Source organism: Saccopteryx bilineata, chromosome 1 (assembly GCF_036850765.1).
Source record: "Saccopteryx bilineata isolate mSacBil1 chromosome 1, mSacBil1_pri_phased_curated, whole genome shotgun sequence".
Taxonomy (NCBI): Eukaryota; Metazoa; Chordata; class Mammalia; order Chiroptera; family Emballonuridae; genus Saccopteryx; species Saccopteryx bilineata.
In genome coordinates, this window is record NC_089490.1 from 270,325,552 (window position 1) to 270,527,441 (window position 201,890).

Here is a 201,890-nt window from a genome sequence, read left to right on the forward strand (position 1 = left end):
ATTAACTCTAATAGTCTTATAACCAGGAACAAAAAACAAATCAATCAAAATTAACTTCCCTAGGAAAACTCCAGACCCAGATGTTTTACTGGGTAATTTATCAAATAATTAAGGGTCAAGTAATTCCAATATTACTCTTCTGAAGAACAGAAAATGGAAAAATATTTCCCAGCTTATTTTATGAGGTTGGCATAAATTTTGATAGTAAAATTTTACAAGGGTTGAACAAGAAAAGTTAGTACGAGCCAATCTCGTACATGAACATAGGTCCAGAAATTCTAAAATATTAGTAAACTAGAGCTAGTAATATATAAAAATAGTAATATATGATCAAATATGGCTTAACTAGAAAAGTAAGACTAGTTTAAATTAGAAAATCAATATAACCCACATACCAACAGATTAAAGGAGAAAATTTATATGATCATCTCCATTGTAACAAAGAAAGCATTTCAAAGTTCAACCTCTTTGAGACAGGTTTGACTTTCCACTAGCAATGAAGGTACACACAACCATTAGTTCTGCTCCTCAGCATGGGCACCAGAAAGATATTGTGAGTGTTTACTGAGAGACATGTACAAGAGTATACATGGTGGCACTTTTTTTTTTTTTCATTTAGAGCAGGGGTCAGGAACCTATGGCTCACGAGACAGATGTGGCTCTTTTGATGGCTGCATCTGGCTCGCAGACAAATCTTTAATAAAAAAAATAATAACATTAAAAATATAAAACATTCTCAAGTATTACAATCCCTTCATTTCCTACTGCTCATGTTCATGGTTGCAGGTGGCTGGAGTCAATCACAGCTGTCCTCCGGGACAACACCATATTTTTATTGGATAATGTGTAACGTACATGGGTTGTTGTGTGGCTCTCACGGAATTACATTTTAAAATACGTGGCATTCATGGCTCTCTCAGCCAAAAAGCTTCCCGACCCCTGATTTAGAGAGAGGAAAGGAGGAACAGGAAGCATTAACTTGTAGTAGTTGCCTTTTTTTTTTTTTTTTTAGATTTTGTTTATTCATTTTTGGAGAGAAAGAAGAGAGAGAGAGAAGGGGGAGAAGGAGCAAGGAAACCTCAACTCTCATATATGCCGTACCAGGCAAGCCCAGGCTTCAAACTGGTGACCTCAGCATTCCAGGTCAACGCTTTATCCACTGCGTCACCACAAGCCAGGCATGACAGCACTATTCTTTTTTTGTTGTTTTTTGTAACAGAGACAGAAACAGAGAGAGGGATAGATAGGGACAGACAGGAAGGGAGAGAGATGAGAAGCATCAATTCTTCATTGAGGCACCTTAGTTATTCATTGATTGCTTTCTCATCTGTGCCTTGACTGGGGGATACAGCAGAGCAAGTGACCCCTTGCTCAAGCCTACAACGTTGGCCTCAAGCTAGCAACCTTTGGGCTCAAGCCAGTGACCATGGGATCATATCTATAATCCCACGCTCAAGCCAGTGACCCCATGCTTAAGCTGGTGAACCCATGCTCAAGCCAGATGAGCCCTCACTCAAGCTGGTAACCTTGGGGTTTTGAACCTGGGTCCTCTGCATCCTAGTCCGACGCTCTATCCACTGCTCCACCACCTGGTCAGGCAGCATTATTCTTAATAATCAAGAAATGGAAATGACACACGTGAGAATGGACACAGTGTATGTAGTGCTTCATACTGTGGAGAACTGTGCAGGTAGTGAGCAGGAAGGAGAAACCGCAGCTCAGTGTATATTCATAGACATCCACATACACATAGCTAAATCCATCCATTAATCTCACAAAAACATCCTAGGTCTCTGTTGTGTGACTACACGAGTAGGTGGTGGAGCAAGGAGGAGCTTCCATCTTGAGGACAATGATGGCTTCAGTGTGGGGAGGGCCGACTGGGATGGAGCATTAATACAGCATGGGCAATGGCCAACAAAGGAGATACGCATCAACTTATGTACTCTTTTGAGTACATGACAGGTCACAATAAAAGAGAAAAAATAAATGGACAAAAATGGGGCCCTAAATCTGGCTCCACACAGCCAAGCCTCACAACCAGGACGTGTGCTCTCCCTGCCCCTTCGCGCAGGATCCGCTCTCTGTGTTTAACCACTCCCTCAAGTCTGACTCTCTAGATGCCTCTTGTCCTACCTCTCTCCTGGAGAAGGCCAGGTACCCAAGCCTGCAGTCGGGGGTTGGGCCCTCCCGACCACAGCTGTCCATCTGGAAGGTGGCATTGCCACCCTTGCCAATGGGCTTTGTTTTGCCTGGACTGATGGCTCTCTCTCAAGTCTCTCTTTCAGAGATGGTGTCATCTGGCCTCCTCGCTGAGCTCAGCTAGGAGTGTGATGGTCACACTCAATGGAGGGGTGCTTAAAATGCACAGCAAAGGTTCCATTTCTGCCACACCTCCCTCCACATCAGGTTCTTGGGATTTAGGAAGGGAGGACAGGTACTGATCTCCTGGAGCCAAAGCCCTAGTGACAGAGGCAGGCGTTAGTCAGATAACCACAGGAATAACATACAAAGTTACACCAAAGCCTGTGCCAATTGCAGCAGGCTGGTTAGAGAGGTGAGGGGGGAGGTGTGCTTTGCAGAGGGCTTCAGCTGAGATCCACAGTTGGGTGAGGGAATCGGTGGGGAGAGCTCATTCTGGACAGAAGGAACAGCTTATGCAAAGTCCCTGTGACACAGAATGTGGTTGGTCTGCAGGCTCGGTGAGCCCTTCCAGTTGTTTCCTCCCCATCAGGCTTTACTTAAGGCAGCCAGAGCTGGCAAGACCAGCAACTCAGACCTGACTTTAGGGCAGTAAACAAATTTCTGTAGGAGTGGGAGGTGGGTCAAGGGGCCTGTCTCTGCTCTTCAGAGCCTTCAGACCTGGCTGATGTGCCCTGGCTCAGGCCGCAGCATCTGAGCCCACAGCACAGTTTTCATTTACACAGGCCCCTCTGTCCTCCAGGGCAGGTTTCACCAGAGGCTGAGACACAGAAGGCCCTGCTCGGACATAACTCACATTCCAGGGCGGGCAGGGCCTGAGTCTCCCTTTGTGTTCTGCTACCCAATTCTGTTAGAGTGAAATCCTGCATATAATGGAATCAGTGTGGGCAGTGACAGCAGACCCCTCCCCATCTCCCAGTGGCTCCCTGAAGGGGCCATGAGTGTGCAGGACTAGAACGGGTGATTTTTCTAAACCTTCTCATAATATTTGGCTTTAACTATTTCTGAACTGAAAATAATTTTAATTTGTATGTTCCATGATTGTATTGCTAGTGATTGAGGGGTATAGTTCCCTTTTGTTTCTCAGAAGAATTAGCAAATTAACATGTTAAAATTTTTTTCATATTAAAATGTTAATCTAATTGGTCTTAGAGTGTTATATTTATTTAAATTTGAAATACCAACATTTTGAGAACAATCATTTAAACATTACAAAACTTTAAACAGGTGCCCCTCTTCCTATACAAGAGTGAGACCCTAGCCGCTTCAGACTGGCCTTAGCTCTTCCTCTGTGTGTCCCTGCTTTGTCCTCACTGAGCACAGGTTTAACTTTTTTAAATAAGTATGACCATGTAACCTGGGACATAAAGGTTTCCTCTCCCGGCTCCATGTATGCTGTGTAAAAGGGGTTTTCAGGGACACAGACCCTCTCACCTAACACCAATGTGATCGGTAACCCGTGGATAGAGTCAGTGGCCAGCACCGTGCCAGGGACAGGGACTGCAGGTCAAAGGTGGCTGCACCTCTCTGCTGCTGCATCTGTGAGCCACACTCCTATTTGTGGTCAGAGGTATTTTCTGATGTTTTGTAACTGTACAGATGCTCCTGGAAAGGTAATGTTTTCTGTTATTATATTCTTTACTGTAGCCTCCTAGAACAACAAGGGATTGAAAAAAAAATAAAATGAATAAACCAGTTTTAAATTTAAGTGGTGTCTGAAAAATATGAAAACAAAATATTCTACAAAAAAGTAAATAAAGAAGGGCAGAGCTCACAACAAATTTGAGTCATCAATGCTCAAAATTTCCCTACCTAAATACTCCAAAAATAAAAGCCAAGTAGCAGCTGTGGTTCACAACCTGCCAGAGTCACAGAATCCTGTCACAAGGGCACCCTGGCCCATCCCAGATACTTCCTCTTTCTGCCAGACAACCAATGTATAGCCACCGGTCATTTCCCCAAGGACAGCCCCCAACCCGACCCCTATTCCCAGGTGCGGTCACACTAGCTCTTTGTAGTCCCACAATGCACTGTGTCCATCCTGCCTCCAGCCTCTGTGCTTGCGGTTCCCTCTGCGAGATGGGCCTGCGCTCTGACCTACCACGGTGAGCATCTGAGCGCTGGGCTCCCAAATGCAGCAGGTGCACAACTGAAGATGCTGGGCCCACGTCTCCTTCATCTCCTTGCTGCTTTTCTACGAGGCCAATCTCAGGGCCCCCGGGAATGGGAGTAACGGGTGAGCAGCATTCGAACACACTTCTCTCTGCTTGCTGCTCTCCACATTTTCTTTATCTTGGGAGATAAACGATTACAAGTTCACAGGACAGAGGGATCTGGGAGGAAGTGCAGGTGAGGGAGGCTGGCCCAGGATGGGGCAGCTGTTCCACGAAGCGCACCAGGACGGCCGTGTTTGACAGGCGTTCAGTCCATATTGCGTCCCCTCCAGAATAACCAATTGCATACAAGTGCTTTTGCTGTATGTACCAGTATATTTCCTAGTATAATCTCTGATTAAAACTCTAGCTGAGGCCCTGGCCGGTTGGCTCAGTGGTAGAGTGTCGGCCTGGCATACAGGAGTCCCGGGTTCGATTCCCGGCCAGGGCACACAGGAGAAACGCCCATCTGCTTCTCCACCCCTCCCCCTCTCCTTCCTCTCTGTCTCTCTCTTCCCCTCCCGCAGCCAAGGCTCCATTGGAGCAAGGTTGGCCCGGGCGCTGGGGATGGCTCTGTGGCCTCTTCCTCAGGCACTAGAATGGCTCTGGTTGCAACAGAGCAACGCCTCAGATGGGCAGAGCATTGCCCCCTGGTGGGCATGCCAGGTGGATCCCGATGGGGCGCATGCAGGAGTCTGTCTGATTGCCTCCTGGTTTCCAGCTTCGGAAAAATACAAAAAACAAAACAAAACAAAAAAAACCCCTCAAGCTGAAAGCAGGAGCAAATGTAGAATAGAATAAAAACGAGAAATTGAAAAGCAACTGGAGCCCTGAGTCCAATGTTTGGCAGCTCCTGCAACAGAACCCATGCAAACTTCCTGCACCTAGAAGAACGTTGCATGCCCTGCACCTGCTGCGGGATCTCCCAGACCTTGACCCAGAGTCCTCTTGGGATAAACCTCTGTGTGTGCGGTTATTCCATGCACGATTTTATGCTTTCAGAGTATGAGCGTGTGTTGATAAACAGTCCAGAGAATTTGGACTGTTTCTAGGGTTTAGCTAAAAGACACTGCACTGTTCTGATCCTTTTGTAACCTGCTGGGTGTTTTTACTCAATATAGCCTTTGAAGCTTCTCTGTGTTTATTTATTTTACCTGCTGTGCTCCTTTTTGTCACAATTCGCTTTTCTGTTAAGCTGATGGACATTTAAGGTGCCTCTGCTATGGGCCACCACAGTGCAACAGTGAGGATTTTGTGAGTCCCCTCCACCATTGCCAGTGTCCCTCTCATGTGTCCCTTAAGGAGATTTGATAAATATGAAGTTTCATGGCCACATCTACCAACACTCTCAGCAAACACGTGTGATTTTTAGACCTTAATATTTTAAACTATTATATGTTTTAGCTTTATATTATATTTTTTAAAAAATATTTTTAACTTTAAATATTATATTTTTAGGTCCTAAGTACTTTTCTAAATGACAGGTTTAAAACGAGAATTTGTTTATACTTGCATTTTTTTTAATTGCTGGAAAAATTGAATATTTTTTGTTTATTGATCATTAGGGTTTAGTCTTTTGAAATGTCAATTCTAACCTTTACTGAATATTCCATTAGGCTCTTTCTGGTTGTTAGAGTTGTGTTTTTTTGTTGTTGTTATTTGTATTTTTCTGAAGTGAGAGGCGGGGAGGCAGAGAGACAGACTCCCACATGCGCCCGACTGAGATCCACGTGGCATTCCCACTAGGGGGCAATGCTCTGCCCATCTGGGCCGTGGCTCTGTTGCAACTGGAGCCATTCTAGCGCCTGAGGCAGAGGCCATGGAGCCATCCTCAGTGCCAGGCCAAGTTTGCTTCAATGTAGCCTTGGTTGTGGGAGAGGAAGAGAGAGATAGAGACAAAGGAAAGGGGGAAGGGTGGAGAAGCAGATGGGCGCCTCTCCTGAGTGCCCTGGCCAGGAATTGAACTTGGGACATCCACACACAGGGCAATGCTCTACCACTTAGCCAAACAGCCAGGGCTTGGTTATTAGTTTTTAGTAACTCTTTATATATTCTGAATTCTGGTCATTAGTTGGCTATAAGAGTTTCAAATATTTCCCATTTTGTGGCTCATTTTTAAAATTTATCACCCAGCAGTATGAAATTTTAATGTATTTAAATATATAATTTTATTCATAGTCTGTACTTTATGCATCTTATTTATTTATTTAGTGACAGAGACAGAGAGAGGGACAGATAGGGACAGACAGACAGGATGGGAGAGAGATGGGAAGCATCAATTCTTCTTTGCAGCTCCTTAGTTGTTCATTGATTGCTTTCTCATATGTGCCTTGACTGGTGGGCTACAGCAGAGCAAGTGATCCCCTGCTCAAGCCAGTGACCTTGGGCTCAAGCCAGCAACGTTGGCCTTCAAGCCAGCAACTTTTGGGCTCAAGTCAACGACCCTGCACTCAAGCTGGTGAGCCCACGCTCAAGCAAGATAAGCCTGAGTTCAAACGCAGAGACCCAGGTTTTGAACTTGGGTCTCTGCATCCCATTCTGACATTCTTTTTTTTAAAAAATTATTTATTTATTTATTCATTTTAGAGAGGAGAGAGAAAGAGAGAGAGAGAGAGACAGAGAGGGAGTCAGAGAGAGAAGGTGGGGAGGAGCTGGAAGCATCAACTCCATATGTGTCTTGACCAGGCAAGCCCAGAGTTTCGAACCGGCGACCTCAGCATTTCCAGGTCGATGCTTTATCCACTGCACCACCACAGGTCAGGCCCATTCTGACATTCTACCCACTGTACCGCCACTTGGTCAGGCTATGCATTTTATTTATTAAATACTTCCCTATCCTGACTTTATAATGATCTTTTATTTAAAACTTTAAGACTTTGCTCTTCAGCCTGACCAGGCAGTGGTACAGTGGATAGAGCTTTGGACTGGGATGCTGAGGACCCAGGTTCGAGACCCTGAGGTTGCCAGGTTGAGCACAGGCTTATCTGGTTTGAGCAAAAGCTCACCAGCTTGGATCCAAGGCTGCTGGCTTGAGCAAGGGGTTACTCAGTCTGCTGAAGGCCCACAGTCAAGGCACATATGAGAAAGCAATCAATGAACAACTAAGGTGTCGCAACAAAAAACTGATGATTTATGCTTCTCATCTCTCTCTGTTCCTGTCTGTCTGTTCCTATCTATCCCTCTCTCTGTCTCTGTAAAAAAAAAAAAAAAAAGACTTTGCTCTTCATATTTAGTTCTTCACTCTATTTGCAATTTACTTTTTTTGTTTGTTTTTTGTTTTTGTTTTGTTTTTACAGAGACAGAGAGAGAGTCAGAGAGAGGGATAGACAGGGACAGACAGACAGGAACGGAGAGAGATGAGAAGCATCAATCATCAGTTTTTTGTTGTGACACCTTAGTTGTTCATTGATTGCCTTCCCATATGTGCCTTGACTGGGGGCCCTCAGCAGACCGAGTAACCTCTTGCTCAAGCCAGTGACCCTGGGTCCAAGCTGGTGAGCTTTGCTCAAACCAGATGAGCCCACGCTCAAGCTGGCGACCTCAGGGTCTTGAACCTGGTTCCTATGCATCCCAGTCCGACAATCTATCCACTGCGCCACCACCTAGTCAGGCGCAATTTACTTTATTTACTTTTTTTTTTTTTTTTTTTTTACAGAGACAGAGAGTGAGTCAGAGAGAGGGATAGACAGGGACAGACAGACAGGAACGGAGAGAGATGAGAAGCATCAATCATTAGTTTTTCATTGTGCGTTGCAACATTGATTGCTTTCTCATATGTGCCTTGACCGTGGGCCTTCAGCAGACTAACTCCTTGCTGGCGCCAGCGACCTTGGGTCCAAGCTGGTGAGCTTTGCTCAAACCAGATGAGCCCGCGCTCAAGCTGGAGACCTCATGGTCTCGAACCTGGGTCCTCTGCATCCCAGTCCCGACACTCTATCCACTGAGCCACCGCCTAGTCAGGCGCAATTTACTTTTATTAAGGTGAAATTCACATAGCATAAAACTCTCTATCTCTATGGATTTATGTACTCTAAACATTTCATATAAATAGAACCATACAAATATGTGCCTTTGTATCTGGCTTCTTTGAGTTGGTGAAATGTTTTTAAAGCTCATCTATGTTGTAGCATGTGTCAGAACTTCATCCTTTCTTGTGGCTAAGTAACATTTCATCACATGGATGCACTACTTTTATTTGTTCATCTGGGGATGCACACTGCATTGTTTCCATCTTTTGGTGATTGTAAACAGTGCTGCTATGAACATTTGTGTACAATTTTCTGTGAACTTAATATGTTCATTTTTTTTGGACATACACATAGGAATGGAATTGATTGATTATGTAGTATCTCTATGTTGAACTTTTTAAGAAAATGAAAAACTGTTTTCTACAGAGGCTGAACCATTTTATATTTCTAAGAACAATGTAGCAGGATTCCAATTTCTGCTTATCCTCACTTACACTTATATTTTCCCTCCTTTTATTACAGCCATCCTAGTGGGTGTGAAGTAGTATCTTATTGTGGTTTTGATTTACATTTCCCAGTGACTTATGATGTTGAACATCTTTCCGTGAGATTGTTGGCCATCTGTATATCTTCTTTTAGGAAACATCAATTTCAGTCCTTTGCCCATTGTTTAATTGGAGTATTTGTTTCTGTTGTTGAGTTTTAGAAGTTCTTTATACACTGCTCACAAAAATTAGGGAATATTTTATAGCTTTATATTCATTTTGAAATATCCCCTAATTTTTGTAAGCAGTATATATTCTGGACTTTAATCCCATGTGAATATATGACTCAAAAATAATTCGTCCAATTCTGTAGGTTGTCTTTTTACTTTTTGGTGTTTGGTTTTTTTTACAGAGACAGAGCAAGAGTCAGAGAGAGGGATAGATAGGGACAGACAGACAGGAACAGAGAGAGATGAGAAGCATCAATCATCAGTTTCTCATTGTGGCACTTTAGTTGTTCATTGATTGCGTTCTCATATGTGTCTTGACTGCGGGGCTACAGCAGACTGAGTAACCCCTTGCTCAAGCCAGTGACCTTGGGTCCAAGCTGGTGAGCTTTGCTCAAACCAGATGAGCCCGTGCTCAAGCTGGCGACCTCAGGGTCTTGAACCTGGGTCCTCCGCATCGCAATCCTACGCTCTATCCACTGCGCCATCACCCGGTCAGGCTGTCTTTTCACTTTTAATGCATAAAAGTTTTCACTTTTGATGAAGTCCAGTTTATGTATTTTTTCTTCTGTTGCATGTGCTGTTGGTGTCATATTGAAGAAGCCACTGCCAAATCCAAGTTGTGAAGATTTATTCCTATGGTATTTGTATGGCGAGCAGTTGCCGCCATCATGGCCATGCACATGCAGGTTCCCATTGGATTCAGGCAGACGGTAAAGAAATAGTGGAGCCAAAAAATGGTGGACCATTTCTTTATTCAAGTCTCATACTGGCCGACTAGCAAACATACAGGAAAAAGCACGTTTCACTCAGAGCTCACAAAGCTACTGACACATTCTCTGGTTCCACAACCAGGAGAATCTTCTTCAGTTTTTCTTAGAATCAAAGGCCCCACCAGTCTCAGCAGAGCTTGCAAAAACTCCTCATCTCTGGTTCCCTATCTGCCAACATGGCTTCTTACTCTGCAAAACTGGCTTTTCTCTCTTTTCCTGCCATCTTGGTTTCTCCCTTAGCACTCTGCCTTCTCTCTGCTCTCAGTCTGCAAAAATGGCTTCTCTCCTCTTCTCCTTCTCCTTCTCTCCTTTCAAAACTTTTCTGGCACCAAAATCTCTCCTCCAGCACACATTAGCATAACAATGGTCCGTCCCCAGCAGGAAAGTAATTAGCAATTTCACAGATCACCTACTTGGCGCTGCCCAGTGCCATTTTTTTGTTTGTTTGTTTATTTGTTTGTTTTTACAGAGACAGAGAGAGAGTCAGAGAGATGGATAGATAGGGACAGACAGACAGGAACGGAGAGAGATGAGAAGCATCAATCATCAGTTTTTCGTTGAGACACTTTAGTTGTTCATTGATTGCTTTCTCATCTGTGCCTTGACCATGGGCCTTCAGCAGACCGAGTAACCCCTTGCTTGAGCCAGCGACCTTGGTCCAAGCTGGTGAGCTTTTTTTTTTTTTTTGCTCAAGCCAGATGAGCCTGCGCTTAAACTGGCGACCTCTGGGTCTCGAAGCTGGGTCCTCTACATCCCAGTCAGGCCCCAGTGCCATTTTTAACAATAAAAGTGAGCAAACTCAAATAACACAAATTTTACAAACTCATTTGCCCAACAGTATTTTTCTAAGAATTTTCTAACTTTAGTGCTTACCTTTAGGTATTTGACCCATTTTTAGTTAAATTTTGCATAAGGTATGAAGGGTCCAACTTTATTCTTTTGGATGTGGATATCTAGTTCTCTAAGAACCATTTGTTGAAAAGACTGTCCTTTCCTCACTGATTGTTCTTGGCACCCTTGTTGAAAATCATTTGATCATTTATGTGAGTATGTGAGAATTTATTTCTGGGCTTTCTATTCTCTTCCATTGCTTTATATCTCAGTCCTTATGCCAGAACCACACTTTTAGTTGCTGTAGTTTTACAGTAAAGTTTGAATTCAGGTAGTGTGAGTCCTCCAACTTTGCTCTTTTTTTCAAGATTACTTTTTGCTGTTAGAGGCCCCCTGCATTTCCATGTGAATTTGAGAATTTGAGAATCAGCTTTTCAATTTCTTTGAAAAAGGATGTTGAAATTTTGATAGAATTGTGTTGAATCTGTATGTCACTTTAGGTAGTACTGACATTTTGAAAATATTAAGTCTTCCTATCTATGACCACCATATCTTTCCATTTATTTAGGTCTTCTTTAATTTCTTTCAGTGATGTTTTGTAGTTTTCAGCATACAAATCTTTCACCTCTGAGTTAGAGTTTTTCCAAAGCATTTAATTCTTTTAGATGCCATCATAAATGGATTTATTTTCTTAATTTTTTTGAATTGTTTATTGCTGGTGTATAGAAACACAACTGATTTGTGTGTGTTGATCTTGTACCCTGCAACTTTGCTAAATTCATCAATTAGCTCTAGTAACTTTTTGGTGGATTCTTTGGCATTTTCTATGTATAGGATAATGTCAGTGTGAATAGAGGTAGTCTTACCCCTTTCTTTCCAACTTGAATGCCTTTTTTTCTTTTTGTTGTTTCTAACAGTTCTGGCTAGAACTTCCAGGACAATGTTGAATAGCAGTGCTGAAAGCAGGCACTCTTGTCTTGTTCCTGATCTTAAGGAGAAATCTTTTCAGTCTTTCATCATTGTTTATGATGTTAACTGTCTGTTTTCCATAAATACTGTTTATCATGTTGAGGAATTTTCTCTCTAATCCTAGTTTTCTGACTGCTTTTATCATGTTGAATTTTTGAAATGCCTCTTCTGCATCCATTGAGATGATCACCCCCTCCCCCATCATTCCGTTGCTGAAAAGTATTACATTGATTAATTTTATTATGTTGAATTAACTTTGCATTCCTAGGACAAACATCACTTCTTTATAGTGAATAATACTTCTAATATGTTGCTGGATTCAATTTGTTAAAATTTTGTTGAAGATTTTTACATCTATATTCAGCAGGGACACAGGGCTATCATTTACTTGTGTCTTTGTCTGGTTTGGTGTCAGGGTAACACTGGCCTCATAGAATGAATTAGGAAGTGTTCCTTCTTCTTCATTTTTTTTTTAGAAGGGTTTGAGAAGGAGGCCCATCTCCTCTTACAACTGCTCAGTGTTGGCATGTTCCCCAGTTCAGTCCTGGTCCCTCTTTCCTTCTGTTCACACATTCAGTTTCCTCATCTCTAAACACACCTATGTGTAGATGCTTCCAGATCTGTATTTCCAACCTGACCTTTTCTCTCAGCAGCACCAAGCCCATTCAGCTATTGGTCCACTCTATAGGTCTAACAGGCATCTCAATGTTAATATGTCTTCTCCAAAATCTGCTTTCCCTCCAGTCTCGCCCATCTCAGTTCGTGGTACTAACTTCCACCTGCCAATCATTCCCCAAATCATTGAATTACTGTCTTGGTGCTGATTCTCACTGGCAGGCAGCAGAATCCACTGTAGCTAATTTACGCAGTAAGGTATGTAGTAGAAGATATTAGGTAGATTAAAACACCTGTGAGAGGGTCCGGTAACAAGGAACAGCCAGAAACATCAGCAACCTGGTGAAATACTTAACCATGCTATAAAACTATATTTAGGAAAATTCTCACTGCTCTGCTCCCTTCTGCTCAGCACCACCGCTAGCAGGAACAGGACCTGAACTTTCCCAGACAAACCAAACACCTTTACTGCCTCTCAGCTGTGACAGCCACTACTTCCTGTGGCTCCTTCCACATCTTATGTGGTGCAGGTCTTAGAAAACCAGACACATCTGTGATCTCAGATGCAAGGCAACCGCAGCATGCAGTTTTGCAGTCTCCAGCTTCTGCGTGCAGGAGGACATGCTAGAGGGGGTGGAAGTGGGTCGGGCTCAGTAACTCAAAATGTCTTCCTGTGTCTTCCTTGGCTTCTCTTTCTCCCACTCTCCATAGCCAGCTGTCAACCAGTCCCTTCAGCCCTATCTGCCTCTAAGTATATCCTGCTTTGACCATTTCTCACAACCTCTGGCATCCCCACTTTGATCCAGCCCTATAACTCTCCAAGATAGTGGCAGTTGCTTCCTGACTGGTCTCCCTGACTCGACCATCTGTGCTCTCCACACTGCAGACAGGGTGAGACATTTGGAATGGAAATCACATGGTATCACTTCCTTTCCCAACCCTCTCCACAGTGGTTTCCCACGACACTTAGAATAAAACAGAATTTATCACTATGACCTACTCATCCCTGCAGCTTTTCCAATCTTGTCTACGTCGCATAGTGCTCATTCACTGTGCTCCTAATCTACACCAGCCTTCCCGGAGCACACCAGATCTGTTCCCAGCCCAGGGATTTGCACAAGAGGCTCCCTCACTTTCTTCCAGTCCCTGTATAGTCTTCTCTGTCTTGACTATCTGCTTTATCTGGATTTATGTTCCTTGTTCATTGGTTTGTTATCTGTCTCCATTAGAGACCCAACAGGGGCTGTGCAATGACTGGCCAAAAGTAGGTGATCGGTAAGTACCATTTGAACAAATGGAAGCATCTATTGCCCAAGTTTGGGTAAAACTTCTTAGAAAAACATCCCTAACTTTATGGATGCACAGCAAGGAAGGAACCAGATCCCTGGATATTGTGAGTGGAGACAGCACATGGAGGACTGGGCTGGCCCTGTGCAGGCCCAGCTTTCCTCTGCACAGCAGAGGTGTGGCAGGGCAGGCTCCACCTGTAGGCCCCAAAGTCTCCGGTAAGAATGAGATTCCAAAGCTGCATCTTGACCAGGCATCCAGGTCACTGTTGATCTCCCCTAAAGTCAGCTCCTGGATCCTGGAGGAGCTGATAAAGAATAATGCTGTCTGCTCTGGAAGTGTACCAACATTTCCAGTTCTGTTCTGGCAGGTGCTTTGGGACTACAGGACTCCGACAGGGAGAGCAGGTGAGAGGACAAGGCAGGGATGCTTGGGGGCCCTAGGGAGGTACAGACAAGAGTAATACCCCAGATTCCCAGCACTCAGACTGGTGGATTATGTTTGGGCTCAGTGGGAGAGCTGGACGTTCCAGGAAGTAAGGCAGGGAACAACCAGAGGAATCTGAAAAGGCCCTGTGCTGGGGGAGGGTGCAGAGCCTGCCACCCTTACAGTCATTCCCTCTATACCTGTGGCCAAGAGGTTTCAGCTCCAGTGTAGCTGTTTTCTCTGAACAACTAAACTTTATTCCTAAATGAGCACGTTTGTCTTTGTCTCATAGTGTGTGGGTGATCCTGTGCCCAAGTTTCCCTTCAGGACACAGCAGTGTGAGATCAGAAGTTTGGTGAGCTCTGCTGGGAGACCCCTCCTAGAGGGGTGGGGTGGGCTACGCTGAGAGATTCCCCTAGCGGGGCGGTTCACCTCGGACCCTGGCTGCATTCCCAGCATGCAGTAGGTGCTTAGGGACTGTTGCACCAAAACCCTAGATGTCACCTAGCTACAGGGAAGTTGTTTTTCACTGGGGTGTGGGAGACACTGTTTTGGGGAGATTGTCTGTAAACCAAGACATTAGAATTGCAAACACGGTGGGAGCGTGTTCAACTCTCCAGTGCCTGACTCCCTAAAGACGAGAAGGTGGGCCCCTGCTCAAGCCCCTTATTCTGGGACAAGGCCCAGAAGGCTCAAGCGAGAATCCCTTGAGCGATGTGCTCTCTTGGAGGGTAGGAGAAAGAAGGCTCATCAGTCTATACTGGCAGAAATCGAAGTCCACTTTATCTATACTGCTGGAAATCAGGGGTCCAGTTGCCTTCACTAGTCTGTCTACACCAGCGAACATCAGGAACCAGTCTGTCTACATTTGTTCATACGGGGGAAAATCAGGGTTCTATAGTCTTCACTGGCAGAAATCAGGGTCCGGTCTATCTGCACCGGCGGAAGTCGGGTGCAGAGCCCCAGCCACTGATTTGAGAACAAAATGGCACTTCCCGGAGGCTTCGTGAGAACAAAGTATAAGCAAATGCCCCCTCCGCCCCAGCCCCAAAAGGGTGTGGCACCGCTGGTTCCGCCCAGGTGAGAGCGCCAGGTCCAAGCACTTGCCCTCAGGGTCCGCCTCCCGGGGGTGAAGGTGGGGGGGGGGGGGGAGAAGGGGTGAGACCCCGCCCCGCCTGGGGCCGGGAGTGGAGAGTTGGCCAGGGGAGGGAGAAGGAAGGGGTCTAGGAGAAGTCTGGAGGGGTGGGACTGAGACCCCGCCTCCGAGCCCAAGCGAGGGGAGCCCCCGCCCCCGCCGGGGAGCCCCCGCCGGGTGAGGTCCCGCCCTCGCGCCCCGCCCACCGCTTCCGCCGCCGCGCGGGGTGGGAGCGCGGCCCGGGAGGGTCCTCCTGGCGGACGGCGGGCCCCATTCGCGCCCCAGTTCAGGGCAGTGGCGTCTTTGGAGATGTTTGCCCCTGAGTCGGGACAAAGGCGGCAGCACTATGGCTTTCAGCGCGGACCACTCGGGCAGCAAGGGCTCCAGCGCCCAGGTAGGGGACCAGCCGCGGGGGGAGGGGTCCCGAGCGCCGCCGCTGCAGCGAGAGGAGGAAACTTTGACTTTCTGGTCTTTTGAACACAGTTGAGCAAACTTTTCCCTAACCTTATGAATATGTATGAGGAAAATATGCTTTCCAAGACAGATTTGCATTTCTGGGGTCTGAAGGGAGTGCAGAGGGAAGGAGCGTAAGACAAAAAGACACTTGTGAAATTGTTGCCAAGGATGAGAATGTTCCCAAGTTACTCATTAGCTCAAAACTGGTAGGACAAACCAATGAACTGTGGTGCACGAAGGCACAGAATTTTTACTGAAAGAAATACCAGGATTTATTTTTATGTTGGAAGGTCAGTTGATTTAAATAATGAACATAGCCTAATAAGACAAGCTAGTGACTTCAGGTTTGGAAGAGTGTGCTGGAAGCTGTTTGGTATTGCTTCGTGTAAAACGCAAAAAGTGTATGGGGTTTGTCTTTCCTTTTTGCCTGTGAAACTAGATTTAAGTGTTTTGGTAATTACACTCAACTCCTGTTACCAAACAGCATTTTTATTTAAAAATTTTAGTTGGTACTTTGAGGTGTCTAATTAAGAATTAAAACATATAATTCAAAATTAAGTTAAATGTAGTTGAAACTGTGCATAATTAATACCTTATGAAATGGCTTTGCTAAACAGGCAGTGAGCACTGGGAGGAGAGTGAGCGTCTCAGCTTCATGTAGAGATTGCAGAATGGACAGAAGTGAGGTTCGGCTTCTATTTCCCAGAGCCTGGGTCACATCCACAGGGTCTCTGGGTCAGGAGGAACTTTCGAGGTCACTTTATGGGATATGTTTGCTCTCAGTGAAACACATTCAGAGGCTGAGATGTTTAACAGCTACATGTTTTCATTCATGATGGGATTCTGTCTGCAGAGCTGGGCATCCGCCACCCAGATAACAAGCCCACATTTGCTTCTGAGGTGACATCGCATTTTAATCTCACTGTGCTGGGGGGCTAGTTTGCAAATGTGCAAGGCGGCCTGTATTGGGAGCAATGTGGACTGTGCAGGTGGGCCGTGGAGAGCAGAGCCCTGACCTTCCCGGTGGGTGGTGGGCCTGAGTGCCAGGTAACCTGTGGTTAGCAGGACAGTCTTCATGTTTTATTCCATTAAAGGGTCTGGTGTGCGTCTGAAATAGCTTTGATGAAATTAAGACCTTTGTGTCTGTGACATCTTTTAGTTCACGAGCCTGCGGGCGATCTCACATGAGTACTTGTAAAACTAACAAAATAAAGTCGACCTTGAATTTGCTCTGAAATGTGCGTTCACCGGTTGAATCATCCAACCCACCATAGGAGCCCTCAGGTTCTCAGATCTTAGCGTTGTGTTTTTTTTTTTAAAGAGAATCTTCAAGCCCAGTTCACACACCATTGCCTCTCTCCTTCCACATAAAACTAACGTGTCCTCTCTTTATGCTTGAACAAAAATACAAGTCATGTAGAGCCTACTAGACCCTAACAGCAGTCCGCCTAGATGGGATACCCATTCTACAGATGGTGGAAAGCAAGGGTTTTTTTATGTCTTCCAGCTAAGAAGCAGCCCTGAAGCCCTCCGTGGTTTTCCTTGGCAAGGCTATATATACCCTGAGGCAGTGGTGCATCTGTTCAGTGTTGAGCTTCAGGGCTTTCGCGTTCTGTCCAGAAGCTCTGGGGGCAGGGATTGAGGCTTCCTCACCTTCTTTCCTGCTGGCTCACCAGTCCAGCTGAGGAGAATGAGCCCAGCACACTACTGAGGGATAAGGAGTCAAGAGAGGATGCTGGGGGAAGAGAGGTGGGGGTTGGGGTATGGTGGCCTGAGAAATGCTAAGTCCTGTCCTGCACGGGTTGATCCTGAGGCTGCCCGGGGAACCTGGAGCCCTGCAAAGAGAAGGCATCTCATCTTTGCTATTTATTCTATAAGGGGCCAAGAGGGCAGGTGCCTGTGGAGTGGGGAAGAGGCACCAGGCCTGGGATCTTAGAGATTGGATGTGCATCTGCATCTGCCCTTTATTAGCTGTCAGCCCCTTGGAGCTTCAGTCTATGCATTATCGTGTATAGGAATAACACATGGCCCACCTACCTCCCAGAGCACCATAGGGTCTAATTTAAAAATGGATGTGTAAATGCTTCTGGAAAGGAAACCCAGTTCATCATTTAGCTGGATGTCCCCAAGTTGAATGCTACCTCTGTCCTGATTTCTGGGACACCTTTCCAGGTGTCTCTGTTCACACCTGAGCCCAAATTCTCAATGATGTAGCTTTCAGATACTTTTTTTTTTTTTTTTTTTTTTTTCATTTTTCTGAAGCTGGAAACAGGGAGAGACAGTCAGACAGACTCCCGCATGCGCCCGACCGGGATCCACCCGGCCCGCCCACCAGGGGCGGTGCTCTGCCCCCCAGGGGGCGATGCTCTGCCCATCCTGGGCGTCGCCATATTGCGACCAGAGCCACTCTAGCGCCTGAGGCAGAGGCCACAGAGCCATGCCCAGCGCCCGGGCCATCTCTGCTCCAATGGAGCCTTGGCTGCGGGAGGGGAAGAGAGAGACAGAGAGGAAAGCGCGGCGGAGGGGTGGAGAAGCAAATGGGCGCTTCTCCTGTGTGCCCTGGCCGGGAATCGAACCCGGGTCCTCCGCACGCTAGGCCGACGCTCTACCGCTGAGCCAACCGGCCAGGGCTTTCAGATACTTTTAAACAAGTATCTGACCTTATAGAATTTTCCCCAACACTGAAAGTATCAGATTGTGCAAAAGATATTGTGTAGTGAATTTCTTTTACATTACTTTAAAACTACTGATGTTTTTGAGGCTTAGGAATGGGGTTACATCTAATGCAACAACAGTTAGGAATTAATTGCTTTGAAGTTCTGCACTAGAACTGATCAAGTAATCCAGGTAATGAGTATGTGTACCTCTTCTGGAGAAGTCTCACCTGCCTACAACCCCTGACCCAAGGACACCCCAGTTCTGGTAGGCATCACTCTCAGAAAACAAAACCCCCATCATCCTGCTTGCAGCCCACTTTGTAACGTCTACCCCTCACCCCCACCCCCATCCTCCCCACCCCAGCTCCTTTCCTGCTTGATTTCTCCCTACATGAGTCTCCAAACCAGGGTCTAAACTATATTATCTTGTGTCTGGCTCCTTGATTGCCTGTCTCCCCAGGCTTTATTTCATTTCCCTTGTTTTTCTGGTGCCTGGAATAGTGCATGGCTCACAGTAGGTGTCACATTGATGGTAAACCTCCTCTGCTCTTCTAAAGCCTGCTTTCACCCCCCCCCCCACGCAGTTCCAACCTTCTGCGGGTCACACAGAGGCAGAGCCTGCCCTGTGGGACCTGAGGGAGCAGCCAGGGCATACCTCATTCTGGGAAACTGCATTTGTCTAAGTGAGATATAGTCAAAGCAGACCCAAGACAATTACAGAGAAAGGCTCAATAAACCCTGGTGTGACATGATGAATGTGCTTTGTATGTGTGTTTTTGGGGTGGGGAGGACGGCGAACAGTGCAGAAAATAAAAACCTGAATTAATTTCAAATGAGTGGAAAGGGCAGCCAGGAAGATGACCTCTCCCTCCATTGTCAAGTGGAGATGTGGTTTGGCTTGGTAGGAACTCTGACCGGTAATTAGCTGTGGGCCATCAGGTGACTTTGCCTGGAGAGTGAAGGGGTTGGAGTGAGATTTTGAGAGCTCTTGACTCTGTCCTTGCTAGAATGGGACAAAGGGCAGTGTGGCACAAGCAGTGGATCCGTGGTTGGGATGTAGGCTGTGCTGCTGGAGGGGCCTGGGTTCAGCCCTGCTTTCCCCATGAGTGGGTAGGCAGGCCAGCCCCTCACCTCACTGTCTTTAGAACAGGGATAACAGCGGCATTATAGTGTGCTTAGAACAGCATTTGCAGTACTTGAAAAATGTCAGCTGCTATTCTGTAATTCTGCATAGATTTTCCTACAAACAGGAGGTAAAAAGGACTGAGTTTTAATTTTCTGTCAAATTACTTAAGGAAAAATAATTCAGTGAAGTTACGTTCAATGCATTTTTGTACTCAAAAATACCAACTGAGAAGAGGAATTATGACTATAATTATATACTGTTTTTAACAATATAATCACTTATTATTTTTAAAAAGAAATGTTTGTGAAGTGCCCAAATCAATAGGCCATGAACTCTATTTGGTTTCAGGGTCTCAGAACTTTTCTTCTGGATTATTCAGAGACTAAAGAAAACCTAATTGGGACAAGCGTCTAGTCAGCTGGAGCACCGGACTGGGTAAAGAGGGAGCATTTAGTTCTCAAACTGACATCTGTGTGTCCAGATCTAACATCCCTGACTGCAGAGCAGAGATTCACGGTGGCCAGTGATACGTGCTGACTGGCCTCAGAGATGAATGTAACCTGTCACCAAAGCACAATATAAAATAGGAAAAGCATGTGCAAGGGTTGTTGGGGATAGAGAGCAACAGCAGCACATGAGGAGAAAAGGCATTAGCACAATTTCTGGAATGTAATGTAACTATGTAATTTTAAAAAGTAATGTATTGGTCCTGGCCAGTTGGCTCAGTGGTAGAGTGTCGGCCCAGCATGTATAACTCCCAGGTTTAATTCCCGGTCAGAGCACACAGGAGAAGCGCCCATCTGCTTCTCCACCCCTCCCCCTCTCGCTTCTCTCTCTGTCTCTGTCTCGCTCTCTTCTCTTCTCCTGCAGCCCTGGCTCAATTAGAGCAAGTTGGCCCCAGGTGCTGAGGATGACTCCATAGCCTCTGCCTCAGGCACTAAAAAATGGCTCCAGTTGCAATGGAGCAAGGGTCCCAGATGAACTTGCCAGGTGGATCCCAGTCAGTGTGCATGCGGGAGTCTGTCTCTGCTTCCCCTCCTCTCACTAAAAAAAAAAAAAAAAAAAAAGTAATGAGGTAAAATTCACATAAGATTAACCATTTTAATGCAAACAATTCAGTGGCATATATTATCTTTATAGTGCTATCCAACCACCATTTTTATCTAGTTCCAGAACATTTTTCTCACCCAAAAGTAAACTCCCATACCCATTAAGTAGTGTCCCTCCTCTCCATCCTCTGCTAGCACCTGGAACTACTCATGTGCTCTCTGGATTTATCTACTCTGAATTTTTCATGTAAATGGAATCATGAATCATACAGTACGTGATTCTTTAAAATGTGTTAAAATACATATAACATGGCACTACTGCAGAGCCACTGGACCCGTCTGTCCTGCTGTGGCCAAGAACAGCGGGGACGCGGTGAGGATGCTGATCAGAAGGGCCCACAGCCATGAGGCCAAGTTCAAGCAGGCCACCTTTAGGGGCTCAGAGAAGAGCAGATGTGGAAACTTCTAAGAAATGGGTTATGGGCCAGAACAAACAGTATTCAAGCACCAGAACATGGCCAAGCTGGACTGGGAGACCGAGGATCTGCCCCATGACCAGCTGACCCTGGAGGAGGACAGGGTGATCCAGCAGGGCCGGCAGAGCAAGGGACTGACGCAAAAGGGCCTGGTGATGAAAATCAGTGAAAGGCCATGGGTCATTGCAGAATACAAGAGTGGACAGGCCATTTCTAATAACCAGGTTTTGGGCAAAATTGAGAGAGCCATCAGCCTCAAGCTCCAGGGAAAGGACATTGGGAAGCTGACTGAGAAGGGGACAAGGGCAAAATGAACACGAGGCCTTGAAATCACTGCTTTCTGGCTGATCCTGTCAAGTTGGTTCCCCTGGACCACCAGTGTCAGCCTAGGTCTCTTCCTGTGGTCAAGCAGAACACAGGGTGTCAGCCCTGTCCAGGAACCCCCTCTACCTGAACCTGCTGTCCAACAAAACCTTGTGTTTGTTTCTCCTCATTATTTTCCTCCCTACCCCCCAATCCCAAATTGAGGTGCAAAACATTGCCTTCCTCTCGCAGGGTGTTGGCCCAGTTGTGGGTGTGGCTCCTGGGGATGCTGAATGGGAGCCCTCACATGGGCATGTGTGGAGTTAGGTGATCCAATCTGGCCCAGGAGAGGGAAGATACTGCTTCCAGTCTGGCTGTTAGAGACACTAACAGCCATTCATTAACCTTCAAAAAAAAAAATGCATATGACGTGAAATTTATCACCTTAACCATTTTAATTGTACAGTTCAGTGTATTAAGTATATTCACATTGTTATACTGGGGTCACCTCCATTCATCCCTATAAGTAAATCAGAAGCTCTGTAGCTTATATTAAATGCTAACTCCCCATCCCCCTAGCCCACACCTTTTGGAGACCTTCATTCTACTTTCCGTCTCTATGATTGTGACAACTCTAAGTACCTCATGTAAGTAGAATAAATCACAGTATTTGTCTTACTGTGACTGCTGACTTCACTCAGCATAAAGTCCTCAAGGTCCATCTATGTTTAGTATATGTCAGAATTTCCTTTCTTTTTTTTTTTTTTTTTTTTCATTTTTCTGAAGCTGGAAACAGGGAGAGACAGTCAGACAGACTCCCGCATGCGCCTGACCGGGATCCACCTGGCATGCCCACCAGGGGGGACGCTCTGCCCATCAGGGGGCAATGCTCTGCCCATCCTGGGCGTCGCCATGTTGCGACCAGAGCCACTCTAGCGCCTGGGGCAGAGGCCACAGAGCCATCCCCAGCGCCCGGGCCATCTTTGCTCCAATGGAGCCTTGGCTGCGGAGGGGAAGAGAGAGACAGAGAGGAAGGCACGGCGGAGGGGTGGAGAAGCAAATGTGCGCTTCTCCTGTGTGCCCTGGCCGGGAATCGAACCCGGGTCCTCCGCACGCTAGGCCGACGCTCTACCGCTGAGCCAACCGGCCAGGGCCCAGAATTTCCTTTCTTTTTAAGGCCAAAGAATATTCCATTGTATAGATTGACCACATTTTGCTTACCACTTATCTGTTGATGAATATTGGACTGTTTTCATCTTTTGACTTTTGTGAATAGTGCTGCTATGAAAATGTGTTTTCGGGTTTCTGTATGTACAGATGTTTTCGTTTCTTTGGGTGTATACCTAGGAATAGAATTTCAGGGTTACACGGTAATTCTGTGTTTAACTTTGATGAACTACTACACTTTTTCACAGCAGCTGAACTATTTTGCATTCCCATCAGCAATGTATGAGGGTTCCAGTTTCTCCACAGTATCACCAACACTTATTTTCTGGTTTTTAAAAATTATTATTATTGTCATCCTAATGAGTATGAAGTGGTACTTCACTGTAGTTTTGGTTTACATTTCCCAGGGGCTACTGATCTTGAGCATTTTGTGTGTGTGTGCTTGCTGGCCATCTGTTTATCTTCTTTGGAGAGCTGCCTGTTCAAGCCCTGTGCCCATTTTTAAATTGGACTGTTTTTCTTTATGTTGTTGAGTTTCGACATTTCTTTATATATTCTGGAAACCGGACTCTTATCAGATATATGATTTGTAAATGTTTTCTCCCATCTGTTTACTTCCTTGATATGGTCCTTTGGTGCACAAAATTTTGGTTTTTTGTTTTTTTTTTTACAGAGACAGAGTGAGAGTCAGAGAGAGGGATAGACAGGGACAGACAGGAACGGAGAGAGACGAGAAGCATCAATCATCAATTTTTTGTTGCGACATCTCAGTTCATTGATTGCTTTCTCATATGTGTCTTGACCATGGGCCTTCAGCAGACTGAGTAACCCCTTGCTCAAGCCAGCAACCTTGGGTCCAAGCTGGTGAGCTTTTTGCTCAAACCAGATGAGCCTGCACTCAAACTGGCAACCTTGGGGTCTTGAACCTGGGTCCTCCGCATCCCAGTCCAACGCTCTATCCACTGCGCCACCCCCTGGTCAGGCCACAAAATTTTTTATTTTGATGAAACCATATATATATATATAATTTGTTCTTGTTTTTGGTGTCATATCTAAGAAAACTTTGCCACATCCAAGGTCATGAAGATTTATCTTTATTTGTTTTTTAGTTTTAGGTCTTACATTTAGGCCATTGATCCATTTGCAGTTAATTTTGGTGTATGGTATAAGATAGGGGTCCAGCGTCATTCTTTTGTGTGTGGATATTCACTTTTTCCAGCACCATTTGTTGAAATTGTTAATGTAAGAAATGTCCAAACTTGTAGAGAATTTTTATGACTTTGAGACAGACTGACGACAATTGCTGAGAAGCAAAATCTCAATGGGTTGACAAAAATGTCAGTTTTGCAGCTTATTTTATACATGAGAATCAAAGGAAGAGACGTAAGGGAGGGTATATGAATTCCCGGGTGGTAGGGTAGATTAAGGGGGCAGAAGAAAGCAAAGCAGGGAAATCTCTGAGGTTAGATAAAAAGCAAAATGGAGAGACACCTTCTTGTTTCACACTGGTAGGCACAGGATCTTCAACGTTTACAGCACATAGAGATGGTCTGTGGGGAACAAGATAACGGTGAGGGGGGCTCTGTGATCTGCAAAAGATTATTCTGACATTTCAAAAATATGTTACCTAATACAAAAAGACAATAGACAGACTTATTTAAGGTAAAGATTGAACTTTGTCAAGGAAGCTATAAGTCTAGGACATGACTACCTGCTATGACTCACTTAGTTCAGAATGTGTATGTTCAGACCACCCTATGTGGTTACTTTCAGTATGAGTTTGTGTAAGGCCAGTAGCCATGGCCACCATCACAGCCGCCTGGCCCATGCAGGTTCGCATTAGATTCGGACAGACGGTAATGAAACAACAGAGCCACGAACTGGTGGGCCATTATCTTTAATCCTAGCTTGCACCCGGCGGGCAAGTAAAAACACACTGGGCTCCAAAACCCACTCATTCAGCGCTCACAAAGCTACTGTCTTATCTGAGTTTCCTAGAGTCAAAGGTATCTACCTCACCAGTCTCATTCACCTCTGTTCCCCATCTCCTTCTCTCTGCACAAACTCTACACAAACTGGCTTCTCTTTCAGCACTCCGCCATCTTAGCTACTTCTCCTCTCTTCTCTAATGCTAATCTCAGGAACTGAGAGAAAGCAAGCTCCTGGTCTGCCCCACTTTATAGTGTAGATCAGTGGTCCCCAACCTTTTTTGGGCCATGGACCGGTTTAATGTCAGAAGATATTTTCACGGACTGGCCTTTAGGGTGGGATGGATAAATGTATCACGTGACCGAGACAAGCGACCAGAGTGAGTCTTAGGTGGATGTAACAGAGGGAATCTGGTCATTTTAAAAAAATAAAACATCGTTCAGACTTAAATATAAATAAAACGAAAATAATGTAAATTATTTATTCTTTCTCTGTGGACCAGTACCAAATGGCCCACGGACCGGTACCGGACCACAGCCCGGGAGTTGGGGACCACTGGTGTAGATGTCCAAACCTTTAATCCAATGTACAAATAGGGAAGTCTCTAATACAGAGTCACTTATCTGAGGCATGATGGGATTTCTCATGAGAGTGCACTACCCCACATCAAAAAGGGTGGGAAAGGCTTAGTCCAAGCCCAGGATACAAGGATCCTGCCTGCTCACAGCCTGCCCCCAACACACATTAATATAATCATGCCCATCCCAAGCAATCACTTTGGCGATGGGCTTCCATGTGGGCAGCGCCATCTTTAACAAAGTGAGCATAATATATTTTATCTGCCCAACAGTTTGTAAGGCCCACTATGCAGGCTTCTCCTGAGCTTGTCAGGTTTAGTATGTGGCCCTCTTTTGTCCACAAGATTAGTTTTTGCTTATTGAATGTCTCGGAACCCTGGCTGAAAGTCAGTGGGCTGTCATTTGTATGGTTTATTCCTGGACCCTCAATTCTGTAGAATTGCCACCACAGATCAGGCTGCAGCTTCTTTTATGCATTTGAAATAAGGAAGGAACATAAGGAAGATTACATGACGGTGAGAGAGAAGGAACCAGGGGTTGGATTAGAATGAGGGGTGAAAGGGATCAATTCAAAGGTGTTAACCTAGATGCACAGAAACAATGGTCAGGGCTTCCTTAAGGCAAAGATAAGCCTTTGAGTAAAGGAAGTTATATGCCTTGGGTGTGACTACCCACCATGACCTGCCCAGTTAGGAATTTATGATCAGATCACCCTGTGAGGTTACTTACCATAGAACCCGTTTTTCTTCTATAATCTCCTTTTTTGGTCATAAATCTATTTGAAGTATGCATTGAGGACTAACATTTTGATTGGATATTGTGGTCTCCGAGTTTTAGGAAAGCTTGTTTCTAGGAAGTGTCAGTATTGATGTCGTCCTGTTGACCATTAGGGATAGGGCAATACTGTAACCATGGGTTGTGAGTTGAGGCCAAATTTTGCTGAAATGGGAGGGGCAGGTAAATGGAAGGAGTCATGTCTTATGTCTTTCATTGTGAAAAAACTCTTTATCATTTCTATTCTGTGAGCTATTATGATCTGAATTTTGCCTTCTGCCTAATTTTTCTGTATTTGGCATCTAGTATAACATTTACATAACCATAAAAGTATTATCACATTCAGTTGGACTGTATAATAAAACCAAAGAGCATGTACAACTATTATTATGACTAATATCATTAGCAGACTGATAAAGGCAATTAGAATGGTTTCTGAGTTCCTTATCAATCTGTAGGTATACAGGCCTTGTTGACATTTTCGTGAAGCTGTCTGCCTCTGATGTCAGTGACTTCTTGTCCTTGAGGAGTTTTTGATGTCCTTATAGGCAGAGGCAGGTGTCAGAGATGGGTAGATGTCCATTCGTGATTAGGCTCCTGGTGAGGTCTGACCCAACAAAGCTGGAGAGGGTCTTCTAAATTGCTCACAAAAATTAGGGGATATTTCAAAATGAATATGAAAGCGATAAAATGTCCCCTAATTTTTGTGAGCAGTATATTTGATGGCATTTCTCGTAAACAAAATCTCCAGGTGCCAGTCAATGATCTTCATAGAATCTTTGTCTTCTGGGAGCTCACTGTGAAAGGAAGCATTTACCAACTTGGTATTTTCTTGAAGTAACTCTTTCAAATCTTGGCAATAGGATAAGATATCTCCTTTCAATAATGTCAGCTCATAAGTTCCTTCATTTAAGTTCAGCTCAAACTCTCTATGATGATGGAGGAACGCAGAAACCAGAGAATGGGAAGCCGGGAGCCCCGGGAAGAGCCAAGGGGCCGCTGTGGGGTTCCCTATAGCCTCAGCCATCTGGTTTTTTTAACTCACTTCACCTCCGTAAACATATTTCATAGACATCAAAATCAGTTACTAACATGGACTTACTTTTGTAAAACCCAGGTAAAATAAAGACGTCTGTTTTACCTAAATCAACAAATTTAAGCTAGCTTTTATTTACTAAGGATTAATCTTAGAGCATGTGAACTTCAAAAGCATGAGTTAGTTTCTGTGTTTTTTTTAAATTATAATTATTTTATTTTTTTTTTTTTGTATTTTTCTGAAGCTGGAAACTGGGAGAGACAGTCAGACAGACTCCCGCATGCGCCCGACCGGGATCCATCCGGTACGCCCACCAGGGGCGATGCTCTGCCCACCAGGGGGCGATGCTCTGCTTCCCAGAGCCACTCCAGCGCCTGGGGCGGAGGCCAAGGAGCCATCCCCAGCGCCCAGGCCATCTTTGCTCCAATGGAGCCTCGGCTGCGGGAGGGGAAGAGAGAGACAGAGAGGAAGGAGGGGGTGTGGTGGAGAAGCAAATGGGCGCTTCTCCTATGTGCCCTGGCTGGGAATCGAACCCTGGTCCCCCGCATGCCAGGCCGGCGCTCCACCGCTGAGCCAACCGGCCAGGGCCAATAAGATTTTTTTAAAAAATAAAAAATTTAGAGGTATCAAAGGATCCTTATCTTGGCCATCTTAGGAGGCTGACTGTCTGGAGTTTATTGGCCTCAGAAGCACTATTTCCCATGTTAGTGTTAAGGTCTGTAGAGCCTGAACAAACTTCTAGAGAAAAACCAGCCTTTATGTGCACATCTCTGGCTGAGACAAATGAGGTGGATATCTCTATAGGACCACTTCACACCCTAGAGGGCATTTTCTCTCTCACGACCCCACAGTTCTCAGTGACCTAAGAGTACCTGAGCAAGGGCCAGCAAGAGTTTACCAGACACCACCAGAACCGCAATGCTTTTCAAGGCACGTGTCCTCTCTGGATGAAACGCTTCCAGGGTGCCCTGCCCTTCTGCCCGGGGCTCCCGCTGGCTTCTCCAGGATTGGCTTCATCACCACACTGGACAGCCCTGGCACTGTCTCTGCCAGTCTGGATCCAGGGATCTGAGCAACTGTCGTCACCTCATCGTATTGGGGAAGCAAGTGTCCTTTCTCTTCTGGAACTAAAGAGATTCAGTCTCTAGTTAGCTGGCAAAGATTTTGTTCAGATTACTTTGAATACTGTTGACTTCTTAACAATATTAAGTCCTTCAATCCATGGATACAGGATGTTTAGGTTTCTTTAATTGCTCCTAGCAATGTTTTATAGTTTTCAGTGTACAAGTCTTTCATCTAACTGGTTAAATGTATGCTAGGTATTCCTTTTGGATGCTATTATATAATGGAACTGTTTTCTTCATTGCCTTTTTGGATTATTCATTGCTAGAAACAACTGATTTTTGCATGTTGATTTTGTACACTGCACCTTTGCTGAATCCATTTATTAGTTCTGGTAAGTTTTTTTGTGTGGATTCTTCAAGAATTTCTACATATGAGATGATGTTATCTGCAAAAAGAGGTAGTTTTACCTTTTAATTTCTAACTTAAGTGCTTCATTCTTGATTTTCTTTCCCAGCCTTTGTTCACAGGATGACACATTTCTCAGGGTTTATTACTATGAGTAAAACATAGCATGTGAGATGGGAGAATGATGCCCCCATCCTGGGAGGAGAAGGGCTTCAGTGAGCACTGACCAGAGAACCCAAGTGCGTGTTCCAGCTGCACACATCTGTTTCCCCAGTTGTCCCTGTTTGTGGGGGCATAATTTGTGCAGCCCCATGACTTGCTCATGTCCGTACACCTCTACACTACATAAATAATGGATTTACTGCCATTATTTGCAGAATTCTGTCTATCAGGGGTCTCAAACTCGCGGCCCGCGGGCTGCATGCGGCCCGCCCACCAATTTTATGCGGCCCGCAGACTGGCCTGCAGATTAATCCATGAAGTTTGATTAGTCTGCGGGCCGCACAAAATTGGTGGGCGGGCTGCACCAATTTTGGAGTTTGAGACCCCTGGTCTAGATCCTGTGTGAGTTCAGCAAGCCTGATCATGCCTTCTGCAGTTGAAACACTGTCCTGAAAGGGCACAGAAGTCAAATAATTGACTAGCAGCTAAACAGAATTCCTCACCCCCCTCATCATCTCCCCCCTGTGTCACCTCCCCCTCACTCACCTCCACCCTCACTCCCCTCCACCCTCACTCACCTTCACTTCCACTCCCCTCCACCCTCACTCACCTTCACTTTCACTCCCCTCCACCCTCACTCACCTTCACTTCCACTCCCCTCCACCCTCACTCAGCTTCACTTCCACTCCCCTCCACCCTCACTCACCTTCACTTCCACTCCCCTCCACCCTCACTCACCTTCACTTCCACTCCCCTCCACCCTCACTCACCTTCACTTTCACTCCCCTCCACCCTCACTCAGCTTCACTTCCACTCCCCTCCACCCTCACTCAGCTTCACTTCCACTCCCCTCCACCCTCACTCAGCTTCACTTCCACTCCCCTCTACCCTTCAGTCATATCCGTTATCATCCGCCTTTCACTCTTTACTCACCTCTCACTCTTCACTCAAAAGTAAGGCCAATTGAAAGAGAAGCAAATTGTGAAAACTGAGGGTAATAAACCTGTGGTCACTGGAGCTGAGAACTACTACCTTATGGGCTCAAGGAAACTTATGTCTTATAAGAGGGGCTGTATCATTTATTCTCCAAATTGGAATACTTTGAGGGGGAAAACAGAGGTAATGCTAGAACCACAGGTGAAATCTTAAATTGTCCGGGGAACCCTATGACTTGGGGTATCATTTCCTCCTGGAGACCACATTATAAATGACAAGGCTAAGTCCCCACTGTGGATGGGATGCTCATAAACCCAGTGTCTACCGACTCCCTCCCAAAGCCATGTACTTTAGTTCCAGTGGGAGCGCCTCAGAGCCAGGCTGTGCAGACATGCGGGCTTCACGGCATGCGGCCACTGCCAGCAGGTGGGGGACACGCTGTCTGTCCTCACGAGCCAGCCCACACTTAGGGCCCTGCCAGATCCAGGCTGCTTGTACACTGAGCCTGGCCATCACTGGGCATTATGTCTCTTGTCAGTCAGTGGTTTTCCAGTTTGCACCAGTACCTCCTTTCCTCTGTGCTATGTTTGTCTTTCTTGCATCGGAGTTCCCCTGTTCTGGAGTACCAACAGTTGGTAAGCCTCCTGCCATGCCTATTCTGAGTGTGGGTTTGGGCTCCAGGCTCCAGCTTTATCTTTACAGGTTTTGTTGAGTACGTATTTGTTTGTTTGTTTGTTTGTTTTTTTAAGTGAGAGAAGGGGAGATAGAGAAACAGACTCCCACATGTGCTCCAACAGGGATCCACCCGGCAACCTCTGTCTGGGGCCAATGCTTGAATCAACTGAGCTGTCTTCAGCTCGGGGCCATTGCTCAAACCAGTCGAGTCACTGGCTGCAGGTGGGGAAAAGGGTGGAGAGGGAGGGGAAGAGAAGCAGATGGTCATTTTCATGTATGCCTTGACCCAGGATTGAACCTGGGACTTCTGCACTCTGGGTTGACACTATCTATCTACTAAGCCAACAGGCTAGGGTCAAGTGTGTCTTTTTTGGTCCCTCTTTGGGACCCACATTGGAAACCTCAGGAGCCCGTTCACATCATGGACAGACTGGGGCCATGTGCTTCCTGTACCAGCCCAGTGATGACCTTCCTGGGCATAAAGGCCATGCAAAGTACTACCTAGCACTCCTAGTACATACATCGCAAGTTTTTCATTAGAATAACTTTTTGTTACTTTTTTTTATCATTTGTATAGAGTGCATTCTCCCTTTCTGCACTCCAGTACTGCCTAAGGAGGCGTTCCCACAGAGCTTTCCCAGCCAGACATGCAGTCTAGAAACCTCACTCCAACCTTGTACTGGAAGAACCAAGGTGCTTCAGTCCAGGCCCAGCACACCAGTTCCTGACAATCTCAGCGGTGTCGGCAGTCATCACCTGGCCCACTGAAGCTAAAGATTAAGTCTATGTCATTGAGGGCCTTTAGGAAAAGCGCAGGAAGCATGAATAATTTAAAGCACAGCTGTGGTTTTCCATTAATACCGTAAATTGGGGCCTTCTTACCTTGTTGTTAAAGTCAAGTTAGGACCTGGGTACCAGCTGCCTTTAAGGCACCACTGAGCAGAGAAACACTGCCAGCCCGAGAGGGACTTCTCTAGAGTTCCTGTACCCCTGTTTTAAAGAACCCCAAATCAAACTGATTCCTGACTTTAGTCACATCTGTAGCATCCCAACTGTGGTCTGGGGTCCCTGGTCACAGGATACTTAGGAAAGATGTTAGGTGACATTTTTACACTAGCGGTGCAGATATGCAATGTGACTGTCCCATCCCACTCAGCATTTTTGTACCTACTCCTTTCAAAATTTATGTTGGAATGTAATCTGAAAGTGTGGGGGGAAAAACATGTACCTAGTGATTTAGGTGAAATCTGCTGTCGGAGCTGCATTTTAGAAAAATCAGTTTCATCCCTTCCTCAAGAGTATCAACTGGAATTAGCTGTTTCTGTGTTGGAAACTGCGTGGGAAAGGTGTGGGGCGCAGGTGTGCGGCTGAGGACGGGATGCCAGGCAGACGCTGGCAGCGCAGCTGGACTCAGACAAAAGAGAACTTACTCTGCTTTTGAAGGTGGTTTGTTTTGGCTCAGTTTAACAGTGATGTGAACAAAAAAGGACAACAGAAAACTTGGAGGGATGAGAATAAGTTTTGCTTTTTATACATGAGAAGCTATACATCTCTTTGAACTGACACATTTCAAGAGCACTTTCCGTTCCCGACCAAGGGTTTTTCAGATAAATTAATCCGGAAAGAGTGGCTGTTATCAGTTGTTCTCCTAAAGAACTGTAGATATGGGTGCAGAGACAGACAGGCTCGTGGACCGAGCAGGCCCTAACTTCTTTGGGGTGTCCCTCCACTCACCCATGCTCTGCTGTGGACCAGGTCTCAATGGACGGCCCAATGTAGAAAGTTAGGAGATTTTTAAAGTTGATCATCTTTCTGGTCCTGGCGTGGTTTAGAATGAGCAAAACTCTTACTTCCAGCTGAAGCTACATTTCTGCCTGAGGAACCCAGTCTGGACTGATGGTGGTTAATAATAGTCTTGTACACATTTTTATCAGGCCCCTTCAAAGAAGTAAAAGAATTAAAGAACTAAATTCAGCCAAAATGCCTTGAAAACCAACATTTCATTGTCAGTTTGCCTGTTGTATAAAAAAAATAAAAAGCATTAAAGTCCTTTTAAGATAAAATATATTGTTACCGTTGGGGAATAATTAGTGAATAAGATTTATAGTAATTTTTCTGTTTTACAGTGAAGAAATAAGATTGCAGAAATCTTGGGGACTTTGTACTATGAAACAGCCAATGTAGAACCCGGATAACACTTATACGTGGTGCCACCGCCACCCCGCTCCCTGCCTTTGCCTTAGGCCCAGGGACACTGCCCACTGCCCGGCGAGTCTCCTCTTCATGGGCACTTCCCTTGGGCCCCCTGTTTCTCATCTTGCTGGCCCTGTCTCTGCCTGCCCATTCTGCCTTCTGCGTCGCTGGTAGTGCTGTTTCCCCCCTGTGCTGGGTCTGTTACCGACCATTGCAGGATCATCAGGTGAACAGGAAGGTGGGTCACTTCCTAGTTGCTGCTGGCATGATGGGCTCCTGTGCCCAGGGCAGGCCTTGGACTGGGACCTTGTGTTTGTAGCCGCTTTTGCTGTGGGTGCAGACCAAGCGCACATACAATATGTGGCGAGGGCTGTGTTCCACTCCCCATGTGCAACCATCGTTTCCTAATGTGCCACACGATAGGAGCACCCCAAGATTTTTACAGCCCCCCATTTTAGAATTCTTCTGTAGCTTATTAGGCTGTCGAATACAAAAAAGAATAACAAGCCTGACCTGTAGTGGCACGGTGGATAAAGCATCGACCTGGAAATGCTGAGGTCGCTGGTTTGAAACCCTGGGCTTTCCTGGTCAAGGCACATATGGGAGTTGATGCTTCCAGCTCCTCCCCCTTTTCTCTCTCTGTCTCTTTCTCCTCTCCCTCTCTGTCTCTCTCGCCTCTGTAAAAATGAATAAATAAAATAAAAAAAAAAAGAATAACAGAACTTTATTTGACTGCTTTAGACACTTTTTATGTACTTAACCTAAGTAGAAATGAGTAAGCCCCGACAGACAGAGGTGCTGGTGGCTGTCCCCATTGCAGGCTAAGGCGATCGACTGCCCAGCCTAGGAGCACATGGAGCAGAGCTGTTCCTAGGCTGATTCACGAAGGGTCACATGTCACCGACAAGTAGTTGAAACTTGATTGTTGAACCAGAATGGTGTGAGCAGAGCCCCATGCCACGGGGGCAGCAGATGGGGAGGTGGGATGGGCCAGACAGTAAGCATTTTAGGCTTTGAGGGGCCATATGGTCTTGGTCACAGCTATTAAACTCCGCTTTTGTAGCACAAACATAACCATAGGCTGAGGTTGCTGTGTTCCAATAAAACTTTATTTATGGACATTGAAATTTGAATTTCTTATAGTTTTCACGTCACACACTAGTGTTCTTTGATCACTTTTCCATCACTGGGTCTTGGTCTGTGGACTATTGAATGTTTTGTAGAGAGCAGGAAGGACAGAGCTGGGTCACACAGGGTGCCCCACACGTCCAGATGAGATCCTGAGGCAGCTTTTCCATAGGACACTTGGGAAGATTCTGAGTGTGCCTGGTAGAGGCAGAGTCACCAGGAGATAAAAGCCCATCAGGTCAAGGCCCATTCTACAGTGCGGTAGTTTTGGTAGAATGGCTAAGACATAATTGCAGAGTTAATGTAGAGCTGTGGGACTGGAGTACTTTGTCAGTCATAGGAGTTAAATGTGTGAGTGTGGCTGTGAGCTGTGACGTGCCCTCCTTTCCCACCACTGTGGTGGTCGTGGCATGACAGTTCAGAGTTTCAGAGGCCACATGGTAGGCAGGTATGTGGACATCCAGCTGGTGGCCTGGGAGCCGAGGCGCACAGCCCTCTGATGCCCTGGTTTAAGGGCAGCTCCTGGAAGGGGGCCCGAGGGTGAATGCATCTCCCAACTCCGCACCAGCAGCTGGGTGGCTGTGACACCTGTGTTACCCTGTAGCTGACTCGGTTTCCTCACCTTTGAAGGAAGGCACTCTGGTATTCTTTCTGTCTCTGAAGCTCTGCTTGGAGGGAGTTGGTTTTAGAAATGTTTGAGAGGTTATGTTTATATGATTTTGTTTTACAATGTAGGATTGGTTCGATTTGTAATTTGTTTAATGTTAAGCCCTGGATAGGCATGAGATCCTCCTGGAAGAGAAGCAGGTATCATGTTGAAAAAGGGTCGCAGCTTCTGAGCTGGGCATGTGCCAGCCTGTGATCGGCAGCGCAGGTGAAGCTCCCCACAGCTTGTCCTCAGGAGGGAGAGCCTCTGGCAGGCCCTGTCAGCCATGTGCCTGCCACGGACCAGGTCTCCTCCTGAGGCTCCTGCCCTCAGGCCTTGCAGCTACCCTGTGACCTCCTGTGTGTGTAACGGCCGAGGAAACTGGGGCCCAGAGTAGAGATAGAGCAGGTTGCACAGGCCTGGCCCCTCTCTTACACCTAAGCCCACCTTATACGGGCCACTGGCTGGGTCAGTGGGCAGGTATGAGAGGGGGAGGGTCCAAGTTCTTCCTTCAGAACAGCCTAACCCGGACATCTTATTGAGGCTACAGTGGTAGCAGCTGCTCTTTGTGTTTTGTTCTGCTGCCCAAGGATGAGAGAAAAAAAAGAAAGATGCCAGAAAGCTGGTCAAGAAAGGCCAAGACCCAGGGGACAAATCTGGGGGCAAGGCCAAAAAGAAGTGGTCCAAGGGCAAAGCTTGGGGCAAGGTCAATAACCTAGTCTTGTTTGACAAAGCGACATAGGACAAACTGTAAGGAAGTTCCCAAGTATAAACTTCAAACCCCAGCTGAGCTCTCTGAGACTGAAGATCTGAGGTTCCTGGCCAGGGCAGCCCTGCAGGACCTCCTTAGTAAAGGACTCACTAAGCTAGTTTCAAAGCACAGAGCTCAAGTAATTCATGCCAGAAACACCAAAGGTGGGAGTGCCACAGATGCTGGTGAAGATGCATGAAAAATGGGTCCCGCCAGCTGTATATTTTGAAAAAGAAAACTATTTATTTATTTTTAGTGAGAAGAGAGGAGGCAGAGACAGACTCCTGCATGTGCCCCAACGGGGATCTACCCGGCAAGCGCCCGAGGGGGCAATGCTCTGCCCATCTGGGGCTCTTGCTTTGTTGCACCTGGAGCCAGTTTTTAGCACCTGAGGTGGAGCCATGGAGCTCGTGGCCAACTCACTCTAATTGAGCCATGGCTACAGGAGGGGAGGAGAAGAGAAAGAGAGAGAAGCTAGAGGGGGAGGGGTGGAGAAGCAGATGGGCGCTTTTTCTGTGTGCCCTGACCGGGAATTGAACCCAGGACATCCACACTCCAGGCTGACACTCTGCCACTGAGCTAGCTGACCAGGGCCAAAGGAAACTTTATCAATAAATAAATTTTTAAAAAAGAACAGCCTAGCCTGACCAGGTGGTGGTGCAGTGGATAGAGAGCATTGGATTGGACTGGGATGTGGAGGACCCAGGTTTGAGACCCCAAGGTCGCCAGCTTGAGCGCAGGCTCATCTGGTTTGAGCAAAAGCTCATCAGCTTGGACCCAAGGTCGCTGGCTTAAGCAAGAGGTTACTTGGTCTGCTGTAGCCCCACGGCCAAGGCACATATGAGAAAGCAATCAATGAACAACTAAGGTGTCACAACGAAAAACTGATGATTGATGCTTCGCATCTCTCCTTGTTCCTGTCTGTCTGTCCCTCTCTATGACGCTCTCTCTGTCTCTGTAAAAATAATAATAATAATAAAAATAAAAAAGAACAGCTTAATCTCAGCTGTGCCTGCCAGGTTCACCTCAGGAAGTTTAGTCTGGACATCTGGGATAGCAGGAAGAACATGACATCAGTTTAAAAAGAAGTTGGAATATAAACTACCTGGGAAGTTCTTGCTCCAGGTGGATCTGAGCATCTGAGGAGGCAGAAAAGACAGTGGAAGTGCAACTTTATTCTCCTCATGAACTTGGCAGAAGTCTGTGTGGTGGTCATCCCAGCGTGGCTCTGGGCATAAAATTGCAAAGGGGAGTTGTTCTAACACGCCGACTGGTGGAGACAATGGCGAGCTGTGTGTTTGGCACTGTTAAGGGATTTTCATTGTCAGTTATCCTCAGCACTCCTTATCCATTGTAATCCTCATACCAGCTTTAAATTGCTGAAGTCAGGTGATTTTGTGTTTCATATTTAATAACTTGTGTATCAATTCAGAGAAGACATTTTCAGGGTTATATCTGGAGAAATTATTTTCTGGATTCTCCTCCTGGACCTGTTATGCAAGGTACAGCCCTGAAGAATGACCCCTGGAATGGTTCCTTTATTTTGGCATTCTCCTAATTTGTCCCTGGAAACTGTAAAGTGCTGGTTCCATGGAAAAGCAAAATCTGTGGACAGAACTCAGAATTGAGATGTTTCCAGAACAGTCTGAGCCTCTTGGAAATACAGACAAGATTGAGAAATACCAAATGGGCCTTTCATCTTATAGTCTCCATGCCAACAGTGGAGGGACAGAGCCCCAAGGTCCTACTCCTCAAGCTATCTCATGGGGCTCGGTCTATCCAGGAAGTCTCTGAGAACCAGCTCCAGCTCAGGATGCACTGACGTGTCTGCAGACTGCTCAGCCCTTCCAGGTGCATTACAGGACACCAGTCCAGGAGGGCTCCTTGGTATACGTGGCGACCCAAGATGTGTGCTGTGGCTGCCGTGGAGGGGAAGGCCCGAGTTCCGTTGTCCCCTGGATTTGTGTTCCAGGCCCTGGGAGCATCATTCACAATGGGCAGGTTATGCTGCAGTAACTGATGACCCCAAGTCTCAGCAATCATCACAGTGATGACCCACTCATGCTGTGCACCCATCACAGACATCACATCAGTTTTACTCTGGGATCCAGGCTCATGGAAAGTCCTCTCATTGGGGTGTTTCCTGAAAGGTGGTAAAGCATATGCTGGCTTGGAAAGCTACTTCTGGAACTGGCCTCTGCCATGGCCACCATATTTCTTTGTCACGTGGCCATGTCTGATGCCAGTGGGCAGGGATTCTGTGAACAACACAGACCACCACAGAGTGTTTGCTGTGTCTTCTGCCAGATCAGTACCTTAGTGGAACGCAGGCATTTCCTGTTCCTCAGAGGAGTCTTTTCCATGTAATGAAGCTCTTTTGGAACCCGGACTTCTTTGTGGTAAACATTTAGGCAAACATTTACCTGCCTTTCTCTTCTAAAGATCCTGTAGACACTTCTTGGTGTATGTAACTTGACTCCATAAACTTGCAGGGCCTAAAAGCAAAGCCTAGTTTTGGAGACATACAACAAGACGACAGCTAAGTGCCAGGTGAGCTTTTTGAACTTGATAAAGAAGCCCTTACCTAAGGCAGAGAGTGTTTGTGGAAGGTATGAGGTGAGCTACAATACAATGGCCCAGGTGTCAGGCTTGAGGAGCCCTGGTCAGGGAGAGGGGACCCAGCCCACAGGTGGGAGACGCTGCTGCCTTCACCCTGGAGGGGCCCAAAGTGGTGTCTGGGGTCACCGATGGAGCTAGTGGAGGCTTAGCTGGAGAGGCAGGCCCAATGGAGCTGTCCATGCCAGCTCGCACAGGATATTACTAGAGCCAGCTCCCATATGTGTCTCTGACTCGGGAGCCAGGATCTACTAGGCGGCAGGGGCTGCCCAGCTCTGCTCCCAGTGGGCCTCATAGTGTCACTGCTTCTGAGGCCCCTGGTGTGGTTCTGTAGTTCAGTGAACTCGTAGGAATTCAAGTCCGGGCCTCTGCTCGGGGTAGCCAGAATTTTCCTGGAAGCGACTGCCTTTTGCAGAATTGTCTGTCTGTCTTGACACCCACAGGTGATTAGAGACCCATCTGTGCTAGGCCCACTGGCGAGCTCAGCAGCAGCACTGGCACTCGCCCACACACTGTGGAAAGTGGGGGTCAGGCAGGAAGTCTTGAGGGCAGGCACTCACCTGAAAGTATTAGGAAAAGGGAGAAAGGACTGAAAGGGCGGTCGCCGCTCAGAGGGCTTCCTTAGCTTTTGCTTTTCAGCTGCTTTAAAATGGGAGGACTCTTGTTTGAATGTGAGAGAACTGGGAACCGCATATTGCTGTTCCTCCTTAGTTATTTTCAGTTACTTGAGGGAGGCCCAGGCAGCTCCACGTCCAGCACCCTGCTTCCTTCAGGTGAAAGTCCTGGTCCTTAGCTAGAAATTTTGTTCTGGAGATTTTTGAAAACACCTTAGACCTGAATACATGGTGTTGTTTTTAAATACTTGCATATTTATTTATTTTTATATTTTTATTTTTAGTTTGAGAGGAAAATCTGCAAGCAGTATTTAGTATCCAGTGTAATGAAGATTTAGCGCTGCACTTTACAAATGAGTTTCAAAGTAGACAGGTTTTTCTTATGACTGCTCTGCAAGCTCCAAGCTTTGCTGAAATTCACGCTGATGCTCCTGCTGCTGCCAGTTGGGGCTGAGAACAGATCTAGGTAAGAAGCGAAGCTGCAGAGACGAGAAATTGAGTCCAAGGGGCACAGAGAGGAGTTGGGGGAGTTTCCATGCACTTTCTGTGTGTGCCTGTGTGTATGCATGTGTGTACATGCACTTCTGCATGCATGTGCACAAAGAAAAGGTGTGGGGCATAGCTGTCATGTGTTCATGTATGTTTGTGTGTGTGTGTGTGCGCGTGTGTGTGTGCGTGCGCGCACACACACATGCATGCAGGGAGACAAAGGTACAAGGCCCTGTCCCAGGCAGGCTGGAATGTGCGGCTTTCTGAGGCCTGCCCGCCGGGGCATGCTGTCACCGACCCATCTCTCTTGGGCTGTAGGAGTTGAAGATAATGGGCTTGTTATCAGCTCTGAGAGTTCTAGTCTTTGCTTGTCTCTCATTGCGGGACTAGGGCACTAGCCCTGGTAAGGAGTCCACAGGTGTCCATGGGGTCAGCCCACCAGGGTCTGTTAGACAATACTTTCTCATTCTTGACCCTCAAGGGACCTTCACTTCCTCTTGGGAACCTGGCCCCTCAGACACCTGCCTGGCCTGCTGGGTCTCTGCCCTGGGTTGCTCATTCCCCATTCAGGCACACAGGCCCTGGACTCATTCTGTTCTCTGTTGTGGGTTCCTCCAGAGAACCCGGGAAGCTCCTGGCCACCCCAGGGGATAGGTGGGCACCCTTCAGAAAGAGAGAAGGAATCACTGGAAGGTTCCTTCCCCAATGTGCCCCCAGAGCGAGACCTTGCTCATGTCTATGCCCTGTGTCTGTGCGAAGCTGGCCTGGATCTCTGCTTGTTCTGTGCTCCTCGCCTGCCCACCCTGTCTTGGTTTGGCCTAATTCCCTGGTCCATGATCAATTCTTTGGGTTCCTTTCCCCTTTACACTGTGAGTTAATGGAGGGCCGGTCACCTTGGGCAGGGGCCCAGAAGAAGGGAACTGGACCAGCCATGAGGCCTCCTGATACTTTAAGCTGCTGACGTGCTGGTATGGGAAGGGAGGCTCTCAGATCACAGTGGTGTCACCAGCATGAGACATCGCCACAAGGCCTAGTGACTCACCTGGGCTTCCCCCAGGTCCTGGTTGAGTGGTCCAGGTAGGGCTGTGACATTTGACCTAGATGCACCAGGTATGCGTATTTGGGACTGTAAGCAGTGCAGGCATTGGTGTGAGAGGGGTGAAATGGGGCTCTTTGTGCAGCAGTCACCAGCCCAGGCTAGGTTATAACCGAGAGGTTTGAAAGGAGGCTGTGGCATCAGGAGAGAAAGGGTCTCATTGACAGAGCCCCAGAGCCTCCTCCTGGCATTGTAGGCGTCTCGTGCCAGTTTCAGTAGAATATGAGTTGGGAAAAATATGTGTCAGGTGAGGCCTCTCACCAGGGTCTGAGGGTCTCTAAGTCTACATCAGCGGAATTAGGGGTGCATACAGCTTTTATTAATCATTGAACTCTTCCAGGGGTATAGAGTACAGACTGCAGACCTAAAGAGGGACCACCACCTTCCCTTCCTTCTTCTCTCTGGGCACCAGCTTTGGGCCAAAAGAATCTTCACCTCCTCAAACCATCTCATCGTCCCCAGCTGTGAAGATCAGGAGTCCCAAATACACATAGCCTAGGAGTGGAGGGCAGGGCAGGGATAGGTAGGCTGGGTGGAGACCACAGGGCTAGACAGACCAGGTGTACACAGGCTAGGCATAGACAGGTTGGATGTAGGCAGACTGGGTATAGACAGGCTGGCATACCAGCCCATGTGAGGGGACCAGGCTTTTTAGACAGATTTCTTGGATTCAAAGATGGTTTCTGGGTCTGTGCACACAGGAAACCAGCGATGGCCATCGGCACCCTGGGCAGGATGCCGGGTGCCGTCACTGGGCCCTTTCAGGAAGGAGGCCCCTGTTAATAGCACCTGAGCGGCTCTAACCCGGTTGGCTGCCCAGAGCAAGCCTCTTGGGAGTGTACGTTTCACATGCAGCTCCTTTACCCGCAAAGTGGAGAAAGCAGCTATTGATGGAAAGTGGGGCAGAGCAAGGCCCCCACTCACCTGGGCCCTGCTTGCAGGGGTTGCAGGACGTTCCAGTGCACATCCTGGTTTTTGTTTATACATTCTAGCTAGAGACACAGGTTGGCTAGAGAAACAGGCCACCACAGTGATTTGAAAGGCTGCTCTGCCTTCAGGAGTGGAAGTGCCTGGGTGACAGGCACCACCATATCCCCCACTCAGGAGACTTCATCCGGGGCTGCAACATCTAAACCTGGGTGCTGGGGCTGGGGCTGCAGGAGGAGCCCAGCTCCCAGGCCAGATGAGAGTGTGGGCACCACCCTCAACCTCGTCCCGCACCCAAGCCTTGCCTCCTAGGAGATGCTCCCAGCCCACATTCTGTGACCCTGTCAGTGCCCCCAGCCCACATGCTCTCACCCTCTTGGAGCCCTCAGCCCCACATTGAATCTGCGCATTGCGTCCTGATGTCAGCCCACTGTGGGTGGTCAGGAGGCAGTGTGGCTGGGTCCCGGGGGAGCCTCCCAGCCTGGCTGATGGGGGAGGGGAGGAGAGTACTGTGCCACCTTTCGCCACCACTGCTTCTTGGTCCTTCACTCATCCTACCTGAGACCTTGTCCTAAGTGTCCTGTGGTCCTACACACCCTCCACTCTCTTTGGGGTGCGGAGACCCAAACATCAAGGAATCGCCCACAAGCTTGAGCAGCGGGTTCCTTTGATCATGGGGGAGACCACAGGGAGGACATCCGCAAGGTGGCTGTGCTTGTTCTGCCACCAGCTTGTGTCTGTGCAGGGAGGGTGAGTGGAGGAATCAGAGTGTGGGGACCTCGCTATTTAGTAGTCTCTCGTCTTGGGTACCCTTCCCTAGGAGGCGGAATGGCCCTTCAGTAAGCCGCTGCAGACCTTCTTAGCAGGTAAAGGGGTCCTGATGTCGGCCCACCCTGCTGACAGCCACTCCCAAAGCCCTGCGCTCTGTCCTAGGCTTGTACCTTCCCTCGCCCGTAGGGATGTTATATTTGGTTTTTTGTTTGTTTTTTTTTACAGGGGCAGAGAGAGGGATAGATAGGGACAGACAGACAGGAACGGAGAGAGATGAAAAGCATCGATCATCAGTTTTTCGTTGCGACACCTTAGTTGTTCATTGATTGCTTTCTCATATATGCCTTGACCACAGGCCTTCAGCAGACTGAGTAACCCCTTGCTCGAGCCAGTGACCTTGGGTCCAAGCTGGTGAGCTTTTGCTCAAGCCAGATGAGCCCACGCTCAAGCTGGCGACCTCGGGGTCTCAATCCTGGGTCCTCTGCATCCCAGTCCGACTCTCTATCCACTGCACCACCACCTGGTCAGGTGGGATGTTATATTTGAATGGAAATGTGAGCATTGGTGGGCATTCCTTGCTAGGACAGCCTCAGCCACATCCTGCCAGCCTGCCAGACCCTAGGCAGGTGCCCCCTGCCATTCCCTTGTGCAATTCAGCTGGCCTCCCATTATGTCAGCAGAATCTTCAAAATGAAAAGGAATTCCCTTTGCTTCGTTGATTAGTGTGTTACCTCCCCCCTTCCCCGCGACCCACATATTTCCTGTGAGGAAGACAAGACTTTCTCAAGTTCTGGAGATGGGCCCCGCCATGGGTGCTCACCAGTGGATCTTCTGACCCCAGCTTCTGTCTTCTCATCTCTGGCCTAGAGGGTCACACCGAGATGGTTGTCTCCTGAGGGACCTATGATAGGTGAGAGGGGAGCTTAGTCCCTGGGGAGCAGAGAGATGATGAGAAACAAAGATCTCAACTTTAAAAATCATCCTCAATTCAATATAATTTTACCTGAAGTTAATGGGGAAAATAAGTACTTTTTTTAAAATGTCTTTGCTGACATAAATTTTCTGTTGTGAAAATGCAAAAGCGGTCCCACTGTTGGCCAGGTAACAACACACTGAACTCACAGTTCAGCAAAAAAGATTAAATGCTTTTATGCAAGTACTGTGCCTGCCATTTCGCTAACATATGTGTGGTACGTAATCCCATTCTAAGCCACAGTAAGATTTCTGATCAAGTAAACGGGTGAAGGTTCTGTGTTTTGGACTCAACCCGTCTCCCTGTGTGTGGGTTTGGTTGAAATGGGAATCCTGAGTTATAGAAGGAAAAGAAATAAGTGCTTTACTGTCAACAAAGTCTTCAACATTTGTCTGTCTCCTCTCTTATTTTTGGAAGTTTTGATGGTCTACGAGGTTTTGGTGAGTGTGAGTGACATTGTACCGAGAGGGCAGGCTGGAATGGTTAGACGTGCTCACACAACATCTGCCCTGATCCTGTGTCTGCCTCCTTCTCTTGCTCTGCACCCAAAGGCCTAGAAACTATTTTAAGAATTTTCCAACATGTCTTTCTCTCGGCTAACCACTTCACTACTCCCCCCCCCCCCAACACCTTCACAAGCCCTTGTGCATAAACACTAGCCCTCGACATACCCAGTCCTTGAACACACACTTGACCCTCCCATACAACCGGGCGCACACGCACACACACACACACCCGGCCTGCAGTACACACACTGGCTCTCAGACACACACGCTGTACCCCCCCCACACACATCGGCCCTCACCCACATACATTTGGCCCAGCAAACATGAGGGAAGAAGATGTCAAACAGAGTAAATGTTCCAGATAATTGAACTTTAAGTTACCAAGACAATGTTCTCTTTTTAGCATTTATTATGGAAATCTTTCTAAAATATACCTTATATTATTCTTTTTTCTTAAGCTGCCTTGAATGTAGTCACGCTAACCTGATTTTGTTGTAATAAAGAGTCTCTGACTCTCTGCTCTTGAGCTCCTGTGTATCTACCTTTCCCTCTTCTAATGTGTGTGCTTTGAAAAACTAAATCATTAGAGCTGTGTGCAAGTGGAATGGTTGTCCTGTGCTGCACACATGCACACAGTGCTCCAGCCAGGGACGGCCCTAACCTGGCTGGTCACGTAACCTGGCTTACTCATTAGAACCTCTTTTCCCAAGACCAAGAACAAGCACCGTCCGTAAAATGATTGGGGAGCCTCTGCAGCAGTGGCCCGGAGCATGACACCATGTTTCTCTCCCTCATTGTGAGTGCCCAGGGAGGTGGGTGACAGGAAGTTTGGGCACAGCCATTCATGCCAGTTAGGGCATATTAGCATGTAAGGGTGGAGAGGACCATAGTGAGCTGTTACCTCACATCTGTCAGAATGGCTGTCATCAAGAAATCAACAAATAAGTTTGGGTGAGGATGTGGAGAAAAGGGAATCCTTGTGCACTGTTGGTGGGATTGTAAATTGGTGTAGCCACTATGGAAAACAGTATGGAGGTTCTGTAAAAATACAAAAAGTAGAACATGACCCAGCAATCCACTTCTGGGTATTTATCCAAAGAAACCCAAAACACTAATTTGAAAAGATACACACATCCCTGTGTTCATTGCTGCATATTTACAATAGTCAAGCTATGGAAGCAACCTCAGGGCCCAATGATAGGCAATTAGATAAAGGAGATGTGGTACATATATACAATGGAATATTACTCAGCCATAAAAAGAATGAGATCCTGTAATTCGTGATAATATAGATGGACATAAAAAGTATAATGCTAAGTGAAATAAATCAGACAAACACCGTATGATCTCACTTATCTGTGGAATCTAAAAAGCAAACAAACAAAATAGAAACAGACTAACAGATGCAGAGACCATTTTGATGGTTGCAGATGTGAAGGGGTTGGGGGGCTAGGTGGAAGAGGTGAAGGAATTAAAAAGCACAAATTACCAGTTATAAAAACAGCCATGGGGATGTAAAGTACAGTATAAGGAATATAGTTAAAAATACTGTAATAACTGTATGGTGTCAGATGGGTAGACTTATTGGGTGATGACTAAACTTATTGGGTGATCATTTCATAAGTAATATAAATATCTAACCACTATTATACACCTGAAACTAATGTAATATTGTATATCAACTATAATTGAATTTCTTTTTAATTAAAAAAAAAAAGGCTGGAGACGTTGTTTTGCTTTGGCTTATCCAAGGCCTCCTTACCTTACTTGAACTGGGAGATGGCCTCTTGACCAGCAGACAACTTCCCTTGGGCAGCTCTTGCCAGACCCAGGCTGTGAGTGGGATGGCTGCACATGGAGTTGGAACGGGAGGAGGGGCACCCCTGGGCCAAGTGTGGGAGCCTCGCCCAGTCACAATGGGAATCGAGAGAAGGAATCGGGAGGCTGTGGCTGCCCTGTGAGTGACCGGGACTGCCTCTAGGATCTCAGTGAGCATTGATTCCTCTCTTTCAATGTTGGGCAGTTTTCAGAAGATGAACTAGTGAAATGGAGGCCAGGAGACACACCCATCGGGAAACTGTTGACTACAGCTAGACACGAGAAATCAGGACCTTTCCTAAGGGTCTGGAAGAGGAATGGGCATGCATTAGGGCATCTGAGCATTAGAAGGACATCTCTCCCTGGGAGAGTCCAAAGTTCATATTTCAGTTCCTCCAACATAGGTCATTAAAGACGTGTTCCCCGGGATCACATTCTGCTTCCTTTATAACAGTCTTGTAGCACAGTTAGCATGTGCTTCAAATTTCTGTAAGGAGCTGCAGAGCTCCTGGACGGTGTTTCCTGTCCCTAACTCAGAACCAGCTCCATTTATTCTCATGGACTGGATGTTTGCTTCTGACTTGGGTGTGATTTGAGTTCTGGGGCATCAGACCACATTGGCATTTTCTGGACAAAAATCAGTATTTAGATAATTTCTATTGACAGGGAGGGCCAGGCCTGGCAAGGCGTGTGTGGAGTGTGCGAGCTCTGAAAGGCGTCTGACCCTCTGCCTTGACGCACTGACTTGGAGGCGGGAGCTGAGCTGGCGCGGGTCTGCCTCTCGTCCTGTGGTTTCTAGAACCTGGACTGCAGCGCACACCTGCCCGTCTCTGTTTGGCCTGGCTCCTCAGAGTACACATCAGGCCCAGAGGATCCGCTGTTTCATTTTCAATTTCCATAAGAAATTATCTGTATAATTTGTTGCTGGTCAGAGGAGTCTCCAATGTAACTGTGGTCCCTTTAAAAATCCACTTGGCAATTTTAACCTCTTTGGCTTTTAACTTATTTGTAGCCTTGCATTTCTTTTCCAAACAAATGAACCTTGTGATATTTCCTCAGGAAATGTTACATCTAAAAATAGCATTAAACCTCTTTTTTTTTTTTTTTTTTTATCTAAAAGCATTCCATCTTTACATAAAGGCATGTTGCACCAACAGTGTAAAGTGGAATTAGGTACTAGTGATACTAATTTCAGAATGACTAAAAGGGCACAGTTCTGTGATTTTTATGAAAAAGGCCCTACTGGTTTCTATTTAAAATTTTTAAATACTCACCAGTACAATTAAAACATATTTGCTGTGGGCCCTGGCCGGTTGGCTCAGCAGTAGAGCGTCGGCCTAGCGTGCGGAGGACCCGGGTTCGATTCCCGACCAGGGCACGCAGGAGAGGCGCCCATTTGCTTCTCCACCCCTCCGCCGTGCCTTCCTCTCTGTCTCTCTCTTCCCCTCCCACAGCCGAGGCTCCATTGGAGCAAAGATGGCCCGGGCGCTGGGGATGGCTCTGTGGCCTCTGCCTCAGGCACTGGAGTGGCTCTGGTCGCAACATGGCGACGCCAGGGATGGGCGGAGCATCGCCCCCTGGTGGGCAGAGCGTTGCCCCATGGTGGGCGTGCCGGGTGTATCCCGGTCGGGCGCATGGGGAGTCTGTCTGACTGTCTCTCCCTGTTTCCAGCTTCAGAAAAATGCAAAAAAACAACAACCAAAAACATATTTGCTGTGGATAAACTTATTTCTGAGCATAAAATGGCATGCGGACCTACTCTGTTCTCCCCACAGGCCCCCCCCCCATTCCATGTGCAGACTCAGGGGGGGGCAGGGATGGGGAGAGCACCCTGAGAAATTCCACATGCTCCATGGAAGATCCTAAAATGTAGCATTTACGGTATATATTTCAGGATTTGATGAGATGGAACCAATGCCAAATCTAAACTTAATTGTGCCTCATGTGATAACAGTGGAAGCCCTCACATACAAAGTGTTATTTAGAGTTGCCATAGTAAGCAGAGGTCTCAAGTCTACCTAATGCAGCTGTGGGCACTTCCTCAGTGTGCTACTGCTGTGTGACAACATGAAGGACAAGCAGATGGTCCCCAACAGGGACTGCCCTCTATGCTGAGGATTCACTTATACCTTCCCTATTTCACAAATGAAATTCAGGAACCCGTGAGTGCCAGCCTATGAAAGTGTCCACATATCTGTCTTTTTTGGGTATCTAACATTTCTGGATCTTCTTTTCCATTTCAGAGTCTGGAATCCCTCGACACCTACATCCAGAACACACTCTCTGCTCTCTACCCACCATTTGATGCCACGGCAGCCACGGTGCTCTGGCAGGTGTTCAGTGTGGCTGAGAGGCTTCACGGAGGGGATGGGCTGCGCTGCCTCACTGACTTCCTCATCCCGGCCAAGAGGGCCCTGCAGCACCTGCAGCACGAAGCCTGTGTGAGTACCTGGCCCAGGGCAGAGCCTGTGTGAGTACCTGGCCCAGGGCAGAGCCTGTGTGAGTACCTGTCCCAGAGGCAGAACCTGTGTGAGTACCTGGCCCAGGGCAGAGCCTGTGTGAGGACCTGTCCTCAGGGGCAGAGCCTGTGTGAGTACCTGGCCCAGGGCAGAGCCTGTGTGAGTACCTGTCCCAGGGGCAGAGCCTGTGTGAGGACCTGGCCCAGGGCAGAGCCTGTGTGAGTACCTGGCCCAGGGCAGAGCCTGTGTGAGGACCTGGCCCAGGGCAGAGCCTGTGTGAGGACCTGTCCCAGGGGCAGAGCCTGTGTGAGTACCTGTCCCAGGGGCAGAGCCTGTGTGAGTACCTGGCCCAGGGCAGAGCCTGTGTGAGTACCTGTCCCAGGGGCAGAGCCTGTGTGAGGACCTGGCCCAGGGCAGAGCCTGTGTGAGTACCTGTCCCAGGGGCAGAGCCTGTGTGAGTACCTGTCCCAGGAGCAGAGCCTGTGTGAGTACCTGTCCCAGGGGCAGAGCCTGTGTGAGTACCTGTCCCAGGGGCAGAGCCTGTGTGAGTACCTGTCCTCAGGGATCAGAGCCTGTGTGAGTACCTGTCCTCAGGGGCAGAGCCTGTGTGAGTACCTGTCCTCAGGGGCAGAGCCTGTGTGAGTACCTGTCCCAGGGGCAGAGCCTGTGTGAGTACCTGTCCCAGGGGCAGAGCCTGTGTGAGGACCTGTCCCAGGGGCAGAGCCTGTGTGAGTACCTGTCCCAGGAGCAGAGCCTGTGTGAGGACCTGTCCCAAGGGCAGAGCCTGTGTGAGGACCTGTCCCAGGGGCAGAGCCTGTGTGAGGACTCCCTTGCAGAAGGAATCCTATATGAAGACGTCCCCTGCAGGGAACACCTTAACTGTTTTTTACCTGGGAGAAGAAACAGGCAAAGATGCCTGGTATCTGAAAATACTTAAGCTGAGAAGGTGGAATCTTAGAAGCAGGGAAATCCTTTGAAATTAAACCAGGAATTACAACCAACATAATTCAAATGAATATTTGTTGTTTTCTTTTGGGAAGAAAACTGTGAGGGAATGAAAACGAGAAAGCTGTTGTAACTTCAGCCATGTTTTCATGGAGGTTAAACTCCTAAGTGGAGAAATCTTCCCATTCCCCTCTGCTGGACGGGTCCATCAGAACAGTGCTCATTGCCTTCTTTCTAGCTCTGGCTTCACCTTCTCCTCATCCCAAACGATGGGTGAAATGAGATTGTGTGCCCCAGAAGCGACAGTCTCGGGCCTGCCAGGGAGTGTAGCGCCCACTTTGTCTGCAGATACCCACTCTGGTTCCCCCCACTTTCACTAGAGTCTTTGAACGAAGGAAGTCAGTCACACTCCTGAGTAATCATCTCAGAGCCAACTTATTGGCGCAGTTCCAATACATACAAATAAATTCTGCTTAACAAATTTCTTATGTGTTTAGTTTATTTCTTGGGATATTTTTAGTGTAGGTTCTTTTTGAGGCACTGCTGAAACTAATGACAGCCGAGCTGTGGGTGTGTTCCAGTGAGCTGTGGGTGTGTTCCAGTGAGCTGCTGGAAGGATTATGGCTGAATCTTAAAAAACAAGGTCTTTATTTATTAGCACCTTTTATTATTCCATTGATATTGAATTGGGGCTTTTTTTTTCTCTTTTAACTACCATTGGGCTACTTTGATTTGTTAAACTCTTTGAACATCTTTTTGCTGGAATGAGGGTGATAGAGAAATAACCAAGGATGTCCTAGATTTGATTCTTTGTTTCAAGTAGTCTACCTAGAGGGTATTTTCCTTTGAGATGATGTAACTTTTTCACACTGGCATAGGGCAGAAGCAGGGAAAGGTGCCACTAGCTCGGGGGAGGTACCTCAACACAGAGAACCAAGCTGCTTTAAGTCAGGTCTGAAAAGACCTTCCCCTTTCAAAGATGTGTCTTGAAAAGCTTTTCTGGCCTAATGTTTTGCCTTTTTTCTTCTAAATTTCTTTTTCCTTCCATTTTAACCATGTCATCCCTCCTCACTTACAAAATTGCCAATATCCGAAAAATCCATATGAATAACATCATCCTTTAATATGGATGCATATTTACAAGTGTTTAATAAGCACAAAATGAAATTTAGAGACAACCTTACTTTGCATATTTCTATTGCTGTTGCTTTTTACTTTTTAACAAAGAACATAAAATTTGATTATAACAGGAGAAAATGAACTTATCCTAACAACTATGACTATAAACATATTTTAGTTAATATAAATTCAATGCCATTTTTATTCATTTACCCACTATTGTCAATGTGGCTTGTAAATCAATAATTATATTAACTTTAATATTAGTTGTATTTAAGCTAATACTTCAATGATCACCAATCTGACATCCCTCTCTAGACAGAAGAAATGCTTAAAACCATTTATTGGCTTACTTATAATTTTGTTTTATCACAAAATGCCTGGAGAAGTTTAAAGAAAAGTAATCAGAAAGATATAAAAATAAAAGGTTTCTACTAAGGGAGGAAAGCAGGAGGAAGAGGAGGTTAGAATAAAGAAAATGAAAGCAAATAGAAGTCCAAAAAGGAGGGAGTAAATGAAACAACAACATGGGAAATAAAAAGTACAATTTTACCTAGTAACAGGTTGAAAGTCAAGTTATTAAAAATGACAGACTAGTAAAATCTAACCAAAATATAACTGGTATAGCAATATTCATCACAAAATAAATATAGTAAAAGGCAAAATGCATTGTTAGGGCTAAAGAGGATCATTCAGGAATAGTACTAGTCACAACGAGGAATACATAAGAATCTATAAACACTTGACAACATAGTGTGAAAATGTTTGAAGCATAAATTGAAAGGATTACAAGGAATAATTCATAATCATAGTGGGAAATTTTACCTCTCTCTAAAGCAAATAGGGTAAGCAAACTACATATTAAGATACTCAACTTGAACACATCTCTCTCTTCCACTAATGGGCATGCATAGAGAGCCCAATAATTTTTAAAAAACACACCCTTCCCAAGTGCACATGGAACATTTTCTAGCTTTAATCAAAATTTGATGAAATTTTGGTCAAATTTTACAATAGGAGAATATACAACTATGTCAAGAATATATACAATTAGAAACTGTTAGAGAACTTCCATGCTTCTTAAGTGTACATGTACATTTACCAGAATTGACCGTTAGCCATAAAGTTAGGATGGATAGCTAAAGACTACGAGACAGTACAGCTACAAATCAGTAATGACAACAACAAAATAAACCACCCTTACATTTGGCAAAGTCTGACTGTATTCCTATAAATAGATGAAGGGCCAAACAGAGAGCCACAGAGGAAATTGGCAAAACATTTCTTGCTGATAAATTGGTGATTCCTATTTCTAGTTAGGATGTAGAAGTATATGAAAGACCTTTACTTCTGTGTTCCTAAATGAACCAAAAACAGAAAACATTTTCATACCTGGGGTCAGTCACTGCATTTGCAGGGAGCATGAATGGAGGAGCAAGCTGCTAGAGAAGGACCATCTATGCTCAGGTAAAGAGAAGTTGAATTTAAGAAACCTCAGGGCTGACATATCAGATAAGAATCTAAGAGAGCCTTGAATGTAAGGATGATCCTCTTCACTAATCCTAAGCAATTCTCTTACAGGGAATTCTGCTGAGTAAGTGGAGACTGAGAGATGGGGAGAGAAAGCAAAAGGGGATCTTAAAATCTTTTAGTCACATAGTTTTCAGTGTGGTCCTACAATCATAAAATTTTAGTTATCATAGTTTCAGCATCTCTCAGTTTTATTTTGTTGTTATTATTGTTTTGTTTTTTTACAGAGACTGAGAGAGAGTCAGAGAGAGGGATAGACAGGGACAGACAGACAGGAATGGAGAGAGATGAGAAGCATCAATCATTAGTTTTTCGTTGCGACACCTTAGTTGTTTATTGATTGCTTTCTCATATGTGCCTTGACCGTGGGGCTGCAGCAGACCGAGTAACCCCTTGCTCGAACCAGCAACTTTGGGTCCAAGCTGGTGAGCTTTTGCTCAAACCAGATGAGCCCACGTTTAAGCCGGTGACCCTGGGGTCTTGAACCTGGGTCCTCTGCATCCCAGTGCGACGCTCCATCCACTGCGCCACCGCCTGGTCAGGCTCAGTATCTCTCAGTTTTGAAGTCCATTGGTGGTTGGTACCAGCTGCCCCTGATGGAGACTTGTGAACTCACCATCAAAGCATTTGAAACCAGAGGTAAATTGAAATTAATTAAAGCTTAACTATAGCCCACCTAATTCAAATTTTATAAGATATCCCTTGTGGCCAAGAGAGTCTGGGGCTGCTGAGCTGGAAAGTGGAGAAGTATCTCACTAAACTCCTGGAGCTTAAATTTCAAGGCTCTGCTAGAGTTTAAGACCCTAACCTACCCAAACTAGCTTTATTTCTAAATTCTTTAAACTGATAAACCCCTCATCTTAGCTTCCTAACAGGAAAGAGAATTTCCTCTTTTAAAAAATCATCTGCTTTAGACAAAGTTTCTGGCATAAAATTTTAAAAGTATAAGATGTGTAAAGGCACCAGGTTATTAACCCATAAACAAGAGGAAAATTTGTCAGTAGAAACAGACTCAGACTACCCGGGTTTGGAATTATCAGGCACAGACTTTTTTTTTTTTTTTTTTTTTTTACAGAGGCAGAGATAGACAGGGACAGACAGACAGGAACGGAGAGAGATGAGAAGCATCAATCATCAGTTTCTCGTTGTGCGCGTTGCGACTTCTTAGTTGTTCATTGATTGCTTTTCTCACATGTGCCTTGACCGTGGGCTTTCAGCAGACCGAGTAACCCCCTGCTGGAGCCAGCGACCTTGGGTCCAAGCTGGTGAGCTCTTTGCTCAAGCCAGATGAGCCCGCGCTCAAGCTGGCGACCTCGGGGTCTCGAACCTGGGTCCTTCCGCATCCCAGTCCGACGCTCTATCCACTGCGCCACCACCTGGTCAGGCAGGCACAGACTTTTTAAAACCTATGATAAGCATATTAAATAACCTGCATGTAAATAAGGGAGAACTGGTTGAAGAGATGGAGAATTTCAGAAAAGATTTGGAAACTATTAAAAAACAAAACAAAATGAAAATCTTAGAACTAAAGTATACATTATCAGCCTGACCTGTGGTGGCGCAGTGGATAAAGCGTCGACCTGGAAATGCTGAGGTCGCCAGTTCAAAACCCTGGGCTTGCCTGGTCAAGGCACATATGGGAGTTGATGCTTCCTGCTCCTCCCCCCTTCTCTCTCTCTGTCTCTCCTCTCTCTCCCTCTGTCTCTCTCTCCTCTCTAAAAATAAATAAATAAAATTAAAAATAATAAATTAAAAAAAAGCAAGGAGGAATAAAGTATACATTATCTGCAGTTTAAAAAACTTACTGGATGGGATTAATGTAGATTGGAAACCACAAAGGAAAGGATATATGAATTTGAAGACAATCCAAAAGAAATCAAATAAATGGAAACAGGGAGAAAAGAGAATGGGGGGATATGAGCAAGGCTTCATTAACCTGTAAGAGTATCAAGCAGTCCAACTTATGTGTAACTGGATTCCCAGAAGGGGAGGAGTGAGAAAATAAGGTAGAAAGAAGCATTGAAAGAAATATTATTGGGTCTGAGTGATGGTAGCACAGTGGATCAAGTGTTGACCCTGAGCACTTTTAAAGCCTGGAGGTTCCTGACTCTGAGCATGGACTCATCAGTGTGGGGTCACTGGCTTGAGCAGGGGAATTGTCCATACTATCCCAAAGCTCACCAGCTTGAGCCCAAATGTTGCTGGCATGAAAAACCCAAGGTTGCTGGCTTGAGCAAGGGTGCACTGGCTCGCCCCAGTCAAGGCACATACAAGAAGCAGTCAACGTACAACTAAAGTGAAAGCAACTACAAGTTGATGCTTCTCACCCCCTCTCTCTTTTCCTGTCTCTGTCTCTGTCTCTCAAACAAAAATATATTGTTGGGAAATTTTTCAATTTGTTAAAAAACAGCAACCCATAGATCCAGGAAGCTCATCAAATGCAGAACAGGATAAATGTGTATACAAAGAAAACAACCCTAAAACCTCACTTAGATACATTGTAATTAAACTGCTGAACACCAGTCATAAAGAGAAAATCGTAAAAGCCAATGGAGAAAAAATGTACATCACATACAGGGGGCAGCAACAAGAATGATGGTGACTTTTCATCAGAAACTTTGGATCTGAGCCTGACCAGGTGGTGGATCAGTGGATAGAGCATCAGCCTGGGACACTGAAGACCCAAGTTCAAAACCCTGAGGTCGCTGGCTAGAGTGTGTCTCATCCAGCTTGAGCTTGGGCTCACCAACTTGAGCATGGGGTTGCTGATTTGAGCCATAGAAATGATGTTATGGTTGTTGGCTTGAGCCCAAAGGTTGCTGGCTTGAGCAAGGGGTCACTGGGTCAGAAGGAGCCCTCCTGCCCCAGTCCAGGCACATATGAGAAGCAATCAATGAACAACAAAAGTGGTGCAAGCCCTGGCTGGTTGGCTCAGTGGTAGAGCGTCAGGCTGGCGTGCAGAAGTCCTGGGTTCGATTCCCGGCCAGGGCACACAGGAGAAGCGCCCATCTGCTTCTCCACCCCTCCCCTTCTCCTTCCTCTCTTTCTCTCTCTTCCCCTCCCGCAGCCGAGGCTCCATTGGAGCAAAGATGGCCCGGGCGCTGGGGATGGCTCCTTGGCCTCTGCCCCAGGCGCTAGAGTGGCTCTGGTCGCAACAGAGCAATGCCCCGGAGGGGCAGAGCATTGCCCCCTGGTGGGCAGAGCATCACCCCTGGTGGGCGTGCCGGGTGGATCCCGGTCGGGTGCATGCGGGAGTCTGTCTGACTATCTCTCCCCGTTTCCAGCTTCAGAAAAATACCAAAAAAAAAAAAAAAATGGTCTCCCTTCCTGTCTGTCTGTTCCCACCCCTCTTCTCTCCCTCCTTTGCTGGGGGGGGGGGAAGGCAGCAGCATTGGCTCTGAATAGACAATGGGAAAACATCTTTAAATGTTGAACAGGAAAAAAATGGTCAACCTAATATTTTATATTCAGCAAAAATATCTTTCAAAAGTGAAGATAAAATAATGACATTTTCAGATAAATAAAAATGAACTAGCAGAGCTACAATACAAGAAATGTTGAAGGGGGTCTTTAGGCTGAGGGAAGTGGTACTAGATAGAAGCTCAGATCTACAGTAAGAAATGAGCACAAGAAATGAAGAGCACAGTAATATATGAGTAAGTGTGACTTTCTTAAAAATTAACGTCTGTTTAGAACAATATATTTTGCGATCTTTAGAAATAAAACATACGACAACAGTACAAAGTATAGGAGGGAGTAAATTGAATTATATTAGTGTAAGGTTCTTTTATTGTTTTTAAATAATAAAATATTGAAGGTTGACTGACAATTTACAGATGCATATTGTAATATTGAGAGCAACCACTTCACACAGAATATAACTAAAAATTAAATAGAGGAGATAAATGGAATCCAAAAAATAGAAGAGAGGATAAAAGGAACAAAGAACAAAGAACAGATATGACCATAGAAATTACATGCCAAGATGATAGATTTAATGCAACCATGTTAATAATTAAATGTAGTTAAATGAACTGACATCTCAAGTAAAAGGCAGAGATTGCCAGATTGGAAAAAGGCAAGACCAGTGAGAGCTGGTTATAAGAAATGCCCTTTAAATATAAGTGCATACAAAGGATAAAAGTAAAAGAATGGAAGAAGCTATACCTCAAGTTAGATTTCAGACCATGAGTATCACCAACGAGAAAGAGGGACAGGACATTTCATTAATGATTAATGGCCCAGTTTGTCATCAAGGTACCTAATAATAGAGCTTCAAAACACAAAACCAAACAAATACAACACTAAATGGAGATACTCATACTCCTCTCTCAGCAGCTAACAGAACAGTTAGTAAAAAAAAAAGAAAAAATCAGTGGGGATATGAAAGAGTTGACCAACAGTATAAACAAAGTGACCTTTTTGACATTTATAGAACATTACATCCAGCTAGTGCAGAATACACACTCCTTTCCCATGCACATGACACTTTTCAAGATAAATCACATACTGTAGATCATTAAAAAACAAAGTTACAATTAATTTTAAAGGACAGAAATACAGAATAATTTTTTCTAATCACAATGGTATTAAATCACAACTAAGTAACAAAAAATATTACTAGAAACTCCTAACATACTTGGAAATTAAATAACCTATTTCTAAATAATGCATGGGTGAAAAAAATTACAAGGAAAATTATTGGGACTGAATTAAAAGGAAACACAACATGTAGAAGTTTTTATATAGACTTAATGTTTATAGTATAATATATACCATATTTCCCCATGTATAAGACCCTCTCATATATAAGATGCACCTTAATTTTGGGGCCTGAAATTTGAAAAAAAAAATGTATTACATAAAGTTATTGAACTCAATTTTTTTTTTTTTTTGTATTTTTCTGAAGTTGGAAACGGAGGCAGTCAGACAGACTCCCGCATGCGCCCAACCGGATCCACCCGGCATGCCCACCCACCAGGGGATGATGCTCTGCCCATCTGGGGCATCGCTCTGCCTCAATCAGAGCCATTCTAGCGCCTGAGGCAGAGGCCACAGAGTCATCCTCAGTGCCTGGACAAACTTTGCTCCATTTGGAGCTTTGGCTGTGGGAGGGGAAGAGAGAGACAGAGACGAAGGAGAGGGGGAGGGGTGGAGAAGCAAATGGGCGCTTCTTCTGTGTGCCCTGGCCGGGAATCGAACCCGGGACTCCTGCACGCCAGGCCAACGCTCTACCACTGTGCTAACCGGCCAGGGCCTCAATTTTTATTCATCATAAAATTCATACAACACTTTATCTGCACAAAACAGGAAATATGAGTAAAAAAAAATCTACAACCACTGTATAAGATGCACCCAGTGTTTAGACCCCAAATTTTTAGAAAAGCTATACATCTTATACATGGGGAATACGGTAGTTTTAGGGGGAGTTTAATATTAATTATTGAGACTCCTGGCCAGGGCACACAGAAGAAGCGCCCATCTGCTTCTCCACCCTTCCCCCTCTCCTTTCTGTCTCTCTCTCTGTTGCTCTCTCTCTCTTCTCCTCCCTTTTTGCAGCCATGGCTTGATTAGAGTGAGTTGCCATAGGCTTTGAGGATAGCTCCATGGCATTCTCTTCAGGTGCTAAAAATGGCTTTGGTTGCGACAGAGCAACACCCCAGGTGGGCAGAACATCACAGCCTAGTGGGCTTGCTGGGTGGATCCCAGTTGGGGCACATGTGGGAGTCTATTTCTGCCTCCACTCCTCTCACTAAATAAAAAATTTAAAAAAAATTAATTATCTATATTGCCATCTTAAGAAGCTAGGCGAAGCCCTGGTTAGATAGGTTGGTTGGCTGGAGCATTGTCCCAAAGCACAGAGGTTGCCGGTTCAGCCCCCAGTCAGGGCACATATACAACAGTAGACCGATGTTCCTCTCTCTCTCTCTCTTTCTCTCTCTTTCTATCTCCTTCCCCCTACCTCCTTACCTTCCTCTCTTACTAAAATTAATAATTAAAAAAACACGCCAGAACAAGAACAAGAAGAGCTAATTAAACCCAATTTAATTAAAACCCAAAACCAATTGTGAGTACAAAAATAAAGAAGGTGCTTTTTCTGAGGAAATAAAGTAGAGTATTCTGTGAAGATTCACAAAAAGTCACTAAAGAATAGTGCTGTCACCTTAAGTATGAACATGACAACTGAAAAGACAGATATTTTGAGGGAGAAAATCCCAAAGAACCCTACATTCCTATTTTCTCCCTAATTTCTTTTTTTTTTTTTTTCTTTTTTCATTTTTCTGAAGCTTGGAAACAGGGAGAGACAGTCAGACAGACTCCCGCATGCGCCCGACCGGGATCCACCCGGCACGCCCACCAGGGGCTATGCTCTGCCCACCAGGGGGCGATGCTCTGCCCATCCTGGGTGTCGCCATGTTGCGACCAGAGCCACTCTAGCGCCTGAGGCAGAGGCCACAGAACCATCCCCAGCGCTCGGGCCATCTTTGCTCCAATTCTCCCTAATTTCTTTAAATTCTTGCTGCACGTCAGAGGTTCAGTCAGACAAGGCAGTATGAGTGTGCCTAGCCCCAGGAAGACAGTGGAGCCCCCCCAATTCAGCAGAGAAAATCTGGGCCTCCTGTATGCATTAGTCCCATCAGGATACAGAAACCACACAGACATGTACTCAGGGGGACTTTTATTAATGCTAAAGGGGCAGTGAGAGCTGTGAAGAGCCCCTCAGGCAGAGGGAGAGCACCAGGTGGGAACAAACCTCAAAGAGGGTCCCCTCCCCAGCCCCCACCAGGATGGTGGTGTGTGAATGTGCATTTATTTATATAAAGCAAAAATAAAATGTTTAGAGTTGTATATCCATTCTTTTTCAGTAATAATCTGCACTAACCAACTATGAGTCCTGATCACTCAGAGCTGGAGGGAACTTAGAATGGCACAGTCAGCCCCAAAATCACTGGTGAGAGGTCCCGTTTCAAGCATGTGGTGAGCAGTCACCTGACAGGTCATCAGGAAAAGGTCATCATAGACTTTTTGCCTCCCAAGACCAAACAGATCCATGTGAGTTGGAGTTGCAGAGAGGTAGCGAGGTGAGTTAGGAACCTGCTTTCCCAGGGAAAGCTCTAACTTCTCAGGCTCCAGCAAAGAAGAACATCACAAAGGAGAGAAGCATCTGGATAATTTGTGCTTCAGAAGCATCAGAAGCAAATTTAAAAACCAAATAAAAGCAATTTATTGCAGCACAATTGCCAAGAACTCATAGAAATAAGTAAGAACACTTAACAGACCAGTAGAAAAGTCGGCAAAGCCTTGAATAGGTGATTACAGAAGAGGCACCATGACTTCTGGAAGCCCTGGGGAGTTCAACCTCTGGGAGGCGAGAGACACACAACATATGTGGCAAGACACAGTGCTTGCTTGCTAATGAACAGAAAACGATAAAGGTGACTATCAGAGCAGAGAATTGAGTAAGATAGACAAGCAATACTCTTCTCAGGATCACGGAAACTGGAATGACCTCTCTGGAAAGCAGTTGTATTGATACGTATGGAGACTCTTTAAATTGTCTTGCACAGTTTGAATCAGAAATTTTGCCCAAAGCAGATGACCTAAAATGCAGTCCATATTTTTTTCCTAATAATATGTGCTGAATACTACTTATAATAGTAAAAAATGGAAATAAATATTAGGATGGTTAAATTAATAATGTGTGTGTGTATATACATATATATGTGTGTGTATATATATATATATAATGGGTTGTTATGCACATATTAAAATTGTTTTTAAAGAAGTTATTTACAATAATACACGAGGAAATGATTATGATATAATACTAAGCCAAAAAGAGGGCATGAATTTGTTTTATATCAGTATTTTTTTAAAAAACAATCACAGAAGGACATGTAATGTTGATAGTGTGCTTGTGTGTGGGTAGGCTGATGAGTGTGGATATGGGGTGGTTCTGCCTGTTCTACTTTCTTAACTTAGAAAATATTCCCTAATTAGTAAAATCAGGTAAGAAACCTTAAAAGTTCAAAGATAGAAGAAACACACATTCTAGTCTATGGCAGATTTAACTTACTGCTGATGTCTCTGATTCTCAGCCCTGCTGAGACGTGGACATTGATGAGGCTCTAGGTGTGCAGAGTTGCATGTGGCAACCAGACCCTATGCCCTGAGCAGGGGCCAAGCGCACATTGAAGACCATCTGGTGGCTTGACCACTGCGCAGTTGTCATTCAGGATGCTGGTCAGTCTGCAGATATGTTCAGGTGCCTCTAGTGTGTGGTGGTAGGCTGCTGGGCAGACCACCTGGAGTTGGCCACCACAGGACCAGGGGAATAGACCCCACAGTGGGACAGTGAGGACCTGGTTCCATGGATACATGCAAAGAGCTCATCCCTCTGCTCAGGCCCCAGGAAGGTTGCCTGTCCCCCTCCCCAGGACAACCTAAGAGTGGGTAGCCTCCATGGAACAACAGGATGTGGAGGCTCAAGGGCCCAGGAAGGCTCAGATACAGTTTTCACATTAAATCCACAACCAGGATCCCTCTCTGGCTTTTCCAAAGGACCAGAAACGTTTTTTGTTTTGTTTTGTCTTTAGTTTTCTAAGTAGGAGAGTGAGTGATGCTGAGCTTTCTGGAATATTTTAATAATTGGTGTGATGCATCTATTATGACCGAAAATCTGGTAATGATCTTGAGAAATTCAGGTTCCTGGACTGCTTTGTGAAAGCCCATTGTAAAGCAGGACCCTGCATTTGTCGGTAGCAGCCAAACTGCAGCTCTTAAACAGTGATGCCCACAGACTGTCTTTTGAAATCAAAAACTTTGGTTCTAACCAAAGTTGATTTCTTCCTTGAAACACTTTGAAACCAGCAGTTGAAAGCCCCTGCTTTCAACAATCTGAGCACACCGTTTAGAGAAGATGTGATATGAGAGAAAGGATTACTCTTCACTACCTGCAGTTTTCTTGGTCCTAGAACTATTCAGAGCATGACAAGAAGATTCATAGTGTCTGTTTGGCAACAGTCTCCGGGGAGCCAAAAGGTTTACAGTCAAAACCATGGTGAGTTTGGCTCTCAGACTTGTGAATTTTACTGAAGCTAGGAAGAATGGTGTTCTTTCTCTACTTGTTCCCTTTTCAAACCCTTGATTCCACTTTGGAGTGATGTTGGGATAATTCAGTTGTTTGGGGTGTGTATATCATTAAGAAATCACAGTCAGAGCCTTCACAAGTTCAACCTGAAGAAGTTTTTTCTTATTTCATCTATACAGGGAGGAAAAAAGAAGCATTTTGACAAGAAAACACCTGTTCATCATAAAACAACTTAAACTACAAATAGAAGTAAACTACCTCAACAAAATAAAGGCTATCTATAAAAATACCCCAACTGATTTCACCCTCAATAGTGAAAAACTGAAAGGGTTTCCTCTAAGATCAAAAACAAAACAGGGGTGCCTGCTTTGTCCAATTTTATTCAACATAATAGTGGAAGTTCTAGCCAGAGCAGTTGGGCAGGCGAAAAAAATTAAAAGGTGTCCAATTCAGAATGGAAGAATGAATACTATTTATGTTTATAGATGATAGGGTCTTATATGTAGAAAACCCTAAATATTCCACACACAAAAATTATTGGAACTAATAACTTTAGCAAAGTTGCAGGATACACAGTCAACACACACAAATCAGTGTTTTCTATATACTAGCAATCTGAAAAGTAAACTAAAAAATTTTCGTTTACAGTAGCATCCCAAGAATAAACTATCTAGGAATAAATTTAAAACAAGGAGGTGAAAGACTGGTACACTGAAAACTACAAAACATTGCTGAAAGAAATGAAAGAAGATCTAAAAATGGAAAGTTATCTTGTCTTCATGGATTGGAAGATTTAAAATTGTTAAGATGTCAGTACTACCCAAAGTTATCTACAGATTCAGTGCAATCTCTATCAAAATCTCAACAATATTTTTTGAAGAATAGAAAAGTATATCCTAAAATTTATGGAATTTCAAGGGAACTCAAGTAGCCATAATAATCTTGAAGAACAAAATTTGAGGACTCATACTTTCTGAGTTCAAACCTCCTTACAAAGTTACAGAATCAAAACACTGTGGTACTGCCATCAAAACAAACATATAGACCAATGGAATAGGATAGCCCAGAATTAAACCTGTTATGTAAGGTCTAATGATTTTGACAGGAGTACCTAGAACATTCAGTGGGTGAAGACAGCATTTTCCGCAAATGGTGCTGGCAAAACTGGAAACCCACATGCAGAAGAATGAGGTTAAACCCCTTAATCTAATATCATTTTCAAAAATAACTCAAAATGGATCAAAGACCTAAAAAAGGCAAGAGTCTTTACAAAACTCAGAATAAAACTTGGGGAAAGCTTTATGACATTGAATTTTACAGTAATTTTCCTACAAATGACACCAAAAGCATAGGCAACAATACAAAAAAATTTAGACTGCATCAAAATTTCAACAGAGCAAAACACCGCAGAATGGGAGAAAATATTTGTAAATTACATATCTGATAAGGAATTAAATCCAGACTATATGAAGAGTTCCATGAATCACAACATCAGAAGCAAAAAACAACCCAATTCAGAAATGGGCAAGGACTTGAATAGGCATTTCTCTAAAGAAGATGTACAAATGACCAATAAGCAGATGAAAAGATGTTCAACCCTACTAATCATAAGAGAAATGCAAATCAGAACCACAATTAGATACCACTTTGCATCAATTAGGATGGCTATTAAAAACAAAACATGGCCTGACCAGGCAGTGGCGCGGAGGATAGAGTGTTGGACTGGGATGCGTAGGACCCAGGTTCGAGACCTGGAGGTCGCCAGTTTGAGCGCGGGTTCATCTGGTTTGAGCAAAGCTCACCAGCTTGGACCCAACGTCGCTGGTTTGAGCAAGGGGTTACTCAGTCTGCTGTAGCTCCATGGTCAAGGCACATACAAGAAAGCAATCGATGGACAACTAAGATGTCGCAACGAAAAACTAATGATTGATACTTCTCATCTCTCCGTTCCTGTCTGTCTGTCCCTATCTATCCCTCTTTCTGACTCTCTCTGTAAAAAAATTAAAAAACAAAACATGAAGTGTTGTCAAGGGTGTGGAGAATTTGGAATCCTCAGGCACTGTTGGTAGGAGTGTAAGATGGTACAGCTGCTATAGAAAACAGTCTGGTGGGTCCTCAAAAAAAGTAAACAGAATTATCACATTAAAAAATTCCTCTATGGGTGTATGTCTGAAAGAATTGAAGACAGAGATTATAGTAAATACTTGTACACCCATAACAGTATTGTTCCAATAGCCAAAAGGTAGAAACAACTCAAGTGTCTATCAATATGAATGGATAAACAAAATGTGGGACAGGTATACAGTGGATTATTCAGCATTAAAAAGAAAAGAAATTCTGACACATGCTACAATATGGATGAACCTTGAGCATGAGTGAACAATCTGGTCATAAAAAGAAACTGTGTGTGTGTGATTCCACTTATATGAAGTTCCCAGAGGAGTCAAAATCACAGACAGAATATAGAATGGTGGTCCCCACGGGCTGGGGGACAGGGATGGGTGTTACAGTTTAATGGGTAGGGTTCCAGGTTGGGACGATGAAAAAGTTACAGAGATGGATGGTGGTGACAGTGCACAACAGTGTGAATGTTTCTAATGCCATTGAGCCATACTCCTAAAAATGGATAAAATGGTAGGTTTTATTATGTGTATTTTGTCACAATAAAGGAAGAAGCTGCTTCTCCACGTTGTTTTTGACTGCCCTCCTGCTCTAGGCTTGTGCATTGGACTTAACTTGGACTAGTTTCCTTCTACAGCAGACAAATCAATCTGTACTGAGAACAGCGTTAGTCTTGCCCCAGGTTTAATAGTTAGAGATGTGGACCCCTGGACGTGGGGCAAAAGATGCCAAAGACTCCAACTTGCTCCCACTTGTGTTTCCTAGCACAGAGCAAAACCCAGTGGTAATTCCAAGGATAGGTAACTGTTTTTTAAATGGTCATTTGTGCATTCCATATCAGATCAGCTCTTCAGTAGAGAATGTCCTGGACCCAAATACTGTGCTGTGACAGGCAGTTACATCACTCAAGAGGGGCCCTTGGTGTTGTCTTGTGGGCACATCTTGGGTGAGGTCCCTGTGGACTAGCAGATGCCTTTCTTTAATGGGGTGAAATGTGCAGGGAAGGGTGGAGATGACCAACCTGGGGACATGCATTTCCTCAGGCCCCAGGCCCCATGCATAGCATTTGGGGAGGTGCTGCGGAGTCACTTCATGAATTATGTACTCACTGATGTAAGGAACATTCACAGAGATTTTAAAAATCATATGAAGTGATGCTGGAGTGGACAGTGCAGCTGAGGAGCTCAGCACACTCTCTAGAGAGCTCCCGGGCCTGAATATATATAAATATTTTCCCCTCTGAAGTAGAAAGTTAGTTTCTATTTGTATTCCTGCATTGTTTTTAATCCACGTAATTTTCTGAAATCAGAACTATTTTCTGCCGGCAATGGGATCCAACACAGGAACAGGGGCTGAAGGTGACCACTGGATCTGGTGAGCATAGGCTCAGCAGGGAGGAGGGTTGGAGTTGGACTGCAGTGAACTGAGGAGGGCTGGACAATGCAGAAATGAGAGCGAGTGTGGCCACGGGAGGATATGACAGGGATCTGGGAGGCTGTGCATGTTTTATGGAGGAGAGTTGAGCATGCTTACAGCTGATGGGAGAGGCCAAAGATTCAGGAGGGAAGGAGAGAGGTACACGGTAGAGCCCAATGCCTACGCAAGCAGAAGGAGCACCCAGTGTGTCATCTCTACTGCTCAGACCAGACACGACCAAACTGTGGTTATGACCTCAGAGTAGAAAAGTGGAGATGAACAGAGAGAGAATAGAATTTTCTGATGATAAATTCTCTCATTTTTTCTGTATCTGTGAATGTTTTTATTTCTCCTTCATATTTGAAGGATAGCTTTGATGGGTATAGTATTCGTGGCTGAAAGTTCCTCTCTTTCAGGACTTTAAACATTGAGGTCCACTCTCTTCTAACTTGTAGAGTTTCTGTTGAGAAGTCTGATGATAATCTAATGGGCCTTCCTTTATATGTTGTATTCTTCTTTTCCCTGGATGCCTTGAAAATTTTTTCTTTGTCATTGGTTTGTGCCAATTTCATTATGTGCCTTGGAGTAGGTTTGTTGGGGTTAAGAAAACTCGGAGTTCTGTTTGCTTCTTGAATTTGAGGCTTTAATTCTTTCCACAGGCTTGGGAAGTTCTCATCTATTATTTGTTTGAATATGTTCTCCATTCCATTTTCTCTCTCTTCTCCCTCTGATATACCTATTATTCTTATGTTATTCTTTTTGATGGAGTCAGACAATTCCTGTAGGGCTTTCTCATTTTTTTTTTTTTAATTTTTGAGTTTCTTTTTTCTTCTCTCTGTTGTGCCTCAAGTTGCTTGTCTTCTATTTCACTAATCCTACCTTCTCTCTGGCCTGTTCTGTTAGCTAAGCTGTTACCTCGTGAATTGAGTTCATTTTTTTTTTTTTAGCGCCTAAGGCAGAGGCCCTGGAGCCATCCTTAACTCCTGGGGCCAACTCAGATCCTATGGCTGCAGGAGGGAAGGAGAAGAGAGAGAGATAGGAGAGAGAGGAGGAAGAGTGCAGAAGCAGATGGGTACTTCTCTTGTGTGCCTTGACCAGGAATTGAACTCAGGACAGCCACACACCAGGCCAATGCTCTACCACTGAGCCAATTAGCCAGTGCCTCAAAGTAGTTTTTTAAGCCAGTTTTTTTTGGTTATATTAGTAATAGTAATAGATCAAATTCCTACATAGCAAAGAAAGTGAATAAACTACTGTGTGTAACAGCATTGATGACTGGGCAAGCCCACGGTTCTGAACTGGCAACCTGAGCATTCCAGGTCGACAGTCTGTCCACTGCGCCACCACAGGTCAGGCCTGTATCTCTTAATATTTAATTTAAGACACTTTAAATGCCTTACCAGGTGGTGGTGCAATGGATAGAGCATCGTACTGAGATGTGAAGGACCCAGGTTCGAGATCCTGAGGTCGCCAGCTTGAGCGCAGGCTCATCTGGTTTGAGCAAAAAGCTCACCAGCTTGGACCCAAAGTCGCTGGCTCGAGCAAGGAGTTACTCAGTCTGCTGAAGGCCTGCAGTCAAGGCACATATGAGAAAGCAATCAATGAACAACTAAGGTGTCACAAGAAAAAACTGATGATTGATGCTTCTCATCTCTCTCCATTCCTGTCTCTCTGTCCCTGTCTGTCCCTCTCTCTGACTCTCTCTCTCTCTGTCCCTGTAAAAAAAAAAAAAAGAATTTCAGTGTTGATTGAAAAACAAGTCAGAAGAAAGAATACAGACTCCATTTCTGTAAAATTCAGATACTTGCAAAACTACACTGCTCATAAAAATTAGGGGATATTTCAAAATGAATTTGAAAGCGATAAAAAAAAGCATTTGATTTTTTTTAACAAGAACATCAGAAAAGCAAATGGCAAGTCAAAGTTGTTTGGTTATGCAGATGAGATGCAAAACCAACTTTTATTTCATTGGTGAAAATGCACTATACAAAAGGCTGAAAATACTGGAGTATCTGCATGTTCCCTGATTTTGAAATATCCCCTAATTTTTGTAAGCATTATAACATATTGTGTAGGGATTCAAATGTGAATATAGAGAAAAGGAAGGGACAATTAACAGATTTAGGGAAGCGTCTAGCTCTGAGAGGAGATGGGTGTGCAGGAGATGGCAAAGATAGTGTACATTCTTTTCCTTAAACTGCTGAATCATGATATTTTATATCCTGTATAATACATATAAGCATTTTTAATATTTTTTATTTTTTCTTATTTATTGATTTTAGGGAGAGGAGAGAGAGAAAGGGATAGGAGAAGAGTGGGAAGCATCAACTAGCAATTGCTTCTCACATGTGCCTGACTGGGCAAGCCCATGGTTTTGAACTGGTGACCTGAGCATTCCAGGTCGATAGTCTATCCACTGCGCCACCACAGATCAGACCTGTATCTCTTAATATTTAATTTAAAAAACTTTAAACACCTGACCAGGTGGTGGCATAGTGGATAGACTGTCGACCTGGTACACTGAGGACCCAGGTTCGAAACTCCAAGGTTGTTGGTTTGAGTGGAGGCTCACTAGCTTGAGCACAGGGTCGCCAGCTTGAGTGTGGAATCATAGACATAACCCCATGGTCACTTGCCTGAGCCCAAAGGTCACTGACTTAAGCAAGGGGGTCACTGGCTCAGCTGGAACCCCCCAGGTCAAGGCACTTACGAGAAAGCAATCAACAAACAACTAAAGTGCTGCAACACAAGTTGATGCTTCTCATCGCTCTCCCTTCCTGTCTGTCCCTGTCTGTGTCTTTCTCGATTTAAAGAAAAAAACAGAAAACCTTTAAACAATTTCTTATCACTGTTGAAAGCAAATAAGTTTCTCACAAGGATGGGAAAATGCCTGCCTCTCCCACAAGACATAGCAGAAGTAGCTCAGACCGGCTGATCTTTGCATCACCCTCCTTTCTGACAGGGCAGTTGGGAGTCATGTGTGGGGTGGGAGGTTCTCAATGGATTGGAGTCTGAGAAGAGACCATTGGCCAGAGGCCAAACGCTATGTCACAGGCATGACTGGCTCCCCGCCTTGGCAGGGCAGCCCAGCGCCTGCTCCTGTGGGGCCAGTTGTCTTCACCTCAGCCTCGGAGCTTCCTGTCTATGGCCCATTGGGTGGTGAGAGCGAACCCAGGATGTGGATAGGAGAGCTAAACAGTTTTCATGCTAGGAGGGGAATCGACAGGACTGTGGTGTGAGGGTTGCACGATCATGGGCCACTAAGGAATAGTCCACCCACAAGTTCCACTCTTATCCTGCTCAGGCCCTCCAAAAGGGGTCACCTTGGTTGGCCTTGGTTCTAGAAGTTTCTGTCATTCTGGGGCTCAAACCACTGACCCCCAGCTGCACACCATTAGGCCATTGGGTTCCTAGCAAGTTGCCAGGCTGGAGATCTCGCTGTTGCTGACTGTGGGGCTGGACAGTGTCCCAGATCTTCATGTCCAGTGTGGGGAGGTTGCTGACTACTCACCACATCTGTGCCTCCCACGCCAGGGGGCACGGGCTCACCCTAGGTGCCTGGGAATAACCACGCTCTCTGACCTGCTTTAAGGCCTCAGATTCACAAGAGCATCTGAAATCCTGGCTGGGCTCCAGGCCCAGGAATGTTCATGGTATTTTTATCTGTCAGAGTAAAGTTCAGGGGAAGTTGGGATCCAGCAGTGACGTGATCTATATGTAGAATTTCTGGCAGCTCAGGAAATGCTGATGCAGTCGTGTTATATGAGAAATCAAGCTGCACAGCTATACTAGTGATGTACAACACATCATCTCAGCCATTAAAAATGTACAGAAAAAGTAATGAAGTGAAATACAAAAGGGTCCACAGTGCTGACCTGGGGGTTGGTGTTGGGATTAGTTTGCTCCTTTTTTTTTTTTTCTGGATTTACCAGCTTCTGCAATGCACAAGTATTATTTTTTCAACCTGAAAATCTTAATTTTTAATTAAATGTGGCCACAGGTGTGAGAGCGCCTGGTAGGTGCCCAGTAATTACCAGCTGCGTCCGCTGCAGAGACTGCTGTGCTGTGCTGCCCTCCTCGCTGGCCGTCCACCACAGCTCCTTGTCCGGCCTGTCCACTCCTCCTTTCCGTGAAACGTGCTTGTGTGCAGAGCTCACAAGTCAGCAGGGACATAGCTAATGGGCCTTCACGCTTAAGAACACCCCGATATTCCCCATCTCCCCTCTCCCCATTTCCTCCCTCCCCATCTCCTCCCTCCCCATCTCTCCCCCCTCCCTAACTCCCCTCCCCATTTTCCCCCTCTCCATCCCTCCCCCCTCCCTAGCTCCCCTCCCCATCTCCCCCCTCCCTAACTCCCCTCCCCATTTTCCCCCTCTCCATCTCTCCCCCCTCCCTAACTCCCCTCCCCATTTTCCCCCTCTCCATCCCTCCCCCCTCCCTAGCTCCCCTCCCCATCTCCCCCCTCTCCATCCCTCCCTTCTACATCTCCCCCTTCTCCATCTCTCCCCCTCCCCATCTCTCCTTAAAAAAAAAGTAAAAAAAAAAGAACACCCTGATATATTTGAGGCACAGTTTTCAAAGTAAACTCCAGATATATGAATATTAAATATTTTTTAAACCTCAACTCTTAGGAAAATTAAGTAAAGTAAATGTGAAAGGCAACCTCTTTTTTTGTGTGGCAGAGACAGGAGAGAGAGAGGGACAGATAGGGACAGACAGACAGGAAGGAAGACAGATGAGAAACATCAGTTCTTTGTTGTGGCTCCTTAGTTGTACATTGATTGATTTCTCATATGTGCCTTGACCAGGGGGCTACAGCAGACCTAGTGACCCCTTGCTCGAGCCAGTGACCTTGGTTTCAAGCTGATGAGCCTTGCTCAAACCCGATGAGCCTGCGCTCAAGCTGGAGACCTCGGGGTCTCAAACACGGGTTCTCCGTGTCCCAGTCCAACACTCTATCTACTGCGTCACCATCTGGTCAGGCAGCCTCTTTTTTTCTCCTATTTTTTAGAGACAGAGACAGAAGGAAGGGAGTTGAGAAGCATCAATTTGTAGTTGTGGCACCAGTTATTCATTGATTGATTTTCATACGTGCCTTGACTGGGGGGCTCTAGCTGAGCCAGTGACCCCTTGCTCAGCCCAGCAACCTTGGGCTTCAAGCCAGTGAACCCTTGCTCAGCCCAGTGACCTTGGGCTTCAAGCCAGTGACCTTTGGGGCTCAAGCCAGCAATCATGGGGCCATATCTATAATCCCACGTTAAAGCTGGAGACCCGCACTCAAGTTAATGAGCCCACGCGCAAGTTCAATGAGCAGTCACTTAAGCCAGCAACCTCCAGGGTTTTTTTTTTTTTTTTCTGAAGCTGGAAATGGGGAGAGACAGTCAGACAGACTCCCGCATGCGCCCGACCGGGATCCACCTGGCACGCCCACCAGGGGCGACGCTCTGCCCACCAGGGGGCGATGCTCTGCCCCTCCGGGGCGTCGCTCTGCCTCGACCAGAGCCACTCTAGCGCCTGGGGCAGAGGCCAAGGAGCCATCCCCAGCGCCTGGGCCTCTTTGCTCCAATGGAGCCTTGGCTGCGGGAGGGGAAGAGAGAGACAGAGAGGAAGGGGGTGGGTGGAGAAGCAAATGGGCGCTTCTCCTATGTGCCCTGGCCGGGAATCGAACCCGGGTCCCCCGCACGCCTGGCCGACGCTCTACCGCTGAGCCAACTGGCCAGGGCCAACCTCCAGGTTTTGAACCTGGGTCCTCAGTGTCCCAGGTTAATGCCCTATCCACTGCACCACCATCTGGTCAGGTAAAAGGCAGCTTTTGATAAAATACCACATTCTACATTTTTTTTTGTATTTTTCCAAAGCCAGAAACGGGGAGGCGGTCAGACTCCCGCATGCGCCAGACCGGGATCTACCTGGCATGCCCACAAGGGTGGGGGGGGCAATGCTCTGCTCATCCGGGGCATCGCTCTGTTGCGACCAGAGCCGTCTTAGCGCCTGAGGCAGAGGCCAAGGAGCCATCCCCAGCGCCCGGGCCATCTTTGCTCCAATGGAGCCTCGGCTGCGGGAGGGGAAGAGAGAGACAGAGAGGAAGGAGAGGGGGAGGGGTAGAGAAGCAGATGGGCACTTCTCCTGTGTGCCCTGGCCGGGAATCAAACCCGGGACTCCTGCACGCCAGGCCGATGCTCTACCACTGAGCCAACCGGCCAGGGCTAGAAAATGGTCAAGTTTTTAAAGAAAAAAACCCACAGGAACTCAGGCAAAAACAAAACAGCAAATTCATAAAGGAGCAAAAATGCATATAGAAAACAAACATCAAAAAAGGGTTGACTTCACTATTACAACAATATTCCACAGAATACACACCAGTTTAGAATATGATTTATTAAGGAAAGCCCCGTGCTACTGAATCTTGACACACCTGTCACAGTGACACTGCTGGCCGTCTCTGATGGCAAATTGGTCATAGTGCCAAGAATCATAAAAGATGATCATACCCTTTGATCCTGTAACCCCGATCCCAGCAATGTATCCTTAAATCATTTAAAAGAAAAAGAAACGGTATTATGAAAATGTTGCTTACATTTATTGTTTATAATAGAAAATTTTTTTAAAAAAGTTAGAAGCACTGTAGGTTTACCACAATAGAGGAACAGTTAAGTAGCCATCAAGGTGGTAACTATGAGAAAGTGACATAAAGAAATGTTTGCTGGGCCCTGGCCGGTTGGCTCAGTGGTAGTGTCGGCCTGGCGTGCAAGGGGTCCCGGGTTCGATTCCTGGCCAGGGCACACAGGAGAAGCTCCCATCTGCTTCTCCACCCCTCCCCCTCTCCTTCCTCTCTGTCTCTCTCTTCCCCTCCCGCAGCTGAGGCTCCATTGGAGCAAAGATGGCCCAGGCGCTGGGGATGGCTCCTTGGCCTCTGCCCCAGGCGCCAGAGTGGCTCTGGTCGCAACAGAGCGACGCCCCGGAGGGGCAGAGCATCGCCCCCTGGTGGGCGTGCCGGGTGGATCCCGGTCGGGCGCATGTGGGAGTCTGTCTGACTGTCTCTCCCCGTTTCTAGCTTCGGAAAAAAAAAAAGAAAGAAAGAAATGTTTGCTAAGGCAGACAAGAATGCCAAGTTGTATCTACGTCATTGTTACAGTTCAAAAAATTTATTTTCTGTATGGATAAAAGCAAATCCATATAGATCTTAAAATCTCTTAAGATATAATAGGTTGAGATTTTTAAAATTTTCTTTTTCTTCTATTTTTATAATGTGTGCAGTAAGTCATTGCTGGGATGGGGAAAAGTAAGTTACAAAGTGAAAAATATTGGAACTAAACTCGTACTGTAAAATGTTGTTGTTTCATGTTAGAATGTGTAGCTACAGCTTCTGACATGTCAGGTCCCACCCTTTGTTTCCTAACTGCCGGACCTTTCATGCCCTGTGAAGATGCAGCCCGTGTTTGACTGTGTCTCCTCTGTCCTGAAGTCAAAATCTTTTCTATAGCAAGTTCTTTCCAAAGAGTGACTAAGAACTCTCCCCATAACCCACAGCTTGACTGTAAACTTCATTGTCTCCTCAGTAAGTAGAAACTGCCCATTGCGTTAGGTGGGAGTTTGCGGTCGATACTATTGTTGACCTGCCCAGATCCCACATTTCATCACTGTGCCCTCACTCTGTGATTCCAGAGGCCATGTTCTTTGAGGGGAGGTGCCCATGGGTGCCCAGAAGCCCCTAGAAGTTAGATGGAGGGCAAGGGTTGGGGAGGGGAGAGTGTGGAAGACCCGGTGGGGATAACCCCTAGGAGTCACTCCCTGCTGAGTCCCCTTTGGCTCTAGCTGTATGAGACTGCCTGGGCTGGCTACCTCCCACCCTGTGCTGTGCTGTGCTGTCCTACCTACAGCCTCCTAGAAGGAGCTGCAAACGTGTGGTTTTGACTAACTTCACTGAATTGAGAAGCCCTCGGTTTTCAGTCCTAATGATTTGTTTGGTGTTCTGAGGTGCAGGGGGGCTGTTGCTCACTCTCTCTGCTGGATGGAGATGGGGTATAAGAACAGGTTTCATGCCAGCTGCTAATCCCCCTCCTTTTCCTGTCGCAGGCCAGGTACACAGGCCGCATCTTCTTCCACGAAGGCTGGCCACTGTGCATCCACGGGAAGGTGGTGGTGCAGTTGGCGTCCCTCCGCGGAGTCAGGCTCAGGCCCGGGGACTTCTACCTGCAGGTCACATCCGTGGGGAAGCAGTCGGCCAGACTGGTCTTAAAATGCCTCTCTCGGCTGGGACGAGGCTTAGAGGAAGTCGCTGTGCCTGAGGCCATGTACGGCTGTGTCTTCACAGGAGAATTTCTGGAGCGGGTGAACAGAGAGCGCAACACTGTCCTCTTGAAAAATTGCTTGCTGACCTCAGGCTCTGCTGTCTACCGCACCCCATGGAGCAACGTCACAGTCCCTGTGTTTGTACCCAGCGGCGGAAGAATCCTGCCCAGTGGCTCCAGCTGTCCTGGGTCTGAGCAGCCTACAGGCAGCACCTTGGAGGCTCTGGCCCCAGCACCAGCCATGGCCAGCCCCTGTCCACAAGGGAGCACCTCTTCCAGCGACACTGCAGCCCAGCCTCACTGTGGTGGACATCCCGGCAGTGTCCAGCCAAGCCGCCTTCCTTCAGTGTGCAGAAACCCCAGGACCCTGCCCAGGAGCTCTGACGTCAGTCTGTGGGAGGTCCCTGAGAGCCCCCAAGGACTGGGAGGGAGGCTGGACCCTGTGGACACGCAGGATGGCCCCCAGGCCTTCACCTCTCCTGAGGACGCAGGCAGCCCTGAGGTCCCTGCCAGCATGGAGACCAGACGCTGGTTCAGGAAGTCCTACATGGAGGCTCTTCGGAACCCCATGCCCCTGGGCTCCAGCTCCGAGGAGTCCCTTGTGGAGGAGACCTGTGGCACCCAGAGCAAGAGGGCTGGAGCAGCAGCCAGCCTGACCCAGAAGGAAAACCCCAGCCCCCAGGGAGACCCCCAGGGGATCCGGAGTCAAGAAAGCTGTCCAGGAGCGGCTGGGAGGACCCTTACCAGGAGGTCTCGGTCCTGGGACAGGTCCCTTAGGAGCATCCGAGATGATGTCCGGCAGACCTCTCCCCATTCAGCCAGCACTGGGTCTGGAGGTCTCTTAGGAGGACAAGCTGTGGGCACCAGAAACTTGGGCTCTAGCCATCCGTCTGGCTGCACCAAAGAAAAAGGTAAATATTTCCTCTCCAAAAGCCGAGGTTTCTTCTACCCGTGAGGAGGTGGGAAGTTGATTACCTCTCCCCTACCTTCTCCCCTCCCCTTTGTCCCTCATCTTCCTCTCCTCCCCCCGCCCGCCCTGTCCCAATTGGTCTAGTCTCGGTTTAGTAGAAGCCTGTCTCCATATCCATATTGACTGTTGAAAATAATGATCACATGTGTCCCTTCCCTGTGATTGCTACACGAAGTACAGTACTGCAACGCACGGTGGCTTAGAACAACAGAAGTTTATCCTTCAGAGTCTGGAGGCCAGAAGTCTGAGGTCATAGTGCCACAGGCTCTTCCCGCCTCTTCAGTGGCTGGGGGCTTCAGCATTCCTGGGCTTGTGGCCGCATGCTCTTCTCCCTGTCTCTCCACGCCTCAAACCTTTCTCTCCTTTCTCTCAGTAGGACACCTGGTGTTGGATTTCAGGCCCACCCTAACCTTGATGTATTCACATCTGCCAAGACCCTTGTCCAGATAAGGTCACATTCACTGGTTCTGGGAGTGGACACATCCTTTTGTAGTCACTGTACACCCCAACATTGTATTAATACTCGTCATATTGGTAAATCAGATGTGATCTTCATTTTTAAATGACACCATGTCGATGACTTTATGATCCTTAGTTCACACACCTGAAGGCCCTTAGTGAGTCTCCAGTCGTCCGTTCCCGGAGTGCTTTTCCTTAGGCTCTGGAGGGAAAATGATTACCTAGAGGAGTGTGTGCAGGGCATGAAGAGAGATAAGGAGAGAATGACATGTTTCTTAAGTCAAATATTTCGCCTGTTTCCCTTTTTTGTATAAAGAAATGTTCTGTGAAGAACAAAAACAATGATTTTGGAAAGCAGCAAGAAGTTTGGTGAAAGCAGGTTTAGCGAGTGCTAGCAGCCCACGGAATAAATACAGTAGTGGGTATAAGGCTCCTCTCTGGTCTCCTCTCCTGACCCCCCACCTGGCCCAATGGGGGGCTCCTGTCTTGTGTGCATCCAGGAGCCCTGGGAGACCTCGCAGCTCTGGGTGGGCCTGTCCGCTGCTCCTGTGCAGGCCTCTCCCGAAATCAGGCTGTGTGCTCCTGCCTGAAGTTCTGACGGGATTCGGATAGCACAGCCTACACAGTGGGCTTACTACTAAGACTTTTATATAGTACAATTATTTACTTAGAGTTGACCCTTGGAAAATATCCTGTTGCCTCTCTGCAATTCAATTAAAATTAAAATAAAGCAATAACTCCCTGACCATTGTTTCCAGGTCTTAAGCAGTCCTTCATTGTCCATTTCCTTTCCCATTCGTATTGGGTAGAAACACACACAGTCCCACGCACACAGTGGTGACTCTGTGAACACTCATGACTGCGGGAAATCTGCAGCTAGGAGACAGAGCTTATGTCTTCCCCCCAAGTGTCCATGGAAAATCTAATTCAGTACATTTCTCCCCACAGAGAAATGCTGGCCGTGCAAATGCTTTCGTGGACACTCAGGCACGGCGTCGCTGACAGTCTTGTAGCCCAGGGTTGCGGACTTTTGACCACAACCAGATGAGAGCTGACCGTGCTGCAGGCAGCAGTTTTAGTTTAAACAAGCCAGTACCGCCAAGTGCAGACGGGGCCAAGTTGACGCCCTGTGTGTAGAGGAGCACATCTAAGAAATTTCAAGGTCTTGTCATCAGAAATTTTGTATTCACAAGTAATCATTTCTCTTGGGCCAGTGGCTGTCTACTCAGTGTCCCGAGATTACATGTGAGATAACACTGCGGCCTATCGGGGGACCTGAAGTTGGAGGAGTTTACTGCCTAGGCACAGTGCCCCTTCCCCTCTTCCCTCCACCTCTTCTCTCTCCTTGCTGCTGCTGCAGAACCCACTGGTGTGGTGTCTAGCATCCAGGAAGGAAGGAAGACACTGGGAATAAGCAGAGGTTTCTTCTACCCGTGAGGAGGTGGGAAGTTGATTACCTAAACAGTGACCAGCAGGTCATTGATACATGCTTTCCCCTTCACACCCTGCTGTCCTGGACTCAAGCCTGTAATATGGTCCCAGATTACTTGTGTTGATTAATACAAGAAAATGTCTCAGTTGGAACCCCCTCTTGACGCCTAAGTTAATTGACAATTTAGCACATTTGTTCTTCTGTAGCAACAGGCAAAACTTGCCCCTCCAGTTCCATCATGCTCCTCCTCTGATTCTCCTCCTCTGTTTCAGCTTATTCCTCCTCTGTTCCGGCTTCCTCCTCCTCTGTTCCGGCTTCCTCCTCCTCTGTTCTGGCTTTCTCTTCCTCCTTTGTTCTCTTTCTCTGTTCCAGTTTCCTCCTCCTCTGTTCCAGCTTTTCCTCCTCTGTTCCGGCTTCCTCCTCCGCTGTTCTGGCTTCCTCCTCCTCTGTTCTGGCTTTCTCTTCCTCCTCTGTTCTTCTCCTCTGTTCCGGCTTCCTCCTCCTCTGTTCCAGCTTTTCCTCCTCTGTTCCAGCTTCCTGCTCTTCTTTCCTTCCTTGCTTCTCCTCTTTTCCCACATGCTCTTTCTCTCTTCTGGGTTGCTCCAGCCCCTGATACTTTGCTCTGTCTCCTCTTTAAACATAAAATTAACATAATTTCAAAACTAAGTATAGCATTTTGGAATTTATTTTAAAAGTATCATACTCAGACCATTGATTGTTCATTCAACCAGTGGTAACTGAGCAACTGTTTCTCATTAGCCACATCTGGGTACTGCTTTTATTCCTGGCCATTTTAATGCTATAGCCCCTACCCCAGACCTCTCCTCTCACTGTCTCACAGTGCAGGCTGAGTTCAGGAGAAGCCTACATGAGTGACCTACTCAATTAGGACGATGTCTGAAGAGAAAAGTCCCACCTAAATGTGATGTCTGCTCCCCCTGTCCATGTGATAAAACTGGGGTTTACTAAAGAATTGGTTTTACCCTTAGACGGTGATGTTTCTAGAAAACGTGTGAGCATACAAGAAAAATATTCACTCTCAAGGATACTGTGTGATTGGAGTCCATCAGCTAGTAGAGGTTTAGACAAAATGCAGTCCCTCAGACAATGGAATGAGGCCCACCATGGAGAAGAATGTGACTCTGGCACAGGCAACATCATGGGTGAACCTCAAAAATAATGGTGCTGAGTAAGAAGCCAGGGAAGAGACCACATTGTGTTTGGTTCTGGTTACTTTGTGTCCAGATGGGTAAATTCACAGACAGAAGGTAGACAGGCGGTGGCCTGGGGCTGGGCTGGGAGAGGAGATTTACTATAAATAGGCATGGGGGGGTGTTTTTCAAGGGACGAAAATGTTCTAGAACTGATTTATGGTGATGGTTGCACCGCTTGGAAGAGTTGCTAAAAACCTCTGAATTGTACACACACGAAGTGGGTAAATTTTATATGTAAAATATACTTCAATAAAACTTTTATTTTTAATATATGAAAGAATGCTGTGGACTTCTCAGGCCCGGCTGTGGTGAGAAAGCCGTGCCGTTGCCCGTTATTAGCACTGAAAGAAGATAAGGACGAGGCTTAGGGACAGAAAAGCAAAGCCTGGGCTTTGTCATAGTGCCCTCAGGGCTAGGTTCTAACCCCCACTGGCGGTCCCTGACCAAGCCTGTCCCTCATCCATGAGCGCCACTGCAAGGTGGGGTGTTGGGTGTTTCTGCTCTCTCTGGGATGTGGTTCGTCTCCTGTGGAGTGCTTGTGGGTACAGCACCAACTGGAGCACCTCTAGCCGGGCCACTGCTGTCCCCCCAGGGTGATGCACAACTGTGAGTCCCCCACACTATCAGTAGGACAGTTCCTGCCCCGGGGTGCTCTCCCCACCTCTGGGCATATGTTTATGACACTCTGGGAAATCTGTATTATAGAATAAACTAGGATGACAGCGTTCGGTATAAAATGTTTCTCCCTGAAGTCTTCAGGTAGTGAGCACTCCCAGTGGAACTGAAATATGTAAATGTCCGTGTTTCTTTATGCCCCACTTCTCAGAAACACCTGTCCCGAAAGGTGTGGCACACCTGCATTTCCACCAGAAACAGGACAAGTTCTCATGGACACCTACTGTTTTCACTCACAGTTTTTTGTTGTTGTTTTTTTATTTAATGAGAGGAGGGGAGGCAGAGACAGGCTCCCGCATGTGCCCCGACAGGGATCCACCCGGCAGGCCCACTTGCGGGCAATGCTGTGCCCATCTGGGGCCCTTGCTGTGTTCAAATTGGAGCCATTTTTTAGCACCTGAGACGGAGGCCATGGAGCCAAATTCAGCACCCAGGGCCAACTCACTCCAATTGAGCTATGGCAGTAAGAGGGGAGGAGAAGAGAAAGATATATATAGAGAGAAGTGAGAGAGGGAGGGATGGAGAAGCAGATGGGCGCTTATCCTGTGTGCACTGCCAGGAATCAAACCCGGACATCCTCACGCCAGGCCAACATTCTGCCACGAGCCAACCAACCAGAGCCTTCACTCACAGTTTCATCCTTGTGTTTGTAGCAAGCTGGTCAGCGGCCTTCAAACCAGAGCAAAACATCATCTTTGACCAGGTCTCTTGCTGTTGTCCAGCCGGTGTTGACACAGGTGACTGCAGCCTCCGAGGACAAGACTCCAGGAGGTTTCCGGACATGGTGGCTGAGCTGCTATGTTCTGAGGGTGAAGGACAGACACACAGCACAGAAGACCTGCCCAACCAGGTGCCCAGACAGATACTAGAGATCAACCCAGAGCTGCTGCAGTCTGGGGCTGTCGCCCTCCCAGGTGAGCATGGCAGTCACTCTATCAAGGCTGCTATAACCAATGCCATGGCTTGGGTAGCTCAGAAAAACAGAAATTCATTTCATATTGTTCTGGAGGATAGAAGTCCAAAATCAAGGTGCCAGTATCATCAGGTTCTGGTGTGGGCCTCTTTCTGGTCTATAGTTGGCACCTTTTCTCTCTGTCCTCATGTGATGGAAGGGGCAAGGGAACCTTGTGGGATCTCCTATAAGGGCACTAATCCCATTCATGAGGGCTCCACCCTCATCACTTAAGCACTTCCCAAAGGCACACTTCCTGACACCATCAATTCAGGTATTGGTGTTTGAACGCCTGAATTTGGGGGAGCACAAACATTCAGATGATGACAATGGCCATCACTCTGTCAGGTGAGCATGGCTTTCACCTGTCCGGGTGAGTGCCAGGCTCTTCTCTCCTGGAAGATCTCACATTGAAGCCAATAACAGTTTGCAGACCCTAACTCACTATTTCTCAAGCTGGAAGCCATGTATGTCCCCTTGGGGGCTGCTCCCTTTCACAGTGACCTCTATTTCTGCAGGGACCCGAGACCGCCAGGGGAGAGCAGTAGTGCAGGTCTGCATGAAGGGCCTGCTCTGGTCCAGCCATCACACGTCCAGTGCTGAGCTGACCCGCCTGCTGAAGTACTTCCATGGAATCCCCAGGTGGGACTGAGCCACGTTTCCACCTTTCCCACCCCTTTGGGGATAAACCCAAGTGAGCGTGTGTCCTCATGCAAGGGTATTCATCTGTAGCCTTGGGGACCCTTGTGATATGGGCAGCACACTCCCACGTGCCCTTCAGCCTCCTGCTGTCTGGTTTCTCTCTGCTCCTAGTCCCATCTTGTACCTTTCCCCTCCTCCACACATCACTCCTCTCTGCTCACCCTGACCTATCCTCTCTGAACCAAGTCTCTGCCACACACTGGCCCTGAACTCTACATTGTTCAGTCTCACTCTAAGCATTCTTTATTTACATGTCTTTTCTTTTTCTTTTCTTTTTTTAGGTAAGAGGAGGCAAGATAGTAAGACTCCCACATCTTCCCTGACTGGGATCCACCCAGCCGCCCTGTCTGGGGCCAGTGCTCAAGTACCAAGCTATTTTTAGCACCTAAGGCTGATGTGCTCCAATGGAGCTATCCTCAGTGCCTGGGGCCACACTTGAATGAGCCACTGGCTTTAGGAGGGGAAGAGGAAGAGAAGGGGGAAAGAGAAGGAGGATAAGCAGATGGTTGCTTCTCCTGTGTCCCCTGACTGGGAATCAAACCCTGGATGTCCATATGTTGGGCTGACGCTCTATCCACTGAACCACTGGCCAGGGCCTTTAGTTACACGTCTTATACTGCACCTGTTTCTAAAACATATTTGAAGTAGACTTGGATAAAGACATGAGCTGATATAGAGATAATCTTTAGACTGAAAAGATAAAGAAATCATTCTAATGAGTAGAACCTGGTACTAAGAAGCAGGAAAGACTGACTTGTGCTTATTGGGCTTTACATTCAACTGGGCAGTGCCATATGCCAGAAGGAAACTGTGCCAGCTTTTCAAGAGAGACACATCCTCCTGATGGAACTCTCAGAGGACCAGGTCTCTGGATCCTGTGTAAGGAAAGTGGCATGGGGCAGGCCTGCCTGGGAAGCAGCCATGTCGGGGGACCTTCTCCAAGACTGTGGCCTCGGGTTTCTCCATGGACCAGGGACAGAGACGGGAGAGCTAGAATCCAGGATGATTAAAGCACATTATTTAGGGCCCCTCGATCTTATCAGATGCAGACATGCTTTGGATAGTCTTGGTGACTTGCAGACCAAGAGTTCCCCATGGTGCTGGGTGGACACCCCCCTCAGAGGAGAATGAGCTCAGCCATAATGTCACAGCCCGTCTCTGAATACTGGCGCTGAACTTTCTGGCTGGGCACATGGTGCATCTCAGCATAAAATGGGATGGTGACAACTGTCTCAAAGGTGTGTTAGAGGATTGGAAATAATCTCCCTAAAGTGCATGGACTGAAACTGTCTTCTACCACATCACATTATGGCAGTTCCATGGCGCACATCATGTGATGTGGTCTTATGTGAGAATGTGAGGACATGTCATGTGATACACATGTGAGCACATATGTGGCACAGTCACGTGATGTGAGAATGTGTCACATGGTGCATTATCACATTACATGACATCAGCTCATGTGGGCACATGTCATATGATGCACCATCACATGGGATCTTACTTTCTTTGCAGTGTGTCAACTTTCTATTTTAATGTCTTCTGAAACAGCATAAGTAAGATCAGTGCAGAAACATTCAGGCAGAAAAACAGTGAAATTATTCTTTTTTTTTTTTCTTTACAGGGACAGAGAGAGAGTCAGAAAGAGGGATAGATAGGGACAGACAGGAACGGAGAGAGATGAGAAGCATCAATCATCAATTTTTCATTGCGACACCTTAGTTGTTCATTGATTGCTTTCTCATATGTGCCTTGACCGTGGGCCTTCAGCAGACTGAGTAACCCCTTGCTCGAGCCAGCGACCTTGGGTCCAAGCTGGCAAGCTTTTTTGCTCAAGCCAGATGAGCCCGCGCTCAAGCTGGGGACCTCGGGGTCTCGAACCTGGGTCCTCCACATCCCAGTCCGATGCTCTATCCACTGCGCCACTGCCTGGTCAGACGAAATTATTCTCACTAACACTCCTTTTTACAGAGTAGGTTTCCCAGTTATCTGTAGGTCACTTGTTTTGCTGCCTTTGGGGGAACCTAGGATTTCAAATATGTCCTTCAGCACAGATTTCAATATATATTGAAACTACACTGAAAAAAAAAATAGTTTCACACTTTCATTAGTTTATACGTTGTAAGCCTCAGATAAACCCCTTGAAAGCCTTCTGCTAATGACGTTTTCTATTAACAAAAGCTTGTATTAATGGGAGCCGTGGTGGAGAGCAGTGCACTCTGGGAGCGTATGCCCTTCTGTATCCTCAGCCTCGCAGAGCTGGCCAGCTGCTGTGCTCTCTAGTGTGTAGTGAAACACCTGCGAGTTGAGGCTGAGGGTACTTCTAGGGTTGGCAGGGCCAGGACTTGAGCCTGGAAATTTGCCCTCTGCTTTTTCTGCCTTGTCACAGCAAATTCAGACAGCCCAGCTCCTCACCAGAGAAGGCATCTTCAGCTCATGATACTCTGGGAGAAATCCTCTGTGGAGGAATATTCCTAAAGCGCTTAGGACAGACTTGTTCTGGGGCCCCATGATTTGGCTGGTTATTTCCCTACAAGCATTGTAATTTTGTTAGCATTTTGGTAGAGTATTGTACCTTGAAAAGCCAAAATCCACCCACCATCAAGGGATGTGACACATGCCCTTCAGCTCTCTGAATAGGGTTAAATGTCAGCATTGACATGAAGAGCGTCCAGCAGTATCTTGTTAGTGGTTACTGCAGGTGTGTTACAAGGAGCCATGTGTTCTTTGGGTGTGCCTTATAAATGCACTACCACCAAACTTTTTTTTTTTATTTTTTTTTTGTATTTTTCTGAAGCTGGAAATGGGGAGAGACAGTCAGACAGACTCCCGCAGACAGACTCTCGCATGCGCCCAACTGGGATCCACCCGGCACGCCCACCAGGGGGCAATGCTCTGCCCCTCCGGGGCATCGCTCTGCCGCGACCAGAGCCACTCTGGCGCCTGGGGCAGAGGCCAAGGAGCCATCCCCAGCGCCCGGGCCATCTTTGCTCCAGTGGAGCCTTGGCTGCGGGAGGGGAAGAGAGAGACAGAGAGGAAGGAGGGGTAGAGGGGTGGAGAAGCAAATGGGCGCTTCTCCTATGTGCCCTGGCCGGGAATCGAACCCGGGTCCCCCGCACGCCAGGCCGACGCTCTACCGCTGAGCCAACCCGCCAGGGCCGCACTACCACCAAACTCTTAACATACACAAATCTTAGAATTAGCTAGGATGCTGCTTTTCACTCATCAACCTGTCCTTCCATCCATCCACCACTTACCTGGGAATACAAAGGGGGATAGGACGTGATTTCTGCCCTTAAGGAGACACACGTGGGAACCCAGTTTACCGCAGCTCCCGACATGGACGAGTTCACAGTGCTGGGAAGGAGCTGCGTTCCCAGCCAGGGGAGGGGACTTCCCAGTTGGCTCGGTGTCCTGGAGGAGCGTGCGTACAGACAAGAGCAGGACCCTCCAGGTAGAAGGAAGAGCACAGGAGCCCCAAGGCGGCGGTCACTTTCTGGTCAGGAGGTGGCACTGACAGAGGCAGGAGAGTGAGGACAAGAGGCTGTGTGAAGGGAAGGGAGCAGGCCCGTGTCGGGAAATCATGCTGACCTCGGCGTGCACTGGACAGAGACCAGAGTGAGGGCAGAAAGGCAGTTCTGAGGCTTCAGCAGCTCCCCTTGACTGGAGGTGCTGTTGGTCGTGACTGGCCCATCACAGGGAGGCCTGATTGCCTGGCTTCCAACTGATAAGCAGCTTGATTCCTCAGGAGGCAGATGGTCAATGTGTGTCAAGCCAAGACTCCTGAGTTTAGAGACAGGAGGACCTGGGCGAGGACATCTCATTGCGAGATGTGGAAACTCATCCTGGAAGAGATTTAACCTGCAGGGTTAACACCATCTATCTATCTTTCTCCCTCCAGGAAAGAAGTGCGGGACCTGGGGCTGGTCATCCTGGTGGACGCACGCAAGAGTCCGGCGACCCGTGCCCTGTCCCAGGCGCTGGCAGCTCTGCAGGTGAGCTGGGGTGAGTTGGTGCCCGGGCGTACAGGGCTGTGTGGGTCACAAGCACAGAGGCCTCTTGGAAGGAGCATCCAGCCCAGCCCCTGGACGTCACTGTGGACCTACACAGCAGCGTCAGCGGGATCAGCCTGTGCAGGTGTTCTGGGGTCCTATCTTAGCAAAAGTGGTAACGACCCCTTCCTTCCTAGCACACCCGTATCAGACACCTCACTAAATGAGGGTGCAGAGGTACATCACCCTGCCAGATGGGGATGGAGGCATGGAGGGCTGGCCGCTGCTCGCTGTGAGAACTTCTGAGAGGCCCCTAGGACAGTTTCATGGGAGGTTGTCCAGCAGGTTCACGGTCCCCCTAGGAAGACCCCATCCTGGATGCTGGTTCATGAATAAAAAGCAGAGGGAATTGGGGAATCCTTGTAATGGGGATAAAGTCACCACTGGGATCTTACAGGGACCCAGAGCCAGACAAGAGCCTGAGAACATCAGTGGCCCTCAGACGTGTGTACACAGGGGCCCTTGGGTGCCAAATGCTGTTCTGGGGTTTAGTTCTCAGAGGCTCCTGAAAGCTTCTCCACCTGCCCCAGCTACTCCCTAAGCTAAAGTGTCCTTTCATTAGAGACAGAACAAGTTGCTGGTCTCACCCAGGTTCTTAAGTTTAGCAACGCCAAATGGAAGTTTTTCCCAGAAGAGACTCAGGGTCAGAGGTCAGGATGTGTCTGAATACAAGTGTTGGGGCCCAGGAGGCCAGGCCAGAGAGATCTGGGGAGGCTGTGGAAACCTCCAGGCAGGAGACACGAAGCCCAGGCTGTGGGGTGGACAGGATAGCAGGAGCAGGGTGTCCCTGGCGGTGCTGCTCCTGACCTGATGCAGGAATAAAGCTAGGGCGATTCTGGGAAAGCAAACAAGGCTGCCGTCCACCTAGCTCTGCTGAAGGAGTCTCAGAGCAGACCTCATGAGTGACACCTGCTCTTCAGAGGGAGTACATGCTCAGTCTTAGCTCTCACCAGAAAAGGTTCACATTGCATTCCTTTAAAGCTCGAGTTAGCGCCTCTGCTGCAGCAACAGGTTTGATGTGCCAGAATTCAATCTGTGAGACATCACAGAAGCACATAATCTCCCATCTTCTCCATTCCCCACTCTTAACCAGCTGTGGGCTCAAAAGTCAGAAACCAGGATGTCATCCAGTTTTGTATTCATATTCTACTCAAGGCTTAGAAATTCCTTTGAGATTTTGGTCTTCCTTAAGCACATGCAATTTTATAGAACAGTAAAGACTGAGCAATTGCCAATTAAAGTTTTTGTTTGTTGTTTTGGGTTTTTTTTTTTTTTTGTATTTTTATGAAGTTGGAAACGAGGAGGCAGTCAGACAGACTCCCGCATGCGCCTGACCGGGATCCACCCGGCACGCCCACCAGGGGGTGATGCTCTGCCCATCTGGGGCGTCGCTCTGTTGCGACCAGAGCCATTCTAGCACCTGAGGCAGAGGCCACAGAGCCATCCTCAGCGCCCAGGCCAACTTTGCTCCAATGGAGCCTTGGCTGCGGGAGGGGAAGAGAGAGAGAGGAAGGAGATGGGGAGGGGTGGAGAAGCAGATGGGCGCTTCTCCTGTGTGCCCTGGCCGGGAATCGAACCTGGGACTCCTGCACGCCAGGCCGATGCTCTACCACTGAGCCAACCGGCCAGGGCCTGTTTGTTTGTTTTTTACCAGAACAGGCAGATGACTGCTTTTCAGAAAGATTTTGAGGCAAGTTCTGTTTCAAGATGAAACGAAAGTGTTGGCAACCCTAAGATTTCCTTTTATTTTTTGCTTAAAAATTGTTAATCTGTACTTCCTATAATTCAACTGGATAATAAGGCAACATTTATTTATATTCAGAAATGCATTTCTCTCAAGGTGGTTGAAGTAGGTATGCCTCAGGTAATAACGTCAGGTCAGCACCCATAGAAATAGCAATGTTAGAGAAAAATCAACTTTGTTTTTGATATTCACAGCAAGGATGAATTTCCAATGCACAATGCTAAGGGAAAGAAGCCAGTACTTTGTGATTCTGTTGATACAGTAGCTGGAAAAGGCAAATTTACTGAACTAGAAAACAGATCAGTGGTGGCCTAGGGCCAGGGGCCTTGACTACGAAGGAGCATGAGGAGATCGGGGGGATGCTGAGGTGTTCTGTATCTTCATGGTGGTGGTAGTTACATGACTGTAAGTTCTACCAAAACGTAGAGAACTAGACACTAACAAGGGTGTATATTATTGTATATAAATTATAAATAATAAACAGGATTACTTTAAATAATTCATAAGGCAAGTAATTTCCATTCAGAGCAAAGGCACCTGTATTTTATGCATTCTAGGTGTTTTGGGAAATTAATCAAAGTGGAAGTTGCATCAGTCAAAGTTAGACAATTCTATTAACTAAATGAAGTTAAAAATTAAAAAGCTAATTAGTATTTCTTTTTTCAGAATACATCTCCTCCCATAATTCATAGTATTTTGCTGTTGGTAGACAAAGAATCAGCATTCAGGCCTGACAAGGATGCAGCAATTCAGGTAATGGTTTTAGAATCTTAGCATTAAGTAGGACTCTGAGTGATACATAAAATGAAATATTAAGGCACCCAGATGAGATAAAACATATAAAAGAATTTATGTAAGTTTTAGCCTCACCCACAAAGGAGCCTGGAGGCCTGTCTCAGACCCTTCAGTTCTTGCAGGAGCTGTGCAGAGCATAATATCAGAACACTCTGAAAACCCAATCTTCTCTACTTCAGTTGTTTTCTTTTTTTCTCTTCTTGCGTCTTTTTCTTTTATCTGAAAACTTCTGTACTTTTCCTTCTTTCTTAAAGGATATTTTCACTAGGTACAGAATATTATGCCCTGGCCGGTTGGCTCAGCTGTAGAGCGTTGGCCAGGCTTGTGGATATCCCGGGTTTGATTCCCGGCCAGGGCACACAGAAGAAGCAGCCATCTGATTCTCCACCCCTCCTCCTCCTCCTCCCCCTCCCCCTCCCCCTGCCCTTTCTCTCTCTCTCTCTCTCTCTCTCTCTCTCTTTCTTTCTCTCTCTCCCCTTTCCAGCCATGGATTGAATGGTTCTAGCAAGTTGGCCTGGGGTGCCTAGGATGGCTCCATGGCGCTAAAATAGCTTAGTTGCCAAGCAATGGAGCATCAGGTCCAGATGGGCAGAGCGTTGCCACATAGGGGGCTTTTCAGGTGGATCCTGGTTGGGGCGCATGTGGGAATCTGTCTCTCTGCCTCCCCACCTCTCACTTCATTAAAAAAAAAAAAGAGCCTGACCTGTGGTGGCGCAGTGGATAAATCATCGACCTGGAATGCTGAGGTCGCCAGTTCAAAACCCTGGGCTTGCCTGGTCAAGGCACATATGGGAGTTGATGCTTCCTGTTCCTCCCTCCCCCTTCTCTCCCTCTCTCTCTCTCTCTCTCTCTCTCTCTCTCTCTCTCTCCTCTCGAAAAAGTAATAAAAGAAAATATAAAAATAAAAAAAAAGAATTTTGGCTTCACAGTTTTTCTGATTTGTTTTTTCAGCACTTTAAAGATATGTGTTCTGTTGTTTTCTGGCCTCCCTATTTTCTGATGAAAAACTCATAGCAATTCTAGTAATTGTTCATCTTTAGAAAAATGTGTCATTTTCCTCTGGCTACTTTCAAGATTTTCTCTTTTTTTTTTTTCCAGAAAATTGACTGTAATATGACTAGGGATAGTTTTCTTTATATTTATCATATTATAGCTGAAATTTTATGTCTGTCACCAAATTTAGAAAGTTTTTAGCCATTATTTCATTTTTTTTAAGTGAGAGGAGGGGAGATAGAGAACTGACTCCCACATGTGTCCACACCGGGATCCACCGGGCAACCCCTATCTGAGGCTGATGCTGTAATCAACTAAGGGATCTATCCTCAGCACCTAGGGCCGAGGTTTGAACCATTCAAGCCACTGGCTGCAAGAAGGGAAGAGAGAGAGAAGGGGAAGAGGGAGGGCAAGAGAAGCAGATGGTTGCTTCTCATGTGTGCCCTGACTGGGGATCAAACCTGGGACATCTGCATGCTGGGCCAATGCTCTAATCTACTGAGCCAACCGGCCAAGTAGTCATTATTTCTTGAAATGTTTTTTCTGCCTGATTCCTCTTCTCTTTCTAGGATTTCACTTATACATACTAATGTCATCTCATAGGTCTCTGAGAATGTTTTTTTTTTTTTTAAGTTAAATGAGAGGTGGGAAGGCAGAAAGACAAACTCTCACATGTGCCCTGACTGTGATCTACCTGGCAAGCCCCCTATGGGGTGATGTTCTGCCCATCTGGGGCTGTTGCTCTATTGCTTGGCAACCAAGCTATTTTAGTGCCTGAGCTGAGGCCATGGTGCCATCCTTAGTGCCTGGGGCCAATTTGCTCAAATGAGCCATGGTTGCAGGAGGGAGAGTGAAGGAGAGAGAGGGAGGGGAGGGATAGAGAAGCAGATAATCACTTCTCCTGTGTGCCCTGACCAGAAATTGAACCTGAGACTTCCACATGCTGGGCCGACACTCTACCACTGAGCTAGTGTTCCAGAGCCTAAGAATGTGTTTTTTAAAATATTTCTTTCTCTTCTTCAGATCAGATTGTTTCCACTGATCTATCTTCAGGGTCACTGGCTCCATACTCATCTTCATTTAGCTATTAATCCCATCTAGTGATTTTTAAATTTCAGATATTGTATTTTTCAGCTATAAAATTTCCAGTGAGTTTTAAAATATATTTTCTGTATCTCTGCTTTGATTGCCTATCCTCTCATTAATTACAAGCATTTTTCCTTTACATCATTGAGCATAGTTATAGTAGTTGCTTTAAAGTATTGTCTCATAATTCCAACATCTGGGTCTTCTCTGGGTTGACCTCTGTTGATTGTCTTTTTCTTTGAGAATAAGTCACATTTTCCTGATTCTTCATGTGTCAAGTAATTTTGGATGATGTTCTAGACATTGTGAATATTCTGTTGTAAAGACTCTGGATTCTGTTGTAAACCTCTACACAGCACTGCTTTAGCATGAATTTACCTTGGTAGATTCAAACTCAAAGCCATCCCTTGCACAGGTCCAGTTCAGTTCTCTGGCTTTCAGCTGCTTGGGTCCTCCCCATGTACACATGGTTCAGGGTCAGAATTTACAGATTGTCTGGAGCTTCCTTTCCCCAGTTTTCTGCCTTGAGAATTTATCATTTTCTACCCTATCTTCTGGTTCTTCAGGCCAGGAAGATGCCAGTTTTCTCTCAGAGCTTTAACCCCTCCAGACTCACCGTTGGCAGCCTGCCTTTCAGCCAACGCCACAAAAATGGGGTGCTTTCTCCATGCTGGCTTCTTCATCCACGTGTCAGTTGCTCACAGTAAGCCCTGCTTTGCTTCCCCTTCAGAGCCTTCAGGCAGTTGCCAATGCCCTCGTCCAGAGTCTGTGGTTTGTCTGAGAGGGGTCGGCTCTGCCATACCAGAAGTAGCGCATCCTCATTCTTTCCTCACTTTTCCAGCCTCTCCCTGCCTTTTCCCTTATCCCATTTTCTTTTCCTTGCTTCCTTCCCAGTTTTTCCCTTTTCTTGTCCCTTCTTAGTGGGGACCTTTTCTTCATTTCTCTTTGCTACCCTTTCCTTTCACTTCTTCTCACCGTCATTCCTGTCTGCAGCCACTCAGTCCGTTAATGTCACCAGCAGCCCTCCCAGTAATGAGCCACTCCAGCGGTGTTTCCTTCTCCTTGGCAGTGTGAGCTGGTGGGCTCCCTGAAGGCCCTGCACAAGCTTGTCGACAGCTCCCAGCTGACTGCAGACTTTGAAGGCTCCTTTCCCTACGGTCACAGTGACTGGATCTGCTTCCATAGGGTAAGGAGCAGCTCACAGCAGCTGCGTGTGCCACAGTCACCAGAGGACCAGGGGACTTCTCCCTGTGGATGTTTTTGCTCAACTCTCAAAGGGCATGACAACCCCAGGCAACACACCTTTCACAGTCACTGCTTCTAGTCTGTTTCTAACAGCCGTGCTGCACGGGCTTTAGAATGCCACTGAAATCCAGCCCTGGGCGGGGAAGGTGCTGTTCCTGTACTCCTGCAGACACCCAGAGGTCACTGGGCGACACCATGAGGGACTTACTACCTGAGGCCAGTTTAAATGTAGGAACTCACAGCTGCTTACTTCAGCATCTAACAGAATGTGCCTTTATCATCTCATCCTCTCAAACCACAACAGAAGCTGGAGCTCTTCACCACCAACTGCCAGGACGCCATTGCTTTCCTACAGAATTTAGTCAGTTCCCTGAACACCCACAGGACCCTCAGCACAGCACAGGTAGGTCCTCGGTATTTTATTTTATCTGACAGGTGGAAACAGAGAGGTTTAGCCGAAACTTGAAAATGAACACTTGGTTTCACCGTCATCCATAGCAGAGGTTCTCGAACCCTTTGACTTGTAGATCCATTTCAGTCAGCAAACAATTCCAGAGGACAACGTCCTCCCCCTTGTGACCAAAAAAATCCCACCCTGCCAAAAAGGGAAACAACACAGCCACATCTGATGCCCCGCCAGCAGGGCGTGAGTGACTGCTGCTGGGAGCAAGCTTGCGACACGACTCAGAGGAGGGCTGGCCAGAGGGACCTCCACGGCCTGGAGACACCGCGGGGGGAGGGGGGTGCCCAGGGTGTGCTGGCCTCCAGACTCCAGCTCTCCTACTGCTGACGTTCAGCTTCCTTCTGTCCCTGCCTGCGCGCCTCAGTCTCAGACCTCCTTCCCCTGCGTGAGGCGTCTGCAGTCTGCTACCCACCCCCCGGCTAGGACTGGGTGGAAGGTGTAGCCACCCCACCATGCTTCGAGCTTGATTGGTGAAAGCCCAGTGTAGTCGCTCCTAATTCTTACCCAGTATTAGAGGTGGGAGGCCCTTCCTGGAGGAGGAGGTTCTAGGCACAGTCCTCCCACCGCTGCAGGAGGTCACAGAGCTAATCGGAGAGCACAAGGCCATCATGAAGCGAGCTCTGGAAGATGCCCTGCTGGTCACCCTCCGCCTGGAAGGTGGCACCATGCTGGCACGGCTGAAGAGGGAAGAGTGTGGGGCCAGTGAAGACGGCCGGTGAGTGTCACTCTGGGGCAGGTTGGGGTGAAGCTCAGCATTCTGCTCCACAGGGGAAGCCTGTCTCCATCACAGGTAGTGTCCCCACGGGCCCAGAGCTCCATTCCTCTGACAACAATGCTTGACTGGATCCGAGCTTGTCTCATTTGAGGACTCCAAGGAGGAATCCACTTGGAATGCTCAAGTGGAAGACAAAACTCATGGTAGTGGGATTCAGCAGTCAGAGCTCCTGGCCAAGCGCATCCTCTGTCCTGAGGTGCTGCGACCACCCATCCACATCTCAGTCTTGTCTCCATGGCACCTGCACGTGTGCGGCCAATGGGTGTCACCGGTTATGGGCATGCTCATGTTCCTGCTCTGGCTCTCGGCCCCCTCTGGGCCCCCTTCCATTTCTGTCAGACGTGAAAGGACATAAAAAGAGTGCAGTTGTGTTTTTTAAGTAGGTTGTCACCAACAGCATATTCCTAAGGGAACAGCCTGGGAACAAAGCAGTGATCGGGACGCAACACCAAACAGCTGCCTTCTCTTCCAGAGACAGCATTGAGGCTGCGGGCCGCCTGTACAACCAGGTGGATGAGGAGGTCCACAGGCTGGTCCTCACTTCCAACAAGTGTCTGCAGGAGCTGGAGAGTCTGCGGGAACTGAGGGCACTCCAGGAGGAAGGTGATCAGGTCAGTGCTCCGGGAGGGAGGTGACCAGGTCGGTGCCCTGGGAAAGAGGTGACCAGGTCAGCGCCCTGGGAAAGAGGTGACCAGGTCAGTGCTCCGGGAGGGAGGTGACCAGGTCAGTGCCCTGGGAAAGAGGTGACCAGGTCAGTGCTCCGGGAGGGAGGTGACCAGGTCAGTGCCCTGGGAAAGAGGTGACCAGGTCAGTGCTCTGGGAAAGAGGTGACCAGGTCAATGCTCGGGGAGGAAGGTGATCAGGTCAGAATCCAGGATGGACGTGATCAGGTTAGTGCTCCAGTCAAAGGAGCCAGAGGAGAAAAATATTTTAAAACTCTGCCTTTTGAAATAACCGGTATTAACACTCAGTATGTTATACCCCAGACTTTTCTCCATGTATATGCATATAAATGCTTTACAGAAGCTTATACAATCATGTGCTACTTAATAATAGGGATGCAGTCTGAGAAAACATAGGCGATTTTGTCTTTGTGAGAACATCACAGAGGCACTCACACAGACCTGGGTGCACAGCCCACTGCACACCTGGACTCTATGGTACAGCCTGCTGCTCCTGGGCTACCGGCCTGTACAACTTGTTACTGCGTAAAACAACACGAGATTACATCAAGCACAAGAGAAAATGATGCAACAAGTGATGCAGTAAACACGAGGCATATGAGGCCAGCATAACACAGCTACTGTTTTACAGCAGACTTTTTTTATAAGTAGAGAGAATACACTAAAGTCGTGATAACTATAGTACAGTAAATCCCAAGACCAGTCACAGTCATTGATTATCATTATTGGGTGTTGTGTGCTGTACATAACCGTGTGTGCTACACTTTCACACAGCTGGCACTGAGTGGGTGTGTGTACACCAGCATTACCACAGACACGTGAGTCGTGTTGTACTACAATGTTACCATACTATGACGTCACTAAGCAATAGGAAATTTTCAGCTCCATTGTGATGTTATGAGACCATATATGCGGTCTGTTGGTGACTGAAATGTCATGCTGTACATGACTACATACTTTTAAGTAAAATTCTTGTTAGTTTATCAACCACTGTTTCCATGTAAATAACGTGAAGATAGGAGCCCACACAGCCAGGTGTGTAGTGCAAGGTGAATAGTGACTGTAAAATGTCTCTGGATTCTCAAGTTATTAGACCAGCTCAGAGCAGTGAGGGCGTGAAGATCACCACTGCCAGGGAGTGCCCAGAGTGCCAGCTAGCGTGGTGAGGTATAGACACTGTGTTTTCCCTACTCTGGTCACCCAACAACCAACCGCAGCTTCAGTCATGGGCCAGTGGGGGGCCAGGGGCAGGGGTGATCGATGGCCTGGCTGGTCCAAGCTGCAGGGCAGGAGCAACAGACCATTATCACATCCAGAGCAAGGCAGGTGCAGACAGGAGGTAAGCCAGCATACCAGGCCCCCGGTGATGGCTGCCCAGAGCATAGCTGACTCGGGGCACCCCACACTGAAAGGGCTGCCCTGCCTGACAGTCCTGTGGAGCCCTGTGGTGTCTCCTCTGCCTCCTCTTCCTCCTCCTCCTCCTCTTCTATCCTGTGAGGTCCTCTTTCTGTCCTTTGGGGTCTCCTCTCTGTCCTGTGGCATCTTTTCTACTGGGGGGGAGGGGCTTCTCTCTGTCCTGTGGGGGCTCTTTTCTGTCCTCAGTATCACCTCTCTGGCCTGTGGGGTCTCCTCTCTGGCCTGTGGCATCTTCTCTTTGTCCTATGGGAGTAATTTCTTCTTAACCTAAGAAATGCCTGAACATTATGGAAGAATTGGAAGAGAAATGGCTTTGTACAAACGTGAGATCCTGCTGCACACAGCTGCTCCGAGCTGCTGTGTCTGGCGGCTGTGCACCTGACACCCTTGAGCGGCCTGCACCGCCTGGGCTCCAGCCTGCTTTTTGCCGCTAGAAACATCACTACGCCTGCCTCTTTCACACTTTGTGGTTGTTCACTATGGACAAATTTCTCAGCTCAGGATTGCTGGGCGGAGCACGCGTTTTTTGAGGTTTCTATACATTTGGCAAGTGGCCCCCATCACTCTGCTCAGCTTAGGTTATTGCCTCCCTCATCTGATGGGTGAAAGTTCAGGATCTCAGTAGTGTTTGCACTTGGGATTTTACGTTGCAGTTGAACTTCGTCTTCATATATTTACTGGTTATTTTTATTTATTCTCTAACAAGTTACATTTTCATGCACTTGGCCAATTTTTCTATTTGTTATAGTTTCATTGTATCACTTCTACTGATCACTTCTTTGATTATGTTGCAAATAATTTCCCCAGTTGGTAATTTGTCCTGTAACTTTGCTTATTATTTAAATGGCCTTTTCTACTTTAAGGTTACAGAATGACTAGAAGTCCATGATAAGACTTATGATTTGAATTTTCCCATTTAAATCTTTAAACCCACTTGAATTTATTTTTTTCCACGAGGTTGAGGGGGCACTCTACCTCTGATGGGCCTCTGCCCTGCTGGGCGTTTCCTGTCCTCCCCCCGGAGGGTGTGAGATCGCCAGTGTGTCCTTATAAAAATCTCAAATTGATCTTTTTCTCCACGACTCTGTCCACAAAGAATGTACACTCTGATCTCTCTCCTCTCCCTGTACATTTTGGAACACTAAATCCAGTCCTTGTGGTCCTAGGTATAGCTCAATCACACTGTTTTTAATAACAGACCTCTCTTCTTGGTCACCTAACACCAGGTGACCCTGGTATTGCTTTCCAACCAGAACTGTGTGTAAAAATGAAGCATTTCCCTATGACACTTTCAGTGTGAACCGAGTGGTATTGCCACAGGATTTGTCTCTAAAATGAGAATCTGCACCTCGTCACACTAGGAGGTGTGGACAGGGTTGCCATCGACCCAGGCATTTTCTGGGTATCCAAGCGCCACCAGCCTGAAGAATATTTTGGGGTCTGTTGAGCATAGTAGGAAGTTTCAAAACTAAAAGTTTTAAATCTGTTTTTCAGTAATCTTAATTCCCACTTCCCAACAGTGACAGTAGTTATAAACTTGAGCCTTCATTGTGGCCCCTGCTTCTCACGATGTGTTCAAGCGAGATGCAGCGTGTGCATCAGGGTGAAGAGAGCCGTCTGTGGGAACGAGCCGTCTGTGGGAACCAGCGAGCCAGCCCCTAAGCACGTCTGACATCTCCTTTATCCTCCACTGTCCTAGACCAGACTCCTTCACATGTTTAAAAGTAAAACCTTCTTTTCCTGTGTAGATCAAATCATGGTTTGAAAAAGAGCAAGAGAAATTCATGGGCCCTTTGGAGCTACTCTCTGTTGAGAGCATGAAGTGGCAGCAGCAGGAGCTGCAGGCTGGGCATCTTGGGCCAATGGTGGGTGCAGTCCAGCCCTCGCTTGGAAACCACAGAGTAAGTGCCTAGCTTATGCTGATGGGTGATTCCTTGGGCTACAGCAGTGTTGTCAAGAAGGGCGACAGCTGTTGGAAGAGAACAACTTGCGGGACACAGAGGAAAGAGTCCAGGACGTCGGGAGGTGTCTGAGCACCACGGCTGGCCAGGCGGAGCGGAGGGAGGGAGAGCTGGCCCAGTGGGTCAGCCAGTCTCAGTTCTGCGAGATGGTAAGAGATCCAGTGGAGTTTCTCCCAGGGATCGCATGTGTTGCCCATGTCATTTACTCTTTGGACATTCAGTGAGCGCTGTCCTCATGCAGGTTTGGTGGGCCGAGCGCTGGGACAGCCGGCCAGCACTCTCATCAGAACACCTCCCTGGCTCTCAGTAGATGTCTGAGAAGTTTATTTATTGTTCTGAACAGATGGGCCCAATGGACATGTGAACTTTTCTGCTTGTTCACCAGCTCAGTTCTAGAAATCCACTTACCGCGGAGGATCCCAAAATAATCACAATAGTACAGCACACACCTGTGACTTCAGCAGCACCCTAGAATTGCCTGGCCCTTGGGGTCCCTGGGGCCAGAGCCATCAGGAACTCAGCCCCTCTTGACAGAATCTGAGGGGTCAGAGAAGGCAATATCGGCCAGGGCAGGGGTAGGAGTCTCTGCCCCACTGTCATGGCCTCTCGGGCTCCCATACCGGCAAAAATGTGGAATAACTGATTTCACAGACAACCTATGGTCCTGGGACACCCCTCAGGTACCCTTGGTGGCTATGGATTTGTTTGCCTTTTGGGTAAGTTCAGACAGCAGCTGCCCCCACAGGCAGAGGGGTGTTCCTTTTATTCTGGCCATGTGGCTCACCCTGGTCCTTGATTTAGGCACCTGGATAGCAGAACAAACATGACCTGAGTTCACTCAAGCCACTCCTTGACCCCATGACATTGGGTAGGGCCTGCAGAGCCGTCTGGCCATGCAAATCCTTCACTGTACTGACCACCACCCTCCTCTGCTGCACAGGTGGACGGGAGGATACTGTGTTGCAGTGAGTGCCTGGTACCTCTGGGCCCAGAGCTGGTTGCTGAGTATTTGAAGAGCTGTCACCAGGAGGCCACGGGTGTGTCTGGAAGTATAGCGGTGTTGGACTGGGGCAGCCAGCAGACACTGGGGCAGTGTCATGCCTTGGGGCGACAGTGTCAGCACACCCAACCCCACTCCCAAGAGGCGCTTTCTGAGGCTCCCCCGAACCCCAGTGCCTCCCTTCCAGAGCAGAGGCCCTTGAAGCACGAGCTTGTCCACGGAACTGAGATGAGGCACTATAAGCCGTCCTGGAACCCCCTCACTGACCCCGAGGGCCACGCCATGGAGTGGACACGACTGCTGTCCAGCCTCCCTGGACAATTCACTCCATGTGGGCAGGCGGCCGAGCACCTGGACCCAGATGTGCACACCCCAGACGACAGCGCCACCTGCTCCCCTAAGCCCACCCTGACCCCCATCATCCACCATAGGAAACATCCCCTGAAGAAAATCATGAAGAAAGCACGTAGCTTCGAGATCCCACATCCTGACAGTGGCCCCAGGGACTCCCATTGGCCGGGCCACACTGGGGTCTTCATCAAAGGCTTGGAGGTGACCAGCACTGTGGCCTCAGAAAAGAAGCCCGCACCCAGGCCACGTGCCGAAAGCCCCCTAGTCGCTCAGAACCGGAGCTTGTCCTCCCCCTCCAGGACCCACCCCTCTGAGGAGGACAGGAGGAAGCCAGCAGGAAGGTAAGGTGGACGCCCTTGCAGCCTTAGGGCCCAGTGGTCAGTGGGGATCTAGAAACACAAAGCCATTAAACATGCTTCTGCAAAATAGAAATTCCACAGATATCTCTTCAGGCTGTTCTGTCCTGTCCAGGCCAGACAAAGTTTGCTCTTATGCAAGATGTTAGTTACCTCCAGTGTTCAGAACAGAATCGTGAAAATTGCTTCCTTGTTCACAGCGTGTAGTGACCTGGCACGCCCACTCTGATGATTAAACAACCAAGTCTAGTTACTTGGAGCCCATTTACAGAAAATTACAATAAGCAAATCAAGCCCGCAATATGAAGAAATTACCTGAAAATTACTTTAAAAAGTTTAAGTGTTGCGGTAAGAACTGTGTGCCTATTTATATATTGCCCAAATGAAGATAGATGTCCATTTTAATTTGTTAACTTTTGAGATGTTTGTAAATAATACTTTCTATTAATTGTTTAGATTAACTGCCCTGGCTGGTTGGCTCAGTGGTAGAGCATCGGCCTGGCATGCAGGAGTCCCGGGTTTGATTCCCAGCCAGGGCACACAGGAGAAGCACACATCTGCTTCTCCACCCCTCCCCCTCTCCTTCCTCTCTCTCTCTTCCCCTCCGCAGCCAGGGCTCCATTGGAGCAAAGTTGGCCCGGGCGCTGAGGATGGCTCTATGGCCTCTGCCTCAGGCGCTAGAATGGCTCTGGTTGCGACAGAGCAATGCCCCAGATGGGCAGAGCATCGCCCCCTGGTGGGCATGCCAGGTAGATCCCGGTCGGGCGCATGCGGGAGTCTGACTGCTTCCCCATTTCCAACTTCAGAAAAATACCAAAAAAAAAATTGTTTAGATTAAGTGGCAAGAACTCCACCCACCCCTGATGCCAGATAGTGACACCGGCCCAGTGTTTCAGCACCTCCGTGCTGTGTGCCATTTTTACAGTGAGCATTGCAAAATCTTTCTCCTTTTACAGTGAGCATTGCAGCCTGGAGGTGGGGGGTCCTAGCGTATTTGCTGGTTGGTTGTCCTGGGTTTCCCTCCTTCTGTGAAGCAGCTTTAACCTGAACTGAGATAGTTACAAAATACTCTTCTGAAACACACCTTTCAGTTTCAAAACCTTGGGCAGTTACTCTCTACCTTGTTATAGTTTCATTTTTACAGTGGCAGGAACAGAGAGGGTGTAATTTCCCCGTGGGCTGAAATTCATGGGAGGGCAGCAGTTGGTAACATATAACGTGGGTTTGTGGGTGGCCTTCCAGCTCCATTATGCTCATTTAGAGAGTTCCAGGGCAGTAGAACAAAGGACTGGAGCCATCCAATCCCAGAGCTGCCCTTGGTCACCCAGAACGGATATCCTGGGTCAGGATGGGAGTAGGTTTAGAAAGCCGTCCTGGCTTTGTCCCTGGGGACAGTTCCCCTTTCCTGCCATTCGCAGGCCACAGACCCACCACCCCAAGGTATGGTAGTCAGCAGTCTACCGCACCCAGGGAGAGAGCAGGTAAGTCCTCCTGAAACTCAGGGCCTGGGGGTTGGAGGTGGGGGAGATCATTAAACCAAACCTGTCTTCCTGAAAACCCAAACCTGCTTGGTGTCCAAAGGGACCTCCTGTCACCTGGCCAGCAGTCATTACCCCAGAAATTTCTAGCTATTATGGCCTCATGGGTCAATTTCCATTTAATAGGGTCCAAATCCCCAGACTACTTTAATTTTAATTTTGTATCTGAGTATTTAGGGAGGACCCTTGTTTTCTGTGAATATTGATGGGAGGTGATGGTCCATGGCTGGTGCTGTGTACTGGGCCGCCCAGCAGCAGGTGCCCTTGGTCAGCCAGATGTGCTGTCTTCTTAGAAACAACAAGTATTTGTCAAATCTGTTTTGGGATTGGGGCAGGGTTGAGTTCTGCAGTAAATGGGATATAGTCAGGAGCATTTCCGACCACTGGTCTATTTCCCATCATTATTTGTGTTTTATATTTTTCCAAATTAAAAAAAAAAGTAAAGATAAATAATGACAGAAAATTTTGCCAACCAACCAGCAGTAGTGTCATTAGGAGTGAGTAATTTAAGAAAGTTGATCTATCAAGTAGTGGAGAAAAACAGTGTGCCTTATTATTAGCAGGTGGGGCCCAGGTCACCAGCAGACCTCTACTTGGTGTCCTGATGAAGTTCCTTTGGTGGTACAGTTGAATGGTGACACGTATGTACTAGCATGCCACAGCAGAAGGAGCCCCAGGAGCCCTGGGCAGGCAGGAGGAGAGTGTGTGCTCTTTTCCCACCCTTACTACATCTCCTCACTCTCCTGGACCCCGAGACTCTGTTCTCGTGACTTCTGCTCCAGCTGCTTCTCCTCACCCCCTGGGTTGGATACCACTACAGTTTAAAACTGCTTTTTTTTTTTTTTTTTTTTCCATTTTTCCGAAGCTGGAAATGGGGAGGCAGTCAGACAGACTCCCGCATGCGCCCAACCGGGATCCACCCGGCATGCCCACCAGGGGGCGATGCTCTGCCCCTCTGGGGTGTCGCTCTGCTGCGTCCAGAGCCATTCTAGCGCCTGAGGCAGAGGCCACAGAGCCATCCCCAGCGCCCGGGCCATCTTTGCTCCAATGGAGCTTCGCTGCGGGAGGGGAAAAGAGAGACAGAGAGGAAGGAGAGGGGGAGGGGTGGAGAAGCAAATGGGTGCCTCTCCTGTGTGCCCTGGCCAGGAATCGAACCTGGGACTCCTGCACGCCAGGCTGATGCTCTACCACTGAGCCTACCAGCCAGGGCCAAAACTCCTTTTTTTTTCAGAAGTATCTGCTGATAGGTTAGCAGTCAGGGTGTACCAGAAACCCATTTTCTCATAAACGTCCAGCACAGCCTTCCTTACACAGGGCTTGCTGCTGGGGGTCAAGTCTTACTGCTGGAGTCGCTGCTGAAGCAGGCGCCACTCAGGCTGCCCGGAAATGAGACCCTGCAGGACTCAGTTTAGTCGGGGAGCTATGCATCTCTCTTCAGTTTCCAAAAGGGTTTTCCTCTGAAAAGGCCATGACCAATAACATGGAAACGATTCATGTAACAGGCACCCCGACCCTGTACTTCTTCTCTTTTCTTACTCTACGTCAGGGGAGCAGCTTCAGGTAACCAGGCACGACTCAGGTGTGGGACACACTTGCCACTGTGCAGAGCTGAAGACAGAGAACTTAACTGGAAAGACTGTTGTGTGTGTCTCCCGTCTGTGCGCCGTGCTATTCATCCCTCAGTGCCCCGTCCGCTCTCTGTGTCTTCCAGCAGCCGCCTGCAGCACATAATGGCCGAGATGATCTCCACGGAGAGGGAGTATGTTAGGTCCTTAGGATATGTCGTCGACAACTATTTTCCAGAAATGGAAAGAGCAGACCTGCCGCAGGACCTGCGAGGGAAGCGCAGCATCATTTTCGGGAACTTGGAGAAGCTGTATGACTTCCACCGCCAGCACTTCCTCGCGGAGCTGGAGCGCTGCCGGCACTGCCCGTTGTCCGTGGGACGTGGCTTCCTGAGATACGTAAGTGCCCCCGCCACAGTGGGCAGAGCAGACTTCAACCCAGCGTGCCCTGGGAGCAGCAGTCTGAGGTGCCCACCCACATTTCAGGCCCCTGGGGGCCTGCACTCCAGACTTAGGAAATGTGTCCCTGACAACACATTAAGACCCGTCAACACACAGGCCCCCAGAACAGACGATAAGCCTCGTGGTTTACTTAGCAGCACCCTTCCGAAAGGCCACATGGTGCTGGGGCTTCATCTGCATCATCACATTTACTTCTGTCCACAGCCCTGCTTCCTCACCATCTAAGCCAGATCAGCTAGAAAGAACTCCCTAATTAGTTTGCTTCCTGCACTTGAAAGCCTACCTGGTGTCCTTACGACCCTCCCGCCTGTGGCCCAGCCAGACAGACCCTGGGACCAGCCTGAGGTGGGCCGGTCGGGGTGCACAGACCAGCATGAGAGCTGCCCTATGTCTCTTCTCAGCCGTGAACATGGAATCTCTCCCTGTCGGCATCTCTGATAAAATTCTTAATTCACTCTGAAAAGATTCTTTCAAACAGTAGCTACCAGCACTGTTCTAGGCATTGGGCACCCAAGTGGTTCTGTGCTGTGGGTGGGTGACACATTTGCCTCAGCATTATTAAATAAAAGTAACCACAAGAAAACACCGTGGATGACAGAACACCCACATTATCTCTTTCTGGCTATTTTTGGTTCTTGACCGTTAATGAAAATTTCAGCATTCTGCATGCCCCTCCCTGGCCTGCCCTGTGAGTACTCCTGGTACCTCTTCCCCCAAACTCTGTACTTAAGACCCATCCCGAGCTCTGGCATTGACTCCAGGAGCATCCACCATCCTGGGAAAGCTGAGGTGGCCCTAAAGCAGCACTGTGTCCTTTTCCTGTGACCGTGGTGAAACTGTGCTACAGGGCTGTGGCCCCAGCACGGGTTCTGACCAGAGCCCCTGCTCAGGTGCGTCGTGCCCCCCCTTTGCAGGAAGAACAGTTTGGCATGTACGCGCTCTACAGCAAGAACAAGCCCCAGTCGGACGCCCTGCTCTGCAGCCATGGCCACGCCTTCTTCAAGGTCATCCCCCAGCCCGTGAGCCTGCTGAACTGCCCCTGGCCTGGCCCAAGCTGACCCTTTTCCTGGTTCTTGCAGGACAAGCAGCGGGCACTGGGTGACAAGATGGACCTGGCTTCCTACCTGCTAAAGCCCGTGCAGCGCATGGGCAAGTACGCACTGCTGCTCCAGGACCTGGTCAAGGAGGCCAGACGCTGTCCCGCCTGCGAGCCGGAGCTGGGTGAGCTGAGGGCCGCCGAGGACATGGTCCGCTTCCAGCTGCGCCACGGCAACGATCTGCTGGCCATGGACGCTGTCCGTGGCTGTGACGTGAGTGTCCCAAAACCCCGACTGGCTCTTGTGGTTCAGGGCTTTGGGTTGATCAAGGGGAAGGACATGCCTAGAATCAGGAGCACAGAGCTTTTCTTATTTATTGTCTTATCAATTTGAAAGCGAGAGAGATAAAGAGAGAAACATTAATTTGTTGTTTTACTTATTTATGCTCTCCTTAATTGATTCTGGTATGTGCCCTGACCAGGAATCAAACCTGCAACCTTGGCATATTGGGGCAGTGCTCCAACCAACTGAGCTACCTGGTCAGGGCCAAAGAGCTTTTCTTTAGGAATGTCTTCAAAGCTTAGACATTCCAGAGGCCCCACCTGAGGAGTGAGGGCAGCAGAGAGGAGCTCAGTGTCCAGCTTTGGAGCAGCAGTTGTAGGGTATGAGAGCAGGTGGGCTCTAAATGCTACATGTTTGCTTATTGGGGCTATTTTAACACAACTGGATGCATGAAAATTGAGCTGGGCTATTGGGCTTGGGGCCGGGCCTACTGGTTTACAGTCTCATCTCTGTTGGGATGGAGGTCAGGCCACAGTCCCGAGTATTAGCCCAGGTATTTCTGTGGTGGAGGATGGCTCAGGAGTGGAATTCATAATATGATTCCTGGGACTGCCATGTTAGGCATTTATAGTCGGTGAGCGAGACTCCAGCACTTCAGCAAAAGGGCTTTGAAGTGGAAAGTTAAGTAAAATTGAAGATGGGGCTTTTACTGTAACATCAACACAGATGAGCAGGAACGTGGACACAGGGGAACCCCACCCTGAGGGTTCTGCACCCAATTTCAGTGTAGGGTTTTCTGCCACGCATCCAAGCAATTCTTGGACACCAGGTGGGTCTTTTACAATTCAGTTCACTTCTGATACCATCTACCCTTCAATGACATCAGATCCCATAAGTTAAGGGCTCAGTCCCACTAGACTCCCTTCCTCCCACTTCAGATGCCAGTCAGAAGTCCAGGTTGCCACCTGTTCTTCTGAGCAACAGCTATAGATAGGAGATTTCCACAACCCCCTCCTGTCCAATAATCTGGTAGAGCAGCTCACAGAACTCAGGGAAACATCTCACTGACTGGATCACCTGTTTATCGTAAAGGATGCAATTCAACAGGAGCCGGATATAACAGACGCACGGGGCAAGGTGTGTGGAGAGGGTGCGGAGCTCCCCATCTTCACGTGCTCACCAGCAGGAAGCTTTGAAAACCCATTCTTTTGGGGTTTCGTGGAGGCCTCATTACATAGGTGTGATTGATCAGATCATTGGCCTTTGGCGTTGACTCAGCCTCCAGGCCCTCCAGAGGTAAGGGTGGGATTGGATCAGACCCAGTGGTCCCTGAGGGAGACTTGCTCTGTCCGCAGGTGAACTTGAAGGAGCAGGGACAGCTGAGATGCCGGGATGAGTTTATCGTGTGCTGTGGAAGAAAGAAGTATCTGAGGCATGTCTTCCTTTTTGAAGAGCTCATTCTGTTTAGCAAGACCAAAAAGGTGGACGGAGGCTACGACATCTACACATACAAGCAGTCCTTCAAGGTAAGGTGCCTGCCTTACGCCTCATGCCACTGGTATCAGGCTGGTCCCCTGCAGACAAGCAGGGACCACATGGTATTTGTACTTTTCTCTGGTTCTTTTGCTGAATTTTGAAAACCTCAGACTCCAAAAGCTTCAAGGCTTTCCGTGTGCTGGTTCAGTGGCTGGAAAAAAGTGTCTCCTCGATCAGTCACCTCATTTTGGATTTTGATGAAAGCAGACCCTCGGGTGGGTCTTGGTGGCCCTTTTGCCCCTAAAGGAGTCTCTTGAGGGTAAAGAGCTTCTGGGTCACCTGGGAGGGGCCCGCACCCATAACCCCTTACCTGTCAGCACCAAGGAACCATCAGAGGTGTGACAGTTGTGGACCCCACCCAGTGTGCGACAGCCAGAGGGTACCACAGAACCTCCAGGTCGGCCCTCATGCCTCCAGTGGGGAAGCCAGTGTGGATGGGATGAAACTTGGTCCCTCCTGTCCTTCACTAGCCCCCAGCCTGGCCTCGTCCACACTATCTGGTATCTGGGTGAAGAGGCCTCTTGCCCTGAGGCATTGGGATCAAAGTGTCAGCCTGACAGCGTTCAGTTGTTAAAAGTGTTTCTGTGCTCCCCTCCCCTGCTGTGACTGCAGATGGCTGAAATCGGGATGACAGAGACTGTCGGGGACAGTGGCGTGAGGTTTGAGATCTGGTTCCGCAGGCGGCGGAAATCCCAGGATTCCTACATTCTCCAGGCCAGCTCCCCAGAGGTCAAGACCATGTGGACTGACGTGATAGGGAAGATCCTATGGCGGCAGGCTCTGCGGAACAGAGGTGGGCGAGGGGGGTGCGAGGCCAGCTCCACATCAGGGGCCCCGTCCCAGAGGCCCAGGCCTGGTGGCCCTCGCGAGGCCCGCAGTCAGAACCATTTACCAGAAGGTACCTGGATCCATCCCATCAGCACACAAACATGTATTTCCCATTAAAATGAACATAAACAAGACTCCGCCCCACACTGCAGCACCTCAGAGAAAGGGCTAATGCTCAGGCTTCCCGACCCCTTAGACCAGTGGTAGTCAACTTGGTCCCTCCCGCCCACTAGTGGGTGTTCCAGCTTTCATGGTGGGTGGTAGGGGAGCAACCAAAGTATAAATAAAAAGATAGATTTAACTATAGTAAGTTGTTTTATAAAGATTTATTCTGCCAAACTTAGTGAAAATCTGACATAAAGTACTTGGTAATTAATTATTATTACATGCTTTAACTTGCTGTAAATCTGTTTTACAAATTTTATAAAGTTACTTCCCTACTTTATAAATCACCATTACTGTGGAACCGGTGGGCGGTTAGAAAATTTTACTACTAACAGAGATACAAAAGTGGGCGGTAGGTATAAAAAGGTTGACTACCCCTGCCCTAGGCCCATGGGGTCAGCTGTCTGCCCTGCCCTGCTTGTCAAGGCTTCCCGACTGGCTGGAGCTGGGCTGGTGCCACCCTGTGGTCTCCCCATGGGGGGGGGGGCTTTTCCATAAGGCACCTCGTCCCTCCAGCTGGGATCCCTCCCGCCATGTTTCCTCCTCCTCTATGTTGCCCTCTTGGTCCCTCCTCTGCCCCTATTTAGTCACCGGGGCACCTCGATCTATACTCACAGGGTGCCTGTTTCATCTAGTCTGGACACTATAAATGCCATCTTCATAATGAGCCCTCCAAGCTGGCCTTCCTATGGCACCTTGGGCCCACAGACCTATGGAGTCCCAAGAGCTGTAACGTCCAACCGGCCAGACATGACCAACCACCTGTCCCCTCAGTGGCTGTCCCCTGGACGGAGCCTTGACCTATCACAGAGATGTCCCACAGCCACCCCACTGCCACCTCCTTTGAAACAAAGACCACCCCTGCATATCTGTGAACACAGTACACACGTCACATGTGTATACACCCATCTGCATGCACATATATCTCATCTGTTCACATGTGCATGCACACATACATGTGCTCATGCCACACAAGGCAGCTTTGCTCAGGGTGTCCAGTGGCTCCTCAGTCTCCGTGGAGTGGAGCCAGCCCTTATGTGGAGCAGGACGCCCCAGGCCGGGTCCCAGTCCCCTCCACAGTCTCCTCTGCTCCTGCCCCTCCCTCTTTTTCCTCCCACTAGCTATAATTGTTGTCTTTATTTGATTCTGTTTTAGTTTTACCAAGAAGTAGTTTATTTTTAGACTCACCCTATGCTTAGATCTCCTCTCAGTATTCAGAGACAAGACACCTGTCAATATGTCCTCATGGCCATGTGCCTCCTAGAAGCCGCTGTTCCCCCACTCCGAGCTGTACCTGCTGCACAGCTCACCTCCCTTCATTAGCACACAAGGAGCCCCCCCTCCCTGCCTGGACACCTGGTTTCTGAGGTCCGTGTCCTCTGAGAGGCCACTGTGAGGCTAGACCACATCATGGGCACGTGCCGGAGTGGGAGCCTCAGCACCTCGCCCCCAGCATCACTCTGGGGAGCGGGGCCTGGCCCTGACACGCTTCTGGTCTGGACTGACCTGTCTGGTGTGCAGAGCACCATCATGGTAGTATTAAACCCAAAGAATTGCTTGGAAAAGTATCCTACATTCTTCTGTTTCAGAACTCAGAATGCAGGAAATGGTGTCTATGGGGTTAGGCAGCAAACCGTTCCTGGACATCAAGCCTAGCAATGCAGCCATAAGTGATCGGGCTGTCAATTACATCACGAATGGGAAAGGTAAGGCGGCCTGGCCCTTGCTCTGCTCTACTCACCGGAACCCAGGCCCCAGAGTTCCAGGGATGGCACTTAGCATGGCGGGCTGACCACAGGCAGTAGAACCTGGTCAGTCTTCCAGAGGACTCTGTCTGGCTCTTGCTGGACCTGCTGCACAGTTACAGGGGCTTAGGCTACATTTCCGGAGCAGAGGCCAGACCGACTTGCTCTCTGTCCCCTTCCAGAGTCAAGAACCCAAGCGCCCATTGCTGTGCCCTCCCGTAACCACACCACCCCTTTCAAGAGACCACACTCCACCATCTCAGACAGCAGCACCTCCTCCTCCAGCAGCCAGTCCTCGGCTGCTCTGCACGTGTCCACCAGCCAAGCCCACTGCCCCTGGCCGTACTACGATGTCCACAGCTGCATCGAGGAGGACGAGCTGGAGCAGGAGGCGGGGAGCCAGCCTCCGTTGTGTGAGTGCGCTTGTGTGCTATGGCCCGTCACGCTCCTGCCTCCGACAGACAGCCCGTGTGGGTGGGGGCCAGTTTACATGTTCATTTGTTTCATTTGATTTTATGTACTAACAACATTTTCAAACAAATGAAAAATTTTCTTTTATTTAAAGCAAAACAATTTTCACTTCTACCTAAGATGAAGTAACAGGGAAGAGGTTTAAAACAAACCAAAAACAAAAAAAATCCAGACCAAACAAACCAGATGAAATATATGAAATGAGAGATTTCAAAACATAGAACGTCTGACTAAAAAGAATAGTGACCCTGAGAGACGGGAAGGTGACGGGAGCCCTGAGACAGCCCTGTTTCTGCCTTGAGAGACAATGCGGCAGACTCCCCGAGGGGGGGGGACCAGGGTGGCAGGGGTGTGCAGGAAGGAGTAAGAGAGACCTGTCAGTGAGAGGCCTCAGGATCTGACAGAGGGGTCCCCTCCAGAATCCAGCAAAGCACTGGTCAGCACAGCACGTGAAAAGCCCCCAAAGCTGGGGAGCCTCTGAAAGCCTATACTTTTCACTGTCACATGGGCTCCTGTTCTCACCAGCTGGATGGGACAGTCATGGTGTGTGGGGCACGTGGTGAGTCCTTGCAATGGCCTACCTCAGGAGGAAGGAGCATTTGAACACTGCCCCCAACCCACCCCACCACATCACGAAACAAGACCCGAGAGGACCAGTTTCCGGGAACCTAACTACATCCCAGGACAAAGCTCATGGAGATTTATAGAATCACAAAAGTATCTGTTACCCAACAAAGTCAGTTCACATTGTGTGACATCTAGTCAGAGCAACAGGCAAGCAAAGAATTAGAAAACATAAACCATAATGAGAATAATTCATTAGGCAAAACCAGCCAAAGCCAACCTGGATGTTAGAATGGTCAGTCGTGGCCTTCAAACCATTGTTCAGCCATTCCTGGTGGCTGAAAAGTTAAGTAATGGTCTAGACTCGAAGATAGGAAAACACGACGACTAAAAGCACAGAGGACAAAAAACGCAGTATCTGAGATGAAAACAACACTGGTTGGGTGCCAGAAGAAAATGTTACTGAATTTGAAGACATGTCAGCAGGAAGAATCCAAAATGAAAGAGGGAATCGGAAGGAAGGAGGGGCACATCAGTGAGCTGTCGGACAACAGAGCCCACTGACGCGAGGATTTATACTACTAACGAACTTATACCACTTGAAGATAAATTGTTACATTATAAACCCCAAAACAACCACTAAAACAAAACAAAGAGACAGCTGATACACAAACCGGAGACAAAATGGAATTGTAAGGAAAAAAGTTCAAAGAACATAGAGAAAGGAAGAGAGAACAAAGAACAAAGGATTGAGGTGGACCCTGTGCTCACTTTGTCAGTGACCACACTGAATATAAATGGGCATCACTGGCTTTTGGTGAGAGACACACTTCCTCTCTGGCTGGTGTGCATACGTTTGTAACCTCACAGTGTATACTCATGTCCAGAGTTGTCCATTTGTACCGTAGAGGCTTACCATTGTATTGAGTCACTAACATCCCAGTAAAGCAGTATTTTGCACACACTTCTACATGGAGAAAGGGGTGTGTCCGTGGAATCCCTGTGGTTGGTTATCTTGACATCCTGCGTGTGGTGTCAGGACCACAGGTTTCAGGTCTCTTCAGATCGATGAGGTCTCTCAGAGTACCTATCCACAGTCCAGATGTGGCCCATCCTCAGGCCACACTGCCTAGGACAAGCACCCTCCCACCCCTAAAAATGTGTCATTGCCAACAGGACAACATCTCTGAGGGCTTTGTGACTAACATCAAGGCATCTCTGTGTCCAGTTAAAAGCATTGTACATACACCTGACTGGGAGCTCAGGTGGCTAGGTGCCACACAGCTGACCAGAAGAGGCAGCAGCCGCCATGGGGCGGGCCACAGGAGCACAATGGGGCATGGCATTGCCAGCCCAGAGTGACTGCACTCTCCTGGATGCATTCTTCTGGCTCCAGGACCGCAGGCTTGTCTGGGCTGGTGCAGCCTCCAGTCAAAGCTGAGTCTGGAGGCTGGAGCGCGGATGTGAGGACAAGGTGGAAGAGTCTCTGTGTTGAGGACTCAGCTTGGGCATCCTCAGCTCAGTGCCTGAACAGTGCTCACTGTCCCTGCAGAGAAACATGAGAAAGCCACCAGCCACCCACGCAGGAAGTTGAGACTGCCCAGGCGGCAGCCCAGAGCACAGGTCCCAGCTGTGGGGTGTGACCCCAGGCCTGGACCCAGTGGCTTCAGCTAGGTCTGGTCTGGGGTGCTACAGGCAGGCCTAACAGTCCTGCGAGGGAAATAGGGGCAGGCAGAAGGGATGGGCAGGCCTTGTCTGTCCTGTTCCAGCTGCTTGTGTGAGGCACGTGGCCCTCTGTGGTCTGTTTCTGCTTCCCCTTTGACTTGCTTGTTCAGTGGTCACAGAGCTGCCCAGCATGAGCTGGAGGCCTGCTGCTGGTGGAGAGGTTGCCTGGGCTCCTCCCAACCTGGTCTTCCAGCCGCACTGGCTCTACTCTGATTTCAGGAAAGCAAGCCAGGAAACACTTGTCAACCTTCCAGTCATGCCATCCTGCTCTGACTCAGCCTCACAGACTGTTAGAAACTTGCACATGGAGCAGAAAACACCTAGTCCTTGATCAGGCTCCAGGGCCCCTGATCATGGGAGGTGAGATGGGGGGCAGCCCTCTCCCTGATGGACCGTCCCCTAACTTGGCTTCTCTTCACAGGGACTGACAGCTCTGAGTCTTCCCAGTGCATGTCGGGGGACAGCAGCCCTGGCCAGCCTGAGCTATCACGGCGCCTCCTCCCAGGACTGTTCTCTGATGAGGACCCCCAGGGCACATCCCCCACCCTTCCTCGGAGGGACCCACAGCCGCAGCTTGATCGGGGCCAGTTCACCATGACTGTGAGTGCCCCCTCTTCTGAGACCCAAGCCGAGAGGCCCAGGTGCATAGGGGGTAGTCAGTACCTGCCCAAGTGACGCTGGGCTGCCCAGGACCACAGAGACCACCGCACCCCCCAGGGTTCATTCTGCACGTGAGTCTGCTCTCCACCAGCACCCCAGCACTGCGTGCCAGACAGATTGGCTGGAAAATAAACGCCTGGATCCGTCCCTGGGCAGTTCCAAGTCACTCAGCAGTCAGCTAGCAAGGGCGATTTTAGGGCCTCCTTGCTGTCTAGATTTTTCAGGCCATGTGGAGAGCTGATGTGTGCCATCTGACATTCACTGATTCCAGGCTCCGCGGCGCCCCCACTCAAGGCCTCTGCGGTCCTGGGTGAAGGAGGGCTGATGGTCAGCAGAGGCGGTTTGCAAACAGCCTGGTGAGGAGCAAGCTGGAATCGGAGGATGCAGGGGCCAGGGTCAGAGGCTCTGCCTGGAGTCCAGTCCCTCCTGGAATGCTCACAGGGCCCCCATTTCTGCCCTTCCAATGGGACCACATCCCTGGCAAATCATTTTCCACAAGTTGATGCAAATATGTAGGGTTTTTGTTTTGGGTTTTTTTTTACCTTCGGAGGGTGGGGCCTATCCTGCTGTAGGAGGAGGCCCCATACATTGCCTTGGATATGCACTCGGACATCACTTCTGAAAGGGAGTGACCGAGGAGAGGGGCCAGTCAGACAGGAAACAAGCGACCTCTTTCAAAGAGACCTTTTCCTCAGGACGTGGCTGGGCCTGTGGGTTCAGCAGCCTTTGCCCACCGCAGCTCAAGAACAGTTCTGGGGGGGATGCCCTTAGTCCACCTCCTGGCAGCATCAGAAAGGAATGTCCAATTTTAAGGGTATAATGAGCCGAGAGTCCAGGAAACATGATTATAGACTCTGTCATCTTCATACAACACCAGGGTGGTTAACTCTTTCATGGACCAGCACAAAATTTCTGGCAGACCGTGGACTGGCGGTTGAAAACCAGTACCCTAAATCACTCTGATGACCAGTGACTCTGGTTCTGCAGGGCTTTCCCCTCATGTCTCAATAAGTTATGACTTTCTCAGCCTCCCCAATGTACCAGGGGTTTCCCTCATCCACTCTAATCCCTAAGGCGCTGGGCACGCTGCCACCACCCAGGCTGCCTGACCGTGTCTCTGCCTGTTGCAGATGCTTCCTGTTGTGATTGCACAGCCAGATATTAACAGCGCTGCCACAGGGGGCATTGGCCAGGCAGGGCTGCGCCCCTGCTCCCCTGCCTCCCTGACTAGCCTCCTTGGGGGTCTTGCTGCCTAAACCCCCCAGTAACCTCTATGTTCAAGAGGCCAGCATCCAGTTATTTCTGCGAGTTCAGGCCTTTCTCCAACAGGAGGGCTAGGCCCCTCAGCCCCTGATGCAGCGAGTCACCCCCCCAGAGGCCCTGCCAAGGCACTGGAGGCCACCCACACCTACCTGTGCCTCCAGGACATGGGCCAGGCCACCCTCTATGAGAGCAGCCCAGGGGACCTGGCACCCTCTCCTAAGAATGGGACCTCCCTGACAGCCTCTCCCACCTGCTGGAGCTGGAGCTTGGCCAGCGGTTGTCCTCAGACCAGGTTGTCATGGCCAGGCTGTCACTCAGGCTGTCGGGACTCCATGCCGGAATTCCCGTGCACATATGAAATGCAAGTCGCAGCAGGCACGGAGCACTGCCTGGGGCATCATAGCCCTTGGTGGGGGCTACAGTCCACTCGTCAGGGTGAGGCCTCGGCAGCAGGTTCCTCGGATAGGAGGCAGCTTCCTCCACCAAGACCTCAAGGCCTGGATGTTTCAGCAGGCAGTGGGGGAGGCACAAAGGAACGCCAGGAGACTCCTTGACCCGAGTTCCATGCTCAGACTCCAGAGAGGGACCCCGGTTCCCACACGGCCCCATCCTCACCGCCTTCCGCAGTCTCCCTGTACTGACTGCCTTCAATGTGTAGGTCCCAGCTAACTACAGATCTGTATGTACATGTGAAAATAGATTGTTTTCCATAAATCGCATGTGAAATCATCTAAGTGATTTCAATCCACGTGAGTGGCTGCGGATGACACACACACACTCACATTTACATTCCAGGATCAGAATGGCAGACGGAGACCTGATGTGTTTCAGGGCCACAGTCCTTTCACCAGGGCTGTGCTGTGATGCCCACTGAGGGCCACCAGTGGCCACGCCCACCGGGCGCACACCTGCCAACTCAGACTAGCGTACCTGCTGCAAGGGAAGCCAGCCTCACAAAGGCTCTTGTTTGTGGTGGTGGTCTTGCCTGGCCCAAGTGCTTCTTAAAGAGGATGTGTGTCCATAAGCCAAGTGCCTTTTGGTGTGTGAGGACCCCTGTAGTGCCTCAGACAAGGACTCTGTGCTGTGACGGACCTTGGGGTAGAGGGGTTGGTGGGAGGAGGGCAGGGAATGTAACAGGATCATTCTTTTGTCAGGTCTGAGACCTGAACGAGATGTGACTCTTCAGGGAGGACTCCAGGGAGAGTGCAGGGCACCCTTAGCTCAGACCTGTATGTGAGGTCTGGAGGTGAAACACTCAAGCTGGGGGCTCCTGACACACCTGGCCCCCAACCAAGAGTTACTTGGTCACATGCCCTGAAGTCATCCCCATCATGCCCACCCCCTCCTGGGCATGGCCAGGCCTACTTTTTTTTTTTTTTTTTGTATTTTTCCAAGGTGAGAAGTGAGGAGGCAGTCAGACAGACTCCCGCATGCTCCTGACCAGGATCCACCGTCATGCCACCAGGGGGCGATGCTCTGCCAATCTGGGACGTTGCTCTGTTGTGGCCAGAGCCATTCTAGTGCCTGAGGCGAAGGCCATGGAGCCATCCTCAGTGTCCAGACCAACTTTGTTCCAAAAGAGCCTTGGCTGCGGGAGGGGAAGAGAGAGAGAGAGAGGAAGGAGTGGAGGAAGGGTGGAGAAGCAGATGGGCACTTCTCCTGTGTGCCCTGGCTGGGAATTGAACTTGGGACTTCCATACACTGGGCCAACGCTCTACCACTGAAGCAAACAGCCAGGGCCCAGGCCTACTTTTTGTCTTTCCTGTAGAGCTCCTTTGCCTCTGTCCAACACGGACATCTTGTGTAGCCCACTCTCCCATTGTGGTGGGAGCACACACACCCTCAACCCCGTGCAGAAGCCCAGACAAGCGCCGGCCTCAAAGCAGGGTGAGCCCTCTGGGACCGTTTCCCTACCGTCCAGGCAACTCAGGCCGTGGGTGACAGTCCCCAGGTAGCCCCATAAAGATGCATCCCAGACACAGGGCAAGTATAATAGGAATCTCGGTTCTGTTTCCTTTGTGATAAGTAGTCAGCGGAGCTGTACTAGAGTTAGGCATGGGCCACTGGTCATCACCTGTGAACCTGGGATGAGGCTCCGCCCTGCTTGTCAGGTAGGCGCCAGGTTGGGGCTGGCGCACACCAGTTGGGCCTGAAGGTCTGAAGAGCCAGTGCTGGAAGGCCCTGTCGGTGTGGATATTGCCCGAGAGGACTCCCCTCTCCTGATAAGTTGAATAAGAAGCAGGGAGCGCCCCAAAGACGCCAGGCCTGTCATGAGCTTCCTGCTGCAGGATCTACCTACTCCCCAATCACATGGACCACCGAGGCTAGCACAGGGCCACACCTCTGTGATTTGCCAGTTGTATAAAATGTTTGTTATTGTTTTCAGTGCTGACTTGTCCCAAACTTTAGGAACAGAAATAAATGGGACATGTTTCTACCATGTGGTTGTATGTCTCTACAAGTTCTGTTGTGTCCAAGGACCTCTGCATATGTCACCTATGTCTCTAGGAACCCAGCCCCTGCAACTTGAGGGGTCACGGCCAGAATAGCAGGGCCTTATTTCTGGGGTCCACAACCACATTCAACACCCTCTGGTAATGTCAGGCAGGCTAAGTCCCACTGCCTCACACAGATCCCACCTGCCTGATTAGTGGGTTCTACCCTGGGAGCTGAGGCCTTCCCACCAGTCCCCCCACACACATACACACTGGGGGAGGTACAGTGAGGCTCAGAGGGGACGGCTGCCTGACAGACCCTGGGCAGGGGGGGGGGTCTGCGCTCCACACACACTTATTCACATGCCCACATATCTCAGCACCCCTCCCCCCGCTGCCTTTCTCTATCTCCCCCTCCTTCCCTTGCTCTTTCTCTCTCTGTCCTTGTCTTTCTCTGTGTGTGTGTCTGTTTCTGTATCTCTGTCCCAGATGTGACCCTCCCAGACCAGTGCTTGTCCAGGTGCCCTGTGAGCTAACTACTCCAGCCCTGTCCCCAGTGATGGTGATGTGTGAATGTGTGTGGTGGCAGAGAGGTGTTAGTAATTTAATTATAATCATTTAATAGCCATCAATGCTATGGCTCTGTAGGGAGGAAGTATTTCTCCACCCATGTTAGTAACAAAAGACAGATTAACAAGAGAAAAGCACAGATTTATTTAACTGTAAGTTTTAGGTGACATGGGAGCCCTCACAGGAAAGTGGATAGCCCAAGCATTTCTCTACGAAGTTGAGCAAGGAAAAGTAAAGGAAGGTGAGCTACTTAATAAGGTCTGTGTGCCCAGAATTCTTTGGCCCGATCCCCACCCTTCCTGGTATAGGGAGGGCGACTTGCACACGGAGCCCTAGCTCCTGCTTTCAGGAAGAGAGGGAGAGGCCAGTGCACCTGCTGTTGTTCAAGTGCCTTTAGCTCAAAATCATCTTTATGCCAAAGTGGCATATTTGGAGCATCATGTTCAGCTGCCCTTCAGAGTGGAACTAGACTCCACATCGGGGAGACATCACAGCTCCCGGGGCCTCCCATCCAACCTGTGGCACTGCCTGCCTCCTGGGTCCTGGGGTAGATGAGGACACTGCCGGTGGCTGGGGTGGGGTGGGGGTGCTGAGCCCTGCCTCTCCCAGCTGCTGTCAGGCAGGCCCACAAGGGAATATCTGCATGCCCTCCTAGCTCACTCCAGCCATGGCTTCCTCCCAAGGAGTGGGGAAGCCACAGGCTGTCCTGGGTCTGCAGGAAGGATAAAGGAAGAGAAGGGATGAAGCAAAGTTGTCAATGCCTCGTGGGGCTGCAATGTCTTTTATTAACATCAGGAAACTTGTCAGAGGTGCCTACCCCCATTCTTGGTACCAGGTCCCTGTTCCCAGATGTAAGGCAAGGGGGCACTCCAGCCCCCAGAGGCTGCTGTGACAGGTTTGTTAGCCCAAGGGTGGCCTTGTTCTCTGCTCCCATGACTGTAGGATGGTCTTAGAGCTGGAGACATGCTCCACCCAAGGAAGCTGCTCCAGGACCAGTTTACTACAGCTCTCAAGCACAGGTTACCACTGCAGTGGGCGTGGGCAGCAATTTTCAGGGGCCCCGGTCCTCCCTGAGCTAAGCAGTCAGCTCTGCTTTTATCAGCCAAGCTCCACAAAGTCATGCCAGTCACTGCCAGATGCCTCGCCCAGAGCTAAACAGGCACCCAGGACCAAAATAACCAGATGACCACAGGGCTGGTTGGCCACCCCCCTCCCAAAGGCAAGCTGCTCACAGCAGCTGCAGCTTAAAATAGGGGAGAAGGACATACACGTGTCTCCAGGAGAATCACAAGGGGAGAGCACCGTCCTGCCTTTGCCACTGCGGGCGGGCATGATGAAGTCACTACGCTTTGCTTCTGCTGAGGCCCTGGTGTCCCATCCCCAGGTGGCCCTGCAGAACCTGGACAGTGTGGCCCACAATCTCTACCCGCTCTTGTTCAAGGCCAGCTACTTGCTGGAACAGGCAGAGGTGATCCGAGTTCTGCTGGAGTGTTGGCCGCTGGAGGAGTTCCGGCTGGGCGCGCTGCTGGGGCCGAGCGCAGACCAGGCAGTCGACCTGCGGGACCGGGCGTGCAGGGCCTGCCTGGAGGCCTGCGTGAGGGGCCTGGCAGACCACGTGCTCCAGGACAGGGGCCAGCAGCGGCTGCAGCTGGCTGACCTCACAGGAGTCCGAGATGTGCAGGTGCAACAGTGCCCCTGTGGGAGGGTGCTGGGCCGGTGGGGCCGCACCGAGCTGCTGGCCAGAACCTGCTGTGAGGTGCAGGCAAGCCCCCAAATGTCTCGGCGTTCTGTCAAGGTCCTGGCTGATCTCTTTGTCACTGACGGAAACTTCCAGGTGGTAGTGCGGGCCCTGAGGCCAGCAGGCCCCGCTCCGCTGCGCATGTGCTGCCTCTCCTTCCGGGCAGACAGCCTGGACCCCAGCCAGCTCCTGCAGGTGCTGCGCCTGGCCGGGCCAGGCGAGCTGCGCAGGCTGCAGGTGGTGCACAACGTGCGGCTGCATGCGGGCCACGTGCAACAGCTGCTGGCCCAGGTGCACTTTCCCCAGCTGGCCTCGCTCACCCTGCCTGCCAAGGCCTTTGACATGCCCCCTGTCTGCGCCCCAGCTGCCGAGGGTGAGGACCCCCTCCTCACCTCCATTGCATGGGAGCTCAGCCAGATGACCCAGCTCACTGAGCTGAATGTGGCTTTCTCCACACTGACCGGGAAGATCCAGAAACTGCTCAGGTGAGTCTGAGGTGACCAGAGAGAGGTGGCAGGGTGGGTGTACTCTGCTCACAGCCCCTCACGTCAGGCAGCATAACACAGGGACTTCTTAGAGGCTAAGCTAAAGATGCACACGATAATGGGACCTTGTGACTTTTAAGAGGCCTAAAGCAGCAGAAAGGACTAGGGGAGGGGGTTGGGGGGATATGTAGCACTGGGAACTCACAGGGGACTGTTTTCAGTTGGTAAGCAAAAGAGAAAATGACTGATTAGCAAAACAATAACAGAAGTAACTATATTGTCATAATTACTTGCTATTTAACAAAGTACTCACAAAGGCCTACCTCATAATTGCCTCTGGCTGTTGGTCGGCAGCAGCCTCCTTGTAGGCTTGGTGTGGTGGGAAAGTGAGCGGTCTGCTTTCAGGTTTACTCATCTCTGGGGACAGGTGGCCTGGGCTCTGTGCCCCACGGGCTCTCCGCAAGCCTCTGGCTGCTAATCCAAGAGCCAGAATGCCCACTGAGGAGGCTGTCCCTGTAACCTCCTCTTGAAGGTGTGTCCTCACTTAAGCATATTGTGTTGATTAGGGCTGTCAGGGCACCTGCTATATGAATATACTTACAAAAGCTTTTAGAAAATTGAACTTATCATTTCTTGATCCTGGGACTGTGTAAGTGTCTTTCCTAGTTTAGAGAGCCCTTGGCTTAGAGGTGTTTCTCTTTTGTACAAAAGTAACCAGAAGCTGCCAGCTCACATGGCGGGAGGCCATACTCCCTCTCCTCTCCTGCGGACACCTTGGCTCCCCCCTCCCTGCTCCTCCACCCCAGGTCTGCCAGTTAGAGGAATGAGGGCTCCCTTCCTCCTGTCTTCCACAGGACCGCAGTCTCCTGACACAGAAGAGGGTGGCCGCCAAGCCCACACACAAGTAGAACTCTGACAGGTGGCTGGCTCGCTGGGACCCTCAGGATAGTCCTGCATTTGGCTGGCCTGGTCCTCAGCCCAGATGTGTCTATGTGCTGGGGAATGTGGTAGGGCGGTCTTGTTAACCCCTAATAGGCCTTCCCGTTGCCTGGCATACTCTGACCCTCCACTGAATGGAGCCCATGCTCTGTAACATACTTCAGTTGGGCTGGTTGCTAGGAGCCCATTTCGGGACACTGGGAGGTCCAGGCATGGAATGTGTCAGAAAACGCCCTTGGAGACTGAGAAACAGGCTGCTTGCACAGTAGCCTGGACAGGAGACCCCAGGTGCAAAGGGCCCAAGTTGGGGATGTGGCAGGGCCAGGATCAGTAGGTAAAGGGTTGGGGTCAGTAGGGAAGGGGTTGGGGTCAGCAGGGAGAGGGCAGTGTGAGGGCAGGGGACAGGGGAAAGGAGGAAAAGAGGGAAGGACTTCATCTTTTCCTGAGTGAAGCCCCAGAAATTCTGAGTGGGAAGGTGGCATGATCTGTGCATATTTACGAGTTACTGTGACCTCTTTGGCCCACACAACACTCCTGGAGAGAGGGGCAAGGAGACCCACTTAGGAGGTGTTAGGTCCCCAAGACCAACTACGTTTAGCGATTCCTAGGAGGACTCAGCATACAGTCATCCTCACAGCTACGATTTGTTACAGGAAAGGACACAGCACAGTCCACAAAGGGAAAGGAACGTGAAATGAGGAGGTTGTAGAGGGGTCAGCAGCTCCCAGGTCTTCTCCAGTGGAGTCCCTGGACGTGCTTACTCCCTCAGCACCTTGTAGGTGCCCTCGACCATGGGGCTCCTTAGACACCCAAGCCCAGGTGTTTTCTGGGAGCTGATCGGCAGGCTCCTCAGCCCGGCACATAGCAAGACTCCAGACCCCAGAAGGAAGCAGGGACTCAGTATGAATCAGATTATTTATATAAACTGTTCACTTGGGTGGTGGGACCCTCTCCAAATCCAAGGCCCAGACACAGGCCTCCCAAGGGCAGCAGTCAGACCTGCTCTGTTGATCCTTTTCCACACAGGAGGCCCCGCCAAGTTCAGATGGGAGAGGACGGGGGGGTAGGGCCATCTGTGAGGACAGGTGGTGAGCCGAGCTCAGACCTGGACACCTGGACTTGGTGTGAGGGAGAACTGACAGGATTTCCGCGTGGATGGATGTGGCATGAGAGAAGTGGAAAGAGAAAGTCACCCACGGAGCCAAGCAAGGATGCAAAGAGCACGCTGTGGGTATACAGCAGGCACTCAGCACTCACACAGCACAGGCGCACGCAGGAGGCGGTGGGGAAGGCAGCTCCAGCTGGAGGATGGGCTAGAACAGAGGACAGCCCTGTACATCCTGTGCTTAGCGCTCAGCGTGGTCACACCAGGCTCAGGTCCTGTGTCCTGGGCACAGGTGGACCGAGAACAGGCATCTCTCCCAGGACCCTGGTGTGCGTGCTGTTCCTGACTGAGGCCCACGGGCCAGAGCAGGGTTGTACCCCGGCTTTGTGTTTATTGATGTGGGCCACCTATATCAGAAAGGGAGGACCTTTGAGATCCCAGGCAACGCTAAGCCGGGACTAGATGGTTCCAGGGCCTTGCCCTGCCCTAAACCTGTGTGGTTTTCACTCTTGAATAAATCCTGGGCGTTTCATTTCCTGCCAGTTCACATGCATCTCACTGCCCCCACAATAAGCTTGTGAGCAGCAGACCTTCTCTACAGGAACGCGCCCCCCCCCCACACACACACACACTGGTCACTTCCCTACACTCAACCCACGAAGGGTGTTGCCAAACATTTATCCTTCTGAAAGCTGCAGACAGACAAGGCCAGACCTGCCTCTGGTAGTTAACTCTTCACTACACCCAGACATACCACTGTCTCAAGGCTGTCATTTCAGCCCCAAAGCTGCCAGACTCTGTATGTAGATGAGTGAGTGCAGCTGTGTCCCAGTAATGCTTTATTCATGCCACTGAAACTTGAATTTCATACGATTTCCCCATGTCACAAACTATTATTCTTCTATTGGTTTGTTCAACTATTTTTAAATGTCAGAACCATTTTAGCTGTCAGGCTGAATGAAATCTGGTGGCTGGTGGATTTGACCCTCCGGTCATAGACTGCTGACCCCTGGGATAGAATTCACCTAATTGCCTCCAGAGTTCCTCACTGGGACCGCCTCTCACCTCTGCTGATTTCCACCCTGCCCTGTAGCCCCCTAAGGACCCCGCTGAGAGCACTGGACCTGGCCAACTGCGCCCTGAACCACGCAGACATGGCCTTCTTGGCAGACTGCACCCATGCCACGCACTTGGAGGTGCTGGACCTCAGTGGGCATAACCTGGTCAGCCTTTTCCCTGCGACCTTCTTCAGGCTGCTGGGCCAGGCCTCCCAGACGTTGAGGGTCCTCACCCTGGAGGAGTGCAGCATCGAGGACAGCCACCTGAGCATACTGATCCTGGCCCTGAGCCCCTGCCACCAGCTCCAGGAGTTCCGCTTCCTGGGGAACCCGCTGTCAGCCTCTGCTCTGAGGCGCCTCTTCCTAGCTCTCTCTGAGCTCCCCAAGCTGTGGTGGGTGGAGTTCCCGGTGCCCAAGGACTGCTACCCTGAGGGTGCCGCCTACCCCCAGGATGAGCTGTCCATGTCCAAATTCGACCAGCAGAAATATGACACGATTGCCGAGGACCTGCGTGGGATCCTGCTGCGGGCCGGCCGGGACGACATCCAGGTCTCTACACCGGTCTTTGGAAGTTTCGACCCAGATATTCAAGAAACAAGCAATGAACTTGGAACTTTTTTGCTGCAAGCTTTCAAGACTGCCCTAGAAAACTTTTCCAGGGCACTGAAACAAATGGAGTAGGCCCTGCAACAGGCCACGGCAGGTCTTGATTTTCAGCTGATTGGCGACCCTGGGTCAGCAGCTTGGGCGAGTGTTGGCGCCCTCACCACCATCATCCAAAGCATTTCTTAGTCAGAGTGTACATGGCATCTGTTAGGCGCTGTAGGAGAGAAAGCCCAGCCTTCCAGTAGATGCGACACAAGGCCACTTGAGTGTCAAAGCACAGCGGGGATACTGGAGTGGAAACTGCCCCAGGGTTGGCAGAAGCACCCATCACAGTGGTGGACACAAAGAAGCACCAGGGGACTGAGAGTGATTGTCCTGGTCATGGTGCGTGTGTGAGATGCAGGCTGTGTGTTAGATGCAGGCTGGTAGTGGTAGCAAAGAGGAGGTGGGGGGAGCAGGATGTCAGACTGGCATGAGGAGCGAGGAAATGAGACTGTCACAGAACAGGTGGCAGAAATCAACCAACTGGGAAGAGTGAGAGTGAAGAGCATGGGAGCCCCATGCTGTGTCCTCACCTCAGCTGTCTGCAGCGCTGATGCTTAGAAGCTGATGTCTGTCTGAATAGTTACAAGGGCAGTGTAGCATGGGCTGGGGCTGGTTTTTAATGGTTTCTGCCCGCTTTGGAGGGGGCTCTGCTGCTGCTGCTGAGCCTGAGCACACAGTTAAGGAACCAAAGGGCCTCCTGGAAAAGCATCTGTCACTGCAGGACAACCACAGTGCCTATAATGACCCCAGCCCCTGCGGCCCCACCTCCCTGCCCTAGACTGAGGCGCAGGGCAGGGCTTTCTGCTCTGAGTCGGGGGAGCAGCTCCGCCTGGTTGTAGCAGTCCTGGCACTTGACAGGAGGACACAGGCAGACTTGGTTTCCACCAAACACTGATTTGTGCAAAGGATGACTAAATACAAATAAAACAGAAGTGTGTCTTGTTCGGATGTGATTTTAATTTTAATGCAATTCAGAATTTTTAGAGGACTCCCAAGAAAATAAAACCTTTTCTAAAGACAGAAGCTAGTACTTGATCTTGCCAAGCCCTCCCAGTGCTCCATGAAGGTTTGCATCACTGTGTGAGCAGGCGCTGCCCTCCAGTCCAACTCCGTGTTGACCCCTCCTCAGGGGGGCCCTCTCCAGGCATGTCCCCACCCCTGCTGCTCCCATCTCCCCTCCACAACAGAGTGGGGCCCCTGCGATTGGGTCTCCAGAGTGAGAACCATCTCAGGGGTCTGCCTGCTGAGGGAGGCAGTGACCTTCCTTCCACTGAGTGGGCAGAAGGGGAAGGAAGTGGTGACGTGCAGCTCTCCGTGATCATCAGATCTGCTCTCTGTGCACCCGCTGCATGTCTTGGATCGATCATGCTGGTAGTCTCCGGGAATCCTATTCTGGGCGCATGGAGTTTGCTATTCTTGGAAAGAGAGTAAGCACAGCAAAATTTTTAAATGATTTGATTCTAACTGCAAAGAGTAGAGTAGCTGCCACTGTTTGTGCCTGTGAAATTCTCTTGATGACAGACTTGGCCTCTGAGCGCCTACCAGGTGGGACCCGGGCATGTGTATGGCTGTCTGGCAACTGTGATACAGAAAGGCCCAGGGTTGCTGCGGTGACCTGGGACCTGTGATTTGGGGCAGGGGCAGGTACAGGTGCCTACTGGTGGGCAAATGTCCCCTGTGCCCTGGGGCAGCCAGGGAACATAGGAAGCCCAAGAGGCTGGGAGATTCAATGAAGACACTGAAGCCCGTGGAGCACCCCGAGGGGGACCCGTGCCTTCCTGCAGTCCCGGTGCATGCAATTAACTTGTCCTGGGGACCCATTCAGCCCCGACCTTGAATGTGCCACTTCTAGCCATGAAGGACTTTCACTTCATCTGTCCAGCCTGTGACTTGCAGCTGTGACAATGCCTGGTGTGGCTGGAGCTGTGACAGGTGTCTGCCAGGTTCCAACATGGTCTCGGCCTTGCCTCTTTCAACAGCTAGATAAATATGTTCAGAAAATTCAAATCAATTGATTATAAGATTAAGATGAGTTTTCTACAAAACATTTAATTTCTGCCCCCACACAGAAGCAAACTGTGGGCTAAGAAAATGCACTCAGAAATGTCTAACCACTGTGCTATATACCTGAAACTATTATGTCAACTGTAGTTGAAAAATAAATTTAAAAAGAAAACATACTAAGTACCAGGGGCCAGACAGGTAGGACAAATGGAGACATGATAGGGCCACCGTGATGGACACGGTGGGATCATCGTTCTGTACACTGTGGGACCACTATCCAGGACATGGGACAGCTCCCTTGTCACCCCTATGTCCTTAGTAGTGGACTAGCATTGTGTTTCCTCCCGGAGTTCAGCACTGCTTCCTGTACACTGTGGGACCACTATCCAGGACATGGGACAGCTCCCTTGTCACCCCTGTGTCCTTAGTAGTGGACTAGCATTGTGTTTCCTCCCGGAGTTCAGCACTGCTTCCTGTACACTGTGGGACCACTATCCAGGGCATGGGACAGCTCCCTTGTCACCCCTGTGTCCTTAGTAGTGGACTAGCATTGTGTTTCCTCCTGGCGTTCAGCACTGCTTCCTGTACACTGTGGGACCACTATCCAGGACATGGGGACAGCTCCCTTGTCAACCCTGTGTCCTTAGTAGTGGGTTAGCATTGTGTTTCCTCCCGGAGTTCAGCACCGTTTCCTGTTCACCATCCTGGCAAAGAGGGTGCAGTTTCAGGGCCTTCCACGTGGTCCACCTACCTTAGTGACTCTTGTTCCAGATGGGTCTTTCCAGTTACATACTCAGATAGCTCTTGGATAGCTATTTTTTCCATCTTAAACCATTCCCATTCAGTATTATTCTACCATAATTTCACTTGACTCAGACATGTCTTGGTACATCTGTGAGCCATGAGATGCCATCACGTTATGTAAGCATTTCAAACCTAATAACATGAATTTATAAAAGGTAGATGGCATCAAATTTACACTCAGTCAAGTTTGCTGATAGAAGGCAGCCATGCCATGCAAATACAATGTGGCCTGATTTAATTTTCTGTAGAAAACTTGTTTTAATCTTATAATCTAAATTGATTTGGATTTTCTGAACATATTTATTTAACTATTGAAGGAGGCGAGGCTGAGACCATGCTGGACTTTCGAAATGACGAGGATTAATAATTCTTGAAAATCACCCACCTACTGAGTGGCTAGGTGTACTTTCCTCATTGTTAAGACAAAAACCAATAGAAGAGCTTTGAGTAGTTTATCCAAGGACATGTGACAACTCAGTGGAGTAACAGGAACTAGACTATGCACTGGATTTAACTGAAAAGATCACTTGCTCAGATCAGTGGATGGCATGATAGCAGAAAGACATTCTGAGCCTTGAACGCAAGCATCAGAGCGTGGTGAGAGCAAAGCCAGGGAGCTCCAGGCAGAGCCAAGGGCAGAAGACCCACACCATTTTAGGGAACATACCAAGGCAGCGTCCTCATCTCTAACATGGTTCTGAAGATTTAAACAACACAGAAGCCTAAGTTATGTAAGATTCAGTGTGCAGTATGTACCTAATAAAGAGTGGCTCTATTATACCCTACAATTAAGTTGAAGTTTTCTATAAGCTTACCGTTTTTAATAGTACATCTTATTGCCACATAGATGGACACACAGGCAGGGTGGAGACAAGATCTGAAACCAGACGGACTCAACCCAGGCACTGCAAGGCCACTTGCTATCACATAATTGCACATAAGTTACCAGCACCTTTGGAGCCAAACTGCTTGGGTTCATACTGGCTCCCGTATTACTGCCAGGGTGACCTTGAGCAGGTCGCCTTTTCCTAACTTCAGTGCCAGTTCCTTCACCTGTAAAATGAGGACGGGCAGGAGTTCATTCACACAGCAGGCCTGAGACTGTGGTTCTCTGAAAGGTCTACTGACAAGGTTGGCACATGGCTGGCATCTGCGGTCCTGTGTTTTGGGAGGGTTCCCACCACCATAACTACTAAAGAGTAGCTCAGTGTGCCTAAACTTTGTGCAGTTAGGACCGAACACCTGCTTTCCTCCTGGGAGTTTGAAATTTGTTGGGTGCATGCCCTGCCGTGCAGAGTGCCTATGTGACCAACCCTCAACAGAAACCCTGGTGCTGTCTCTAAGGGCACCCCTGGTTGGCGTCATCTCATGTGTTGCCCCAGCTCATTGATGGGGATTAAGTGGCCTGGGAGGGGACTCTAGGGCTGTACCTGATCTCCTCACCTCACCCCATGTGCTTTCTCTTTATTAAACCTTAGCGATGAGCACAACTCTGCTGTCATCAAACCTAGGCGTGGTCTAGGGGCCCCTGGACATAAGTTACCTGGACCCAGAGGGTAGTAACATTACTACGTAGGTTTGGGGTTAGGATTACTCGGGTGATGTGCATACAGCATAGTAAAAGCTGATTCATACTAACTTTGTGAAAAACAGGGCCATTGGTGCCTGCTTACCTTTAGTTTGGGCAAAAATTGAGATAATCTATGTGAAAACATTTTGTAGAGTAAAAAATCACACATATAAGTGGTATCTTTTAAATTACAGGTATCTTTTATTATGTGTTATCACTAATCAATAATATCTGTTTATTGAATACAAACACAAGCCAAATTACAAAAACACAATAGGGCAGCAAGTGGATACAAGAAACCCTTTGTTCTCTTTGGTGGGAGAGATCTTTAAAACAATATAAAAACTTGATACTATTACTAACTTTCCTATAACCATCTATTAGGCATTTCTACCCATTATCTAATAACTTCTAAGTATAATTTTAGAAGAAAGAAAAATAATTCGAGGAAGAAACAGAAGCTATTTGGGGAGTGTTAGAACCTAACAGGAGACTATAGTGAGGATCACTATTATGTTTGACTTTTTTTTTTCTTTTTCCCTTTCAGAGACAGAGAGAGTCAGAGAGTGGGACAGATAGGGACAGACAGACAGGAACAGAGAGAGACGAGAAGCATCAATCATCAGCCTTTCGTATGGCACCTATGTTGTTCATTGATTGCTTTCTCACACGTGCCTTGACCGCGGGTCCACAGCAAAATGAGCAACCCCTTGCTCAAGCCAACGACCTTGGGTCCAAGCTGGTGAGCTTTTTGCTCAAACCAGATGAGCCTGAGCTCAAGCTGGTGACCTCGGGGTCTCGAACCCGGGTCCTCCGCATCCCAGTCCGACACTCCATCCACTTCGCCACCACCTGTCCAGGCATGTTTGACTTTCTTAAAAACAATTTTACCCTAGAGCTAAGATATAAGGTTATAGTTTCTGCTTAATAAATGGCTGACAGCTTAAAAAATGCTTCTGAGGAACAGCTTCCTTATTACCTGTGGAGGGGAGGAAATTCTTTGTCTGCTGAGGACTGCTGTCTCGCTCAGGGCGGGCTGGAAGGCCACTCTGAACGTGTGACCACAACACAGGCAGCACTGAAGGAGGAAAAAAGAAAATATGATAATGCCACAATGGCAGTCTGACCTTGCGTCATTAAAAGTTTTATTTCTTTCTTGTCTTACTCTTCTAGTATGGCTTTCTCAATTTTCTTAAACTTTTTCAGTTCAACAATTAGTTCCCAGTACTTGAGATACAGCCACATGAGTTTCCCATTTTGGCGTTTGTTGGTGTTCCAGACATCACCACAATAGGTATCATGCTTAAATATGTCGGTCAAGCCAGCTGCCATTTCTAGGTCAACAGCAACTGGGTCAGTGGATGCTCGGACCAGTAAGTTCTTCTCTATTTCCAGTCGCTTGGTGCGAGGGAGAACCAGGCTGCAGTAGATACTCTGTCTTTCTGAAAGAGCACCTTCAAACTCTTTCAGCAGAAGCCGGGCTCTCCTCTGCCAGTCTTCTTCCTTTTCCAGGCAGTTCAGATACGTGCTTCTCAAGGGCTGCAACTGTCTCTTTTCTTGCATGACCTGAGCCCGTTCCTGTTCCAGAAGCTTCTTTTCTTCCACCAGCTTGCGTCCCTGAGAGATAAGGGCTTCTCGATAACTAGTCGTTCTGTTTTGTTCCTTTTCAAGTTCCAAAGACAACTGAGCCACAGCACGTCGGTTTTCTGAGATCATGGTGTGGTACTTGGCTTCGAGATCCCGCTGGAAAGCAGCCGTCCTCTGACGGTATGCTTCTCTCTCTCTTTCTATTTCTTTCTGGGACTCCCTAGACCAAATCCAACCTGACGTGAATAAATTGAGGGAGAAAAACACACACAGTGAACAGCTAGAGCTGAAGTTCTAAAGTGTTTAAAGAAAATGTTATAGCAGCTAAGACAGCATTTCAATACATTTTTCAGTCCTGAGGTACAAAAAAGATTACATTTTGTATGAAATTAAGTAATATGCAAAGTTCTTAACTCAGATAAGGGCTCCTAAAAGATGCCTAGACAGGCTTTAGCTAGAGTCCCCCTTCCAGTCTTCTAATTTTCCCTGGCTGAGAAAACCCCACTGCTTTCTTTTGCCCTCAAACCTATACCAGCCATGATGCCCCACATATTACTGGCAGGTTTAAAAATTAAGATGGGTTGGCCCTGGCCGGTTGGCTCAGTGGTAGAGCGTTGGCCTGGCGTGCAGGAGTCCTGGGTTCGATTCCCGGCCAGGGCACACAGGAGAAGTGCCCATCTGCTTCTCCACCCCTCCCCTTCTCCTTCCTCTCTGTCTCTCTCTTCCCCTCCCACAGCCAAGGCTCCATTGGAGCAAAGTTGGCCTGGACACTGAGGATGGCTCTGTGGCCTCTGCCTCAGGCGCTAGAATGGCTCTGGTTGCATCGGAGCGACACCCCAGATGGGCAGAGCATTGCCCCCTGGTGGGCGTGCCGGGTGGATCCCGGTCGGGCGCATGCGGGAGTCTGTCTGACTGCCTCCCCGTTTCCAACTTCAGAAAAATACAAAAAAAAAAAAAGTTAAGATGAGTTACTTTTTGAAAATAATATGGGTATGCTTCAAATGCTGATTACAGTATTTGAAGTTGGCCAGGTTAAAGTAAATTTCAAAACATGGCCAGCTTGGCCTGGTCATCACCAGTAAACAACTGAAGTCCTAGATGTTTGCTTGTTATAACAGAGAAACATAAACATAAGGTGGTGGAATGAGAAGTTCAATGTCAAGACATGGTATCAATGGGCCAGAGGCCCAGTGGGGACCCTGGATTTCTACCTCTGCCTGGGAGTAAGGAGGCAGCAACACCCTTCTCCTACCAGAGCAAGAAGCCAGCCAAAAACTCTGAATAAAAACCACTCTCATAACATAACACCCAAAATACCCAGGTTTCAACTGAAAGTCACTTTTCCTACCAAGAATCAAAAAGATCTCAAATTGACGAAAAAAAAGATAATCAGTAGTTGCCAATGTTGAAGTGGCAGAGAGGTTAGTGTTATCTGATAAAGTAAGGCAGCCATCAGAATAGAAAATCTAAGCAAAGAAATAGAAAATTTCAGTAAAAAACTCCAGAAGATTTAGAAATGGGAATTTTAGAACTAAATACAGTAACAAATAAAATATTAGGATGCTGAAATACGTGTGAAGAGAGAACCTTGCCAAAGGGGTGAAATACTCGATATGTCCCTTATAAACAGATGAAAATACTTAACAAAATATTAGTAAATATAATTATACAATATGTAAAAAGGATTATACAATATGATAAAGCAGGGATTATTCCAAATATGTAAGAGTGGATCATTATTCAAAAATCAATCAGTGAAATCCAATAGATTAGTAGGCTGAAGTATAATCAATTGACAATATCAATTGATGCAGAAAAACATTTAACAAAAGTCAACGCCCATTCATGATGAAAACCTAGAGAAGCAGGAATCAAGGGAGTTTCCTTGCCTTGATACAGGACATCTATGAAAAACTACAGCTCCGCTGTACTTAACGGTGAAAAGGCTGAAAGTTTTTCCTGTAAGATCAGAAACTATTCAACAGAGTCCTAGAAGTTTCAGCCAGCGAAGAAAGCAAGAAAGGGACACAAAAGGCAGACTGGAAACGGAGAAATAAAACCCAAGTCTCAGATCTTATACAAAAAATTAACTCAAAATGGATCATTCACTCTTTTTTTGTTAAAATATAAAAATAGCCTGACCAGGCGGTGGCGCAGTGGATAGAGCGTCGGACTGGGATGCAGAGGACCCAGGTTCGAGACCCCGAGGTTGCCAGCTTGAGTGTGGGCTCGTCTGGTTTGAGGAAAGGCCCACCAGCTTGAATCCAAGGTCGCTGGCTCCAGCAAGGGGTTACTCAGTCTGCTGAAGGCCCGCGGTCAGGGCACATATGAGAAAGCAATCAATGAACAACTAAGGTGTTGCAATGCGCAATGAAAAACTAATGATTGATGCTTCTCATCTCTCTCTGTTCCTGTCTGTCTGTCCCTGTCTATCCCTCTCTCTGACTCACTCTCTGTCTCTGTAAAAAATAAAAAAAAATAAATAAATAAAACCTGAGAAAATATGAGAGAATCTTCAGGATCTAAGGCTAAGGAGAGTTCTCAGACTTGACATGAAAAGCATGACTCGTAAAAGTAAATATTAATAAATTGGACTTCATCAAAATTAAAACTTTTGCTCTGCAAAATAAACATTCCATTAAGAGAATGAAAAGACAAACTATAGACTGGGAGAAGATGTCTGCAGACCAGATAGCCAGAAAGTAGTAGCCTCTGGAATATAGTAAAAACACAATCGGCATTAAAAAAACTACCCAATTAGGAAATGGCTGAAAGACAGGAACCGAGGTTTCATGGAAGAGGATACACTGATGGCATGAAAGTCATGAAAAAGATGCTCCACATCACTAACCATAAGGGAAATGCAAGTTAAAACCCCAGTGGGCTATCACTATACCCCTACAAGAATGGGTGAAGCAGAAACAATAGTGACCACACCAGATGCTGGCGAGGACACCAAGAAACTAGATCATCACTCACACACTCCTGGTGAGACCATAAAATAGTACAGCCACTCAGGAAAAAATGTTTGCACTTTCTTTAACATCAACTCCATGAAGGCTGACAAGAGTTCGTGGTTTTTACGACTCAGGGATGAGCACAATGACTGCTTCTAAATCCAGCCTCAAGGCATTGACATTTAGCTCACCAGCCTGCCATCTTGCAAAGCATTACTTAACACTTGGAAAGACTACTTGTTGCCTGTGGCTAGGGTGCTGAACTTGGTGAGTGAATCAAACAGTTTAACATTACAATTACTAATGTAATAATTAGTTTTGATACTAGGAGAGGCCCTGATGTGACTTTCATTTTCTGTTTGTTTTTCAGACTCACCTCTAGCTTTTATAGCCTTTCATAATAACCTTTACTTTTGAAGTTCTTGCCCTGGGACTTGATGCTTTCTGTCCCTGAGAAGGGTTGAGGAATATTTTTTATTTTTTCTTCTTAGGTTATCTTGCTTTGATAACGTGATCAGGGAAGACTTTTAATTCCATCCCTAAAGGATTCTCTGAAAAATGTGCAATTACATGGTTGAGAAATTATATTGCAACATAAGGGTGTTAACTAGACCACTAGCATAGTGTAAAAGTAAAGGCAGATAAATGAGATTGATAAAGTCTACTCTGATCAGTCTCCATCCACTTCCTCTGTGTAAACTCACGGACCTGAGAAATCCAGGCGCGTAAAAGCCTTTCCATAACAAGTATCACTACAAACAGAGCACGGCTTTTGCTTTTCTTCCATTCAGTTCCGCATTTTCTCATATTCTTTAGTGCCATGCCAGAACCATGGGATATGACCAAAATATAAAACCAGCTCCCAAACATCAGAAAATTTATCATGTTTTGAGGGATGTAAGCTAAAGGATGGAATAATTACAATTGACCTGTGACTAATAATTTCCCCAATGTGGTGCAAAGTTACTTCAAATGAGAGAATTTCTGGCCAGGCTGAGCAGGTTTCATGGATGAAGTCTCCCAAAGACTGATTTCTAAACATCACACCGACATCCACAACGGGTTTTCTTTTAGGCCCATTTTATTCCCTCCCTACTCCCACTCCCTCAGTCCTTATGAGGGCAACTGAAGCAAAGGAACCTCCTTCAGAGCACTGAAGCCTTGAAAGGGAGACGACAATTATTAAAACCTATTTCACATAAACTGCTCCTAAATATATTGTCTTATTTCACCCTCATAACACATCAAGGTAATTCTAATTTGCCACCTCCCATGGACAGGGAAACTGAGGCTCAGAAAGTCAAGTAATTTGCCCATGACACACCATTTGGGATAAAACTCAGATGTACACTTGCATCTGTCAGGTCCCAAAGCATGAGGTTTTTGGGCTTCACACTATCAGACCAGAAAATGCAAATCTTAGGAAGACTGTGACTTACGAAAAGCAGCCAGTCCCAGCATGGGAACCAACAAGGCATAATTCCATTTGCTTCCATCACCTGCATCATTCCTGGAATTAGGCCGGATATTCCAATTTGGGGGGTCATTTAAATTATTCATGAAGATATACCTTGAAATAAATAATAAAACCATTAACCATACAAAAATAAAATAAATCTGTCACAACTTTATATCATCTACGCGGCTCACAGGAATCCCTTTTACTTTCCTTTTAAAATTTTTTATTCAGACTGTGTGTTGCACATCACTGATCTTTATGGGATCTAAAGAAGAAAACAGTAAGACCTCAGATAAAAGCAGCTCACAGTATAGTGGGGACAGAGATGTGTCTCAATGACTGAAATAATGAGAACAAGGAAACTTCTTTAGTATAAAAATGTTTAAAAATTGTGGTGGTCCATTAACACATACAATAGGAAGGTGTCAAACACTGGCTGCTTTAGGAAAGGTGACAGGCATTGAGGGGCTGATGCCCAGGCTGTGGTCTCATGTTAATATGCGTTCACCACTTCGCTAAGTGCCTGCACGAGGCTGGACATTTTCATAACCTATAGTTTTGGCCTGTTTCTACGTGACTGATGGTGACACATCATACAGGCTGATGACAAAAGAAATAGTCAAGGGTCACGTAAGAAAAAAGAAAGTCAACTCAAATTTGAAAAAAAATCTTAATGGATTTTTCAATAGACACTTGTTTAAACACCTAAAAACCTAAAATTCTAATTGGCAATAATGAACTACCAAAAGTTATGGCTCAGGACTTCATGTTATGTAGTTTGTGGTACCTACGGAATAAAAACGTTATCTGAAAGCACTAAACTGCATGCGTTGCAAAGGACACGTGGGAAGTGTGATGTTCACTCCCTCTGGGCCTGAGGAAACATGTAATTCCAATAAAAGCAACACAGCCCTACATAAAGACTTATGTTAGGCGCAAATATATTTTTCATGGTCTTATTTACTAGTAGCAAAAATTTGGAAACAACCTAAATGTCAATCAAATGAGAAGGGTCTCTTGTAAACTTACTCATAATTCAAAATTACGTTGCACACAATTGCACCACAAAAACATCTTAATAAAGTTATGTGAAAATAGGGATGATGATTACACTACTGACTATTGCTATTATTATTCCCACGCCACCTTCTTCCACAAAAGATCTCAGACCTCTCACAACACAGAACGAAAGACAGAATCACCAACAGATGACAACAAGCCCGGAGCCGAACAGGAACCCGGCCAGGTCGATAACCCGCTCAACCGCGGGAGCTGCCGCAGGACGATCCCGGCCCGCCTGGGAACACAGCCAGATCTCCAGCCCACCGAGCGCGCTGACGCCCTCAACCTACCCACTTGCTGGGAGCGCGAAAGCACCGCGCCACAGTACCCGACCGTCCGCGAGTCCTCTCAGCGCAGGCGCAGTCCCCCTACACAACCCTTACCCCCCACCCACCCCCAGGTCGCGTCTAGGTGCGCAGGCGCGATTTCTCTTCCAGCCGCGACCCGGGTCGCGGCGAGGTGCGCAAGCGCGGTCCGGCGCGGGGACTGGTGGGACTACTCTGAGGAATTTAGACATGTCGGGAGTCCGGGTTGTGTCGGGGCTGCTGCGCTCCAGACGCCTGGCGCTAACCAGGGCGGTGAGTCGGCACTGCAGGCCGGGCTGAGGCCGGGTCGGGCCGGGCTGGACTGGGCCTGGCTGGGGCGGGGCAGGCGGTGGCCGAGGAGGGGACATATGATCCCCGCAAGTCGGGGCACAGCAGACGCCGGGTCTCGGCGACCCGGTCTCTGATCTGGGTGGGGTGCGGACGGCCCGCGGGTCAGAGCATGGAGGACCTACAGGGTCGTCCGAGAGGTCGGCGCCGTCCGGGCAGCCGCCGGATTTTCCCCAAAGCCGGCCGGGCCGCGTCCCGGTGAAGGTCACGCTCCCGCGAGCCTCCCCAGCACCTCCGTTCGTTTGGGCTGTGGATGCCCCGTGGGCCAAGGTCGCCCGGCCTCCGCTCCCGACACATGAACATGAAGAGGAGGCGAGTCTGCCCAAGGTCACGCCAGCAGGTAGCGGCCTGTGGGTACCCTAAACGGCCGAAGAACTGGGGTGGAAGCAGGACCGTAACCTCATGCGCCGCAGGGTGGGGCACTCTGCCTACGGTCCACGGGACCGGGGTCCTGTCTGACCCCTGCAGCCCCGCGGTGGGGCGATCGGACGGCCGAGGCCCCGGGTGGCCGGTGGCAGGATGGGGTTCGAGCGTGTGTCCCCCAGCCCGGCTCTGTCGTTGCTGCCTATGGCGGGATGAGTTGGAACGCTAACATCTGCAGCTCAGCTTGCCTTGCAACTCTGCAAAACCGGCCCCTCTTTCCAGAAAACATAGTTGTGTGTCCTCACCGAGGCCTGGTAACTTAAGTTTAGACCCTTTATTTTGGGTTTGTATGGTGGCCTTTGTGCACACTTTTAAAAATCAGACGGACCTGTGGTGGCGCAGTGGGTAAAGCTGAGATCGCCCGTTGGAAACCCTGAGCTTGCCTGGTCAAGGCACAGATGGGGAGTTGATGCTTCCTGCTCCCTACTCCTCTTTCTAAAGTGAGTAAATAAAATCTGAACAAATAAACAAACTTTAAAAATATGCCTGACCTATGGTGGCGCAATGGATAAAACGTCAACCTGAAACAGCTGAGGTCGTGGGTTTGAAACCCTGGGCTTGCCTGGTCAAGGCACAGACGAGAGTTAATGCTTCCTGCTCCTCCTTCCCTTCTTTCTCTTTCTCTCTCTCTCTTAAATGAATAAGTAAAGTTTCTTTAAAAAAATCAGACGAAGAATTTCAACACATTGACTGCAAAACCACGTTTGGGAGAGAACGTGGGGACGTTAGTTTTCCTGCATTATCTGTGGGTGGAGGATGTTCCTCAGCATGCTTTCCTGAGCCATCGGTGCTGGGTTTGTCACAGATACTCTGTACAAGCATATTTTCATAATCGATCTTTTATGGTTTTCTTTAAGCACACTAAATCTAGAAGATTTAGGTATTTGTTTCTTTCAAATGAACTCGTTCAGCCACCTACTTAGTAATATAATTAGACCATAAAAGTTCCAGTAGGAACCAAGGCATTCAACAGTATTTTTTTAAAATTGATTTGAGAGAGAGAGGAAGACAGAGATAGACAGGGACATCTGTTCCTGTATGTGTCCTGACTGGGGATTGAACCAGCAACCTCTGCACTTCCAGAGGATGCTAACCAGCCGAAATATCTGGTCAGGGTGGCATTCAACAGTACTGACATGATTTATGCCTATAGTTATACCTGCAGTTTTCTCCTTGAAATGTATATACTAAAAATTACATTAAATATGAGAGGTTTTAGTCAGCCATCCCATCCCACCAACACCGGAAAGCATTTTAAATGCTGTAATGGGCTTCCTGAACAGAGGGTTCCCCCACCCACACCCCATTTGGGACCCTAAGACATAATTAGGTAGGGAGGCCAGGTGAAGTCCAGCAGCTAATGAAGTATTTTTAGTCAGCCAAACATGAGCAAATTTGGAAGTGCTTCCTACTTGTTAGATGAAATGACAGATTGGTAACTGGTGGTAATTGGAAAAGCACCTAATATGCCTGTCCTCAACTTGGATGATACCCAAGCATTCCTGTGCAGACTAAGACCCCCTCTAGCCTGTGGAACTCCCTTCACCCACTGACTACCTTTTGTCAGTTTATGAAAACAAAAGTTGTCTTTTATCCGACTGAACTAGAATTCTGGCTCTGAGCTTATAGCTGAAAGTGAGAGTATGGTTCTAAGCACAAGAGGTCAGAGTGTGTATACCTGTGGTATTCACTTGATTAGAAGCAATCTCGGTCCAATCAGGCACTAGCTGACAGTGCTTTATCTACATTTTCTCCTTGAACCTTCACTACTGTGTTTCGGTAGTGCTAAACATGATGGCGAGATATAGTAAAATTGAACAAGGTAGGCTGTACAAAGATGGTCTTGGGTTTTTAAAATCTTTTTATCTTTTTTTTTTTTTTTTTGGACAGAGAAAGAGTCAGAGAGGGATAGACAGACAGGAAGGGACAGAGACGAGAAGCATCAATTTTTCGTTGCGGCACCTTAGTTGTTCATTGATTGCTTTCTCATATGTGCCTTGACTGGAGGCTACAGCAGACCGAGTAACCCCTTGCTCAAGCCAGCGACCTTGGGTCCAAGCTGGTGAGCCTTGCTCAAACCAGATGAGCCCGTGCTCAAGCTGGCCACGTCAGGGTCTCAAGCCGGGTCCTCTGCGTCCCAGTCCAACACTCTATCCACTGCGCCACCACTTGGTCAGGCTAAACTTTTTATCTTTATGAAGATAGGTTTTCCTGTGGAAATTAATTTTGCCTGTGGAAATTTCCTGTGAAAATTAAATATAATTCAGGCGATATATTTATTGGAAATTAAGATTGGCAAGAACAAAAGCATCAATTTGACAAAACAGAAAACGAAATTTATGATGCCAATTGAAAAATGTCCACAGAAAGTAGATGATGAGGATAATTTGAATAAAACCCATACAGTTTTACCTCATTTTGTACAATTCTGTGGTGTTTCCAAGTCATTTAATATTTTAAGCTACTTTCAAAAAATTATCAAAACTATTTTGCTTTTATTTCCTTCCCAATTGCCCTAATGCAGTGATAGTTTGCAGCTGCTCCTAAGTAGCTTAGTGAAAGGAAAAGTAAAACCAAGGACCTTAAATAATTGTTGGTTAACTGCTCACTTCATATGAATTTGTTGTGAAACTCGAGGTTCATGCAGATGTGGCTATAACAAGGTAGTTTTATTTACTGCAGCAAGTAAAGAAGAGGAGATTCTATCCAAAGCTCTGCCTACCCAAAGGAAGGCTTAGCCATTGCTTATCTACACTGTTTGGTCAATTACATGTAGATTCCTTTATAAAGGTTGCTGCATTTATCCAAGTTGCTGTATTTATTCCTTGATTGTTCATGGAGTTTGTTGACTCATCCTATTTACTGTTGCATCTGCAAAATACTGTGCTGCATTAAAAAAAATTTTTTTTAAGATTTTATTCATTTTAGAGAGAGAAGAAAGAGAGAGAGAGAGAGAAGAAGAGGGGAGCAGGAAGCATCAACTCCTATATGTGCCTTGATCTGGCAAGCCCAGGGTTTCAAACCCGTGACCTTAGCGTTTCAGTTCGTTTTATCCACTGTGCCACCACAGGTCAGGCATGTGCTGTATTTTAACATTTAGGAAGAAATAACAGAACATCCCAGACCTTAAGAGCCGTGTCATATCTAATTTCTTTTTCTTTTTTTTTTTTTTTTGGATGTTTTGTTCTGAATTTTTTTTTTTCTTCCGACAGAGAGAGAGAGTGGGACAGATAGGGACAGACAGACAGGAAGGGAGAAAGATGAGAAACATCAATTCTTTGTTGCAATTCCTTAGTTGTTCATTGATTGATCTCTCATATGTGCCTTGACTGGGGGGCTACAGCAGACTGAGTGACCCCTTGCTCCAGCCAGCGACCTTGGGCTCAAGCTGGTGAGCCCCGCTCAAACCCGATGAGCCCACGCTCAAGTTGGCGACCTTAGGGTCTGGAACCTGGGTCCTCCGCGTCCCAGTCCGACGCTTGTCTACTGCGCCACCACCTGGTCAGGCTTGAATATGTTTTAATGGTGTATCTAGAATTACGTTGTTTTACTTATTGGGATAATAAGAGTGCTGAAGGATCGCATAGAGTTTTGTATTGTGTTTGATGTTTTCCCTGGTTCACTCAAATAATTATGGCTTGATTTTGAAAAATAACCTATATATTCATCTTAATTTGAAGTTCCAGAGATTCCCCCCCCCCAGGGGTCTTTGGATAGTAGGAAAAATACAGGATCTTGAGCTAGCCAGGCAGACCTGAGTCCAGAGCTCAGGTACTTTGATTAGACTCAGTTTCTCTGTGGGGTTAATGAGGATTCTATGATATAATGTGTGAAATGTATGTGTGTGCTCATCCGAGCCAGGACCCACAGCTTGCAGCCTGTGCTTAGCAACCTAGTGAACTATATTAGAACCTTGTCAGTTGTATTTCAAGCAACCCTGTTTTAAAAATCTTTAAACTTTTAATGAAAATAATTACACATAGTTATAAAAAAGTCAATGTGTAGAAAGCCTTATAAATGAAATATAAGATCCCCTTTTCCCCAATGGAACCAATTCTGAATTGTTTCTGATATTGACCTCCGTTTCTCTAGCTAATATGCAGGTGTATTTTAATCCATTTTAGTAATGGACTTTTGCTGGTAAGTAAGGATTTAGTTCACTTAAAACATTTACTTCTCACATCTTCAGTCTTCCAAGTATAGTTATGCAACCACTTTTAGATTCTCTCTTGGCTACTTTTGTAATTGTATAGATTGTATTTACAAATAGTTTCTTGTTCACAATCATAGGTGTATTGGATGAGGACTCCCCACTTTGCTATATTGATAGCAGTATCTCTACCTTTCTCCTTACTTTGTTCTTTATACCTCCTAATTCAGTCACCTGTACTTTTATGCTATTAAAAGGTCTGAGTGTTCCTTTTAGTAGTACCTTAGGTAGATTTCCCCATTCTTTATGTTACCCTGTTAGAAAATGTTTGATGGTTTCTCTTCAAAAACATTATATTAGTAAGTGACACAAAATTAGTTTATCTAAAGACAGAAATTGGGCTACAATTGGATTCTCCAAACTCTATAATCACCCCCCCATCAGATTTAGATACAAAAATTAGTGTTACTGTTTTCCCCAGGGAGACAGTGTGATCATTTATTAAAGATTTTATTTATAGTAGCTGCCCCTTCTGTGGTGTGTGTATGTGTGTGTTTATTCAACATGAACATCCAGACAAGAAATAAATACTTGGGAAATCTCACTGTTCTATTTTAATTTGATTACAAAATGTACTGCTTTTATTGGTACTATTACCCCCATATTTATATTGTACTTCATAAAATATTCAAGAACATTTGTATTAAAATTTTTTCAATGACAATTCTTTGTTAAAATATGATTTTACCATTCAAAAAATTAAATTGGCCTGACCAGGCGGTGGCGCAGTGGATAGAGCGTTGGACTGGGATGTGGAGGACCCAGGTTTGAAACCCCGAGATCGCCAGCTTGAGTGCAGGCTCATCCTGCTTGAGCGCAGGCTTACCAGCTTGAGCACAGCAGGGTTGCTGGCCTGAGCGTGGGATCATAGACATGACCCCATGGTCACTGGCTTGAGCCCAAAGGTAGCTGGCTTGAAGCCCAAAGTCGCTGGCTTGAGCAAGGGGTCAATCGCTCTGCTATAAACAACAACCCCCCTCCCCCGCCCCGCTCTCCGTCAAAGCACATATGAGAAAATAGTCAGTGAACAACTAAGGTGCTTCAACAAAGAATTGTTGTTTCTCATCTCTCTCTCTTCCTGTTCCTAAATGTCCCTCTCTCTGATTCTGTCTCTTTCACACACAAAAAATTAAATTGGAGAGGAATATTTGTTCTTTTTAATTCATTTTTTCAAAGAAATAAACTAAATTGGCTTATATCAACAAAAACAAATGTACTTAATAATAAATTGGCGCCTGACCTGTGGTGGCGCAGTGGATACAGCGTCCACCTGGAACACTGAGGTCACCGGTTCAAATCCCTGAGCTTGCCTGGTCAAGGCACATACAGGGAGCAACTACCATGAGTTGATGCTTCCTGTTTCTCCCCCCTCTTTCCTTCTCTCTATCTCTCTCCCCCCTCTCTCTAAAAATTAATAAATAAAGAAAAATTTTAAAATAAATAAATAAATAAATTGGGGAGTTAGGTTGAATGACGGGATAGCCTGGACATGTTTTCTTTGAATATATGTACCCTGATTTATTGATGTCACCCCATTAAAATTAATAAAAATTTATAAAAAAATAAATAAATTGGGGAGTTAAAGAATATTGCTCTTATCAGTTCAGCTTTACTTAAAAATCCAAGAAACTACTTTGTAATTGGAGCTATTAAAATAAAATAAAATATTTATGCCAGTCATCATTCAGACTCAGAGTTAGAAGGAGCTTTAAAAGTAGGAATCACTTCTGACCTTTCTTCACCAGTGGTCAAATCCTCTAACTGGCCCTGGCTGGTTGACTCAGTGGTAGAGCATTGGCCTGGCATGTGGAAGTCCCAGGTTCAGTTCCCAGCCAGGGCACACAGGAGAAGCACCCATCTGCTTCTCCACCCCTCCCCCTCTCTTTTCTCTCTATCTCTCTCTTCCCCTCCTGCAGCCAAGGCTCCATTGGAGCAAGGTTGGCCTGGGCGCTGAGGATGGCTCCATGGCCTCTGCCTCAGGCGCTAGAATGGATCCAGTTGCAGCAGAGCAATGCCCCTGATGGGCCGAGCATCGCTCCCTGGTGGGCATGCCAGGTGAATCCCGGTTGGGCACATGCGGGAGTCTGTCTCTCTGCTCCCCCCCTCCCCACTTCTCACTTCAGAAAAATACAAAAAAACAAACCTCTAACCCAGGCCTGAATCCTTTCATCTTATAGGGAAGTCCATTTAGTTTACAACAGCTCAGTTCAAGTTCATTTTGTATTTTGCAAAATTCCCTTCCCTTTAATTCCCACTTGTTTGTCCTACAGAATAATTTTTTTTAACCCACAGAAAAATAACATCTCTTCCAAATTGCAGAGTACTTGAAGGTATCTTTTATATACCCTTTTGTGATTGTTGAATGTACTTATTTCCTAACACTGTTTTTTGTGATACTTCTTTCTTTTTTTTTTTTTAATTTTATTTATTTTTTACAGAGACAGAGAGTCAGAGAGAGGGATAGACAGGGACAGACAGACAGGAACAAAGAGAGATGAGAAGCATCAATCATTAGTTTTTCGTTGCGACACCTTAGTTGTTCATTGATTGCTTTCTCATATGTGCCTTGACCACGGGCCTTCAGCAGACCAAGTAACCCCTTGCTGGAGCCAGTGACCTTGGGTTCAAGCTGGTGGGCTTTTGCTCAAACCAGGTGAGCCTGCGCTCAAGCTGGCGACCTCGGGGTCTCAAACCTGGGTCCTTCAGCATCCCAGTCCGACGCTTTATCCACTGTGCCACCGCCTGGTCAGGCGATACTTCTTTCTTTTTAATTGATTGATTTTAGAGAGACAGAGAGGAAGAGAGAGAAGCATTCATTTGTTGTTCTTCTTAGTTGTATATTTATTGGTCACTTCCCACATGGCCCTGAACAGGGATCGAACCTGCAATCTTGGTGTTCCAGGATGACGCTCTTAACCAACTGAGCTAACTGGCCAGGGCTGTGACATTTCTAAGACTCATTGTTTTATCCACTAATATGCAGTCAGTAGAATGGAAAAACATATCCCCTAAGTTGCTGACCATTCTTAGTATCATATATAAAGGATGTTACCTCTCATGCTGGGCTGTGACTTCAGTAATACCAGTTTGTTTGGGTAAATGTTTATAGTAGAGACCTTTAAGCTGAGACTTGGAGAATTATAGAGGACCTCTAGGGGAAGGCCAGGGACGAGTGTCCAGGGAATGGCACTGTGGTGTAGATACATGAGAGAGGGTGTGTCTGAAGCCTAGTGCAGATGTAAAGAGTGGTTCTGAAACAGGACATTTAGCTTCTTTGGGTCCGGGATCCTCATGTGTACAGTGAAGGGATAACAGCACTGGTACCTAAGTGTCACAGCAAGCAGTAGAGCCGGTTCCAGAGCATTAGTCTCCTGATACAAGGTCCTGTGCTTTTTCCAATGAACCGCAAAATCTCACAGACAGCTTAAACTGCAATATGAAGAGGGTTATGACAGATTCAATAAAAGTGCTTCTTTGTTTGCAAAACTACCAGTTACACGATGTAGATGCCTTCCACATTGTCCATTTGAGTAACATAAATTAATAAGTTAATGTGAAAGTTTTCTATTTCCTATCTGAGTTGGTCAGTATCCTGTTTGGAAATCAGTTTCTAGGAAGGCTTTTCCTAGAATGCCAAGTCCCCTTTGGGCTTGCCTGGGTCCTTAGCCCCTGCACTAGTCTTTAGGGTTCAGTACAGCATGCCTGAGTACATAAAAAGGTTAACAACTCAAAAGAGGAAATTTTGATTACAAGTCCCCTGTTCTTTCAGTACACTTAGTGCTCTCCGTCTCTCAGCAGCTGCCGGCCGCACTGCAGCCAGGACCGCGCAGTTTTCACTTCACTGTTGATGGGAATAAGAGGTCGTCTGCTAAAGTTTCAGATTCAGTAAGTTCATGGCTTTTGTTCCATTTTGAATGGTTTTCTTGGCTCTGGGGTAATGATCAGTACAGTTTAGTATATTTAAGTAATACACAGGTCTTATTTAAAGGAAAAAATTCTCATTCCAATTATACCCAGATTATTTTTTTAGGATAGTAATACTTAATGTAGTACAAATACTTGTAAACCAGATTAAAATTTAAACCAAGTACAGCAACAAAGTAGTAAAATACAATGACAAATGAACAGTGTTAACTGTGGTGGATGATGACATCCTGTTCCACAGAGGGCCACGTAGGCTCTTTTTTTTGTTTAGTGGGCTCGTCTGCTCTCTGTTGAAGAAACTGAAATTCACTTACAGGTTCTTTTCTCATAACCTCACAATAGTTACTGAATACTAAATGAAAATATCTCATTTTAACCTTTTCATGAGAAATTTGTAAATTATAGGTTGACAATCGTGGTCTACATTACATTAAAAGCTCATTTATTTAAGCCTATGTATATGAGTGCAAACAAAAAAAGAAGATAAGTAAAAATTATAATTAAAAAGAAAAGTCAACTTTAAAATTGGTATTTTGATTGTGTTGTTGCTTTCCTTTGCAACTGTAGTTCCCTCGGAGGTATACCTTTAAGTCTTCGGCATTCCAGCGAATGGTGGGATAGGTGGCTCTACCCTGCATTGGTAGAGCTGGCCCCTTTCACTGAGGCTGTGTCCGCCACATCTCAGGACTACGAGCTGTTGGTATTCAGCCTCTCTCAGGGTGGAGGCCCTCTGGGCACTTGCTCTTTAGTGTTTCTTCTTTTATTCCCTTTAAACTCTTCCACTGTAGCTATAGCCTCAGTGTCTGGCATAGCTGACTATGTGATTGACAGGTGAATCTTTCTTTTCCAGATTTCTACGCAGTACCCAGTAGTGGATCATGAATTTGACGCAGTGGTGGTGGGCGCTGGAGGAGCAGGCTTGCGAGCTGCGTTTGGCCTTTCTGAGGCAGGGTTTAACACGGCCTGTGTTACAAAGCTCTTTCCCACCAGATCCCACACTGTGGCAGCCCAGGTAAGAGAAGGGTCTCTCTCGGTGCTTTCTGGCACCTACATGGCAATGGGTAGTCCAGCCTTTCCCTGAGCAGGCTGCCTTCCCACCGTGCTCTCACACTCACTCGGCTCAGTCCCTTAGGGAATCTGCGCACGCTGCCCCCACGCTCATTGCTTAGAGCCTTGTTGTCTCTCTTGTTTCTGCTCTAGTCACACTTGTGTTTTCTTTGACCACTCCATGTAGCCCCCTCCCCTCTTCTTGCTTTAATTTCTTTTACCACACTTGCCAATCTGAAATGAGCTTGTCTGTGGGCCTGTTTTCTGTCTTCTCTGAAATCTCGTGGTTATTTCTGCATCCTCATTAAGTGTGGTGGTAATGAGCTTTGATGATGGCATAAATGTGCAGGACAGAAACATAGTGGCTCTGAATTTAGGGAAGAAGACAAAAGTAAGGTGAAAAATTACTCAGTGATTTCATAATTTTGTTCTTTTATTGTAGGCACACTGTAGGTCTACCCAGCTTGCATGCAGGTAGTATTCCAAAATCATATTGACTCATTTCTTTATAGAGACAGGAGTGTGTAGTAATCTGGAATAGCCTGTATTCGGTGTCCAACAGTGTTCTTCAGGCACTTAGCTGTACATGTACTTTGCTCTAAGCTATGCTTTTGTCAGCTAAAGAATAAATAATGTATACCTTTGGTGAATTCATTATCTGAAAGGAAAAATACGGATAATTCTAAGTAATGTTGCAGAATAAAACAATGTTCATGTAGTACAATATTAAAAAAGAATAAGGAAAGACTAGTTTTTTTATTTATTTTTTTTTTAATTAATTATTTTTATTTATTTATTTATTTATTTATTTATTTATTTTTTACAGAGACAGAGAGAGAGTCAGAGTGAGGGATAGACAGGGACAGACAGACAGGAACGGAGAGATGAGAAGCATCAATCATTAGTTTTTTCGTTGCGCATTGCGACACCTTAGTTGTTCACTGATTGCTTTCTCATATGTGCCTTGACCGCAGGCCTTCAGCAGACCGAGTAACCCCTTGCTGGAGCCAGCGACCTTGGGTCCAAGCTGGTGAATTTTTGCTCAAAGCAGATGAGCCCACGCTCAAGCTGGCTACCTCGGGGTCTCGAACCTGGGTCTTTCGCATCCCAGTCTGACGCTCTATCCACTGTGCCACCGCCTGGTCAGGCAAGGAAAGACTAGTTTAACTTGAATGTTGGTTCTTGAGAAAACAGGTTTAATTGGAAGGATGAGAGAGGTAGGGGCTTGGGAGAGTCTGAAGAGTGCTTCTAGGACTGTCCAGAAGACCAGGCATCTGTGGCCCTGATTCTCATTAATAGTAGCAATAAAATAAATAGCATTTATGCATGCACTGGGCCAAGTATTTTTGTGTTATTTTAAACTGCCTTTCTGTATTCTGCTACTATTCTAATATGTAACATATGTTCTCAAGGTTGTGTTTGGGTTTACAGTTGGAGGGGTTGAGAAGGGAGAGAGGAAGTATATAGAAAGGTTCCTTGCTCTTTGCCAATGACTCATTTTGTCTTAACATAGAACTTGGCAAACTGAGGCATAGCAGCACTAAATGGGGAAGTAATTCCAGTATGGGTGTGACTGATTAACAATCAGAAAAAAGAGGGGTAAGTTAGAAAATGTGCCTTTACTGAGAAAAAAAAAGAAAGAATTATATGAAGAGGAGGAGTCCAATTTTAAGTTGAGGAGGAAAAGGGAGACCCTTACATTTGGCCTGTGCTGCATTTTCGGTGCCTCTGAGGGGCGGGGGCAGCGGGATAAGTGGGGGTGAGGTGACCATGCAAAGCAAAAGGAAGTGGAGGTGTGGGGAGTATGACTCTGAGTTTGGAGTTTATTACTTGGTAGTAAGTAACTTCTCATCTTTAACACATGCCTGTAAATACCACTAGGAACATTTTGTCATAAAATTATCCAGATTTGTTGAGTACTTTTTAGGTACCAGGTTTGGGAAGAAGCATTGCAGACATAACCTCTCACTTAGTTCTCCAGTCAACTCTTCAAGGAGTTTAGCGGGTGAGGGATGCAATAACTTGGCCTACATCATTAGCTTGGTAAGGGAAAGAGCATGATTTGGAATCTGTCTTACAGTACTGCCTCCCTCTAGTAAGGAAGGTCCTGGAACCAGTCCTTAGATTCCTCTCAGATAGTTACTTTGCAAGTTGTAGCTTCCTCCAAATCCATTTCCTGGTGAGGGGCCCTAGAGAGATGAGCCTGGAAGATGCCATAGGGCTCCCATTTGTAGCTCCTAAGATTGCTCTGTGTTTCCAGGGAGGAATCAATGCTGCTCTGGGGAACATGGAGGAGGACAACTGGAGGTGGCACTTCTATGACACTGTGAAGGGCTCTGACTGGCTCGGAGACCAGGACGCCATCCACTACATGACAGAGCAGGCCCCCGCCTCTGTGGTTGAGGTAACACCCCCACTGTCTGTTTCTAATGCTCAGGCATAATCAGCGGAAAGGGGTGGTGACAAGCCAGTGTAACAATGGAAATCTTTTCTGTTACTAACCATTCAATTCATGTAATAAGGAAAATTTTCTCTTTTCTGAAATGTCAACAATATCATAGAATATGTTAGTTTGCAGATTTACGTTGAAGTTGCTCAGAATGAATTAGCCATGAGTGTGTTGATTCCTTTAAAGTACTAGGTATTTGTTTTTGTTTCACAGCTGGAGAATTACGGCATGCCATTTAGTAGAACCGAAGATGGGAAGATCTACCAGCGGGCCTTTGGTGGACAGAGCCTCAAGTTTGGGAAAGGCGGGCAGGCCCATCGGTGCTGTTGTGTGGCTGACCGCACTGGCCACTCTCTGCTGCACACGTTGTATGGAAGGGTGAGCCTACCCTGGGTACCCAGGGTGATGGGACATGGTCCATTCTGGCCACGCATGTGGTGATGAACAGGCCACCCTGGGGATGCGTCAGAGTGTCAGAATGTAAGCCTAGGGAATGTTTTAAAAAGCAGCAGAATAACTTGATAGGGCCATGTGTAATAATGGTTAGTTGGAAAGTGTTTATTTTAGAAAACTAAACTGGTAATCATTGCACCCAGGTTATCTGTCACGCTGAAGGTGTGAGAGCAGAGCATGTATTTTAAGGCCCTTTCACCAGCTCTGAGTTCATGAGCTGATGGATTTGTTTTAATACTTAACTGTTAATCCTGGACTAAGGCTTGCAGGGTAGTAGTCACTAGATAATCGGAGCCAACTTTGGCGTGGCCAGATAATCAATAATAATTCTGAATACTAATGATTCAGAGTAATCAGTATTCTGGACTCTTGTTTACAAATGGGACAAGTCATTGATTTGCAAGTGTTAAGATACCAGTGGCTTCTCTGTTGACAGATATGTGACAGCACCTGCACATCCCATGTAATTGTGTCACATGGGAAGCTGCCAGTTTCATGAAAGACCCTTCCATTAGGTGAGGGGACCATCAGATCCAGGGCTTGGGCCATCTTCGTCCAGTATTGAACCTTCTGCTGCCCTAAAAGTTTGCTTATCTGGGCAGTCCAGTCCAGTAGCTTCTCACCACATGTGACCATCACAGATGTGGCTGGTGTGCTGAGGAGCTGAATGTTTTGTTGTAATTAGATTCGGTGACTGCGTATGGCCAGCACCTCCCATATAGTACAGCTCAGCCTAATTCCAAACCCTGTGGTCTGTGAGCCCAAGCTCTGGCATCAATCCGCATGTAGCACCAGAGAGCTTGGAATGCCTCTTAGGGTGTGTAGGAATAAAGAAATGGGTTAGCTCATTACCAGTGTCTTCCTGGCACAGTCTCTTGGCGTGTACTGACATGTGTGCACCTTTTCCTGTTGTTTATACAGCCAAGAGTAGAGTCGCTTCTGTGTGGCTTCACGGTAACATCAGCACTGTGTTGGTGTGAGTTGGTGTCTGTGACTCGTTTCTAGCCTGGTACTCTCCCAGGGTTTACCTGATCCATTTGTTACATACCACATCAAGGTGTTTGACCTGTTCACACGAACAGCATTGCCTTAAATGCTGATTTAATAACCTAATGCAATTGAAAATGTGAATCCTTTTTTTCTTTTTTTAGTCTTTGCGATATGATACCAGCTATTTTGTAGAGTATTTTGCCTTGGATCTCCTGATGGAAAACGGGGAGTGTCGTGGTGTTATCGCGCTGTGCATAGAAGACGGGTCAATCCATCGCATAAGAGCAAAGAACACTGTTGTAGCTACTGGGTAGGAATCTAATTTTTATTGAATTTAACTTTTCTAGAGGGAAGTTGAGTTTCAGAGGTTCTTTATTCTAGTAAAAGTAGAGGCATTTTGGACATGTGGTTCAGACACAAGCTGTCCCTTAGCCTGTGAGGGTAATCACTGTTCCCAGCCTCAGTTCTTCCTCTCTCAAGGGGCAACAATAGCACCTGCCTCTGAAGTGGGCAAAAAGAATCTCTTATCATCAGTTCACAATGGGGAGGACCTGAGAGGCCTAGAGAGTCACATGATGCTTTCTGGATTACCTTCTCTTTTGCTTTAATGGATACTGTTTTATACTGATTTCTCAGGTAGATAAGTGCTGTTTGGTCACATGATGGAAATAAGTAAATGCCAGTTGATACCATCAGTCTATTATTTTAACCCTTTAAAAATGTGAATCCATACATATTTAAAATTTCATTATGAAAGTGATATATATACTTCTAAGAGAAATCACTCACACAGCACAAAAAGACTTAAGTACAAAGGAGAGTGCCTTCTGTCCCAGCCTGCCCTCCTAGTTGTCCAGGGTAGTTGCCCAGAGGGCACCTGTGGTGGTTGCCATTACAAAGGAGGTTCCATGGGGCGCTGTGTGAAGTCACCACTCTGGCTTGTCTGTTTTCCAGAGGCTACGGGCGCACCTACTTCAGCTGCACATCTGCTCACACCAGCACCGGAGATGGCACAGCCATGATCACCAGGGCTGGCCTTCCGTGCCAGGACTTGGAGTTCGTTCAGTTCCACCCCACAGGTGGGATGGGGCTACCTTCATAGAACTGAGGCTTTTTGTGTCTTAAGCATTCAGTACCTATAGAATGCTCTGCATTTCTTTACAAACTTCCCTGCTTTCTGTTCTCTCAGGTCGTCACTTGTCATTTCCTCAGGAGACTTTCCTAGCTTCCCCCAAGGCAGTAGAGGTCCTGTCTTAACTACGCCTTGCCCGGGTGTACTTACCTAGTTGTAAAGCATTGGTTGTTCAATGTCCCCTTCCCCATTGGACTGTCAGCTCCGGGAGGTGGGGGTAGGTCTGTGTCACTGCTGTGTTCTCAGTGCGTGGCACCTGGTAGGACTTCAATCAGCTTTACTGAGTGACTATCCTGGAAGTGAGGGGGAGTACATGTGACCGGAAAAGTGGCATGGGGAGATTTCGGTTTGTAGGGAGAACATCAGGCTGTCACAGTAACAGTGACATCAGGAGTCAGCTTTGACATGCAGGGCGCCATGAGATGCTAATGAGTGAGAGGGCCAGTCATGGGGGGGAGATGAGCTCTGCTCGGCTAGTCAGACAATACAGCTGTGGGATTTGGATGGGGCTGGGCTGAGCTGGGGTGCAGCTTTGAGAGAGCTGGGAGGATGTTATCCATAAATGAATCTGAGAATCTGTCTCTTGGGAGAGGAATCTTGTCCTGATCTGTCAGCGGAGGAGACGCCACACCTGGCCACAGTGGCCGCCATGCTAAGTGCTAGAGCTGTTTTCTTTTTGCTCTGTTAGTGTGTCTTTTCTGATCCCTGGCAGGGATGAAAAATAAAAAATGTGGTTTTTTAATTGTTAGTTGTAAATAACTAGAACATGGCTTAGCATTTCTCATTTTCATTACACTGAGGGACCAAGTTGAGGTGAAAGGCACCGACCTTGTGTGCTACCAGCCATGAGTTTGGGCTCTGCCCTTCCCAGCTGTGTGACACTGGGCAACTCCCTGAGCTTTAGTTACCCTTTTCTGGAAATGGAGTTAATATTACCTGGAGTCATTGGGAAACTTAGAATTGTACATAGCAAGTACAATATGAGTCATAACTATATAATTATTACCATTGTTAGTATTTGGTTACTTTAGATATAAAATTTCCAAGCTGGCTTTATTTCCACCTAAACTAGTCACCACAGTTTCAGGGTGCAAAAGAATGATCAAGAATTAAAACAAAACCTGAGATAGTTAACATACTTAGTTGTGTTGAAAGGTTGAAATGCAGTTAAGATCAGAGTGCTCAGCAGGGCTACATTATTGTCCAGGGCAGCTGTCCTTCCCCCTCGCTGCAGTTTTGTTAGTGCCTTTTGTTATTGAAACTTTCTACTACTATTCCTTAATTTGTCTTACTCTTGACTTTAATGTCCTTTGTATAACCTTTGGCCCCCCACCCCCATGTCTTTTAGAAAACACTCGCCTAAGCCTGGCATTGTCCGGTTGTGCATAATTAATTGGATTCTTTGCAGGTATATATGGTGCTGGCTGTCTCATCACGGAAGGGTGCCGTGGAGAGGGAGGCATTCTCATCAACAGTCAAGGCGAGAGGTTCATGGAGCGATATGCCCCGGTCGCAAAGGACCTGGCCTCCAGAGACGTCGTGTCCCGGTCCATGACTCTGGAAATCCGCGAAGGAAGGTCTGTGTGATTATTTCCAAAGGTGTCTGCATGCACACGCATGCATGCACACGCATGCATGCACACACAGTCTCCTTTCTCTTGGTGGCTGTTCCTGTCTGCATTTTCATATGGGCCAGTGTGGCTTCTGTGTGAGTTGCAGCACCCACACCTACCTCTGTAGGTAGGTGGCTTTTACCTCTTCTACTTCTGACTGTTCTCTTTAGAGAATTATGTTTTGGGAAGTTAAGCCAATTTGATGTAAATCTTTCTCAAATCTTTGGAACATAATTTGTGTGTGAGTATGAGATAGAGACAGCGTTGGAGAAGTGAAGCATGACACCACCACCTGGACATGGCATGTGAGCCTTTGGTGTTGTATTGTGTTTTAATCCATGTTTGGGGACCTTCAGGTTTTGTGGGCTATTTGTTCTTCAACAAGGCAGCTTTCGGCTCCTCAATGCCTGACACTGCCTTACTGTGATGATACCTCAAATGTCTGCTGATACGGCCTTTGGCGGTTTTACATTTTTACATAAAAACTGAGAAGTCAAATGATTCTTTGTAGTATTTGGCATAAAAGGACTTTGAAATGCATTTACCGAGGAAAGTGTAGGAAACTGTGAGGCCAGGATGCCTGTCCATGATGTTCACGGCTGTGTCCAGTGTCTGGAGTTCACCTGGCACATAGTAGGTACTAAGAAAAGACAGGATGAATGGGTTTATCCAGTATCAAAAAGGGGGAGCCTCGCACGCTTCGATGATTTTATAGTCTCACCTTTTCTGTAATCATTGTTCTTTCCTTTATGTTGTGCTGTGCTATTTCCCCAGAGGCTGTGGCCCTGAGAAAGATCACGTCTACCTGCAGTTGCACCACCTGCCCCCAGAGCAGCTGGCCATCCGCCTGCCTGGCATTTCAGAGACAGCCATGATCTTTGCGGGTGTGGACGTCACCAAGGAGCCGATCCCTGTCCTTCCCACTGTGCATTATAACATGGGTGGCATTCCAACCAACTACAAGGGGCAGGTGACTGACTACTACACAGAAGGAAAGAGAAGGGGACAGTTAGCCCACGTTGTACTTGTCCCTTTAGGTCTTAGAGGAAAAGGCAGATGTTTTCCTCAAAAAAGTGCTATTGTTTGATAGGCTGCTCTTACTTTAAATTGCTATTACCAGAGGGCAGAGGAAGGCCTTAGTAATTAAACTCCAGTTTTTGCATTCACTCCTTAATAATTAGGTAGTTCTTAATAACTTATTAATCCTTCCTCAGTAAATAGTCCTAGACAGCAATTGCAGTTTTTTCCTATATGATCTCATGTTATTTTTCCAGTGACCTTCTGAATTGTGTGTTCTTTACTGTTAATATGTTTGGGTGGTTTGCAGATCATAGAGAGCTTTTCAGTCAGTTACTTTATTTTAGTTCCTCCTCAGGTGATATGGGTAAGAATTGTATTCTTACTTCATAGATAAATTAAAAGTTGGAAGAATCTGAATTACAACTCAAGTCTTCTACCCTGCCATGCTCCCTTCATCTGAATCCCAAATTGGAGGATGGGAATAAAGGGGGTCAAGTCAGGTGGTGGGAATTAGCTGTGGGATTGAAGTTGCAGGTGCTGCCATGGGAGTCCTTTGACTTAGGCACAGGGTAACCGATTTCCGGAGGCAGAGGGAGGAGACTGGGCGGATAGGTCTGAGGGTTCCTTGCAGAGGAGAGAAGACCCTGTCCTTCCTTTGACCTGCACCACAGCTGCTCCTCTTACATCTCTGTTTCTCTTCCCTGCAGGTTCTGAGGCATGTGAACGGCCAGGACCAGGTTGTGCCCGGCCTGTATGCCTGTGGGGAGGCCGCCTGTGCCTCGGTGCATGGCGCCAACCGTCTTGGGGCAAACTCACTCTTGGACCTGGTCGTCTTTGGACGGGCGTGTGCCCTGAGTATCGCAGAGTCCTGCAGACCTGGTGTGTTTTCTTGGAGTAGCTAGCCAGGGTATTCGGGGAGTGAAAGGTTTAAAGTCAAGGTCTGTAATTGGAGATTTGCTTAGTAATCATATAGTGCTGGTCTGGTTTTCCCCTGGAGGTGAGGAAACAAATTCAGAGGTTTATATGGTGGCAGGCTGGAGACTGGACACAGGTTGGAGCCAGGAGCTGTCTTAACAGTTCAGAGGGTGATGTGTTTGGTCAGAATATACTGCTCACAAAAATTAGGGGATATTTCAAAATCAATATGAAGCCTTGAAATATCCCCTAATTTTTGTGAGCAGTATATTCTTTGTAGTTTTTATGATCTGCTTAGAAAAATCACTATTAGGCCTGACCGGGCGGTGGCGCAGTGGATAGATCGTCGGACTGGGATGCGGAGGATCCAGGCTCTAGACCCCGAGGTTGCCAGCTTGAGCGCAGGCTCATCTGGTTTGAGCAGAGCTCACCAGCTTGGACCCAAGCCCGCTGGTTTGAGCAAGGGATTACTCGGTCTGCTGAAGGCCCCCAGTCAAGGCACATATGAGAAAGCAATCAATGAACAACTGAGGTGTTACAACGAAAAACTGATAATTGATGCTTCTCATCTCTCTCCGTTTCTGTCTGTATGTCCCTATCTGTCCCTCTCTCTGACTCTCTCTCTGTCTTTGTAAAAAAAAGAAAAAGAAAAATCACTATTAGGAAATTGTTATTATGAGGGGAAGTTTAGTACATATTACTTGCCTGGGCCATTCTAAAAACAAACTGTAACCTGCTAATTGAGAAAGGGATGGCTGAATGCAAACAAAAGGATGGAGTCATAGCCCTCTCCCTTCAGTGATACAATGAGTTTTAATTTTTTTTTTTTGTATTTTTCCAAACTTGGAAGTGGGGGGCAAGGGGGGTGGATGACAGACAGATTTCTACATGTACCCGACCAGGATCCACCCAGCTTGCCTACCAGGGGGCGATGCTTTGTTGCAACCAGAGCCATTCTAGCACCTGAGGTGGAGGCCATGGAGTCATCCTCAGCACCCAGGCCAGCTTTGTTCCAGTGTAGCCTTGGCTGCGGGAGGGGAAGAAAGAGAGAGGAAGGAGAGGGGGAAGGGTAGAGAAGTAGATGGGTGCTTCTCTTGTGTGCTCTGACCGGAATTGAACCCAGGACTTCCACATGTTGGGCCAATGCTCTACCACTGAGCCAATCAGCCAGGACTTAGAATAAGTTTTAAGCAGTGATTTTCTTCTTGTGGTAATTTAAAATATTTGCAGAGGAATAAATTTTGTGCTGAAAGTGTAAATCTACATTAAATACCACTAAGAACAGGACAGCTACTATTGCTCTGACCTTCTGGCATTTTTTTTTTTTTTTTTTTTTTTTTTTTTTTGTGGCAGAGACAGAGAATCAGAGAGGGACAGACAGGAAGGGAGAGAGATGAGAAATATCAATTCTTCATTGCGGCTCCTTAGTTATTCATTGATTGATTTCTCATATGTACCTTGACTGGAGGGCTATAGCAGACCAAGTGACCTGTTGCTCAAGCCGGCGACCTTGGGCTCAAACCAGGTGAGCTCGCACTCAAGCTGGCGACCTCGGGGTCTCAAACCTGGGTCCTTCCGCATCCCAGTCCAATGCTCTATCCACTGTACCACCACCTGGTCAGGCCCAAAGGCTCTTAACATTAGTTACCTTGACCTGTTTATTCAGAACAACAGTGTGAGATAGAGACACTCTTCCCGAAGCAAGGATGGTATGATTCCTGGGCCTTCTCACTACATTTCACTGTTGTTAACTGAACTGTTCAGTATCAGTTTCATTGTTTTTATTGAATATAGTTTTTTGTACCGATTTTAAATTGGTAAAAGTGATGCTTTAGAAACAGTACAGTCTTACTAACTACTAATTAAACATAGCCCTTAGTGTAACAAGATGCAGTACCCCGTTTTGCATCTGGAGTTACCAAGGTGTGCATAATAAAAAGGACAGGCTACATGTTCAGAGACACTTCCATGCTCTGACCACAACTGCAGGCTAAAACTGGGAGGCAGGGCCTTGGTGTCCAGTCATTGTCCCAAAGGTAAGAATTACACCCACCTGGACTGACCCCAGATCTAGTGCTCGTTTCCCTGGCACAGAGCTTGATACCAAATCTTCCAAAGGAAAGCAGAAAACTTGAGGTTCCCTTTCTTCAAAAATGAGAAAAGGAAGTTTCATAAGAATACCTTATCATCTGAATGATCAGTACACATTAAAATTTTTTTTTACAACTCTGCAATATAAAGGAACAAACTACTTATACATGTAACAGCATGGGTGAATCTCAGATCTATTAGGCTGTATGATCCTGACCCAAAAAACTACATTTGTATGATTCTATTTTTATGACATTCTGGAAAAGACAAAAATAGGGACTAAGGTGGATCAGTGGTTGCCAGGGACTATATCCAACTTGTGGTGGGGTTTATGCAACTCTCTTTGTCCAAACTTGCAAAACTCTGTACTAAAACTAGTATATGGTATATTTCAATTACATTTAATTATTAAAAGTGCAAAAAGGATGCCCTGGCCAGGTATCTTAATTGGTTAGAGCATTGTCCCAGGTTGCGGATTTGATCTCCCATGAAGGCATATACAGGAAAGCAGCCAATGCATGCTTGAATAAGTAGAACAACAGATCTCTCTCCCTTTCTCTTTCTCTCTCCCCCTCTCTCTTTCTCCCTCTTTCTTTCTCTCTCCCTCTCCCTCTCTCTTCCTCTCCCTTTCTTTTTCTCTCTCTCCTTCTCCTCCTTTTTCTTTCCCTCTCCTTTTTTTTCTCCCTCGTTTTCTCCCTCCCACTCTTTTTCTCTCTGTCACTCTTCCTCTCTCCTTCTTTCCCTCTCTTCCTCTCTCTTTCCCTCTCTCCCTCTCTTTCCCTTTCTTCCTTTCTCTTTCTAAAATCAATCAATAAAATTTTTTCTATTTTTAAATTGTTTTTAGAGGGAGGAGAGACAGAGACAGACTCCTGCATGCACCCATACTTGGATCTACCCAGCAAGCCCACTGGGGGATGATACTCTGCCCATTTGGAGCTGTTGTTCCATTACTCAGCAACCGAGCTCTTCTTAGCACCTGAGGTGGAGGCCATGGAGCCATCCTCAGTGGGGCTAACTCACCTTAATTGAGCCATGGCTGTGGGAGGAGAAGAGAGAGAGAGAGAAGCGAGATGGGGGAGGGGTGAAGAAGCAGCTAGATGTTTCTCCTGTGTGCCTTGACGAGGAATCGAACCTGGGACATCCACATGCTGGGCCAACACTCTACCACTGAGCCAACTGGCCAGGGCCAATAAAACTTTTTAAAGTGCAAAAAGGAAAGGAAAAAGTGTTTGCACCACTGCTTTCCTCAAAATGTAAATATTTAAATATTAAAGTGTTTAAAACGTATTCTGTGTTCCAGTTATGGTGGTTACAGTAATTTGTATGGGTATTAATATGTGTGTAGAACTATTTACCTAAAGAAAAAGGTCTGTCTATTTTACTAAATGAACATTTTTTATTTTATTTATTTATTTATTTTTACTTACTGGTTTTAGAGAGAGAGGAGGAGGGAAGGAGAGGGAGGAACATTGATCCATTTCTGTATATGCTCTGACTGGGGGTTGAACCAGCAACCTCTGTGCTTAGGGTTGGCTCTCTAACCAACAGAATCATTAGGCCAGGGCTAAATGATAATGTTTTTAAAACATTAAAAACAAAAGCAAACGGGACAGTAACCTGCATGCATAGAAGAGCTCGGGCCAATTACACTGAAGTCATTGCCTTGCTTTATCTGCAGACCTCTGTTCCTGCATTTCATACCTCCTTGCATGTATTACATGCTGAAGAAAATACATTTAGTAATGTCATTCCCAAGAAAACCTTAAAAATCCTCAAAACATTTATGATTTTAGAAAGTGAGAACAGGAAACCTTGAGGTGTAGGCAAGTAGATACAAGGGTCAGGATCAGCAGGCGACATAAACACGGCTGGCCAGGCCAGTAGGGGAAGGAGAAGTTGGCATATTTGCCAAGAACCACTGTTTTAAAGGATATTTTCCCGCCTGACCGGGCGGTGGTGCAGTGGATAGAACGTTGGACTGGGATGCGGAAGACCCAGGTTCGAGACCCTGAGGTCGCCAGCTTGAGCACGGGCTCATCTGGTTTGAGCAAAAAGCTCACCAGCTTGAGCCTAAGGTCGCTGGCTCCAGCAAGGGGTTACTCAGTCTGCTGAAGGCCCACGGTCAAGGCACGTATGAGAAAGCAATCAATGAACAATTAAGGTGTTGCAATGAGCAACAAAAAACTAATGATTGATGCTTCTCATCTCTCTGTTCCTGTCTGTCTGTCTCTGTCTATCCCTCTCTCTGACTCTCTCTCTCTGTAAAAACAAAACAAAACAAAACAAAATGGATATTTTCCCCATAATAGAAAGTAATGGTGCAAAGTCTGTTTGCATAAATCTAATTTTTTTTTTTTTTTTAGAGTCAGAGAGAGGGATAGATAGGGACAGACAGACAGGAATGGAGAGAGATGAGAAGCATCAATCATTAGTTTTTCGCTGCGACACCTTAGTTCATTGATTGTTCTCTCATATGTGCCTTGACCACGGGCCTTCAGCAGACCGAGTAACTCCTTGCTGGAGCCAGCGACCTTGGGTCCAAGCAGGTGAGCTTTTTGTTCAAGCCAGATGAGCCCGCGCTCAAGCTGGCGACCTGGGAGTCTTGAACCTGGGTCCTTCTGCATCCCAGTCCGACGCTCTATTCATTGCGCCACCGCCTGGTCAGGTCATAAATCTAGTTTTTAAACTTAAAAGATGGCTTCTCTTTTTTTCATTGAAAAATTATTTATTGAACAACTACAATTTGCCAGAAATTTTGCCTTTATGTTTACTCTTTGCCCCTGAGTCCATAGATGGTTCCTCAGGTATAGTGTGGTACAGATGGTGTTACAGGTGCATTTTCCAAACTCCCTGAATAATACACATTTGGTGTTACTCACTTCATCTGGTTTTTCTCAATGTTTTTTTAGGAGATAAAGTTCCCCCCATTAAAGCAAATGCTGGGGAAGAATCTGTCATGAATCTTGACAAATTGAGATTTGCTGATGGAAACATAAGAACATCGGAACTACGACTCAACATGCAGAAGGTAAGAACCTGGACGCGCTCTGCAGTGCGCACACCGGCCGCTTCGCTCGCCCTGCACTGGGGTTTGAGGTGAACAGTGAAGGATTTATTCGTTGCTGTGTCAAGCAGGAGTACTCAAGAGATCACGTAAGAGAAAAGTGCCCACCTTTCCACATAGAAGGCTGGAAGGAACGGCCAAGGGCAGTAATAGCGACTCCACAGCAGTCAGGGACTCGGTCTTCTCTCATACACTCCAGGATGCTTGTGTGTGGGCTTTCTTCCTCACAACATCTCTGGCTGTCCTGTATGTGTCACAGCTGAAGGAGGAGGACATTGGAAGGTCTGAGCTCAGTTCCCAGCTGTACACTTCCTTTTTGCGGGCTTCCTGGAAGCCTGCACATCTCATTGCCGTGAAATTAATTCTGTCATCACACCTAACTTCCAGCAGCTCTGGGAGATGTTCTTATACTGGGCCACTGATGCCTGTAACTGAAATCAGGAATAAAATCATGGATAACACTGGGGAACAAAATTTTTGATGCATCCACAAAAACACTTGTTTTTATCATAATCAAATGTCAAAATAACCTGGAGATGTTTTCTCTGAAAAAAAACAACACTTGTTCTTACCTAATTCAAGTGTGTTGATCTCAAATCGGACATTAGTTTTTCTCTGTAAGCTACAGTTATTTTGCAATTCAAGATTTTAGGTTTTTATCTTATTGTAAAATTTCCAACATTTAGTTTAACATAATGAAGTAGAATGTCTTCTTGGGCATCATCTTTGTGAAAATATAATAATTTATATAATGCAGGAAATACACTAATACACTAAATGATATGATTGCATCAGAAGTTGGCTATAGCTTGACCAGGCGGTGGCACAGTGGATAGAGCGTCAGACTGGGATACAGAGGACCCAGGTTCAAGACCCCCAGGTCACCAGCTTGAGCACAGGCTCATCTGGTTTGAGCATAGCTCACCAGCTTGGACCCAGGGTCGCTGGCTGAAGCAAGGGGTTACTCGGTCTGCTGTAGCCCTATGGTCAAGGCACATATGAGAAAGCAATCAATGAACAACTAAGGTATTGCAACAAAAACTAATGATTGATGTTTCTCATCTCTGTCTGTTCCTGTCTGTCTGTCCCTATCTATCCCTCTCTCTGACTTTCTCTCTGTCTCTGTAAAAAAAAAAAAGTTGTCTACAATTTCTAAATAGAACATATTAAAACACTTATTTTAATCATAAAATTTGGACAAAACTTATTTAAATTCTATTCAGGCAAAAATTTGCATTTGTAGCTCTTGCGTTTGTGAACTTGTTGAGTACAATCTTGTTTGATGCTCCAACAGTAGTCTGCTCATCACTAACAGCTCCAAGGTTTTCGGGAAACTTATCAAGGTGACTATTCAGGAAGTGAATTTTAATGCTCTTGTTACATCCAATATCGTGGAAAGCCAACAGCATCCTTTGAACCAGAAGTTCATAGTTTTCTGCTTTTTTGTAGCCAAGGAAGTTCTTTGTAACTGCCACAAAAGACTGCCATGCTGCTTTCTCCTCCTTATTCATCTTCCTGGCAAATTCTTCATCATGTATGAGGGTTTGAATTTGAGGTTCATCGAATATACCTGCTTTTATCTTCTCAAAAGACAAGGCAGAAAAAGCAGAAATAATATGTTGAAAGCATTCAGTTTCTTTATTCAAAACCTGAACAAACTGCTTCATTAAGCCAAGTTTGATGTGAAGTGGGGGAAAAATGATCCTGTCTCGACTAACTACAGGTTCATTCACAATATTTTGCATCCCTACTTCCAGAGCTTCACGTTTTCTGTGTCCAGTGTTTCTCCCAAGCTCGGCTGTCCCACAAACACAGAAAGCAAGGATACTTCGTGAAACCTCTCTGTTGTCCTAGCAGGAAATTTAACATTTTAAGATCCACACAAATGATCCAGTTATGCTCTTCATACTTCAGAAAGTCAAGGACAATTTTTATGTCATTCTTCCTAAGTCATTCAATTTGGGTTGGCTAAACTGCTGAGGGGTTAATGACTGCTTGGCATCAGAAGAAGACCCTTCAGATTCTGCAACCATTTCCTCATGCATCTTATCAAAATACACTTGATCACCATGTTCACTTTCTTCATCCTTAGAAGAAATAAAACCATTGAAAACTAGAACCGGGAGTGTCTCAGAGTGTGGGATAGGTCGTATTGCTGAAGGAATATTAGGATATGCGATCATATGCCATTTTTTCTTGCCGATGCCCTTTTGTATGGATCAGACAGAAATAACATTCACTGCTGTGGTCCTTAGGTTCATGCCAAACCATGGGAATACCAAAAGGCATTCCTTTGTGTTTTCTTTTTGTCCAGTCACGAAGCATTTCCTCACAATTATGACACACAATATGAGGAGCCCAATTCTTATCTTGATCGCCAAGGGGAACTTGAAAATAGGCAATATATGCACGTGTCATAAATGATGAAATATTGCGCCTTTGACGTTGAAGTGTGTAACAGCCACATATATAACAGAAGGTGTCAGGACTATTCTTAAATTTATGCCTACTTGAAGAAGCCATGATTCAATCTTAAAACAAAATAAGAGGGTGTTTTTATTTTGTTTTGTTTTTTGTTTTTACAGAGAGAGGGATAGACAGGGACAGACAGGAATGGAGAGATGAGAGGTGTCAGTCATCAGTTTTTCGTTGCGCAGCGACACCTTAGTTGTTCATTGATTACTTTCTCATACGTGCCTTGACCATGGGCCTTCAGCAGACTGAGTAACCCCTTGCTCGAGCCAGTGACCTTGGGTCCAAGCTGGTGAGCTTCGCTCAAACCAGATGAGCCCGTGCTCAAGCTGGCGACCTTGGGGTCTCGAACCTGGGTCCTCAGCATCCCAGTCCGACGCTCTATCCACTGTGCTACCGCCTGGTCAGGCAAGGGTGTTTTTATTAGATAATTTTTTACATTTAAAAACAACTACAATTATGTAAAAATGATGTTTGTAAAACATTAATTGCCTTGTGGTTATGTTCAATCCAAGATTCGTTGCCCACAGAAATATATAAAAACAGTTCTAAAACCTCATGCAACAGCCTGACCTGTGGTGGCGCAGTGGATAAAGCGTCGACCTGGAAATGCTGAGGTCGCCGGTTCGAAACCCTGGGCTTGCCTGGTCAAGGCACATATGGGAGTTGATGCTTCCAGCTCCTCCCCCCTGTCTCTCTCTCCTCTCTAAAAAAAATGAATAAGTAAAATAAAATAAATTAAAACCTCATGCAACAGAAAATGAAAAAAATTTTGTTCCCCAGTGTAATGGATGGAAACTGTAATCTGTGCATTGGTTACTATAAGAGTATTTAACTTCTAGATCAGCATGTCTAGTGGAACATTCTGTGAGGGTGGAAATGTTCCATATCTTTGACCACATGTAAATATGGAGCCCATGAAATAGAGCCAGTAGGACTAAAAAATTGAATTTTAAATTTATTTAATTGAAATTTTAACATAAATAGGTACATGAGGTTATTGGCTACTGCATTGGATAACATAGGTTTAGAGCAGTAAAAATAGTATGTAAAATTGCTAGGAATCCATCAAATTCTAATACGGAGATTCTTGGTCTATGAATGAGATTTCTGTCCACTTGAGGTTATTTGTGAGAATTTCTATGTGGAAACATTTTCTGAAAAGAAGCCCCTTGCTTTAGTCATATTGTGAAAGGGTCCAGTGGCACATACACACAGCACCAAAAGAAAAAGTTGTGTATGGCCATGCAGCTTCTGTCTTCAGGTGGGACGGGCTTCAGGGAGGCTTGATGGACCAGTGTGGAAAATAGCACATGATAAAGGGGTTTTACAAGAGTGATGAAAGGTCATTCAGTAAATGATAAGAAACTTAAGCAGATTCTACTTTTCATCATGCCTAAAACAATTTTCAAGTTTATTTCATATCACATTTCTTAGGAGCATGAGCAGTAAAGCTCTAAAAGTACTTAATATATGAAAGCTTCTACAGAATAACAGCAGAGTAAGCAGTGAGGGTTCCCGGGCCTCTTTACGACTTGACACCTCAGCACCTATGCCTCAACACCCACTGCTGAGCACCTCTTTCATCTCAGCACTTCTTAATTTGCATCACCAAGGGGATGTCTGCTGGTTCTTGTAACATTTAAACCAAACCTTGTGAGTGGGGCAAGAAGGTATCCTATAGCCCTTGTGTAGTTGCTCTCTCCTTGAATATTCAAAGATGGGAGAGCTTATACCCTTTCTGCCTCCATTTATTAAAAGCTTTAATTAGAACTTTATTTTGACATCCATTTATGATAAAATCTCTCAATAATGTGGATATAGAAAGAACGTATCTTGGTCCTGGCTGATTCACTCAGTGCTAGAGCTTGGCCTGGCATGTGGATATCCTGAGTTTAATTCCTGATCAGGGCACACAGGAGAAGTGTCTATCTGCTTCTTCACCCCTCCTCCGTCTCGCTTCTCTCTCTCTCTCTCTCTCTCTCTCTCTCTCTTCCCCTTCAGCAGCCATGGCTTGATTGAAGTGAGTTGGCCCCAGGCACTGAGGATGGCTCCATGGCCTCTGCCTCAGGTGCTAAGAAGAGCTCGGTTGCTGAGCAATGGAGCAATGCCCCTGATGGGTAGAGCGTCGCCTCTAGTGGTCTTGCCAGGTGGATTCCAGTCGGGGCACATGTGGGAGTCTGTCTCTGCCTCCCCTCCTCTCACTGAATTAAAAAGAAAAGGAAGGAACATATCTCAACATAATAAAAGCCATAAATGAAAAGTTCAGCGGTGGCGCAGTGGATAGAATGTCGGACTGTGACACATAGGACCCAGGTTCGAAACCCCAAGGTTGCTGGCTTGAGCGTGGACTCATCTGGCTTGAGCAAGGAGTCACTGGCTTGAGTTTGGGATCATAGACATGACCCATGGTCGCTGGCTTGAGCCCAAAGGTCACTGACTTGAAGCCCAGGGTTGCTGGCTTGAGCAAGGGGTCACTCGCTCTGCTGTAGCCCCCGCACATGTGAGAAAGTAATCACTAAGCAACTAAGGAGCTGCAACGAAGAATTGATGCTTCTCTTCTCTCTCCCTTCCTGTCTGTTCCTATCTGCCCTTTTCTCTCTGACTATCTATCTCTGTCAAAAAAAAAGTCCATAGCTTACATCAGGGGTCCCCAGACTTTTTACACAGGGGGCCAGTTCACTGTTCCTCAGACCATTGGAGACTGGACTATAAAAAAAAAACTATGAACAAATCCCTATGCACATTGCACATATCTTATTTTAAAGTAAAAAAAACAAAATGGGAACAAATACAATATTTAAAATAAAGAACAAGTAAATTTAAATCAACAAACTGACCAGTATTTCAATGGGAACTTTGGGCCTGCTTTTGGCTAATGAGATGGTCAATGTCCAGTTCCATATTTGTCACTGCTAGCCGTAACAAGTGATATGACGCGCTTCCGGAGCCCTGACGTGTATGTCCCACGTCACCGGAAGTAGTACTGTATGTGAGCGACGCCACGCTTTGTGGCACCACCACATACAGTACTCCAGGAGCACAGGAGGCATCTGCATTGATGCCTCCTGTGCTCCTCTCACTGACCACCAATGAAAAAGGTGCCCCTTCCCGAAGTGCGGTGGGGGCCGGATAAATGGGTTCAGGGGACTGCAGTTTGGGGACCCCTGGCTTACATCATACTCAGTAGCGAAAGGCTTAAAATTTTTCCTCTAAGATAATTAACAAGACAAGGATACCCACTCTCAGCACTTTTATTCAACATAATATTGCAAATCGTAGCCAGAGTACTTAGGCAGGAAAAAAGAGATACAATGTATTCAAATTAGAAAAGATGTTAAACTGTTACAATTTGTGGCTTACATGATACTGTATAGAGAGAATCCTAAAGATTCCACCAAAAAACTACTAGAACTAATAAATGAATTTACTAAAGTGAACATACAAAATGCAACATACAAAGATTTGTTGCATTTCTACATACAAATGATGAACTATCAGAGAAATTAAGAAAACTATCCCATTTACATTTTCATCTAAAAGAACAAATACATAAGAATAAAAGTAACCAAGGAGGTAAAAAACCTGTATACTGAAAACTAACAAATTGATGGAAGAAATTAAAGAAGAAACAAACAAATGGAAGAGATTCTGTGCCCAGTGGATAGCAAGAATTAATATTGTTAAGATGTCCATACTACCCAAAGCAATCTACAGATTCATTGCAATCTCTATCAAAATTCCAATGGCATTTTTTACATAAAACAATCCTAAAATTTGTATAAAACCACAAAAGACTGAGTAGCCGCAGTAATCTTGAGAAGGAAGAGCAAAGCAGGAGACATCACACTCTGATTTCCAACTATATTACAAAACTATAGTAATCAAAGCAGTATGTATGGTGTTGGCATAAAAACAGACGTATTGATCAGTGGAACTGTATAGAGCAGGGGTCTCAACCTCGTGGGCCGCATGCGGCCCGCCGAACAATTTTGTGCGGCCCGCAGACTAATCCACGAAGTTCAAAATATTTTGGATAAAATTAAGTAAGCCTAGGGGCCTACTTGTATTTTTCATTTCTCTAGCATCCTAGCTAGATATTAGCTTAGTTAATAGCAGTTGTGATGCGAACTACAGTTTCTGGTCGTTTTGTGACACTGAGTAAACTGCATGTACGATTGTACTTGTACTGATTTTTTTTTGTTTTCAACTGCAGTGAGAAAAGTGTTGCGTAACAGTTGCCTTTTGTAGACCTAGTGCGGCCCGCCAAACGGCTATGATCTTGCTCTGCGGCCCACATGCTGAGTTGAGTTTGAGACCCCTGGTATAGAGAGATCAGAAACCCATGGATATATGATCAATGAATTTATGACAAAGTAGCCAAGAATATTCAATGGGGAAAGGACAGCTTCTTCAGTGAATGGTGTTGGGTAAATTGGACAGCCACAAGCAAAAGAATGAAACTATCACTGTCTTATAACATACACAAAAATGAACTCATAGTGAGTTAAAGACTTAAGACTTGAAACTATAAAGTTTCTAGAAGGAAACAGGGATTGAGCCCTTTGACATCAATCTTAGCGATGATTTTTGGAATCTTAACAACAGAAGCAAAGCAACTAAAGCATAAATTAACAAGTGAGACTACATCAAACTAAACAGCTTCCTCTGCACAGCAAAGGAAACCATTAACAAAATGAAAAGGCAGCCTATAGAATGGAAGAAAATATTTATAAACCATATATCTAATAAGGGACAAATATACAAAATATATAAAGAATTCATGCAACTGAATAGCAAAAATAAATTTGATTTATAAATGGTCAGAGGATGCATGACTTGTGGTGGCACAGTGGATAAGGTGTTGACCTGGAATGCTGAGGTCACCAGTTCGAGACCCTGGGCTTGCCTGGCCAAGGCATATACTAGAAGCAACAATGAATTGATGCTTCCCATTCCTCCTTTCTGCCTTTCTCAAATCAATAAGTGAAAAAAAGAGAAAATCTAAAAAAAAACCACAGAACAGGCAAAGGATCTTAATAGACATTTTTCCAAAGAAGACATAAAAAAATGGCCAACAGTGCCTGACCGGGCGGTGGCACAGTGGATAGAGTGTCGGGCTGGGATGTGGAGGACCCAGGTTCGAGACCCCGAGGTCGCCAGCTTGATCGCGGGCTCATCTGGCTTGAGCAAAAAGCTCACCAGCTTGGACCCAAGATTGCTGGCTCGAGCAAGGGGTTATTCAGTCTGCTGAAGGCCCACGGTCGAGGCACATATGAGAAAGCAATCAATGAACAACTAAGGTGTCGCAACGAAAAACTGATGATTGATGCTTCTCATCTCTCCATTCCTGTCTGTCCCTATCTATCCCTCTCTCTGGCTCTCTCTCTGTCCCTGGTAAAAAAAAAAAAAAAAAGGCCAACAGGTACATGAAAAAAAATGCAAATCAAAACTACAATGAGATAATCACCTCATGCTTGTCAGAATAGCTGTTATCAAAAACATAAGAAATAGGTGTTGGAAAGGATGGTGAGAAAAGAGAACCCTTGTGCACTGTTGGTGGGAATGTAAATTGGTGCAGCCACTATAGAAAATAGTATGGAGGTTCCTCAAAAAATTAAAATAGAACTACTGTTGATTCAGCATTTTCACTTCTAGATATTTACCCAAAGAAAACATAACTCTTCAAGATACATGCTCCTTTGTGTTCATTGCATCAGCATTTATGGTTGCCAAATCATGGTAACAGTGACAGATAAATGGATCAAGATGTGGCACTAATGTACAGTGGAGTATTGTTCAGCCATAAAAAGAAGGAAGTCCTGCCATGTGCAACAACATGGATGAACCTTGAGGGTATTATGCTAAGTGGAGTAAGTCAGAGAGAGACAGTTACCGTAATACTTTCATATGTGGAATCTTAAAACACACGAAACCGAGCTCATAGGTGTAGAGAGTGTAGAGAACAGATTGCTGGTTGCCTGAGATGAGGAGTGGGCAAAATGAGTAAGGAGGGGTCAAAAGGTACAAATTTCTAGTTTAAAATAATTAAGTCCTAGGGATATAGTATATAGCTTGGTGGCTATAGTTAATATTGTATTGCATATTTGAAAGTTGCTAAGACAAAACTTGGCTTTAAAATTCAGAGTAATAAACACTATCCTAGTTTTTCTACTTAATTTACATAAATATTTACCAAAAAAATGAAATGAACAAGAGGAAAATCTGAAGGTGTAGTAGTTTTTGATTGGCTTCTTTGTATGGATACAATCTTCCCATTGATATTTTGTGTTCCAGTCAATGCAGAACCATGCCGCAGTGTTCCGTGTGGGCAGTGTGTTACAGGAGGGCTGTGAAAAAATCAGCCAGCTCTACGGAGACCTGAAGCATCTGAAAACATTTGACAGAGGTGAGCAGTTCCCAGGCCCCTGCACACAGTAGGGTGCAGGATGTCCCATTCAGCGATGACTTAGCCCCACCCTTTCTCTCTCTCACGGGTGCCTTGTGTGTCCCCAGGAATGGTCTGGAATACAGACCTGGTGGAGACCTTGGAGCTGCAGAATCTGATGCTCTGTGCACTTCAGACCATTTATGGAGCAGAGGCCCGGAAGGAGTCACGTGGCGCTCATGCCCGGGAAGATTACAAGGTGTGCCTTTGTGACCACTTGTGTGCTCTGGATGTCCTCCCCCTGGGCATTGCTCAGTCCCTAACTAACCCTGCAGTGTCTCCACATTTTACTTCATTTTGAGTGAAATGAGAAAAGTAAATTGAGAAACATGCTTTTATTTCCTCCTGGTAACTTTTATACTTGCGTTCTCATTGTATTTGTATCACAGGACTTTTTCTGGCTTTGGGTCAAGGTCTCCTCCTGTCAATAGTGGCATCTCTAAGCAGAGCACACTTTTCCTCACTATGGCAAAGGTTAGCCTGCACCTTGAGTGCTATTGCCAGAAAATGCAACTTGACTGTTTTAAGATGATGAGCAATTCATCCTTTTGGGCCTGTGATTATGGATCCTCATCTTGGGGCCACTGTTTTTTAAAGGGGCTGATTTTTATGCAAAGCATACTTGTCAGATTTCTACCAGAAAAGAGCACTCAGCTTATGAGAGCAAAAATCGTGGACAGAGGAGATTGGGGCAAATGCCAGTTAAGGATGAATGACATCTACAATTCCTGAGCCACTTTCCCGCAGACAGGCACACAGACTGGTCCAGGACAGAGTTTGGGTTGCTGGCAGTCTTACCAGCCCACCAAACAGGGTGAGTGGGGGATTGGCTAGGAAGAGGATCTTGATTTATTGTGAAATTTTATTAATTGATCCTCTACTAATTGGGGCTGGATTAGATTTGCTGTTTATTTGGTGTGAAGGAAGAGATTGGTAAGCACATTTTGTCATGGGTACGGGAGGACTGGAAGTTTTTTCCTGCTGTGCGTTAGCAGTTCTTGTGGCTGCAAAGAAGTGATTCAGTCAGATAAGCATGTAGAATCCAGTCACCCTAGGAGAGCGCACCCCGTCCTTACAGGTTTAGAAGTGAGAGAAGGTGCTGTGGCTCATTTGCCCCTAGGTAAGGGGTCTCACCTCTGCCTGCCACCACGCTTGCCTCCCTTTGCAGAATAGCAAGTGTTTGGATCTTTGAAGAGGATCTTTCTTGTATGACTTATCCATTACCATGTGTGAGTTATTCCTTAATAGCATTCAGCTTCTCTTTACAAGATTTTGAAATTTTTTATATAATTGCTAAGATTAAAACATTTAAATAAAAAAGTCTGAAAGAAGTTGAAATCTCCCAGAGTACAGAGCAAAAAGACAAAGTATTTGATAAACTTTTCAGTGCATAAAAGCACATACACAGAATTCTGGACACTCCCTGCCACTGCACAGCCACTGCCCAGCTCTGTGGCCTGAGCTCGGAGGTCTTGACCTCATCAGGACTTGGGCAGGGGTGGAAATGGGATGAGTGAAGTGAAGACATGGTGTTCTGGGATGGGCTGGTACAGAGTGAAGGGCTTTCCAATAACTAGAGGCTAACAGTTAGCTAATGGCTGGCATGTCGCGTTTCCCCATTCCCCTGAGTCTGGTACTTAGTTGTACTGTTACATGCTTTGTGTTCTTTTAGATGCAATGCACACAAGTGGTTTTTCATTAGGAATTATAAAGAGGCAGACATGAGTTGGAAAATGAACTGAGAGTGTTCTGGTTCTCTGAACAAGGTCTGCTTGGGACAAGTGGGATCTCCTTGTTGAGTGGGATATGGGGATTCATATCAGACCAGTCTTTCATGTATCTGTTAAATGAGTTTGCTACATTTTGTGGTTATGTTACTCTGTTAGAGTAGTAAGAAATTTGGGCCAGACCAGGCAGTGGCGTAGTGGATAGAGCATTGGCCTGGGATGGCAAGGATCTAGGTTCAGAACTCTGAGGTCACTGGTTTGAGCCCAGAGGTGCTGGCTTGAAGCCTAAGGTTGCTGGCTTGAGCAAGGGATCACTCACGCTGCTAGAGCCGCCCTTACCCTCATGTCAAGGCACATATGAGAAAGCAATCAATGAACAACTAAGGAACCCCAACAAAGAATTGATGCTTCTCATCTCTCTCCCTTCCTGTCTTGTCTCTCTCTCGCTCGCTAAAAAGGAAAAAATTTGGAATATAATTATCGGCGTTTTCTTAAATAAACTTACTTTCTTGGTCTCAGGAGCGGATTGACGAGTATGATTATTCCAAGCCGATCCAAGGGCAGCAGAAGAAGCCGTTTGAGCAGCACTGGAGGAAGCACACCCTTTCCTATGTTGATGTCAGGACTGGGAAGGTAAGTGGGAAATGTAGTTTGCTCACATGTGCACTGATGAACTGAGAGAAGCACCATGGATTTAAATAGACTGCTGATAGATTTTAGACACCACTGAAAAAGACACAGTCAGGCTTCTTCCTGGAGACAGGATCTAGCAGGGGTAGGTTGTTCAGAAGAGCCAGCCTTCCACAGCATTGGCGCTGGGCAGGGAATAAGCACCCAGGGCCTGGTGGCAGGATCTCAAATGGTAATTTCCAAGCCCATGGAGAGTGAGGGGTGGGACAAGAAAACACCCCTCTCCCCACCTTCCCATTGGCTGGACCACATGGAAGAGCCTCAGGGAAGCCCAGGGGATGCAAGGAGCAAGCAGAGAAGGAGTGGGGTGGGCAGATCCTAGTGACAGCCAGCTGATTGCCTCAGAGGTTCTTGGTCTTAGCCATTGGGCATTTTTGGTAGGTGTTAAGATTCAGAAATAATTAAGATACAAAGTTTTTACCCCTAAGCTTTTAATAGTTTATAAGGATAGTCTTGATCTTTTATCTGGGTCTACAGAAATTAAATTGTGCTCTGTGGTTATTGCTTAATATAGAGTGCCCACTGTGACTGTTTCCTCTGGGCAGTTCGTCGTTTTCATAATTTTCTGACTATAGGAAGAAGTCAGACTTTCCTCTCTCAGTTCAACCCTATTTTTACTAATATTTGAGATTTTTGATGATTATAAAAGAAATACAGGCTCATGTTAGAAAGTATAGAAAGTACAAAAAGAATAAAATTAATTTTATAAGCTCACCATTTATATATATATATTCTTTATTGTTATTTTGTGTATGTGTACGTTCTTTTCCTTGTGTGTATGTATATAAATATTCACTTACAAGTGGGAAAAAATGGAAGTAAATACATAATATAAAGGTATTTCAAGTGTGACAGTATATACAGGGTTTTACCTACTATGTGAACATTTTTATTAAATATCGAGAATTTTGTACAGTCATTTTAGTTATGTTCTACTACGTAGGTTTACCATAATTATATGGCTGGGGCCCTGTTGTGCATTTAGGTGATCTTCAAATTTGTTGTCAAAAAATACTCCACTGAATACCTTTGTTTTTAAGTGCCTGCATCATATTTATCTGCAAATCTAGTTTTGTAGTTAACTTTCAAAATAGCATAAGACAGTGCTGTTAGTACTTGTGCCCTAACTTTCCACCGACTCTTCTGTTTAAGGTTTCGCTGGAATACAGACCAGTAATCGACAAAACTTTAAACGAGTCTGACTGCGCCACAGTCCCCCCAGCCATTCGCTCCTACTGATGAGACCACAGTTGACCTGCTTTTGTAATTATGTATAATAGCTCACAGATGTGTTCAAAGTGTAACTGTATTTTTAAAATTCTGTATTCTAGTGAATAGGAAGTGCCATCTCAATAGAGATCATCTGCAGTGGCCAGCCGCTTGCCAGTAATCAAAGCCGAAAGTGTTAAGCTTATCTTTATCCCTTGCTTTATTCTTGTGAAATAATAAAACTTGGCAGCATTCTTAAGTAAAACATAAATTGCAAACTTGTTTAGGCATATTTGTTGACCTGAAATATGTGCTTTTTTTTCCCCTTGGTATATTGAAGAAAACAAACATTTCTTTCTTGTTCTTAGGAAATGAATGGTATAATATGTGAAAATGTGTCCTAAAGCATTTAAATAACCAAATACTAAATGAAACTGATGTGAATGTAAAGGGCTTTCTTGCCTCCCACTTCCACGAACATTTCCTCCTTGTTCTTAATAAACAAATGGTTTCATATGTGAAAATGTGTCCTAAAGCATTTAAATAACCAAATACTAAATGAAACTGCTGTGCATGTAAATGGATTTCTTACCACCCCACTTCCTTTTGGGTCTTGCTAGGGGTCACACCCACCTTCTTGTCTTACTGTCACTTCTGTGAAGTCCAATCTAGGCAGTTATGTTCAAAATTCATTTTTTCAGATTCTATTTTTGTTTTAGAGATTGTCTTCAAAATTTTTAAGTTTATAAATATGTTAAACATTTACATGATTTCAAAGTCTGTTGTATTCAGAGCTCACCTCCTTAATTGTCCTTGCACCCTCTCTTCTCCCCTTAGAGCACCACTTTATTTTTCTAGTTAGTGTTTTAAGAAAAAAAAGAAAGCAAATAGATGTTTGCATTATATCAGTAGAGTTATCCTCATTCCTTCTGCAGCTTCATACTTACCAATATTACAGATGCTACAATGAATGACTTTGCTTGCGAAGTTGTTTTCTTTGCCAGTTTCTTTGAGCTGGAGTACTAGGTACAGAATTGCTAGGTCACCTTTTGTCAGATGTTGCCAAATTCTCTTTCTTAGTGGCTGTGACATTCTGCATTCCCACTAGCAATGTATAAAAGTCCTGCTTTGCAGAGAAAATGTGATTCAAGCTTCTGGATGTTTACCACTCACATGAGAAATTTTATCTTAGTATAGCTTTTCTCTTATTCTTTTTTTGTTATCTTTTTTGAGGTATAATTAGAGAAAGATAAAGATATTCGCCACCCCCAAAATACCCACTTCCCCTCTTCTCCCTACCAGTCCACAGGAAATTTATCTGCTTTTTATTCTTACAGATTAGTAGCATTCTCTGCATTTTGTTTAAGTGGAAACATTGTTATATTTTATTTGGTTTATCTTAGCATAGTAACAGATTCATCCATGCTGCTGAACCAGGAGTTTTTGAACAAGGGGGCTGGTGTGTTTCGTGGGTTGAGGCTGCATCCAGGGTGTCAGACTCCTGGCCCTGCTCCATGCCACACTTCTACCACCAGAGCGAGCCCTCAGGGAGAGTTGTAGGTTCTTGGGACAAAGAGCTAGGGGTTGCACAGATCTGGTGAGCACTGAGGGACAGCATCAGGTGTCTGCAGCTCAACTGCCAGTCCAGCTATGACTGTCACACAGAGGAGAACATTATTTCAAGTGGCATTCAGCCTACAACTTTAGTAAACTAGTCTAACAACAAATAGAGCCACTAAGAAATCCTGAATTTCATTCAATAATTTCATTATTGATAGTAATGTTGGTGTTTTTCTTTTATTGAACTTATTGGGGTGACATTGGTTTACAAAATCATACAGGTTTCAAGCAAAACATCATCTGCACCTTAAATTGTGTGCCAATTGCCCAAGCTAGGTCTCTTTCATCTCCTTCCACCCCTTTGGTATTTATCTTTTGAAATAGTATAGTGTAAGTCAAAGCTAATAACTAATTATGTTAATGTTAACACTAAGAATTTTTTTTAAGAAAGAGGAAACATTCCCAATCAAGTGAAAACACAGTAATACTAAATTTGGTACAGAAATATGTGTACGCTCATTGTTTTCTTTGTTCTAAAAAATACTCATTTCCTAGTTCTGCCCCAGTAGCAGTGGACACCCTAAGCACCTGGATTGTGGCCTGTATACCATATCCCACTGAAAGAAGCCAGGGCTCCTTGAAGAACTGCTGATTCCAAGGCTGGGGGAGGAAATGTGTAAGATGAGCCTGAAGTGGTTTTCTGATTCAGAGAGCCAGGAAACCATCAAAGACCACTGGGACCATATCAGAGGGTTACATGGGAGCCGGCAAACAATAATGGTCGCATCTGATTGAAACATTGAATATATTAAAAAATGTATAATGACAGTTTAAAAAGAAAAGAAATAAAAAACAGTCAAAACCACCCAAACAGCCTGACCAGGCGGTGGCGCAGTGGATAGAGCGTCGGACTGGGGTGTGGAAGGACCCTGGTTCGAGACCCCGAGCTCACCAGCTTGAGCGCAGGATCATCTAGCTTGAGCAAAAAGCTCACCAGCTTGGACCCAAGGTCGCTGGCTAGAGCAAGGAGTTACTCGGTCTGCTGAAGGCCTGCGGTCAAGGCACATATGGGAAAGCAACAATGAACAACTAAGGTGTCACAACAAAAAACTGATGATTGATGCTTCTCATCTCTCTCCGTTCCTGTCTGTCTATCCCTCTCTCTGACTCTCTGTCCCTGTTAAAAAAAACAAACACCCAAACAAAAACATATTTTGTCACTCTTGGAAATAACTAAGGCACTAACTTCTAACAATGAAAATGGAAAATTATAGGAAAATAAACAGTTATCCAGCCTTTTCTCTACAAACTAAAATTCAGAATTGACTGGGGAAAGTTCTTTACAGAGGAATTCCTGTAAATAAAGAGGGCATGATAGAATTTGAAGATCACTACTCTGCAATGCCTAATACAGAGGTTCTGAAACTTTTTTTTACAGAGGGAGAGAGAGAAGGATAGATAGGGACAGACAGCAGACAAGAATGGAGAGAGATGAGAAGCATCAATCATTAGTTTTTCATTGCGACACCTTAGTTGTTCATTGATTGCTTTCTCATATGTGCCTTGACCGTGGGGCTACAGCAGACCAAGTAACCCCTTGCTCGAGCCAGTGACCTTGGGTCCAAGCTGGTGAGCTTTGCTCAAAACACATGAGCCCGCGCTCAAGCTGGCGACCTCGGGGTCTCGAACCTGGGTCCTCCGCATCCCAGTCTGACGCTCTATCCACTGCGCCACCACCTGGTTAGGCAGTTTTACAACTTAAGTGTGCATCAGAATCACATGGAGGAATTAAGGAATTCCTGCTCCCACCCCAGAACTTTTGGTCCAGTGGGTTTTGCGTTTCTAACATGTCCAGGGACCCAGAGGCAGATTAAGGTCGGTTGAGGCCCTGGGCACAGAAGAAATAGTGGGCCCCTTAAAAAGAGAGAGGTGGAAAATAAAAATACATGTTAACCATATTTTAAAATAAATAAAAAGTATTAATGTTAAAATTGTACATATGAAACCAAACTTGGTGTCATTATAAAAATGTATAAAGTTGAGGTTTTGTAGGGCCCTTCAGAAGTTGGGGCCCAGGGTGCGTGCCCGGTGTGCCTGCGGTTAAATTCGCCTCTGCAAGGACCACATTTTTAAAACTATCTGCATGGAATGATGTGGCCCAACAAATATGAAGTAATTTTTCAGGAGAAAACAGGTGGAAGGACAACTGACCACCTCAGACAGCTTCATCCCACCAGTAGCTGTACTGTAATGCCAGAGCATTTTGAGGTTTTCGAACAACATTTAACTGTTAGGACAAAGAATTAAAACCTAGCACAGGCACCCTTAAAGCAGGATAGGATAACAACAGAAGGGCCAATTAGTTTTAAAGAAATAATGGGCAGTTTTCTTATGTCTGTCTGCTACTTCAGAAGCAGAAACCTTCATACTTGCATGAGTTTTCTGAGACCAAGCAAACCACCAGTGATTGGGTAGTCTAAGTTTCTATGGGAGTCCACTACTAGTTAAGGAGCTATGGGACAGAATATTTCAGACTGGACATGTTTTTAAAATATGTTCACAGTTAATAAATGGACCCACCTGTGCTAGTGGAATTGATAAACCAGAAAAGTAAAAAAATATAAATCAAGATATAAAGAAAATAGAATATTGCCCAAAGAGATGATATGGATAATTTCTAATATGGATTGAAAGAAGCAAAAAGGTAAGATATACAGTAAAATGTTCAGATTTGCACTGTCCATAGCAACATCCGTAGCTACATGACTATTTACATTTAAGTTCATAGATTTTTAAATTCCATTCCCAGGCCACCTGGATTTATTCCAAGTGCTCAGCCACATGTAGGAAGTAGCTATCACATTGGACAGCATATGCAAAACAATTCCATCATTGCCAATGCCAATGTAGACATTTGCTAGTATCTAAGAAAACAGCATATATTTGGTAAATTGACCACTACTCAGTAAGAAGCCTGATAGTGCATTCACTTCCATACAGAATTCTGACAAGAATATTGGTTGGGAAGGAAGGGGAAGGCTGGTTGTGGGCTCTGTCCCCTAGAATTCTACACTAGAGGCTGTAAAAGGAGAAGTGACTGAAAAAGGAGTTACCCTTATGCAGATGTCGCAGTGCAGCTGATGAGAAAAGACATAGATGATCAATAAGGTAAGATAATACAAATTCGGTCATCCATTTGTTTAATGTAGAGAACTTACTGTATGCCAAAAACAAAATGAACAAGAGGGTTGAGTGTGAAAAGTGTTATCAATTCCAGCATCCAGATATAAAAAAATTCTAGGGACAATAAAAGAGGCATTTCCCAATTAGCTCAGAGAAATTAGACCAAAAGGAAAGATTGACCTGAGATTTGATATACTATGTGATAACCTTAATGTAGGGAAGAAAGCAGTGTTGTCTTTCAGTTTATTTCCTCCTCCATCCAGGAGCACTGGAAAGCTTAGAACAGACCTGGTTAGGAGGGAATTGAATCCTGAGATAGGTGAAGAGATAGTGGCAAGCACATCAATACTTTAGATGATTGAGTCAGCAGGAACAGGAGATGACCTGTCTCTATCTGTTGGCAGAAGTTGGTCTTCATTGTTGCTGTACATCTTTGTAAGATCCTAGGCAACACCCCTCATCAATGGTAATGGTCCATGGTGAGGATTTGAAGATTTGGTCATGGCCTAGTGGTGCAGCACAGGTGTGGGACCCATGCGCTGCTCAGACAGCCTCTCAGAGCCAGAAGTTCCTTAGAGATCACGGCTGCGGTGAAGGAGGGACTGAGGCTGCTGGTCTGTGAGTGCAGCAGGCCAGTCTGGTGCATCCTAAGTGCATTTGTACATTTATATGGGTATACACGGAGGAGAGGTGGTTTTTCTATACATCTTTATTTCCTAGTAATTAATCTCCCTTTGAAGAGTCAGCCTTGCCACCACTGAGGTAATGCAGGAAAAGCAGACAGACTCAATTGCCCATTTGACCTTAGGCAGCCATGGTTTTCTCATCAGTAAAATGTGGACCTTGGTACTGTGCTACCAGGTGCTGGTATGAGGGTTACATAAAGTAACAAACACTAGGGTAGATTCTAGTTCATTGTAAGCATATGGTAGTTCTGACCTTGAAAGAATCATTTCCCACCCCTAGAACTAAACAAAGCTGAATGGGGCCTTTCCGGGGCCCACGAATGGTACTGGCTCTGCCAATCCAGGCTGAAGACTAAGCCAACGGTTGGTGGAGCCAGTGACCCTGTGGAGAGGGGGAGGCAAGGGCCCCTTGCAGCCACTGAGACCTTTCTTGCCTAAGTTACCCTCTGCATACTGTACTGAAAAACTTACAAATTGGAAATCATAGTTATTTTGTACTGTTCTAGGGAACAAAAAGGGAGCCAGAGATGGAAGACAGAATAAAGATGGATTTCAGAAACTACAAATTAAAGAGCTGTGGAAAACCTAAAAAAGACTGTTCAGCCTGACCAGGCGGTGGCGCAGTGGATAGAGTGTCGGACTGGGATGCGGAGGACCCAGGTTCGAGACCCCGAGGTTGCCAGCTTGAGCGAGGCCTCATCTGGTTTGAGCAAAAGCTCACCAGCTTGAGCCCAAGGTCGCTGGCTCGAGCAAGGTGTTACTTGGTCTGCTGAAGGCCCGTGGTCAAGGCACATATGAGAAAGCAATCAATGAACAATTAAGGTGTTGCAATGCGCAACGAAAAACTGATTGATGCTTCTCATCTCTCTGTTCCTGTCTGTCCCTGTCTATCTCTCTCTCTCTCTCTCTCTCTCTCTCTCTCTCTGTAAAAAAAAAAGAAAGAAAGAAAGAAAAGAAAAAAGACTGTTCAAGTGATGTGAATGTTTGAGGAAAAAACTAGAAACCACATAATTCAGAGTCATGAGGAAAAAAATCTGCATTGTTGAAAAGGTTTGAGGATTAGTACTTTGGGTGAATGCCAAAGTCACAGTATGTCTTAGTTTCTTTGTGGAATTTGAAAGCACTATTCAGCATGTAGCTTGGTGTTAAATGGAACAGAGTCAGAGTTGGGAGAATTGATCGCTGGTCAGATCTGCAGCTATGCCCAGAGCGCTGAATAATGGATTCGTGTCCACAGGGAGCAAAGTCTCAGGTGCCTCTGATAAAAGCCCTGTCCTTGGGTCCCAGGCCTTGTTCTGGTAGGAAATGCTTCCCAGCTCTGAGGATGGAACAAGTCACTGAATCATAAATTTTAAAATCTAATAAGCTGGAAGTCTATGAACGTATGGGAACAAATTCTGAATTCAGACCTGGGCGAGAGGGGAGAGGCTGGCGGACAGGAGGGGGACGGCAGTGTCCTAAACTAGGGATCCCGCTAAAAACTCTCCGAGTAGCACCACCGTCCAGATGAGGGCGGTGTCTGTCACTGGGAGAATGGGATGCCCTGGCCAGGAACGTGGAGGTCCCCGGTCCGCAGGCGCCGAGAGGCCCGGAAAAAGCGCGCCGACGTGAGGAAGAGGGCGGGAACAGGGGTTGGAAAACCCAAAGAAGCGTAAGGGTATCCTACGCCCGTTTTCCCCAGTCACATTCGCTTTCACAACTTCCTTTTGGTGCAGAAATTAAACGTACCGGGGTGAAGTCCCTCCCGCCCCTCACGTGCGCCCTGCGGGTCTGACGTAAGCGGTACCCGAACCTGGAGGAGGCCACACCCTCCAGACCTGCTGTATCTAGCATTGCCTGGCAACGGGGCCGCGAAGGGATTGGCAGCGGTAGACCCCGTGACCTTCCCGGAGACACGCACTTCCTGTTGGCCCCGGAAGTAGCCTGAGCTCCAGGCCAAGCTCGCGGAAGAGGCGGAAGTGCAGCCACCTTAAGGCGTCCCGTGTCGCCGCCGACGCCCCAGTGTAGCCGCACCCCTGGGCCCATGGCCGCTTACCCCTACCGCCCGGGTCCCGGGGCCGGCCCTGGCCCCGGCCCAGCCGTTGGCGCGGCGCTGCCGGACCAGAGTTTCCTGTGGAACGTCTTCCAGAGGTGAGGTCCGGCGCGCGGACGCTTAAAAGAGTCGCGGGCCTCCACTCCTCCTTCCCCCCGGCCTTTCCCCAGCCTGCAGTTCGCCCTCTCCGCGGCCTCCTGCTCTGTTTTCTCCCCTTGCTTCTCCCCTCCTCCTTTCCCTCCACCCCTAGCCCCTTCCCAGCCTGCACTCCAGCCTGCCCTCGATCTCCCCTCGGCCTCCGCTCCTCCTCCCCCCAGTCTTTCCCCGATCTCCTGTCCCCCTGTGGTCCCCCCCCCCCCCCCAGCTATTCCCCAGGCCTCCGCTCAGCTTCCTCCCCTCCTGTTTCCTGCCCTGTCCTCTTCTGTCTCCGGGCTGCTCCCTCGCTCCGGGCCCCTCCCGCGGTGCGGAACCTGCAAAAGAGGTCCTGGGGCTCTGCCTCCACCCCCCGCCCCTAATAGCTAAGTGCCCCCGCAGTTTAGGGGCGCGTTCTTGCTGCTCCGGGAGAGTCGCCTGGGGATGCTATAGTTTCAGACAAACAAACAAGACTCTACTGCGGCGCTATTGAAGTGCCAGCAACCAGGAAAGAAGCTGGAACATGATGGCTGCCCGGACAGGTGATCTTTACCTGACCTCCTTCTGTGCGTGGCCGGCCTTCCAGGGAATGAATGACGGACACTTGAGTGACTCATGGTCAGGGAATGACTTTATCGAGAGAATCTTTTCCTGTTTTAGAACGAGAGAAACTGATGCGGGTGGAACTGAGGCCAAGGGAGAATGGAAGAGAAAGGCCTAAGAAGGGGAAACTAGAGTGACAGAATGACTCGGCCTCTTTGGAGGGAACCAGTTTGGAATTTGGCAAGTGGAGTACTAGGTTGAGAAAAGGAGCTCCAGCATTTCCTTATTTCCCAGCAGAACAAATTGAAAGGTCCACGTGAAGGAAAATACCAGAATTTATGTTTGTGCTTGCCATGGCTTGCTTTTCATGAACTTTATTCACCAGCTGATTTGGTCTTGATTTTGTAGGGTTGATAAAGACAGGAGCGGGGTGATATCCGACAATGAGCTACAGCAAGCACTGTCCAACGGTGAGTGTGACCTGGCCATCAGGACTTCTAAACTGCAAGCCTGACCCACCTGTAGACTTAATTATTATCACTGGCACATGATGGAGGTGCTTTTGATATTATTTTGCCAAGTGGTTTCCTGGTTGTCATCAGTGCCACTCTGAGTGCCTTGTGAAACAACTGTGTGTGTGGATGAGCATAGGGAAACACAGTTTTTAAAAAGATTTTATTCCTTTTTGAGAAGAGAGAGAAGTGGGGGAGGAGCAGGAAGCATCAACTCCTATTTGTGTCTTGGCAAGCCCAGGGTTTCTAACCGGCGACCTCAGTGTTCCAGGTCAACGCTTTATCCACTGCGCCACCACAGGTCAGGCGGGAAACACTGAGAACTGCAGGTTTGGGGTTGTAGGGTTTAGGGAGGGATAGGAAGTTTAGGTTTGTACAACAGATACATGATACTTCAAGAATCTTGAAGATTATTGAATTCTTATGTAACTGATCTTTGTGACCCTTCTGCAGAGGATCACCAAGGTCCTAGGGGCGGCTGTACTGTGGGAAGGGGGTCTTGTCAATGTTGGGATTTACAGCTCTCGTGGGTGGTGTGTTGTGGCCTCTCTGTGGAGTTGAGTTCTTGCTGGTTTCAGTGTGATTAATTGTAGAAGTATTATTAGAGACCTTTTACTTTATTAAATATCCTGACTATTCTTTTTCTGATCCCTCAGATGCCACTGTCTTTTCTGATTTTTATATTTGTAGTTTGCCTTTCCACTAAAAATATGCTAAGAAAAGGATTGATTTTTAGATGTTATGAAAATGGTGAAAGGCTCATTTTATTAGTGGCAAGCAATTTGATGTAGAAAAACTGGACTAGGGAGTGAGAAAGACCAAGGGTGCGGGGGGGGGGGGGGGGGGGATGGCGTGAGAGAAAGCCTGCCTTGCACTGTTAGCACATGCCAGGACCTCAGTGTTAGTGTATGTATTGCTTTGTAATTTGCAGGAAGCTGAGGATTTGTATTTTCCTTAATACGTTTACTTTATAGAAGAGTAGATTTCACTGACTTTGTTTCCAGTGTTGAACATATGTGGGCCACAGATGTTGGTATACAATTTTATGTGTATTTATATAGTTTGTTTTTAGGAAATTAGGAAATTCCATTACTTTTGCCTTGATGATTGTACCTTCTTGATTAGTCTCTGATCATTATTAACCCCTTTTTATTTTCAATTTGTGTCCCCAGTGCTTGAGTTGCACGAGGGTTGCTAGAGAGATACACAAGGCAACTGGAATCCAGCAGGCTACAGCCTGGCAAGTCCTGGCTTAAAATTTTCTAAGTGTTGACCAAAAACTGAATGATTTAGTCACATCATATGTTAATTGTGGCTGAATGTTCAAGATGTTGACCATGGCAGTGAGAATGACCCCACAGCCCTGCCGGGTAACACTTCTCTTTTGAGCTCTTCTCCATTGAGTGAGGTCTAATTTGTGATCCGTTTGGACATCTCATTTTTGTCTGTTAGCTTTAAGTTTTGAGAGTGTTTTCCAGGTTTAGGGTTTGTGTGAAAACTGTTTAGCCTGACCTGTGGTGGCGCAGTGGATAAAGTGTCAACCTAGAACACTGAGGTCGCCGGTTAAAAACCCTGCACTTGCCTGGTCAAGGCATATAGGAGTTGATGCTTCCTGCTCCTCCCTCCCTTTTCTTTCTCTCTCTCTTTTTCTCTTTCTCTGCTCTCTCTAAACTGAATGAAAATTTTAAAAAAATCTAAAGAAAAAAATCTGTTCAGTTGGCAGTGATGGTCAAGTACTCTAAATCTGTCTACCTCAGTAGGGGTGGAGGGACTCAGTGGGTCACTGGGGCAGCCTGCCTGGATCCACATCCTAGCTCTACCAGTTCTGGGAGTATGACCTTGATCAAGGACTTGACCTTTCTGGGTCTGTGTCCCACAGTACTGGGATGGGAAATTGAGGAAATGCTTGCAGGGCACTGGTGTGTTGCCTGGCACAGAGCAAGGGCTCAGTATTGTTACTGATGAGGAATACTGGTGTTACTGCCACTGTTACTGGCCAAGGAGCCAGCTTGGGTCTTTAATGGGTTTCCTTTTTCCTAATGACAGTGGTGATGATGGTTACCACCTACTGATCATCCACTACATGGAGGTACTGTGCTGGGTGCTTAACAAACCTTGTTCCATGGTCAGTGTTGTCGTTTGAGCTCCGCAGGTGTGAATGCCCCGTGAATTAGGCTCCTGTCTCTTTACTAGAGGTGTCAGAACTAGTCTCAAACTCTGCTGCTACTAAATCTCAACCAGGAGCCTGCTTGATTGAGAGAGAATTTTAACAGGATTGTCAAAAGGATCCCATTTTCCCCTTCCTAAGGTACTTTGAAATCAATGCCTGGTTTAACCCAACTCACAGGTATATATTGGGACAATCTTATAGTGGCCCCTCTAGACTCTCTTTTGTTGAATTGCGCTATGGGATTCCCTCAGTTTTTGTTGGGGGCATGTAAGAACTGGCTCCATGCAGCAGTCACCTAACCTTGAGAGAAGTGGCCTCACGTCCACTGTGCCCTCTAGGACAGCCTCAAAGAAATGGCCATTTCACTTCTCCCTGGGAGTGTGGTGCTTCTTATGTACTAAGCAGCTGTGGTGATTGTTCTGTCTTGTTTATGTCTTATATACACTGCATCTTTTAACCAGTTATGTTTTCTTCTTCAAATTAACTACTAAAAATTTAAAGTTAAATCTGTGATTTACTGGTAATAAGATGCACTTCGACGTAGGCTCAGACTCCTTGGTTTCTTATCCTGTTTTTCTCCTCCCGTCCAACATAATTAAAATATTCTCTTGTGACTATCATAAACTTTTTCTGCAGCAAGGCAGGTTATTGATGAGTACAGATTTCTAGTTCTTTTCACAGTGTCACAGGGTAGGTGATAGTATTTCCACCATTTTGCTTGTCCTTGTCGCTCTCACATTGCAGAGCCAGGATTTGAATCCAGAAGTGTGTGTTGCTGGTGCACCTCAGGGCCGCTGCTCACATTTCACCTTGGGTTTGCTTCTCAGTCAGGCCCTTGCTGACCCTGGTGCTTTACAACCTGTCTTTTCATGTTGGCGACCACCAAATGCTTCTAGTGCCCTGCAGCGTCCACACAGACCTGGGGTCTCTGCTCCTTCTGCTTAGAACGCCTGCCTCTCCTTGCTTTAAAATGAAGTCTACCTATCCCACCATGTCTTCAATCCCCTTTCCTCTTACAGCATTGTGCGCTGTCCCTTCCTTTGAACAGCATTTCTTTTTCTTTGATGTGCTCGTTTCTCCTATAATCATTTTTGTAGCTGTTTCTTCTTGAATGAGGGCCAAGCTGGTTACTGGATAAATGACATCAGTTTCTCCTCACTCCTCCTTAGATTCCTGTAGCTAGTATAATTGAAGTTAACTTTCAGTTCTGATTTTTCTCCCAGGAATGGGCTTCTGTTTTCATGTTAGAACTAGGCTATTGGGCTATTTCAGGAAATTATTTTCATTAGTTTATTGCTGGTTGGAAACTGAAGTTACAGAGCAGCATGATCTCTCACTTCTGTTAGACCTGTAATTTGGAGTGCTCTCTGTTAAAGTTGAGCTGAAACCATCTTGGAAAGGCGCTTTTGTAGGTCCCACACACTGAGTCCTTTGTAGGAAAGCATCCAGAAATGGCTGCTCTCAGGACCTGTGTGGTCAGTGGATATGAAGAGACAGAGGACTCTTCTTGTGCCTTCATTTTAATTAGTTTATTTAGTGATTTTAACGAGAGAGGAAAAAAGAGAAACATCAATTTGTTGTTCCACTTATTTATGCATGCATTGGTTGATTCTTGTGTGTGTCCTGACTGGAGATCACACTTGCAACCTTGGTGTGTCACGGTGACACTAACCAACTTAGCTACCCAGCCGGGACCTAGTGCCTTTGTTTTAAAGTAACCAGTCACAAACTATCGTGCCTTTTAGGCACTTATTTACTCACTTACTATTTACTTATTTACTGTCACATTACTTTTATGACAAGTAATTTTTTGTCCAAGCCTCTTTTGTACTTTAAGGTTTGCCTTAACAGAAAATATTGATATATTTTAAGGAGGCATTATTAGCTATACTTTAAAAAATAAAAATTCACATATTTTTAAGGTCTTTTTATGAAAATAAAGTTTTATCTTTCTTGGGGATCCCATATTTGAATATATGAGAGAAATGAGACCATCAGGCAGATAGTTCCTGCTGTTGTGTCCCTGTCCTGCCCCCAGCCTAGTGTCGTGGAGGATGGTGTTTGTTGCCCTGATGCAGCAGAGGGAGTGATACTCACTTGCAGCCCCCATCTGCCTGTTTGTGGGCGAGGCCTCACTCAGCAGGCTGGGTTACTCAGCCTGCACATTTCCTGGAAGGGCCTGTTGGATAATGGACTGTCTCCGGAATGTTCTAACTGATAAGAGTGTTTCCCTGGCTGGATAGCTCAGTTGGTTAGAGCGTTGTCCTTGTGTATAAAGGTTGCTGGTTCTCTCCCCAGTCAGGGCAAATACAGAAACAGATTGATGTTTCGATGTTTCTCTTTCCCCCTCTCTCCGCCTCTTCCTTTCCCTTTCCTCTTTCTGAAATCAACAAATACATATATATATATTTTTAAAAAGAGGATTTTGCCCACTGAGGGCCTTGAGCTCATTGTACCCATTTGTCTGGACTGTTCACACTAGATTCAGTGATGGCAAGCACCTGTTTTCTCTCTGGGCATCTGGAGCTTCCATGACTGACCCCCAGGAAAAGGCCTGGACTCCCAGACTCAGGGGAGCTACCCTGGTTGACAGCACTTCACGTGTGTCATCAGCCTCTCGCTGGAGGGTTGTGTCCTGTGTGCCTATGTAACTGCACGTGGGGCTCTGGAAGTTGTGTCTGGTCTCTCCCAGATTTGTCCCAGTGTCTTTCCCTCTGCTGATTTTACTCTCTGTCCTTTTGCAATAATAAACTCACCGTGAGCGTTGTTGTCCTAGTTATTTATCCAGCCCAAGGGAGGTCGGGGTACCCTCAGTAAAGCCTGTCACATCTGCTTTTCCTAGAAACTTGCCCACCTGAGTTTCAGATAGAAACAAAGAAGGTTGGGATTGGCCGACCTCGCTTTGCTGACAGGTTACTGCAGGAGCCTGGGCAGGTCATGACATTCCCGGCCTTAGTGTCTTTGGTTGTATAAATAAGATGGCTGGAAGTTGAGATCCCTTTCCCTCTCTAGCCAAGACCATCTCCACCAGGTCCTGCCCTGACTGATTCAGAACTGCAAGGCACTGTCGGATCTACCCAATGGTAGTCGTGTTCACCATAAGACACTTACATTGTTTTAATTTTCATTAATGTAACTACTGTAGTGATTGGACCAAAGTTTCATGGAACAAGATATTTCTGTAGAAAGGGTGTTTGTCAGATCAAAGGATTTAGGCATTGTTGTGCTGTTGGTCTGTATTTAGATGGCTTTTCAGAAAAGACGTATTTCCAGTTGTGGCTGTTTAAAGCCGTAATTGAAGGTGACTGGTGAAATGTGGGATTTTGCTGAACCTGAAGAGGCCCCGAAGTCCTGGCAAATTCATGTGTTGAATGGCGTCTGGGCCCTGTGGCACTTCTACCCCGTCCTCACAAGTTGCTCTGTCAGAGAAGCCCAGGAAGGCTGAATTCTGGGTCTGCTGCAGGGAAGGGCTCAGGGATCACCAGTGATGATGGCAAGCGTCTGTTTTGTTTTCCCCAAATGATTCTAAGTACTTAGAAATTTCAGTTGTAGGTATGTGAGATGTTGTGAAGACTTAACTCTACCATCAGTATAGTCTTCATCCACCAAAATTTAAGTTTGTGGTTAATAAGGATATAATTTCAAGAAAGAAAACTCTGGAAAATAAAAAGGCAATGTTTTATTGCAGAGCAGAGTGGGATTTCCCCTGTTGAGAAATGAGCAGATACAAATTCCTAAAATCATTTTTGTGCCTGTTGGTTTATATGGGAAAACGCTAAAGCCCTCAGTGGTGACCGACCACCATGCAGAAGGCGGCATGTTCCATAAGCACACCCTTCCTGCAGCATTGCTTCTTAAGGTTTTAGCACTGTTCCTAAGTTATGGGTGAAAAGTTGTGTACTCAGTTTAAAGGGGTAATAATAGTATGTTTCCGTTTTTGGTTCTTTGAGATGAAGTTGAGACAAAACTTATACAGTAAACATGTATTTCTATGTAAAAGTCTGACAGGAAATCTTTTGCAAGCTGGGTGGTTTTAATATTCTTGGACACATTGGTTACTGGAAAGAGCAGATGGGAATTTTTGAAGTTGCAGTTAGCCCAGGAAACCTGGGATATAGAGGCTTGCTGGAGGTGAAGGGCTTGTGAAAAACACATGTGTCTTCTGCCTTCAGCAAGTGTTGAATATGCCTTATTGGCATTACAGTGTGATTTGTTAGAGAAAACTGCATAGAAAACTGTTTAGATTTCAGGCTGATAAACCAGGTGCATTTAACACTTAATATAACCAAAATGTGAAATGTCTGCACAATTGTAGCATTTTAGCTTCATTGTGGGTTATTAAGCTCTGATGTTAATTTAAGCCTGGGAACCAGACCACAGGACTGGCACACAACAAAGAGTCGATTACCTGTTGGCTGTTGTTATTAACCCTTAGTTCCTGTGAAGAGGCAGGTCCCATTTGAGCAACAAGAAAGATGAGTGGATGTTCAGAGCCTCAGGCCAGGACCCTTCGATCCTCAGACTCCCTCAGGGCAGCCAGGTCCCTGAGCCTGCCTCTCAGAAGTGTGCCCTATGTGTACTCCATGTATGTCTTTAGTTGCCCTTAGCCCTGTGTGCAGCCTTATGTAACTAGTTTACTTGTACTGCTTTTGTTTCACACTTGTTTTGCCAAGTCATTTGCTGACTGCCCCAGGTTGATATGCACAATCAGAATGGACTCTGGGTATGGCCTCATCTCTAAAACCACTCCAGCTCAATTCAGCCCACACTCACGACTCTTCCTACAGTCAGTTAGTCTGTATCAGGTGGAGGGTACACAAAGAAAGGAAGAGACTCCATTGGTGCTGTGGTTCCTAACTTCTGGTCAGTGGTGGGTCATCTTCTGTGAAACCCAGTTCAGTGCATGGAGCACTAAGAGGGAAGGAAGAGACAGCAGTCATGGATGAAACAGTAATACTCCCCTTTGTGTGGAATTTTTCTTCCTTTTTTTTTTTTTTTTGTGAGAAGGGGAGGCAGAGACAGACTCCTGCATGCGCCCCAACTGGGATCTGCCCAGCAAGGCCACTAGGGGGTGATGCTCTGCCCATCTGCCCATTTGGGGCCCTTGCACCATTGAAACTGGAGCCATTTCATTGGGGTTTTTTTTTTTTCCTTTTTACAGAGACAGAGAAAGAGTCAGAGAGAGGGATAGATAGGGACAGACAGCAGACAGGAATGGAGAGAGATGAGAAGCATCAATCATTAGTTTTTTGTTGCGACACCTTAGTTCATTGATTGCTTTCTCATATGTGCCTTGACTGTGGGACTACAGCAGACTGAGGAACCCCTTGCTCAAGCCAGCAACCTTGGGTCCAAGCTGGTGAGCTTTGCTCAAACAAGATGAGCCTGTGCTCAAGCTGGTGACCTTGGGGTCTCGAACCTGGGTCCTCTGCATCCCAGTCCGACGCTCTATCCACTGCATCACCGCCTGGTCAGGCCTGGAGCCATTTCTTAGCACCTTAAGCTGAGGCCATGGAGCCATCCTCAGGGTCCGGGGCCAACTTGCTCCAATCAAGCCATGGCTGCGTGAGGGGAGGAGAAGAGAGAGAAAAAGAGAGAGAGAGAGAGAAGCAAGAGGGGGAAGGGTAGAGAAGCAGAATGGCCCTTCTCCTGTGTGCCCTGACCAGGAATTGAACCCAGGACATGTATACACCAGGCTGAAGCTCTACCACTGAGCCAATCGGCCAGGGCCTGTGTGGAATTTTTCTGTAACATAGTTTTTTTTATACTGGTTTCCATTAATACTGACTTCCTAATACATTTATATACACACTCCTGCCCACTCTCCCTGCAAAGGTGTATGAAACCTGCACAAAGGTGCTGCCCAGAGCTGATGTGTGCCAGGTCTGGGGACAGGTGAGCCCCTGCTTTTCTGGAGTAATGACTATTGCAGGTGTTCTAAAAGGGCAGTCTGAAGGCACGGGCAGAGCAGATGGATTTAACTTAGCAACTTGGAGCATGGGGCACTCAGGGAAAGCTCCCTGAGGGAGCATTTCACCTGAGGCTTTTTTAAAGGGGAGATAGGAGTCGTGTGGAGGGTGTGTGTGTCTTTGGAGGGGCACACATGAGGGTAAGAGAAGCCTGGACAAGTCCTGAGTCGGGTGGGCATGGCACTTGGGAGGTGCTGTAGGGACCAGTGTCCCTGAGTGTGAGGCATGGCACCCTGCAGACTATCCTACCCACTGCAGCTCAAAGGTCAAGGTGTGTCTTCGTATAACACCAGAACTGAAACAGTTGTGTATATAGAAGAAAAAGTGGACTATTTTTATACAAGTGGGAGATGGGCAGAGACACTGCTTTTCCTCCACATTAAATACATTTTTTAAAACTTCTTTTTTTACTTAGCATAGCAATCAATGAAAGTTCAAATCGCTCTCTCTTACTTTAGTTTCTGTTTGTTTTCAGGCACCTGGACTCCATTTAATCCTGTGACTGTCAGATCAATCATATGTAAGTAAGCGTGCTCGCATCCTACCTCTGCAGGCAAACAGGTGTGTGCCGCTTGGTGCAGTGTATGCTTTCTACTTTATTCTCCCAGAACGCCAGTTAGATGTGGACTTTCATCCCGCCCTCTGTCCCCTCGCTGATTCTGTACTGTTAGTTTATGTCTGATATTTCCATTGCTAACCCTGAAGGTTTCATGCACACACTGGATGGCACTCTACACGCAGTTCTTAATTCTGTGTTACCACTGACTGGAAGAATCCCTTGATTTTTTATTACATGAAACTACACTGAATGTAATGTGCTTCTGACCAAACCAAGAACTCTCATACTTCATGCGTTAATCTCATTACCAAAAGAGATACCAAATGATTTATTATTTTCTTTATGGCAGTAATTCAGATTGAGTTTTTATTTATATATTATTCATTTTGTAGTATTATGCAAATGTAGTTGTAGGTTCTTTTTTATTTTGACCTGGAATTGGGCTCATGTTTTAAAAATGAAAGGCCTTATTAAGAAAACATTAAAGCCAGTAGAGTCTCTTTCTCATTGGAGTGGCCTCTGCTGGAAGATGTCAGTCCTGAGGAATGGGGGTGGGTTGGGGGTGGGGGGTATGTTCTAGGCCTAGAACTAGGAACTGGGAGTAAGGACACTTAGCTCTGGCATTTCCTGGCAAAGCAAGAGTACCCAACAGTGTTTGTGCTTCTGTAGAACCTGTCTCAGTGTAAAGTGTCCTTTCTGTTGTGGCTATAATAGTGTGTTTTGCTTGCACTTTCCATTTCCCAGGGCCTGTAGCTGGGTAACAGTCCCCCAACCCTGCCCCAGCAGAGATGATCTTGCCCCTGACTCAGCCATGATATTAGAAATAATCATGCTCATTTAGGGATTAGGCAACACTTAGGGATTCTCTGGCTGAGTGCCATCCTGGGCCTAAAGGAACCAGGTCTGCTAGATATGTGGGGAGGTAACTGCTGTGGCTCCGTCTCTTGCTGATTAATGTTCAGATTGCATTCACTGCACACCACTTATGCTCCTTTTTGTCTCAGCAATGTTTGACCGTGAGAACAAGGCTGGCGTGAACTTCACTGAGTTCACAGGCGTCTGGAAGTACATCACGGACTGGCAGAATGTCTTCCGCACCTACGACAGGGACAACTCGGGGATGATTGACAAGAACGAGCTCAAGCAAGCACTCTCAGGTTTTGGTAATTCATTTACCTTGATTGTGTAGCATGTTTCATTTTGGAACCTAGGTAGCATTAAAGTTCTTTTTATTTTGTTCACCTTAAGATTTTTTTTTAACCCAGTCTATGAGGAATTTTTGTTTATATCATACAAATATGTTTTAATATTTTTGGAGAATTTTAGGCAGTTTTTCATCCAAAATGAGATAAGAGCTATGCAATCATTTATCTGTGAATTTGAAATGACATCACATGCACATTGAGAATGTGGCTTTGAAACAATTTAAAATTAATAAGTGAAAAAAAAAGTGTAGGGTAGCTTATATTTCATGATACATAAAATACTTAGAAGATAACAATATCTGTAAGAGATGATTCTTTAAGCTGCAGTGCACATGTGGGCCTCAGATAGGGCATTAGAGTCCGCGCAAGCTCCCATTCTCAAGTGCGTCTCAGTGTGTGTGCGTGCAGTGCTGTCAGGAGTGTTCTCATGGTACCTTTCCAGAGTGGATCAGTGGGCCTTCTGAAACTAGTGCATGGATCTGAAAGGAAGTGGGGATTTTTTTTTTTTTTTTTTTTGTGGTAGAGACAGAGAAGAGTCAGAGAGAGGGATAGATAGGGACAGACAGACAAGAAGGGAGAGAGATGAGAAACATCAATTCTTTGTTGCGGTTCCTTAGTTGTTCATTGATTGCTCTCTCATATGTGCCTTGACCAGGGGGCTACAGCAGACCGAGTGACCCCTTGCTCAAGGCAGCGACCTTGGGCTCAAGCTGGTGAGCTTTGCTCAAACCTGATGAGCCCATGCTCAAGCTGGTGACCTTGGGGTCTCGAACCTGGGTCTTCCATGTCCCAGTCCAACGCTCTATCCACTGCGCCACTGCCTGGTCAGGCTACATTTTAATTCTTATGGTTGTTAATGTGGTCCTGTTCTCTCCATTTTTCTCTGATCATGTATTTCGGCTGCCTTCTCTCTGTCACTTTCTTTCCTTATGAACTTGGATATAGTATCAGGTAAAGGCTATGGGATGGCACAGGTACTTTGGGTTTACCAGGTGTGGTCAGGGTTTAGGCAAGATGTGGAGCTTGGGTTCTTGGAGTTGTAACTCGGAATGCAATTTACCTTGCTCTGCCCTTAGGTGGAGGGATTGGTGGGGGCCCTGGAGAGGGCTGGGAGGAAAGGAGCTGGGGACCTGGCCAGGCTGAGGAGAGCTTGGGAGGAGCCCAGATCCTTTGAATCATTTCCAGTAAATTAACCTCAGGTACCATGGAACATGATGTTTTCTAACCTTATCAGGCCCAGAGCCCTCTCTTTACTTAGTGCTGTGACCACCAAGTCCTTGGAGCTCATGGTGGAATCGCTTACTTAGAGAATGCCTCAGGAGTCTTAGACCTCCCAGTTCTGGTCAGACCCAGGATGTCTGCAGCTACAGCAGAGCCATGCAGGTCAGACAGAAATCCCTCATGGTCAGGAGCAGGCAGGCCCCTCACACTGTCAGTGCTGAGTCCCTTACAAGTCTGCTGACTTCTGAGCTTTTTCTGGAGAAAGTAAATATACTTTTGCAGCATTTCTTCCTGTGATTGGTTCTTGATTTTCCAGGGCTTTTCTGAAGCCTTGTTTTTTCTGAAAGGAACATTGTCATCCTTTTTCCATATTGATTATTTCTGCAGATTTTATGTAGTAACTGTTAGGAAATGTGCCACAGAAGCAGGAAGTTCCAAAAGTGTTTTGCCTTGGTTAAGCAGGGGGCTAAATTTTAGCTCAGCAAATGCATGAGGGAGTCTGGGGGTTGAGCCCTAAAGTGTCCTCTGAGCTTCATGCAGGTAGTGCTATGTGAGTGGTATACATGCTGGATTCCCCCCACCCCCTTTCTTTTCCAAGTGAGAAGAGGAGAGATAGAGAAGACAGACTCTTGCATATGCCCCATCTGGGATCTACCTGGTAACCCCTGTCTGGGGCCAATGTTCTGCCCATCTGGGGCCATGCTCGAAACCAAGCTATTTTTAGCACCTGAGGTGGAGGCTCTGCAGAACTATCCTCAGTGCCTGGACCAATACGCTTGAACCATTTGAACTATGGAGAAGCAGATGGTCGTTTCTCCTGTGTGCCCTGACCAGGAATCGAACCTGGAACATCCACACGCTGGGCCAGCGCTTTACTACTGAGCCAACCAGCCAGGGCACATGCTGGATTTCATAGTCCCATCCATTCATTTAAAATTTTTTATTAATATATGCTATCTGTCAGGTACAGAGACCTGGAAATGAGAAGGTATGAGGGCCAGCCCTCACTCCCGCCAGTGCAGAGGCCATAGCTCCCCTAGTGGAATTTACTAACTCAATAGGCCTCCGCGGCAGCTCTGACAGGCAGGCACAGGGCTGCTTTACACCCAACTCCCCTTTCTTCCATCAGGGCTTTGAAGGCCACTAAGCCAGTGTGCTTGTTATGAAAACTTTGTGAAAGTGTAATGAACCTCCATTTACTCATCACTCATTCTAAACTGGTCCCTGCATTTCCATCTTTTTGCTGCATTTGTTTTGTCCCCTTTTTATGCTGAAGCAAAAAGGTGTTCAGCCACAGGTTGGAGTGTGGCCCTGCAGCCAGCATGCCAGGTCTGAGGGCAGCTGGTACCGACCAGGGCCAGGCTGTGGGGGCCATGAGCAGGGACACCTCCTTTTAATTATTATGTGGATTTTCACTGGAAGGACCTCATAGAGAACTGACTGCTCCCAGATTTTGATTTTGGCTCTCAGATAATTTCTTTGAATATTTGGTTTGTCATTTATTTTTCTAGTCTGACTTCCTTTGCTTTTGTTTTCCCCTGAGTAGTATTGAGGATTAGGGACATTGTAAGTTAATGCCAGGGCCCATACAGGTTGCTTCCATTGTCTGTATTTAGTGGAGATAACTGTGTCATTGTTACTATCTTGTTGGTCCTTTTCTAGTCTGGGTAGGAGCTCATCGCCCGCTTAGCAGGCACAGCCTTGTCGCTGTTTCCCAAGCTCAGCCCTAACCAGCCTGGGCGTCTGTCCTCCCTGAGCAAAAGCCCAGGTATTGGTATGAGGAGAGGAGAATCATAGGGGCCAGCCATCCAGGACCTGCTGTCTCTTTCTAAGTTGGGCATTCTGTCTTCTACTTAGCTTTCAGGGAAGGGGGCCCTGGACTTAAGTTACAGAGGTGTACAGAGCATGCTGGCCACTCAGGAAGGTACCATCACATATTTGCATGTTTGAGTATTTTTCATTAAAGTATTAAGTGTTGATATAGGCAATTAACTGTGAAATTCACTCAGACAGTAGGTGTACATTTCCTTGCAAAGACTGCAGCAAGACTGAAAACCAGTAAAAATATTTTGGCACCTGGATCTTGTCTCCTGAATAAGTAACAATACCATGGTCACACAGGTAGTGGGATTGAGAGGGGAGGAAGGGGAAGAAAGCAGGTGTCTTTGTTTTGTTGACCTCCAAGGGTATCCCACACACGAGGGGTTATATGTCCCCTTACATCTTTAGAGCCATCTTCCTGCTGGAGATCTTTTCAAGACATCTGGTAAATTGGAAATGGGATCAGTGACCCTTTGCCAGAACATTTGATGAACCTGTAGTGGTTTTGAACTTTTTGAGGCTACCTTACTCCTTGTAATGTTCATTTTCCTCATCGGTTCATTTCCAGGGGGAATATCTGCCAACGTGTTTTCTTAAGTTTGCATTTTATTTAATTGGAAGACCTCAGGGATATTTTATCATTCAAAACATTCTCTAGTAATGCATAACCCAGGGACCTGAATTATTCAGAACTTTCATGTCTAGGTTAATAAATAATAAAATCTATCAATAAAGGGCTTTTTAAAATAATCACTTTGCTGCATTCAAGACACTCGGCCTGGCTGCCCCGCAGGGTGCTGTGGTGGGGCCACCCGGTCAAGTGCAGGTGTGATGTGAACTAGTGAGTTCACAGGATCCTTCAGCTCGCAGTGCGGTCCTGCCTCCAGTCACTCCTCGCCCTCCAGGACGACGCTCTGACCTGTCAGCAGTGGTCGCTGCTGAGTAACTAGTGTAGCTTAGAGTGCATCTGAATAATTGTGTACTGTGTGTTTCCCACCTGCCCCGACCACTTAGTATCAGTTGTGATAAGGTGTGTGGGGAGGGGGCAGGTGTGGTGCTGAGGGAAGCGTCTGCTCCCCTGGCACTCTGTTTACTCCCATTCTCTTTTAAGGCTACCGGCTCTCTGACCAGTTTCACGACATCCTCATTCGAAAGTTTGACAGACAAGGACGGGGACAGATCGCCTTTGACGACTTCATTCAGGGCTGCATTGTCTTGCAGGTAATTGGGGTTCTCGGAGGGAAAGGAAATTGCATTCTGGAATCTGTGATTTAATGGAGTCAGATGTATGTAAAATTAGTTTCTGGAGTTTCTAAGAGTTTGCCTTGCCTTTGGAGAAGTAGCTTTTTTCTATTATGCAGAGGTATAAACAATAGTGCTCTTTCTTCCCCTGGAAATATTATAGAGCAGTCTGTTCAGAAGAGGTTGTTTTTTCCAGTATCCACCAGGTTATTTACGTGTATACTCTAGCTAGTTTTGTTGTATTTTTATTCTGAGGAGAGAGATGGGTCCCTCTCCTGAGTAGTCTTCCCTCTGCCCTGCCTTCCTATATGAGGTGAGCTCCTGAGCTCTTGGGTCCTTGTGGGGGTGTTGGTGTCATTCCTAACCAGCATCTGGTGGCATTCATGGGTTACACTGACCCCTGCATGTCCCATTTCCCCACATGTTTCTGACATGTCCATCCTACGGCCTCATACTTCACCCCCAAGACAAATAAGTGCAGAGTTTAAGGAACTTGTTCAGAGACACCCTCTTAACACAAAAGAGCAATTAAACCTGCCCTGGCTGCCCCCCCCCCCCCCATTTCTAAATCCCCGCTCTTGTTTCTAGGTAGGGATCTAAGTTCCATAGATTTTTAACTTTTAGAAATGCATTGAATTGCTAAACACATATATCTTTAAAAAATATTTTATGACAAATAAAAAAAAACCAGACAATAGTAAAAACTCATGTGCCCATCACTCAGATTCAACAGTTATCATTTATGGCCAATGAATTATAATAATTCTATAACAACCCCCCCCCCCCTTACTCTGGAGCAAATTCCACTATGGAAAGAGAATGTTTTTTCCATCAATATTTCAGTAGAATCCATCTCTAGAAGATAAGTCCTTGCAAGTTGAATCCAAGTTGAGTTTCCATCTTGTCAGCTTTAGAATCCACTGAAAATGTGAGTAGCATGAGGTTTTTAAATGTAATTTGAATTTTTTAAAACGTTCTCATTTTTTTCCCCGTTAAAATGGTGGGTCAGTCTCTGATTACTTTGCCAGTGAATCTGATGGGTCAGTGCCTCTCCTGATCTAGGTCTGTTAAGCTTCAGATCTCTGAGATGGGGAGAGCCTGGCCTCATCTCTGCCTCTCAGGCTCTGATGAGGCTGGTTCCATGTTTGCAGTGAATGAAAAAGGTGCGGTATAAAAATCTCATTAGGTGCTCTGATTCGCTTTCGGGTTAGGATTTCATTTGAGGTTATGCCCCTTAAGTAAACATCGGATCCCTGTATTCTTGCCTAAGCAAAAGTTACCGCGCTTAGGCTCAACAGCTGAAGTAATGTTATGAATCCCCCCTGAGAAGCTCCTCCTGGGCTGAGGACAGGCCAAGCACCGCCTCCAGGCAGGCCTCTGAGCTGTGCCTGGGCTTGATTGCCAGTTCCTAGTCCTACTCCCTCCCACCCCATTTAAAAATGACCCTAAATGCTGGACAGATGTGGGGAATCAAAAAGAAAAGCTGCAAGCCACAAGGAGAAAGCCCTCAAAATGTTTTCCTTCTGCCTTTTTCTGGAAAGAAAAAAGGCTTTTCAAAAAAATTTTCTGACAACATGAAAACTTGTAGAAATCTTGGAAAAATACAACTAAAACATAAAGAGATTACCCATTGTTCTTCATGCCAGAGTTACTTGCTGCTGGTGTTTTGTCATTGTTTTGCACACCTACTGGGATGTTCCTGGCTGACTCTGGGGAGATGGTCACCTGTGTCTGATCTTGTTTGTTGTAGCCATTTTACCTGCCCCAGCATTGGCTGCACAACAGGTGGAGGACTGAGGAGACTGGGGCATGTGCAGCCCACATGACCCGGCTCCAGCCTTTCTCTGGGCAGCCGGCCATCCACCAAGGTCATGACAAACCTGGGCATTGTTTTCGTCTCTTGTCATTATGATTCTTCAGAACCTGTTGTGGTTGCCAGCTCTGTCCTCTGGGCTAGCCTTTGCCTGACTGTCCCTGCTATTGGGTCCAGGTGGTCTTTCTTCTGCTCCTGACCTGACCTGAATGGTCAGCTAGTGAACTGACTAAAGTGGAGCCCTGGGGTGGGGGATCTGCAGGCAGAAGAACATGGAGGGCAGGACAGACCCTGAGCTGGCGCAGGGAGGCCTACCCTCCTATGCTGTGTGCTGGGCCTCACCTGCTGGGGGCAGGTTCTAATGAAGGAGTCCTGGGCCAGGCCTGGCCTGGAAGGTAAGCAGGAGTCCTCCACTTGTGCCTCCCTGCACTGTTCTTGTCAGGGATTTGGGTTCCTCAGTGTCTTTTTAACAAATTCACTTTGTTTCTTCTGTTTAATATCAGAATCTAAATGCCTATGGTTTTTTTCCCCAGAGATTGACAGATATATTCAGACGGTACGATACGGATCAGGATGGCTGGATTCAGGTGTCATATGAACAGTATCTCTCCATGGTCTTCAGCATCGTATAACACTGGCCTTTTACAAATAACAACATGAAGTATGGGAAAAAGACTGAAAATGCCAAATCTTTTACCTTTAACGAAACGGAGCATGGATGCAGTAGACGCTGTTCTTTCTTTAGACTTTATATAATATTTGGGGACCCAACTGTGTACATATGTGGATAAGTTGATTAACATTTTTGCAGTCATAACTCTAGACATATTGTATTCAGATACAGGCATTTGATTTGGGACTGTTTTTAATTGTGCCATGAGGTAAGATAAAATAATGTTTCAGGTATTCTGCATGTAAAACATTCATCATGTGCTTTTCTATATTGCTCCAATTCTATAGTGGAAAGACTTAATAACCAACAGGAATTTTAAAATAATATGAAACTTGCACAAAAGGCTTTTCACGTGCCTTACTTTTTTAAAAAGGGGTTTATTGTATTTGTTTGAATATGCAACGTAGGCAATAAAGCAATGTACCCCTTGTCGCATTCCATCTCTGATGTGCTCATGGGGGGAGCTTCGAGTGGTTTTGTCATCTACTAATGATTTACTCTGTGCATTGTTATGGTCTGTTAAGTTTTCAGACATGAAAGTGAGCGAGTGAGTGGTCCTGTAGCCTATGACCCTTGGCCCTGCCGCTCATAAAATCACTTTAGGCTCTTTCTGCCTCTACCCCCTTTTAAGTGTGCTTCCCCAAACCAGAATTTAGGGGGGCATCGTGAGAATATTTGGGTACTAGATAGCTGCCAGTGACTTATAAATGGGTCTGGGGCATCAGAAATTGGGTGGTCCTGAGGGTTCGTGCTTAGGGATCTTGCTAGTTGGGGATATAGGCAGTTAGGGGGCTGTGGGTTTCTTTGCTGTGGTGTCTGATTAGAGGGATGAGAGCATCAGTGATCACAATCTGAGGCTCAGACTGCCCTTTCTGAGCCCACTGGGGGAGGGTCTACTCCTTTTCATGTTGGGTGACTCTGGGTGTTGACATGCTCATGACACAGCACCAGCACATGACCCCATGTTCTGCTTTAGTAAGGTCAGTCCCCTGACCTCAAACCCCAAGTTTACAGCTCCAAGCAGCCTTTAGACCCAGGCCCCAAGCTCTAGACTCTATGAGGCTTTCATATCCTAGATCTGACTGTGAGTCCCACACATCCAGGTGCTCAGGTGACTTCTCCCTTGGTTCTCATGGATACGTTGGACTCAACATCTTCCCTCTAATAAATCTCACCCACACCCCTGGCACCCAGTAACCTCTGCTGCTTCCCTGTCCACATTCCCACACCACACATCATGGCTACTAGAGGTGCCTCTGGAAGACACCACTTCAACTTCTGCCTTGATCTCAGGCCTGTAATGACACCAAGTTTAGAGTGAGGGCAGCATCCCTGACATGTGGTGGTGCAGTGGATAAAGCATTGATCTGGAATGCTGAGATTGCCAGTTCAAAACCCTGGGCTTGCCTGGTCAAGGCACATACAAGGAGCAACTACTACTATGAGTGGATGCTTCCCACTCCTTCCCCCCTTCCTCTCCCCCCCCCCCAAAAAAAAATCAATAAAATTTTTTTAAAAAAGTGAGGGCAGCAGATGTCACCACCAGTTCAGCCTCACAGTGCTATATGCCTGATCCTCCAAATGCTGGCTTTCCCAGCCCACTCATGTCACCTGTAGCCCCTTACGGCCTGGATTCAGCCTGGAGCCCTGGGAAGCTGGAGGCCCCTCAAGCTGGTCTTAGAACAATGGTTCAAGGCCTTGGTGAGGCACTTTCCCCCCAGTACACACGTTTAATCTCCACGGGTCATTCAGTGCCAGACAGTGGTTGCTGAGAAGCCTGTTCTACACTACCAGCCACAGTGAGGAGATTGATGTGTGACTGATGAGCTCTGCATTCCTGACTTACAAAGGTGAGCTGAACACTTACAAAGAAAACGTTGGACTGTAGATGGGTTAAGGTCTCACCTTCCCTCATTAGCAGCGAGAACTGTTCCTGTATGAAAATAATGGGGGCTTCTCAGCAACTCACAGATATGTGGTACAGATATGTAAGGTACAGATGTGCTCGTGTGTGTGGTGCAGATTCAAGTAAGGTACAGATGTGCTCAGGTGTGCAGATCAATAAGGGACAGGTGTGGGCCATATTCTCAGGTATGACACAGATGCACTTGTACAGACATTCTCAGGTATAGTACAGATGTACTCAGGTGTGGCACAGATACACAAATAAAACGTGCCCAGGTGTGTGGTGCAGATAGGTAATGTGCAGATTTGCTCAGGTGTGGTACAGAAACACGGTGTTTGCTACAGATATTCTCAGGTACTTGGTGCTAATGCACTCAGGTGTGTGGCACAGCCTTCTCAGTAGGAGTCAAGGTTTTGGCTAGTGGAGACACAGTGAGGAATGAGGGACATGGGGGATATGGGGGAGGTTGGGCAGCCACTGAGGGCCAGGGGGTGTGGTGGTGGCATGAACCTGGTCTCTGGAAGGCCAGAGAGGCAGGTGGGCTTTGCTGGAGGGCAGAGCTACCTGAAGAGTGGTGAGCAGCCCTCCTGAACCACTAGGCTGCCCTGGCAGGTGGGGAGAAAGGTGAAGGACGCCGAATGCAGGCCACAAGCAGCCAGTTGGCCACATGGGGGCAGTGCCGTCACACCTCAGAGGGACTCGGCCTCTTCATCCTAACCTGCCAGCATGGGATGTACTGAGAAGCAGACGGGGAGGCTTCATGGGCGGGGAGGCAACAGTGCCCTAGAAAGTTGTGGAAACACTGAGCTCTGCAGCTTTTCATTCATGTTACTCTGTTCAAGCTGCACCTGGTCCACTTGAGTCAGGTGTTTGAGATGAGCAGAGGAAGCACTGAAGCTGCTGCAGCCACCCCTGTCCCCTGTCCCCTTTCCTTCGTTTGTTCCCCATAACTCCTACCCAGATTCCCACCTCCTGCCTCTGTCTCCAGTCCCTCATCCTTCGTCCCCCATGACTCCTCCCTCATGCTCCAGCCCACCCCCATTCCCCATCCTCAGTGCCCAGTCTGCTTCTCTGCACCCCGTTCCCTGGTCACTGCTGCCAGTCACGTTCTCTCGTGGCTTCCTCCCTTGCTATTTGAGCAGTGTATTATTGACCCAGCTCCTGATCGGACTTTCGGAGAAATGAAGGGCCTGCTCAGGATCCCTGGAGGTCTTGCCCAGGTCTTCAAGAAGAGGATATAATAACGGAACAATCAGGACATGTGACCTTGGCCACTGCCCAGGTCACCACTAAAGTCACTTTTGCCAGGTGAGAGAGTCACCTGTCCCAGTCTAGATGAATCTGGCCAAGGGGGAGAGCAAGTAGGGGTCTGGAGACAGAAAGGAGGTGTCACCACTAGGGCCAGGCTGGCAGAGATGGGGGCTATTACCCCTCATCTGGGGAGGGGGAGGTTTTGCAGGTGGAGCAGAGGTCAGATCCGTTTTCCCTGCAGTCAGTCCCCAGGAAGTCCCTGCTGGGTCCTCTTGTCCCCTCTCCGCTTTACACTACCAACAGAGATAGGCCTGGCGCCAGCTTGGAGTTCGCTGCTTCTCAAGCACTTCAGAGCAGTGTGGACTTAACTTGTGTGTGCACATGTAAGTGTGAGAGTGTGTGTGTGTGTGTGATTACATGAGTGTGCATGTGATTATTCTATCAGGAAGCTGGCCCATTTCTGCCTCTGAAAGTGAGAACATACAAACCCGGTGGAAAAATAGGTTAAAGTGGGGATTCTTACCTGTTTTGTGTGTGGGTAGGGGGAGTAAAATATACTGAAAATAAAATTTACCATTTAACTATTTTTTAAGTGTTCATTGGCATTAAATACATTCACGACCCTGGCCGGTTGGCTCAGTGGTTTAGCGTCGGCCTGGCGTGCGGGGGACCCAGGTTCCATTCCCGGCCAGGGCACATAGGAGAAGCGCCCATTTGCTTCTCCACCCTCCCTCCTCCTTCCTCTCTGTCTCTCTCTTCCCCTCCCGCAGCCAAGGCTCCATTGGAGCAAAGATGGCCTGGGCGCTGGGGATGGCTCCTTGGCCTCTGCCCCAGGCGCTAGAGTGGCTCTGGTCACGGCAGAGCGACGCCCCGGAGGGGAAGAGCATCGCCCCTGGTGGGCAGAGCTTTGCCCCTGGTGGGCGTGCCGGGTGGATTCCATTTGGGCGCATGCGGGAGTCTGTCTGACTGTCTCTCCCCGTTTCCAGCTTCAGAAAAAGAAAAAAAAAATACATTCACAATGTTGTGCGACCATCACCTTCATCATCTCTACAACTTTTCCATCTTCCTAAAATGAAACTCTGTCCCCATGAAACACTAACTACCCACAGCACTGACACCTACCATCTACTTTCTATGAATTTGATGATACTAGAAACCTCATACAAGTGATATCAAAGTATTTGTTCTTTTGTGACTGGCTTATTTCATTCAGCATAATATCTTCAAGGTTTATTCATATTGCAGCATGTGTCAGACTCCCCCTCCCCTTTTTTTGTATTTTTTCTTAAGTGAGAAGGAGGGAGGCAGAGAGACTCCCGCATGCGCCAGCCTGACCAGGATCCACCCAGCATGCCCACCAGAAGGCGATGCTCTGCCCATCTGGGGTGTTGCTCCGTTGCAAACAGAGCCATTCTAGCGCCTGAGGCAGATGCCATGGAGCCATCCTCAGTGCCTGGGGCCACTTGCTCCAATGGAGCCATGGCTGCAGGAGGGGAAGAGATAGAAAGGATAGGGGTAAGGGTGGAGAAGCAGATGATCACTTGTCCTGTGTGCCCTGACCAGGAAATGAATCAAGGACATCCACACGCTGGGCCAACACTCTACTACTGATCCAACTGGCCAGGGTCAGACTTTCCTCTAAAAAAAAAAATGTATTGATTGATTTTAGCAAAAGAGGAAGGGAGAGAGAGGGAGACAGGAACTTTGATCTGTTTCTGTATGTGCCCTGATCAGGGATTGAACCAGCAACCTTGAGCTTTGGAATGATGCTCTAACCAACTGAGCCATTCGGCCAGGGCTCCTTCCTTTTTAAGACTGAATAATATTCCATTGTATACACACACTACATTTTGTCAGCCATTCATTTGTTGATGAACATTTGGTTTGTCTCCACCTTCGGCCACCATGAATAATGCTGGTGTGAACATGGCTATATATTTTTAAGCCCCTGCTTTCAAGTCTTTAGGTTTTCTGGAAATGGTGGATTACATGATAATTCTATATTTAATTTTTTGAGGAACCTCTATACTATTTTCTTCAGTGGCTGCACAATCTTACAGTCCTACCAACAATTACAGGGTTCCAACTTTTCCACATCACTTTTTTATAATAGCCTTTCTAATGCGTATAGGGTGGTGCCTCATTGTGGTTTAATTTGCATTCCTCGAATGATTAGGGATGTTTAGCATCTTTTCAGGTACTTATTGGCTAGTTGAATATATCCTTTGGAGAAGTGTCTGTTCAAGTCCTTTGTTCATTCTCTAACTGTCTTTTTGTTTTTGAGTTGTAGGAACTCTATATATTCCAGATATCAATCCTTTATCAGCTACATGATTCACAATTATTTTCTCTCATTCTATGACAGGTTGCCTTTTCACTCTATTGTTGTGTGCACAAAAGTTTTCAACTGTGATGTGATGTTTTTCTTTTTGTTGCCTGTATTTTTTGTGTCATTATGTGAGATATCAGTGCCAAATCCAATGTCATGAAGCTTTCCCCCTACATTTTCTCTAAGAGTTTTTGTTTAGGTCTTTGATCCATTTTGAGCTAATTTTTGCAAATGGTATGAGGTTAGGGCCCACCTTCACTCTTTCGTATGTAGAGACCCTATTGTCCTACCATCATTTGTTGGAAAGACTGTTCTTTTCCCCTTGAATGGTCTTGGTACCCTTGTCAAACATCATTGACCACACATGTGAGGGTTTATTTCTGTGCTTTCTATTCTCTTTGATTGGTCTATATTTACCTGTTTTATAGATAGGAAAATGGAGACTCAGAAGGCCCATAATTTGACCAAGGTCACATGATCAGCAGTGGTTAGGCTTGGGGTTTTGACTGTGCCCTGTTCACAATGGGAGGTGGGTACTACAAAGGGCACATTTGACCTCTCAGCTCTTACTACCAGATGATACACAGGCCAGCGGGGGTGTTTTAAAGTCTTTATTTATTTATTTATTTCAGAGACAGAAAGTGAGTCAGAGTGAGGGATAGACAGGGACAGACAGACAGGAACGGAGAGAGATGAGAAGCATCAATCATTAGTTTTCCATTGCGCTTGCAACACCTTAGTTGTTCATTAATTGCTTTCTCATATGTGCCTTGACCGCGGGTCTTCAGCAGACCGAGTAACCCCTTGTTGGACCCAGCGACCTTGGGTTCAAGCTGGTAGACTTTTGCTCAAACCAGATGAGCCCATGCTCAAGCTGGCGACCTTGAGGTCTCGAACCTGGGTCCTCTGCATCCCAGTCCGATGCTCTATCCACTGCGCCACCGCCTGGTCAGGCCAGCGGGGGTGTTTTAAATAGATCACACTAGCTGCCAATAATTCAGGAAGGTTTTAAGATGGCAAGGTTCTTCTTGACATTGCTTTTAACAATGCAAAGAACCAGAGTGGAAACAAAACTTCAGCCTCAACTTCAGGAGACACCTGCCCCCAGATCCCAGGAAGGATAATTTGGGGGAGAAGGTGCCAGTTCCTGCAAAGCCTAGGAAGTCTCAGGAGCATGGTAGCAGTAAAGGGGGTGGGGCAGGGGCTACACCCAAGGGGGGTGTGGGAGTCCTGGAGGCTTCCTGCAGGACGAGCTCCCAACCCCCACGCAGGAGGTCAGAGAAATCAGCATCCTAAAAAGTCCACCACTTGGAGTGCCTGTTTAGGACACTGCTCAGCAGAGTTCACTTGAAGTTTGTAAAAGGCAATATAGGGACCCAAAGAAGCATTTCGGATCCTTCACTCTAGAGCCGGCATTTCAGAAAAGACTGAGGACACTGCATCCATTAAAAAATGAACCAAAAAAAAAAAAAAAAAAAGAACCAATACTATGAAAAACAAATCATACAGAAAGAATTAACTTGTAGAAGTTAAAAATAAAATATCTGATAGGAAAAAGTGAAAGAACAGAGAAAACTATAGGGAAAAAAGTTTCAAAACAAAAGTGGGGAGAATTTTCCAAGAACAGGTGAAGCTGGTTTGGAAGGAAGTATGCACTGGTGTCTGGCACTGCGGAAGGTCAAGGCTGCCTTGAAGACTACAGGGGACAAGGAGGCTCTAACCCTCCCAAGAGGACTGCCACAGGCCCACGTGAGGCTCAGGGATAGGACGGCTGTGCCAGCATTAGGAAGCATCAAGCATGTGGAGGGAAAGTTGTTTCCACCTTCAGTTCTGCCTTGTCTAGTGTCCACCAGCAGTCAGATGGATTAAGTCTTCACAATGTTTTGCTCCTACATTCCTTTAGCTCCTGGACGGTGGGTTCCAGCAAAAGTGAGTAAAACCAAAAGGAAGGCTTGGCATTCAGGAAATGGAACCAATAGGGAACAGGCCAAGGGAAGCGGGGGGGGGGGGCAAGGGGGGCTGAAGGGAGCTGTCCGTGTGTGTGTGGTATTGAGATGGTCTGACTTATGGAACCCTGCGGAAGGCTAATGGACAGAATTTATAGAGCTGCCAAAAGATGTAAAGGACAACAGCAAGTTCAAAGAAAATCAGGCAAACGAATCTTTGTTTATTTGGGCTTGGGGTTGTACAAGAAAAGAAATAAAATATAGTAAATATGTCAGAAAATAAAGTACAGTATAGTGAGTTGGCCCTCACTTCCTCCCCCTCCTCCCCACCTCCCTCCCCATCTATTTTCCTCCCCATTCCTCTCCCTCATTTTACCCCTCTGTCACCCCCCTCTCTTCCCCCTACTGCTTCCCTTCTCTCCATGGGCTATGGAGCTGTAGCAGGGTACAAGGTGGCTGGAAAGTCCTGCACTACCCCCACCATAAACCCAAATGTCAGGTGGTGAAGGGCTGTAAGGGTGGCCTCTTCTAGAAAGGACCTTTAAGCTGAAAGAAGTAGGACAGGCCAGAATGTGTGGGGAAGAGCATGCCAGTCAGGGAACAGCATCTGCAAACTCTGAAAGGTCTTTGCTATGCTCTCTTCATGGGGTGGCCTTCCCACACCCACTGCCTTGGAATGAGGATGCTGTCCTGCACCCCAGCTAGGAGCAGCTTCTCTGCTGGCCATCCTGTGTTGGGTGAGACCCTGCAAGTCTGCTTCAGGTGGGGAATCCGTCCTGGCTCCCTGCTAGCAGGGGTGCCTGCAAAGGATGGTCACCTGGTGGGAGCTGAGACAATACCTTTAAGATGCATGGGCTGACAGAGGTTGGGCTTTGGGGCCACCAGAGGCTGGGCTGTTGGCAGCAGGATGGGGCTACTGGGAGGTAGCGAGTGGCAGGGTCAGACCAACCCACCCCCTGAGGGTATTTCACCTCCTCACCTCTGTACCTGTTTACCAGTTAGCCACAATCAAAGTCTTTGGTGTTTAGAAACAACCCCTGAATTGCATTTAATTGATTCAAATGTCCATGGACAAGCAGAGCTCCTGGTCTCCCAGGAAGGGCACCTACTGGGCAGTCCTGCACCTTCCTGCCACCACTTTCCTGGCGCCTTAGGAGGGTGAAGGCACCGGGGGAGCCCCTATCTGCTGCAGGGCCATCTTTGAGTAGTCACAGCTGACATAGCTAGCTGTTATGTGACTGAGCTCTCACGTGGGAGACCACATCTGGATGCATACATTTAGGAGAGAGGGTGGAACCTCAGGGCTTCCTCTTTCCCCAGCCATCATTCTGGCCTCTCTGGAAGGACAACTGACCCAAGAAAGAGGAACTCATCCGCAGCTGGTGGGAGCAGAAGGATTCAGCCGCACAGGGCCTATTTGTAGTGGGGGGTCCTCACTGTGGAGGGAAAGAGTGGGCATCTACTAGGAGGTTCTGAGAAGGTCTGCTGGATCAGGGGCCCCTGAGCTGTGGTTGGGAGTGTGTTCAGCTGCATTTGGACCCCAGTGGGAGTAGGGGCAGGTTGTTCATGACAGTGAAGGCATAGGCTGTATGCTGGCTGTACACTGCAACCTGTTGTGTGTGTGGTGGACCTGTGTTTACAGGAAGTTACCAGAGGGAAGATGTGCCTACTGAACTCTTGGGAGTCCTCAGATGGAGGAGGGTGGGAGCTACTTTGTTCTGGTGGGGTGCCCGGAGGCTCCCAGAAAGGGCACTCTCCCAGGAGCCCTGGGACTGCAGGGGAGGCAGCCTCCTTGTGGAGGGTCCTCCTGTTTCTGCTCAGTTCCAATGACAGCCTGAGGCTGAGGCTCTGCTTTGGGGACCAGCACAAGGAGTGGCTGAGGTGGGTGGCCTGTGCCCATCTGGCACATATGAGGGAAGGAGCGGGGAGGTGGACACTGGTTTTCTTTGGCACCTTGGTCTGTACAGTTTCACCTGTCTGGCTGCAGCCAGTTCCCTGATAGGATGGGGTGGTGGGGGTATGACTGGTGTCTGGACACAAGGCCAATAGGGGGTTCGCTTAGGTGTGGGGGTGCTGTCTTTCCATGCAAGGGTAGTGTCGGTTCTTACCACAAAGCTCCAGTTCCTCAAAGTGCCCATCCAGGTGTCTGCCCAAATTCCTAGATCCAGGAGTCCTCCCACAGGCCTGGACACCCCCTCTCCTAACATCATACACCTGCTTACTTATTTTCTTTAACAACAAAAAAAGCAAAACAAAACAAACTGCTAAAAAGGTACAAAAATACCACATGCTCTTAAACATACTTAGGAGTTGTAGAAAAAAAATGTAAAGTATAAAGAAGAAATGAAAGCTCACCTGTAACCTCTAAGTTATCCAACCAACTTTTCTGTATATAATGCACTTTACAAAAATTGGATCAAGTCAAAACTACTTAAAACATGCAGCAATATAGCTGCACATTGTTTCGTGTAAAAAATAAAATAAAATAAAACCATTTACTCAGACAATATTTTCAGCCCCTGTTCTGCAGCAGGCACCATGCTCTTCCTTGGATAAAGGCACACAGAACAGCCCTGGTGAGTTTTACCTGTTAGATACAAGGAGTAAAGAAACACCTGCTGTGACTTCAGAGGTGCATACACTATGAAAAACATCAGGGAGAGGAGATGGATAGCAGTGACAAGTGCAAAGGTCCCGAGGCACATTGCTCATTCAGAGTGCATCAGTGAGGCCAGGGGAAAGGAGTTGGGAGCTTCTGGGCAGACAGCACTTAGTTCAGAGCCTACGCGACTAGGTTCTGACTTTTTTGGGCTGCGACTGTGGGGCGGGAGCCAGCACGGGAGCCGCTACAGGGCTGGGTGCGGGGATGCGAAGTCGGTGGATGGCTCTTGGATGAGGACAGCGACAGGTGCTGAGATGCCGTTCCGGGAACCGCCGAGGGAATGGACGTGGGAGAGAGCAGAAGCTCGGCGGGTCCAGTGAGGACGGTGGCGCCAGACTGGGCTGGGGTCTCTGGGGCCTCTCAGACGTTGAGCAGTGATCTCAGGATGTGAAGCCAGGTTCAGGGGGTGTCCCGGGAACTCCAGGGCAGGAGATGGGGTCCGAGCCTCGTGAGGAGGGCCGAGAAAGTAAGGAGGTGTCCACCCGGCCGGAGGAGAGGAGGCGGCCAGAGGACTGCAGGGTGGAGGAGAGGGGGCGGAGGGAGCGTGCCCGAGGGGTTGGTTGGCAGGTACGCCCCGCTGGAGGCCCAAAGAGGAGAGGGGACGGGGTGGTCGTGCGCTGGGCTCGCGGGCTCCTGGTGCCCGCCGCGCGGGTTGGCAGAGCAGAGCTTCCACGCCGCACGCACCTGCCTGGTGGGAACGAAATCTCCCGGGTTGGTACGTCGCACGAACGATGCTGCGGTTCCAGGGAAGTTCAGGGTCAAAAGTATTATATGTATTACTGTTTTACTGTTTGTAAAACCTTTTGATTCTCACAACAACCCCTTGGAGGAGGCAGGGCGGCACACGTTATCCTCCCGTTACCTATGGGGATCGGGACCGCCTGGACGCGGGGCTCGGCAGCCTGGGCCTTGCACCTCCGCACAGCACGCAGGTGTGTCCTGGCGCTGGGCGGGGTGCGGGGGTGCGGGGAGGGGGCGTGACTGAGGACCG

The 201,890-nt window shown here is 46.8% G+C and overlaps 5 protein-coding genes and 1 pseudogene across 9 annotated transcripts; 5 read left to right on the top strand and 1 right to left on the bottom strand.

Moving 5' to 3' along the window:
- The first annotated feature begins 15,314 nt into the window (after positions 1–15,314).
- On the top strand, positions 15,315–110,909 carry PLEKHG4B (pleckstrin homology and RhoGEF domain containing G4B). 2 transcript variants are annotated; one of them, XM_066242972.1, is made up of 22 exons: positions 15,315–15,465; positions 46,637–46,834; positions 71,151–72,276; positions 76,769–77,029; positions 77,586–77,709; positions 81,671–81,764; positions 84,232–84,318; positions 87,509–87,625; positions 87,989–88,087; positions 88,720–88,862; positions 89,395–89,533; positions 92,770–92,922; positions 93,923–94,674; positions 97,939–98,191; positions 99,169–99,258; positions 99,334–99,564; positions 100,929–101,099; positions 101,722–101,902; positions 103,692–103,808; positions 104,030–104,260; positions 107,029–107,207; positions 107,539–110,909. In XM_066242972.1, exons 1-22 carry the CDS (start codon positions 15,418–15,420, stop codon positions 107,590–107,592), a joined length of 4,848 nt encoding a protein of 1,615 aa, XP_066099069.1. In that variant the 5' UTR covers positions 15,315–15,417; the 3' UTR covers positions 107,593–110,909. The 2 variants fall into 2 exon arrangements, with proteins under 2 accessions (XP_066099069.1, XP_066099078.1); XM_066242981.1 differs by having other exon boundaries at positions 76,838–77,029; positions 107,029–110,909.
- On the top strand, positions 20,874–34,782 carry LOC136321060 (small ribosomal subunit protein eS25-like; annotated as a pseudogene).
- Positions 110,910–112,793: 1,884 nt separating the features above from the next.
- On the top strand, positions 112,794–119,563 carry LRRC14B (leucine rich repeat containing 14B). Its single transcript, XM_066242992.1, has 2 exons — positions 112,794–113,758; positions 116,896–119,563. The coding sequence occupies exons 1-2, from the start codon at positions 112,866–112,868 to the stop codon at positions 117,539–117,541; spliced, it is 1,539 nt and encodes a 512-aa protein (XP_066099089.1). The 5' UTR covers positions 112,794–112,865; the 3' UTR covers positions 117,542–119,563.
- Positions 119,564–122,068: 2,505 nt separating this feature from the next.
- Positions 122,069–129,342, bottom strand: CCDC127 (coiled-coil domain containing 127). Of its 2 annotated transcripts, none has more exons than XM_066243006.1 (3): positions 129,245–129,342; positions 127,873–128,003; positions 122,069–123,712 (listed from the first exon to the last, which is right to left on the bottom strand). In XM_066243006.1, exons 2-3 carry the CDS (start codon positions 127,991–127,993, stop codon positions 123,051–123,053), a joined length of 783 nt encoding a protein of 260 aa, XP_066099103.1. In that variant the 5' UTR covers positions 127,994–128,003; positions 129,245–129,342; the 3' UTR covers positions 122,069–123,050. The 2 variants fall into 2 exon arrangements, with proteins under 2 accessions (XP_066099103.1, XP_066099112.1); XM_066243015.1 differs by lacking the exon at positions 129,245–129,342 and adding an exon at positions 129,063–129,155.
- A 32-nt stretch (positions 129,343–129,374) lies between these two features.
- On the top strand, positions 129,375–166,008 carry SDHA (succinate dehydrogenase complex flavoprotein subunit A). Of its 2 annotated transcripts, none has more exons than XM_066243036.1 (15): positions 129,375–129,532; positions 138,039–138,125; positions 139,015–139,176; positions 141,472–141,615; positions 141,874–142,038; positions 143,265–143,413; positions 144,058–144,182; positions 145,644–145,812; positions 146,623–146,818; positions 147,576–147,747; positions 152,784–152,902; positions 161,708–161,819; positions 161,927–162,057; positions 164,105–164,218; positions 165,428–166,008. In XM_066243036.1, exons 1-15 carry the CDS (start codon positions 129,470–129,472, stop codon positions 165,512–165,514), a joined length of 1,995 nt encoding a protein of 664 aa, XP_066099133.1. In that variant the 5' UTR covers positions 129,375–129,469; the 3' UTR covers positions 165,515–166,008. The 2 variants fall into 2 exon arrangements, with proteins under 2 accessions (XP_066099133.1, XP_066099124.1); XM_066243027.1 differs by having other exon boundaries at positions 129,380–129,532; positions 138,036–138,125.
- A 6,827-nt stretch (positions 166,009–172,835) lies between these two features.
- Positions 172,836–191,240, top strand: PDCD6 (programmed cell death 6). Of its 2 annotated transcripts, none has more exons than XM_066243049.1 (6): positions 172,836–173,043; positions 174,029–174,090; positions 182,747–182,791; positions 183,835–183,993; positions 188,189–188,298; positions 190,666–191,240. In XM_066243049.1, exons 1-6 carry the CDS (start codon positions 172,937–172,939, stop codon positions 190,762–190,764), a joined length of 582 nt encoding a protein of 193 aa, XP_066099146.1. In that variant the 5' UTR covers positions 172,836–172,936; the 3' UTR covers positions 190,765–191,240. The 2 variants fall into 2 exon arrangements, with proteins under 2 accessions (XP_066099146.1, XP_066099154.1); XM_066243057.1 differs by having other exon boundaries at positions 183,835–183,987.
- The last annotated feature ends 10,650 nt before the right edge of the window (positions 191,241–201,890 follow it).

Coding starts and splice junctions, on each gene's coding strand:
- PLEKHG4B (XM_066242972.1), top strand. CDS start 15,418: ATGGCTTTCAGCGCGGACCACTCGGGCAGCAAGGGCTCCAGCGCCCAG. Junction 77,710..81,670: donor TACTTCCATGGAATCCCCAG/GTGGGACTGAGC, acceptor TTCTCCCTCCAG/GAAAGAAGTGCGGGACCTGG. Junction 88,863..89,394: donor GGGGCCAGTGAAGACGGCCG/GTGAGTGTCACT, acceptor CTTCTCTTCCAG/AGACAGCATTGAGGCTGCGG.
- LRRC14B (XM_066242992.1), top strand. CDS start 112,866: ATGATGAAGTCACTACGCTTTGCTTCTGCTGAGGCCCTGGTGTCCCAT. Junction 113,759..116,895: donor AAGATCCAGAAACTGCTCAG/GTGAGTCTGAGG, acceptor CCTGCCCTGTAG/CCCCCTAAGGACCCCGCTGA.
- CCDC127 (XM_066243006.1), bottom strand. CDS start 127,993: ATGAATAATTTAAATGACCCCCCAAATTGGAATATCCGGCCTAATTCC. Junction 123,713..127,872: donor GCTGGGACTGGCTGCTTTTC/GTAAGTCACAGT, acceptor TATTCACGTCAG/GTTGGATTTGGTCTAGGGAG.
- SDHA (XM_066243027.1), top strand. CDS start 129,470: ATGTCGGGAGTCCGGGTTGTGTCGGGGCTGCTGCGCTCCAGACGCCTG. Junction 138,126..139,014: donor CTGCTAAAGTTTCAGATTCA/GTAAGTTCATGG, acceptor TTTCTTTTCCAG/ATTTCTACGCAGTACCCAGT. Junction 143,414..144,057: donor AACACTGTTGTAGCTACTGG/GTAGGAATCTAA, acceptor TCTGTTTTCCAG/AGGCTACGGGCGCACCTACT.
- PDCD6 (XM_066243049.1), top strand. CDS start 172,937: ATGGCCGCTTACCCCTACCGCCCGGGTCCCGGGGCCGGCCCTGGCCCC. Junction 174,091..182,746: donor ACAGCAAGCACTGTCCAACG/GTGAGTGTGACC, acceptor GTTTGTTTTCAG/GCACCTGGACTCCATTTAAT. Junction 182,792..183,834: donor GACTGTCAGATCAATCATAT/GTAAGTAAGCGT, acceptor TTTTTGTCTCAG/CAATGTTTGACCGTGAGAAC.